The 205,540-nt window shown below is 42.5% G+C and overlaps 5 protein-coding genes and 4 long non-coding RNA genes across 11 annotated transcripts in view; all 9 read right to left on the bottom strand.

Annotated features, from left to right (window-relative positions):
- LOC115576526 (NACHT, LRR and PYD domains-containing protein 12-like) overlaps positions 1-20,123 on the bottom strand; it is a 22,506-nt gene extending 2,383 nt beyond the window's left edge. Inside the window, exons 1-11 of the mRNA XM_030409058.1 lie at positions 20,057-20,123; positions 18,323-18,439; positions 17,863-18,154; positions 14,341-14,409; positions 13,584-13,643; positions 12,034-12,938; positions 11,592-11,923; positions 8,608-8,781; positions 7,881-8,054; positions 7,158-7,331; positions 6,443-6,616 (exon numbers count right to left, since the gene is read on the bottom strand). Of these exons, the coding sequence (XP_030264918.1) occupies positions 6,443-6,616; positions 7,158-7,331; positions 7,881-8,054; positions 8,608-8,781; positions 11,592-11,923; positions 12,034-12,938; positions 13,584-13,643; positions 14,341-14,409; positions 17,863-18,154; positions 18,323-18,367 (2,399 nt within the window). The 5' untranslated portion in view covers positions 18,368-18,439; positions 20,057-20,123. The remainder of the gene's footprint in view (positions 1-6,442; positions 6,617-7,157; positions 7,332-7,880; positions 8,055-8,607; positions 8,782-11,591; positions 11,924-12,033; positions 12,939-13,583; positions 13,644-14,340; positions 14,410-17,862; positions 18,155-18,322; positions 18,440-20,056) is intronic.
- Positions 20,124-51,307: 31,184 nt separating this feature from the next.
- Positions 51,308-63,587, bottom strand: LOC115577062 (uncharacterized). Its single transcript, XR_003983008.1, has 4 exons — positions 63,453-63,587; positions 53,221-53,349; positions 51,752-51,819; positions 51,308-51,630 (listed from the first exon to the last, which is right to left on the bottom strand). It is a non-coding gene; the product is annotated as an uncharacterized LOC115577062 (long non-coding RNA).
- Positions 63,588-67,802: 4,215 nt separating this feature from the next.
- LOC115576525 (NLR family CARD domain-containing protein 3-like) lies at positions 67,803-91,160 on the bottom strand (the record flags this gene model as incomplete). Its single annotated transcript, XM_030409057.1, has 5 exons — positions 67,803-68,315; positions 72,231-72,295; positions 85,971-86,122; positions 88,731-88,904; positions 89,434-91,160. Coding segments are annotated over 5 exons (2,631 nt in total), but the record flags the coding sequence as incomplete, so codon positions are not given.
- Positions 91,161-91,174: 14 nt separating this feature from the next.
- Positions 91,175-94,567, bottom strand: LOC115577066 (uncharacterized). The gene is made up of 3 exons (XR_003983016.1): positions 94,452-94,567; positions 91,694-91,762; positions 91,175-91,195 (listed from the first exon to the last, which is right to left on the bottom strand). It is a non-coding gene; the product is annotated as an uncharacterized LOC115577066 (long non-coding RNA).
- Positions 94,568-94,580: 13 nt separating this feature from the next.
- LOC115577061 (uncharacterized) lies at positions 94,581-97,818 on the bottom strand. 3 transcript variants are annotated; one of them, XR_003983006.1, is made up of 4 exons: positions 97,772-97,818; positions 95,883-96,070; positions 94,885-95,001; positions 94,581-94,716 (listed from the first exon to the last, which is right to left on the bottom strand). It is a non-coding gene; the product is annotated as an uncharacterized LOC115577061 (long non-coding RNA). The 3 variants fall into 3 exon arrangements; XR_003983005.1 differs by lacking the exon at positions 97,772-97,818 and having other exon boundaries at positions 95,883-96,173; XR_003983007.1 differs by lacking the exon at positions 97,772-97,818 and having other exon boundaries at positions 94,591-94,713; positions 95,883-96,173.
- Positions 97,819-106,025: 8,207 nt separating this feature from the next.
- On the bottom strand, positions 106,026-118,180 carry LOC115576524 (NLR family CARD domain-containing protein 3-like). The gene is made up of 7 exons (XM_030409056.1): positions 118,106-118,180; positions 115,658-117,411; positions 115,386-115,559; positions 114,543-114,716; positions 113,103-113,276; positions 106,778-106,824; positions 106,026-106,653 (listed from the first exon to the last, which is right to left on the bottom strand). Exons 1-7 carry the CDS (start codon positions 118,178-118,180, stop codon positions 106,103-106,105), a joined length of 2,949 nt encoding a protein of 982 aa, XP_030264916.1. The 3' UTR covers positions 106,026-106,102.
- A 17,976-nt stretch (positions 118,181-136,156) lies between these two features.
- Positions 136,157-148,492, bottom strand: LOC115576523 (NACHT, LRR and PYD domains-containing protein 12-like; the record flags this gene model as incomplete). The annotated part of the gene is made up of 8 exons (XM_030409055.1): positions 148,457-148,492; positions 146,123-147,288; positions 145,850-146,023; positions 144,210-144,383; positions 143,483-143,656; positions 142,767-142,940; positions 142,044-142,212; positions 136,157-136,714 (listed from the first exon to the last, which is right to left on the bottom strand). Coding segments are annotated over exons 1-8 (2,625 nt in total), but the record flags the coding sequence as incomplete, so codon positions are not given.
- A 112-nt stretch (positions 148,493-148,604) lies between these two features.
- On the bottom strand, positions 148,605-153,121 carry LOC115577073 (uncharacterized). The gene is made up of 3 exons (XR_003983022.1): positions 153,010-153,121; positions 152,582-152,704; positions 148,605-148,663 (listed from the first exon to the last, which is right to left on the bottom strand). It is a non-coding gene; the product is annotated as an uncharacterized LOC115577073 (long non-coding RNA).
- A 19,596-nt stretch (positions 153,122-172,717) lies between these two features.
- On the bottom strand, positions 172,718-204,766 carry LOC115576522 (NACHT, LRR and PYD domains-containing protein 3-like; the record flags this gene model as incomplete). Its single annotated transcript, XM_030409054.1, has 8 exons — positions 172,718-172,741; positions 176,260-176,783; positions 176,908-176,954; positions 190,173-190,346; positions 202,082-202,255; positions 202,354-204,148; positions 204,312-204,537; positions 204,692-204,766. Coding segments are annotated over 8 exons (3,039 nt in total), but the record flags the coding sequence as incomplete, so codon positions are not given.
- Positions 204,767-205,540: the final 774 nt, after the last annotated feature.

The following is a 205,540-nucleotide window of genomic DNA, read 5'->3' as shown; positions in this document are numbered from 1 at the left end:
CAGCGTTAGCTAACGTTAGCTAGCTTGGCATTTCCTTGGAAAACATCATTTTCAACTTGATTTGAATCATATTCTAAGACTATTTACTGCTAGCATCAGCTAACGTTAGCTAGCAGTAAGTAGTCTTAGAATATGAATATATTGGCAAGGAAATGATTGCTATGTTAGCTTGTGTTAGCTAATGTTAGGACAACTTCCAGAATTAGGTCATGTTAGCTAATGCTAGCTAACGTTAGCTAGAGCTAGCTAGTGCTAGTCTTAGCATAAAGATCTATTTTGAACTGATGTTTGGCAAGGCATTGTTTGGATGTGACTGTATTTGTTGCTTAATGGTGTTGTAATGTGCTTATAGAGAGGAAAATGCCAGTCAGAGAGGGAGTAAAAGAAAGAGATCACCTGCAGGAGGGACTGAAGCAAGTGAAGATTTAACATATTAACCAAGAAAAAGACACTTTTTATTATATTAATTGAACGTTCCAACAGTATGTATCAGTAAATTGATAAAATCCTATGATAATCATTGTTCCTTTTTCTGTTTTTGAAGATAGAACCTTATAATACCAGGCGGGTGTTCTACAATTGACCTGTTTCAAAAATCCTAATTTACAATTCATGTAGAATTGTGATATCTCAGATGTAGAATATATTTATGGTGTATGTAACTCTGCTGCTATAAAGAAATGTGCTCCATGTTTCAGTTTTGTTATTTGCAATGCTAAAACTTTAAACCTCAATATCTGAAAACTGATGTGAACACAGATAGAACCTTATTATTCTGAGGTAGCGATTGGGCTGCTACATGTAGCCTACATTCATAATTATTATGTTGACAGCATGTGTTAACATGTATCATCAAATTACCCTTTGTAGTTTAGTTAGAGAACAACACTAGCTAGCTTGAAAATTTTTTCTGTCTTTGCAGGTGTCGAGCATGAGTGATAAGTCACAAGGTAAAGAAGGAGTATGTCAAGCTGAGGAGTCCATTAACTGGAAGCATTTTCTGCCAGTCTGATGATAAAGCAGGAGTCCTGGTCCAACAGCCTCCATTATGCAAACTGATATTATATAATATAGTGACATAGTAAAGGTTTCAAACCCAGAACCTGTCTACACTGATCCGTAGTGTCTGTCCCTTTAGTCACTTATTGTTCAGTGTTTTAATGAGCAGCAGGATTTGTTTGTTGGACAGGCTGACTGACAAAAGTTTGGACAGGATGAACTTTTGGACCTGATCCACTTCATCCATTAGTAACCCTGTTGTTCCTGCAAACACAAGATTAGGGCCCGGCTACATTACAGGTTTCAATTTAACAACAAACGTTTAAGACAGAAACAGCTTCCCTCTGTGCTCTCAGGTCTGTGATGGATCAGTGTCGCCCCCTGGTGGGTCATTAGCTGAAGTACAGTCAGAGACACTGGAGGACATCAGAGGAGGTTTTAGAATATTTCATGTCGTAGTCAGAGATCGTCTGAAGTGAAGTCTTTATTTCTTCACATAGAAACTTGAGCACATCTGTTCTGTTAAAATATATATTACATGTCCTTTTTATTCTCAGTGCATGGCCCAGGCTGCATTCACAATGTACATTTATCTTTTTATTTACTTTTCTAAATTCAAAATGTCTTTATTGGCACAATGTGACACAAACATGTGGCCAAAGCAAGAAAAGAAGAAGAACATTGTAGTAGAGACTAGTACAGTAGATGAAAACACAACATAGATATACACTACTCACAATAAGTTAGGGATATTGTTATTTACATGAGTGCTTTTCCTATTTGGTCTGAATTTTGATGAAATGAGTAAAAGTTCCCTTTGATATTACTAATAATGAATGAGAAGAAACACCATTTTCATTAGTTTAATATTTATTACCCCAAAAATTTAGACAATAACAAGGATAGCCCCAAATAACAAAAATTGACAATGTCAGTAGCGGGTGTTTCCACCATTTGCCGCAATGACAGCTTGACAGCGACGTCTCATGCTCCTCACAAGCCTCATGATGTTGTTCTGAGGCAATGCGTTCCACTCCTCCACAAGTGCTACACGCAGTTCTGCCAGGTCACGTGGGGGTGGTGTACGATCATCCAGTCTCTGCTTCAGCTGGTCCCAGACGTGCTCTATTGGGTTCAGGTCAGTGGACATTGCTGACCATACCATATGACGCACTCCGACTTCCTGAAGTCGAGCTGTGACAATTCTGGCACGATGTGGTGGAGAATTATCATCCATGAACAGAAAGTTGGGGGTGTGCTGGCGGAATTGGGGGATGATGATGGGTTCTATGATGTCTCTGAGGTAAGAACGTACAGTGACTGAGCCATCTACAATAACCAAATCTGTTTTGCGCTGACTGGTGATGCCTGCCCAGACTGTTGCACCTCCTCCACCAAAGGGAACCCTGGGGACCATGTTGACCTCCGCGTATCGCTCACCTCGCCTTCTCCAGCAACGCTGACGACCATCATTTCTGTGCAAGGTGACCCGACACTCATCATTGAACAGGACGGTAGACCACTGCTGCATTGTCCAGGTCACATGGTCTTGTGCCCACTGCAAACGTTCACGGCGGTGTCTTGGTGTCAGTGGAGTCACCTGCAACGGTCGTCTGGCATTCAAACCAAAGCGGTGGAGTCGGTTTCGAATGGTTTGTCTGGAAACCCTAGTACCCCTCACATCTTGTAACTGGGCCTGCAGCTGTGTGGCAGTTGCATAACGATGTCTGAGTGCATAGGTCCTTAGGTACTGGTCATCGTTGCGGTCTGTCACTCGTGGGGCTCCACTCCTGGGTCTGTCACGAACTCTGCCAGTAGTTCTGTGTCTTGATGCAAGTCTGCCGATGACACTTTGAGACACACCAAGTTCACGAGCAACATCTCACTGCCTGCCACCGACCCGAAGGCGCGCTATGGCCAGGTGGCACTGCTTGTCCGTTAAGTGACGTCGTGTGTTCATGGCTGTTTGAATGATGAACTTGGAATGACATACTGACAATACCAGCTTTTTATACCCACAGAATGTTGTTTGTCGGGCCGGCCCGACCCTTTGAGAGCTCTTCATGTAATAGAGCTAACGTTCCCTCCATCACCTCACAGTCCCTGTATTAACGTTACTACCTGCTTACCGGCTGTACTACACTGTCCCTGTCAGTCAGCATCATCTCTGGCTGCTCCTCTCCTGCCCGCTGCTGCTGTCTTCACCTTCAACCTGCTGTTACTGGATCATTGCTGTCTCAGAGGACATGGAGGCTACAGCAGCCCCTCCAGCGAACATGTCTGTGATTTTAGTACGTTTTGCAGCATCTACAGTGAGATTCTTCTCTTAGCACGCAACTTCTCCGCACCCAATTTCTTTCTCTTTGGTTGCTCCATGTTGTCAGTCCTCGCGCTCAACACTTTGAAACTAGCAGAAGTTACAGGAGACAGCGCAGGGAGGGGTGGGGCCGCCTTCGTACTATATCCTGATTGGCTCAGTTCACTGTCTATATTGAAGACGGAGCAATGAGCCGCCCCTCTAAATTGTGCACTTAGAAAAAAAAGGAGGGCTGAGTGAGATTGGATTAGCCCAATGTCCTTCAAATGATTTATAATAAAACTTTTGGATTAAATTATGAAAGCCCGGCCCATAAATGTGCGTCGGCCCACCGGGCATTGCCCGGTATGCCAGATGGCCAGTCCATGCCTGTTTCTGGATGCCCAGCACGTCGGGCACAGCCGTTTAAGTGTTGGTTGCCCTGTCACTTTGAACTGTGACTCAACAAGTTGCCATCTTTTAATACTACCACTGAGAGAAACATATTATTTTTGTTCAGTATCATAGTATTCTTTTAGTTTTGACACATTTTGGCATGCATCGTTCAGGACCAGGTTTAGATTGTGAGCAGCACAGTGAATATTAGGGGTGTTCCAACAAGGGTACCTCACGATTCGATTTGATTTCGATTATGGGAGCTTTGATTCTTCAATTCTTCGATTATAACGATTGTCGATTTGATTCGATTATTGGTGCCACGATTCTTCGATTATTGCGATTTTTAATGCAGACATCAAGTTTAAATATTTGACCAACAGTGTTTTACAAGAGGAAGATCGGAACAGCTGTTCTATTCACACTTAAAATGTTTTTTGTCTTTTCAATGTAATTTTCAATCTATGAAATACAAACATCATTGAGTTGTGTCCATTATTACAGAATAAAATTCTGCTTCATGGATTTCTTTCACTATTTCGTCTTGAATCATTTCGTTTTGAATTTTTGGGCTTAAGTATTTTGTTTTACTTTTACTAGTTATTAACCTCTGTGATACAGGGTCATACCAGCCAAGAAGTTCTTTAACGGACAAAAAGTTTCTGTTGTTTATTTCTCCCAATCTCTCATGATCTGCATGGAAAGCGGAGTTACTAGATGCAAGTGTCAAGGTAATGTCAACAATTCTTGTCAATACCTCTGACCAAAAGCTGACTTCATATTCAAATTTGCTCATCGATTGTAAGATTTTGCAGCCACATATCATGCGTTACACAAGCTGCCATGTGAGAACGGGAATGTTGGTGTTCTTTGATCTTTCTTGATAGTCCTTGCCAGTCATTAATTCCAGTTGTCCAGGACAAATTATGACTGAAACAGCCAACAGGGTCTCACAACAGACATGATCCATTTTTGGGGAGTAACTAGGGCTGGACGATTAATCGAATTTTGATCATGATTTCGATTTTGGCTTCTCACAATCATGAAAACACTGTAATCAAAGAAAAACGATTAATGTGCCGCCGCGCATGTATGCAAATTACTGAGCTGTAAAAGCACAGTGAACGCACCTGTGTCGCCTACAGCTGCAGCAGTGAGTGTGTGGATCAATTGTGGAAAGAGCGATTAACAACATGGCAGAAAAGCAGCCTGAGCCTTTAGTTGAAAAGAAAGGTAGGACAACTTCGGTCATTTGGAGACATTTTGGCTTCAAATCGTCGGACGTGGAGCAGAAGGAGATTGTTTGCAAAGTTTGTCACGCCGTCGTGTCTGCACCCCAGGGTAACACGACAAATTCATTTAACCATTTAAAGTTCAGCCATAACGTGGTCTATGACAAATTATTGAAGGAGCAAAAGACCCAAAAAAGTGCAAGAGTGTCAACTTCAGCCACCGCCACTGCAACAGAGACCTCCATTGAGGACATTCTTTACAATGCCGCTCCATATCCCACCGCCTCCCGGCGACAGTGAGAGATAACGGAGGCTGTGACATTCATGCTAGCTATCAGTACAGTTAGCAATCCAGGCTTCAAGACACTGGTCAAGACTTTGGACAAGCGGTACGTGTTGCCATCACACAAACACTTCAGCAGAGTTGCACTGCCTGCTTTGTACAGTCTGAGTGCATGAAGACTGGGTATTTATTTTTGTTTATTGTTTTTTTATTGCTATTATTTTTCTAATCATTTATATATATTAATTAATATATTATTATTATTTTACTTTTTTACTTGTTACTAATTTATTTCTGGTTGAGTTTTGGTGGCTCAATAACTACTTTTTTTGAAATCAATGAATAATCATGTTTATTAATCGTGATTTCAATATCAATAAAGATAATCGTGATTATTATTTTTTCCATAATCGTACAGCCCAAGGAGTAACACAACCATTTGTGTGGTATCTTTGTACCTTTCTTTGATATTCCGTTGTAATACTTATTGGAAAAACACCTCCCTTTTGTATCTCTAGGATGCGGACCATCAAATCTGCATGGTCCCTGCCTCAAAATTAACTTTTTCACATTTGCGTTTTTAATATCTTCAGGGAAATTAGCCCCGTCACTGGGGTCAGACATGTCTGTTTTAAGAGCTGATTCTGGGCAAATTTGAAATAAAGAGCTATCTAAGGCTATCTTATTGCTGCTCTCCAAAGATTTTTTGCAATCAGGCTGCCCCGTTTCATCTTGTCAACATCGCTGTTGCTTTCTACGTCTTCCTTCCAGTTTATGTCTCTGTTGATCTTCATTTGCAGAGCCAAGATATTTTTATTTTTTGAACACTCCTGGATGTAACTTTTCCCTGTAGCTGTTACATTTGCCATGTGCTGCCTATGCAAGTGGATCAGAAAATAACAAAATGTGGCAATCTTCTTGCTGTCTATTAATTTTCCCATTGAACGGGTCACCTTAGTCATCATCACAACAGTTGCCCCCCCTGAGAAATTTTTCAGGAGTCGCCACTGTTCAGTGATTAAATTCATTTATGTGTCACAGAAATCTTTTGAATTTGAGGTTCAGTATTTTCTGCTCAGACATCTGACACAGAGGGTCTATTGTTATCTATTATTAATATCATAAATCAGCAGTGACGTGGTGGATATTAAGCAGATCTTTTGACACTGAACCATCTACAATCCAGATACAGAGTCTCACACTGACTGTCTGTGGCTGCAGCAGGACTCTTCATACCTGAGAGTGTCCAGTCTCCAGCCTGAATACTCCAGTCGAGCAGAGAGGAGCTTCACTCCTGAGTCTCCTGGATGATTGTAGCTCAGGTCCAGCTCTCTCAGATGGGAGGGGTTGGAGTCCAGAGCTGAGGCCAGAGAAGTACAGCCTTCCTCTGTGATCAGACAGCCTGACAGCCTGCAGACACACAAAACAACACACATCACAGATCAGCTGAGGGTCCTGATGATTCAGTGCACATCTGTGTTTAAGGGTTTATTATATTCATCATCTTAGTTTGCACTAATTAATTAATCAGCACAAATACAGAGTATACCTGAAGTTGATGGAAATGCCATTAGTTTTGCAAATATTTGGTCATGAACCAACATATTGATTAAAATGATGAACTGATGATGGAGCTAGAAGAAAAGTCAGAGGATCACAAAAGTATTTACAGTTCATCCTGAGTGGAGCAAGAATGTCTGAACCAAACCTCATGACAATCCATCCAGTGGTTGTTGAGATTAGTAAATCGGGACCAAAGTGCAGAATAGACTGACAGACCCACATTTTATATAAAATGCATTCATGCTTCCATCAGGATGAGATGTCATTATTTTGGTGATCTTCTGGCATATGAGATATATTTTTTCATTTACTTTTTACCCTGTCTGGTTTAGACCTGCTCCAATTATACAGTTACAAGAAATAATGAAATAAAATAATGAATCCTGACCTGAGAGTTTCAAGGGCACAGTGTGGACTCTTCAGTTCAGCAGAAAGTCGCTTCACTCCTGAATCCTGCAGGTTGTTGTTACTCAGGTCCAGCTCTCTCACATGGGAGGGGTTGGAGTTCAGAGCTGAGGCCAAAGAAGTACAGCCTTCCTCTGTGATCAGACAGCCTGACAGCCTGCAGAAACACAAAACAACACACATCAGCTGAGGGTCCTGATAATTCAGCACACATCTGTGTTCAAGGGTTTAATGTTTATTATACTGATCATCTTAGTTTTCACTAATGTACTAATCAGCACTAAACACAGAGTATAACTGAAGCTGATGGAAATGCCATTAGTTTTGCAAATATTTTTTCATGAACTGACATATTGTACAGATTAAAATGATAAACTGATGACGGAGCTAGAAGAAAAGTCAGAGGATCACCCAAGAAGTTACAGTTCATCCTGAGGGGAGCATAAATGTCTGAACCAAACCTCATGACAATCCATCCAGTGGTTTTTGAGATTAGTAAATCGGGACCAAAGTGCAGAACAGACTGACAGACCCACATTTTATATAAAATGCATTCATGCTTCCATCAGGATGAGATGTCATTATTTTGGTGATCTTCCGACATATGAGATCTATTTTTCAAATTATTTTTTTTACCCTTTCTGGTTTAGACCTGCTCCAATTGTACAGTTACATGAAATAATGAAATAAAATAATGAATCCTGACCTGAGAGTTTCAAGGGCACACTGTGGACTCTTCAGTTCAGCAGAAAGTTGCTTCACTCCTGAATCCTGCAGGTTGTTGTTACTCAGGTCCAGCTCTCTCAGATGGGAGGGGTTGGAGTCCAGAGCTGAGCCCAGAGAAGTACAGCCTTCCTCTGTGATCAGACAGTCTGACAGCCTGCAGACACACAAAACAACACACATCACACATCAGCTGAGGGTCCTGATGATTCAGTGCACATCTGTGTTTAAGGGTTAAGGGTTTATTATATTTATCATCTTAGTTTTCACTAATGTATTAATCAGCACTAAACACAGAATATAACTAAAGCTGATGGAAATGCCATTTGTTTTGCAAATATTTGTTCATGAACCAACATATTGTATGGAATAAAATGATGACCTGATGATGGCATCAGATGAAAAGTCAGAGCATCACCAAAGTAATGACAATTCATCCGAGGGGGAGCATGAATGTCTGAACCAAACCTCATGACAATCCATCCAGTGGTTGTTGAGATTAGCAAATCGCGACCAAAGTGCAGAGTAGACTGACAGACCCACATTGTATATGAAATGCATTCATGCTTCCATCAGGATGAGATGTAATGATTTTGGTGATCTTCTGACATATGATGTATATTTTTTCATTTGTTTGTTTACCCTGTCTGGTTTAGACCTGCTCATTGTACAGTTACAAGAAATAATGAAATAAAATAATGAATCCTGACCTCAGAGTTTCAAGGACACAGTGTGGACGCTTCAGTTCAGCAGAAAGTCGCTTCACTCCTGAATCCTGCAGGTTGTTGTTACTCAGGTCCAGTTCTCTCAGATGGGAGGGGTTGGAGTTCAGAGCTGAGGCCAAAGAAGTACAGCCTTCCTCTGTGATCAGACAGCCTGACAGCCTGCAGACACACAAAACAACACATATCAGCTGAGGGTCCTGATAATTCAGTGCACATCTGTGTTCAAGGGTTTAACGTTTATTATATTCATCATATTAGTTTTCACTACTACTACTACTACTACTACTACTAATCAGCACTAAACACAGAATATAATGGAAATGCCATTATGTTTGCAAATATTTAGTCAAAAATCAACATATTGTACAGATTAAAATGATGACCTGATGATGGAGCTAGAAGAAAAGTCAGAGGATCACCAAAGTAATTACACTTCATCCTGAGGGGAGCAGGAATGTAGGGCCCTATAAAATCCGTTTTATTTTTTCCCAAATTCCGTTTTTTTCCCAAATTCCGTTTATTCCATTTTAATTTTTGGTAATTCCGTTTTTTACATATACATTTTGGGAATCCAGTTTTGTTTTGTTTTTCACCTTTTACTCTTATTTTACTACTAAAACAGTGTTTCTTTAATTTAAATGACAAGATGTACACAAATTAAATAGAAATTACCTTAAATTTATTGAGGTGACAAACACATTTCCTCAATACTGTACCGTAGAGTACACTAAAGTGCATCAAAAACATCTGATTTCATCACGTCTTCATAAAGTAGTACATTTTGTGTTTTTATGGGTTTCATTTGGGTTTCATTGAATAAAAACATGGTCAGCTCTCAGGCAGATCCAGTAAATGTTTGCATACCAAAATTGTTCTGAAAATTTAAGTTGTAAATATTTAAAAAATTAGCAAAGATGACCAACAAAATGAGAAATTATACTCGTGACGTTATGTCAATAACATACTAACCAGCGAGCAGTGAAAACCGAAAACACCAACCCTCTCCCTGTCCTCTGAGCTCCCAGCCCAGGTAGAGTCAGCTAAGAGGGCTATGGCTAACGGGGCTAGCTAGCTAACAGCAGCTACTGTTAGCAGCAGTTAACAGTCATTCTGGTGATATGCCGATAATATGAATTGGGCAGGTGGCTAACTCTCGCATTGCAACTTTAATTATGATTTCTCAGGTCTGCTTCTTTGCAAAACAACAGTTCACCTGACACATACAAGTCGTTCGGGAACTGCTCGGCTCTGTGCCGAGGGGTTAATGTCGAGTCTCTCAGTCTTTTCGCCGACGAAGACAGAGCCGAGGGCAACCGCTTAGCCATGCTTACATTGTTTTGACAGGGGATGGGGACTTGTTGTGCCACCCAGATTTGCTTCCCTCCGTGCAGTTTTCCTCAGACATACGTTCCTCTTCCACACGAAAACAGCGTTTCAGTGAAATTATGTCAAATTCCGCGATATTCCGCGTTTAACAATAGATTCCTTTTTAATCGGCCAATTCCACGATTCCGTCCGCGATTCCGTGATCGCGGAAATCATAGGGCCCTATGAATGGCAAAATCCACATGACAACCCATCCAATGGTTGTTGAGATATGCAAGTCAGGACTTAAGTGCAGAATAGACTGATAGACCAACATCTTCTATAAAATGAATACATGCTTCCATCAGGATGAGATTTTGGTGATCGTCTGACATATGAGATATATTTTTTCATTTATTTTTTTACCCTATCTGGTTTAGACCTGCTCCAATTGTACATGAGTACTTGTTAGATGAAATAATGAAATAAAATAATGAATCCTGACCTGAGAGATTTAAGGACACATCGTGGACTCCTCAGTTTAACAGAAAGTAGCTTCACTCCTGAATCCTGCAGGTTGTTGTTACTCAGGTCCAGCTCTCTCAGACTAGAGGACTGGGAGCTGAGAACTGGGGACAGAGCTTCACAGCTTCTCTTTGAGAGGTTACAGCCACTCAGTCTGAACAGGAGACAATAATTAAGAACATGGTAAAATGTTGAGTTTTACTGAGACAGTATCAGTGTTTCAGTGTCATTTCCACATTTCCTTATATTGTCTTGAATACACCAGCCATTTTAAAGAGGTACTTTCCTGAATAACTACTGTGTTTACCAAAAACATATACACATGTCAAATACATTATAAATGAGATCAAATAAATGCAGTTTTCACAGAGAGACAGAGTGGTCAGGTCACTCAGTGTCTCCTGAAGCTGTGAGTTTTTTGCATGTCACATAAACTACGCTGGAATGTGGTTCAATGCTTCTTAGTGTCCAAATACTTTTGGCACATGATCTCTGTAAGTCCTACAAGCAAGTGGGTGTTTCTGCAGTGAATCAGTGAAATGATTAAATTAATCAGGATGTGTGTCTAAGTGTAACGCTGTCCATCGCACTGAAATGGAGCAGAGATCGACTGATAGACAGATGGAACATGTCACTTCACAGGGTTTCATGGCCTGCTGCTTTTTGTGGTTGTAATAAAACACTGAAATTCTCCCACCATTGTAGCAGTCCCCAGGAAGGACCCGCCAGAGTAGGACCATCTCTGTGAACCAGACCTCCTGATGTACAGATCAAGCACTGGATACCAACAAGTTTCTCATGTGGCTCAAACGTGTACTGCATATAGAAATCTTAAATTAAAGACTATAAAAGAAAGTCAGCTAATTTATGTGGTGACCCAAACAAAATCCTCTGACCCAGTCTCTGGGAATGACTGGTATATATAATCTCTTGACTGACTGAATTGATAATAAACATCCAGGTATCAAAGTCATATGATATTAAACATAAATGAGGTTCTTCATCCTCATTGTTTATGTTGTACAGGAGCTGAATTAATGAAAATTACATTGAAATAAAACAAGTTTGATAGCAAAAAAATCTGCAATAAAAAAAAGAAAGAAATATATAAACGATTTCATAACAAACAGTGATCTGACCTCAAACTTTCCAGATTGCAGTGTGGACTCTCCAGTCCAGGTAACAGCAGCTTCACTCCTGAATCCTGCAGGCTGTTGTTACTCAGGTCCAGCTCTCTCAGACTAGAGGACTGGGAGCTGAGAACTGAGGACAGAGCTTTACAAATTCTCTCTGAGAGGTTACAGCCACTCAGTCTGGATAAAGAATAATGAGCAGAACAAGAAAATAATATTTCTATTTGGATCAATAACAGCAAATTTACTGCATTCTGAAAAAACTTCTCCACACTTACAGTGCTTTGTTGGAGGCTTTGACCACTGGCAGCAGTCTCAGAAGAGCTTCCTCTGAAGCAGAGTATTTCTTCAGGTCAAAGACATCCAGATCTTTTTCTGATGTCAGTAAGATGAAGACCAGAGCTGACCACTGAGCAGGAGACAGTTTAAATGTGGAGAGACTTCCTGATCTCAGGTACTGTTGGATCTCCTCCACTAGAGAATGATCGTTCAGTTCATTCAGACAGTGAAACACATTGATGCTTCTCTCTGGAGACAGATTCACACTGAACTTCCTCTTGAGGTACTGGACTGTTTCCTGATTGGTCCGTGAGTTACTTCTTGTCTGTGTCTGCAGACCTCGCAGGAGATTCTGATTGGTCTGCAGTGAAAGTCCCAGGAGGAAGCGGAGGAACAAATCCAGGTGTCCATTTGGACTCTGTAAGGCCTTGTCCACAGCACTCTGGTAGAAGTGTGTCTCTGAAGATTGACGGTCTGTCACTTGTTTGTTTGTTGCCAGCAGACTGACTCCAGAGTTGATGAACGTCAGATGGACATGAAGAGCAGCCAGAAACTCCTGAACACTCAGATGGACGAAGCAGAACACCTTGTCCTGGTACAGTCCACTCTCCTCTTTAAAGATCTGTGTGAACACTCCTGAGTACACTGAGGCTGCTCTGATATCGATGCCACACTCTGTCAGGTCTGATTCATAGAAGATCAGGTTTCCTTTCTGCAGCTGATCAAAAGCCAGTTTTCCCAGAGACTCAATCATCTTCCTGCTCTCTGGAGTCCAGTGTGGATCTGTCTCAGCGCCTCCATCATACTTGACCTTCTTCACTTTGGACTGAACCATCAGGAAGTGGATGTACATCTCAGTCAGGGTCTTGGGCAGCTCTCCTCCCTCTCTGGTCTGCAACACATTCTCCAGAACTGTAGCAGTGATCCAGCAGAGGACTGGGACGTGGCACATGATGTTGAGGCTTTGTGATGTCTTGATGTGGGAGATGATTCTCCTGGCCTGCTCCTCATCTCTGAATCGCTTCCTGAAGTAATCCTCCTTCTGTGGGTCAGTGAACCCTCTGATCTCTGTCACTATGTCAACACACTCAGGAGGGATCTGATTGGCTACTGCAGGTCGTGTGGTTATCCAGAGGCGAGCAGAGGGAAGCAGTTTCCCCCGGATGAGGTTTGTCAGCAGCACATCCACTGAGGTGGATTTTGTGGCATCAGTCAGGATCTCAGTGTTGTGGAAGTCCAGAGGAAGTCGACACTCATCCAGACCATCAAAGATGAACACAACCTGACACTCTTCAAAGCTGCAGATTTCTTTGGTTTCAGTGAAGAAGTGATGAACAAGTTCCACCAAGCTGAACTTTTTCTCTTTCAGCACATTCAGCTCTCTGAAAGTGAATGGAAATGTGAACTGTATGTCCTGGTTGGCTTTGTCTTCAGCCCAGTCCAGAGTGAACTTCTGTGTTAAGACAGTTTTCCCGATGCCAGCCACTCCCTGTGTCATCACTGTTCTGATTGTTTCGTCTCTTCCAGGTGAGGCTTTAAAGATGTCTTCTTGTCTAATTGTTGTTTCTGGTCTGTGTGGTTTCCTGGATGCTGTTTCAATCTGTCTGACCTCATGTTCATCATTGACCTCTGCAGTCCCTCCCTCTGTGATGTAGAGCTCTGTGTAGATCTGACTCAGAAGAGTTTGTTTTCCTGCTTTAGCGATCCCCTCAAACACACACCGGAACTTCTTCTGAAGGTTACATTTGAGTTTATGCTGACAAACTGCAGAATGACTTTCTAAATAAACACACAACAAAGATCATCAGGGTTGGCATTCCGTGTGTCTGGATGAGCCAGTTTTGTATTTACGTCTTCATTCACTACCTTAAAAAGAAACCAACGCAACAATTCCACATCTCAACTGTAAAGAATCTATGATGTCATCAGTCGTTATAATTTGACTAGTATGTTTGGGATCACAGTTTGAGGTAAACAAAGAGTTGAGCATCTCTACTCTCATCATATTATTTCTTCGTTCACTTAAAGGAACACTACAGTTTATTTCACTGAATGTTTTTGGCCTGTAGATCCTTTAAATAACTGTAACTCAGAGGTTTTTACAGTCTCAGTCTTTGGGCCTCCCTTCATACAAAGCCTGGACAACCCTGCTTAGTTTGGCTTTATTCCTGGATGTCTATGACATCATCATGTTATTCGATCCAAGAGACATTCAACAGTTGAGCAAAAATATCCTGTTATTATTTATTCTGTCTGTCTGACATGAATTCAAACATCACCAAATAGACAGCAAAGTGAGAAAACAGTAACTGATTCCCCCAAACGACTGTAACTTTAACCAAATCACATTTTTTTCATATTCTGTATGAAGTCTCTAGATAACTAAGACAATATCTAAGTCATATATTTAACCTACATTAAACTACACTTGGTCTTTCAGGGCTTCCATACAAACCAGAGATAACAGCAGCTTTACCTTCAGTCTGAGAGGAGGACGCTCCTCTGTTCTCTGGAGCTCCTCCAGCATCTTCAACATCCACTGACACTGACAGAGAAAGAGACATTATGTCATATTGTTTCAGTTTGACTTCTTATTTGTTATTCAAATGTGCCGTGTTACGTACTGTAGGTTACATAGTTTATTCTTGGACAGTTGATTAGTTAGTGTGTGAAATCCACCAATTTATCTTCATTCTTAGACACAATTATTCTGGACTGTGGTTGTTAAAAAAGTCTGTGAATAAAATCATTCAAACTATGAAACTATAAAGACTGAGATCAACTATAAAGACGAGTGAGTAGATCTGTAGCACAGTAACATTTCAACTCCTATTGATAAATCACTGAAATGTGACCAATCAGAAACATCTACTGCACTTTAAAATAGAGTTAAGCTTACTGACACACAGTTACTCCTCACAGTCGCTCATTAGTTTGTAAGCATCACTCTGCTAATTATCTAACACAGTTCTTTGGTCTCACTTGATGTCCCGCCTATAACAACGTCTGATTGGCTGTTACTTGTGTGCAGTTAGCCAATCACCACTGAAGGCTTGGTGCCACTGCACAGAGGAGCAGCTCTGCAGACTGGAGCAGGGGTAGAAGCTCTGGTGAGGCAGCATGTATTTACAAAGTTAGAAACATCACAATCCTCTACACCCAGTATTCCCACACTGGGGTACGTGTACCCACAGGGGGAGACGGAGTGACGTAGAGGGTACGTGAAAACAAAGTGGTTTGCAAAATCAAGGTCAAAGAGTACGATTATAATTCAAAATGTGTGGGCGTCTGTACAGACGGCCCAGGGGCCATGATGGGGAAACTGAGTGGTCACGTGCTTCCAGGCGGCTGCTCCTGACGCCACTGCAGCATCCACCAGGAAGTTGTTGCTGCCACCTTGAAGGACGTTTGGGACCTTTGCAGGAGAGCTTGGAGGCTACGGGGCCGAGCGTTCTGTGGCATCACATCGTCTCTTGATGTGGGAATTGTGATATTGTTTTAATCATTGTCATTGTGTGATGCACTTTGTGTTACTTTGAGACAGACTCTACTAATAATGTCTGTTCCCAACACATACATTAACTTTATGCAACCTGTGAACATGGTGTTTACTGAAGAGATTGTTACAGTAGTTTAACAAACTGTGTCTGAAACTGATTTTGTATTTCAGACTAAACATATAATCATAAGATCTTATAGTAAACTATTCAGAGCTTCTGAGACGGCCTTCTAACAACTGGAGGTGGTCTTAACTTTGGTTGTTGAACATAGATTTGTTTGAAAAATCTACATCATGTCATGTTACATAAAGAAAATGTAAGATATTTAAAGAAGGAAAGCCTCCTGATGTCCCTGCAGAGAGCAGTCCTGTTGTTACTGCAGTCAAACAGCATCTCCAGCTCACATGCTGGGAGTCCTAAAATTCAGTAATTGTTAATGTTCTAGATCAGGGGTCTCAAACTCAATTTACCTGGGGGCCGCTAGAGGCAGAGTCTGGGTGAGGCTGGGCCGTATCAGGTATTCCACAAAAAATATCCAATCTTATCAACAACATTAACAGTTTAACTCGAATGGATTATTTTGAACCTGAACGATTCTCCTGAACATGAATGAACATTGAAGAACATGAACGGTTCTTCTGAACATGAATGAACATTGAAGAACGTGAATGAACATTGAAGAACATGAACGGTTCTTCTGAACATGAACTGTCCTGAACATGTATGAACATTGAAGAACATGAATGGTTCCTCTGAACATGAACTGTCCTGAACATGAATGAACATTGAATGCATTGGCTTGAGGGAGGAAGCAGTTGAGACCCTCAATATGGCTTGAAGATGATCATCACCAAGTCTAGACCTGTACTTGGAATTATTGAAGTTCATGGTGGAGAAGAGCTTTTCACACAGATATGTGCTCCCAAAAAGGCACATGGTCCGCTTGAACATTCGGGGAAGCTCAGGGAAGCTGGGGGGCAATTCTCTCAAAAATTGCCCAAGCTTGTCTGCTTTCCCACTCACCTCCCTTAACTTGACTTCAAGGTCAGAGTTGCACTGTAGGTCAATGAGCTCCTTTTGAAGCTCAGGAGGGGCATCTTGCACATCAAAGGAGAAGGGGTCTGCAAAAATTTGGCATTACTATGAGCAACTCCTCCATCAATTCAAAATTGTCATCAACACCACAGACATACATTGCGAGCTGGGCAGTGTCAGTGATGTCTGTGCTCTCATCAAGAGCGACTGAGTATGCGTGGAAACATTTGGCTTTCTCACGCAGTTGATCGTAAATGTTATTTGACAGGTCAGAAATGCGCTCTGCCACAGTGTTGGCAGAAAGGCTGATGTTGCTAAACTGACCCTTCTTTTCCGGACAGACTATACTTGCAGCCTGTAACATGCACTTTTTTAACAAACTCGCCTTCTGTGAATGGCTTTCCTGCCTTAGCAATCATCTCACTAACCATGTAGCTAGCTTCGACTGCTGAGTTATTCTCTTTGGTTGCTTTCTTGAAGAAATCTTTTTGCCTCAGTAGACATGTTTTAAGACTGGCAACTTGGTTGGCTCTCTCATCTCCCTAATATTTTGCATACTCCTCAGCATGTCTAGTTGAATAATTACGTTTCAAGTTGTATTCCTTGTGAACCTCAACTTTCTCTGTGCAAATAAGACAGGTCGGGGTGCCTCTGTGCTCTCCCACTTCTCCTGAAAATTGTCTGGTCTCGTCACCAACCTTTCTCTTCACTGCAGGCTTTGAAAAAGACATGACTGGGTCTGTGTGACAAGATACATTTATTCAACTTGGTGTCACTCCGCAATAAAGTTTCAATCAAGTGATTAACGTTGCTAATTAGCCAAAGTATGAACGCAGATTCAGTCAGATCAACAGTTACCGCCCACTGTTTAAAGGGCTCCGGTTCCGGAAGTGAATTTCGCGGTTTGCATAAACATTTCCATGGTAACAGCGAGCACCACCAATCAGAGACGTTGCTGTTACACTACAGGATTGTGGGTAGTGTACTACTTTTCCATGACATCGCGAAAAAAACATGTTTTTCTGACAACAAGGTTGATATCATACGGACTTGTGGCTTCTACAGGATCATTTACCATCATTTCACAATCTCATAACTTGTGGTTAGTCTGCTTTGGATAGTTATGTCACGTGGGCCGCGAGTCTGAGACCCATGTTCTAGATGATCACATTGATTATTCTTGCTTGATTTTGTGTCCATGAAGCATCTAGATGCTTCATGGACACAAAATCAAGCAAAGAGAATAAATCAGGGAGCTCCATCATGTCTCTGTCCTCTTAGTAAACAACAATGATTGATCACTTCAACCTTTTCTCATAAAAACAAGTTGTGGCCTTTAATTTCATTCTCTGTTGAATTCAATGAGCTTCTCTACTGAGGCTCTGCTCCGTCACAAGTATTGTGTCACCAGTTTCCACCGGCTGTCTTTTCTCTGGAAATACAGAGATATAAAACTGACTGACCTTCTGATTCTGAGCTGCTGGCTGACAGGTTCTGCAGCAGGTCCATCCTGGGTATCTCCTTCAGAACCTCCTCGGTCACCTTCATAGCTCCATGAAGTTCATAGGTTTTCACCATCAGGTCCACTGTTTCCTTCCTGTCTGCATCCTCCAGTTTGGACACTTGGATGGATTTGTAGTTGTAGTTCTTCATGAAGTCACGATCCTTCAGATACCATTTGAACTTCTCAAATTTGTCTTTTTTTAAATCTTCCAGAATTTTCAAGAGGTCCACTTTCTTCAGTGTGGCTCCCTGCTAATAAAAGGCAGAATTATCAACTTGACAGAAAACTGTGACAGGAACATATCAGAGCATCAACAGGAGCTCTGATTGGCTGACACAGTTGTAGAGTCTGGCCAGTTAGAGCTCCTGCTGCTGCTGCGTGGGCCGGACTGAAAGTAACTGAAGTGATGCTCTGCTTACACGTCCTTCTGTCTCCAGATGTGAACAGCTGACAGTCTGTTCCATTTTCCATCAGCTTCTGTTCCACCACCTGTTACTTCTTGAAATGAAGCTGTCGTCTCAGGACACCAAACAACACTGAACAAGAAAGATGAAAACATGAAACCACAACTTTAACATCAACACAAGTAAAACGTTCTTAGATGTTCCGTACTGAAAACATCTAGGATCCAATAACGTTGCTGCATTCTGACTATTCAAGTTGTGTTGGGCCCAGAAATTATGCACCACGTCTTCCCCTTGTGTGAATGCAGGTGTGACTTCAAACTTTGATGAAGGTTTTACTTCGTCCTCTGATCTCATCAGGAACATCTGGTCACCAGAAGAGGAAAAGTCACCATGACAGTGAGCAGTAAACATTAGTTCATGTTCCAGCCTGCAGCTTCTCTCTCGTCAGTCTATCCTGCTGAGCCGGACACTGCAGCTCCTGATCCGTCTGTCCTGCACTGCAACTTTATTCTTCCACATATTGGAGGCAAATATTCTACTTTTTACTCAACTACATCTGTTTGATAACTTTAGTTACATTACAGATTACATGCTGCATCAGAGCAGAGACTGAAAACTGGTTTTCCTGAGTTTCACAGCTGATGACAAACCTTCAAGTGAACAAACAGGTCGACTTGGTTTGTTGGCACCAGTTCAGACAGGCAGAGTGAGCTGGAGTCTAACTGGACAAACAGATATGCATCAATCCTGCTCTGGTTCAATGATTGTGTCAGTGCAGTGATCATCTCTGATCTATTCACAGTATGGTGTTACTGTACAACAACATGACAACAGTCTTTATACTGTACGTACCATCACAGTTAAACCTATTCAGAGACACAACAAACCTACAGTGACTGTGACAATAAAACAGCAGCTCAGTTTTTATACTGGTGAATATGTGACATGATGACCTCATGAAGACACAAGTATTTTGATGTTGCTGTTTAAATCCTTCACACCAGAGTCTAAATGATGCTGTCACATATCTATATGACAGCTGTGTGGAAAGTTTGATGGAAAGAATCAGTTTTCATGAGAAAGAACTTTTGTTGAGTTCAAACAAAATGGCGATCTGTTCTCAGTTTGTGTTTGAGTGATAGTTTCAGGAAGTGTTTTAACAAAGAGAGAGGCTGGAATAGTTTCATGTTCTCTGCCCTCCACATCTGATGACAAGATAACAAACAGGTCGATTGATTATTGATCACATTTCAGTGGACAGAGACAGAAAGAGGCGACACTTCCTGTTGGAGGAGTGTTCACAGCTCTGACAGCTCATTTAGTGACACACTTACATTTTGATTCTTTCATTACAAAATAAAAGCTTTCATCTGCTCACCGTCCTCTGAATGCTGCTTCCTGCTGTCTCCACATCAACTACTGATGAACAGCTGCTAATTATCCATTTGCTTTGATAAACAGCAGCTACGATCAGACGAGGGCTTGACAACTGTTTCTATTTTTCTTTTTACTCCATCGACGGTGATGTTGTGGTTTCTCTCTTGTGACAAATGTACTTATTGTCACTTTGGACAAAAGCGTCTGCTGACTGTCATAATTGTAAATATAAATGTAAATGACTAACTCCACCTCTGCTCTTCCTCCACCAAATGAACAATGGAGCAGCAGATTGTTGCTGTTTCTAGTGTGGCTAAGCTAACGACAGCTTGTGTTAACGAGTCAAACATTTTAAATGTGTTACATTACCTTTAGCTGGAGGTTCACACGGACACGACTGTCTGCACCACAATGATCAGAGGAACTGACACTAAACTTTTAACAGGAAGATAAAGTCAGGAAGTGAAAGTCAGGAAGTGAAAGTCAGAGAGTGAGATGGCTGTTAAACATGAATCATGTGTGAAATCTGATGACTTATGTGTTTTTAACTGACTGTTAGTTTCTATGAGGTCATTGCACAACAACTCACACACAACTCACAAGTTGTCATGAAAAAACATTTTGGTAACAACTTGTGTTGTAAAGTCCTTCAGCTGTGCTGCAGATACTTTGTGAGTTTTTAACTGGAACCTCGTCAAACACACAGTAAAGTTACATGTTAGTGTTTGTGACTGTGATTCAGTTCAAGTCCAGTTTGAATGAAGTGCGTTTGATGACGAGTTAACAAGCAGATTAAACTGATCTCAGTTCAGTCAGAGACACAAACTTCAGTTCAGACGGTTGGATTTTTATGTTTAGAATGAAAATTAGAGTCAAAATATTTCCTTTCTTGACATTTAGTGAGTTTATGTTGTTGACTTATTAGCTGGTTAACTGAATATTAGCTCGTTAGGTGAATGTTAGCTGGTTGTGGGATATGACTGGTTGATCCATTTTTTTTAAGGGACCGTTCACCCCAAAATAGCAAAATAAAAACACACGTTTGTGTTCTTACCTGTTGTGGTGTGAGTTGTGGAGAAGCCACCTATAGAAACGCTTTATGAGGTCGTAGTTCAAAGGTAAGTGTTTATGAGATGCAGAGCAGGTGGGCTGAGCCACCAATCAGCTGCTCTGGACCGGCTAGAGTGTCTGGATTAGAGCCAGAACCTCTGGACGAATAAACACCTGGAGTCACATCTGATTCTGCTCTGATCCCGACCCGTTCTGAGCTCTTTAGCTGCTCTTTAAGATTAAAAGCACTCGACAGCAGCAGAGCATTAATGTACTGCAATGTTGACTGCTGACTGAAGACCTCACAGAGAGGAGAGGGTGAAGAAGAGAAAGAACGAAAGTCTTTAGTGAGAGTTGACCTGACTTTAACCTCAGAGTCATTGTTTAGTCACGTTATCTTACCACCAGCGTTAAGTACAGTAAACTGGCCGTAAACACAAAGATCCTGTGGTCAAACGTTCCTCACCTGTGGTGAACACACCATTAAACAAACACCATTGCTGATTTCAAACAACACTAGCAACAACACTAGCAACAGCAGCTTGGCTGAGGAGAATGCCGGTAACGTTTACATCCCTTGCTGTCATAACTACTCTTCTCTTGTCCGAGGTCCATGAGGGCCGTCCAGTTCCACTGTATTCAACAGAAGCAGACGTCTTTATGGTCGACATCTCCAGAACACAGGAAAGAAAAGAAAAAGAGGATAACTATGTGTTTTGGATTTTGTGGTGAACTGTCCCTTTAATTCAAGATATTACATGGACCAGCCCAGATTTGATCATACATGAACATTTCTTGAAGGCATCATTGCTCTGGAAACAGGAATAATGTCATTGGTTGAGTTTGACCTCATACCCCAAACTCTTCCTGTCTCCAAAAAGAAACTACTCTGGAAGTAAAGTTTTTTGTGCTTCTTTGTATTTGTGTGCAGGTGTGTGTCACCTGTTGCTGGGCAGCATGGTGGTGCGAGGGGCCGCGGGCTGCGAGGCCGCTGAGCCGGTGGCGTGGCTGGAGAAATGGCGCTGTGCCATCAGCCTCAGCAGGAAGGCCTCTAGTCGCTCACCACGCTGGGGATGCTCATAGAATCAACTGGGGGGAGACGGAGATGATGTTCAGTTTGAATTTCTACAAACGTGAAAGAAAATTACAAGTAGGATTTGAATGTTTTTGACTCTCTTCATCGTCCTCGTCGGTCCAGATGGCATGTCTCGAGAGGGTCGCTGCAACGGCTGTCCTGCTCCCAAACTGTGCCGGTGCCATGTTTGAGCGCCACATTGTGGCCAAACAGAGGTGATATGCCGACCTGGAGGTGCCCACCGTGCTGATGGACGTCTTGCCTGGTGAGCTGTTGGGTTCGGGCAGGCAACACAGAGACACAGAACAGACGAGTTAACATTCAGAAGATTAAAAAAAGACGGTCCCTCCAGGAGGTTTGGATGTCATTGCAACAAATAATGCATCCACTCTCATGAATTCTGCGTGAATTTCCACAAATTTGACCAATAATTGTAGCTTCCCGTCACACAAACATCTCACAGTTACCAATAAAAACATCTTTTTGAGGCTGCAACAATCCCTAAAAAAGCTCATAAAATCCTGGAGGGGGTGAAAAGACAGTTTTCAACATCAAGAATTCAAGAAATTCTCTCCAAAGACTCATCATCACTGTGTCACTTCCTGTTTTCACTCCCTCTTTAACTGTTTTCAGCCTTTGTGCTTCCTTTACCTTTCCACCTTTCCTCCTCTTCTTCAGCTCCTCCATCCCCACACTCATAGGCCCCCGTCATCACTCCTTTACATCCTCCACCATGTTGTGCTCCACCCTCCTGCTGCTGCTGCTGCTGCTGCTGACCACCTTGTTTCTCTTTTAGTTTGAATGCTTTATACTTTGTTCTTCACTGTTACACCTCACCAATAGATTCCCATCATTTAGCACCTTTGCATATTGGATTTCCTCCATCTTAGCAGCCAGAGCTGTTGGTAACAACAATGGATTTACTGTCTTCATGTTTTCTCATCCCTTTTCATTAAACCTTATTATAGCAGGATGCTTCTCCTGTCTCACACTTTGCACTTGTTCTCTTCCTCCCTCTCATCGCTCATCATCATCCCTTCTTCATCTCTTCTTCCTTTTTGCTGGGCTGCCTGGATTTATCTCCTTGTCTCCTCTCCTCTCCCCCTCATTGTCTTCCTCTCTCCCTATATCAGAATCAATTCCTCCCCAGCTGCCGATCTCTGACAACCTTTTAATTTCATTGTTACAGACAGAAAATGTTTCGTCTTAGGAACAATGTTGAGTATGTTACTTTACAGCGGCAAATAAAAAGTATTTACAATTAAGGTGACAGATGAGCAACACACGAGTGAATGTTTTGTTCTTTAACTACACGGCTGATATAAATTTAACACAAATACTGAATATTTTACAATATTTATCTTTCTGTTGCCAGACAGCAAAAACCAACGAAGAAGAAGACGAGGAAGAAGAGGCGGGACAAGAGAGAAGTCAGATTTATGTGTTGGTGTTTTATTTTAATACATTTGTTACATTTAAACTGCATCAATGTAAAGATATCTCAACTATTTTACATTTACTGACAGAGAAAAACAACATGATGAGGACACAAGTAGACTTTTATATTCAGCTACTTTATCAGAGGAGAAACATTTCAGTGATGCTGTGCGACATCTTTCAGTCTGATTATAAACTTGTCAGCTGTTCGTTTCACAAATAAAGTCAGATTTAGACAAAAAGGAACAATTTGTACAAGTTTTGGACTCTTTGCTCTGAACATCAACGTTCAGAAGCATCAAACATGAGCTCAAATCTCTTCAGCACCTGTTTAAAAACTTCATCAGGACAGTTTAGTTTGTGATCTCTGAAAGTGTTTCAGTATTTCATCTGGCTCTCAGACTTCCAAACATCTTCAGCCAACCGGCTCAGACAGAGAAAGACTTTTCTCGCAGCTGTTTAGTTTGACGGATCAGATTAAAATCCAACAAACGTCCTGAAAATACAGCCGGACTTCAACAGCCACAAAACACTGAGAGAAACACAATGATTGTCATTCAAATGTGTTTTCTTCTCATAGAATAATCAGACAGAAATGAAGAGATGTTGTGCAGTTTCTGACTCTGTCACTACGGACAGAATTACATGTGTTAACCAACACCATCAAACTTTTAGTTTCATCATTAGAAACACATGAAACAAGTCAGAGTGTTTCAGGTGGAGTGTCGAGTACATTTGATCAGATTTGACTGTCCATTTACAACTTTGTTCACAATGATTCTTTACAATTAAAGCTGCAGACGAGTCAATGTTTTCTGTTTCTTACATTACACTAACTAGTGCAGTGCCCGTAGGAAATATGTATTCCTATAGAAAAGTGGGAGGTTAAGTAGCTTTTTCATGGATGGCCAAATGAGGCTGTGTTTGAAGGTGGGATGTCAGGGATATTTAGGTTTGTTGTGAAATCCGATATTCCAGGGTATAATTGTCTGTTTTTGACTATTTTTGATTTTGCCATTATATTTCACCTTAAAAACTATTTACTTGGTGTCATTATTTTCAGCCCAACCTCAGATGTGTGACTGTACAGTTATTTTTATTTTTTATTTTGACATACTTTATTAACACTATGGACCTAAAGTCACAAAAAAAAAAACATGAAATCCGAGTAGTAAAAGTTCAATTTCTTTACTGTGAAAACTACAAATATGTTTAACAAACCATTTTTTATCACTTATAATGCCAATATAAATTGTTGTTTGCTGAATACGTGCATACATGGGGTGCCGTTTAGCTCAGTTGGTAGAGTGCGCGCCCCATATACCTGAGGCTCTGCAGCAGACCTGGGTTCAACTCCTGGCCCTGGTCCCTTTGCTGTGTGTCAATCCCCCCTCTCTCCCCCCATTTCCTGTCATATCTTCAGCTGTACTTTCAATAAGGCCAAAAAAGTAAAATAAATGTGCATACATTTTAAAAATGTACAAAGTTATATGTAACTATTTACATTTAAATGCAGGCAATGCTCAGGTCTACCTGAGCTCCTTCCAGCTTAAAGAAGAGCTTTACTGCCTGCTCCACATTCAGCAGTCTCCTCATTGTTTCGACTCATTAAACAAAAAACCGACTCCACTACACACTAAACACACTACACCAAACACTAAATAACACACTAAACACACTACACCAAACACTAAATAACACACTAACTATACACTCCAAACACGCTAAATGTCACAAATCTCTCAACTCTCAATATCGCTGTCTCTACATCGACCGTCGTTGCCTGTCATTCATCCGCCTCCATCCCTCCCACAACTTCCTGTTCCTCAACAGCCAAACTTGCTGCTTGGACACTTTCGTGACAAAAGCCAGTTTTTACCGTTTCTTCCTGCACAAGACACAAAGCAAACGTGACAGCAATGTTCGATAAAAAGTGTGGTGGACATTATTTACCCATCATTTTAAGTCAGTTTTTGGACGTGCCAGTGCGTCCGGTCACTTGTGGGTGGGCTAGCAGCTAGCTACACATGAACATCCACAGATTCCGATTCCACTTTGTTGTCCGCGCGTCTCCGGATCTCCTCAGACCCGAACAGACTCGGTCCAGACTCGTTTAGTCTCATTAATCCACAACAGTCAGTTTAGATGCACAGAACAGAACGGGACCGAACCGCCAGCAAAACCCTGGTCAATCTCACGCCCCTGCAGGTATAAATCCACTTGTTTCTTAAGGTGTGTCTTGTGCTTGAGCTCTGCAGTGATTGGCTCTGATGCGGAAGTGGCTATGGTGTGCAGTGATTGGCTCTGGTGCGCACGTGACTGTGGTGGCTCCGGTGGACAGTACTTGTGGATTTTGTAAAGCATTTATCAAATAATTTATTAACAGTTTCATTGCAGTCCAAACAAATGCAACGTTGCACACCCTTGAACCATGCAGAAGCCATGTTGAAAGTCTCAGGTCAGTCTGATCCTGATCCGCAGAGATATTTGAGGAACAGATACACACACACACACACACACACACAGATTCCTTGCTTTTATAGAGAGACAGTTGTGGATATTATTGGAACAAGAGCCAGAATTCAAAACAACACATGACAGAAAGTACAAGTCAACGCAATTTCCACACTTTATTGGAAGAAGTTTCAAATGTAAATGAAGAATCTTTTCAGTCACTTTGAATCATTTTCTACAAAGTTGACTGATACATTTATTACAAGAAGCTGAAAGATTGATGTGACTGTGATCCTGTACAGACTAGGGATGGGCAGTCGATTAAATTGTCTTAATCAATCGTCGGGAGAATTAACGATCGATTCTCGATTAATCATTACATTTTTAGATTAAATTCACTATTTATAGGCTATAAAAAAATTTGTCAAAAGCCACTAGCCGCTGATATTACCCGCTATAGATACAATGCAAATTTATGGCCGACTAGAGTGTGTGTGCAAAGCAGGCAATGGAAATCCAGTTTACTCTGGTGGGACTGTTGGCAGCAACGATATTGGCTGCGTTGTCATGAACGTATGCAATAACGCGGTCTTCAAGTCCCCATTGCTCTACAGCTTCATTTATTTTCTCAGCGAGGTGGTCAGCCGTATGCCGGCCTGGTAGGCTTTCTGTGAGCAGGACCACTGAGTTCATTTGCCAGTCATCGCTGATGTAGTGGCAGGTGATGGTGATGTAGCTCTCAGCTGTTAAAGAGGTCCAGCAGTCTGTGGTAAGAGCAACTTTTTCAGCTGTACTCAATTCTCTTAACAGCTCTTGCTTCCGTTCTTCGTAGTGAGTTTCCATCAGTCTGGTGATGGCACGTCGTGACGGAATGTGATATGCTGGTTCCAATAAGTTTATCAGTTTTTGAAAACATTCGACCTCGACAATACTTAAGGGCAGCATATCCATCTCAATGAACTTGCAGATCCCATGGGTAATTTTCTCTGCTTGTTGTGCATCACAGCTCCTTCGTGTCTATGCTAACACCGAGTTTATGCTAGGTTGAGACTGAGAGCAGGATGCACTGCCACTAACCAGGGTCGGATGCACGTTGTTTAAGTGGTACCTCATTTGCGACGTGGACGAGTTGTACTTATAGACAGCTTTGCGGTGTTGGCAGTGACCTAAGACTTTTTTAAAATCAAAATGGTCCCGCGCACACTTCGCCGTGACCTCTTCATGATTAATTAACTTTACTTTTGAAATACACGGAAACTCGCAGGTAACTGAGTAGGACTATGGGATTTTTTTCAAACATTGCCCTGTGTGGTAAAATGTTGGATTGCTGCCACATAGCGACATTCATTGCATTCCTCAAGACTCACACTACGCAAATAGAACCTGCATTAGTTTTATCGATAAATAACTAAGGTTATCGATGAAATTCTTAATGATCAATTAATCAATCGTTGATTAATCATGCCCATCCCTAGTACAGACTCAACTCTTAAGCACTGACAATGTTTCTGTGACAGGAGGAGACTCTGCACACTAAACACCACACAGACGCACTGAGGAACCAGAACTGGACAAGAACCCAAATCCAGGATAAAGAGGTTCAGTAAATGTGGTGTTGAAGGTGTGGAGGTGGATCAGTGAGTCAGAGGAGACTCTGTAGAAGGACAGAGTGCCAGCAGGACAGTCCACATACACTGCTACTCTACCAGAGGAGGAGGAGGAGGAGGAGGAGGAGGAGGAGGAGATGTCTGTTTGTTTGTTATTGTGCCAGACAGAGTAACGACCATCATCACAGCTCAGACTCCAGGACTGATCATTCTGTCCAAACTCACAGTCTCCACTGACTCCTTTCCTTCTGATTCTTCTGTAACTCACTGATAAAAAAACAGTTCCTCTCCACTCGACCTCCCAGTAACAGCGACCAGTCAGACCAGTTCTACACAGCAGCTGAGGACACCTGTAGGTCTCAAACCTCTCTGGATGATCAGGATATGACTGAACCTCCTTCACACATGTCATCTTCCTGTTGTTGTCAGACAGTTTGATCTTTCTGTCGACTGTGTTTGTGTCGACTGTGAGCTCACAGGAATCTGATGGAGAGAAAAAGACACAATACAGCTGCAGTTATTAATGTTATACCACCATTAATGTTCAACCACCATCAGCCACAAGGACCCAGTCGGCCCAGTTGCACTCACACCCATCATCACCAATTGCCTGGAGCGGCTGGTCCTAACCCACGTCAGAACCTGCCTCCCTCCCTCCTTTGACCCTCACCAGTTCGCCTACAGAGCGAACAGGTCGACAGAGGACGCAATAGCCATCACACTCCAACTCCGCTCTGAGCAACCTGGAACACATGGAGAGTCAGGATGCTCTTCATTGACTACCGCTCAGCATTTAACACCGTCATCCCTGACATCCTGGTTGGCAAACTGTCTGACCTGGGACTCCCCCCACTCACCTGCTCCTGGATTAAGGACTTCCTCACTAACTGACCCCAGACAGTCAAACTGGGGCACCACCTCTTCTCCACCCGGACACTGAGCACGGGCTCCCCACAAGGGTGTGTGCTGAGCCCACTGTTCTACAGCACATACTGCAGACCTTCCCACTCCAGTAACTCCAATGTCAAGTTGGCAGACGACATGACGGTGGTGGGACTGATCAAGCGGGGAGATGAGTCTGCCTACAGGGACGAGGTCCCGAAACTGTCTGAGTGGTGCTCAGCAAACAACCTGTCTCTGAACACCACAAAGACAAAATAAATCATCCTGGACTTCAGGAAACACAGGACAGACCCATCTCCCCTCTATATACACGGTGACTGCATGGAGAGGGCCCACACCTTCAGCTTCCAAGAGAGGCAATCACAAGAGACAGTACCCACACCGCACATCACCTCTTCGACCTGTTACCCTCTGGCAGGCGCTACAGGTCCATCAAAACCAGAACTAACAAACTCAGAAACGGCTTCTTTCCACAAGCCATCACTGCACTGAACACAAACAGACACTGACACACACACACACACACACGCACACACAAGGACAAATAAGAAATAACCGTAAATACAATCATTGCATTGTATACAAAAACACTGAACATATTCATCTTTTTTTTGTATACTACATTGCACTAATTGCCTTGTACTATTTTACTTGTACTTTTTACTATATTTATGTCGTGTGGACACTTGGTTGCTGCTAAGAATTTCGTTGTACATTGTGCAATGACAATAATAAGGATTCTGATTCTGATTCTATCAGTGTGATGATGACATCACAGTTGTGAATGAGTGATGTCACAGTGTTTTCGTGAATGAAAATAAAAAGACACTCACACTTCCTCAGACCTGGTGTCAACCATCGGACTCCAGCAGGCTCCACCCTGAAAGGAGGAGGGGGGTCAGAGCAGCACATCCTCTTTCAGCATGCAAACATGGACATGACATGACTCTCATACACAGAAACACAATCTGTCCATCAGGCTGCTTCTCCCTGTTCTCCCTGAACCTCTTCACCTCTGCCACTCTCCTCACACACTGAGAGTGAGCCACAGGATGTTGGTGTGTGTGAAAGAGGGCCACAACATCTGAGAACACACACAAACCTCTTGTTGGATTTATCACTTCATCTTTATTTTATTGGATGTTTTTGCTGTTTCCTGATTCCATTACGATTCAGCTGTCAATGATTCTCGTTGTATCTCAGTGTTCGTCATCCTCAATGATCTATATCACTGCACACGGCTACTGTTCATCATTTACATTCCCATTTTATTCTGAAAGCCCTTCCAATAATCCGACTACAGCAGTCTACAAAATAAAAGCTGCATCTTTTCAGTCATCAAATAAAACCTGTATCCATCTGCAGCGTCTTTCATGTTTGTCTACAATAGTCTAGTTTTCACATGGCAGCTTTAAAGGTCCCATATTATACTGTTTTTCATCAATTTCACACAGCTGTCAGAGGTCCAACAGCTTTGTATTCGATATGTATTGCCCCAAACACATCCGTGGTCCTGAATTCCAGCTGTCTAAAAGTCGCTCTGCTGCACTCTATTCAGAGCAGTCTGTTTCTGTGCCTGCACCTTTAAATGCTAATGAGTTCCGTCTGTCAAAGCCTACTTGGGAGCCCTTCCTGCTACGTCACTCTCAGGGAGAGGAAGCCCCTTATGCTAACGGTAGCACGCGCTATTGTTTACGGTGGATGTAACACTATGGCTCGCGGAGATTTTTTCGTTCAACCGAACCAGTTTAACCCAGAAGGAGAGGCTCCTGAAGTAGTACAGACTCTGCGGCTGCAGCAGGACGTTTCAGAATGATGAGTGTGTCTGAATAATGTTAGTTTGTTTGTATGTGTTGTTACAGTTACTACCATGTAGCTAATGGCTAACAGCTAGCGAAAGCTGTGTTTGTCTCCAACACAGTCTCCAAAATCTTGGACACTGTTCGCATCGTCTCTGTCTCCGGTCTGCACATGTTTCCAGACTTTTTACTGTGACAACCAAGCTCCCTCGTTATATTATCAACATTAAACTTGCTTCAAACGCAATTGCATAGCGGACCGAAGTGCAGCTAACTAGTTAGCCAATTTCCAGCTGACTTCACCATACTCGTAGGCAACTGTAAATACTATCAAACCGCGGCGACACTTATCGGTGGCTCAGGTGCAGTTGCTGGGTCCGGTATGGTTGGGACTGATCCTTTTACGAGGGTCAGTGTCGAGGCAAAGCCAGCTTTGTACTGACACTCATTACTGACGCAGTCCGATGTAAAGTGGTTGCCGTTGAAAATGAAACACAACCACGGTCTCTTCTGTTGTTCTGTAGCTGGGACAGAATATAGGCACTTATGTTGATTATTACAACCAACAAGAGGGGAGAGGACGACCGCTAGCAGCTCCCATTGCAGACGCCACAATTCCTTTCGGCCGGGGAAAGACGGCAAGAGAAAAAAGCGCAGGGGTGCAGCTTCTGGTCAGCCGGTGAGCGCTGAGACAACACAGCCCCACTCCGGTGTCAGAGGCATCCACCTCCACCATGAACTGGAGGCTAGTATCTGGGTGGAAGAGGACTGGGGTCGAGGAGAATAATGTCTTGAGCCAAGTCAAAGCCGCCTCGGCTTTGGGGGAACACCGGTATGGGAGTTGGGTGGAGGTGAGTTTGGTGAGGGGGGCCACCACCCAGCTGTAATCACGGATGAACCGTCTATAAAGGATTTGTGAAACCCAGGAAGCACTGCAGGTTTTTGTGGCTCCCCGGCACCAGCAAGTCGGTCACTGCCCGTACTTTCAAGGGGTCGGCCCTCACCTGCCCACGCACAATGATGAAGCTGAGGAAATCCACAGAGGAAGTGTGAAAACTGCATTTTTCTGCCTTGACATATAATCTGTTTTCGAGGAGACGTTGGAGCACCAGGCAGGCATCCTGAAGATGAGGATGTCATCCAGGTAGACAAACATGGACCAACCCAGCATGTCGCGGAGGATGTCGTTGACCAGATTCTGGAATACTGCAGGCGCATTGGTCAGACCGAAAGGCATAACCAGGTATTCAATTTGGCCTAGAGGTGTCTTGAATGCAGTCTACCACTCATCCTCCTCCCAGATGCACACCAAATGATATGCGATGAGCAGGCGGATGAGTCCAGAGGCGAGGGAGTCAGTTATGTAAGCCTTCATGGCCTCTCGTTCAGGATGAGTGATGTTATACAGCCGACTCGACGGCAGGGTGGCACCCGGTAGAAAGTCGATGGCGCAGTAATGCGCCCGGTGAGGTGGTAGTGACAGGGCCTGATCCTTGCTTAACACCTCACTGAGATTGTGATAGACCAGAGGACAGGAGCGAGGTCACTGGGTTGAGGAGTGATAGGTGTTGAGGGGCGACGGGGAGGGGCAGCAGAGTGTAGACAATGAGAACGGCAGTGGACGCTCCAATTAACAATTCTGGAACCAGACCAGTCAATGTGTGGGTTATGCTGTTTTAACCAGGGAATCCCCAGTACCAGGGGGGACTGAGGCGATGGAATAACATAGAGCTGAATTGTCTCTCGGTGATTGCCGGACAGGAGCAGGGTTAGGGGAATAGTTGGTTTCGTTACCTGCACCAAAAGTCAGCCATCTAAGGCGAAAGCATCTTTCGGGGGAGACAAGGCAAGCACAGGGATCTGGGCCTGGGATACAATGTCCAAATCAAGGAAGCTGTCATCCGCACCCAAATCCACAAGTATTTGCTGAGGGGCGGAGTGTTGAGGCCAAGAAAGCGTCCCCTGGAGCTGGAGACGAGGGGTGGAGGTGCTGGTCGTGACAGTCCGACTCATAAGCGCCCCTCCATGGTGCAATGAGCCTGCTCTTTTGGCCTCTGAGGACAGCGAGACACGGCATGACCAGTCTGGCCACAGTAGAGGCACAGGCCCTCCTGGCGCATCCGGCCAAGCTGCATGGGTTCCTAAGATGACACAGGAGGCGGTAGAGATGGGTCATAAGAGCTGGCAGGCACCAGCCACTGGGGCTGGGGGCAGCTGGGACTGTGCTAGTGGCCCTCTCCCTGCGTCTCTCTCAGCCTGTTATCTAGTTGGATCGCAAGGGAAATGAGCCCCTTCAGGGAGTCAGTCTTGTCCCGGGCCGCTAACTCGTCCTGAAGGTTCTCAGCTGAAAAATTCTCCTTAAAGCTGTCTCATCCCACCCATTCTCATCTGCTATGATTCTGAAATCTATTGAATAATCTGCCACTGAGTTGCGACCCTGTCTGAGTGAGAGCAGGGGACTAGAAACCTCCCGGCCCTGTACTGAAAAATCAAGAATCTTCAGGAGTTCGGACGAAAATAAGGCCTAAGAGTGGAGATAAGGAGCCTGAGACCTAGAGGCTTCCACCACCCACTGTGAGGACCTATCCCTAAGTAGGCTCTTAAAGGGATAGTTCGGGTTTTTTGATATGAATCTGTATGGCATCCCCGTTAGCAGTGTCGTGCATCAACACTGACATACCCCCGACAGTGGCAATGGCAGCCTCTAGAGCTGCATAAAATACTTTGAAGTGCTCCACTGCATTTGATAGCCTTGCATCCTTGGATAACTCATCAAAATGTTTTTTGGTGCGCCTTGTGCGTTTTTGTGGAAATGAAGGCTGAATACTCCGTGACTGAGCAAGATTTTGGGCAGTTTCTATAAGGCAGTCAAACCCTCCCCTGAGTGACACGAGGGTCTCAGATGCACTGGCTACATATTTGCTTGCCTGCAAAATATCAATGTTCTGTTTTTGGAGACTTTGTGAAACAGTGTTGATAGTTTCCAGAATTTTACCCTGTATCAATGTTTGAAGGACAAATTCAAAATGTTCCATGTTATGTTTGAGTCCCTTGGCCTCAGCACGTTCATCTGGCCTTTTAGATAACAGACATATTTTCATAAGTGCTTCATCACATCTGGGTAATGAAAGCGGAGTGAGCGCACAGCATCATTTCTGGATGCCCACAATTCTCATCGATAGTAGGATTTTGCTGCCACATTTCATACGTTACACAAGCTTCCATGTGAGAATGGGCATGTTCATGTTCTGTGTTCTGTGATCTTTCTGCCAAATTATGACACACTGATTTCCTCTTACCAAAAAAACAACAGGGCTCACTACAGACACGATCCATTTTTGGGGAGTAACACAACCATTTGTGTGGTATCTTTGTACCTGTCTTTGATATCCTGTTGTACTACTCATTGAAAAAACACCTCCCTTTTGTATCTCCAGGATACAGACCTTCAAATCTGCATGGTCCCTGCCTCAAAATAAACTTTTCCACATTTGCATCTGTAATATCTACAGGGAAACTAGCCCTGTCATTGGGGTAAGACATGTCAGTTTTAAGAGCTGATTCTGGGCTAATTTGCGATGCAGAGCTATCTGAGGCCATCTCATTGCTGCTGTCTGAAGGTTTTTCTGGCTGGTTGGTTGCAGATAGGGGCACTCTGGGCTCTCCCTCAACTAACAGTGAAGTAAGGGGATGCTCTCCCCGACTTGATGTTGGAGCTGCGAAGCTAGGCTTTCCATGTCCTGGCTCTTCAGCTGCGAGGCACACAGTGGACTCCTCATCTGATGGTAACACTGGGGTGTCTCCCTCATCTATAATGTACCCTGTCTGTTGATCACTCTCTCTGCAATCAGGCTGCCCTGTTTCATCCCCTTCAACCTCGCTGTTGCTTTCTACATCTTCCTGGCTGGCTGTGTGGCTATAACATTTCAGAAAAAAAGTCAGTTATTTTATTTTGAATATTTGTTTTTTATTTGCTCAAAATATAGACAATATCATGACCTGAACCCTACAAAAAAAAAAAAAAGACAATTGTTGGGCGGGGGCGGAGCCCATATAGGATGCAGGGCCCCCCTGCCTCGCGGGGCTGGGGGGGGTGTACTTAACGGCCCAGGGCCAGAGTTTATATTTGTATTTATAGCTCACTGTTGAATGTGTGCACTTTCATTTGCACCTCAAGATAATTAAGCTGCACAAAATCTATAAAATGTTGTTACTGATATGGCAATCTGTACATTTACTGTATTTACTGTTTGTTTTCGCAAATATGTATTGTTTATTGTTTGTGTAATTTTTAGCAATTTGAATGTACCTCTTTATTTGGATTTACATAAACTATTTGTAATTTAACCCTTTAGGCGCCAGAGTCGCAAATTTGCGACACCCCGCGGTACTGAACAAAACAGCTGTTTTCTCCCAATAGAGTGTTATATGTCGTTCATACTCCCCACCACTAGTTGGCAGACATCCTGTGCTTAGACCTTAGCTCATAAAAACAGCATGCTTTAATGCTTGGGGTGAGAGACTGGAGACAGTGCACAAGGAAGCTGTTTTGCAGAAGAGGTATTGCTGGATTCAGAAGTTATTGAGACGAAATAAACGACAATGGCATGCAAAAAGTTGACACGTAAGGAAGTGATTGAGCTCCTATTCGGTGATTCTGATTCTGAAGGGGTTAGGGTTAGGAAATGATACACGAACTCGTAGTGTCAATAGGAGAGCGAATGGATGTGGTAGAAGTAGCCGGGGTGGTGAGAACAGCGCTGGGACCAGCGTTAGTGTTCACTCTTTCTATTGCGACGGTCATGTAGCCCCCATCCGCGGCAGCGGTGCAGCTATGCGCCGCAGCAGTGTTCAAGAAAGCACAAAGCACACACGAGTCCAACTCTTCTCACAACACTGGAGGAGATAGCAGGGGGAGATGTGGGCAAAATGTTCGTAGAAGGGCTGATGGGTGTCGTAAGGGCAACAGGGGAAAGCAGAAGAGGGCTGGAAATGATGATGATGATGATGATGGTAATGGTGGCTGGGCTTACTTGTGTTATGACCCTAGGTCATTATTGTTGTGTGTGTGGGTGTGTGTCGAGATGTGATGCTGCCCTGTTCCTCCTCCTCAAAGTGTGTGAGCAGTCTGCTTTGAGTGTGTTTCAGATGATTGATAGCAGGTTGGACATGCTGATTGGCTGGAGCCCGCCTGATTGCTGCTGCCGGATTGGCCAGAGGCAGGAGAGGAGCCTTTTTTAAATCACTGGCTGGCTGCACTCTCCCTCTCTCCAACCATTCACCCACATCCAACTGGGACCAGTGTCTAGCCTGATAAGGATTTTGTTGTGTTTTGTGAAAGATGGTGTAAATTGTCACATTGTAAACTTTGTATGTTTAGTAAACTGTGTAGCCTAGTAGGAGGGAGATGCCTTTTCTTTAACCTTTTCTCCTGTTTTCATTGTTTAGGAGTTAAGTAAGCTTTTGTCTTTTTGTTAATATTTTGGATTTGTATAGGGAAGGTAGGGAGTTAGCAGATTTTGTTTGTTGTTTTGGCCTTCTCTCCCTCTGAAGACAAATAAAATGCTACCTTTAATTTAAAAGTTCCTGACACACTGGCCTTCTTGGGAGTGGGAAGAATGGGGAGCAGCATATCATGTTATGTCTCTGATTCCCCTAGATCAGGGGCGTAACATGATTTGGGGGCTCGTCCGTTCTTTTCTTTGCAAATCGTCGACGTGAATCTGGTGAGTTGATCCTTTTTCCTAATCTCTGTATGTTTGTTTGGTAGTTGTTTCTTTTGTTGTAGGTGGCAAAAATGGAGTTTAAGTTGGAAGAATTTACGTTAGGCCCGTCGATTGACACATTAAAAAAATGTAAAAAAGTTGATTTAGTTGTGATTGCAGAGTCTTTTGATGTGGATGTGCCAGTTAATATCAATAAACAGGGGTTAATGGAGCTTCTCATTGATAAACTGACTGAAAAGGGCTTGTTTAAGGAGCCAGCTCCTGCAGTGGAAGCTGAGCTGGGTGCTCTAGCTGGCACTCCTGCCCCACTCCAGGCCCCCCCCACGCAGACTGGTATGTCTGCAGAGGAATTAAAACTGACCCTACGCATAAGGGAGGTGGAGGTGCGAAACCGGGAGTTGGAGGTGGAGGCCATGCATCTCAGGCTGAAGGCTATTGAGATGGAGCGGGGAGCTGCTGTTGCAGCCAGTCCCTCAGCCACACAGTCACCCTCCCAGTCCCCCCATGATAGTTTTGATGTTAGCAGGCACATTGCATTAGTTCCACCATTTAGAGAGTCTGAAGTGGACTCGTATTTCAATGCATTTGAACGCATCGCCGCTACCTTGAAGTGGCCAAAAAATGTGTGGTCTCTGCTTTTACAATGTAAGCTAGTGGGTAAAGCCCAAGAGGTGTGCACGTCTCTGTCAATTGAGGACAGTTTAAAATATGATGTTATAAAAGCCACCGTACTTCGTGCATACCAGTTAGTGCCAGAAGCATACAGGCAAAAATTCAGAAAATGTGAAAAGACTGCCACCCAAACATATGGGGAATTTGCAAGAGAAAAAGGTGCGCTCTTTGATAAATGGTGTCAAGCATGTAAAGTGGAAACATTTGATGGACTACGTGAGCTCTTGCTAATGGAAGAGTTTAAAAATCAGCTTCCTGATAAGATTGTAATCTATTTAAATGAACAAAAAGTTGTGACCCTTGCTGATGCCGCTGTGCTGGCAGATGAATTCACACTAACGCATGTAAGTGTTTTTTCTTCCCCAGTCCGTCGGGAACCGGTCTCCACGGACCGCAGAGTAAGATCCCCTAATGGTGCCCGTCGAAATGTAACTGCCTCAGCTTCGGCCCGTGAAACTCGTGAATGTTTTTATTGTCACGAGCAGGGACATCTTATCGGTGCGTGTCCCACTCTGAAAAGAAAAGGGCAAATCAAACAAACCAAAACACCAGCTCCGATAAACCTAATCCAAATCCAACCACTCTCGGACAAAAGCACGAAGGTGGTGGAATCTAAAAAAGCGCAGATTGACTCTGTTTTCAGGCCATTCATTTCTGACGGTTCGTGCTCTATTGTCGGTAACGAAAAGACCGTTCCGATCACTATCCTGCGGGATACCGGCGCTATGCAGTCACTCATTCGTGGCAGCGTTCTTCCTTTTTCTGCGCAGTCTTATTGTGGGACAGATGTGTTGGTATGGGGGGTAAAAATGAGCGTTATTCGTGCACCCTTGCACCTTGTGCAAATACGTTCGCAATTTGTTTCAGGGGAATTTCAGATTGCCGTGCGTCCCGAGCTACCGATAGCGGGTGTAGATTTTATTCTCGGCAATGATTTGGCCGGTGGGAAAGTTTTCCCATCCCCCGAGGTAATTGAAAACCCGATGGTGAATACAAGTGTTTCTGACCCGGCTGGGCCAGACTCGTTGCCCCTATTTCCCGTGTGTGCCATAACCCGTGCTCAGGCACGTAAATTTGGAGACGTGGTGGATCTGAGTGACTCTTTCATGAGTCCCTCTGATCCACCAAGCTCACCTATCGAGTGTGAAATAAATGCACCTGTTGCAGAGCTTCAGCCTGACGACACAACCCTCATGTTGACTGTGGGCAAAGAACAGCTAATTAAGGCTCAAGAAAATGACTCTACTTTGTCTCCTTGTTTTTCTCTTGAACATAAAACTAAATGTGAAAAATCTGTGTCTTACCTAGTGGATGATGGTGTGTTAATGCGCCACTGGTCTCCTGGCTCCGGTTTTACGCACCAATCTGTGCGCCAAATTGTAGTCCCACAGCCATTCCGTCCGCAGGTCTTGAGTCTGGCTCATGATCACAATATGTCCGGCCACTTGGGTGTCAGAAAAACATATCAGCGTATCCTCCGCTACTTCTTTTGGCCTGGTCTTAAATCTGACGTTGTGAAATTCTGTCGTTCATGCCACACTTGCCAAATCTCCGGTAAACCCAACCAGGTGATTCCAGCAGCTCCATTAAAACCAATCCCTGTCATCGGAGAACCGTTTGAGCATGTCATTGTCGACTGCGTTGGGCCCCTGCCAAAAACAAAGTCCGGTAATCAGTACATCCTCACCATAATGTGTGCGGCCACCCGTTATCCTGAAGCAGTCCCACTGCGTTCGTTGAAAGTCCGAGGTATCGTGAAGGCACTAGTCAAGTTTTTTTCCACATTCGGCCTTCCCAAACGTATCCAAAGCGACCAGGGCTCAAACTTTATGTCCAAAATCTTTGCTCAGGTCATGGCTGAGTTAAATGTTAAGCACCGTACCTCCAGTGCTTACCACCCAGAGAGCCAAGGTGCGTTGGAGAGATTTCACCAGACACTCAAAAGTCTGCTTCGAAAATTCTGCACTGAGACAAACCGAGAGTGGGATGAGGGGTTACCACTACTACTCTTTGCAGTGAGGGAAACGATGCAAGAATCCCTTGGTTTTAGTCCGGCCGACCTAGTTTTTGGGCACACTGTGCGCGGTCCATTACGTCTGCTCCGGGAGAAGTGGCTCTCGGAGAAATCCGGCTCCAGAGAAAACGTTCTGGACTATGTTAGTTCGTTTCGAGAGCGATTGCACCATGCGTGTGATTTGTCCCGTGCCTCGCTCTCAGCCGCGCAAAGCAAAATGAAAGTGCGTTACGATAAAAAATCTGTTGCACGGGCCTTTCAGTCAGGTGACCGTGTATTGGTTTTGCTGCCCGTCGTTGGTTCTGCTCTGCAAGCCAAATTTTCAGGACCGTACTTGGTTGATCGGCAACTCAGCGAGACAGATTATGTCATTCGAACACCTGACCGTAGAAAGAAAACTCGCGTATGCCACATCAACATGCTAAAAAAGTATGTTGGTCGTGAGGATTGTGCCGACCTGCCGCCTGTTGTCGCGCCCGTTGTCGTGCCTATTGTCTCGATGTCTGTCATACAGCCCCCATATAACTCCATGGACGATGGGCTGAATGACAGACATAACTCTGTCCCCTGTGCGCGCCTCCGAAATTCTGAGATTATGAGTAATTTAGATGTTTACCTCGATCATCTGTCTGACTCCGCCCAGTCCGATATTTGTCGTCTCATCCAAGACTTCCCAAAACTTTTTGGTGACATTCCAACCCAAACTAATGTAATCAAACATGATATTGAGGTGGAAAATCACAAGCCCATCAAGCAGCGCGCTTATCGTGTCCATCCCAATAAACGTGCCATGATGCAGAAAGAAGTACAGTACCTTCTTGATCATGGATTCGCCATCCCAAGCAGTAGCCCTTGGAGCTCACCTTCAATACTGGTACCGAAATCTGACCAGACCCAACGGTTTTGTAATGACTACCGTAAGGTTAACGCCATAACGAAACCCGACTCCTTCCCGTTACCGCTGATGGATGACCTTATTGATCGTGTTGGATCTGCCAAATACGTGACAAAATTAGACCTCCTAAAAGGATACTGGCAAGTCCCTCTAACTCGCCGGGCGTCTGAAATTAGCGCCTTCGTCACGCCCGATCACTTTTTACAGTACACCGTCATGCCGTTTGGGCTGAGAAATGCACCTGCCACCTTCCAACGGCTGATGAGTACTGTCCTGTGTGGTGTAGGTGACTGTGAAGTTTATTTGGATGATGTTGTGGCATACTCATCTACATGGACTAAACACATATTAACACTTCGGACGATTTTCAAACGGTTATGTGCCGCCTCCTTAACCCTTAATCTGTCGAAATGTGAATTTGGAAAGGCCGTCGTCACATACCTGGGCAAACAGGTGGGGCAAGGTCAGGTTTGCCCAGTGAGAGTAAAAGTCCAAGCTATTGTTGATTTTCCTGCTCCAAAAATGCGTCGTGAGCTCCGTCGATTTCTGGGGATGGCGGGGTACTACAGGGCCTTCTGTAAAAATTTCTCTGAGGTAGTAGCTCCGCTCACGAGCTTGGCAAGCCCCAAAATTCCGTTTCAGTGGTCAGAGAAATGTCAAGCGGCATTCGAGGCAGCCAAAGCTCTCCTCTGCAGCGCTCCGGTGCTGGCCGCTCCAAACTTTGCGCGTCCCTTTAAGCTGGAGGTAGACGCAAGCGCTCTCGGTGCGGGCGCGGTGCTCCTGCAGGAGGATGAGTGTGGCGTTGAACACCCAGTTGGTTATTTCTCGAAGAAATTCAAAAAACATCAGCTACATTATAGCACAATTGATAAAGAGGCCTTAGCCCTTCTCTTGGCGCTTCAGCACTTTGAAGTGTACCTCGGGTCCAGCTCGATGCCGACTGTCGTGTTCTCTGACCACAACCCGTTAGTGTTTTTGACACAGATGCAGAACAGTAATCAGCGTTTGATGCGCTGGTCGTTATTAGTGCAGGATTTTAACATTGAGATCCGTTATAAAAAGGGGCTGGACAACATTTTGGCTGATGCTCTGTCACGTGTTTAGTGAATCAAACATTCATTAGGGGATGAATGTTTGATTTTCAGGTGGGGAGGTGTTATGACCCTAGGTCATTATTGTTGTGTGTGTGGGTGTGTGTCGAGATGTGATGCTGCCCTGTTCCTCCTCCTCAAAGTGTGTGAGCAGTCTGCTTTGAGTGTGTTTCAGATGATTGATAGCAGGTTGGACATGCTGATTGGCTGGAGCCCGCCTGATTGCTGCTGCCGGATTGGCCAGAGGCAGGAGAGGAGCCTTTTTTAAATCACTGGCTGGCTGCACTCTCCCTCTCTCCAACCATTCACCCACATCCAACTGGGACCAGTGTCTAGCCTGATAAGGATTTTGTTGTGTTTTGTGAAAGATGGTGTAAATTGTCACATTGTAAACTTTGTATGTTTAGTAAACTGTGTAGCCTAGTAGGAGGGAGATGCCTTTTCTTTAACCTTTTCTCCTGTTTTCATTGTTTAGGAGTTAAGTAAGCTTTTGTCTTTTTGTTAATATTTTGGATTTGTATAGGGAAGGTAGGGAGTTAGCAGATTTTGTTTGTTGTTTTGGCCTTCTCTCCCTCTGAAGACAAATAAAATGCTACCTTTAATTTAAAAGTTCCTGACACACTGGCCTTCTTGGGAGTGGGAAGAATGGGGAGCAGCATATCATGTTATGTCTCTGATTCCCCTAGATCAGGGGCGTAACACTTGAGAGATGAGGACGTAAATCAGGACTGGATAAAGCACTTTGATGAGCAAATTGGATATCATGGTGACAGAAAGCTAAGCAATGATTCAAGGTCTATAGTTTTTTTGTCCCTCTTTCTGACTGATGATTTCTGGTATCTTATAGCAATGGAGACAAATGCTCATCAGTATTTAGGCTCACATGAACTAATGCCAAGTTCACGGTTTCATGAATGGTATGATGTAACTGTCCCTGAAATGAAAGCCTTCCTGTCACTCTATTTGCGCATGGGCTTGGTACATAAATCAGAGATTGAGGATTACTGGGCAAAATTGTATATATATGTAAATATATATATATATATATAATATATATATATATATATATATAGATACCACACTATATATATATATATATATATATATATATATATCTATATCTATATAAATATATATAATTATATATATATATCTCTCACATATATATACTATAATATTACAATATATACTATATATATTAATAAAGTGTATATATATAAATATATACACATATATATATATATATATACACCATCTATCTAGACACACAATTATATTACATGAAATTATATATATAACACACATATAGCTATATATATTACACACGAGAATATAATATATATATACAAACCATATATATAGTATTATATATAGATACTTATATATATATATATATATTAGTATATTATATATATATATATATATACACACACACATATATAATATATATTACAAACACACAATATGTATATATTATAAACCTATATATATCTATTAATATATAATATATATATTAATATATAATATTATAGTAGTATGATATAGTATATATTAGACTATATATATATATTATTCTTATTGTCTCTGTGCTTTGCAATGAGAGGCTCCACACTCTACAAATACTACAAACTTTTATCTGGATAGATGGGCACAGATAAGCCCTCTGCAGCTAAGAGACGCCTTATGTTATTATCATCATATAGTAATAATAACAATAATAATAATAAAGAAGATAAGAGAAAACAAGAAAAAGGGAAGAGAAAAAGACAAGAAAAATAAAAAGTGTCCTCCAATGGGGGGGATGGTGGGTAAAAAAAAACGCATACTGTTTACATGAGTTTTGTGGTGTAGTAATAGGTCTAGTTTACGACTGTTGGCTTACAATTTACTTTTTCCTTGTTCACTTGATGTGTGGACAACATAACAAATTGATGGAGGGGATTAATCTGATGAAATAAGTTCAACTCTCTTTCAAAATATCAGGTATTTCATGGAAATTACATAATCCAATATGGCCGCCACCATATGATGTCATAATATGCAAATTAGATGGGAAAATTTACTCCCTTCATAAACATTAGGTCATTCTCAATATTTGTCTCATTTACACTTTGTCTGTATCTCAAACCACATTCAAGCCAGATCCTTCTGAAATTTAGATGTCAAAATCTAGTATTTTTTAAAATAAAACCTGGTGCCTAAAGGGTTAAAAAACTACTTTAAAGAACTAGAAATAAATACTTTTACTGTTTTTTTTCAGTATTTTCTGATCAGAGATCTGACACAGAGGGTGTCTGTGGTGTGGTGGAAAATAGATTTAATGTTAATGTTTTGATAATCCTCTGCAGTCAGTGTGGAGTGTGAAGTAGTTTTGATGAGCCGTTCATCAAGAAGCAAACCAGAGGCCAAGAAATCAGACAGGCACATTTTGAACAGGCAATGAGGTAGTCTGAAGAAAGAGGTGTAACTTTAGTGTTTGTGCCAAAACTCTGGGTCGCTGATCTTCATTTCTTCTTGTGATCTTCCTCTCTTCTAACTTTTGGCTTCAAGCTATGCTGCCTTTTCTCCTGAATTGAACTGAACAACTGGAGGTGGAGTAAACTAAGCGAACCTCCCGACCCTCTACAATCCAGATACAGAGTCTCACACTGACTGTCTGTGGCTGCAGCAGGACTCTTCATACCTGAGAGTGTCCAGTCTCCAGCCTGGATCCTTCAGTTGAGCTGACAGCTGCTTCACTCCTAAGTCTCCTGGATGATTGTAGCTCAGGTCCAGCTCTCTCAGATGGGTGGGGTTGGAGTCCATTGCTGAGGCCAGAGAAGTACAGCCTTCCTCTGTGATCAGACAGCCTGACAGCCTGCAGACCCACAAAAAAACACACATCACAGATCGGCTGAGAGTCCTGACGATTCAGTACACAATAGTGTAACTGATCAGATGGAAATGCCATTAGTTTTCTAAATATTTGGTCGTGATCAAACTTGTACAGATAAAATGATGACCTGATGATGGCATCAGATGAAAAGTCTGAGGATCACGAAAGTAATGACAGTTCATCCTGAGGGGAGCATGAATATCTGAACCAAACCTTATGACAATCCATCCAGTGGTTGTTGAGATTAGTAAATCAGGACAAACATGCAGAATAAACTAATGGACCACATTTTATATAAAATGCATTAATGTTTCCATCAGGATGAAATGTAATTATTTTAGTGATACTCTGCTGATCCATTGCTATGCGACTCAAGATATAAGAAGACATGACTGTTACAGAATCAATGATCATCCAATAATATGTTACACATTATGAATCAAAAATTAGGTTCTCAATCTCAGCAAGAACATATATTTTTAAAGTACAATATCTGAATCTGACAATAACATGTCGAAGAAAAATCAAGATTTTTCTGTATTGCGCAATTTGCACGACTGAGACTAGCTATTTAAATTCAATGAGCTCAAAATGTGCATTATTTAAATAATTTCAAAACACTGTTTGAAGATAACATAGCGAACAATTCACAATAGGCCATATAAACTTGAAAAGAACCGAGTTGTGCATAAATTAAAATTCCAAACCATTTTTATTTTCATTTCCACATCCCCTTATACTGTCTTCAATACACCAGCCATTTCAAATAGATGTTTTAATAAATAGCTACTGTGTTTAATACTTGTTCAGCCAAAAACATATACACATGTCAAATACATTATAATTGTGAAGAAATAAATGCAGTTTTCAAAGAGAGACAGAGCGGCCAGGTTACTCAGTGTCTCCTGAGGCTGTGAGGTTTCTGTATGTCACATAATTTATGTTGGAATGTGGTTCAATGTTGAGTGTCTAATTACTTGTGTGCGACGCTGTACATTGCACTGACATGGAACAGAGAACGACTGATAGAGAGATGGAACATCATAGGCTTTCTTAGCCTGCTGCTTTTTGTGGTTGTAAATAAAACACTTGGCCTAAACCTTAATTTCACCCCACCATTGTAGGAGTCCACAGGAAGGACCCACCGGAGTAGGACTGTCTCTGTGCTCGAGACCTCGTGATTTACAAATCAAGCACTAGATACCAATGTATCCCCATGTGGCTCAAAGTTTTACTGCAGATAGAAATCTTAAAGACTATGAAAGAAAGTCAGCTAATTTAAAAAAAATCCTCTGACCCAATCTCTGGGAATGACTGGTGTATATAATTTCTTGACTGGCTGAATTGATAATAATAAATATATATTATAAATATGAATATAATAAACATCCAGGTATCAAAGTCATATGATATCAAACATAAATGAGGTTCACCATCCTCACTGTTCATGTTGTACAGGAGTGGAACTAATGAAAAATACATAGAAATAAAACAAGTTTGATGGCAAAAAAATGTATAGAAATATATGATCTATTTCATAACAAACAGTGATCTGACCTCAAACTTTCCAGATTGCAGTGTGGACTCTGCAGTCCAGGTAACAGCAGCTTCACTCCTGAATCCTGCAGATTGTTGTTACTCAGGTCCAGCTCTCTCAGACGAGAGGACTGGGAGCTGAGAACTGAGGACAGAGCTTCACAGCTTCTCTCTGAGAGGTTACTGTAACTCAGTCTGGATAAAGGATTACGAGCAGAAAAAGAAAATAATATATTATAATATTGTATTTGAGTTAAAAACAGCACATTTACTGCATTCTGAAGAAACATCTCCACACGTACAGAGCTTTGTTGGAGGCTTTGACCACTGGCAGCAGCCTCAGAAGAGCCTCCTCTGAAGCAGAGTATTTCTTCAGGTCAAACACATCCACATCTTCTGACAACAGTAAGATGAAGACCAGAGCTAACCACTGAGCAGGAGACAGTCTATCTGTGGAGAGACTTCCTGAATTCAAGTACTGTTGGATCTCCTCCACTAGAGAGTGATCATTCAGTTCATTCAGACAGTGGAACAGATTGATGCTTCTCTCTGGAGACAGATTCTTTTTGAATTTCTTCTTCATGTACTTGACTGTTTCCTGGTTGTTTTTTGAGCTACTTCCTGTCTGTGTCTGCAGACCTCTGAGTAGATTCTGATTGGTCTGCAGTGAAAGACCCAGGAGGAAGCGGAGGAACAAGTCCAGGTGTCCACTTGCACTCTGTAAGGCCTTGTCCACAGCACTCTGGTAGAAACGAGTTGATTTTCCTCCGAACACTTTAGACAACCGGGATGTTGACTGCTCTTCGTCTGCCAGCAGATTGACTCCAGAGTTGATGAACATCAGATGGACATGTAGAGCAGCCAGAAACTCCTGAACACTCAGATGGATGAAGCAGAACACCTTGTCCTGGTACAGTCCACTCTCCTCTTTAAAGATCTGTGTAAACACTCCTGAGTACACTGAGGCTGCTCTGATATCGATGCCACACTCTGTCAGGTCTGATTCATAGAATATCAGGTTTCCTTTCTGCAGCTGATCAAAAGCCAGTTTTCCCAGAGACTCAATCATCTTCCTGCTCTCTGGAGTCCAGTGTGAATCTGTCTCAGCTCCTCCATCATACTTGACATTCCCCACTTTGGACTGAACCACCAGGAAGTGGATGTACATCTCAGTCAGGGTCTTGGGCAGCTCTCCTCCCTCTCTGGTCTTCAACACATTTTCCAGAACTGTAGCAGTGATCCAGCAGAAGACTGGGATGTGGCACATGATGTGGAGGCTTCGTGATGTCTTGATGTGGGAGATTATTCTCCTGGCCTGCTCCTCATCTCTGAAACTCTTCCTTAAGTACTCCTCCTTCTGTGGGTCAGTGAACCCTCTGACCTCTGTCACCATGTCAACACACCCAGGAGGGATCTGATTGGCTGCTGCAGGTCGTGTGGTTATCCAGAGGCGAGCAGAGGGAAGCAGTTTCCCCCTGATGAGATTTGTCAGCAGCACATCCACTGAGGTGGATTTTGTGGCATCAGTCAGGATCTCAGTGTTGTGGAAGTCCAGAGGAAGTCGACACTCATCCAGACCGTCAAAGATGAACACAACCTGCGACTCTTCAAAGCTGCAGATTTCTTTGGTCTCAGTGAAGAAGTGATGAACAAGTTCCACCAAGCTGAACTTTTCCTCTTTCAGCACATTCAGCTCTCTGAAAGTGAATGGAAATGTGAACTGTATGTCCTGGTTGGCTTTGTCTTCAGCCCAGTCCAGAGTGAACTTCTGTGTTAAGACTGTTTTCCCGATGCCAGCCACTCCCTTTGTCATCACTGTTCTGATTGGTTCATCTCTTCCAGGTGAGGTTTTAAAGATGTCTTCTTGTCTGACTGTTGTTTCTGGTCTGTGTGGTTTCCTGGATGCTGTTTCAATCTGTCTGACCTCATGTTCATCATTGACCTCTGCAGTCCCCCCCTCTGTGATGTAGAGCTCTGTGTAGATCTGATTCAGAAGGGTTGGGTTTCCTGCTTTAGCGATCCCCTGAAACACACACTGGAACTTCTTCTGAAGGTTAGATTTAAGTTTACGCCGACAAACTCCAGCAAGATGTTCTAAATGAAGACACAACAAAAAAGCTAATCGAGTTATTTATGAAGACCATATCGAAATGTCCTTCCTGTGAAGATTGTATATATAAATTCATCATCCTCAGACTTCAGTAAATTGTCTCATTGATCCATCATGTCAAATATTTAGAGAAGTCCTCTTACTGCTCTGCAGACAGTCAGCCAGATCCTCCTGCTTCATTTTCCTCAGAAAGTGAAGTGTGATCATCAGAAATGCCTCTCTGCTGCTCCTCCTCTGCTCTTCATCCTCACCATCCAACACCTCCTCATCCTCCCTCTGACTCTCTGAGCATTCTGGGTAATCTGAAATCAGATATTTCTGGATCTTCTTCAGCTCGTTCATCACAAAAGTGACAATGTTCCCCTTCAACAGCTGAAACAGAATATCATGTGAATGACAACATTTAACATCATGGAGCCGAACATCAGATCCATGTTGGACAGATTCACCAATGGTCTGTAAAATGCAGCATGGAGATTATTGTGAACAGACTGGATGTAAAAGTAGTTGTTGTTCATGTACAGACCATAAATATGGAGTCCAGGTGTGTCTGATGCTGCTGGACAGACGGACCTCTGGGTACCTCTGAGCTCTCCTGGTCGACTCTGTGGAGGAATCATGAAGAATAAGTCACACTGTGTCTGTCCACTTTTGTGTGATTAACAACACAACAGCCTAAATATAAAGATAATAATTAATTCATCATTTGTAAATATAAGCTATATTCATGTAGACAGTAAGTAAAAATACTCAACGTCTGAGTTTCAAAATTCTCCACGTAACTTTAAACGTATTTGTAACACTTTATCATTTGTTGCATATTTAATACATTTTGTAAAACAGTAAAATGTTCTGCCTTCAGTTCATATCTTTGTCTCAATTGTTTGAACTATATTTAAGAGATTAGAAAATAAGTTATTTGTTTTTATATATTTTATATCTAATTGCCCAATATATCAGTTATCAGAGTTTTTTACTCTTCATATGGGTTTCCCGTATCGGCCCCACGAGGTCTGGATGGGTCGGGCCCTTGTAACTTCAGATATAACACACAGCCCTTCCTCTCCTCAGCAGCAGGCTCAGATTTCAGCAGGAGGTGAGTCACTGCTGTTTGTCCACAGGAGGAACACTGTCCTGTCAGAGTTGTTTAGGGGCGGACATGAAGAAATGTCAACCTGTCCTTTAATACTAATCCTGCTCTGACCTCCATCATCACTCTGAGAACATGAAGACCATCAGGACAACTGGTCAGACTGGATTTAATGAGGACAAACATCAACAGAGAGCAACAGGAAGACAACTTACTGTCTATCTGAGGAATGCTCTTGTTTGAAATTAATAAAATCATCCTTTGACCAGTCACTCCTGAAGGACACACAGCGGGGCTCATATTCAGGTCCCGGTTCAGGTCCAGGTCCCGTAGAGGCTAGTCTCCTGTTGGACAGAGAAGAAGACCACCAGAGAAGTTAATTCACTTTCTAGTCTTCAGACACAGAAGCTTCTGTCCATAAAACAGTTGAAAAAGTCAGGAATAAACCTTCAGAGAATATTGGACCAAACTAATTCAATGAAGTTAAATGAAGAGTTGAAGACTGGTTCTATTGGGTAGCTTTCTAAGGCAAGAAGATACATTTAAGTGAACATCAAGTTTCAAAAAACATCTTTCTCCACAGTTAAAACATGAATCAGTCACATATTAATGTTATTAACAGCTCACCTCTTTACAGCAGGAGCTGGTTGTCCTTTAAAATCAATGTAACGACCCATTGAGTCGTCACTCTTGAAGGACACACAGCTGGGCTCAGGTTCAGGTCCAGGTCCAGGTCCAGGTTCAGTGGTTTTAGAGGGAGGGCCTCCCTCCTCTCTGTCCTCACACTGATTCATGCTGCTCAACTCACACTCACTTTCATCTGGGGAGGAAACACGTCATTCATCTCCACATCAACTGAAATCAGCCTTTCCATCATGTCTCCTGTCAGAACATCAGATGCTACTCCTCTGATTGGCTGCTTCATATCAGTGTCACATGAATGCTGCACTTCTACTGTCAGTCCACTAGATGGTGTCCTGGAGCATCAGACTGGAAGTGAGTCGTCTGCTCTGAACACCAGTTTAACCAGCAAGAAACGACTGAAATCACTGTTGTAGAAACACCAGTAACAGTGGAGGAAAGTACATTTACTCGAGTACTATACGGAATTACTATTCTGAGGTACTTCAGTCACGTATTTCCACTTCGTGCAACTTTATAAATTTACTTGTTACGTAGCTTTAGTTTATTTACACATTCAGACGATTGAGACGCAACATCATGAACACATTGTGATGTATTATTGTAGATGGTGTATAAAGTCATTAATGTTGGTGTTTTAATTCCATGTGAACCATCTGTGTTAATACAACAAGTCACAGCTTGTGATGTTGGATTGGTTGCTGACTAGATGATGTCATCTTGTTCTCTGCGTCTGGACTAAATATTCGTTTCAGCTCGTCGGCTCATCACAACATTATTTTACTTTTTCATTTTTTTTTTTGTCTGCACCACAACAATCACAGCGAATGAGACTTTGGACCGGCGCCTCACGAAAAGGCAGAAAGGCGCCTGAAAAGGCTGTTACACATTAACCACATTGTATGAATGATATCAGTGAAATCTGATGACTTCTGTGTTTAAAGAGAGTGTGAAGGTCAAATACATGTTCAGTTGTAGTTACATTGGTTCAACAAAGAAGCTTTAGTGACTTTTAAAGAACAACATGACTTTAACTGACTGTTTCTATGAGGTCACTACACAACAACTCACACACAACTCACAAGTTGTCATGAAGAAACATTCAGGTAACAACTTGTGTTATAAAATCCTTCAGCTGTGCTGCAGATACTTTGTGAGTTTTTAACTAGAACCTCGTCAAACACACAGTAAAGCTACATGTTAGTGTTTGTGAATGTGATTCAGTTCAGGTCCAGTTTGAATGAAGTGAGTTTGACGATGAGTTAACGAGCAGATTAAAATTTTTCTGTTTATGATGAAAATAGGAGTCAAAATATTTCCAGTCTTGACATTTAGCTTGTTAGCTGAATTTTAGCTTGTTAACTGACTGTGAGCTGGTTAGCTGAATGTTAGCTCATTAGCTGAATGTTAGCTCATTAGCTGAATATTAGCTGGTTAGCTGAATGTTATTGTAAAGTCAAATCATATCTTACCTTTAAAGGACTGAAAGCAGCAGGTGAGAGTAAACACAGTCCTTCCTCAGCTGCTGACGGTCTCTCAGGTGTGCTTCATCCAGGTGAGCTCTCACACTCTGTTTACACGCCCTGATGTCTGCTGGGTCCTAGTGCTCAACCCTGTGCTTAAAGCTTGCTGGTTGACGTTATGAAAGTCCAAGTGTTGTAAAAAGTCTTTCACTTTGTCCACATGTCAAACTTTGCTGTGTCGGGTCTTTAATGGAATCGGTTCTGGAAAGTTCTTCAGAAACCTGAATTTCAAAGGCAAAGATACAAAACTTTGAGTCTGATGTGTTTTTCAGGACTTTTAGGAAGAATAGAAACTCTTTAAACCATTTATTTTATACTTCCACAGCTCAAACTTACAGAAATATAAACTCTTTTCATTCCTACAATATATTTAATGTCTTAACTGTCATTAACTCCACTAAAGTCCAACATTGAGGTTCTTGTACTTGAACATTTCCATGTTCTGCTCCTTTAAACTTGCAGTCAGTGACATTATTGAACAAGGCAGATAAAGATAGAATGTTTTCCTTGTTATGCGTCAGGGTTGTTACGTGGGGTTCCACTGCGCCAAAGCTGCAGGAAACGCCCAGCTGAAGCTGCACGACGGGGGGGTGGACTTCACCTGCTGGTGCTCCTACAAGGTGAGCTGACAGGAAGAGTCCTCCACATGTCATTTATATGAGAGTTCAGGTATACAGTGTGTATATGACTGACCATTGTCTGCTCTCACTGTCTGAACTCAGCTGCTGCAGCTCCGCTCTCACTGGGTTTAATGGGGCCATCTTTGCTTCTGCTATCTAGTTCTTCCATATAAATCTGTGCTGCAGGTCCAAACTCTTCCTTCACTGATGTTCTGAAAATAACACGTTTCATACTTTTCACTGGCCGTCACATGAAGCAGTTTTATTTCACAGCTGGATATTTGTACTGTGTTGACTTCAAGTGCTCAGAAACGACTTCTCAAAGTTTAAAACTGTGATGTAATACTCAGATTATATATCCAGACACAGGAACAGGTGACATCACCTACATGCAACAAGTCATGAGGAGTTTTAACCTGCTGACGTCCTGAACTGAATGAAAAACAGACTATACAGGTTTCACAGCAAGTTAGAAAACCTTCAAGTCAACAAACAGAGGAATTAAAACCAGCATGTTTAATATTACAGCCAGTGAAGAGGCTCATTTAAATGTTCAATGATGGAAACATTCAGTTTTTTTCAGTTCAACACTTTCACCTGAAAAACATGCAGGACGTGCAATCAAACGGCTCTGAAGTTTTATTTAACAGGAACGATGATAGGAGTCTGAGTCCAGCCTGTTCTGACCAGGTGAGACACGGGAGGTGCATGGTGGGAGTCTGAGTCCAGGAGGAGCAGAACAGGAAGTCAGCAGCAGATTCTACAGCAGTGAAACAGTCAGAACCAGCTGTGACGTCACGTCTCTCCTGTCGTCTGCACAGTAACTGAAGTCGTTAATGAAGAGAGGAAGTATGAAGGAAGAAAAAAGAGGAACATTACATCATCATCACTGATCACTGTTTGTAACCTGGAGAGGAACTGAGTACTTTTACTCAACCACTGTACCTGTGCAGGTGAGTTTGTTCAGTCAGGATTCACATCGTGCAGCTGCTGAGTTTGACCAGCAGGGGGCACTGTGCAGGGTTGGGAGGGTTACTTTAAAAATGTAGTCTGATACAGTTACTAATTACCTGTTAAAAAATGTAGTCAGTAACGTAATCCAAGTACCACAATATTAAAGTAATGTAACTTGATTACTTTAAGTTACTTTTGGATTACCTCAATACAAATGCAAATAAAGACAAGAAAGAAGAAATATCCATAATCCATATCCATCACATATAATAATAATAATAATAATAATAATAATAATAATAATAATAATAATAATAATAATAATAATAATAATAATAATATGCTATTAAGTATTATTAGTGTTATTGTAACTACTATTTCTAGTAATAGCAGTTGTAAAACATCCCCACATATAGGATGTGTGTCACTTATATGTCCCCCAAAATTACCCATACAATTTCCTAATATAACGTTAATCGTGCTATTTTAATACCTTGTTGTGATCTAAAGTGTTAGTGACCAATTTCAGGCAAATTTGTAATGTACAAGCCTCACACGGTGGCAGTAACTACATTTCAAGTGCCTATGGGGCCCTCGCAAGTCAACGAGTTTTCCACGATGAAGTCCGTGCAAATGTTTCACAATAAAAGCCTACCAAGCTTTTTATGCTAGAGGACTTTTATTTTGAGACGGACACAGGAAATGTTGATTTATCGTTCGATTTATTTACATTATATCAGAAATAAAAACTTCTGTGATCATTTAGCTAAATGATGTCACGGTATTCACATTTGAACGTCATGCTCAAACTTCAAAACTACCAAAAAACCTAAACACGTACCATCCCGGTCACCAGCAGCACCACCCACAGACCCAGTAGTAGTACCTAGTAGCAGCAGCAGTAGTAGCAGTACGTGAGTAGTAACAATCACAGCCCGAATCTGGTTAGCAGGTGCACAGCTGGGAGGCATAGCTTGGACTGTACAGTGATGTTGTTCCCCCTTGCTTCTTTAGAAACAAAGTAATGGCGAAATTTCCACGCAGTGAAAGCACTTTTTTCTCTAGCGCTCGAGTCCATAATGAGCCGTCTGGCTTCACCTGAGAGCAGAGCGTCGTTGCGACTGACTTGTAGTGAACTGTAGTAATGTGTGCACGCGTGCATACGGCATTGTCGCATTGGCAAGTGTTAGATTAATTCATTCATTCACATTCATTCATCATTCATCATCATATATTTTAATTGTAATCCAACTAGTAATCCCAATTTTTTCCAGATGTATCTGTAATCAGATTACGTCTTTTTTTTCTGTAACTGTAACGGAATACAGATACTGTTTTTTTGTATCCTAATTACGTAACGCCGTTACATGTAGTCCGTTACTCCCCAAGCCTGCCACTGTGATACCACACACACACACACACACACACACACACACACACACACACACACTCCTCCTCACCTGTGGGTGCCTCATCGAGTCGAGTCGAGTGCTCTTGAGCCTGGTGGAGTAGCTCAGGGCGTCTGCCCTTTTCTACCCATTATTGTGGGTGGAGCTTGGTGAGCGGCAAGAGGTGGGAGGAGCTGGACTCTGGAGGAAGGAGGACATAAGTGAACCAAGGCAGGAGAGAGAGAAAGAGAGCGCAAAAATAAAATAAAATAAAGTGCTCATGTGTATTTAGTGCAGACTTGTGTGTATGTGTGTCATAAGTGATCTATTTGTGTCATAAGTGATCTATATGTGAGTGTTAGATGGTCTGTGTGTGTGTTTTGTGTTGAGTTACTCGGCCATAGAAGAGGGGGGATCAGGGGATGGAGAGGGGGGGCTTCAGCTGGAGGATGAATGACAGAGGGGTGTTGATAATTTGTTTGGCTTCTTGGATAGTTCTCTGGAGGGCAGGGTTGTTTTTTGCTGTGCTTAAATATCTTAGGGCTATTACTTGGTGTCTCTGTCTGATGGTCTGGATGCCGGTTATTCTGTGAATGTAGTGGTTGCTGATATAATTTGGGAGACGGTGAGCCAGTTTTAGTGCTTTATTTTGTATGACTTGGAGGCGTTGTATCTGGTTGTCAATGAGAGTGATCCAGGCGGGGCCAGAGTATTCAAACAGGGGTCGGATGTAGGCTAGATAGACTTTGATTATTGTTGAGGGTGATGCGCCATGCTTTCCGCAGAGGGCTTTGAGATGGTTCAGTCTGGTGTTTCCTTTTTGTTCCAGTTTTGTGATGAATTTGGTCCAGGTCATGTTGCTTTGAAAGGTTACTCCGAGGAAAGTTGCTTCGTTGCTGATGCTGATTTGTTGGTTGAAAAATGAGAGGTTGATGTTGTTGAGCTGTAGGTGTTGATTTTTGGTGAAGATGACACATTGGGTTTTGACAGGGTTGAGTTTGATGCACCACATGCTTTACCAGGTTTCTATTTCTGTTATGCAATGTTGGAGTTTATTGGCTGCTAGTTGTGGCGATTTTGAGCTGGACCAGTAGCAGAGATTGTCGGCAAACTGAGAAACTTTGGCTATGGTGGCTGGGGGGTAGTAGATGTCTGAGGTATAGATGAGAAATAGAAGTGGACTGAGAACTGCCCCTTGTGGTACTCCTGCTTGGGGGGTGAATGGTGTTGAGATAGCTGAGTTAACTTTGACCTTGATGTGGCGGTTGTTGAGGAAGCTGGAGATGATGGATTGGATGGGTTTGGGGAGTTTGAGGTTGGTTTCCAGTAATCTGTATGAGAGACCGTTATGCCATACTTTATCAAATGCTTTTTCGATGTCGAAGAATATTGCTAGGGTGATTTGTTTTTTATTGAAGTTTCTGTAGATATCTTTGGATAGACGGAGAATGTTGTCTGTTGTTGCTCTGCCTTTTCTGAAACCTGCTTGATGGATACCGATGAGACCTATTGATTCAATGTGATTACTGAGTCGGGAGGTGATGATTCGTTCAAAGAGTTTTCCGATGTGGCTGAGGAGGTTAATAGGACGGTAGCTGGTGACTTCGTGGGGGTCTTTTCCGGGTTTGTGGATCATGGTGACGAGTGCAGTCTTCCAGGGTGAAGGGAAGTGGCCGGTGGTGAGACAAGTGGTGTAGAGCTGTCCAAGGTGCTGAAGATAGGTGACTGGTGCTTGTTTGATAAGTATGGTGTGGATGGTGTCTTCTCCCGGTGCTTTATTTTTCATCTTTTTTAAGTGCAGTTGTATTTCTTTGGTGGTGACAGGCCTTGTGAGGAGGTGGTGCTCTGTGGGGGGGTCGATTCTATTTGTCTGTGATGATTTGTGTTTTGTGATTTCCTTGTCCACCAGGTCTTTCCATGTGTTGTCGAAGTGAGTGTCGTTGGGGCATGAGTGGGTGTTTTCAAGATGGTTAAGGAAGACTGTGGCCTTTTCTTTATTGTCTGTGATGATTGTGCCAAAGGATTTGAGTGGGGGGGTGGTGTTGGTTTGTGGATCTCCGTTTATGCTCTTGATTTTCTGCCAGAAGGTTCGGGGGTTTGTGTCGTGGTCCAGTTTCTTGTAAAAAGTTTTCCAGGTGTTTTGTTTGTGGAGGCTGAGTCGTAATTTGATAGTGGTTTGGAGTCTGTTTATTTCTCTTTTGGTTTGAGGTGATCGGGACCGGATGTAATTTCGTCGTAGTTTTCTCTTCTGTTTGATGAGTTGGAGAATGTGGTGGGGTAGTGACTGCGTTGGAGTTTTGCTGGGGTTTTTGGGTATCGTTTCCTCTCTGGCTTGGGTGAGTATTTGACTTAACAGGATGGTGGTCCAGATCGTCGGGGGTGGTGTTGGGAGTGATGGGGGTGTGTTTTAGGTTTCCTTCGATATGTGTTCTGTAAATTTCCCAGTCTGCTTTTCTGTAGTTGTATTTATTGTTTAGGGTGACTTGTAGGTGGAAGGAAAAGGTGGTGAGGACAGGTAGGTGGTCACTGCTGAGATGGTTTGTGGTGGAGAACTGGAGAAGTTTTGAGGCCAGGTCGGGGGTGCAGAGAATCAGGTCCAGGATGTCCGAGTTGCCTGTTGCGGGGGAGATGTAGGTGGGTTCGTTGGTGTTGATTACTAATAAGTTGGTGTTGTTTAAAATCTGTTTGAGTGCGTTTCCATTTGTGTTTGTTATATTGCAGTAGACTCCTGAGGCAGCTGACGGGTACCGGCAGGCCAAGCGTGCGGCAGCACGGGCAGTCTCGGAAGCAAAAACTCGGGTCTGGGAAGAGTTCGGGGAGGCCATGGAGAAGGACTACCGGTCGGCCTCGAAGAAATTCTGGCAAACCATCCGGCGCCTCAGGAGGGGGAAACAGTCCTCCACCAACACTGTTTACAGTGGAGGTGGGGAGCTGTTGACCTCAACTGGGGACATCGTCGGGCGGTGGAAGGAATACTTCGAGGATCTCCTCAATCCCACTGACACGCCTTCCATTGAGGAAGCAGAGGCTGGGGACTCAGAGGTTGACCCATCCATCACCCAAGCCGAAGTCACTGAGGTAGTCCGTAAGCTCCTCAGTGGCAAAGCACCGGGGGTGGATGAGGTCCGCCCTGAGTACCTCAAGTCTCTGGATGTTGTGGGGCTGTCTTGGCTGACACGTCTCTACAGCATCGCGTGGCAGTCGGGGACAGTGCCTCTGGACTGGCAGACCGGGGTGGTGGTCCCCCTATTTAAAAAGGGGGACCGGAGGGTGTGCTCCAACTATCGGGGGATCACACTCCTCAGCCTCCCCGGGAAAGTCTATTCCAGGGTACTGGAGAGGAGAATTCGGCCGATAGTCGAACCTCGGATCCAGGAGGAACAATGCGGTTTTCGTCCTGGCCGTGGAACACTGGACCAGCTCTATACCCTCCGCAGGGTGCTCGAGGGTTCATGGGAGTTTGCCCAACCAGTCCACATGTGTTTTGTGGACTTGGAGAAGGCATTCGACCGTGTCCCTCGTGGCATACTGTGGGGGGTGCTCCGGGAGTACGGGGTCGGGGGCCCTCTGTTAAGGGCTGTGCGGTCCCTGTACTGCCGGAGCAGGAGCCTGGTTCGCATTGCCGGCAGTAAGTCAGACCTGTTCCCAGTGCATGTTGGACTCCGGCAGGGCTGCCCTTTGTCACCGGTTCTGTTCATTACTTTTATGGACAGAATTTCTAGGCGCAGCCACGGGCCGGAGGGGATCTGGTTCGGGAGCCAATGGATCTCGTCTCTGCTTTTCGCGGATGACGTGGTCTTGTTGGCTCCTTCGGGCCGGGACCTCCAGCATGCCCTGGGGCGGTTTGCAGCCGAGTGTGAAGCGGCTGGGATGAGAATCAGCACCTCCAAATCCGAGGCCATGGTTCTCGACCGGAAAAAGGTGGCCTGCTCCCTCCAGGTGGGAGGAGAGTTCCTGCCTCAAGTGGAGGAGTTTAAGTATCTTGGGGTCTTGTTCACGAGTGAGGGAAGGACGGAGCGTGAGATTGACAGACGGATCGGTGCAGCGGCTGCAGTAATGCGGTCTTTGTATCGGTCTGTCGTGGTGAAGAGAGAGCTGAGCCGAAAGGCGAAGCTCTCGATTTACCAGTCAATCTACGTTCCGACCCTCACCTATGGCCATGAACTCTGGGTCATGACCGAAAGAATAAGATCCCGGATACAAGCGGCCGAAATGAGTTTCCTCCGCAGGGTGGCAGGGCGCTCCCTTAGAGATAGGGTGAAGAGCTCTGTCACCCGGGAGGAGCTCAGAGTAGAGCCGCTGCTCCTCCACATCGAGAGGAGCCAGCTGAGGTGGCTCGGGCATCTGTTTCGGATGCCCCCGGGACGCCTCCCTCGGGAGGTGTTCCTGGCATGTCCCTCCGGGAGGAGACCCCGAGGAAGACCCAGGACACGCTGGTGTGACTATGTCACTCAGCTGGCCTGGGAACGCCTTGGGGTCCTCCCGGAAGAGCTGGAGGCAGTATCCGGGGAGAGGGAAGTCTGGGTGTCCCTGCTCACGCAGCTGCCCCCGCGACCCGGCCCCGGATAAGCGGAAGAAAATGGATGGATGGATGGATGGATATTGCAGTAGAAGTCGATGTGTTTTGCATTGAAGTCTCCCATGATGAGGGTGTGGTCAGAGGTGGTGATGGCTTGAAACAGTTCTGCTCAAGGTCTTATTCCCGGGGGACAGTAGATACTGATGATTGTCATAAGATGGTGCAGGTGATTTTTCATTCTTATTGCAACATATTCATTTCCGTTGAGTTGTTGTGGTGAGAGACCGTAATCCATTTCACTGTATTCGATGTTTTTCCTGATTAAAATTGATACTCCTCCTCCTCGTCTAGACTGTCTTTCTTTCCTGATGATGTTGTATCCAGGGATGTTGATGCGTGATTTGTTTGTTAAGAATGTTTCATTTATTGATGCTGCAGAGATGTTCTTTTCGTTTAGCAGTTGGATTAATTCCTCTTTATTTCCTCTTATCCCTCTGATGTTTGTATGAAGAAAAGTACTGATAGTCATTATGAGAAAAATGTAACAGACAGAAGGCAGAAGGGCAGGTGTATTATGTGTGGTTTGGGTGAGGACTTTCATGAAATGTAGTTTGTGTGTTTTGTAGGTAGGAAATGTAGGTTTTGTGGTGGTGGTTTTCGCCCGCATCTCAGGCATACAACAGGATTTTTGCAGTCTGTGGATATGTGATTGAACTGTTGGCATTTGTAGCACTGGCGGATGGTAGGTGGGGGCTGGGCCTTCTCCACTCTGTACTGAAACAGATCCATGTAGAAGCCCTCGTGGAGAAGGCTGGAAGCTTGGTCAGGGTTTGTCAGGTGAATTTTGAGAAATGTGGTTGGTTGCTGGGTGGCTCTGCTGATGATTCTGTGTATTCAGTTGATGAGGATGCCTTGGCGTTCCAGTTGTTCTTTGACTCGTGTTTCACTGATGTTGATGTCGATGCCTTTAATGACCAGGAGTTTCACAGAGGAGTCAGATGGAAGGGTGGAACCTTGTTTCCGTGCCAGTCTGCAAGTGAAGTGTGCACTGTTGAACGCTCCCTCCGGCCATGGTGTGAGAAGGTTGTTCAGGGAAGGGATGTCCTTGGGGAAGATGAGGAGGTTACCGTTTCTCATATGAACCAGTTTATGGAGTTGGATTTGTGGTTTGTGTTTTTGAATTTCTTTGAAAATGGATTGATTGGTTGTGAAGGAGCTGTCCGGGGTTCTGAAGTTTTCCATGACCACTGGTGTGACGTTTTGATTTTCTCTTGACTCCCTTCTTGCTTTTTCTTGAAAGGATGTTAGTAGTTGGGTATTTGTGCATGTTTGTGCTGACGATGTCGGAGTAAGTGGCAGAAAATTGGGGGAGGGGGGTATGTGGGTCCTGTCCTTCAAGTAGAATCTGTTCCATGGTGGTTAGAGTGGATTTCATCAGCGTGATGGTGCTGCTGAGGGGGGTGGACTGAGTGTATTTGCTGAGTTCAGAATATATGAATGAATTACTTTTATTATTGTGTCATGCATACAGTGTATGCCCAGCCCGCATGGGCTTATAGGACACCAAAAAAAGAAAAGAAAGAACCAAACCAGATCCAGAGCACAACTGGATCAGCACAATATCATCAGCACATCAAAAATTAATTAAACAAATGTACCTGTCGTCTTTTCCAGGCTTGAGAGATAAAGCTAGTAGTTTTAAACACATTAAAATTAAACAACCACTCCAGCTTCTGCTCATCAGAGCACCAAAATATTTCAGGGTTTTGTCCATAGATTTCATGAAATAATACCTCTCTTAAGTCATCATACTTTGTACAGTATAAAAGGAAATGAGACTCACTCTCTACTTCATCTAGCTCACACATTTCACATATTCTATTCTCCTCTGGAATATTTTTAAATCGACTAACCTCAATGGCCAGAGGAAGAATACCAGATCTCAACTGTGCAACTAAAGATCTTTGACTTCTCTGCAAACGTGATGTAACATATAATTCAGGTCCAAAATTAGATTTAATCTGCATATATGTCCTTAATTTTGGTTTTAATAGGACATTTTCAAACCATTTCTCTTCAAATTTCAATAGAAGCTTATCCTTGATGAAGTTAACACTACAGCACAAGTTATTCCTATAAATATAGACCATATCCACCTCCTCAAAAATAGAATACATTTCTTTTGACCAGGGGGAGCTATGTAATTTACTCCATATAAATACTATTTTATTTATTCTATCCTCTGCCATTTTGTTTAGTCGATTCCACAATCGAATCATTTCACATTTTCGCTGTACACATCCTGGAATCCAGCCCATATCTCCTTCTATTGCTGGGACTGGCGCAAATTTATGGACACCCAAAAAATATCTTATAGCTCTATTCTGTATAGTATCTATAACTTTGGACTCTTTAAATCCCCATACACCTGCAGCATAATTCAGTATGGGAGAGACGCATGCATTATACAGTTGAGTATATGTAAAGTAACCCAAATCATTACAAACTTTCATTTTATTAATAACTGATCCCAATGCTCTCCCAGCTGAATCAGCAAGGCACCTAAAACCAGTTTCAAACGTCATAAAATCATCCAGAAGAAAACCTAAATATTTATATGAGCTAACATATTCCAAGGGAACTGAATCAAAATAGAATGTTTGTTTACTTCTTTCCATACCTTTATTTCTAAAATGCATTATCTGTGTTTTGCTCTTATTTATCACTAATCTCCATTTATGACACCAGGAGCTAACCAAATTTAGCATATTTTGTAAATCAGACTCAGATTCTGCCAGTAAAATAATATCATCCGCATATAATAGAATACCTAAATAAGTGTCATCCAAACATACACCCAGATTATTTTTCTTAATCTGTAGAGCTAAATCATTCACAAACAATGCAAAAAGTGTTGGAGAAAGAATATCACCTTGTTTCACGCCAAAAGGGGTTTCAAACCAATCAGTATACATATCATTGATCTTAACACAAGCAACTGGGCTACCATACAGACTCTGAATAGCTTTGTAGAATCTACCATCCACCCCTACTTCCATCAGTTTAAGGGCAAGTAAATCTCTATTAATCCAATCAAATGCCTTTTGGAAATCAACAAAACATGAGAAAGTGGGTTTACCTGTGGCGATTCAAGCTCTAATAATAGTTGACACTGAATGAATATGGTCAATACAAGCACGATATTTTCTAAACCCATTCTGCTCATCAACAAGACACTGTTTCATTTCCAAATATGGAGTAAGCCTATAATTTAGTATATTAGAATATACCTTATAAACAGTACTTAGGAGACTGATGCCTCTGTAATTAAGAGGTATTCTGGGATCATTCTTTACTGACTTTGGAGTAGGTTTTATGATAGATTTATACCATGGTGATGGAATTATACCATACTCAAAACATGTCTGAAACAAGCAAAAGAGGACTTCAAGAAGATATGGAGATTTTAGGGCTTCATTTGGGATGCCTTCTATGCCAGGTGTTTTCTTCAATTTTACTTTGTCCAAAGCTTTTTTAACTTTTTCTATAGTAATATCCCGATTCAAAAATGTATTTACACTATAGCCTGGCATATCCATAGCCAACTCCATCATACAATTTGAATCACAAACATTAGTTAAGAACAGGTCATCAAAACCAGGTGGAATAAGATGTCCAGAAAATGTATTTGCAAAATCTGTTTTCCATTTCTCAAGCACAAACTCTTTTTTATTTTCAGTGTCACCATTATCTAATAAGATCTCCATTGGGATTTTCTTTAGTTTCTTAGGACCTAATTCATTAATTTCTTTCCAAAATTGTTGTGGATTGTTACTTTGCAATTGTCTAGCTGTAATGCTTGTCCTCTTCTAAACTGTCTTTTATAAAATCTGACTCTCTTATCAAAGTTAGACTGAGTCTGTTTGTAGTGATCTTTAAGTTGCTTTCTAATAGCTGGATCTTTACATTTCAAAAATTTCCTCTCAGCCTGTCTCTTTTCATTCAGAAGTTTTTTGAGTTCTGCATTCCAATATGGTTTATTCCTATCCACTTTGAAAGGTATTCCTCCCTGGCCAGATAAAGATTTTCTTGATAAATTCAATATTAATTTCCCTATCCATTATATCACAAAATAATCCATACCAGTTATCAATATTACTTTGCGTTATCACCCGACCTTCTAGGTTACCCATAAGTTCCAGCAGAGCCATACGACACATATTAGATGAAAGAAAGTTGTCTGGAAATATTCTAGGTCGTCTTTTAAATAAATTAATCCCAGAATCATTTTCAGAAGAACAAAACTCAATAGCAGCATTAATTTTAAACTTAAACATTAACAGAGAATGGTCCGGTAACCTACTTTTTTCTCCGATAAGGTCAATACAAACAGGGTTGTTGCTCAAAATCTCAGATGGAGTTATCACTTTTAAATAAATACAAGTCTCCAAACAATCGTGAGGAGTTATTATATAGTCCACCACTGCTCTACCTCTTGATGATATAGATGTAAAATTGTCAGTATCAGGATTTATTCTGCCATTTAGGACACAGCATTTACAATCCCTGAGAAATTCAAGGAGTGATTCCCCGTGACTGTTCATGCTTAGGTCTATGGCCACTCGAGGTGGGACATTATCAATATCCCCAATACAGTCATCTTTATTTGAAATACGACTGTTAAAGTCTCCACATAAATAAATGGCATCAGCTTCCAAGGAGTAAACCTGGGCCAGCAGATGAGTAAAAAAAGTAACTGAGTCCCGTCCTCTTGTAGATCCCTCTGGTGGTAGATAGTAGGAAAAGATAACTAGACTATACTGCAGCTCCCGATGCTCCAAACGTACTCCAATTATATCGTCCATAGACTTGTCCACTACTTGTATTCTAAAATAATCCAGCAAATAGTTCTTAACTAAAATGCCAACTCCTCCTGATGCTTTTTTAGCTGTTTTATGCAGCATCCTGTTGTGACCAAACCAGGAGTAACCTTCAAAGTCAATCTTGTCATCCCGTCGTAAATGTGTTTCATTCAATGAAATAATATCAGGGTTTAGAGACTGCAGTAATGAAATCCTGAGTGCACAGTTCAAATTAGTCCAGCCCTTAATATTCCAGTGAACCAGGGACAAACAAGGGGTGTCACCTGTGTTTACAGACTGGGCAGCTCCTCTTCAGCCTCTCCCACCTGCTGCCGGGGAACCTGCTCGGACGGCAGCGGCCGCTGCAGCCTCGGCATAGGTCCGTTTCATCAGGCGGTCGTTCCCCGCGATGTAAAAACCTTTTCCAGCTGGTATCTCCTAGAGAAGCGTTTTAAAGTTGAACTCGAGAATCCGATCCGTGAGAGACTTAGCGGATCTCAGATAAACTCTTTTGAACTGGGTATTGCTCTTCAGCCTCTGTTTACACCTGAGCACCGCCACCTTCTCCAAACCACTCTCCAGTAGCTCTCTTACTTTTCCATTCAAATCCTCCCCTTCATCGTAGGCCAGACCCAGTATCACCATCGACACATCAGGGTCAAATTTATCAGAGGGCTTGGAGCTAGTTGTCTGTATTTTTTCTTCAAGTGAATCCAGTCGCGACTTTAGGATACCTATTTCCAGGTCGATATTTTCTCGTATCTCCTTAACGGACTTCTTCAGTTCAGCTTTCATCATTTTTTAAGGTGCCTTTCCCCCCCTCTCAGTGAATCACAATGGAAGTGCAAATTTCAAGTGCTTAGTGACACCAGTGAGATTTTAAGAGAGAAAGAAAGTGCCTTGGTAATCACCAGCGCCTCTACCTTGGATTAATATAGGTCCGTGGATGAGAACAGTCAGGCTCTGCAGGCGATAGCTCATGGAGGAATGCAGTGCTGTGTCTGTCGTCGGAGGTATCTGGCTCCGTGCGAGGCTCCGTTACCCCTGCGGCTCAGTCGATCGCTGGTAAATCCACTGTGTGGCAGCAGCTCAGCTTTATAGGCTACAGGTGGCTGATCAGGTGCACTGCAGTGGCCCCGCCCCCGGAATGTACCATGTCTGTGGGGGAGTCTTATTCTCTTTGAAACAAATCTAGTTCCAACGCCTCAATTCACTGATTCAATAAATCAAATCTTTATTGTCATTTAGTTTCTCCAGGATCAATAAGACAAACACAATAAACACACAGTCAGCTGTGAAGGTGTCCACCTGTCTGATCAGCAGCTCAGGTAGACACTCTACAGCTCACAGTTTGATCTCAGGACACTCAGTGACTTCTGAAGTCCAGCACTTCAACTTGAAAGCGCTCAGAGAAGAGATGTGTCCAATAAAAGTGTGTAAAGAGCCGGACTCTTTCTGAAGCTGCTGCTCAGAAGAAGGAGTGAAAACCTCTGAGAGACTCTTTGGTTGTTGCTTCCTGTTAGCTCAGCAGGTGAAACCAGGACTGGAGGGGGTCGAGTCCCCTCCCGAGGTTTCTCACAGATGGAAGCAGGGGGTTATGGGACAACCAACCATCAGCAACTAAACTGTAACTGAAGTGTGACGATGTGACAAAGTTTGAAATCAGCTGTTTCTAAAAGGTGAAACCAGGTGTTTAGTTCCTCCTTCTGGACACTTTGCTTTCCATGTCTAAACATTCAGATGTTTTACAGAAAGATTCTGATCTTGTATTCTTCTAGGACAGAGTGTTCAATTAAAAGTCACTGAGGTCCAGATACTAACATTTCTCAGTAAAAGGTCAGAACCTCACAAAGTCCAGCTTGTGTCTTACAGCCTTCCCCACATTCACTGTTCAACACTTGTACAGTCATCAACCAGATATTCTACCATCAATAAAAGTCGTCCCAGGAGAATGAATTTAAGACCTTTATTTCAAGTTACAGAAAACACAAAGCTCAGTATAAAATCAATAAAAAGTGCAAACAGCTCCCAATAACCTTTTTTACGCTTCAGTTGAAGAAGTTCCAGCCTGAAGAAGTTCAGGACGACATTTCAAGTGAAAACACGTCAACATATTCAGAAAACAGTCAATAAAAAGTGCAAACAGCCTTTTCTCTTTGAATATCTGCTTCTTTTCTTTGACTTGTCTTCCTGAGAGGAATGGGCATGTGATGGTCCTGCCACTGATTTCAATCTTGGCTGAATGGAGTCGCTGCCGTTCTCATGCAGATCTGTAGGTGTTCACCTGTGAGCCTGGAACCAGACTTGTTCTTCATATTGTTGACGGTGGAAAAAGCAGACTTACAGCCGTCAGTGGGTCCAAAGTGGTCCAGGTGTGCAGTGCTGCTTTGGTTAGAGCATGAAAACAGTGTGCAGCAGCCAGAAAGCAGCAGGTCAGTGGCCTCTAAATGCTCTTCATGCATCACTTCCTCACAGATCAATGAGCTCCAGCTGCAGAGATCCCACATGAGCCCACCTCAACGTCTGTGTCACCTCCTTTGAAAAGTTCTGTCATCCAATGAACCGCTGAATGTTTCCGGCCCTGCAGCTTTAACTGGAGCTCATGAAGGTGTGATGTGATGTCAGCCGACACAGCAACCGTCTCCATGTTGTGAATGAAAGAGGTGAAACCTTTTAGAACCAGGTGAGCATCATCCCAGATGGTCTAGTAGAACATCTGGGATGATGCTCACCTGCTTCTAAAAGGTTTCACCTCTTTCATTCTTCCATTCTGAGTATTTTCACAGTAAAAGTCATCAAACTGGTTTAACGTGTCACATCTGTTGTCAGAACGGTAGAAACACTGAAAACAATAAATAACATGAAGTTAACAGCAGAAAAACACCACGTCAGCACAATGAGACACTTTAATGAATATATACATCATAATACAGACTTGTTTGTTTTGTATTCTAATCAGCTGTTAATATTCTGTTTCTGTAATAAAACATCCTGATAAACAACCTGTTTTTACATCCATCTGTTTATTATGTCACCATGGAAACCATCAGATGAGTTTATGAACACGATCACAGGTTTTTTTTTCTTCTCATCATCATAAAAACACATAAAACAAGCAGAAACATCAACATGTGAGTGACACACATCTTGTTAAATAAAGCTTCAGAGACGTTTGATTTTACGTCCTGAATGTTTTTCAGGTGAAAGTGTTGAAATATAAAAACTGAAGTGGTATGGAAAGTATGACACGTGTGTTATTTTCAGAACATCAGTAAAGGACAGAGTAAAATAAGATATTTAGATGTTCTGTAGATACGGGTCGCTCCACACCGACTGACCCAGGACCTGCCAGCTCATGTCACACATTCTTTTTAAAGACATTTGCGTTGAAACTTTGCTTCAATTCATGACAACTTGTAAAATCCAAATACTTGTTTTGTCCTGAAATTGAGTTTAAAGAGTCAAAGTTGAAAAATCCACAAGTTAAAAAGTATTTGGAGTTCAGCTGCACGATCACATTCAGTTCATTTAAGTTTCTACATGAAGTGTTCTGGAGAAGCGGGAAAAGTTCTGGATTGTGGGTGAGTTGGCTGGTTGGAACGACCCATAATCACTACATGACTTATAGTTTCACACACATATTGAAGCATTGAACAGATTTGGTGATAACTTAAAAGTGTTGAACAAAAGAAATGAAGAGAAAATGAATGATTGAATGTGAGTGTTAAACAAATGAGTCACATACAGATTGATGAGAGTCGTCAGGACAGAAGATCTCTGAGTCCCACTGATTCTGTGCTGCCACCTGCTTTCATTCAAACTTTTACACTCATCTGTTTTGCTTTTATTATCTATTTGTTCCTTCTCTAAAAGAAAACATGTTTAAGCTTGAAGAATATTAAAAATCTGTTTTTAAAAAACGTCCTTTATCCTGAAACAAGTCAGAATAATAAAATAAAAAGAGGAGTTTAAGTTGTGCTCGCTGTGCTGCAATCAGACAGAATAATACTTGTTTCAGATATTTTCTAAAATCAAGTCAAAGTTTTTGTTCTTCACTCGATTTCTGATGCCAGGAAAGAAAGTTTAAAGGAGCAGTCTGTAGTTTAGTGGAAGAAACAACAAGGAGCAGACAAAGATCTTCATCAGCTGATCAACAAACTAAATAAACAAACTTTATACTGTTTCACTGGGTTTGTATGTGGCGGACCCTGCCACCTCTCTAGCTTCAAACACTGTTCTGTTGGAAAAAACTGTCTTATTACCTCATCAATATTGAAAATATTTGATGTTGTTATATTGAGCTACTTTATCAGAGGAGAAACATTTCAGTGATGCTGTGCGACATCTTTCAGTACTCGTCAGCTGATAGATTCACAAACAAAGTCAGATTGAAACAAAAAGGAACAATTTGTACAAGTTTTGGACTCTTTGCTCTGAACATCAACGTTCAGAAGCATCAAACATGAGCTCAAATCTCTTCAGCACTTCTTTAAAAACTTCATGAGGACAGTTTAGTTTGTGATCTCTGAAAGTGTTTCAGTATTTCATCCGGCTCTCAGACTTCCAAACATCTTCAGCCAACCGGCTCAGACAGAGAAAGACTTTTCTCACAGCTGTTTAGTTTGACGGACCAGATTCAAATCCAACAAACGTCCTGAAAATACAGCCGGACTTCAACAGCCACAAAACACTGAGAGAAACACAATGATTGTCATTCAAATGTGTTTTCTTCTCATAGAATAATCAGACAGAAATGAAGAGATGTTGTGCAGTTTCTGACTCTGTCACTACGGACAGAATTACATGTGTTAACCAACACCATCAAACTTTTAGTTTCATCTTTAGAAACACATGAAACAAGTCAGAGTGTTTCAGGTGGAGTGTCGAGTACATTTGATCAGATTTTACTGTCCATTTACAACTTTGTTCACAATGATTCTTTACAACTAAAGCTGCAGACGAATCAATGTTTTCTGTTTCTTACATTTCACTAATAGTTGTGGATTTTATTGGAACAAGAGCCAGAATTCAAAACAACACATGACAGAAAGTACAAGTCAACGCAATTTAATCCACAATTTAATGGAAGAAGTTTCAAATGTAAATGCAGAATCTTTTCAATCAGTTTGAATCATTTTGTACAAAGTTGACTGATGAATTTATTCCAAGAAGCTGAAAGATTGATGTGACTGTGATCCTGTACAGACTCAACTGTTCAGCACTGACAATGTTTCTGTGACAGGAGGAGACTCTGCCCACTAAACACCACACAGACGCACTGAGGAACCAGAACTGGACCAGAACCCAAATCCAGGATAAAGAGGTTCAGTGAATGTGGTGTTGAAGGTGTGGAGGTGGATCAGTGAGTCAGAGGAGACTCTGTAGAAGGACAGAGTGCCAGCAGGACAGTCCACATACACTGCTACTCTACCAGAGAAGGAGGAGTAGGAGAGGTCTGTTCGTCTGTTATTGTGCCTGACACAGTAACGACCATAACTGCACCTCAGACTCCAGGACTGATCATTACATCCAAACAAACAGTCTTCACTGACTCCTTTCCTGCTGATTCTTCTGTAACTCACTGATATAGAAACACTTCCGCTCCACTCGACCTCCCAGTAACAGTGACCAGTCAGACCAGTTCTACACAGCAGCTGAGGCAACCTGGACTCAAACCTCTCTGGATGATCAGGATATGACTGAACCTCCCGCACACTTGTCATCTTCCTGTTGTTGTCAGACAGTTTGATCTTTCTGCTGACTGTGTTTGTGTTGACTGTGAGCTCACAGGAATCTGATGGAGAGAAAAAGACACAACACAGCTGCAGTTATTAATGTGTCATCAGTGTGATGATGACATCACAGATGTGAATGAGTGATGTCACAGTGTTTTGATGAATGACAGTAAAAAGACACTCACACTTCCTCAGACCTGGTGTCAACCATTGGACTCCAGCAGGCTCCACCCTGAAAGGAGGAGGGGGGTCAGAGCAGCACATCCTCTTTCAGCATGCAAACATGGACATGACATGACTCTCATACACAGAAACACAATCTGTCCATCAGGCTGCTTCTCCCTGTTCTCCCTGAACCTCTTCACCTCTGCCACTCTCCTCACACACTGAGAGTGAGCCACAGGATGTTGGTGTGTGTGAAAGAGGACCACAACATCTGAGAACACACACAAACCTCCTGTTGGATTTATCACTTCATCTTTATTTTATTGGATGTTGTTGCTGTTTCCTGTGGGCCACCTTACGCTTGCTGTTTGATCCAATGTCAACTTGTGACCAGGTTTCTATATTATAGGACTTTTGGATTTGGATGTCAAAACTTTTGAGATCCGATTCCTGTTTGAAGCTTGGAGGGCTTTTCTGAATCTCAGCTGCACAGTCTGCTTTTTGTTCTTGCTGTGTTTCTGCTCCTTTGTTTTACTGTGCAAAGAAACAAATACAATTTATACGTAATAAATCAATCAGAAAACACTGGACGTTGGTTCCTGACCTCTGCCACAAAACCAAGTGACAGAGACTCCCAGACTGTTTCCCTCCAGAACCTCACAAGTGTCACTGAAGCTGTCATTACTGTGCAACAAATAGTAATGTTAGCTTGCGTTAGCTAATCCCTGCTGAAAAAACCAGCATAGACCAGCACTGAAACCAGCACCAAAACACAACATATGCTGGTCTTGGTGGTGACCAGTCACTAGCAAAACCAGCAGTGTTTCTACGCGTTTTTTTTCAGCAGGTATGTTAGCTCCTCTCGCTAGCTAGCGTTAGCTAACGTTAGCTAGCAGTAATTAGCCTTAGAACATGATTCAAATCAAGTGTTAGCTATCATTACCTATTTTTTGCACAGGAATGACATATAGCTAACACTAGCTAACGTTAGCTTGCGTTAGCTAGCAGTAACTACACTTAGAATAGGATACAAGTTACCGTTAGCGTTAGCTAACACTAGCAAACGTTAGCCAGGGTTAGTTAACATTAATTTGCGTTAGCTAGCAGTAACTAGACTTAGAATATGATACAAGTAAGCGTTAGTGTTAGCTTGCGTTAGCTAGCAGTAACTAGTATAGAATATGATTCAAATCAAGTTGGAACTGATGTTTGACAAGGAAATTATTTACTATGTTAGCTTGCATTAGCTAATGTTAGCTAGCATTAGTTATTTTTGGCACAGGAATGACATCTAGCTAACACTAGCAAACGCTAGCCAGGGTTAGCTAAAATTAACTTGCGTTAGCTAGCAGTAACTGGACTTAGAATAGGATACAAGTTACCGTTAGCTAACACTAGCAAACATTAGCCAGGGTTAGCTAAGATTAACCTGCATTAGCTAGCAGTAACTAGACTTAGAATAGGATACAAGTTACCGTTAGCGTTAGCTAACACTAGCAAACGTTAGCCAGGGTTAGCTTACATTAACTTGCGTTAGCTAGCAGTAACTAGACTTAGAATGTGATACAAGTAAGCGTTAGTGTTAGCTTGCGTTAGCTAGCAGTAACTAGTATAGAATATGATTCAAATCAAGTTGGAAATGATGTTTGGCAAGGAAATAATTTACTATTTTAGCTTGCATTAGCTAATGTTAGCTAGCATTAGTTATTTTTGGCACAGGAATGGCAGCTAGCTAACACTAGCAAACGCTAGCCAGGGTTAGCTAACATTAACTTGCGTTAGCTAGCAGTAACTGGACTTAGAATAGGATACAAGTTGCCGTTAGCTAACACTAGCAAACGCTAGTGTAGTGTAAAATAACCATAGTAAGTAGTATAGAATATGATTCAAATCAAGTTGGAAATGATGTTTGGCAAGGTAATGATTTACTATGTTAGCTTGCATTAGCTAATGTTAGCTAGCATTAGTTATTTTTGGCACAGGAATGACAGCTAGCTAACCCTAGCAAACGCTAGCCAGAGTTAGCTAACATTAACTTGCGTAACTTGCGTTACCGTTAGAGTCAGCTAACACTAGCAAACGCTAGCCAGGGTTAGCTAATATTAACTTGCTTTAGCTAGCAGTAACTAGACTTAGAATATGATACAAGTAAGCTTTAGTGTTAGCTTGCGTTAGCTAGCAGTAACTAGACATAGAATACGATACAAGTTAGCGTTAGCGTTAGCTAACATTAGTTGGTGTTAGCTTGCGTTAGCTAGCATTAGCTAATATTAGCTAGCTTGACATTTCCTTGCCAAATTCATTTCCAACTTGATTTGAATCATATTGTCAGACAAGTTACTGCTAGCGCTAGCTAACGCTAGCAGTAACTAGAGAATATGATTCAAATTGAGTTGGAAATGATGTTTGGCAAGGAAATAATTTACTATGTTAGCTTGCGTTAGCTAATGTTAGCTGGCATTATCCATTTTTTGCACAGGAATGACAGATAGCTAACGTTAGCCAACGTTGAATCAAGGAAATGATTGCTGAAGACAACTTTTAGAATTAGGTCATGTTAGCTAACGCTAGCTAACGTTAGCTAGCGTTAGTCTTAGCATAAAAATCTATTGTGAACGGATGTTTGGCAAGGCATTGTTTGGATGTGACTGTATTTGTTGCTCTGATGGTGTTGTAATGTGCTTGTAGAGAGGAAAACGCCAGGCGGAGAGGGAATAAAAGAAAGAGATCACCTGCAGGAGGGACTGAAGCAAGAGAAGATTTAACATATTAACCAATAAAAAGACACTTTTTATTATATAAATTAAACATTCAGTATGTATCAGTACATTTTTTTAATTCTTTGATAATCATTGGTCCTTTTTCTGTTTTTGAAGATAGAACCTTATAATTCCAAGGCAGCTTTTAGATATATAAGGTTCTATCTACAATTGACCTGTTTCAAAAACCCTAATTTACACTTCATCTATAATTGTGATATCTCAGATATAGAATACATTTATGGTGTATGTAACTCTGCTGCTATAAAGAAATGTGCTCCATGTTTCAGTTTTGTTATTTGCAATGCTAAAACTTTAAACCTAAATATCTGAAAACTGATGTGAACGCAGATAGAACCTTATTATTCTGAGGTAGCGATTAGGCTGCTACATGTAGCCTACATTCATAGTTATTATGTTGACAGCATGTGTTAGCATGTATCATCAAATTACCCTTTGTAGTTAGATAACGACACTAGCTAGCTTGATAATATTTTCTGTCTTTGCAGGTGTCATCATGAGTGATAAGTCACAAGGTAAAGAAGGAGTTGTTGGAAAAATTATGCTTATATTATCAGTTTCTTGCATTGCATTGATATAAACTGCTTGTCTTACTTTATATGAAAAGCTCCTGGAAAAGTGCTGTGAATAAACACACTCACCCTCCAGCGGGACCACAAGGCCTCGAATGGCATCTTGAGAGAATAACTGATGGTGGACATCATAAGAATGTTTGTGTGAAGGATAGATGCTGAAGGCCGTAGGTCCGAAAGTGTGTACGTGTACTTCTCCATCATGCATAACAACTGTATGAGTCATATGTATTGTCGGAAAGCCAATCATATACGCTTACGCCCTTTTGTAGGTAAATAAAAAACGCTTGGGGAGAGCAGCTCATTGGGAAAACTCAGGAGCTCAGACTCCGCGTGCTGACCTCTGCTCTTCCCCCTCGCAAAGAAAGGCAATCTCCGTGTCCGTGTCTCATTTCTTAACAGATTTAAACCCAACATTTCTTGGTGCCGTGACCCGGATCCCAACATACCCAACTCTGCCGGAAGGAGGACGATACACCGAAGCCCGTCGATGGGCAGTACCACAACAGGTGGCCTGAAGGAAAGACAGAGGGAGTGAATTCTCCATCGGCCGGTGGATAGAGTCTCCTCTGCCTCAACAGCGTTGGATTGACGGGATCCGGACTTTGAAACAAAGGAGACGGGACCGGAGAACGGAGGAAAAATCATATCACCTTCTCTTGTGAGTAAAAACACACTACATTTAGAAACAGGTTGCAAATTCCTAGGTAAAGTAAAATAGAAACAAAATTAAAATCAGTTTAAATAGTATTTCTCTTTGAAGCAGCAGCATAGACTGAAACCTATCGGTGTTAAGGAACGTCTATGGCCTGTTGAAGTAGAAGAGAACGCATAAAAAACACAACGCAGACCAGGGAAAAGCATTAAAAGAAACGATCAGTAAAAAAAAAAAAATAAAAAAAAATATTTATTTTTTTTCCTTTTCTCCCCCTTACAATGGGTGGGAAGAATTCTCGTAAAACTGTAGAACAAGACAGTACAGGTGATAAAAACTATATGAAACAATGGAATCCTCAAAGTATCAAGTATTTGAATAAATGGAAAAAGAAGTATGGATTTACAGGCCGCTTAAAAGTAAAGGAAATAGAGGATTTAATATCCCGCTTGGAGACCAGTCTCATCACCAAGCGAGGGAATAAGCATGACGAAAGAGCCGACGAGCTCCGCATAGCGCTAGGATGGTTAACACAGTCTGAAGTTAGACAGAATAACCTTAAGAAGCAAAAAGAAGAGAAAAAGGAAGCTAAGAAAAGCCAAAATCCTTTTTGTGCGCAAAGAAGACAATGAGACAAACTGCAGGCAAGCGCCTGAACCTCCCCCATACATGCCATCGGCTAGTGCGCCGGTCGAACAAAACATTCCAGAGCAACAAAACATTTCAGAGCCAGTTCCAGGGCCAAAATGGGCATCTGCAGCTAAACCATCCCATTTTTCCCACTGGCCGCCTCAATACCCAAAGGTGCCAACTCCTGAAACTGAAAGAATGAATGACAGGGGGGGCCATATTATGGGTTGCGACCAGCAGGCCTCCTCCAAGCACCCAACAGATACACCCCCTCAAACAGCCCGGCTGGAAGCCCCAGCCTAACAATCAGACTTAAAAAAAGAAAACCACCAGTGAAAAACTCTTCAAATATGATAGCTGAAGAAGTGTTTCCCCAGATCCAAGTTGCCAATCCTCAGGCGGGGGGTGAAGATCAGCCTCCAGTCCTGTACGTCTTCCGTCCTTGGACTCTCGCAGAGGCCGCGAATGCTGTAGCTGGCATTCCTCCACCAGAGGATGATCCAGATGAATGGATAAAATGTATGCGAGAATTGATAGACTCCTACCGCTTGAATGGACAGGAAGCAGGGGAAGCTATGCAATCATCGTTGAAAATTAAATGGGGGAGAATAAAGGGTAATTACACAGGGAGAAATGGTGTAGGGACAGTGTTTGCATATCCAGCAGATGGAATGCTGGCGGGAGAATATAAAGACGCTCTCAATGCGATAGCAGCTAGAGTAAAGGCCACTTTTGCGCACGCCGCCAACTACTCTCGCATAGCTGCCATAAAACAGAAAACAGACGAGGATCCTGAGGATTTTAGGGCTCGAATGGAAACCATGTTTCGTGCTAATAGTGGTATAGCATTTAATGAAAATAAAACTGATGCATACCAACAACAACTCAAACATGCTATTATGCATGGTTTACACCCAGATGTTGCAGGCTAGGTCCGCAAACATTACGTGGAATTTGACACCGCGGACGTTCCTACCACTATGCAGTGGGTCCGCCATGCAACCAAACACTTAGACTCCAAGAATAAGAAAGGGAAAGGAGGAAAAGGAGCGAACACATTTTTCTATGATGACGAAGACTGTGATGCTTTCCTCAATGACAGCCCAGATCGTGACACAGTGGAAACGAAGGGGGATGATAACCTCAACAGGGAAGCCTGTTCTCTGGATGTTTTGGCAACTCTGACACGTACTCAGCAGAGGAAATACACCCTCTTATCACTCTCGATGTCCTCCGTGATATGCATGCCTCTGCTCCTGATAATGAAAAACAGTATTGGGTCAAACAAGGCGCTGAAACAGACAAAACAGGACTGTATACACAGGCTAACAAACCTATTCTCCCTAAAAACTTGTACAAAGCTGCCGCTATTTTGAGTCATGGGCCTTGCCATGTCTTAACAGGAGGGATGACAGACTTAGTAAACAGAAGCTTTGTAACCTATGGATTTAATTCCTACTCAAAAAACTTTTGCAGATCATGTGTAATTTTCATAAAACACAACCCACAGGGCAATGTAAGACCAAAACGAGGGAAATTCCCAGAACCAACTGAACCTTTTCAAACTATGCACATGGATTTCATAGAACTTCACAGAAGTGGGCCATACAAATACTGTTTAGTACTAGTTGATGCATATTCAAAATGGGTTGAAATAATACCTTCAAAAGCTGCGGACTCACTGACAGTAGTAAAAGCATTGTGCAAAACAATTGTGCCACAGTATGGGATCCCCGAAATATTGTACAATGATAATGGTGCACATTTTGTAAACCAAGTTGTAAGTCAAGTTGCAAAACACTTACAAATAAATCTAAAACATCATTGTGCCTACCACCCTCAAAGTGCAGGTCTGGTAGAAAAAACAAATGGGACTGTCAAATCTCGGTTAAAGAAATGCATGGAAGAAACAAAGAGACCATGGCCTGACTGCTTAGATCTAGTGAAATTATACATGAGAATCACTCCGACCGATAAAGGGTTAACCCCATTTGAGATAGTTCATGGTAGGGCATTTAGACTCCCTGTTGTCTCAAAAGACCTTGAGGTATCTGAAGAAAAGACAACATTGGCGGAGCACATGAGAAAACTGTTGGACCAAAAAGATGTTTCCAAAACAAATTTACTGCCCTCTGATTCTCTTCCCCCTCCACAGGACAGCCAGAAAGTATGGCCAGGGGACTACATATTCGTCAAAATCATCAAAAGAAAATGTTGGTCCAGCCCATGGTGGGATGGTCCGTACCAGGTCCTGCTAACAACCCCAACAGCAGTAAAGATTGCAGAAAGGACAACTTGGATCCACCTCAGCCACTGCAAACTGCAGCCTACCTCTGTCTCAACTGGATAGTGGGGAAGTCTGGGCTACAAAGGGGGCTCTGCTATATAGCGGCAGGGCCATCTCAAACCCCAGTGAAGAAAACAACTGATCCCTGTCCTATTAGGATGACAGAGCAAGGTGATGCAACACTTACATGGTGATGCAGAATCGGATTGTTCTGGATTTGCTAACAGGATCACAAGGAGGAGTATGTGCAGTTATTGGACAAACATGTTGCACCTACATCCCCGACGGCATGACGGACGGAGGAGATATCTACCAAGCTCTGCAAAACCTGACTGATCTCCAGAGCTATGTGCTGGAGCAAACCCCCGGTGCTAACCCACTTCCGGACTGGATGACTGGATTCTTTAACGGCACCTGATGGCAGGTTCTCCTAAAAGCATTGGTACCCGTGTTCGTAGTCATGCTGTTGTTCCTCTGTTTTATCTCTTGTGTGATACCCTGTATACAATCAATGTTTGAGAAAATGGTTCAACAATGTTTTGTGCAAATGCAATTATTATCCCAAAGGTATGAGTTTGCTAATCCTCAACGTTATGCTGATTCCCAAGTGTAAAAAGTGTTTTACGCCTCGTCTTTTTCCAATGAAGGTATTATCGAAAATGGCGACAAGAGATAATAACCTGACGAACTAAAAGTACGAGCAATAAAACTGATAAACAGGAGGGAAATGTTGGAAAAATTATGCTTATATTATCAGTTTCTTGCATTGCATTGATATAACCTGCTTGTCTTTCTTTATATGAAAAGCTCCTGGAAAAGTGCTGTGAATAAACACACTCACCCTCCAGCGGGACCACAAGGCCTCGAATGGCATCTTGTGAGAATAACTGATGGTGGACATCATAAGAATGTTTGTGTGAAGGATAGATGCTGAAGGCCGTAGGTCCGAAAGTGTGTACGTGTACTTCTCCATCATGCATAACAACTGTATGAGTCATATGTATTGTCGGAAAGCCAATCATATACGCTTACGCCCTTTTGTAGGTAAATAAAAAACGCTTGGGGAGAGCAGCTCATTGGGAAAACTCAGGAGCTCAGACTCCGTGTGCTGACCTCTGCTCTTCCCCCTCGCAAAGAAAGGCAATCTCTGTGTCCGTGTCTCATTTCTTAACAGATTTAAACCCAACAGGAGTATGTCAAGCTGAGGAGTCCATTAACTGGAAGCATGTTCTGCCAGTCTGATAATAAAACAGGAATCTAGAATCTGTTGTGTTAAAATATATATTACAAGTCCTTTTATTCTCAGTGCATGGCTCAGGCTGCATTCACAATGTACATTTATCTTTTTATTTACTGTTCTAAATTCAAAATGTCTTTATTGGCACGATGTCACACAAACGTGGCCAAAGCAAGAAAAGAAGAAGAAGATTGTAGTGTAAAGACTAGTACAGTAGATGAAAACACAACATAGATATAAGTGTAACCAAAGCTGACAATAACAGCACAACACTAAATAATAAGTGTCATCACATATAAGATGAACAACTGTCAGCTGACTGTCACTCACTGTCCCTCAGTTTGTGGCAGCAGAACATAGACTGCTGCTGGATCACAGCTCTTTGGGTTCTCCCCTAGTAGGACTGTTCATGTTTCTGCATCTACTGGCTCAACAAAGCCTTTGTAATCTATTACATGTTTAACATGTAATCTATTCCATGTTTAACATGTGTTTCTCTGATATGTTTCTACTTTTCACATGTTGTGAGGAAGTGCTGCTCTGTTGTTGTTGTGTTTTATTGTACAGGCCTGATCTGTATTTGCTCTTTACCTCAGCAGATATGAACTAAAACAACAAGGTGTGTACTGAGTTCACTGAGCTTCATGTGAATTGTGCTACTATGCAAACTGATATTATATAATATTGTGTCTGTCACTTGACAAAGAAACAAGTCAACATGGTGACTACGTTGTGATGAAGGACGCCCCATGACACCACAGCCAGCAGCTGTTCTGACTGATGGTATCCTCAGTATGCTGCTAACACACATGAGGCCACTATCAATGGTGGAGGATGAAGGAGTGCTATGTGCACTTTAGAAAACAAACTAGATTTTACTTTTGCATTCTTCATGTAACAAACATTTTAGAGGTGTGAATCTTCAGCGGCCTCACGATTCCATTACGATTCAGCTGTCAACGATTCTCGATGCATCTCAGTGTCATCTCTCTGCTTCCAATAATCAGACTGCAGCAGCCTACAAAATAAAAGCTGCATCTTTTCAGTCATCAAACAAAACCTGTATCCATCTGCAGCATCTTTCACGTTTGTCTACAATAATGTAGTTTTCACATGTAATTGTTTTATTTTTCATAAATTTTACACATTGTGTACCTGTTTGGCTTGATATTTTATATTCATTCTTTGTTCTCAGGTGGGTAATTTTCAGAGGGTACAATCCTTTTTTTGTAATGTTGTTTGAAGAAAACAAAACCAAGGCCAAATGGCCTTTACTATTTAAGTTTGTATTCACAGTTTTACATGTTATACATGTTTTACAGTAAGTTGATTTAACTGTATTGTTGTTTAATTATTGGCACTGGCACTTAATAAATGGGCTTAGTTTTGGAGCCAAATGTTGGAGTTGGAATGAATACCTCTGTTTTTTTGAGAAATGCTTGATCATTTTACAGCCACATCATTTTCGTTACGCATTATTTGTTTTGGTTGTTTAAAAACGCAAAAAAAAATATTTATCCGATTACTCGATTAATCGATCGATAAAGTGCTAGATTAATCGATTACGAAAAGAATCGATAGCTGCAGCCCTACTCAGTATGACCAGAAGTCCCGACAGTCTCTCCTATGCCATGCTGCTTCTCAGATATGTCTTCATTAGTTTAAGTTTTTCGGCGCTTGCCACAGTTACAGGTAGAGTCAGAAATAGTTTAATAGCCGTGGCGACATCAGGCACACTTGGTAATATGGAGCGGTGCTTTATGAATAGAGTGTGAGCCAAATCCTGAACTGAGCAAAGCTCCATTTCTTTTATGGTGGACACGAATGTGCTTCTAAATGAAAGAACTTGTTCTGGAAAATCTGCAGACAAATCATCTTTGTACTGGTCTGCTAAAGCACTTGCTGATGTAAACATTTCACCATCAGATTTAACAAAAGTTCTTGTGGGTATAAAAACCCAAACCTCCGTGCAGCTCTTGCAGGCCCTGAAATCTGTGTGTTACCTGCACAATGGCAGCTTCTAGAGCTGCGTAACATACTGACACTTTGAAGTGCTCCTCTGCATTTGAGCCTTTCATCCTCACATAACTCATCAAAATGTCTTTTGGTGCTCCAGATGCACTGGCTCCATATTTGCTTACCCGACAGTTACAGGTAGAGTCGAAACGAGGGTCTCAGATGCTCTGGCTACCCAGCGGGCACCTTGAGGTCAATTTGACGTTGAAAATTAGTCAAGATTTTGACTACCATCATAAATAGCCTACAGGAGCTTTGACATCCTTATGGTTGTAAAGAGGTTCAACAAAGGGATCGATCCCACATCGGGTTACTGTGTTATATATTGTAAGTCAAAATTTTTGACATCAAACCAACGTTGCTGCTCAATACCTGACATCAAATTGGCATTGATTTGATATCTAGAAACATGGCATTGAATAGATGTCAAATTGATGTCCCAATAAAAATGCTGTGAATTTGGGTGTGGGTTTTTTTATGCTTTAGGGATGACAGACAAAAGACTCTCTGCAACTATTAAACTTTCAATCTAAATATTCAATGGACAAAATACATCTAAACTGACATCAGCTGAAGTCACACACATTTGCCCCATGGGACGGGAAAAAAAATGAATGGGTGTCAATTTTCTGGTTCGAGTCGTTGGAATCCAGATATGTTGTTTGTGGATTTATTTATTTTTTTCTTTGCACGAAAAAACTGCACTTTAAGGGTATTAATCTTATTAATAATATTAATTAATTCATAATAACATTTTGATTAATGTATTATATTATAATCCATTAATTAAATACATCATTATAAATATTAAATACAAATAATATATTGATATAAGAAAAAATAAACAAAACATTTATTGTTTTATGTTATCTATCTAATAATATATAATATAATAGTTCAATATTAATCAATTGATATTGTTAATTAAGTGTTCTAATTAACATCATTTTTTTTTTAAATGTATTATATTTTAATACATTCATAAAAAATATAAATCATGAAATGCAGGGATCGTCCGGAGTCGAATGTGCAAACAGCACATATGTGTCTGTGTCAAGTGCACAGTGCACAGATATCAGCCATCTCATTTGACAAATCACCTCGGATACAGATGACAGGCACACAGGAGGACTCTGATTGGACAGTTGTGATTGCATCTATTTTTGGCCTTGATATAAACCACTGGTCCGGTCCGGCCCGGAGCTGCTGCTCGATACCCTTTGACCTCATCGTAGGTAAGTACGTGTCATATCTGACATTAGCATACTGAACTAGTTAATAAAAGTTGATTTTATTGCAGCTAGGTATTACTATCTCTCTCCTGATCACAATTACTCGAAAAAATAAATGTAATGTTTATGGTCGGTCTGTTTAAGCAATATTAATCCGGAGGTACTTGGCTGCGGATTACCGAGTAGTGGAGCTGTTAGCTCAGCTCCGAGTAGCCATAACTGCTGTTAGCTCCCGGTGTGAGCTAACGGCGCTACTCGGCTCTGCTATATAACACATTAGGCCGCACTCTAAGCTAACAGCGGTGACTTTGCTTTTTGGCCTTTGTTGTGTCGCGGCGCGAACGGTAGCCATTTTCTCTCCCGGCGCGAGCTACCGGCGCTACTTGGCTCTGGTAACTGTTGTCTAAAATATTAGGCCCCGCTCCAAGCTAACAGCGGTGACTGTTTTTTTGGCCTTTTGTTCTGTTATTCAGTTTGTGGCTAGTATTTAATACTCCCTTCTGTCCGCCAACATGTTTCTCCTTGTGTTTGTTTGTCTGTGATAAAATCTGATTACCTGTGGGTTTTTTTTTTTTTTTTCATGTAGTTAAAAAAAATCATACTTTTATGATACACATTTACAACCTGCCGTGATTAAATAGAAAAGGAAGCATTTTCATACATGACTATTTTTGCTTTTGGTAATAAATGTGCATTCAGATGTTGATAAAATCCTGCACATTTGATGCAGTTAATGTCATTTTTACTTGTGTGGTATATTTATTGTCAGAGTATGCTATTATTTAGTTTATCAGAATATACATTTTTCATGTCATAAGATGCGAAAAACTGAAATTTCCTACACATACCTGCAAACTTGTCGCTTTTCTGCGACAATCGCCGTTTTCTTGGTCAATTGGGTCATTCATGCGAATCACTAGAACCAGAGTTTTTTTTGGGGGGGGGGGGGGGGGGGGTAAGGCTTTTTTTTGTTGTAGCTTTCCATTGTTTTTCGTCACGGGGCAAACCACTCTTGCGATTTCCCAGTGGGGAATTGTCTAGTTATTCATCCTCCCGCTCTTTTTTCGGCACTTTTCTTGTGCTGCGCCGTTGAGCAAAAAATATATTAAATATGCGGCTTGATCGGACTCGGTATGCTATTATTTTTCTCTCAAATAGTAATTCTTTGTCGTAAGACTATAAATAGATAGATCTTTATTGTCATTCAAAATGCACACCACACAGGTGCACATATGAATGAAATTTCATTGAAAATGTCTCAGAATAGCAACACTTTTTGCACACATGCATAAAATGGTAATGGGTCAAAGGTGGAAACAGTGTTTGCTGCACAAGACATTATGAGCTTGTAGATCTGCTATTTTCAAAACAATTTTGAAACTGTTCAGTTTTGATTTTTATATCTTCTGCAGCTCCTGGTCTGGCCACCAGCCCATCAGTTATCTATCATCTGTCATCTATCTATCATCATCGATCTATTATCTATCAGCTATCTATCATCTGTCATCTATCTATTTATCTATCATCAGCTATCTATCATCATATATCTATCCATCCTTGTGGATGTTAAAAATCCAAACTCCAGAGTTGTCCCTTTCAAAGTAGCGCATGTGTGTGCATATTTAAATATAATGTATGGAAAATTATTTCTTCAGACAACTCAAATGATGAAGATGGTGGAGCCGGTGTTCGTGAAAATGTTGTCAACGTCATGAAGAGGTTAGTCCTGTTCTTTATCTGTTAATCCTGGAAGACTGGTCAACAGCCAATAGTGTGCCATCCCCCAAGTCCCAAAAGAACAATCACAGCCCTTGATTTTAAATGATTTAGGCATTCCCAACGTTTACCTTGTTTCTGTTTGTCTGTGGAGTTTATATTTCATCATTGGATGTAGTTTAATGTGGTTAAATGTGTGAAAATGTCTTTCTGGTGTGGTGTTGGTTCATTTGTGAAAGTTACAAGTATCACAGTGAAGAGTTTTGCTTCCTTGTTTTTGACACTCTACTCACAGCAACAGAAACATATTGTATGAATAAGTAAAAAGTTGGTATACTTCCACGTAACCTGACCTGACGTTATGTTTTTTTGTTTTGTTTTTTCTTTTCTATGTTTTTGTAAAACTTTTATATAATCAGACCCCAGGAATAATGGCAGCAGTGGAACTGAGGTTAATGGGGATCACAATAAAGTAATAACCTCGATTTAATAGCATTTATGTGTATGTGTTTGACAGAGTCCTTACAAATAAGATCATGGCAGGACTGGACGGTGGTGGGGGCAAGGGTGCCTTTAGAAGAATGATCCTTTGGAAGGTCATGATTGGTAAGTAGAATTTCTTTTTTTGCGTGACCTAGGATTTTGACATACCGTATTGACCTGAATATAGGACGACCCTGATTATAAGACGACCCCTCTTTTCAAGACTTCAGAAAAAGACTCTGATAACCAAAATTTGTTTCTCAATAACAAACTCACATACCCTCCTGTCAATCTCTTGGAAGCGGCCGCTTAGAGGACCACGATAAGCTTTTCTCTTACTGTTAGCGTTTTCAGACAATCTTTTTGGACCCACCATCTTCGGACGTTACACTCTGTAACTCCATATTTCTTGGGTGGCTGACAGGTGTTTGGCGCCTCCGCTGCATTGATCACCATTATCTTAAAATTAGCATCATAGCTCCGCCTCAGATGTCTGTAAACTTGCCCCACTTTTGATCCACTTTGCTCCGTAAAATCACCGCGTCTCTCCATTTTTCATCTCCTGTCACTTCTTCTCCGCTGTGATTGACAGATAACCCAGCCACAGTGTCAGTGACGTCTCTACAATAAGCTGGCGCCCTCTGCTGTTGCGGTCGTGTAGCGATCCAGACAACTATCAGCATATGTCAATGGTTAGACCACGATTATAAGACGGCCCCACTTTTTTACATAATTTTCATCGAAAAAAACCTTGTCCTGTATTTGGGTCAATACGGTACTTGCCATATGTTGCTGAAATATGTTATTTTGATAAATGTTTGATCCTCAAACAAAAAACTGACTTTACTCAACACTTGTAAAATGTCCTTTTTTCAGATGCCATTCAGAAGTCGCAGCCTGGAGCCAGTGAGGCTGCGATTGAGTTACGGATGGGGACCTATCTGCGGTCAGCGCCTGATCGAAAAGGTGGTGGTGGCCGCAAGACCACTGAACCTGATGCATAGGCGCACTGATTTGTTGGTATTGTTTTGATATTGTTATTTGTTTGTTGATATTAAGTTGTTTGCAAAAGTGTACAATAAAATGTTTTGTTCATACCTGTATGCTTGATCATTGAGAGAGAATCCCATGTGGGAAACTATTGTAGTTCAGTTTTTAATCCTGATGAAGATCCTGTGAGACCAAGTCTAGATTAAGCCAATTCTGTTTGCAATACAAGATGGTGTGTGTGAGATCTTTCCATCTGTGCATTTTCATTTTCTTTTTTTTCCCGCAAAAGCTTGACATTGAAACAATGTCAAAATAACATCAATATCATTATTTGACATCAAATTGATGTCAAAGTTTGACATCATGTTGATTTACGTTTTTGACCAAATCAGGATGTAATTTTGATATCAATGTTTGATGTCATCTTGATATATTTACATCAGATGCCCGCTACCTGCCTGCAAAATATCAATGTTCTGTTTTTGGAGACTTTGTGAAACAGTGTTGATAGTTTCAAGAATTTTACCCTGTATCACTATCTGAAGGACAAATTCTAAATGATCCATGTTATGTTTGAGTCCCTCGGCCTCATCTGGCTTTTTAGATAACAGACACATTTTCGTAAGTGCTTTCATCACATCTGGGTAACCAAAGCGGAGTGAGCACACAGCATCATTTCTGGATGCCCAGTGTGTCGGGCACAGCTGTTTAAGTGTTGATTGCCCTGTCACTTTGAACTGTGACTCAACAAGTTGCCATCTTTTAATACTACCACTGAATAAAACATGTTATTTTTGTTCAGTATCATAGTATTCTTTTACTTTGACACATTGTGGCATGCATCGTTCAGGACCAGGTTTAGATTGTTCTTCTATAAAAGTCCAACAATCTCTTTCTCCAAACCAGATACGCTTTGATGGTGGACTGCATGGAAACCCATGAAACTTTCATGTATTTTCACCTCTAATGGATTATCATTTTCATCTTTCAGAATAGTGACATATCGGATCACCTGACTGAGTTGATCTACTTTAGAAATGTCTTGAGTTGTGTCAATTATTACAGAAGAAAATTCTGCTTCATGGATTTCTTTCACTATTTCGTCTTGAATCATTTCGTTTTGAATTTTTGGGCTTAAGTATTTCGTTTTACTTTTACTAGTTATTAACCTCTGTAATACAGGGTCATACCGGCCAAGAAGTTCTATAACGGACTAAAAGTTTCTGTTTTTTATTTCTCCCAATCTCTCACGATCTGCACGGAAAGCGGAGTTACTGAATGCAAGTGTCAAGGTAACGCCAACAATTCTTGTCAATACCTCTGACCAAAAGCTGACTTCATATTCAATTTTGCTCATCGATTGTAAGATTTTGCAGCCACATATCATACATTACACAAGCTGTCATGTGAGAACGGGAATGTTGGTGTTCTTTGATCTTTCTGGATAGTCCTTGCCAGTCATTAATTCCAGTTGTCCAGGACAAATTATGACTCAACCAGCCAACAGAGCTCACAACAGACACAATCCATTTTTGGGGAGTAACTAGGGCTGGACGATTAATCGATCAAAGAAAAACGATTGATGTGCCGCCGCGCATGAAGGAGCAAAAGACCCAAAAAAGTGAAAGAGTGTCAACTTCAGCCACCGCCACCGCAACACAGACCTCCATTAAGGACACTCTTTACAATGCCGCTCCATATCCCACCGGCTCCCGGCGACAGTGAGAGATAACGGAGGCTGTGACATTCATGCTAGCTATCAGTACAGTTAGCAACCCAGGCTTCAAGACATTGGTCAAGACTTTGGACAAGCGGTACATGTTGCCATCACGCAAACACTTCAGCAGAGTTGCACTGCCTGCTTTGTACAGTCTGAGTGCATGTAGACTGGGTATTTATTTTTGTTTATTGTTTTTTTTATTGCTATTATTTTTATAATCATTCATATATATTATTTAATATATTCTTTTACTTTTTTACTTGTCACTAATTTATTTCTGGTTGCTTTTCTGAAGGTTATATTTAAAGTTGAGTTTTGGTGGCTCAATAACTACTTTTTTTTAAATCAATGAATAATCATGTTTATTAATCGTGATTTCAATATCAATCAAAATAATAGTGATTATTATTTTTTCCATAAACGTACAGCCCTAGGAGTAACACAACCATTTGTGTGGTATCTTTGTTCCTTTCTTTGATATTCTCATGTAATACTCATTGGAAAAACACCTCCCTTTTGTATCTCTAGGATTCAGACCGTCAAATCTGCATGGTCCCTGCCTCAAAATGTACTTTTTCACATTGCGTTTTTAATATCTTCAGGGAAATTAGCCCTGTGACTGGGGTCAGACATGTCTGACTCTGGGCTAATTTGAAATGAAAAGCTATCTGAGGCTATCTTATTGCTGCTCTCCAAAGATTTTTTGCAATCAGGCTGCCCTGTTTCATCTCCGTCAACCTCGCTGTTGCTTTCTACGTCTTCCCTCCAGTTTATGTCTCTGTTGATCTTCATTTGCAGAGCCAAGATATTTTTATTTGTTGGACACTCCTGGATGTAACTTTTCCCTGTAGCCATTAACATTTGCCATGTATTGCTATGCAAGTTGACCAGAAAATAACAAAATGTGGCAATTAATTTTCCCGTTGAACGGGTCACCTTAGTCATCATCACAACAGTTGCCCCCCCTGAGAAATTTTTCAGGAGTCGCCACTGTTCATTTATGTGTCACAGAAATCTTTTGAATTTGAGGTTCAGTATTTTCTGATCAGCCTATGACACAGAGGGTCTATTGTTATTATTAATATCATAAATCAGCAGTGACGTGGTGGATATTAAGCAGATCTTTCGACACTGAACCATCTACAATCCAGATACAGAGTCTCACACTGACTGTTTGTGGCTGCAGCAGGACTCTTCATACCTGAGAGTGTCCAGTCTCCAGCCTGGATCCTCCAGTTGAGCAGACAGGAGCTTCACTCCTGAGTCTCCTGGATGATTGTAGCTCAGGTCCAGCTCTCTCAGATGGGAGGGGTTGGAGTCCAGAGCTGAGGCCAGAGAAGTACAGCCTTCCTCTGTGATCAGACAGCCTGACAGCCTGCAGACACACAAAACAAAACACATCAGCTGAGGGTCCTGATGATTCAGTGCACATCTGTGTTTAAGGGTTTATTATACTCATCATCTTAGTTTGCAATAATTAATTAATCAGCACAAATACAGAGTATAACTGAAGCTGATGGAAATGCCATTAGTTTTGCAAATATTTGGTCATGAACCAACATATTGATTAAAATGATGAACTGATGATGGAGCTAGAAGAAAAGTCAGAGCATCACCAAAGTAATGACAGTTCATCCTGAGGGGAGCATGAATGTCTGAACCAAACCTCATGACAATCCATCCAGTGGTTGTTGAGATTAGTAAATCGGGACCAAAGTGCAGAATAGATGGACGGACCCACATTTTATATAAAATGCATTCATGCTTCTATCAGGATGAGATGTAATTATTTTGGTGATCTTCTGGCATATGAGATATATTTTTTCATTTTTACCCTGTCTGGTTTAGGGGCCGTCCACACGGGCGAAAACAATCTTTTTTTTTCTCCGGCTTCCTCGTCATCGTTTTAAGAATATTTGCGTCCATACGGATCCACTGAAAACGACCGAAAACGCTGTAGTTCATATTCCAGGCCTCTAGGTGGCGCTTGACATTCACCAAAAACGGAGAAGAAGACACGGAGCATGCGCATTAAGCTTGCTCGCTGTGAACAAACAGATAGGAGACGGACAAACCAAACACAATAAGAAGAAGATGAAAATGACTAGTGCAAGGAAACCAGAATCGTTTGTGTGGACCGGTAATGAGGTTGAACTGCTGCTGCGACTCACACTCAACTACAAGGCGAGTAAGTTACAAGAAAGGCTCAATATCTTCTGCGGCACGATCACGAGCATGTAGTCCGCCATTGTTGTTGTTGTTGTTATGGGACGTCGCGGGGTGGGGTCGATCGCGTCATTGTTTTGGAAAGTATGCGGATTCGCCGTCCACATGAAAACGGGAGGGCTGCGTTTTTGGATTTCTCCACCCTGAGACCCATTTTCAAAAAAGTGCGTTTTCAGGCGCTGCGTTTTCAGGATCCGTATGGACGGTCGGCCAAAACGATGCAATACGTGTGCGTTTTCGAAAAAAACGTTGTCGTCTGGACGGGGCCTTAGACCTGCTCCAATTGTACAGTAGCATGAAATAATGAAATAAAATAATGAATCCTGACCTGAGAGTTTGAAGGACACAGTGTGGACTCTTCAGTTCAGCAGAAATTCGCTTCACTCCTGAATCCTGCAGGTTGTTGTTACTCAGGTCCAGCTCTCTCAGATGGGAGGGGTTTGAGTCCAGAGCTGAGGCCAGAGAAGTACAGCCTTTCTCTGTGATCAGACAGCCTGACAGCCTGCAGACACACAAAACAACACACATCAGCTGAGGCTCCTGATGATTCAGTGTACATCGGTGTTTAAGGGTTTATTATATTCATCATCTTAGTTTTCACTAATGTACTAATCAGCACTAAAGCAGAGTATAACTGAAGTTGATGTAAATGCCATTAGTTTTGCAAATGTTTGTTCATGAACCAACATATTGTATGGAATAAAATGATGACCTGCTGATGGCATCAGATGAAAAGTCAGAGGATCACCAAAGTAATGACAATTCATCTGAGGGGAGCATAAATGTCTGAACCAAACCTCATGACAATCCATCCAGTGGTTGTTGAGATTAGTGAATCGGGACCAAAGTGCAGAATAGACTGACGGACCCACATTGTATATGAAATGCATTCATGCTTCCATCAGGATGAGATGTAATTATTTTGGTGGTCTTCTGACATACAATATATATTTTTTCATTCATCTGTTTACCCTGTCTGGTTTAGACCTGCTCATTGTACAGTTACAAGAAATAATGAAATAAAATAATGAATCCTGACCTGAGAGTTTCAAGGACACAGTGTGGACTCTTCAGTTCAGCAGAAAGTTGCTTCACTCCTGAATCCTGCAGGTTGTTGTTACTCAGGTCCAGCTCTCTCAGATGGGAGGGGTTGGAGTCCAGAGCTGAGGCCAGAGAAGTACAGCCTTTCTCTGTGATCAGACAGCCTGACAGCCTGCAGACACACAAAACAACACACATCAGCTGAGGGTCCTGATGATTCAGTGCATATCTGTGTTTAAGGGTTTAACGTTTATCATATTCATCATATTAGTTTTCACTACTACTACTAATCAGCACTAAACACAGAATATAATGGAAATGCCATCATGTTTGCAAATATTTAGTCATGAGCCAACATATTGTACAGATTAAAATGATGACCTGATGATGGAGCTAGAAGAAAAGTCAGAGGATCACCAAAGTAATTACGGTTCATCCTGAGGGGAGCATGAATGACAAAATCCACATGACAACCCATCCAATGGTTGTTTAGATATGCAAGTCAGGACTTAAGTGCAGAATAGACTGATAGACCGACATTTTATATAAAACGAATACATGCTTCCATCAGGATGAGATGTAATTATTTTGGTGATCCTCTGACATATGAGATATATTTTATCATTTATTTGTTTAGCCTGTCTGGTTTAGACCTGCTCCAATTGTACATGAGTACTTGTTAGATGAAATAATGAAATAAAATAATGAATCCTGACCTGAGAGTTTCAAGGACACATCGTGGACTACTCAGTTTAAAGGAAAGTAGCTTCACTCCTGAATCCTGCAGGTTGTTGTAGCTCAGGTCCAGCTCTCTCAGACTAGAGGACTGGGACCTGAGAACTGAGGACAGAACTTCACAGCTTCTCTCTGAGAGGTTACAGCCACTAAGTCTGAACAGGAAATAATAGGTTAATAAAGAGTTTTACTGAGACAGTGTCAGTGTTTCAGTGTCATTTCCACATCTCCTTATATTGTCTTGAATACACCAGCCATTTTAAATAGGTACTTTACTGAATAACTACTGTGTTTACCAAAAACATATACACATGTCAAATACATTATAAATGAGATCAAATAAATGCAGTTTTCACAGAGAGACAGAGCAGTTAGGTCACTCAGTGTCTCCTGAAGCTGTGAGTTTTGTATATGTTACATAAACTATGCTGGAATGTGGTTTAATGCTTCTTAGTGTCTAAATACTTTTAGCATATGATCTTTGTAAGTCCTACAAGCAAGAGGGTGTTTCTGCTGGGAATCAGTAAAATGATTAAATTAATCAGGATGTGTGTAAGTGTGACGCTGAAATGGAGCAGAGATCGACTGATAAGAAGAATAATGAGCAGAACAAGAAAATAATATTTCCATTTGAATCAATAAAAGCACGTTTACTGCATTCTGAAGAAAGTTCTCCACACTTACAGAGCTTTGTAGGAGGCTTTGATCACTGGCAGCAGCCTCAGAAGAGCCTCCTCTGAAGCAGAGTATTTCTTCAGGTCAAATACATCCAGATCTTTTTCTGATGACAGTAAGATGAAGACCAGAGCTGACCACTGAGCAGGAGACAGTTTATCTGTGGAGAGACGTCCTGAACTTAGGTACTGTTGGATCTCCTCCACTAGAGAACGATCATTCATTTCATTCAGACAGTGGAACAGATTGATGCTTCTCTCTGGAGACAGATTCTCACTGATCTTCTTTTTCATGTACTTGACTGTTTCCTGATTTGTCTGTGAGATACTTCCTGTCTGTGTCTGCAGACCTCGGAGGAGAGTCTGATTGGTCTGCAGTGATAGTCCCAGGAGGAAGCGGAGGAACAAGTCCAGGTGTCCATTTGGACTACGTAAGGCCTTCCTCACAGCACTCTCGTAGAGACGTGTCTCTGCAGATTGACGGTCTGATGTTTGTTCCTCCCCAGAGTTGATGAATGTTAGATGGACATGAAGAGCAGCCAGAAACTCCTGAACACTCAGATGGACGAAGCAGAACACCTTGTCCTGGTACAGTCCTCTCTCCTCTTTAAAGATCTGTGTGAACACTCCTGAGTACACTGAGGCTGCTCTGATATCGATGTCACACTCTGTCAGGTCTGATTCATAGAAGATCAGGTTTCCTTTCTGCAGCTGATCAAAAGCCAGTTTTCCCAGAGACTCAATCATCTTCCTGCTCTCTGGAGTCCAGTGTGAATCTGTCTCAGCTCCTCCATCAAACTTGACATTTTTCGCTTTGGACTGAACAACCAGGAAGTGGATGTACATCTCAGTCAGGGTCTTGGGCAGCTCTCCTCCCTCTCTGGTCTTCAACACATCCTCCAGAACTGTAGCAGTGATCCAGCAGAAGACTGGGATGTGGCACATGATGTGGAGGCTTCGTGATGTTTTGATGTGGGAGATGATTCTGCTGGCCTGCTTCTGGTCTCTGAATCTCTTCCTGAAGTACTCCTCCTTCTGTGGGTCAGTGAACCCTCTGACCTCTGTCACCATGTCAACACACCCAGGAGGGATCTGATTGGCTGCTGCAGGTCGTGTGGTTATCCAGAGGCGAGCAGAGGGAAGCAGTTTCCCGCTGATGAGGTTTGTCAGCAGTACATCCACTGAGGTGGACTCGCTAACATCAGTCAGGATCTCAGTGTTGTGGAAGTCCAGAGGAGGTCGACACTCATCCAGACCATCAAAGATGAACACAACCTGGAACTCTTCAAAGCTGCAGATTTCTTTGGTTTCAGTGAAGAAGTAATGAACAAGTTCCACCAAGCTGAACTTTTTCTCTTTCAGCACATTCAGCTCTCTGAAAGTGAATGGAAATGTGAACTGTATGTCCTGGTTGGCTTTGTCTTCAGCCCAGTCCAGAGTGAACTTCTGTGTTAAGACTGTTTTCCCGATGCCAGCCACTCCCTTTGTCATCACTGCTCTGATTGGTTCATCTCTTCCAGGTGAGGCTTTAAAGATGTCTTCTTGTCTGATTGTTGTTTCTGGTCTGTGTGGTTTCCTAGATGCTGTTTCAATCTGTCTGACCTCATGTTCATCATTGACCCCTGCAGTCCCTCCCTCTGTGATGTAGAGCTCTGTGTAGATCTGATTCAGAAGGGTTGGGTTTCCTGCTTTAGCGATCCCCTCAAACACACACTGGAACTTCTTCTGAAGGTTAGATTTAAGTTTACGCTGACAAACTGCAGAATGACTTCCTGAATAAACAAACAACAAAGATCATTTAGAATATCAGATAATTTATTACAAGCTTGATTCTTAAAGGTTGGGATGCTGATAAAAGTGTAAATAAAAACAGTATTTAATCATTTGTAAACAAACAGTGTTTTGTTGATCCTGTCCCGACTAGAAACATGTTGCTGGCATCAAATACAGAATAAGCTGGGACTTACAAAAAGCATTGACTTGACATACATGGAGCTGTGCAATACAACCATAAATAGTATCAGCATTAAAATTTAAAGGATGTCACCATTTTAAAAATCCACACTTCAATTTTCCATTCAAACATTTTATCAGCACTCACAGCTGTGATATTGTCAGACAGACTTTTATGCCCTGACAGCTGTTATTTATGTTTTTATGAGGTGCACATGAATGCCATACAAAGCGCTGTAGATTTCAGAGTTTAAAACGTGCACCTGAATGCACCCTGAGTCTCTAGACTATCACCCCCTAAACAACAGCAGCTTTACCTTCAGTCTGAGAGGAGGACCCTCCTCTGTTCACTGGAGCTCCTCCAGCAACTTTAACATCCACTGACACTGAGAGAGAAAGAGATGTGTTATATTAATTAAATTAACATTATACCATGGTCTGGGAGAATACTCGATTCTGATTGGCTGCAGGGTGTCCATTAACCCCTGATATATGAACACCTACTAAGTAGTTCCAGTCAAATTGACTGTTCACTGCTGTTAATCAATGCGCAAGCTGGCGTATCAAATCTGAATATTATATTTCCAGCACTGAGTTCAGTCCGTCAGTCCTTCAGTGTCTTATCCTCTGAACACCACAGGGTGGCGACTGTAACACACAAGCTGCAGAAAGTTCACTTCCCCTCTAAATTTACTGATACACGAATAATCTCACATCCCGTTCGCTGTTCAACTCTCTGCTTCAGGCTGCGGCCACAGTAACGTTACACACGGCTGATCATTTGTTCTTGAAAATCTTGCTATTGATTTGGGGACAATGACATGACTGGTTAGTTAGCTAATCTTGTTAACTAGCATACTGTCAAATTATATTTACTGTTTGTCAATCGTACGCAATGTTATTGACTTTGAATCTTGCTAGCATAGCGTTAGCTTTCTGGCTCATGGCTGAGCGGACTAGAATATCAAGTCCTATCTATGGTCTGTCCTATTTACTGGAGGAGTGAACAACGTCTACGTTGCATAAGAATCTTACGGGAGAGTAATGATTGTTCCAGGTATTAGTCAAACCCTCAGGCGTTACCATGGAAACTAAGTTATGGCTTGTGAAAACCTCCATATTTTGATTGTAAAACGCATGAAAATATAAATGAATGGTCTATCATAGTAATCTGACCATAAAAGGGCCTACTTCAGGAGCAGTTAAATTGGTAATGTTTCATGATGTCCTCTAGCTGTCTTTGGGGTTCTACTCACCCAAATCCTTTTTTCTGTCTTGCCACTTTCAGTTTGAACATTTGGTTAATCCACATCTCAACTGTAAAGAATCTATGATGTCATCAGTCGTTATAACTTGACTGGTATGTTTGGGATTACAGTGCGGGGTAAACAAAGAGTTGAACATCTACTCTCTTATTATTTGTTCATTCACTTAAAGGAACACTACAGTTTTATTTCAACAAACGTTTTCAGCCTGTAGATCCTTTAAATAACTGACACAGTGACACTGAGTGAGAAAGAGACATTATGTGTCATTGTTTCAGTTTGACTTCTTATTTGTTATATAAATGTACCGTGTTACGTACTGTAGATTACATAGGTTATTCTTGGACAGTTGATTAGTTAGAGTGTGATCTCCAACAATTCATCTTCATTTTTAGATACAATTATTCTGGACTGTGGTTGTTAAAAAAGTCTGTGAATAAAATCATTCAAACTATGAAACTACAAAGACTGAGATCAACTATAAAGACGAGTGAGTAGATCTGTAGCACAGTAAGATTTCAACTTCTATTGATAAATCACGGAAATGTGACAAATCAGAAACATCTACTGCACTTTAACATAGAGTTAAGCTTACTGACACACAGTTACTCCTCACAGTTGCTCATTAGTTTGTAAGCATCACTCTGCTAATTATCTAACACAGTTCTTTGGTCTCACTTGATGTCCCGCATACAACAACGTCTGATTGGAGTGACGTAGAGGGTACGTGAAAACAAAGTGGTTTGCATAATGAAGGTCAAAGAGTACGATTACAATTCAAAATGTGTGGGCAGTGTTGGGGAAGCTACTTTGGGAGCGTAGCTTGTAAAACTACATGTAGTTCAGCCTGGCAGTAGTTGAACAAACTACATTTCTACCCCTGGAGAAATTTAGTTTGTAAAACTACTGCTAAAAAAAGTAGCTTTAGCAACTAATTATACTCATTTAACTCAGCGTTGAATAAATCAACATATGGTGTATTTGAAACAAGATATAATAGCCTACAAAGAATTCACATGCCAGCAGAAATATGCCTCTCTGCTCAAGTTTTATTTTTTAAAGCACAAAAGCTGACAGTTTTGGTCAACATCACAGGAACTTCAGAGGCACTAACACTGAGGCACTACAACTAGATGTCAGGGCAGAATCGCTTGTTGACACGACACATGAGCAGTCTCGCAAAGTTTTTATCAGACAGACGGTTCTGTTTGGCACTAAAAATATTGGAAAAATCTACATTACGTCATGTTACATAAACAACATGTAAAATATCTAAAGAAGGAAAGACTCCTGATGTCCCTGCAGAGAGCAGTCCTGTTGTTACTGCAGTCAAACAGCATCTCCAGCTCACATGCTGGGAGTCCTACAATTCAGTCATTATTAATGTTCTAGATGATCACAGTGATTATTCTTGTTGATTTTGTGTCCATGAAGCATCTCATACTGGTTTAACCGCTCCTGAACAAACAGGTAAACATCACAACATCTCATTGGTTATTTAAGGAATTGATAAAATACCACACTAATAACAAAACCATCCACATGAGTCAGTGACAGAAGAGTCTTAAACCAAAGAGTAACGTAAAGAGAATAAATCAGGGAGCTCCATCATGTCTCTGTCCTCTTAGTAAACAACAATGATTGATCACTTCAACCTTTTCTCATAAAAACAAGTTGTGGTCTTTAATTTCATTCTCTGTTGAATTCACTGAGCTTCTCTACTGAGACTCTGCTCCGTCACAAGTATTATGTCACCAGTTTCCACCGGCTGTCTTTTCTCTGGAAATACAGAGATATAAAACTGACTGACCTTCTGCTCCTGAGCTGCTGGCTGACAGGTTCTGCAGCAGGTCCATCCTGGGTATCTCCTTCAGAACCTCCTTGGTCACCTTCACAGCTCCATGAAGTGTAAAGCTTTTCACCATCAGGTCCACTGTTTCCACCCTTTCTGCATTCTCCAGGTCAGCAGTTGCGATGCCACGATCCTCCAGATAAAATTTGAACTCCTTAAATTCTTCGGTTTTTAATTTTTTCAGAATTTTCAAAAGGTCCACTTTCTTCAGTGTGGCTCCCTGCTAATAAAAGGCAGAATTATCAACCTGACAGAAAACTGTGTCAGGAGCATATCAGAGCATCAACAGGAGCTCTGATTGGCCGACACAGCAGTAGAGTCTGGCCAGTTAGAGCTCCTGCTGCTGCTGTGTGGGCCGGACTGAAAGTAACTGAAGTGATGCTCTGCTTACACGTCCTTCTGTCTCCAGATGTGAACAGCTGACAGTCTGTTCCATTTTCCATCAGCTTCTGTTCCACCAGCTGTTACTTCTTGAAATGAAGCTGTCGTCTCAGGACACCAAACAACACTGAACAAGAAAGATGAAAACATGAAACCACAACTTTAACATCAACACAAGTAAAAGTGAACAAAACTAAAGTTCTTAGATGTTAACCAATAAAGTGTCCAATGTTCCAAGGAGGAGGACACGAGTCAGTTCTGTGCTGAAACATTTTGGACGCTGCATTCTGACTATTCAAGTTGTGTTGGGCCCAGAAATGATACAACACATCTTCCCCTCGTGTGAATGCAGGTGTGACTGTTTCAAACTCTGATGGAGGTTTTACTTCGTCCTCTGATCTCATCAGGACCATCTGGTCACCAGAAGAGGAAGAAGCACCATGACAGTGAGCAGTAAACATTAGTTCATGTTCCAGCCTGCAGCTTCTCTCTCGTCAGTCTATCCTGCTGAGCCGGACACTGCAGCTCCTGATCCGTCTGTCCTGCACTGCAACTTTATTCTTCCACATTCTGGAGGCAAATATTCTACTTTTTACTCAACTACATCTGTTTGATAACTTTAGTTACATTACAGATTACATGCTGCATCAGAGTAGAGACTGAAATCTGGTTTTCCTGCGTTTCACAACTGAAGACAAGTTAACAGACCTTCATGTGAACAAACAGGTCGTGTTGGTTTGTTGGCACAAGTTCAGTTTTAACTTTGGTTGTTTTCACGGTGACGGTCGACTCAAAACACACGAGGAAAAACTGATTCAATCACAGTAAACATGAAGAGACTCAGTCTGACAGAAAAGTCACAGATCATAGAAGAGTTAGTGAATGAACTCATGAACATACAGATGTACAAACAGGAAGTAACAGTGTGGAAAGAATCACTGCTGTCATCGAGTATAAAATGGAGCTCCATGACAGCAGAGTTTCTTCATCAAAGGTGTGTCCTGTTACCTGTCAGGGTTCTGACCCGTTACAGTCCAGATGAGCTCAAACAGGATGTGTCTCTTCTTCTGCAGACACCGACAGACGCTGCTGGTGTCTGTTGATCCCACTGACAGTCGTCACATCCTCAGAACTTTAGGTCCAAATGGAGACGGGTCAGAACCAGGTGACAGCAGACAGGCAGAGTGAGCTGGAGTCTAACTGGACAAACAGATGTGCATCAATCCTGCTCTGGTTCAATGATTGTGTCAGTGCAGTGATCATCTCTGATCTATTCACAGTGTTGTGTTACTGTAACAACATGACAACAGTCTTTATACTGTACGTACCATCACAGTTAAACCTATTCAGAGACACAACAAACCTACAGTGACTGTGACAATAAAACAGCAGCTCAGGTTTTATACAGGTGAATATGTGACATGATGACCTCATGAAGACACAAGTATTTTGATGTTGCTGTTTAAATCCATCACACCAGAGTCTAAATGATGCTGTCACATATTTATATGACAGCTGTGTGGAAAGTTTGATGTTCAAACAAAATGGCGACCTGTTCTCAGTTTGTGTTTGAGTGACAGTTTCAGGAAGTGTTTAAACAAAAGAGAGAGGCTGGAATAGTTTCATGTTCTCTGCCCTCCACATGACAAGACAACAAACAGGTCGATTGATATCAATGAAATCTGAAAACTTGTGTGTTTAATGAGAGTGTGAAGGTCAAATACATGTTCAGTTGTTGTTACTTTGGTTCAACAAAGCAGCTTTAGTGACTTTTAAAGAGCAACATCACTTTAACTGACTGTTAGTTTCTATGAGATCACTACACAACAACTCACACACAACTCACAAGTTGTCATGAAGAAACATTCAGGTAACAACTTGTGTTATAAAATCCTTCAGCTGTGCTGCAGATACTTTGTGAGTTTTTAACTAGAACCTCGTCAAACACACAGTAAAGTTACATGTTAGTGTTTGTGACTGTGATTCAGTTCAGGTCCAGTTTGAATGAAGTGAGTTTGACGACTAGTTAACGAGCAGATTAAACTGATCTCAGTTCAGTCAGAGACACAAACTTGAGTTCAGACGGTTGGATTTTTCTGTTTAGAATGAAAATAAGAGTCAAAATAAAGTTAAAATAAATCTGATAAATCTGATGAATGTTAAAGAAACTCAGAAATATTGATGAGAATTGTTGCAGGATCCCTGCAGTCAGACACAGACTGAATCTGACAGGAAGCTTCAGTTTCTTTAATATTCAGTCAGTTCAACAAGTTTCAGTTCTGTTCTGAATGATCCTCCAAATCAACTCGTTCATCAGAGATGCAACAGTTAAATTAATCTCTGTGTCATAAAGACAATAAAGCTGAACGTTGAGTCTTGATAAGAAGCTAAATGCAGCGCGGCTGTTAAACTTTAACTTGAGACAAACTGACGAGGCAGCAACATGTTGAGAACGTCTCCTCTCTGTCTGTGATACGACTGTACGACTGATCTGGAGTCAGCGCAGGAAAAGTACAACAGAGCAGAAACACTTCAACTACAGTACTGGAGTAAATGTACTTAGTTACTTTCAAAATAAAAGTGTGTCCCTTGATGTAAAACAGAGTAAATGTGTTTGATCTGTTTATTGATCACATTTCAGTGGACAGAGACAGAAAGAGGCGACACTTCCTGTTGGAGGAGTGTTCACAGCTCTGACAGCTCATTTAGTGACACACTTACATTTTGATTCTTTCATTACAAAATAAAAGCTTTCATCTGCTCACCGTCCTCTGAATGCTGCACATCAACTACTGACGACCAACTAACTCCACCTCTGCTCTTCCTCCACCGTTCTCCTCTCAACATGGAGGATGATGTTTGTTAACGAGTCAGACATTTTAAATGTGTTACATTACCTTCAGCTGGAGGTTCACATGGACACGACTGTCTGCACCACAACCATCACAGTGAATGAGACTTTGGACCGGCACCACCTGAAGAGGCTGTTAGAGTTACACATTAATTACATCGTATGAATCATATCAGTGAAATCTGATGACTTGTGTGTGTAAAGGTCAAATACATGTTCAGTTGTTGTTACTTTGGTTCAACAAAGCAGCTTTAGTGATTTTTTTTTTTGAAGCGTCGCTCCAGCTGGTCGGCGATGTGGTGACGCGCAGTGATCTCCTCCTGGGAGTCAGCGGGCTGGGTCAACAACTAGACGGACATCAATGTGTGAGGATCAGTACAGAAGACAATCAATTGAAGTGAATGAATGAGTGGACAGATGTTACCTTGCACTGGATGAAGGGTCTCAGCAGGACAAAGATAGTGATTCGGGTTCGCACAATGAAGTCGATGAAGTCCCAGAAGGCCAAGCTGCCCACCTTCCTCAGAGCCATCTCCTTCACCTGCAGGCTGAGCCGGTACCACTGGTTCCCCAACGAGCGCTCAAAGCAAACCAGCACCACCTTCAGAGCAGCGAGAGAGAAGAGGATGCGATGCAGGAGGAAGAAGAGAGGCTACAAAATAGATCATCTTGTCATTTGTACCCAGACATCAACGGGAGATGTTAAAGTTCTGTGATCTCAGTCACATTCACAGTAAGGGTTAGTTCCCTGAAGCAGAGGCCTCGAAGATTGTACCTTTGCCTCCAGAGCCGACGGTCAGCACAAAGGGAACGAGCAGATTGAGCAGCATCCCCTCTCACCTCTCCTGATTGGTGAAAGGTGAGATCACATGGCTGAGAGGAAAGTCCTCCTTCGAGTCCTGGGATCAAGAAAAGGATGCAGGAAATTAAAACTGTGCATGATTGAGGAGATGAGGTGAGACGAGACCCGAACCGGATCTGTAGAGCGACGAGTCGGACCACCGCTGTGCTGAAGGCCAGCGAAGGAGACAGGTAGAGGCTGAGGTGGAGAAGAGTCTGTCCTCCACGCTGGAGGGACCGACCACACCCATCAGCTGACAACACACACACACTCAGAGAACTGTATCTACATGGAGGGATCTTCACCGTCTTGTATGTGAGTCCGTACCACGTTGACGCAGACGATCAGCAGCGAAGGTGCAGCAGGAAGGAGATGATTGGCTGTCGCTGCAGGGTCAGGCAGATCCCCTCCATCAGGCTGCTGGCCGCCTCCCACTCCACCTGCTTCCTGGAGAACACACACCCACAACAGCACCAACCAGACACCAAAATAAAAGCACAGAGTCATGAATTTAACAAAGACTGGAACACAGATGCCTCATTCAGAAACTCTCATTTCTGTCTTGTCGGCTTCTTTTCAAATGACTCGAATGCAGCATGAGATCAATACTGAATGTTTAAAATCTCTCATCTTCTCCCCACCTTGTATGCACCACCTTTCTGAGGGTAATAAAGTCCAACTGACAGCGAGTACAGTTTACAGCTCACAGACAGCCAGCTAAACACTGCAGCAACACATCCTGGTGTCAAACACACACCTGAGACCAGAGTTCACTCTGAGCCAGGCAGCAGTCTCATGTCTGATGTGTTCATCTGCCACATCATTCCCCACTCTTCCCATTCTCCCAGCACTCCTGCACAACTTGTTTTGTGGGGTGAGAATCACTGTGTCCCTACAAATGTGGCCAGTAATTCCCCATCAGCTGCTTCCTCCACAGCCCCAGTGGCATCTCTCCATCTCTACCTGCAGCAGGTACTGGAGGTGTTTTAAAGCCCCACTGCAAACTCTCAGTGCCTGAATCACATCCAGCTTCTTCACATGAGACCTGGCAGCTGATCCAGAGGCAATACTGCCATAATCACACACACATCTAATCACAGCCACAGAGATTCTTCTCAGTGCCGAGCAACCTGTCAGACATCTCAACACCTTGATGATTTTTTTCTTTCATTCTGCCAATATGAGCTGCCCGTGTTAGCCGTGAATCAAACACTGCTCCCAAACTCTTTCTGAGTGGTTCCCACACATCCTTAGTTTCATTCCTTCCTCTCTTCTTTTCCTGCTGAAATAAAGTGTCTGGGTTTTCTCCTCAGAGAAGTGGCAGCCCGATCACAACCCCACTCCACCAGCTCATCAACAGCTCCTGGCACTTTGACAATGACATGCGCCACATTCCTTCCTCTTTTCCACGAGGCCCCATCATCATCCACAGAGAGTGAGCTGCCTGTATTTGCTGCTACTTTAGAGAACACGGATGATCATGGATCATCATAGTGAAGAGTAACGGACTGATCACACCACCTCCAGGAGTCTCATTCTCAGCTGCACACTGATCTGATCAATCTGATCCAACTCGTACCTGTATTTTCCTTCCACACAGAAAATCCTTTATCCAATGAAAAGCCCTCCCTCTCACAGCCATGCTGCACAGCTTTATTAACAATCCTTCCTTCCACATCATGTCAAAGGCTTGTTCAGCATCAACAAACACTCAACTACTGGCTCTTTATTTGCCTTCTTCTCTCAGTTTGCAGCCTCATCACTGCATCCATTGTGTTTCTTCCTTTTCTAAAAGCACTTTGATAATCAGTGCCAGCAGCATTTCTCTCTTCTCAGGATCATATGATAACCTCTGTGTTATCATCCTTTACATGATTCCTCACACATGTGATGTTAGTGCTGTTGGTGTGTAGCTGGTGAAGGGCTGTGAAGGATCCTCTCCAGGTTTTCTTCCAGGAATCACTGCTGCCTCTTTCCATGCACTTGCTAATCTTCCCTCTTTCCATATGTTGGTATAAAGTTGCAGTAGCTTTGATAACGCTCCTTCCTCCAGGTGTTTTAGCCTCACATAGCAAATCCTATCTATCCCAGGAGAGGTTGGTTCTGATGTATTGATGGCCCTCGTCATGTCTGCCAATGTAAAGGCTTCATCACTTGCTTCACCTGTTTCTTCCCTCCTGTCTAACACACCTGGACACTGACTCATTGTGCTTCCTCTCTTTCTAGAGTCATGTCTAATGCTGACTCAGCACCTGCAGTAATGTTCACCCTGGTTCCTCTCCCATCATTCAAACCGACAAATTCATTTCATCCATCAATTCTCCAACTGTTTCCCATCAGTGTGTGTGTGTGTGTGTGTGTGAGCCCCCACACTGAACTGTGAGCATTAAAAGCTGCACACCTACTATCTCCTGTCTGTCTTGTCCTGGTATCAGCAGTCCATCCAGCTCCAACCTTCTGCATGTGTTCTGATAGTTCATTCTAACCACCTTCTCCCCGCTCTCCCACACTTCCACCACTCTGTATTCCTGATCATCCCCCTTTTCCAGCAGCTATATGGAATATCTAGCTTGATGAATGTAGCACACCCTCCTCCTCCCCCATGACTTCTGTCTCTCCTTATCACTGTATACCATGTACACAAAGTCTACAGCTGCTTTTAAGCAGGTGTGTTGAACACACACTATATCCGCTCTTGCAGCCATTTCCTTGATGACTTGGTTGAATTCCTGGTAAAAGAATTGCCATCAGTGATATCAACCCTCCCATGATGCTTCCTGGCTGACTGATTTGGAAGCTTCTCCCTCACTTCTTCCCACGTCAGTCCAACTGATCCTGAGTGACTCCCTGCTGCTTTGACACTGAGCTGAACTTGAACATGTTCTGATTGGACCTGTGCTGTACTATTGAGCTCTCCTGCATGAATGTCACTGAGTCCCTTTTGTCCACATGCATCCTGTCAGTGGTCCTTTGTTGTGACTCTTGAACAGCTTCCACAGCTGCTGGCTGCTTTCTATCTCTGTTCTGTGCTCTGGACACACTCACAGCTTCTGCAGACTGCAGTCATTCTTCTTTCCACTCTGACTCTTTGAATCTTGGTTTCCCTTCTCATGAGCTCACAGCCACCATGTGCCACACTATGGGCTCCTCCTCCACAGCTACAGCACACTTCCCATCCTCATGGTCACCCCCACATCCTGCACACCTCCTCTTCTCTTTACACTTCATGGCTGTGTGTGTGTCCAAACCTTTGACACTTCAAACACCTTCATGGTTTTGGCACAAACACTCTCAGTGGGAAACTCACAAACCCCAGCAGCTCTCTGTTGGACACATTCTCTCCAAAGACTCATCATCACTGTGTCACTTCCTGTTTTCACTCCCTCTTTAACTGTTTTCAGCCTTTGTGCTTCCTTTACCTCTCCACCTTTCCTCCTCTTCTTCAGCTCCTCCATCCCCACACTCATAGGCCCCCGTCATCACTCCTTTACATCCTCCACCATGTTGTGCTCCACCCTCCTGCTGCTGCTGCTGCTGACCACCTTGTTTCTCTTTTAGTTTGAATGCTTTATCACTTTGTTCTTCACTGTTACACCTCACCAATAGATTCCCATCATTTAGCACCTTTGCATATTGGATTTCCTCCATCTTAGCAGCCAGAGCTGTTGGTAACAACAATGGATTTACTGTCTTCATGTTTTCTCCTCCCTTTTCATTAAACCTTATTATAGCAGTAAACTTCTCCTGTCTCACACTTTGCACTTGTTCTCTTCCTCCCTCTCATCGCTCTCATCATCATCCCTTCTTCATCTCTTCTTCCTTTTTGCTAGGCTGCCTGGATTTATCTCCTTGTCTCCTCTCCTCTCCCCCTCATTGTCTTCCTCTCTCCCTTCATCAGAATCCATTCCTCCCCAGCTGCCAATCTCTGATCCATTCACAGAGCAGTCATGCTCGACCGCCTCACAGAAATCATCTGTTCCATTTGAGTTTGGCGCATGTTCTCGATGGTTTCCTGGTTGGCTGCCAGCTGACGTCTCCACCATCCTCTCCATCCTCTCCCTCTCTAACAGCTCAGGCTCTCTGAACCAAACACTGTCTGTGTGGCAGCAGCTCAGCTTTATAGGCTACAGGTGGCTGATCAGGTGCACTGCAGTGGCCCCGCCCCCGGAATGTACCATTTCTGTGGGGGAGTCTGATTCTCTCTGAACAGATCTAGTTCCCATGCCTCAATTCAGTGATTCAAGAATTGATTCATGAATTTCAGGCCTTTATTTCAAGTTACAGAAAACACAAGGCTCAGTATAAAATCAATAAAAAGTGCAAACAGCTCCCAATAACCTTTTTTTACGCTTCAGTTAAAGAAGTTCCAGCCTGAAGAAGTTCAGGATGACATTTCAAGTGAAAACACATCAACATATTCAGAAAACAGTCAATAAAAAGTGCAAACAGCCTTTTCTCTTTGAATATCTGCTTCTTGTCTTTGACTTGTCTTCCTGAGAGGAATGGGCATGTGATGGTCCTGCCACTGATTTCAATCTTGGCTGAATGGAGTCGCTGCCGTTCTCATGCAGATCTGTAGGTGTTCACCTGTGAGCCTGGAACCAGACTTGTTCTTCATATTGTTAACGGTGGAAAAAGCCGACTCACAGCCGTCAGTGGGTCCAAACGTGGTCCAGGTGTGCAGTGCTGCTTTGGTTAGAGCATGAAAACAGTGTGCAGCAGCCAGAAAGCAGCAGGTCAGTGGCCTCTAAATGCTCTTCATGCATCACTTCCTCACAGATCAATGAGCTCCAGCTGCAGAGATCCCACATGAGCCCACCTCAACGTCTGTGTCACCTCCTTTGAAAAGTTCTGTCATCCAATGAACCGCTGAATGTTTCCGGCCCTGCAGCTTTAACTGGAGCTCATGAAGGTGTGATGTGATGTCAGCCAACACAGCAACCGTCTCCATGTTGTGAATGAAAGAGGTGAAACCTGCTCACCTGCTTCTAAAAGGTTTCACCTCTTTCATTCTTCTATTCTGAGTATTTTCACAGTAAAAGTCATCAAACTGGTTTAACGTGTCACATCTGTTGTCAGAACGGTAGAAACACTGAAAACAACAAATAACATGAAGTTAACAGCAGAAAAACACCACGTCAGCACAATGAGACACTTTAATGAATATATACATCATAATACAGACTTGTTTGTTTAGTATTCTAATCAGCTGTTAATATTCTGTTTCTGTAATAAAACATCCTGATAAACAACCTGTTTTTACATCCATCTGTTTATTATGTCATCATGGAAACCATCAGATGAGTTTATGAACACGATCACAGGTTTTTTTTTCTTCTCATCATTATAAAAACACATAAAACAAGCAGAAACATCAACATGTGAGTGACACACATCTTGTTAAATAAAGCTTCAGAGAAGTTTGATTTTACGTCCTGAATGTTTTTCAGCTGAAAGTGTTGAAATATAAAAACTGAAGTGGTATGGAAAGTATGACACGTGTGTTATTTTCAGAACATCAGTAAAGGACAGAGTAAAATAAGATATTTAGATGTTCTGTAGATACGGGTCGCTCCACACCGACTGACCCAGGACCTGCCAGCTCATGTCACACATTCTTTTTAAAGACATTTGTGTTGAAACTGCTTCAATTCATGACAACTTGTAACATCCAAATAGTTGTTTTGTCCTGAAATTGAGTTCAAAGAGTCAAAGTTGAAAAATCCACAAGTTAAAAAGTATTTGGAGTTCAGCTGCACGATCACATTCAGTTCATTGAAGTTTCTACATGAAGTGTTCTGGAGAAGCGGGAAAAGTTCTGGATTGTGGGTGAGTTGGCTGGTTGGAACGACCCATAATCACTACATGACTTATTGATTCACACACATATTGAAGCATTGAACAGATTTGGTGAGAACTTAAAGCATTTAACAAAAGAAATGAAGAGAAAATGAAAGATTGAATGTGAGTGTTAAACAAATGAGTCACATACAGATTGATGAGAGTCGTCAGGACAGAAGATCTCTGAGTCCCACTGATTCTGTGCTGCCACCTGCTTTCATTTCACCATCAATTCATGTCTCATCAAACTTTTACACTCATTCTGTTTTGCTTTTATTTTTTATTTGTTCCTTCTCTGAAAGAAAACATGTTTAAGATTTAAGAATATTAAAAATCAGTTTTAAAAAACATCTTTTATCCTGAAACAAGTCAGAATAATAAAATAAAAACAGGAGTTTAAGTTGTGCTCGCTGTGCTGCAATCACACAGAATAATACTTGTTTCAGATATTTTCTAAAATCAAGTCAAAGTTTTTGTTCTTCACTGGATTTCTGCTGAGAAAAGAAAGTTTAAAGGAGCAGTCTGGAGTTTAGTGGAAGAAACAACAACGAGCAGACAAAGATCTTCATCAGCTGATCAACAAACTAAATAAACAAACTTTATACTGTTTCACTGTGTTTATATGTGGCGGACCCTGCCACCTCTCTGGCTTCAAACAGTGTTCTGTTGGAACAAAATTGTCTTATTACCTCATTAATATTGTAAATATTTGATGTTGTTACATTGAGCTACTTTAGCAGAGGAGAAACATTTCAGTGATGCTGTGCGACATCTTTCAGTCTGATTATAAACTCGTCAGCTGATCGTTTCACAAACAAAGTCAGATTGAAACAAAAAGGAACAATTTGTACAAGTTTTGGACTCTTTGCTCTGAACATCAATGTTCAGAAGCATCAAACATGAGCTCAAATCTCTTCAGCACTTGTTTAAAAACTTCATGAGGACAGTTTAGTTTGTGATCTCTGAAAGTGTTTCAGTATTTCATCCGGCTCTCAGACTTCCAAACATCTTCAGCCAACCGGCTCAGACAGAGAAAGACTTTTCTCACAGCTGTTTAGTTTGACGGACCAGATTCAAATCCAACAAACGTCCTGAAAATACAGCCGGACTTCAACAGCCAAAAAACACTGAGAAAAACACAATGATTGTCATTCAAATGTGTTTTCTTCTCATAGAATAATCAGACAGAAATGAAGAGATGTTGTGCAGTTTCTGACTCTGTCACTACGGACATAATAACATGTGTTAACCAACACCATCAAACTTTTAGTTTCATCATTAGAAACACATGAAACAAGTCAGAGTGTTTCAGGTGGAGTGTCGAGTACATTTGATCAGATTTTAATGTCCATTTACAACTTTGTTCACAATGATTCTTTACAATTAAAGCTGCAGACGAGTCAAGGTTTTCTGTTTCTTACATTTCACTAATAGTTGTGGATTTTATTGGAACAAGAGCCAGAATTCAAAACAACACATGACAGAAAGTACAAGTCAACGCAATTTAATCCACAATTTAATGGAAGAAGTTTCAAATGTAAATGAAGAATCTTTTCAATCAGTTTGAATCATTTTGTACAAAGTTGACTGATGAATTTATTCCAAGAAGCTGAAAGATTGATGTGACTGTGATCCTGTACAGACTCAACTGTTCAGCACTGACAATGTTTCTGTGACAGGAGGAGACTCTGCACACTAAACACTACACAGACTCACTGAGGAACCAGAACTGGGCGAGAACCTAAATCCAGGATAAAGCGGTTCAGTGAATGTGGTGTTGAAGGTGTGGAGGTGGATCAGTGAGTCAGAGGAGACTCTGTAGAAGGACAGAGTGCCAGCAGGACAGTCCACATACACTGCTACTCTACCAGAGGAGGAGGAGGAGGAGGAGGAGGAGATGATGATGTCTGTTTCTCTGTCACTGTGCCAGACACAGTAACGACGACCATCTGAGCACCACAGACTCCAGGACTGATCATTCCCTCCAAACAAACATTCTTCACTGTCTCCTTTCCTTCTGATTCTTCTGTAACTCACTGATATAGAAACTATTCCTCTCCACTCGACCTCCCAGTAACAGCGACCAGTCAGACCAGTTCTACACAGAAGCTGAGAAAACCAGTCAAACCTCTCTGGATGATCAGGATATGACTGATCCTCCTTCACATATGTCATCTTCCTGTTGTTGTCAGACAGTTTGATGTTTCTGCTGACTGTGTTTGTGTCGACTGTGAGCTCACAGGAATCTGATGGAGAAAAAGACACAACACAGCTGCAGTTATTAATGTGTCATCAGTGTGATGATGACATCACAGATGTGAATGAGTGATGTCACAGTGTTTTGATGAATGACAGTAAAAAGACACTCACACTTCCTCAGACCTGGTGTCAACCATCGGACTCCAGCAGGCTCCACCCTGAAAGGAGGAGGGGGGTCAGAGCAGCACATCCTCTTTCAGCATGCAAACATGGACATGACATGACTCTCATACACAGAAACACAATCTGTCCATCAGGCTGCTTCTCCCTGTTCTCCCTGAACCTCTTCACCTCTGCCACTCTCCTCACACACTGAGAGTGAGCCACAGGATGTTGGTGTGTGTGAAAGAGGACCACAACATCTGAGAACACACACAAACCTCTTGTTGGATTTATCACTTCATCTTTATATTATTGGATGTTGTTGCTGTTTCCTGTGGGCGACCTTACGCTTGCTGTTTGATCCAATGTCAACTTGTGACGTTGTTTCTATATTATAGGACTTTTGGATTTGGATGTCAGAACTTTTGAGGTCCGATTCCTGTTTGAAGCTTGGAGGGCTTTTCTGAATCTCAGCTGCACAGTCTGCTTTTTGTTCTTGCTGTGTTTCTGCTGCTTTGTTTTACTGTGCAAAGAAACAAATACAATTTATATGTAATAAATCAATCAGAAAACATTGGATGTTGGTTCCCGACCTCTGCCACAGAACCAGGTGACAGAGACTCCCAGACTGTTTCCCTCCAGAACCTCACTAGTGTCACTGAAGCTGTCATTACTGTGCAGAAAATAGCTAATGTTAGCTTGCGTTAGCTAATCAGCATAGACCAGCACTAAAACCAACACCAAAACACAACATATGCTAGTCTTGGTGGTGACCAGTCACCAGCAAGACCAGCAGTGTTTCTACGCTGTTTTTTTTTCAGCAGGGATGTTAGCTAGCATCAGCTATTGTTTGCACATAAATGACAGATCACTAACACTAGCTAACGTTAGATAACGAAGATATATTGGCAACCAAACTATTAGGAGCACCCAGACCAAATTTAAACATCAAAGAAGTTTCTACTAAGGGGGGAAATCATACAACCGGATTCTTGTGGATCTGGCATGAGAAGAAAACCTGGCTAACAGGCTGTAAGGCAGCTAAGGCTTTATTTTGCTACACCTGCACACTGTTTCACCCTGATGGCAGCACGGCAGACACCACCGCATGGACGACTGCAGGAGTCACCGACATGCATCATCTTTCTGAAAGGTGAAGAAACATGAGTCCTCTCAGACCCACATGGACAGCTGTCTGAAGCTTTCTGCGTTTGGGCAGGTGAACATTGCAGTGCAGCTGGATGAGAGCTACAGGCTAACGTTAGCAGTTCATCATCACAACGATGAGGTGAGCAACAACCGACACATCCTAGCCCGCCTAATCGACTGACTGTCTCCACACTGTGGAGTGTTTGAGTTAGCTTTGTGAGGCAACGATGACAGTGAGGGCTCCAACAACCCAGGCGTCTGCCATGCTTGGTTGACTTGGTGGCATCGCTGGATGAGGCGTTTGAGGAGCACCTGAAAACTGCCACAGTTTTCAAGGTCACATCAAAGACTGTGCAGAATGAGCTACTGGAAAGCATGCTAGCTGTCATCAGGGGACATATCACGGAGGAGGTAAAGTCTGCTAAATGTGTTGCCATCCAAGCGGACGAGACCACCAACGTGTCAGCACAGACGCAGCTGGTGCTGTGTTGAGATACATCGACTCAAACCATGCGGTGCAGCAGCGTTTCTTAGAGTTTCTGCCTGTTATGGATGCAACATCGAGTCGACTGCTAGCGTGCTTCTGGACAGACTGAACGGTCTTTTGTCTGAAGGTGACAGAGAGAAACTCATTGTGCCAGCATATGATGGAGCCAGTGTGATGAGGGGAGAGCGGCTGGTGTGCAGCAGAAGGTGCAGCGCATTAAGAAAGCCCATTATGTGCAGTGCTATGCACACCAGCTGAATGTGATCCTGCAGCAAGACACTTCTCACGTCCCAGCAGGGAGAGGTTTCTTTTCGGAACTGGGCGGTATCACCACTTTTTTTACCCGGTCACCAAAACGCACCAGCATAATGACCAGATTGTTGAAAGAAGACTGCCGAGAGTTTCATCCACAAGATGGAACTTCAGCAGCAGGATCATCAACACTGTGCACGAGAACATTGATGACCTCATCAGTGTTCTGATCCATCAGGACATCGGGTTCATTGGACAGCACCACAGTGAGGGAGGCATCTGGCTTCCTGAGGATGCTGCAGGATGAACTGTTTCATCAGATCAGGCCTCATGTTGACATACTGCACCAGCAGCTGCAGGTGAAGGACACTGATGCAGTCTGCATCCAGCGTGTCCTGCAGAGCTTCACAGGCAGTGTGCAGCAATAAGGTCAGATAAAGTAATATTGTTCAATCCTTCTCAATACTGAACCTTGTCATAAAGAAATACACTCACTGGACACTTTAATAGGTTCACATGTGTAACTTAATACAAACCAACACAACAGCTCTGCTATAAAATCTACATTAATGTCATTAATACATGTTCAGTTGTTGTTGATGTCAATAAGGTGATAATTCTACTGTGTTTATTACTGAGGTCATAGTGGCTGATTGTGGAGGATTAGAGTGCATTATACTGACTGGTGTTCCTAATATTCTGTCCACTCCATTAACATGCAAAATATTATAAACACTTCAAGATAATGCAGTTCAGTCCTCCACCACACACTGCAACATCAGTAATAAAGATAAAGTTTTCTGACAGAGCCAGAGCTGAACATGTTTGTAAAAGCAGAAGTTACAGCAGTTGTTGTGTTGGATTGAATTTGATTGCACAGGTTATCTAATGAAGTGGCTGGTGACTGTAAATGCATAAAGTAAAGCTAGATACTGTTATTACTAATAGCGAGATAAATATTAGTGTTTTGTTCATGTACTAACTCTGTTGGTCTGCTCGCACTCAGAGACTCAACAGCAGCGGGAAGTAGCTACAGGAACCACAAGACCAACGAGGAGAAGCAGGAGCTGTGGAGGAGAAGCAGAAGCTGTCGAGGAGAAGCAGGAGCTGTGGAGGAGAAGCAGAGGCTGTGGAGGGAGATCCACAACACAATCCGGGCTCACACCAAACAAAGGTTCTCCTTCAGCGACCACCTTGTGAGTGTCACACTGCTACAGCAGAGATGTTGGAGCAGCACTGTGGAGGCTCTGAATGCCACTGTGAGGGTAGATCCATGCTGAACAAGGCAAAGCTCAGGAGAGAACTGTCTCATCTATGAGAATCCTGCTGTGGTGCTCTGGCACTGTACCAGGTTCTGTACCAGGTTCTGCAGAGATACAACCTCCAGGAGACATTTTATGAGAGCTGAGCGGTGTTTCTCAATGCTGAGGAGAATAAAGACGTTCCTGCGCAATGCAATGGGCCAGGAACATCTGAATGTAACGGCCATGTTCTCCATGGAGAGGGAGCTCGCCAGGAACATGCCTGATTTCAATGAGACTGTTATTGATCACTTTGCTGCTCTGAAAGAGAGATGAGCAACATTTCAATACAAGTACTGTAATGTAGTGACACTCTCATTCTTAGTCTCTGTCTCTCTCTCTGTCACACACACACACACACACACACACACAAACACACACACACACACACACACACACATCTATTAACTGTTGATGTGGGTTTTTAATAGTTATTTTTTTCTTTCAGGAGAGGAGAGACAGTCGGGCACAGCCGTTTAAGTGTTTGTGCCCTGTCACTTCTAACTGTGACTCAACAAGTTGCAATCTTTTAATACTACCACTGAAACAAAAAACATCATTTTTGAAGAGTATCATAGTATTCCTTTACTTTTGACACATATTGGCATGCATCGTTCAGGACCAGGTTTGGATTGTGAGCAGCACAGTGAATATAGCTGGCATTTGGTTCCCTGTCCGCAATTCATCTTTGCAACCCAAAGTATGCACCACTCATTGAGGCTGCACCATCGTAACCCTGTCCTCTGCATTTATTTAGAGATGTTCCCTTCTTCCCTAAAAGTCCAACAATCTCTTTCTCCAAATCAGATGCGCTTTGATCGTGGACTGCATTGAAACCCATGAAACTTTCATGTATTTTCACCTCTAATGGATTATCATTTTCATCTTTCGGAATAGTGACATATCGGATCACCTGACTGAGTTGATCTACTCTATGTCTTGAGTTGTGTCCATTATTACAGAATAAAATTATGCTTCATGGATTTCTTTCACCATTTTGTCTTGAATCATTTCGTTTTGACTTTTTGGGCTAAGTATTTCATTTTACTTTTACTAGTTATCAACCTCTGTAATACAGGGTCATACCGGCCAAGAAGTTCTATAACAGACTAAAAGTTTCTGTTGTTTATTTCTCCCAATCTCTCCCAATCTGCACGGAAAGCAGAGTTATTGGATGCAAGTGTCAAGGTAACGTCAACAATTCTTGTCAATACCTCTGACCACAAGCTGACTTCATTTTTATATTCGGAGGAAATTTGCTCATTGACTATAAGATTTTGCTGCCACGTATCATACGTTAAACAAGCTGCCATGTGAGAACGGGCATGTTCGTGTTCTCTGATCTTTCTGGATAGTCCTTGCCGGTCATTGTTACGTGTGCCGGCCGTGTGTTCTGCTCTGCTGTTTTTCTCTCTCCATCTCCCTCTGTTTCAGGTAGCACCCTCCTCCCTCTTCATCTGAGTACACCTGAGAGTAATTGATGTTCTAGAGTGGGGGAGGTGATAAAATGGCAGAGAGTGCAGGAGCAAGGGGGAGAGCACACACAGCAGCAGCACACCTGTGAGGAGGGTTTCTCCCCTCACTCTTTTGCCCCGTTGTTCTGGAAAGGTTTGATGGAAACCTCCATGCTCCTCTGGTGCTGGGGTTTTGTTGGGTTAGTTTGTTTTCCTTTTTGGGCTGGAGATTGCCGGTAGTTCAGTTATCTTGTCTCTTTTGTTTTAGGCTTAGTTTTCCTTTAGGTAGTTCAGGGGAAGGTGTGGGAACGACGGCTCACTGCGCAGCTGGTCCCACATCTTCTCATCTTTTGTTCGTTTTGGCCGGCATCTTCAACCCTCTTTTGTTTGTTCTTGGGTTTTCTCTTGAGAACTGCACAATGAAGTTTGTTTAATTGTTTACATTGAGTGTGGCATCCTTAATATGTTGCTTCCTCCAACCCCTTTGAGCCTAGTGCTAGGATTATCATAATGGAGGCCGTAACATCTTAAATTCCAGTTGTCCAGGCCAAATTATGACACACTGATTTCCTCTCACCAAAAAGCCAACAGGGCTCACAATAGACACGAGTAACGCAACCATTTGCGTGGTATCTTTGTACCTTCCTTTGATATTCTGTTGTAATACTCATTGGAAAAACACCTCCCTTTTGTATCTCTAGGATACGGACCTTCAAATCTGCATGGTCCCTGCCTCAAAATAAACTTTTTCACATTTGCGTCTGTAATATCTACAGGGAAATTAGCCCTGTCACTGGGGTAAGACGTCAGTTTTAAGAGCTGATTCAGGGCTAATTTGAAATAAAGAGCTACCTGATGCTATCTCATTGCTGCTGTCCGAAGGTTTTTTTGCAATCAGGCTGCCCTGTTTCATCCCCGTCAACCTCACCGTTGCTTTATATGTCTTCCTTCCAGTTTATATCTCTGTTGATCTTTATTTGTAGAGCCAATATATTTTTATTTGTTGAACACTCCTGGATGTAACTTTCCCCTGTGGCCATTACATTTGCCATGTATTGCTATTTAAGTTGACAGGAAAATAACAAGATGTGGCAATTGTCTTGCTGTCTATTAATTTTCCCATTGAACAGGTCACCTTAGTCATCATAAGAACAGCTGCCTGCCCTGAGAAATTCAGTGATTAAATTCATTTATGTGTCACAGAAATCTTTTAATTTGAGGTTCAGTATTTTCTGATCAGACATCTGACACAGAGGGTCTGTTGTTATTATTAATATCATCACACAGTAGTGTTGTGGTGGAAATTAGATTTAATGTTGATGTTTTGATAACCCTCTGCTGTCAGTGTGGAGAGTTAAGTGGTATAGATGAGCGGTTCATCAAGCAGCAAAACCAGAGGCCAAGAAATCAGACAGGCACATTATGAACAGGCACTAAACTAGTCTGAAAAAAAAGGTGTGACTTTAGTGTTTGTGCCAAGAGTCTACTGGTCACTGAGCTTCATCTCTTCTTCTTATCTTCCTCTCTTAACTCGTAACTATTGGCTTCAAGCTATGCTGCCTTTTCTCCTGACCTGAACTGGACAACTGGAGGTGGAGTAAATGAAGCAGACCTCCCGACACTGAACCATCTACAATCCAGATACAGAGTCTCACACTGACTGTCTGTGGCTGCAGCAAGACTCATCATACCTGAGAGTGTCCAGTCTCCAGCCTGGATCCTCCAGTTGAGCAGACAGCTGCTTCACTCCTGAGTCTCCTGGATGATTGTAGCTCAGGTCTAGCTCTCTCAGATGGGAGGGGTTGGAGTTCAGAGCTGAGGCCAGAGAAGTACAGCCTTCCTCTGTGATGAGACAGCCTGACAGCCTGCAGACACATAAAACAGCACACATCACAGATCAGCTGAGGGTCCTGATGATTCAGTGCACACCTGTGTTCAAGGGTTTAATGTTTATTAAATTCATCATCTTAGCTTTCACTAATTATTTAATCAGCACAAATACAGAGTACAACTGATGCTGATGGAAATGCCATTTGTTTTGCAAATATTTGGTCATGAACCAACATATTGATTAAAATGATGACCTGATGATGAAGCTAGAAGAAAAGTCAGAGGATCACCAAATTATTTACAGTTCATCCTGAGGGGAGCATGAATGTCTGAACCAAACCTCATGACAATCTATCCAGTGGTTGCTGAGATAAATAAATCGGGACCAAAGAGCAGAATAGACTGACGGACCCACATTTTATATAAAATGCAGTCATGTTTCCATCAGGATGAGATGTAATTATTTTGGTGATCTTCTGACATATGGGATATAATTTTTCATTTATTTTCCTACAATGTCTGGTCTAGACCTGCTCCAAATGTACAGTTACATGAAATAATGAAATAAAATAATGAATCCTGACCTGAGAGTTTCAAGGACACAGTGTGGACTCTTCAGTTCAGCAGAAAGTCGCTTCACTCCTGAATCCTTCAGGTTGTTGTTACTCAGGTCCAGTTCTCTCAGATGGGAGGGGTTGGAGTCCAGAGCTAAGGCCAGAGAAGTACAGCCTTCCTCTGTGATCAGACAGCCTGACAGCCTGTAGAAACACAAAACAACACACATCAGCTGAGGGTCCTGATGATTCAGCACACATCTGTGTTTAAGAGTTTAACATTTATTAAATTCATCATCTTAGTTTTCACTAATTATTTAATCAGCACAAACACAGGGTATAACTGAAGCTGATGGAAATGCCATCAGCTTTGCAAATATTTGGTCATGAACCAACATATTGATCAAAATGATGACCTCATGATGGAGCTGGAAGAAAAGTCAGAGGATCACCAAATTATTTACAGTTCATCCTGAGGGGAGCATGAATGTCTGAAGCAAACCTCATGACAATCCATCCAGTGGTTGTTGAGATTAGTGAATCGGGACCAAAGTGCAGAAAAGACTGACGGACCCACATTTTATATAAAATGCATTCATGCTTCCATCAGGATGAGATGTAATTATTTTGGTGATCTTCTGACATATGAGATACATTTTTTTCACTTATTTTTTTACCCTGTCTGGTTTAGACCTGCTCCAATTGCACAGTTACATGAAATAATGAAATAATATGATGAATCCTGACCTGAGAGTTTCAAGGACACAGTGTGGACTCTTCAGTTCAGCAGAAAGTCGCTTCACTCCTGAATCCTGCAGATTGTTGTTACTCAGGTCCAGCTCTCTCAGATGGGAGGGGTTGGAGTCCAGAGCTGAGGCCAGAGAAGTACAGCCTTCCTCTGTGATAAGACAGCCTGACAGCCTGCAGACACATGAAACAACACACATCAGCTGAGGGTCCTGATGATTCAGTGCACATCTGTGTTTAAGGGTTTAACGTTTATTATATTCATCACCTAATTTTCACTAATTAATTAATCAGCACTAATGCAGAGTATAACTTAAGCTGATGGAAATGCCATTAGTTTTGCAAAAATGTGTTCATGAACCAACATATTGTACAGATTAAAATGATGAACTGATGATGGCATCAGATGAAAAGTCAGAGGATCACCAAAGTAATGACAGTTCATCCTGAGGGGAGCATGAATGTCAAAATCCACATGATAACCAATCCAATGGTTGCTGAGATATGTAAGTCAGGATCAAACAGAATAGACTGACTGACTCACATTTCAAATATATATATAGATTAGTGGTGTCATTGGTTTTGTATTGTTACTTTGATGAGTGAAGGATCTGTTAAGTTGTCAGACTGTGAACACTATCAGATCATCACACTCCTGTCCACACAGATGTCATCTCACCTCTGTTGGAGGATCAGAGGCGGAATGAAAGCGCCCTTCCATTCTCCTCCGTCCCCCGTGATCCTCTGACATAAAATGTATATTTTTTTACCATGTCGGGTCAAGACCAGCTCCAATTGTACATGTTCTTAGATGAAATAATGAAATAAAAAATGAATCCTGACCTGAGAGTTTCAAGGACACAGTGTGGACTCTTCAGTTCAGCAGAAAGTAGCTTCACTCCTGAATCCTGCAGGTTGTTGTTACTCAGGTCCAGCTCTCTCAGACTAGAGGACTGGGAGCTGAGAACTGAGGACAGAGCTTCACAGCTTCTCTCTGAGAGGCCACAGCCACTCAGTCTGGATGAAGAATAATGAGCAGAATAAGAAAATAATATTTCTATTTGGGTCAATAACAGCACATTTACTGCATCCTGAAGAAACTTCTCCACACTTACAGAGCTTTGTTGGAGGCTTTGACCACTGGCAGCAGCCTCAGAAGAGCCTCCTCTGAAGCACAGTATTTCTTCAGGTCAAACACATCCAGATCTTTTTCTGATGTCACTAAGATGAAGACCAGAGCTGACCACTGAGCAGGAGACAGTTCATCTGTGGAGAGACTTCCTGATCTCAGGAACTGTTGGATCTCCTCCTCTAGAGAACGATCGTTCAGTTCATTCAGACAGTGGAACAGATTGATGCTTCTCTCTGCAGACAGATTCTCTTTGAACTTCTTCTTGATGTACACAACTGTTTCCTGATTGGTCCGTGAGCTACTTCCTGTCTGTGTCTGCAGACCTCGCAGGAGATTCTGATTGGACTGTAGCGAAAGACCGAGGAGGAAGCGGAGGAACAAGTCCAGGTGTCCATTTGGACTCTTCAAGGCCTGGTCCACAGCAATCTGGTAGAGACGTGTCTCTGCAGACTGACAGTCTGTTGTTTGTTCCTCTACAAGCAAATTGACTCCAGAGTTGATGGACGTCAGATGGACATGAAGAGCAGCCAGAAACTCCTGAACACTCAGATGGACGAAGCAGAACACCTTGTCCTGGTACAGTCCACTCTCCTCTTTAAAGATCTGTGTGAACACTCCTGAGTACACTGAGGCTGCTCTGATATCGATGCCACACTCTGTCAGGTCTGATTCATAGAAGATCAGGTTTCCTTTCTGCAGCTGATCAAAAGCCAGTTTTCCCAGAGATTCAATCATTTTCCTGCTCTCTGGAGTCCAGTGTGAATCTGTCTCAGCTCCTCCATCATACTTGACCTTCTTCCGTTTGGACTGAACCACCAGGAAGTGGATGTACATCTCAGTCAGGGTCTTGGGCAGCTCTGCTCCCTCTCTGGTCTTCAACACTTTCTCCAGAACTGTAGCAGTAATCCAGCAGAAGACTGGGATGTGGCACATGATGTGGAGGCTTCGTGATATCTTGATGTGGGAGATGATTCTGCTGGCCTGCTTCTTGTCTCTGAATTTCTTCATGAAGTACTCCTCCTTCTGTGGGTCTGTGAACCCTCTGACCTCTGTCACCATGTCAACACACTCAGGAGGGATCTGATTGGCCGCTGCAGGTCGTGTGGTTATCCAGAGGCAAGCAGAGGGAAGCAGTTTCCCCCTAATGAGGTTTGTCAGCAGCACATCCACTGAGGTGGACACTCTAACATCAGTCAGGATCTCAGTGTTGTGGAAGTCCAGAGGAAGTCGACACTCATCCAGACCGTCAAAGATGAACACAACCTGGAACTCTTCAAAGCTGCAGATTTCTTTGGTTTCATTGAAGAAGTTATGAACAAGTTCCACCAAGCTGAACTTTTTCTCTTTCAGCACATTCAGCTCTCTGAAAGTGAATGGAAATGTGAACTGTATGTCCTGGTTGGCTTTGTCTTCAGCCCAGTCCAGAGTGAACTTCTGTGTTAAGACTGTTTTCCCGATGCCAGCCACTCCCTTTGTCATCACTGTTCTGATTGGTTCGTCTCTTCCAGGTGAGGGTTTAAAGATGTCTTCTTGTCTAATGGTTGTTTCTGGGGTGTCTGGTTTCCTGGATGCTGTTTCAATCTGTCTGACCTCATGTTCTTTATTGACCTCTGCAGTCCCTCCCTCTGTGATGTAGAGCTCTGTGTAGATCTGATTCAGAAGGGTTGGGTTTCCTGCTTTTGCGATCCCCTCAAACACACACTGGAACTTCTTCTGAAGGTTAGATTTAAGTTTACGCTGACAAACTGCAGAATGACTTCCTGAATGAACACACAACAAAGATCGCCAGGGTTGGCATTTCATGTGTCTGGATGAGCCAGTTTTGTATTTATAATTGTTTTATCTGAACAAATTTCTGACAGCAGAGAAGGCTGCTGCCTCTGATTCTTCACATACTCTGAGTATCTGCAGCATTCATTATGAAAAACAAATTAACACCTTTAGAATATCAGATAATTTATAACAAGCTTGATTTTTAAAGGTTGTGATGCTGATGAAAGTGTAAATAAAACAGTATTTCATCATTTGTAAACAAACAGTGTTTTGTTGAACCTGTCCCAACTAGAAACATCAAAAAAGCATTGACTTGACCTCCATGGAGCTGGGCAATATAGCCAAAAATATCATCAGAATTTAAATTTAAATGATGTCACCATTCACCAAAGCCACACTTCAATTTTCCATTTAAACGTTTTATCAGCACTCACGGCTGTGATATTAGCCCCTTTTAGATAGAAAAGGCAGCACATTTGCTCCAAGGTAAGTGTGGCGATGTGCCGGCCTCTCTTTCTAAAATGGAGGTGTAATATTTCTCCTTTTCCAAAAGGCGCCTCTGAGGTAGGCGTAAACATGTGACGTGACGTGTAGCTCGAAGTTGGGCAGTGAACAATGACAACGAATTTGTCTTCAAAATAAGAGCTTTACATTGCACCCTATCGGAGTTTAGAACCGGGTTCTTAGCCGGGTTCTGGATCTCCTGGATCTCAGCGGCTGTCCAATTGCTCATGTTAATGTCCGCGGATGTCCAGTGTAGGTAATTGACACCTCTGCCCATCTCACCCACGGGACAGCACATTTCCGCCTCGGTTTTAGATAGCAGTCAAGGCGGAAATAAGTGTACCCTCCGAGGTGGAAAATTGGCGGACCAAAACAGACCCCCAATTTGCTGCCCTCTGCCTAAACCGCGGACCGAGCCACCAAATGGACGGGCAAATTGGCAGCTTGGTGCTCTGTCTAAAGACGGCTATTGTCAGACTTAGACTTTTATGCCCTGACAGCTGTTATTTATATTCTTATGAGGTGCACTTGAACGCACCCTGATGTCCCTGTCCACAAACATTACCTTTGCCATACAAAGCACTATAGATTTCAGATTTTAAGATGTGCACCTGAATGCACCATGAGTCTCTAGACTATCACCCTCTAAACAACAGCAGCTTTACCTTCAGTCTGAGAGGAGGACGCTCCTCTGTCCTCTGGAGCTCCTCCAGCACCTTTAACATCCTCTGACACTGACAGAGAAAGAGATTATGTGTTATATTAGTTATATTAACATTATATTATTCATTAATTATTATATTATTCTAACCAAAAAGGGCCTAACTCAGGACAAGTGTCATTGGTAAGGTTTCATGATGTCCTCTAGCTGTCTTTGGGGTTCTACTTCCACAAAAAACTTTTTTTGTTGTTTTTGCCACTTTCAGTTTGAACATCTGGTTATTCTGTGGTGTGATCTGGATATACAGTTGTGTATGTTAGACACTAGAGAGGGCTCTAAGATGAGGATTACCTGGGCTGCAATGTATGTTGGGAGTTGGACTATGTTTTGACTGAGCGGCCAGTAAAGTACATTAACTTCAGCTCTCTACAGTCATGTCTTTATTCACTACCTTAAAGTGAAACTCTCGCCAAAAAGCAACCAAGGCTTAATTTGTGAATGTATATGAGTCAAAGTTGTTTAATGAATTTTTTCTCTCTTTGCTTTCACTCAGTTATAATTGAGTCAAACTACACTTGGTTCTTCACAAACCAGAGACAACAGCAGCTTTACCTTCAGTCTGAGAGGAGGACGCTCCTCTGTTCTCTGGAGCTCCTCCAGCACCTTTAACATCCACTGACACTGACAGAGAAAGAGACATTGTGAGTTATTGTTTCAGTTTTTCTTCATATTTATATTGTTTTCGTACTGTAGGTTACGTAGTTTATTCTTGGACAGTTGATTAGTTAGAATGTGATCTCCACCAATTCATCTTCATTTTTAGATAATATTATTCTGGACTGTGGTTGTTAAAAAAGTCTGTGAATAAAATCATTCAAATTATGAAACTATAAACACTGAGATCAACTATAAAGATGAGTGAGTAGATCTGCAGCACAGTAACATTTCAACTCCTATTGATAAATCACTGAAATGTGACCAATCAGAAACATCTACTGCACTTTAACATAGAGTTAAGTTTACTGACACACAGTTACTCCTCACAGTCGCTCATTAGTTTGTAAGCATCACTCTGCTAAGTATCTAACACAGTTCTGTGGTCTCACTTGATGTCCTGCCTATAACAACGTCTGATTGGCTGTTACTCTTGTGCAGTGTTACCAATCACCACTGAAGGCTTGGTGCCACTGCACAGAGGAGCAGCTCTGCAGACTGGAGCAGGGGTAGAAGCTCTGGTGAGGCAGCAGGTATTTACAAAATTAGAAACATTACAATCCTCTACACCCAGTGTTCCCACACTGGGGTACGCGTACCCACAGGGGGAGACGGAGTGACGTAGAGGGTACCTGAAAACAAAGTGGTTTGCAAAACCAAGGTCAAAGAGTACGATTACAATTCAAAATGTGTGGGCAGTGTTGGGGAAGCTACTTTGCGAGCGTAGCATGTAAAACTAGTATGGAGTTCAGCCTGGCAGTAGTTGAACAAACTACATTTCTACCCCTGAAGAAATTTAGTTTGTAAAACTACTGCTCAAAAAAGAGGATTTAGCAAATATTCATACTCATTATACTCATTTAAATCAACGTTAAATAAATAAATATATGGTGTATATGAAACAAAATATAATAGCCTACAAAGAATTCACATGCTAGCAGAAATATGCCTCTCTGCTCAAGTTTTATTTTCAAAAGAACCAAAGCTGACATGTTTGGTCAACATCACAGGAACTTCAGAGGCACTAACACTGAAGCACTAGAACTAGTTGTCAGGGCAGAATGGCTTGTTGACACGACACATGAGCATTCTCGCAAAGTTTTTATCAGACAGCCAGTTCTGTTTGGCACTAAAAATATTTGAAATATCTACATTATGTCATGTTAATAAAGAAAATGTAAGATATTTAAAGAAGGAAAGACTCCAGATGTCCCTGCAGAGAGCAGTCCTGTTGTTACTGCAGTCAAACAGCATCTCCAGCTCACATGCTGGGAGTCCTAAAATTCAGTAATTATTAATGTTCTAGATGATCACAGTGATTATTAGGGTCCGGGCAGCTAAGCTGCCAGGACACTATTGTATTCCTAGGAATTCTTTCTTTCTTCTTTCTTTCTTCCGAGGAAGTCATACTTCCCATGGGCAAAAACTCACCAAACTTTACAGAAATGTCCGGCCCCATGCCAGATTTATTTAATTCTAAGGACATGTCAATATTCCTCCTGGGGGGGGGGCACAATAAGCGTTTAAATTTCAAAAAATTTAAAATACCTACAAAATCAACAGTACATGCTACAGTTTTGAAACTTTCACCAAACTGTAGCACCAATACTGCTGAAACTTTAGTCCGCTTAAACTCATTACAAATTATGAAGTCCATCACTCAGTTTTTTACAAAACCTGTAAAACTTATAAAACCTATTGTTGTAGAGTGACTGAGTTATCACAGCTGTGTTAGAGGGGCTGCGCCCCGGAACCTTTATACGTAGGAACCATTGTGTCTGAGGGTTGGTTCCGCCCGACTGGTTAATGTGCGTACTGAGCTGCACAGGTGAAATAAAGAACACAAACAGTATTGAAAGTTGGCGTGTATATTAGTTCTTTTAAAGACAACACTCAGGTCATTACACCTATCTCCTCCCACAATTTTTGCTCAATTGTCACAGAACTTGCTAGAGAGCATCTTCAGACCGTCCTCCACAAAACTTGTTCCTCGGATTTTTGATTTATCAAAAATTAAGCCTACAGTGCATCAAAATGTTTGACTATAAACAGTACTGTAAACATATACTATCAAATTCTTGCTAAATACATTTTCAATCTTCCTGAAAAAAATTTAGAATATTTTGGAGTCATGGTTGATGAAGTTTGGCAAATATCAGAATTTTATCTCAAAAACGGAATTTTTGAGAACATTTTGAATTCTGCTCTCATGGGAACAACTGGAGTCAATGTAAGAGTGGCATTTTTAAACATCAGATGTTTCCCTTATGAAGCAAAACATTTAGAGTTAAAAACAAATCACCAACATTTCCATGCTGTCAAGATGCAATTTATGTATTATCAGATTTTTGTTTAGATAACAGAATTTCTGACATTTTGACCATTTTTGAAATCTGCCTTGACAACAGCTGCCTGGACAGTGACTCCCTGAGTTGACAAATGAAGCTACACAGCAGGTCTCAATTCCAGCCAATTAGCTCAGCGAGTTAGGAACTGGTTCTTGGTGTCAGGGGTTGTGTGTTCAAGACCCAGCAAGGGTGGTGATGATGACAGATCAAAATGCCAGATATCCTCAATATGAAACACAAGACAATTGTCCTGATGGTGGGATCACAACAAGCCTCTAAATTAAATAAAAACAAATAGCTTGGACTGGACCATGAGAGAAAGCTCACTGAATTTTACATAATGGTCCAGTCTCATGCCAGATTACCTCAGCTGTAAACCCAAGCTGAATGGAAGCCTGATGGTGGCGCTACAACAAGCATCTAAAGTTCAAAACATTGAAAATTCATAACAAATCAACCCGCTAGAACTTCACACTTTCATCAAACTGTAGCCCCAATACTAAAGAAACTTTTGTACATTTAAACCTATTAAAAATTATTAAGTCCATCACTCTGTTTTTTTTTCTCCTCCCACAATTTTTGCCTACAGTGCATGAAAATGTTTTAATGTGAACACTACTATAAACATATACCTGCAAATTGATAAATAAATCTTCAATGTTCATGAAAAAATTGAAAATTTTTTAGAGTCATGGTAAATGATGTTTGACAAATATCAGAATTTACCTAAAAAACTGAATTTTTGAGAACATTTTGAATTCTGCTCTCATGTGAATAATTGTGGTCAATGCAAGCAGCATTTTTAAACATCAGTTATTCACTTATGGAGCAAATCAATCATTTTTAAAAAATAAATTACCAACATCTCCATGCTGCAATATGTGTATTTTCAGATTTTTGTCTTGATAACTGAATTTTTTACAATGGTTTCAAATCTGCCTGCACAACAGTGAATGGCTTACTCAGTTTGTGAAGCCCCTGTTGTATTGCAACTTGTCAATTAGCTCAAAGCGATAGATGACAGTCTTTGGTTCCAGAAGTTGTGAGTTCAAGCCTCAAGTAGTCCAAAATGAACATTGTTTTCAACTGTCTTGTCTTCCTATTCTCCTGTTTGTTGCTCAGAATTGCCTAAATTTGCCAAAAATAGCCCAGACCTGACCCATCGCTGCGCAGCAGCTATAATTCTTGTTGATTTTGTGTCCATGAAGCATCTCATACTGGTTTAACTGCTCCTGAGCAAACAGGTTAACATCACAACATCTCACTGGTTATTTAAGGAATTGATCAAATACCACACTAATAATAAAACCATCCACATGAGTCAGTGACAGAAGAGTCTGAAACCAAAGAGTAACATAAAGAGAATAAATCAGGGAGCTCCATCATGTCTCTGTCCTCTTAGTAAACAACAATGATTGATCACTTCAACCTTTTCTCATAAAAACAAGTTGTGGCCTTTAGTTTCATTCTCTGCTGAATTCAATGAGCTTCTCTACTGAGACTCTGCTCCATCACAAGTATTGTGTCACCAGTTTCCACCGGCTGTCTTTTCTCTGGAAATACAGAGATATAAAACTGACTGACCTTCTGCTCCTGAGCTGCTGGCTGACAGGTTCTGCAGCAGGTCCATCCTGGGTATCTCCTTCAGAACCTCCTTGGTCACCTTCATAGCTCCATGAAGTTCATAGGTTTTCACCATCAGGTCCACTGTTTCCAATCTTTCTGCATTCTCCAGGTCGGCAGTTGCGATGCCACGATCCTCCAGATAAAATTTGAACTCCTTAAATTCTTCAATTTTTAATTTTTTCAGAATTTTCAAGAGGTCCACTTTCTTCAGTTTGGCTCCCTGCTAATAAAAGTCAGTATTATCAACCTGACAGAAAACTGTGACAGGAACATATCAGAGCATCAACAGGAACTCTAATTGGCCGACACAGCAGTAGATTCTGGCCAGTTAGAGCTCCTGCTGCTGCCGCGTGGGCCGGACTGAAAGTAACTGAAGTGATGCTCTGCTTACACGTCCTTCTGTCTCCAGATGTGAACAGCTGACAGTCTGTTCCATTTTCCATCAGCTTCTGTTCCACCAGCTGTTACTTCTTGAAATTAAGCTGTCGTCTCAGGACACCAAACAACACATGAACAAGAAAGACGAAAAACATGAAACCACAACTTTAACATCAATACAAGTAAAAGTGAAGAAAACTAAAGTTCTTAGATGATAACCAGTAAAGCGTCCAATGTTCCACGGAGGAGGACACGAGTCAGTTCTGTTCAGAAAACATCTTGGATCCAATAACGTCGCTGCATTCTGACTATTCAAGTTGTGTTGGGCCCAGAAATGATGCAACACGTCTTCCCCTCGTGTGAATGCAGGTGTGACTGTTTCAAACTCTGATGGAGGTTTTGCTTCGTCCTCTGATCTCATCAGGAACATCTGGTCACCAGAAGAGGAAGAAGCACCATGACAGTTAGCAGTACACATTAGTTCATATTCCAGCCTGCAGCTTCTCTCTCGTCAGTCTATCCTGCTGAGCCGGACACTGCAGCTCCTGATCCGTCTGTCCTGCACTGCAACTTTATTCTTCCACATTTTGGAGGCAAATGTTCTTTTGACTCAACTACATTTGTTTGACAATTTAAGTTACATTACAGATTACATGCTGCATCAGAGCAGAGACTGAAAACTGGTTTTCCTGCGTTTCACAACTGACGTCAAGATAACAAACCTTCATGTGAACAAGCAGGTTGACTTGGTTTGTTGGCACCAGTTCAGTTTTAACTTTGTTGTTTTCACAGTGACGGTCGACTCAAAGCACACGAGGAAAAACGAAGACAATACAATACAAGTATAAACAGGAAGTAACAGTGTGGAAAGATTGAATCACTGCTGTCATCGAGTAGAAAATGGAGCTCCATGACAGCAGAGTTTCTTCATCAAAGGTGTGTCCTGTTACCTGTCAGGGTTCTGACCCGTTACAGTCCAGATGAGCTCAAACAGGATGTGTCCCTTCTTCTGCAGACACCGACAGACGCTGCTGGTGTCTGTTGATCCGACTGACACCCGTCACATCCTCAGAACTTTAGGTCCAAATGGAGCCGGGTCAGAACCAGGTAACAGCAGACAGGCAGAGTGAGCTGGAGTCTAACTGGACAAACAGATGTGCATCAATCCTGCTCTGGTTCAATGATTGTTTCAGTGCAGTGATCATCTCTGATCTATTCACAGTGTTGTGTTACTGTACAACAACATGACAACAGTCTTTATACTGTACGTACCATCACAGTTAAACCTATTCAGAGACACAACAACCCTACAGTGACTGTGACAATAAAACAGCAGCTCAGTTTTTATACAGGTGAATATGTGAAATGATGACCTCATGGAGACACAAGTATTTTGATGTTGCTGTTTAAATCCATCACACCAGAGTCTAAATGATGCTGTCACATATTTATATGACAGCTGTGCGGAAAGTTTGATGGAAAGAATCAGTTTTCATGACAAAGAACTTTTGTGGAGTTCAGACAAAATGGCGACCTGTTCTCAGTTTGTGTTTGAGTGATAGTTTCAGGAAGTGTTTCAACAAAGAGAGAGGCTGGAATAGTTTCATGTTCTCTGCCCTCCACATCTGATGACAAGTTAACAAACAGGTCGATTGATTATTGATCACATTTCAGTGGACAGAGACAGAAAGAGGCGACACTTCCTGTTGGAGGAGTGTTCACAGCTCTGACAGCTCATTTTGTGACACACTCACATTTTGATTCTTTCATTATAAAATAAAAGCTTACATCTGCTCACCGTCCTCTGAATGCTGCTTCCTACTGTCTCCACATCAACTACTGATGAACAGCTGCTAATTATCCATTTGTTTTGATAAACAAAGCTTTTTTCTTTGTATTCTATAGACGGTGATGTTGTGGTTTCTCTCTTGTGACAAATGTACTTATTGTCGCTTTGGACAAATGCGTCTGCTAAATGTCATAATTGTAAATATAAATGTAAACGACTAACTCCACCTCTGCTCTTCCTCCACCGTTCTCCTCTCAACATGGAGGATGATGTTTGTAACGGCAGCTGTTTGAACTCACAGCTGTGAGTTTGTAGAAATGAACAATGGAGCGGCAGATTGTTGCTGTTTCTAGTGTTGCTAAGCTAACAACAGCTTGAGTTACCGAGTGAAACATTTTAAATGTGTTACATTACCTTCAGCTGGAGGTTCACACGGACACGACTGTCTGCACCACAATGATCACAGCAACTGACACTAAACTTTAAAGAGGAAGATAAAGTCAGGAAGTGAAAGTCCGGAAGTGAAAGTCAGAGAGTGAGATGACTGTTAAACATGAATCATGTGTGAAATCTGATGACTTATGTGTTTTTAACTGACTGTTAGTTTCTATGAGGTCACTACACAACAACTCACACACAACTCACAAGTTGTCATCAGTGGTGGACAGTAACAGAGTAAATTTACTTGAGTACTGTACTTAAGTACATATCCAGAGGATTTGTACTTTACTTGAGTATTAGATTTCTTTGGTACTTATTACTTTTACTTGAATACATTTCCAAGACAAATATTTTTACTTTTACTCAAGTTAATTTCTAGGAAGGCTGAAAAGTACTCGTTACTTTCAGGTCTGCTCTTTTTTTTTCTTTTTTTTTTTTCTAAAATACTATTGGACACAAGCTGTGTTTGTCACTGAAGGAAACCTATCACAGAGCACGCTCTCCACTGGGATCTACGTAAAAGCGGAAATACGTCATCCCTCCCCATAAGGATAGGCCTACCACCAAAGTAGCCACGCTCTCGACTGCGTTTGTCAACACAAAACCGCGAGAATGGCTGCATCAGATGTAGTTTTTTGTAAAGCAGTGATTCTCAACCAGTGGTCTGGGGACAACATTGGTCTTTGAGGGGGTTCCATTTCCCAACTTAGCTAAATGATAGAGAGTTAGTTGGACGGTGCAGGTTCATTTGGTTACAGTTTTAATGATTGTTAATAAACATCTGCATCTGCAGCATCTGCTGTCCTCCTGTGATCCCATTCATTTGATTTGTTTTTATAGGTGTTTCTGCAGGCTTTATATAACATTGTAGTTCTAAAAGCAAGCACATCAGTGCAGGTGGTTTCAAAGAGTTCATTCTCAGAAACAAGAGTTAAAAGGTCCTTAAGTTCATTTAGAAAAAATTATAGTAATTCATTGATGTGAAAAATAAGAAATTTACTCTTACTCTTACTTTTACTTAAAGTAAATTTAAAAGCATGTACTTTTGGATACTTTAGTAACTTTAAAAGCAAGTACTTTTTTACTCTTACTCAAGTAACATGTCGACTGAGCTACTTTTACTTGTAACGGAGTAAATTTTGACCAGTAGTATTTGTACTCTTACTCAAGTACTGGGGTCGAGTACTCTGTCCATCTCTGGTTGTCATGAAGAAACATTCAGGTAACAACTTGTGTTATAAAATCCTTCAGCTGTGCTGCAGATACTTTGTGAGTTTTTAACTAGAACCTCAAACACACAGTAAAGTTACATGTTAGTGTTTGTGACTGTGATTCAGTTCAGGCCTCCCTCCTCTCTGTCCTCACACTGATTCATGCTGCTCAATTCACACACACTTTCCTCTGGGGAGGAAACACAAATCATTCATCTGCACATCAACTGAAATCAGCCTTTCCATCATGTCTCCTGTCAGAACATCAGCTGCTCCTCCTCTGATTGGCTGCTTCATATCTATACTCCCTTGAGAAATCGCTCCATTTAGTGAGTTGTTGAGTTAAGAGAACTTTTAGAAACTGTGTGAAACGCTGTTAATGTCAAGTTCTTAATGATTCGGGCCTTCTTGTAAATTCGGCCTATGTTACAGCCTCGTTTTAGGGGGTGCTGCAGCCCCCTCAGCACCTCCAGCTCCCGCATCCAGGCGAACAGCTGCTCTGCAGCCGCGTTTAGTGCGTCAGACAGCGGGAGAGCGGCGGCTCGTCTCGGCCTCCTCCACAGGCTGATTCAGGCAGGAGAAGCTGCCTTCAGTCATCAGTAAGTGGAGCTACACAGTGACAAACACTCTGTGTTCACACACTGACCAACTCACTCCACTTCTACTCTCATTTCACCGAGTCATTAAAGTGTAAAACATTTCAAATGTCGTTAAATTACCTTTAAACGGAGAGAAGTAGCTGCTGTGTCAGAGGATCAGTGAAAGTGAAAGTGAACTTTAAACTTGTCCAATCAGAAGGAAGGAAAACAGACTTCTTTGTGTTTTTGTGTTGAGAAACAAATGATGAAATAAGCCGTCAGTGTTTCACTTCCTGGTTCTGGATCGTCACCAGCAGCTGTTTCTAAACCTCTATATTCCTTTTGTTCAACAGCAGCTTTGTAAACTATTTAAAGCATTTATTTTATCCCTCCATCGCTCAAACTTACAGAAATATAAACTCTTTTCATTCCTACAATATATTTCATGTCTTAACTGTCTAACTCCACTAAAGTCCAACAACGTTGAGGTTCTTGTACTGGAACATTTCCACGTTGTGCTCCTTTAAACTTGCAGTCAGTGACATTATTGAAGAAGGCAGATAAAGATAGAATGTTTTCCTTGTTGTGCAGGGTCAGGGTTGTTACGTGGGGTTCCACTGCGCCCACGCTGCAGGAAACGCCCAGCTGAAGCTGCACGACTGGGGGGTGGACTTCACCTGCTGGTGCTCCTACAAGGTGAGCTGACAGGAAGAGTCCTCCACATGTCATTCATATGAGAGTTCAGGTATACAGTGTGTATATGACTGACCATTGTCTGCTCTCACTGTCTGAACTCAGCTGCTGCAGCTCCACTCTCACTGGGTTTAATGGGGCCATCTTTGCTTCTGCTATCTACTTCTTCCATAGAAATCTGTGCTGCAGGTCCAAACTCTTCCTTCACTGATGTTCTGAAAATAACACCTTTCATACTTTTCACTGGCCGTCACATGAAGTAGTTTGATTTCACAGCTGGATGTTTGTACTGTGTTGACTTCAAGCTTCTCTTTCTTTGTTTGAGCCGCTCACAAACGACTTGTTAAAGTTTGAAACTGTGACGTAATACTCAGATTATATATCCAGACACAGGAACAGGTGACATCACCTACATGCAACAAGTCATGAGGAGTTTTAACCTGCTGACGTCCTGAACTGAATGAAAAACAGACTCAACAGGTTTCACAGCAAGTTAGAAAACCTTCAAGTCAACAAACGGAGGAAGTAAAACCAGCATGTTCAATATTACAGCCAGTGAAGAGGCTCATTTAAATGTTCAATGATGGAAACATTCAGTTTTTATATTTCAACACTTTCACCTGAAAAACATTCAGGACGTGCAATCAAACGGCTCTGAAGGTTATCTAACAGGAATGATGATGCATGATGGGAGTCTGAGTCCAGCCTGTTCTGACCAGGTGAGACACGAGAGATGCATGATGGGAGTCTGAGTCCAGGAGGAGCAGAACAGGAAGTCAGCAGCAGGTTCTACAGCAGTGAAACAGTCAGAACCAGCTGTGACGTCACGTCTCTCCTGTCGTCTGCACAGTAACTGAAGTCGTTAATGAAGAGAGGAAGTATGAAGGAAGAGAAAAGAGGAACATTACATCATCATCACTGATCACTGTTTGTAACCTGGAGAGGAACTGAGTACTTTTACTCAACTACTGTACCTGTGCAGGTGAGTTTGTTCAGTCAGGATTCACATCGTGCAGCTGCTGAGTTTGACCAGCACACACACACACACACACACACACACACACACACACACACACTCCTCCTCACCTGTGGGTGCCTCATACCTGCCCTACAGCTCAGAAGTACCTGATCCAGACTCCTCCTCTTCCTGACTCCTCCCACACAGTCCTGTCTGATGCTTCCTGCCAGTTTCAGTGATTCTTCAGTGTACAGTGGTCCAGCCTTCAGCTCATCATCACCACTTCCTGTCTCCTGTTCCCGTACCTGCCCAGGTGATCCTGATGCTGCCTCCCTTTGCCCTCTCTGTCTCACCTCTCTTGCCACATTTGCTTGGTTTTCCCCCAGACGACACTCTTCACCTGCAGCCTCACTGATGCTCACTTCCATTTCTATCCTTCCTTTCCTTAGCGCCCTCTTTGCTAACTCACCTGCCCTCTCATTATTCCCCCTCAGCCCTCCATGCTGGTTCCACATCAATCTAACCGGACCTCCTCTGTTCACTCTTCTTGTAACTGACTGAAGAACTTCCTATCAAACGTCCTGACGGCTGTTAGAATGAAATGATTTCAAGCTGCCAGAACTGATGAAGACTGTGAGCCCATCAGTACCTTGTTGTGTCTGGACTCTTCCACCATCACAGCAACACTGCAGCATCTCCAGCGTGTCGACCCCCAACATGTTTCATGTTCTTCTGTTTCTCCCAGTTCCCTTTGCTGGTTCAGCCGCCCCAAATCCTGCTACTGCTGTCTCAGGTTCTGTAGCTCCATCTGTATATATCAGCATAGAATCACTGTTACATGATATTCAACAGCACTTACCAAGTTTGTCTGTTGGAGCTTTTCCTTTTCTGTTCAGCAGTCTGTTTGTGGCCACCCAGTCAACCATGGTGGTGATGGTCTGTGGACACACCACTGTGGGGCTTCTCCTCACTGCTAAGACTCCCAGTTCATCTGCCACATCATTCCCCACTCTTCCCATTCTCCCAGCACTCCTGCACAACTTGTTTTGTCGGGTGAGAATCACTGTGTTCCTGCAAATGTGGCCAGTAATTCCCCATCAGCTGCTTCCTCCTCAGCCCCAGTGGCATCTCTCCATCTCTACCTGTACAGCAGCAGGTACTGGAGGTGTTTTAAAGCCCCACTGCAAACTCTCAGTGCCTGAATCACAGCCAGCTTCTTCACATGAGACCTGGCAGCTGATCCAGAGGCAATACTGCCATAATCACACACACATCTAATCACAGCCACAGAGATTCTTTTCAGTGCCGAGCAACCTGTCAGACATCTCAACACCTTGATGACTTTTTTCTTTCATTCTGCCAATATGAGCTGCCCGTGTTAGCCGTGAATCAAACACTGCTCCCAAACTCTTTCTGAGTCATTCCCACACATCCTTAGTTTCATTCCTTCCTCTCTTCTTTTCCTGCTGAAATAAAGTGTCTGGGTTTTCTCCTCAGAGAAGCGGCAGCCCGATCACAACCCCACTCCACCAGCTCATCAACAGCCCCTGGCACTTTGACAATGACATGCGCCACATTCACCCTGGTTCCTCTGCCATCATTCAAACACACCAAATTCATTTCATCCATCAATTCTCCAACTGTTTCCCATCTGTGTGTGTGTCTGAGCCCCCACACTGAACTGTGAGCATTAAAAGCTGCACACCTACTATCTCCTGTCTGTCTTGTCCTGGTATCATCAGTCCATCCAGCTCCAACCTTCTGCATGTGTTCTGATAGTTCATTCTAACCACCTTCTCCCCGCTCTCCCACCCTTCCACCACTCTGTATTCCTGATCATCCCCCTTTTCCAGCAGCTATATGGAATATCTAGCTTGATGAATGTAGCACACCCTCCTCCTCCCCATGACTTCTGTCTCTCCTTATTAGTGTTGTAGTACTCGAGTCCGGTCTTGGACTCGAGACCATTTTTGGCTTACTCGGTCTCGTCTCGGTCTCGAAAGCAAAAATACTCGGTCTTGACTCGGTCTCGTCCTTCATTGGAAGGAGGGGGACTCGTAGTTTTAAAACCGAGACCACGATATCCCATGATGCTACACTGCGCAGCAACGATTTTGAAAGACACTAATACAATGTTTGCCAAACCGTCACACATGCACACACTGCACACACGTTATTCTTCTGGACAGTGAACCTGCAAAGATGAGTAAGCAATTGACGATAAAAAAATTTGGATATCTGAACCACAACACTGTAATAACGGAAAGTTTAAGGAAAAAAGTTCTTTTTTTGGGGGGTAGGGGGATGCTAAAAGGCTCTATACTGTTGTTAATTGTATACTGTTAAAATACAGTATGTTATGAGTAAGATTTTGAAACATTGTAAATTGTGTTATGATGTAACTAATGATATATATAGTCATTAATATGAAATCCACGTTTTTTGCTGTTATTAGTGTCCACATCCAACACCTTCAACTTGAATAAAAATGTTGACATCATGCCATAGGCCTACTAAATTTGACTCCAGCTGAGCTCCTAGTCTTAAAGTATTAAAGTGCTAGACTGCTCCTATAGCTAACAATCCCCACTCTACCATTTGTGAATTTAACGGTCGAATATGATACTTGGGAGATCTTAAACATAGGTAAATCATGAAAACTTGCTCTTTTTGATCGGTCTCGATGCAGTCTCGACTCCTTAAAAAGACTCGGTCTCGACTTGGTCTCAGCTGCATTTAAAAACCTATGGTCTCGGTCTCGACTCGGTCTTGACCCTTTAAAGACTCGGTCTTGACTCGAACTCGACATATGCGGTCTCGTTCCCATCACTACTCCTTATCACTGTATACCATGTACACAAAGTCTACAGCTGCTTTTAAGCAGGTGTGTTGAACACACACTATATCCGCTCTTGCAGCCATTTCCTTGATGACTTGGTTGAATTCCTGGTAAAAAGAATTGCCATCAGTGATATCAACCCTCCCATGATGCTTCCTGGCTGACTGATTTGGAAGCTTCTCCCTCACTTCTTCCCACGTCAGTCCAACTGATCCTGAGTGACTCCCTGCTGCTTTGACACTGAGCTGAACTTGAACATGTTCTGATTGGACCTGTGCTGTACTATTGAGCTCTCCTGCATGAATGTCACTGAGTCCCTTTTGTCCACATGCATCCTGTCAGTGGTCCTTTGTTGTGACTCTTGAACAGCTTCCACAGCTGCTGGCTGCTTTCTATCTCTGTTCTGTGCTCTGGACACACTCACAGCTTCTGCAGACTGCAGTGATTCTTCTTTCCACTCTGACTCTTTGAATCTTGGTTTCCCTTCTCATGAGCTCACAGCCACCATGTGCCACACTATGGGCTCCTCCTCCACAGCTACAGCACACTTCCCATCCTCATGGTCACCCCCACATCCTGCACACCTCCTCTTCTCTTTACACTTCATGGCTGTGTGTGTGTGTGTCCAAACCTTTGACACTTCAAACACCTTCATGGTTTTGGCACAAACACTCTCAGTGGGAAACTCACAAACCCCAGCAGCTCTCTGTTGGACACATTCTCTCCAAAGACTCATCATCACTGTGTCACTTCCTGTTTTCACTCCCTCTTGAACTGTTTTCAGCCTTTGTGCTTCCTTTACCTTTCCACCTTTCCTCCTCTTCTTCAGCTCCTCCATCCCCACACTCATAGGCCCCCGTCATCACTCCTTTACATCCTCCACCATGTTGTGCTCCACCCTCCTGCTGCTGCTGCTGACCACCTTGTTTCTCTTTTAGTTTGAATGCTTTATCACTTTGTTCTTCACTGTTACACCTCACCAATAGATTCCCATCATTTAGCACCTTTGCATATTGGATTTCCTCCATCTTAGCAGCCAGAGCTGTTGGTAACAACAATGGATTTACTGTCTTCATGTTTTCTCCTCCCTTTTCATGAAACCTTATTATAGCAGTAAACTTCTCCTGTCTCACACTTTGCACTTGTTCCCTTCCTCCCTCTCATCGCTCTCATCATCATCCCTTCTTCATCTCTTCTTCCTTTTTGCTGGGCTGCCTGGATTTATCTCCTTGTCTCCTCTCCTCTCCTCCTCATTGTCTTCCTCTCTCCCTTCATCAGAATCCATTCCTCCCCAGCTGCCGATCTCTGATCCATTCACAGAGCAGTCGTGCTCGACCGCCTCACAGAAATCATCTGTTCCATTTGAGTTTGGCGCATGTTCTCGATGGTTTCCTGGTTGGCTGCCAGCTGACGTCTCCACCATCCTCTCCGTCCTCTCCCTCTCTAACAGCTCAGGCTCTCTGAACCAAACACTGGGCGCGTTCAAGTTGACCTCCTGCTGCCTGATCACATCAGCGAGATCTGCTGGCGACAGCAGGGGCGGGGATACAAACGCTGCTATGAAGTCGGACACTCTCTCTTCCCGTAGACGTGACGTGACCTGGCCGAGCTTGCGATGTTTGCCTTCTTCGTCGGCGAAGAAGTGGAGGAAATTGAAATTCCATTAATGTTTGATTACAATCAACAACGACTGCGATCAGTTTTCTTAAGTGATGCTATGGGAACTTTTCTGGCCTTTTTCTCATATTAATCTCCTTCAGAAATTATTCAATCTGAGATGTTCAAAATATTAGTCAACCAAAACATTTGGGCTGAGGGAATAGAGCAGTAGAACTGCTGCTGTGTTGCATGTAGACGACCGGGGTTCAAGACCCGTGTCAAGCCTGTATTTTTGCAGAGGATGTGTTCATCTGATTACTTTTTATGTATATATATATATATATATATATATATATATATATGTATATATATATATATATATATATATATATACATATATATATATATATATATATATATGTACGGACAGTTCATATTTAGAGACAACAGAATGTGACAGCTTTGTCACAATAACAACTTCAAATTTGGATAGTTTGTAATTGCTTCACTTCAGACGGTCACACAGTGGCTCATCAAGAGTAGATGAAGAGCCTAAATGTTGTCTTACTGTAAATGATCATGTTCTGTTTTATTTGTAATGTCACCATTAAATACATTTGAACTTTGTCTATCTGGTACATTATAGTAAGTCTTGCACAATAACAATACAATTACAACAGTTATTCATTATTATGATGACAACTGTGCTTAGGTGCATCATGATTAAATCACAGCTGAGGGGAATTTGCTGACTACATTTAACAAATAAGCATAACTGTAGACACATAAGATGATGCATTTTCTCATAGCAACATTTTTCACAATGAATGAAATACATTTCACTGAATGAATGAAATACAATAATCAGAACAAATGACTCAACGTCTGTGTCACCTCCTTTGAAAAGTTCTGTCATCCAATGAACCGCTGAATGTTTCCGGCCCTGCAGCTTTAACTGGAGCTCATGAAGGTGTGATGTGATGTCAGCCGACACAGCAACCGTCTCCATGTTGTGAATGAAAGAGGTGAAACCTTTTAGAACCTGGTGAGCATCATCCCAGATGGTCTAGTAGACCATCTGGGATGATGCTCACCTGGTTCCAAAAGGTTTCACCTCTTTCATTCTTCCATCCTGAGTATTTTCAAAGTAAAACTCATCAAACTGCTTTAACGTGTCACATCTGTTGTCAGTGGAAACACTTTGTAATAAAACATCCTGTTTTTACATCCATCTGTTTATTATGTCACCATGGAAACCATCAGACGAGTTTATGAACACCATCACAGGTTTTTTTCTTTTTCTCATCATTATAAAAACACATAAAACAAGCAGAAACATCAACATGTGAGTGACACACATCTTGTTAAATAAAGCTTCAGAGACGTTTGATTTTATGTCCTGAATGTTTTTCAGCTCAAAGTGTTGAAATATAAAAACTGAAGTGGTATGGAAAGTATGACACGTGTGTTATTTTCAGAACATCAGTAAAGGACAGAGTAAAATAAGATATTTAGATGTTCTGTAGATACGGGTCGCTCCACACCGACTGACCCAGGACCTGCCAGCTCATGTCACACATTCTTTTTAAAGACATTTGTGTTGAAACTTTGCTTCAATTCATGACAACTTGTAAAATCCAAATACTTGTTTTGTCCTGAAATTGAGTTTAAAGAGTCAAAGTTCAAAAATCCACAAGTTAAAAAGTATTTGGAGTTCAGCTGCACGATCACATTCAGTTCATTTAAGTTTCTACATGAAGTGTTTTGGAGAAGCGGTAAAGTTCTGGATTGTGGGTGAGTTGGCTGGTTGGAACGACCCATAATCACTACATGACTTATTGATTCACACACATATTGAAGCATTGAACATATTTGGTGAGAACTTAAAGTGTTTAACAAAAGAAATGAAGAGAAAATGAATGATTAAATCTGAGTGTTAACATAAAACATGAAACAAGTCAGAGTGTTTCAGGTGGAGTGTCGAGTACATTTGATCAGATTTTACTGTCCATTTACAACTTTGTTCACAATGATTCTTTACAATTAAAGCTGCAGACGAGTCAATGTTTTCTCTTTCTTACATTTCACTAATAGTTGTGGATTTTATTGGAACAAGAGCCAGAATTCAAAACAACACATGACAGAAAGTACAAGTCAACGCAATTTAATCCACAATTTAATGGAAGAAGTTTCAAATGTAAATGAAGAATCTTTTCAATCAGTTTGAATCATTTTGTACAAAGTTGACTGATGAATTTATTCCAAGAAGCTGAAAGATTGATGTGACTGTGATCCTGTACAGACTCAACTGTTCAGCACTGACAATGTTTCTGTGACAGGAGGAGACTCTGCACACTAAACACCACACAGACGCACTGAGGAACCAGAACTGGACCAGTAGAGTCCAAATCCAGGATAAAGAGGTTCAGTGAATGTGGTGTTGAAGGTGTGGAGGTGGATCAGTGAGTCAGAGGAGACTCTGTAGAAGGACAGAGTGCCAGCAGGACAGTCCACATACACTGCTACTCTACCAGAGGAGGAGGAGGAGGAGGAGGAGGAGGAGGAGGAGGAGGAGGAGGAGAAGGAGGAGGAGGAGGAGATGTCTGTTAGTCTCTTATTGTGCCTGACAGAGTAACGACCACTATCAGAGCATCTCAGACGCCAGGACTGATCATTCCATCCGAACACACAGTCATCTTTGCCTCCTCTCCTTCTGATTCTTCTGTAACTCACTGATATAGAAACTCTTCCTCTCCACTCGACCTCCCAGTAACAGCGACCAGTCAGACCAGTTCTACACAGCAGCTGAGGATACCTGTCAAATCTCTCTGGATGATCAGGATATGACTGAACCTCCTCCCACACATATGTCATCTTCCTGTTGTTGTCAGACAGTTTGATGTATCTGTGGACTGTGTTTGTGTCGACTGTGAGCTCACAGGAATCTGATGGAGAGAAAAAGACACAACACAGCTGCAGTTATTAATGTGTCATCAGTGTGATGATGACATCACAGATGTGAATGAGTGATGTCACAGTGTTTTGATGAATGACAGTAAAAAGACACTCACACTTCTTCAGACCTGGTGTCAACCATCGGACTCCAGCAGGCTCCACCCTGAAAGGAGGAGGGGGGTCAGAGCAGCACATCCTCTTTCAGCATGCAAACATGGACATGACATGACTCTCATACACAGAAACACAATCTGTCCATCAGGCTGCTTCTCCCTGTTCTCCCTGAACCTCTTCACCTCTGCCACTCTCCTCACACACTGAGAGTGAGCCACAGGATGTTGGTGTGTGTGAAAGAGGACCACAACATCTGAGAACACACACAAACCTCCTGTTGGATTCATCACTTCATCTTTATTTTATTGGATGTTGTTGCCGTTTCCTGTGGGCGACCGTACACTTGCTGTTTGATCCAATGTCAACTTGTGCTCATGTTTCTATATTATAGGACTTTTGGATTTGGACGTCAGAACTTTTGAGGTCCGATTCCTGTTTGAAGCTTGGAGGGCTTTTCTGAATCTCAGCTGCACAGTCTGCTTTTTGTTCTTGCTGTGTTTCTGCTGCTTTGTTTCACTGTGCAAAGAAACAAATACAATTTATACGTAATAAATCAATCAGAAAACATTGGACGTTGGTTCCCGACCTCTGCCACAGAACCAAGTGACAGAGACTCCCAGATTGTTTCCCTCCAGAACCTCACAAGTGTCACTGAAGCTGTTTGTGATAAAAACAGTTTCATGGTTTCATGTGTTGTCATGTTCATGTGACTATAGTTTGGTGCTGGATTGATATCTGATGTATATTACAGCAGTGATGGTTACTGTGAGGAGAACTTCATGTCATGTTTGCTGCCATGAACAGCAGAAACAATGACAGAAAATGTTGACATATTGGATCACCTGACTGAGTTGATCTACTTTAGAAATGTCTTGAGTTGTGTCCATTATTAAAGAATACAGTTCTGCTTCATAGATTTCTTTCACTATTTCGTCTTGAATCAATTTGTTTAGAATTTCTGGGCTTCAGTATTTCATTTTACTTTTACTAGTTATTAACCTCTGTAATACAGGGTCATACCGACCAAGAAGTTCTATAACGGACTAAAAGTTTCTGTTGTTTTTTCTCCAAATCTCTCACGATTTGCACAGAAAGCGGAGTTACATGATGCAAGTGTCAAGGTAAGGGCAACAATTCTTGTCAATACCTCTGACCAAAAGCTGACTTCATTTTTTATAATCGGAGGAAATTTGCTCATCGATTGTAAGATTTTACTGCCACATATCATACGTTACACAAGCTGCCATGTGAGAACGGGCATGCTCTTGTTCTTTGAGCTTTCTGGATAGTCCTTGCCAGTCATTAATTCAGTTGTCCAGGCCAAATTACGACACACTGATTTCCTCTCACCAAAAAGCCAACAGGGCTCACAATAGACACGATCAATTTATGGGGAGTAACACAACCATTTGTGTGGTATCTTTGTACCTTTCTCTGATATTCTGTTGTAATACTGTTGAAAAACACCTCCCTTTTGTATCTCTAGGATGCGGACCTTCAAATCTGCATGTTCCCTGCCTCAAAATTAACGTATTCACATTTGCATCTGTAATATCTACAGGGAAATAAGCCTTGTCACTGGGGTAAGACATGTCAGTTTTAAGAGCTGATTCTGGGCTAATTTGAAAAGCAGAGCTATCTCAGGCCATCTCATTGCTGCTCTCCAAAGATTGTTTTGCAATCAGACTGCCTTGTTTCATCCCCGTCAACCTTCTACGTTTTCCTACGTAAGACACATATGAACTTTGATTGCTTTTCCATGAAGTCATAATCATAAATTCTCATCCTTGAGCCACAGAACTCTACTGCACTCGGTTATCGTCGCGTCAGGAAGGAAGTAAGCTGTTGGATGACAACAGAGAGCTGTGCTCCTTTCATAATAAAAATCCATCTAAACTAGTGGAGTTTTGATGCCCTGACGTATGTGCTGAGACCCTATTTGTACTGTTGCTGAAGTTTGGTGCTGTTCTGAGCATTATTTGTGGCTTTTTGACTGCAGTTTCTTGTTGGAGGTGTATACTGCAGTATATTGTTATCGTGCAGTCTTTTTCTGAGGTTGCTAAAACTACGTAAATTAGCGGTCTGCTAAATTGATCACTCGAGGGGGAGTCTCAGTCGGTGCCACGGTGTGTTAGACCGTGGATTAAATTTACACCAGAATATCCCTTTAATATCATAACACACACTGCATGAAAAGTGGGATTTTCATCAGTATGCGGCACTGTAGACTGACGTGGGATTTCAGGTTTGCGGCTGCACACGGCAATTTGCAGGCAACACTGAAAACTGATGTAAATTGTTGGAAATTGACGTGGGCCTTGCTTGGCAGTTGTCCCCCAATGACCCCCCTCCCCCTGATTCTAACGGAGGCTTTAACATGTAAATGAAAATGCTGTGAGCTATACAAATGCCAATCAGGGTAGCGGGGGTAGTTTTGCCCCAGATGACCTTTTTCTAAAAGGTGTTAACTTCATTTTAAGAAAATCTCTGGTATAAATAGATGAGGCTCAATATAGCCTAATTATAAACCCTTATATTTGAGCTTGAATGGATTTATTTAATGAAAGTATGCTAGATTAATTACTGTGCCAGTGTTATGTAAAAAAGATTATTTATTCTTTTCTCTCTCTCTCTCTCTCTCTCTCTCTCTCTCTCTCTCTCCTGGGAACAAGTTAAAGATAAAACTCCAGTTGTTAAGAAGTTAAAATTTGCATGAAATATTTTGAGATAACCAAGATATTAAAATGTAAAATAAAAAAAAAGTATTTCTATAATTTCATGGGTTCTGAATGTTTTAATAGCTGTTGAAAAGTAATTCTTATTGCGTGTGAGAATTCATGACCTGTAAGAGTTTTTACACTTCTGGGTAGACCGGAGCGTGAGTGACGAGGACGAAGGAGCGGAGAGTTAATGGCGTCGAGCAGCTGACAGTGGACTGTGTGTGTCGTCAGTGTCGTGTTTTATCACTAACAGACTGTGAACTGTTATCGGATGACGTGCTGTGAGTGTGCGAGTTGGACTCTCCATTGCAGTCGAAGTGTTTGTGTTTTAACGGACACGAAGCAATTTCGGCTAAGCTAGCTAGCAGGAGCTAGGCTAGTGGCCCGACCATTGTTGAGAGGACGTCTGCGCGGACGGGAGAAGCTTTGCTGGGTCCCCACGAAGAATGTCGCCGACGGACGGAGCTTCGCTGCCGCAGAGGGACACGGAGGTTTATCGCTGTGAGCATTTTGTTTTCACAGACTAACCTCGCCTCATAACAAGGCCGCGACCTCCTGTTAGCTCGGAGCCACGTCTGCAAGTCCAGATTTACACGATGCCGATAATGACACCATTGTGTGTAAGTAACTGTTACTGTTTTCTCCCACACTTAATTTTACTGTGACTTACGTTTCTTTATTCATACCAGTCTTTTTAATTGTTTTCCAGCTGCCTGTAAGACATTACGAGGCAGTACGCAGGACAACAAACAAACAGATCTTGCATCGCAGGCAGAGGCTGTGAGGAGTTCAGCTCGGAGTCGATCAAGGACAAAGAGGGTAAGATTTAATAGATTAGATCCGTTTTTGGTCAATGTGACTATTATTCTATTAAATAATAGATATGTTGTATCCATACGCAGTGCATCGCGCAGTACTGATCGTCTTTATTGATTGTTTTTACAGCTGCTGGAAGCAAGCCCGAGTGCTACCTGAGGATGAGGTGGACCTTTGGAAGGTCCTGGCAAATGTTCCTTTCCTCAGTAAATTCATTCATGTCATTGATGATACCATAAATATAAATGAATGAATAAATCATATAAATATAAATATATAAACATAATATTCCGTATTGACCCGAATATAGGACGACCCTGATTATAAGACGACCCCTCTTTTCTCGACTTATCTTCAGAAAAAGACTCTGATAACCAAAATTCGTCTCTCAGTAACAAACTCACATACCCTCCTGTCAGTCTCTTGGAAGCGGCCGCTTAGAGGACCACGATAAGCTTTTCTCTTACTGTTAGCGTTTTCAGACGATCTTTTTGGACCCGCCATCTTCGGACGTTACACTCCATAACTCCATATTTCTTGGCTGGCTGACAGTTGTTTGGCGCCTCCGCTGCATTGATCACCATTATCTTAAAATCAGCATCATAGCTCCGCCTCAGATGTTTGTTAACTTGCCCCACTTTTGATCCACTTTGCTCTGTAAAATCACCGCGTCTCTCCATTTTTCATCTACTGTCACTTCTTCTCCACTGTGATTGACAGATAACCGCAGCCACAGTGTCAGTGACGTCTCTACAATAAGCTGGCGCCCTCTGCCGTTGAGGTCATGTAGCGAGCCGGACAACTATCAGCATGTGTCAACCGTTAGACCCCGATTATAAGACGACCCCACTTTTTCCACATAATTTACATCGAAAAAAACCTCGTCCTATATTCGGGTCAATACGGTATGTATATTCCCACCGGGGTTTACATTTATAATGACCCAGGGTGACCAATCACGAGTGATTTTGCTTGTTTATGAGTAGTGGTTTCATCCAATACTGAGTGAGGATACTGAAGCCAGCCCACACATTCTCTGGCCAGGCGTGGTTTCGCTGCTATTCATATGCAAATTGGAGCCATTTGCACCTCCGGGAGCTCCACTGACGTCATGGTTCGTTTCCATCAATTTTCGGCACAGACAAACGCCACGTTCACAGCCTGTAAATTGTCGTTAACTGCCGAAAATTAGGAGATTTCCGGGCGTTTACGGGGCCGAAAATCCCACTTTTCATGCAGTGACAGCAGTGACGTGGTGGAAACAAGATTTCATGTTAATGTTCTGACTACCCTCTTTAATCACTGTGGACTGTGAAGTTTTTTAGATGAGCGGTTCATCAAGCAGCAAAACCAGAGGCCAAGAAATCAGACAGGCACATTTTGAACAGGCACTAAACTAGTCTGAAGAAAGAGGTGTAACTTCAGTGTTTGTGCCAAAATTCTCCTGGTCGCTGATCTTCATCTCTTCTTCTTATCTTCCTCTCTTCACTTGTATCTATTGGCTTAGTGCCATGCTGCCTTTCTCCTGAACTGTACTGAACATCTGGAGGTGGAGTAAACGAAGCAGACCTCCCGACACTGAACCATCTAAATCCAGATACAGAGTCTCACACTGATTGTCTGTGGCTGCAGCAGGACTCATCATACCTGAGAGTGTCCAGTCTCCAGCCTGGATCCTCCAGTCGAGCAGACAGCTGCTTCACTCCTGAGTCTCCTGGATGATTGTAGCTCAGATCCAGCTCTCTCAGATGGGAGGGGTTGGAGTCCAGAGTTGAGGCTAGAGAAATGCAGCCTTTCTCTGTGATCAGACAGCCTGACAACCTGCAGACACACAAAACAACACACATCACAGATCAGCTGAGGGCCCTGATAATTCAGTACACATCTGTGTTTAAGGGTTTAACGTTTATTATATTCATCATTTTAGTTTTCACTAATGTACTAATCAGCACTAAACACAGAGTATAACTGAAGCTGATGGAAATGCCATTTGTTTTGCAAATATTTGGTCATGAACCAAGATATTGTGCGGAATAAAATGATGAGCTGATGATGGAGCTAGAAGAAAAGTCAGAGGATCACCAAAGTAATGACAATTCCTCTGAGGGGAGCATAAATGTCTGAACCAAACCTCATGACGATCCATCCAGTGGTTGTTGAGATTAGTAAATCAGGACCAAAGTGCAGAATAGACTGACAGACCTGCATTGTATATGAAATGCATTCATGCTTCCATCAAGATGAGATGTAATTATTTTGGTGATCTTCTGACATATGATATATATTTTTTCATTTATTTTTTTACCCTATCTGGTTTAGACCTGCTCCAATTGTACAGTTACATGAAATAATGAAAAATAATGATGAATCCTGACCTGAGAGTTTCAAGGACACAGTGAGGACTCTTCAGTTCAGCAGAAAGTCGCTCCACTCCTGAGTCCTGCAGGTTGTTGTTACTCAGGTCCAGCTCTCCCAGATGGGAGGTGTTGGAGTCCAGAGCTGAGGCCAGAGAAGTACAGCCTTCCTCTGTGATCAGACAACCTGACAGCCTGCAGACACACAAAACAACACACATCAGCTGAGGGTCTTGATGACTCAGTGCACATCTGTGTTCAAGGGTTTAACGTTTATGATATTCATCTTCTTATTTTTCACTAATTAATTAATTAGCAGTAATGCAGAGTATAACTTAAGTTGATAGAAATGCCATTAGTTTTGCAGATATTTGTTCATGAACTGACATATTTTACAGATTAAAATAATGAACTGATGATGGAGCTAGAAGAAAAGTCAGAGGATCACCTAAGTAATGACAGTTCATCCTGAGGGGAGCATGAATGTCTGAACCAAACCTCATGACAATCCATCCAGTGGTTGTTGAGATTAGTAAATCGGGACCAAAGTGCAGAATAGACTGATGGACCCACATTGTATATGAAATGCATTCATGCTTCCATCAGGATGAGATGTAATTATTTTGGTGATCTTCTGACATATGAAATATATTTTTTCATTTATTGTTTTACCCTGTCTGGTTTAGACCTGCTCCAATTGTACAGTTACATGAAATAATGAAATAATGAATCCTGACCTGAGAGTTTCAAGGACACAGTGCTGACTCTTCAATTCAGCAGACAGTCGCTTCACTCCTGAATCCTGCAGATAGTTGTTACTCAAGTCCAGCTCTCTCAGATGGGAGGGGTTGGAGTCCAATGCTGAGGCCAGAGAAGTACAGCCTTCCTCTGTGATCAGACAGCCTGACAGCCTGCAGACACACAAAACAACACACATCACAGATCAGCTGAGGGTCCTCATGACTCAGTGCACATCTATCTAAGGGTTTAACGTTTATTAAATACATCATCTTAGTTTTCACTAATTACTTAATCAGCACAAATACAGAGTGTAAATGAAGATGATGGAAATGCCATTAGTTTTGCTAATGTTTGGTCATGAACCAACATGTTGTACAGATTAAAATGATGAGCTGATGATGGAGTTAGAAGAAAAGTCAGAGGATCCCCAAAGTATTTACAGTTCATCCTGAGGGGAGCATGAATGTCTGAACCAAACCTCATGACAATCCATCCAGTGGTTGTTGAGATTAGTAAATCGGAACCAAAGAGCAGAATAGAATGACGGAGCCACATTTTATATAAAATGCATTCACGCTTCCATTAGGATGAGATGTAATTATTTTGGTGATCTTCTGACATATGATATATATTTTTTCATTTATTTTTTTTACCCTATCTCGTTTAGACCTGCTCCAATTGTACAGTTACAAGAAACAATGAAATAAAATAATGAATCCTGACCTGAGAGTTTCAATGGCACAGTGTGGACTCTTCAGTTCAGCACAAAGTCGCTTCACTCCTGAATCCTGCAGGTTGTTGTTACTCAGGTCCAGCTCTCTCAGAAGGGAGGGGTTGGAGTCCAGAGCTGAGGCCAGAGAAGTACAGCCTTCCTCTGTGATCAGACAGCCTGACAGCCTGCAGACACACAAAACAACACAGATCAGCTGAAGGTCCTCATGACTCAGTGCACATCTGTGTTTAAGGGTTTAATGTTTATTATATTGATCATCTTAGTTTTCACTTATGTACTAATCAGCACTAAATACAGAGTATTACTGAAGCTGATGAAAATGCCATTAGTTTTGCAAATATTTGTTCATGAACTGACATACTGTACAGATTAAAAAGATGAACTAATGATGAAGCTAGAAGTCAGAGGATCACAAAAGTATTTACAGTTCATCCTGAGAGGAGCATGAATGTCTGAACCAAACCTCATGACAATCCATCCAGTAGTTGTTGAGATCAGTAAATTGGGACCATGAGCAGAATAGACTGACGGACCCACATTTTATATAAAATGCAGTCATGCTTCCATCAGGATGAGATGTAATTATTTTGGTGATCTTCTGACATACAGTATGAGATATATGTTTTTTTTACCCTGTCTGGTTTAGACCTGCTCCAATTGTACAGTTACAAGAAACAATGAAATAAAATGATGAATCCTGACCTGAGAGTTTCAAGTGCACAGTGTGGACTCTTCAGTTCAGCTGAAAGTCGCTCCACTCCTGAATCCTGCAGGATGTTGTTACTCAGGTCCAGCTCTCTCAGATGGGAGGGGTTGGAGTCCAGAGCTGAGGCCAGAGAAGTACAGCCTTCCTCTGTGATGAGACAGCCTGACAGCCTGCAGACACACAAAACAACACACATCAGCTGAGGGTCCTGATAATTCAGTGCACATCTGTGCGCAAGGGTTTAATGTTTATTACATTGATCATCTTAGTTTTCACAAATTATTTAATCAGCACAAATACAGAGTATAACTGAAGCTGATGGGAATGCCATTAGTTTTTCAAATGTTTGGTCATGAACCAAGATATCGTACAGATTAAAATAATTAACTGATGATGGAGTTAGAAGAAAAGTCAGAGGATCCCCAAAGTATTTACAGTTCATCCTGAGGGGAGCATGAATGGCAAAATCCACATGACAACCTATCCAATGGTTGGTGAAATATGTAAGTCAGGATTAAAGTGCAGAATAGACTGACTGACCCAAATTCTAAATATATATATATATATACATATATATATATATATATATATATATATATATATATATATATAGATAGATAGATAGATAGATAGATAGATAGATAGATAGATTAGTGGTGTCCTTAGTTTTGTATTGTTATTTTGATTAGTGAAGGATCTGTTAAGTTGTCAGACTGTGAACATCACACTCCTGTCCACACAGATGTCATCTCACCTCTGTTGGAGGATCAGAGGCGGAATGAAAGCGTCCTTCCATTCTCCTCCGTCGCCCGTGATCCTCTGACATAAAATGTATATATTTTTTACCATGTTGGGTCAAGACCAGCTCCAATTGTACATGAGTACTTCTTAGATGAAATAATGAAATAAAAAATGAATCCTGACCTGAGAGTTTCAAGGACACAGTGTGGACTCTTCAGTTCAGCAGAAAGTAGCTTCACTCCTGAATCCTGCAGGTTGTTGTTACTCAAGTCCAGCTCTCTCAGACTAGAGGACTGGGAGCTGAGAAGTGAGGACAGAGCTTCACAGCTTCTCTCTGAGAGGTTACAGCCACTCAATCTGGAGAAAGAATAATGAGCAGAAAGAGAAAATAATATTTCTATTTGTGTCAAAAACAGCACATTTTACTGCATTCTGAAGAAACTTCTCCACACTTACAGAGCTTTGCTGGAGGCTTTGACCACTGGCAGCAGCCTCCGAAGAGCCTCCTCTGAAGCAGAGTATTTCTTCAGGTCAAACACATCCAGATCTTTTTCTGATGACAGTAAGATGAAGACCAGAGCTGACCACTGAGCAGGAGACAGTTTATCTGCGGAGGGACGTCCTGAACTCAAGTACTGTTGGATCTCCTCCAGTAGAGAATGATCGTTCAGTTCATTCAGACAGTGCAACAGATTGATGCTTCTCTCTGCAGACAAAGTGTCTTCAAACTTCTTCTTGATGTACTGGACTGTTTCCTGATTTGTCTGTGAGATACTTGCTGTCTGTGTCTGCAGACCTTGCAGGAGAGTCTGATTGGTCTGCAGTGAAAGACCGAGGAGGAAGCGGAGGAACAAGTCCAGGTGTCCATTTGGACTCTGTATGGCCTCGTCCACAGCAGTCTGGAGGTACTGTGTCAATGCAACTTTGTTATTTCTTGCTTCAGACTTCTGGGAGTTCATGAGATGTGTTGGTCTAGGTTTGTCTCTTAATAGTTTAGACCAACAGGATGTTGACTGCTCTTCTTCTAGGTAGAGACGTGTCTCTGCAGATTGATGGTCTGCTGTTTGTTCTTCTGCCAGCAGATTGACTCCAGAGTTGATGAACGTCAGATGGACATGAAGAGCAGCCAGAAACTCCTGAACACTCAGATGGATGAAGCAGAACATCTGCTCCTGGTACAGTCCACTCTCCTCTTTAAAGATCTGTGTGAACACTCCTGAGTACACTGAGGCTGCTCTGATATCGATGCCACACTCTGTCAGGTCTGATTCATAGAAGATCAAGTTTCCTTTCTGCAGCTGCTCAAAAGCCAGTTTTCCCAGAGACTCAATGATCTTCCTGCTCTCTGGAGTCCAGTGTGGATCTCTCTCAGCTCCTCCATCATACTTGATCTTCTTCACTTTGGACTGAACCAGCAGGAAGTGGATGTACATCTCAGTCAGGGTCTTGGGCAGCTCTCCTCCCTCTCTGGTCTTCAACTTATCCTCCAGAACTGTAGCAGTGATCCAGCAGAAGACTGGGATGTGGCACATGATCTGGAGGCTTTTTGACGTCTTGATGTGGGAGATGATTCTGCTGGCCTGCTCCTCATTACTGAATCTCTTTCTGAAGTACTCCTCCTTCTGTGGGTCAGTGAACCCTCTGACCTCTGTCACCATGTCAACACACTCAGGAGGGATCTGATTGGCTGCTGCAGGTCGTGTGGTTATCCAGAGGCGAGCAGATGGAAGCAGTTTCCCCCTGATGAGGTTTGTCAACAGCACATCCACTGAGGTGGACTCTGTAACATCAGTCAGGATCTCAGTGTTGTGGAAGTCCAGAGGAAGTCGACACTCATCCAGACCGTCAAAGATGAACACAACCTGGAACTCTTCAAAGCTGCAGATTTCTTTGGTTTCAGTGAAGAAGTGATGAACAAGTTCCACCAAGCTGAACTTTTTCTCTTTCAGCACATTCAGCTCTCTGAAAGTGAATGGAAATGTGAACTGTATGTCCTGGTTGGCTTTGTCTTCAGCCCAGTCCAAAGTGAACTTCTGTGTTAAGACTGTTTTCCCGATGCCAGCCACTCCCTTTGTCATCACTCTTCTGATTGGTTCATCTCTTCCAGGTGAGGCTTTAAAGATGTCTTCTTGTCTGATTGTTGTTTCTGGTCTGTGTGGTTTCCTGGATGCTGTTTCAATCTGTCTGACCTCATGTTCATCATTGACCTCTGCAGTCCCTCCCTCTGTGATGTAGAGCTCTGTGTAGATCTGATTCAGAAGGGTTGGGTTTCCTGCTTTAGCGATCCCCTCAAACACACACTGGAACTTCTTCTGAAGGTTAGATTTAAGTATACGCTGAGAAACTGCAGCAAGATGTTCTAAATAAACACACAACAATGAAGGTCATTAAGTTACTTATGAAGAAAATATGGCAATTTCCTTCCCCTAAAGTAACACATATATACATTTTTTCCAAGTTTTTCCTCCATCTGTTGAGACATTACAAATTGTTTCATTGCTCCATCATGTTAAATCTTTAGAGAAATCCTCTTACTGCTCTGCAGACAGTCAGCCAGCTCCTCCTGCTTCATTCTCCTCAGGAAGTGAAGTGTGATCTTCAGAAATGCCTCTCTGCTGCTCCTCCTCTGCTCTTCATCATCACCATCCAACACCTCCTCATCCTCCCTCTGACTCTCTGAGCATTCTGGATAATCTGAACTCAGAACCTTCTGGACCTTCTTCAGCTCGTTCTTCACAAAAGTCACAATGTTCTCCTCCAGCAGCTGAAACAGAATATTATGTGAATGACAGCATTTAACATCATGGAGCCAAACATCAGATCCATGTTGGACAGATTCACCACTGGTCTGTAAAGTGCAGCATGGAGATTATTGTGAACAGACTGGATGTAAAAGTAGTTGTTGTTCATGTACAGACCATAAATATGGAGTCCAGGTGTGTCTGATGCTGCTGGACAGATGGACCTCTGGGAACCTCTGAGCTCTCCTGGTCGACTCTGTGGAGGAATCATGAAGAATCAGTAACATTGTGTCTGTCCACTCAGAGACAAACACAAGCTGAAGGTCCTTTGAGTTAAAGTGTTGATGACATCATTGAATCAGATGGTTTCCTCTGACATCAAAGTGTTGGTCGTACTGCTGATCCCACTGTGAATCAACAGTCAGTCAGTTTACTGGGTTGGTTCAGCAGCTTGTCTGGTTTAGTCCCTCCAGCTCTTATTGACCCGTGTAATACTGTGGACAGCAACACACAGCTAACACAAGCTAGCTGGATGCTAGAAGAGTATCAATAAACTTGTATTCAACTGAGATTCCAAGAGTGGAGAATAAAAAACTGATTCATTATGTCTTTTTGTTCATATTATTTCTGCAATAAATTTGAACCACATTACTGATTCGTACAAACTTGACTTTGATATTTAATTTGTCTGATTTGTGACCTGAAAGGTATTTATTGACTTTTTTGTGTTTTGCTTTTGTGTGAATAACGACACAACGGACTAAATGTAAAGATAATAATTAATTCATCATTTGTAAATATAAGCTATATCCATGAAGACATGACTTGGAGATGAAAAAATACTTAACATCTGAGTTTCAAAATGCTCCACATAGCTTTAGACATATTTGAAACACTTTAGTATTTGTTGCATATTTAATAAATATTGTAAAACAGTAAAATGTTCTGCCTTCAGTTCATATATTTGTTTCAAGTGTTTGAACTATATTTAAGAGATAAGAAAAGAAGTTATTAGTGGGCTGTGCTCGCCAGCCCACTATGGACACCTCTATAGCAGAGCTATAGGTGTCCATAGTGGGCTCGCGCCTCTTTTTATTATTTTTCATCCTCCTCAAAATTTGTGGCGCTAACTCGTCCAACACCGTTGAGCGCACACAAACCAAAAATATATCAAAACGTGCGGCTCGGGCGGACTCGGTATGCTATTATTTTTCTCAGGAAAATATGAATTTTTCGCGACGTGAGTCGCGAAAAACTGCGATAAATTTCCCATAAGGAATGAATGGGGCGAGGTCAAAAAAGTCGCAAATCTGCGACATTTTTCAAACATCTCCTGCTCGGGCATACGTTCACGTGGAAACACCATTCCAGCTTTAAAATGTAGGCACAAGTCCTGAGTATTCAAGTTGTATTTGAACTTTTTTCCTATATTGTGTAGTTTTTGAACTGTGATCCTTGAATGAAGGTGAGTGATTTTGGAAAAATTCAGGGTTTTCAATGATTGTGTATGGCAGAATGTTCGTGCAGCAGCGTGGAGAGGGCCAACTGACAGAGTGAGAGAGACTCAAAAATTTGCTCCGAAATTTTCTCTTTCCGTGACGATCCTGACCACAAATTGGGCTCAAAAACAGTGATATTTCCCAGAGTTGTAGCCACACGTGTCTTCTTTCTCCCAATGTGTCTACTTTATCGGTAGGATTTACGGTTTTTAAATTATCGACCGCTAACCGACAAGAGTAGCTCTGAAATGCTCCATTTACTCCAATGTAAATCGGGAGAAGGATTTCCAAAACTGCACGCTTTTTTAACTCGCTGCCATTTCCACATTTCTGAAGCTAGGACCACAAAACTTAATGAGTGTGTTCTTTAAGGCCTTTCTGGCTCGATCGTGAAAAAAAATTGTTGATATCATGTATGATTTTGACCAAATAGCACTAGTTTGACGTCCTAGATGTGAGGCAGAAATTGCTCTCAAATCAGCTCCCTCACAGGCCGTTGCTACGGCCCTTGCCAACGGTCACCTAGCAACCAAAAACAGCTGGGCCAAGAGAGAGAGTGACAGACAGACAGACGCGAGACACACATCAGACAGACAGACAGACACACACACAGGAGACACACATCAGACAGACAGACAGGAGACACACATCAGACGGACAGACAGACAGAGCGACATGTAGACACACACACAGAGCTGCTTAAGCGTGCACTCACATGCACACAGACGCACACACACAGTATATTTCCCAACATTTGAACTACATTAAACGATCATTTTTTCACTAATTCAATGTGCGGCTTGATCGGACTCTGTATGCTATAATTCAGTTTTCTAGAATATTAATCTTGTGAGCTGTGAGACACTTCCCATAAGGAATGAATGGGATGAGGTCAAAAAACTCGCAAATCTGCGATGTTTTTCAAACATCTCCTGCTCTGGCATACATTCAGCTAGAAACACCATTCCAGCTTTAAAATGTAGGCACAGGTCTTGAGTATTTTTGTTGTATTTGAACTTTTTTCCTATGATGTGTAGTTTTTGAACTGTGATCCTTGAACGATGGTGAGTGATTTTGGAGAAATTCTGGGTTTTCAATGATTGTGTATGGGGGAATGTTCGTGCAGCAGAGTGGAGAGGGCCAACTGACTCCGTCACAGGCCGTTGCTACGGCCCCTGCCAACTGTCACCTAGCAACCGAAATCAGCTGGGCAAAGAGAGAGAGTGACAGACAGACAGACAGACAGACAGACAGGAGACATACATCAGACAGACAGACAGACAGACAGGAGACACACATCGGACAGACAGACAGACAGGAGACACACATGAGACAGACAGACAGACAGAGAGACATGTACACACACACACACACACACACACACACAGCAATGCTTAAGCGTGCACTCACATGCCCACAAACGCACACACAGTATATTTCCCAACATTTAAACTACATTTAATGATTTTTTTTTTGCTCATTCAATGTGCGGCTCGATCGGACTCGGGTTGCTATTATTCAGCTTTACGAAATGTTAATTTTTCACGACATAAGTCGCGAAAAACTGCGATAAAGTTTCCCATAAGGAATGAATGGGGGGAGGCCAAAAAAGTCGCAAATCTGCAACGTTTTTCAAACATCTCCTGCTCTGGCATACGTTCACGTAGAAACACCATTTCAGCTTTAAAATGTAGGCACAAGTACTGAGTATTTAAATTGTATTTGAACTTTTTTCCTATGATGTGTAGTTTTTGAACTGTGATCCTTGAATGACGGTGAGTGATTTTGGAAAAATTCTGGGTTTTCAATGATTGTGTATGGCGGAATGTTCGTGCAGCAGAGTGGAGAGGGCCAACTGACAGAGTGAGAGAACTTCAAAAATTTGCTCAGACATTTTCTCTTTCCGTGATGATCCTGGCCACAAATTAGGCTCAAAAACAGTGATATTTCCCAGAGTTGTAGCCACACGTGTCTTCTTTCTCCCAATGTGTCTACTTTATCGGTAGGATTCATGGTTTTGGATTGATCTGCCTCTAACCGACAAGAGTAGCTCTCAACTGCTCCATTCACTCCAATGTAAATCGGGAAGAGGATTTGCAAAACTGCGGCCTTTTTTAACTCGCTCCTATTACCACATTTCTGAAACTAGGACCACAAAACTTAATGTGTGTGTTCCTTAAGGCCTTTCCCGCTAGATGGTGAGGAAACTTTGCTGATGCCATGTTTGCTTTTTCTTCACGGGGCAAAGCGCACAGCCCACTCTCGCGATTTCCCGGCGGGGAATTGTCTAGTTGTTATTGTTGTCTATATCTAATCGGCTGATATATCAGTTATCAGAGTTCTTTACTCCTTCATATGAGTTTCGGTACCGGCCCCATGAAGTCCAGATGGGTCGGGCCCTTGTAACGTCAGATATAACACACAGCCCTTCCTCTCCTCAGCAGCAGGGTCAGATTTCAGCAGGAGGTGAGTCACTGCTGTTTGTCCACAGGAGGAACACTGTCCTGTCAGAGTTGTTTAGGGACGGACATGAAGAAATGTGAACCTGTCCTTTAATACTAATCCTGCTCTGACCTCCATCATCACTCTGAGAACATGAAGACCATCAGGACAACTGGTCAGACTGGATTTAATGAGGACAAAAATCAACAGAGAGCAACAGGACAACAACTTACTGTCTGTCTGAGGAGTGTGCATGTTTAAATTCAGTAATAATGTCCTTTGACCAGTCACTCCTGAAGGACACACAGCTGGGCTCAGGTCCAGTTCCAGGTCCAGGTCCAGTAGAGGCTGGTCTCCTGTGGGACAGAGAAGAAGACCACTAGAGATATTAATTCACTTTCTAGTCTTCAGACACAGAAGCTTCTGTCCATAAAATAGTGGAAAACATCAGGAATAAACCTTCAGAGAATATTGGACCAAACTAATTCAATAAAGTGAAATGAAGAGTTGAAGACTGGTTCTATTGGGCAGCTTTCTAAAGTGAGAAGACAAATTTAAGTGAACAAGAACGAAGCTGAAAATAAACATCAGGTTTCAAAAAACATCTTTCTCCACAGTTAAAACATGAATCAGTCACATATTAATGTTATTAACAGCTCACCTCTTTACAGCAGGAGCTGGTTGTCCTTTAAAATCAATGTAACGATCATTGGACCAGTCACTATTTAAGGACACACAGCTGGGCTCAGGTCCAGGTCCAGGTCCAGGTCCAGGTCCAGGAACAGGTCCAGGTCCAGGTCCAGTGGTTTTAGAGGGAGGGCCTCCCTCCTCTCTGTCCTCACACTGATTCATGCTGCTCATCTCACACACACTTTCATCTGGAGAGGAAACACAAATCATTCATCTGAACATCAACTGAAATCAGCCTTTCCATCATGTCTCCTGTCAGAACATCAGCTGCTCCTCCTCTGATTGGCTGCTTCATATCAGTGTCACATGAATGCTGCACTTCTACTGTCAGTCCACTAGATGGTGTCATGGAGACATGTACCAACATGTATCTGATGATTATGAACAAGAACCTGAATACCAACATATTATAAGTCACATCAGCTATAGTCAACAGCAGCAGGGAGAGGAGGAGGGACAGGAAGTCCCCAGACTCCCTTCAGAATTCGATGTTATCCATGATGTGATCCATATCGAACAGACAGCGCTGTTATGCAGGTATGTGAACTCTGATGGGCCGCAAGAAGAAATGATCGAATGAATACCACTGAAAGGCCAAACACAGGGGGAGGACATCTATGAGGCTGTGCTGAAGTGTTTAAATGATAATTTCATCAATGCAACGAAACATAATACATTAATATTGTAATGGAAGTTAAACTTAAAGCACCAAATATCGTACAGCAGAGTAGTCACGTGGTGTGTCATTCTCTCCAGGATGCGCTGCAGGGAAAATAAACAATTAATCATGAATGCTCATTATGTATTTGTAGCCTGCTTAGTCGTCTTGATAGTAGGCTAATATACACTTACAGCCTGTGTTGCCTTCATATAAGGCTTATATAAGGTTTTCAATTTTTTGCGGCTCCAGACAGATTTGCTTTTTGTTTTTTGGTCCAATATGGCTCTGTGAACATTTTGGGTTGCCGACCCCTGCCCTAAACGTTAAGGGAAAAGAGCGCAAACCTGAATGACTGAGGGAGAGACAGACAGCTGTTCTGTGTGTGAGTGAGCAGAGCGGGACACAGAAACACATCTGTATGTGTGTAAGGGAGGGGCGCTGTGAAGACACAGTCAGCTACCTAATGAGGATTTTCATTCAATCCGAGAACAGATATTGACTCGTATTACTCGTATAATACTCGTACTCGGCAAAAGTGCTTTATCCGTACCGGATACTCGTTTTAGCCGAGTATCCAGCTCAACTCTACTTAGAACCTTCTTTTCAATGAAGTAAATCTTACTGCTCTCATTTGTTACACATGCAGCTCCTCCAGGGAATGTCCAGATACGTTCAGAATAGCAGTGCATGTGTGAAAGGGGCTACACTACTGTACACTGTAGCTACGCTGTTATTTATGCACTTACTATATAGCTAAAGCAAATAAACTCGTAACACAAGCAGAAAAATCAATGTATCAAATTAAAATGATCATCAAGGTCAGTCATTGTTCTTTTGGTAAAATAATGGTATCTGGTCACATGGTTGGCAGCACAGAGACACAGGGAGAGGGAGAGGCAGGTGAAAGCAATGGCCAGGCAGGGACATATTCTTGAGATACAGATGATCAGGTGAGAAATTTGAATGAGAACTTAAACAGCTTGATAACATTAGTTTTGACCTAGGCCTACATGTCAGCAGTAAATAAAACTAGTAACATTGGGCCTGATACTGACATATAGGTGAGATATAGAGCAAAACTTGATTCTGTAGGAATCCATGCAGTTTCACAGAATATTCCTTTACATGTGAATTCAAATGGTCAATGTTGACCTCAAAACTTCTGGGGAAGGGCTCTCATTTGGACCCCCCCCCCCCCCCCCAATATATCTATACTATGGTTACACCCTTGACAACAAGTAAAAAATTTAAATGATGTTGTCACATCCCTGTGTGTAAAGTTTGATGGAAAGAATCAGTTTTCATGAGAAAGAACTTTTGTGGAGTTTAAACAAAATGGCGACCTGTTCTCAGTTTGTGTTTGAGTGACAGTTTCAGGAAGTGTTTAAACAAAGAGAGAGGCTGGAATAGTTTCATGTTCTCTGCCCTCCACATCTGATGACAAGACAACAAACAGGTCGATTGATTATTGATCACATTTCAGTGGACAGAGACAGAAAGAGGTGACACTTCCTGTTGGAGGAGTGTTCACAGCTCTGACAGCTCATTTAGTGACACACTTACATTTTGATTCTTTCATTACAAAATAAAAGCTTTCATCTGCTCACCGTCCTCTGAATGCTGCTTCCTGCTGTCTCCACATCAACTACTGACGACCAACTAACTCCACCTCTGCTCTTCCTCCACCGTTCTCCTCTCAACATGGAGGATGATGTTTGTAACGGCAGCTGTTTGAACTCACAGCTGTGAGTTTGTAGAAATGAACAATGGAGCGGCAGATTGTTGCTGTTTCTAGTGTCGCTAAACTAACGACAGCTTGTGTTAACGAGTCAAACATTTTAAATGTGTTACATTACCTTCAGCTGGAGGTTCACATGGACACGACTGTCTGCACCACAACAATCAGAGCAACTGACACTAAACTTTAAACAGGAAGTGAAAGTCAGAGAGTCAGATGACTGTTAAACATGAATCATGTGTGAAATCTGATGACTTGTGTGTTTAATCAGAGTGTAAAGGTCAAATACATGTTCAGTTGTTGTTACTTTGGTTCAACAAAGCAGCTTTAGTGACTTTTAAAGAGCAACATCACTTTAACTGACTGTTAGGTTCTATGAGGTCACTACACAACAACTCACACACAACTCACAAGTTGTCATGAAGAAACATTCAGGTAACAACTTGTGTTATAAAATCCTTCAGCTGTGCTGCAGATACTTTGTGAGTTTTTAACTAGAACCTCGTCAAACACACAGTTAAGTTACATGTTAGTGTTTGTGACTGTGATTCAGTTCAGGTCCAGTTTGAATGAAGTGAGTTTGACGATGAGTTAATGAGCAGATAAGAAAAGAAAAAGAGGATAACTATATGTTTTGGATTTTGTGGTGAACTGTCCCTTTAATTCAAGATATTACATGGACCAGCCCAGATTTGATCATATATGAACATTTCTTGAAGGCATCGTTGCTCTGGAAACAGGAATAACGTCATTGGTTGAGTTAGACCTCAGACCCAAAACTCTTCCTGTCTCTAAAAAGAAACTACGCTGGAAGTAAAGTTTCTTGTGCTTCTTTGTGTTTGTGTGCAGGTGTGTGTCACCTGTTGCTGGGCAGCATGGTGGTGCGAGGGGCCTCGGGCTGCGAGGCCGCTGAGCCGGTGGCGTGGCTGGAGAAACGGTGCTGTGCTATCAGCATCGGCAGAAAGGCCTCGTGCTCGCTCACCACACTGGGGATGCTCATAGAGTCAACTGGGGGGAGACGGAGATGATGTTCAGTTTGAATTTCTACAGACGTGAAAGAAAATTACAAGTAAGATTTGAATGTTTCTGACTCTCTTCATTGTCCTCGTCGGTCCGGCTGAGCGTGTCTCAAGAGGGTCGCTGTGACCGTTGTCCTGCTCCCAAACTGTGCCGGTGTTCAAGAATTTCTGTTTGTCTGACCGGAGCTGCTGTGCACGGCCTCCTCCAGGATCTTGAGTTCACTGTTGAACTCTGCAAACAGGGAGTTCTTGCACAGAGGTCGGGGGATGAAGCGTCGCTCCAGCTGGCCGACGATGTGGTGACGCGCTGTGATCTCCTCCTGGGAGTCAGCGGGCTGGGTCAACAACTAGACGGACATCAATGTGTGAGGATCAGCATGGAAGACAAACAATTGAAGTGAATGAATGAGTGGACAGATGTTACCTTGCACTGGATAAAGGGTCTCAGCAGGACGAAGATAGGAAATTGGGTTCGCACGATGAAGTCCCAGAAGGCCAAGCCGCCCACCTTCCTCAGAGCCATCTCCTTCACCTGCAGGCTGAGCCGGTACCACTTGTTCTCCAACGAGCGCTCGAAGCAAACCAGCACCACCTTCAGAGCTGCGAGAGAGAAGATGATGAGACGCAGGACGAGGAAGAGAGGCTACAAAATAGATCATCTTGTCGTTTGTACCCAGATACGCAGCCTGGCTGGTGGACTCGGCTAATCCCTCCCTGCACAGATCCTTCTTGGTGTCGCCCAGCGTGGAGCAGTGAGCCGGGGAGGTGTCCAGCATGAAGTTCTTGGTGCGGGAGGTGGAGATGATCTGGGGAGGCAGGGCAATGTTGATGACTGTCTGGAGGAGGAGGAAGATCTCGGGCTGCTCCAGGTGAGGGCTGTCTGCAGAGAGACATCAATGGGAGATGTTAAAGTTTTGTGATCTCAGTCACATTCACAGGAAGGGTTAGTTCCCTGAAGCAGAGTCGGACCACTGCCGTGCTGAAGGCCAGCGGAGGAGACAGGTAGAGGCTGAGGTGGAGGAGAGCAAGTCCGTCCTCCATGCTTGTGTGTGAGTCCGTACCAGGTTGACGCAGACGTTGATCAGCAGCGAAGGTGCAGCAGGAAGGAGATGATTGGCTGTCGCTGCAGGGTCGGGCAGATCCCCTCCATCAGGCTGCTGGCCGCCTCCCACTCCACCTGCCTCCTGGAGCACACACCCAAAACAGCACCAACCAGACACCAAAATAAAAGCACAGAGTCATGAATTAACAAAGACAGGAACACAGATGCCTCATTCAGAAACTCTCATTTCTGTCTCGTCAGCTTATTTTCAAATGACTCGAATGCAGCATGAGATCAATACTGAATGTTTAAAATCTCTCATCTTCTCCCCACCTTGTATGCACCACCTTTCTGAGGTTAATAAAGTCCAGACTGACAGCGAGTACAGTTTACAGCTCACAGACAGCCAGCTAAACCCTGCAGCAACACATCCTGGTGTCAAACACACACCTGAGACCAGAGTTCACTATGAGCCAGGCAGCAGTCTCATGTCTGATGTGTTCATCTGCCACATCATTCCCCACTCTTCCCATTCTCCCAGCACTCCTGCACAATTTGTTTTGTGGGGTGAGAATCACTGTGTCCCTGCAAATGTGGCCAGTAATTCCCCATCAGCTGCTTCCTCCTCAGCCCCAGTGGCATCTCTCCATCTCTACCTGTACAGCAGCAGGTACTGGAGGTGTTTTAAAGCCCCACTGCAAACTCTCAGTGCCTGAATCACATCCAGCTTCTTCACATGAGACCTGGCAGCTGATCCAGAGGCAATACTGCCATAATCACACACACATCTAATCACAGCCACAGATATTCTTTTCAGTGCCGAGCAACCTGTCAGACATCTCAACACCTTGATGACTTTTTTCTTTCATTCTGCCAATATGAGCTGCCCGTGTTAGCCGTGAATCAAACACTGCTCCCAAACTCTTTGTGAGTCATTCCCACACATCCTTAGTTTCATTCCTTCCTCTCTTCTTTTCCTGCTGAAATAAAGTGTCTGGGTTTTCTCCTCAGAGAAGCGGCAGCCCGATCACAACCCCACTCCACCAGCTCATCAACAGCCCCTGGCACTTTGACAATGACATGTGTGACACACACTAAATGTATGGTCACATTTAATGTAATTTGGTTATGTTTTGATGTTTGGAGTACTTCTTCTATGAGAGAAATGTGGTAATATAAGCCATAATGGGTGAATTATTGTTTCCTGGTAAGAGCACAGGGTTTCTTTATAATACAGCATCTCAGTGCTGCCAGCAGGAGGCAGTGTGGCACTTTGCTTCTCCCCCATGGACTCTCTTGGCGCGCAGACTCTCGTTACTTCCTCATTCTGCGGAGCGAAGCGGTATTACACAGAAGCATCGTCGCCTGTCTCATTCTTTCTCCTGTTTTACAGGTTTGTGATGTTGTTAAACTTGTATAATGATACCCACTTGTTGTTTAACATGTTAACTTACTGATGATTAAATTTTGTAGGAGGAAATTAGTACGTTTGTATGGTTTGTGAACGAAAAGAGAAAATACTGTTTTCCTTTGTGTCGCGGCTGACCTAAAATGGCGCCCGCTGTAAACTGTTCGTTGAAAACAAAGTAAGATCTGAGCATGTCTCAGTTTGTGGCTCCAGCATGTTTCCTTTTTGGTTTAAAATACTATTTGTGTTAATATAACAGCTTGTTCTAGATGAATGTATTATTGCTTTTACAGTTGTATATATTCTTGAAAGTTATAAGCACTTTGAAAAGTTGAATCTTGAAAGCCGTCAGCTCACGCATTTTACAGAACTGTCGTTAGTAGCAATGTGCTATGGTGTTTTCTTTATTTTGCACAAAGAGTGAGGTTAAATAAGGGAACATATGAAAACCAAGAAATGCTACATTTCAGAGTAATGTTTTCTGTTAGGTGATTGTGAACTGACTGGAAACACTAGTTCAGTTAAAGGGCTGAATGAGAATTCATTAATGCAGTATCATTTTAATGGCCTAAGTATTTGATTTCCTTTTGAGATTGTGGATTTTGTCTTGATAAAGTAATAGTTTAATATGAAATACAAGAGACTGAAAAGAGAAAAGATGAAATATTCTGCTGATTGGCAAATAAAGATTCTGCGGAGCGAAGCGGTATTACACAGAAGCATCGTCGCCTGTCTCATTCTTTCTCCTGTTTTACAGGAATCTTATCTGCTCATGGGTTCTCAGTCTGAGACCTGTAACAGATTTGTGGGGGCTCGTCCGGGATCGGCGACACCCATGGTGGGAGGACATCGTTGATCCAGTGATCTCTGAACCTGTGGACCAGAGTGTGACACATCATCAGAGCAAGGGGCTGCAAGAATCCAGGGCGTCTGACTGCTGCCAGAGCGAGGGACTTCGAGGGCCGAGGGCATCTGATGAGTGTGCACAATGGCAGACAACGAGAGGAAGAAGCTGATTTGGACAGTAAAGAAGGGACTGTTCCGCCTTTCTGCCGAGGAGTTGTTACAGATTACATCCGCCGTCCCACGGACTTCGGACCAAGACCCAGCTAAGTTAAATAAACATGACGAAGAGGGCTGTATTGACTACGTGTGCTCATACATGGAAAGTGCAGTCTTGCTGGAGTTGGAGGATGAGGGCATATCGCAGTTACTTTTCCTAAAAGATATGATTGGTGAGATTATTCACAGCCGTAAGCAGGCTGAATTTCCTGCAGAGGGTGAGGAAGATGGTACAGTGTCTGATGCTAATGTTTCGCCCTCCTTACCATCTGATGTTGTTCACATTAGCACACATGTTACAGGAACACACACTGAAACTACAACAACAGATTCAGCTTCTCAACATGTTGCCCTTGAATCACAGCTAAATAAACTACTCTCTAGTTATGATGAGCTGTGTCAAAAGCTGAAACTTGATAATGCCTCACGTACGCCACACATAGCCAACACTCAACCCACTGACAATGACTGTAACCAGTCCTACAGTTCACATGTCATGCAGTTACCTTGTTCAAACGCTGACCAGCACTCTACCAACACCACTGAAAGCATGATTGCTCTCAAAGACCTTCCCCTCCTCCAGAGGAAAGAATACAAAATCCATGGTGGACAAATTGGGGATAACACATCTGAGATAAGCTACAGCAATATTAGCAAACAGATCGATCAAGGACTGAAAGAAAAGCACACGGAGGACGAAATCACAAGAGCAGTGTTTCGTATCATAAAGCCCGGCAACTTCAAAGATATGCTCGCCAGCAAGGATGAAATGACAATAGTAGAGCTAAAGAGCTTCCTACAATCACACTTGGGAGAGAAAAGTAGCACTGAACTGTTTCAGGAACTGATGAATGCCAAACAGCATGAGCACGAAACGCCACAACAGTTTCTTTACAGAGTGATGGGGCTCAAACAAAAAGTGATATTCACATCCAGGCAGACGGATTCGGACATTAAGTATGAGGCACGAACGGCACAGAATGTCTTTCTTCGAACAGTCTATCAGGGCTTGAGTGAGAAGCATGATGATATCAGGAGAGAGTTGAGGACCCTCCTCTCAGACCCTGCAGTTACCGATGAAGCACTTCTGAGACAAGTTACCAAAACGACAAGCGAGGAGAGTGAGAGGAGACGACGCTTGGGGCGCAGCACTCGCCCAAAATTAGCTCATGCTCAGAGTAGTGAAGTTAATACGAGTGAGGTGAACAAAGGAAAGTGTAACGCTGACACTAATGCTAAAGATGAGCTAATCCATCAGCTGAGCGCTCAAGTACAGGCCCTGACTCAGGCAGTAAGCTCCCTACAATCAAATGTTACAGCAGCAGCGAAGCCACCAACATCTGAGCCTCAACCCCAGTGTACCTGCCAATGTTCCAATAAACAGAGCAGGCAGTTAAGAAAAGAGAGACAATATGGCTGCCCTAACTGCATTACCAGTGGCCGTACTAACTGTAATCACTGTTTTGCTTGTGGAGAAGAGGGGCATCGTGCTGTGGGATGCTTAAAAAGACCTAAGCCGCAGGGAAACGCCTACCGGTCATGGCAGAGGGACAACCCGTGACCGACTGTAGCATTCAGTCCCAACCAAACACAAGCAAGTCAGTACCAGCACAGGTTAACCACAACCTGGCCGTCCCTCCTCATTCACCATCTGATGTCAAGTCACGGTCACAGCGAGTAGCTAAGCTAATTGGGGAGAAATGTTTATTGAAATGTAATCTGGGTGGGTATGCTGTGACTGCTCTTCTAGATTCTGGTGCCCAGGTTAGCATCATAGACCGCCCATGGAAACAAAAATACTTAACTCAACAGGAATTGCGCCCTCTCAGTGAGCTTCTGGGGGACAGAGAACTGGATCTCACGGCAGCTAATGGAGAGCCGATACCATATGATGGATGGGTAGAGCTCACCTTTAACTTACCTGGTAACGATGATCCAAACCTCGCCATCAGAGTACCCTTCCTAGTCAGTTGTGTGAGCCTTGTGAGACCGATATTAGGCTTCAACGTGATCCAAGAGCTCATCTTAGGACAGGAGGGTGGGATTGAAGTTGTCGCTATTATTGCTAAACTGCTGAGAGAGGCCATGCAGATTGAAAATGACAAAGCTGAAGCAATTGTGAACTTTCTACAGACCCAGGAGCCGATTCAGGGCCATGCACGAGTGAGAGTTGGTCGACATGACGTCGTTGTACACCCTGGTCAGGTTGTCCGCATTAAATGTAAGGTGCCAGCTGATTTCACCCCAACTGTGGCGCTGTTCGAGGTCAACCATCCAGACCTAAGACTGGAGCCACTAGATCTGGGTGATGGTCTGGTTGAGGTCCACCACACCAAGCGGCCTTATGTTGAAATCCCAGTGTGCAACCACACCCAACACAACATTACACTGGACAACTTTACAGTGTTAGGCAGTATCCAAACAATCGACAAGATAGTGGAAACAGACCAGACGGACAGCATTGAGGTCAACAATGTCAACTCACCTGTGCCTGCTGGAGAGGATGACAAAGATCAAACAGGGCAACTTTCCCAGCTGTGGCATCCCCCCATTGACATAAGCCATTTGAACGACGAACAACAAGTAATAGTAAAGAAAATGCTCTATGAGGAGTCAAATGCATTCGCTTGGGATGATAACGACATAGGGTGTGTTCCAAGCCTCCACATGAGCATAACTCTGAAGGATGACATTCCAGTGCAGCGATCCTACGCAGCAGTCCCCAAGCCCCTCTACAAAGAGGTCAAGGAGTATATCCAGGACTTATTGGCAAGGAAGTGGATAGTAAGATAAAAGTCCCCATACTCTGCTCCGGTTGTTTGTGTTCGCAAGAAGGACGGGAGCTTGAGGCTGTGCATTGATTATAGGCTTCTGAACCAAAAGACAGTCCCAGACAGACACCCCCTGCCACGTATTCAAGATATGATTGATACACTCGGGGGATACAGCTGGTTCTCAATTTTGGATCAGGGAAAAGCGTATCATCAAGGCTTCATTGCGGAAGGATCACGACACATGACAGCATTCATCACTCCATGGGGCTTGTATGAGTGGGTGCGCATCCCCTTTGGACTTTCGAATGCCCCAGCTGCATTTCAGAGGAGCATGGAAGGGATGCTCAACTCCTTGCGGGACGAATGCTGCATCCCATACTTGGATGATGTCCTCTGCTATGCTAAGAGATTTGAAGATCATGTTGAGATATTGAGACGTGTCCTGAGGGCACTCCAGCAACACGGTGTAAAGCTCAGGCCAACCAAGTGCGAGCTCTTCAAGAAAGAGGTCCGTTACGTTGGAAGGCTCGTCTCTGCTGATGGAGTTCAAATTGATCCCAAGGACCTGGAAGCCATCCAGGCTTTGAGAGGTAAAACCCCTAGAACTGTTGGAGAAGTCCGGAAGCTAGTTGGGTTCCTCAGCTATTATCGAGTGTACGTACAAGACTTCTCAAAAATTTCAAAGCCAATGTATGAACTCTTGCAAACAAAAAACACTGCCACCGTGGTGTCTCAGCCCAGGCAAAAGCAGGGAAAAGGTGTACAGCTGCCATCCAAGACCCCGATACAGTGGACTGAAGAGCACCAAAGAGCCCTAGACCATCTCATACACATACTGTCCAATCCGCCAGTGCTTGGTTATCCTGACTTCGACCTCCCTTTTGTGCTACACACGGATGCATCACAGCAAGGGCTTGGCGCTGTGCTATACCAACGCCAGGGAGGGAAGCTAAGGGTAATTGCCTATGGGTCCAGAACACTGACGCCTGCAGAGCGAAATTACAACCTTCACTCAGGGAAACTCGAATTTTTGGCATTAAAGTGGGCCATAAGTGAGAAATTTCGAGACTACCTGTTCTATGCGCCCCACTTCATTGTGTATACGGATAACAACCCGTTAACCTATGTGATGAGCACCGCCAAGCTTAATGCGGTCGGCCACCGATGGGTTGGTGAGCTTGCTGACTTTCGGTTTGAGGTGAAGTATCGACCAGGAAAAGTAAATGTGGACGCTGACACACTGTCCAGGTCGCCATTAGACATTGACAGCTACGTTGACTCATGCACGGAGGTGCTGCCCAGAGACACCATTCTGGCAACATGGGAAGGCAGCAGAGCTGCTAAGCAACGAGATGTTGCTTATGTCGCTGTCCTGAACATGTCACAAGATAGTTCGACCTTACAGTCACCAGAGCTGCTCCCAACTATAAGCTGTGACGAGCTCATGAAATCTCAGCGAGATGATCCTGCCATCAGTCAAATCATCAGACTGAAAGAGACTAGTAACACCCTGACTAGTGAAATGAGAAGAGGAGTTAATGGTCCGACGAGGAAACTTCTGCATGAGTGGGGGAAACTTCACTTTAAGGATGGGCTGTTATACAGGAAAACCAGTCAGAGGAGTCAACTAGTTTTGCCTGACCAGTACCGACCTATGGTCCTGAAATACCTCCATGATGATATGGGTCACATGGGGACGGAAAGAGTCCTGGGCCTAGCTAGAGACAGATTTTATTGGCCATACATGAAACATGATGTTGAGGCGTATGTGACAAGAAGATGCCCCTGCATCAAGCAGAAAAAACCTGTCTCACACATCAGAGCGCCCATGGGGAGCATTACCACCAGCTCACCCCTCGAACTTGTGTCTATTGACTACCTTCACTTAGAATCTAGCAAGGGTGGCTTTGAGTACATTCTGGTAGTTGTAGACCATTTCACCAGGTTTGCACAAGCCTATGCTACCAGAAACAAGTCTGGAAAGACAGCCGCAGAGAAACTTTTTGATGATTTCATCCCACGATACGGCTACCCATGGAAGCTACATCATGACCAAGGGAGAGAATTTGAGAACGAACTTTTCAAAACCCTGCAGCGACTGAGTGGAGTGGGTCACTCAAGGACCAGCCCCTACCACCCTCAGGGAAATCCAGCAGAGAGGTTTAATCGAACCTTGCTTCAAATGCTCAGAACCCTGGAGGAAAAAGAAAAGGAAAGATGGCGAGAACACCTACCACAGGTCATCCACGCCTATAACTGTACCAGGCATGAGGCGACTGGGTTTTCGCCCTTCTATCTCATGTACGGCCGATACCCACGTCTGCCTGTGGATATGCTATTCGGCTTGTCTACTGATGAAGAAGCCACTTCTCCAAGAGGCTATGCAGAGAAGTGGGCCTCCAGGATGAAGGAAGCTTACAGACTCGCCTCTGAGAATAGTCAACAGTCAAGTTCTCGGGGGAAGAGATATTATGACCGCCACATGAAGAGTGTTGTCCTTGACCCAGGTGATCGTGTCTTGGTGCGTAACCTCAGTGAGAGAGGAGGCCCCGGTAAGCTAAGATCATACTGGGAAGACATGGTTCACGTTGTGAAGGAGAGGATCGCTGATGGGCCTGTTTACAAAGTGGCCCCGGAGACAGGAGGAAATAGGGTCCGAACACTACACCGCAACCTGCTTCACTTGGTCAATGACTTACCTGTAGATTTACCCCTGCAGTCACAGAAATCACTCACTGGAAAAAAGAGAGACTCAACAAGACACCTACCCGCTCCATCAATTGAACCACAACGTCAACAGAGAGCAAGGAACAGTCAGTCGACTACAAAGGAACAGAGTGAATGGAACCCAGGCAGTGACTCTTCTGATGAGGAAGAAGCACACTACTGGCTGAGGATACCAGTGAGAAGAGGACTTGAGAGCACACAAGTACAGCCTGTGCATGAGCCTCAAAGAAACTCTAATCATGTAACAACCACTGAGAGACCTGAACAAACCCGACCACTCATACCTGAAAGAGAAACCAGAAGGAGTGTACATGTCAGTGAAAAGAGAGGGAACATGCCCGTTGCAGAGAGCAGAGGAACTAGACACAGAACACAGGATGAGGATGAATGGACTGAAGAGGAGCAATTACCTGTTGATCCAATACCTGCAGAATGTGAACAGGAAGACATGATGATGCAAGAGGATAGGCCAGTTGCTTCCCAGACAATCAGTGAGCAGCCCTATGATGATCAGGCTAGTCAACCACAAATTCGGAGGTCCACTCGTGAAAGAAAGCCCACCCAGATGTTCACGTATGAATCATTAGGTCAACCCTCTTTCCAACCCCAAGCAGTTTGCAACACAGTGGGGGCCTATGGACCACCCTTAATGCCGATCTGGGAAATGCAGGCACGCACTATGACTTACCACACACCTTTCAAGACGCTACCACACCCCACACTATACCAAATCTTACCTTACACTTCAACCATGCCATACACTGCACCACAATTTGTGTACTGATAGGCACGCACGCTCACACACACACACACACACACACACACACACACACACACGCTTACCAGGAACTTGGAGGTGTTCATGTAAAAGGTTTAATGTTTAGGGTTTTGAAATGTCTGGAGCCATTTTTGTTTTGTCAGGGAGAGTGTGACACACACTAAATGTATGGTCACATTTAATGTAATTTGGTTATGTTTTGATGTTTGGAGTACTTCTTCTATGAGAGAAATGTGGTAATATAAGCCATAATGGGTGAATTATTGTTTCCTGGTAAGAGCACAGGGTTTCTTTATAATACAGCATCTCAGTGCTGCCAGCAGGAGGCAGTGTGGCACTTTGCTTCTCCCCCATGGACTCTCTTGGCGCGCAGACTCTCGTTACTTCCTCATTCTGCGGAGCGAAGCGGTATTACACAGAAGCATCGTCGCCTGTCTCATTCTTTCTCCTGTTATACAGGTTTGTGATGTTGTTAAACTTGTATAATGATACCCACTTGTTGTTTAACATGTTAATTTACTGATGATCAAATTTTGTAGGAGGAAATTAGTACGTTTGTATGGTTTGTGAACGAAAAGAGAAAATACTGTTTTCCTTTGTGTCGCGGCTGACCTAAAATGGCGCCCGCTGTAAACTGTTCGTTGAAAACAAAGTAAGATCTGAGCATGTCTCAGTTTGTGGCTCCAGCATGTTTCCTTTTTGGTTTAAAATACTATTTGTGTTAATATAACAGCTTGTTCTAGATGAATGTATTATTGCTTTTACAGTTGTATATATTCTTGAAAGTTATAAGCACTTTGAAAAGTTGAATCTTGAAAGCCGTCAGCTCACGCATTTTACAGAACTGTCGTTAGTAGCAATGTGCTATGGTGTTTTCTTTATTTTGCACAAAGAGTGAGGTTAAATAAGGGAACATATGAAAACCAAGAAATGCTACATTTCAGAGTAATGTTTTCTGTTAGGTGATTGTGAACTGACTGGAAACACTAGTTCAGTTAAAGGGCTGAATGAGAATTCATTAATGCAGTATCATTTTAATGGCCTAAGTATTTGATTTCCTTTTGAGATTGTGGATTTTGTCTTGATAAAGTAATAGTTTAATATGAAATACAAGAGACTGAAAAGAGAAAAGATGAAATATTCTGCTGATTGGCAAATAAAGATTCTGCGGAGCGAAGCGGTATTACACAGAAGCATCGTCGCCTGTCTCATTCTTTCTCCTGTTTTACAGGAATCTTATCTGCTCATGGGTTCTCAGTCTGAGACCTGTAACACATGCGCCACATTCCTTCCTCTTTTCCACGAGGCCCCATCATCATCCACAGAGAGTGAGCTGCCTGTATCTGCTGCTACTTTAGAGAACACGGATGATCATGGATCATCATAGTGAAGAGTAACGGACTGATCACACCACCTCCAGGAGTCTCATTCTCAGCTGCACACTGATCTGATCAATCTGATCCAACTGGTACCTGTATTTTCCTTCCACACAGAAAATCCTTTATCCAATGAAAAGCCCTCCCTCTCACAGCCATGTTGCACAGCTTTATTAACAATCCTTCCTTCCACATCATGTCAAAGGCTTGTTCAGCATCAACAAACACTCAACTACTGGCTCTTTATTTGCCTTCTTCTCTCAGTTTGCAGCCTCATCACTGCATCCATTGTGTTTCTTCCTTTTCTAAAAGCACTTTGATAATCAGTGCCAGCAGCATTTCTCTCTTGTCAGGATCATATGATAACCTCTGTGTTATCATCCTTTACATGATTCCTCACACATGTGATGTTAGTGCTGTTGGTGTGTAGCTGGTGAAGGGCTGTGAAGGATCCTCTCCAGGTTTTCTTCCAGGAATCACTGCTGCCTCTTTCCATGCACTTGCTAATCTTCCCTCTTTCCATATGTCGGTATAAAGTTGCAGCAGCTTTGATAACGCTCCTTCCTCCAGGTGTTTTAGCCTCACATAGCAAATCCTATCTATCCCAGGAGAGGTTGGTTCTGATGTATTGATGGCCCTCGTCATGTCTGCCAATGTAAAGGCTTCATCATCACTTGCTTCACCTGTTTCTTCCCTCCTGTCTAACACACCTGGACACTGACTCATTGTGCTTCCTCTCTTTCTAGAGTCATGTCTAATGCTGACTCAGCACCTGCAGTAATGTTCACCCTGGTTCCTCTGCCATCATTCAAACACACCAAATTCATTTCATCCATCAATTCTCCAACTGTTTCCCATCAGTGTGTGTGTGTGTGTGTGTGTGAGCCCCCACACTGAACTGTGAGCATTAAAAGCTGCACACCTACTATCTCCTGTCTGTCTTGTCCTGGTATCAGCAGTCCATCCAGCTCCAACCTTCTGCATGTGTTCTGATAGTTCATTCTAACCACCTTCTCCCCGCTCTCCCACACTTCCACCACTCTGTATTCCTGATCATCCCCCTTTTCCAGCAGCTATATGGAATATCTAGCTTGATGAATGTAGCACACCCTCCTCCTCCCCCATGACTTCTGTCTCTCCTTATCACTGTATACCATGTACACAAAGTCTACAGCTGCTTTTAAGCAGGTGTGTTGAACACACACTATATCCGCTCTTGCAGCCATTTCCTTGATGACTTGGTTGAATTCCTGGTAAAAGAATTGCCATCAGTGATATCAACCCTCCCATGATGCTTCCTGGCTGACTGATTTGGAAGCTTCTCCCTCACTTCTTCCCACGTCAGTCCAACTGATCCTGAGTGACTCCCTGCTGCTTTGACACTGAGCTGAACTTGAACATGTTCTGATTGGACCTGTGCTGTACTATTGAGCTCTCCTGCATGAATGTCACTGAGTCCCTTTTGTCCACATGCATCCTGTCAGTGGTCCTTTGTTGTGACTCTTGAACAGCTTCCACAGCTGCTGGCTGCTTTCTATCTCTGTTCTGTGCTCTGGACACACTCACAGCTTCTGCAGACTGCAGTGATTCTTCTTTCCACTCTGACTCTTTGAATCTTGGTTTCCCTTCGCATGAGCTCACAGCCACCATGTGCCACACTATGGGCTCCTCCTCCACAGCTACAGCACACTTCCCATCCTCATGGTCACCCCCACATCCTGCACACCTCCTCTTCTCTTTACACTTCATGGCTGTGTGTGTGTGTGTCCAAACCTTTGACACTTCAAACACCTTCATGGTTTTGGCACAAACACTCTCAGTGGGAAACTCACAAACCCCAGCAGCTCTCTGTTGGACACATTCTCTCCAAAGACTCATCATCACTGTGTCACTTCCTGTTTTCACTCCCTCTTGAACTGTTTTCAGCCTTTGTGCTTCCTTTACCTTTCCACCTTTCCTCCTCTTCTTCAGCTCCTCCATCCCCACACTCATAGGCCCCCGTCATCACTCCTTTACATCCTCCACCATGTTGTGCTCCACCCTCCTGCTGCTGCTGCTGCTGACCACCTTGTTTCTCTTTAAGTTTGAATGCTTTATCACTTTGTTCTTCACTGTTACACCTCACCAATAGATTCCCATCATTTAGCACCTTTGCATATTGGATTTCCTCCATCTTAGCAGCCAGAGCTGTTGGTAACAACAATGGATTTACTGTCTTCATGTTTTCTCCTCCCTTTTCATTAAACCTTATTATAGCAGTAAACTTCTCCTGTCTCACACTTTGCACTTGTTCTCTTCCTCCCTCTCATCGCTCTCATTGTCATCCCTTCTTCATCTCTTCTTCCTTTTTGCTGGGCTGCCTGGATTTATCTCCTTGTCTCCTCTCCTCTCCCCCTCATTGTCTTCCTCTCTCCCTTCATCAGAATCCATTCCTCCCCAGCTGCCGATCTCTGATCCATTCACAGAGCAGTCGTGCTCGACCGCCTCACAGAAATCATCTGTTCCATTTGAGTTTGGCGCATGTTCTCGATGGTTTCCTGGTTGGCTGCCAGCTGACGTCTCCACCATCCTCTCCGTCCTCTCCCTCTCTAACAGCTCAGGCTCTCTGAACCAAACAGAGTCTGATTGTCTTTGAACAAATCTAGTTCCAATGCCTCAATTCATTGATTCAAGAATTGATTCATGAATTTAAGGCCTTTATTTTAAGTTACAGAAAACACAAAGCTCAGTATAAAATCAATAAAAAGTGCAAACAGCTCCCAATAACCTTTTTTTACACTTCAGTTAAAGAAGTTCCAGCCTGAAGAAGTTCAGGACGACATTTCAAGTGAAAACACGTCAACATATTCAGAAAACAGTCAATAAAAAGTGCAAACAGCCTTTTCTCTTTGAATATGTGCTTCTTTTCTTGGACTTGTCTTCCTGAGAGGAATGGGCATGTGATGGTCCTGCCACTGATTTCAATCTTGGCTGAATGGAGTCGCTGCCGTTCTCATGCAGATCTGTAGGTGTTCACCTGTGAGCCTGGAACCAGACTTGTTCTTCATATTGTTGACGGTGGAAAAAGCCGACTCACAGCCGTCAGTGGGTCCAAAGTGGTCCAGGTGTGCGGTGCTGCTTTGGTTAGAGCATGAAAACAGTGTGCAGCAGCCAGAAAGCAGCAGGTCAGTGGCCTCTAAATGCTCTTCATGCATCACTTCCTCACAGATCAATGAGCTCCAGCTGCAGAGATCCCACATGAGCCCACCTCAACGTCTGTGTCACCTCCTTTGAAAAGTTCTGTCATCCAATGAACCGCTGAATGTTTCCAGCCCTGCAGCTTTAACTGGAGCTCATGAAGGTGTGATGTGATGTCAGCCGACACAGCAACCGTCTCCATGTTGTGAATGAAAGAGGTGAAAGCTTTTAGAACCAGGTGAGCATCATCCCAGATGGTCTACTAGACCATCTGGGATGATGCTCACCTGCTTCTAAAAGGTTTCACCTCTTTCATTCTTCCATTCTGAGTATTTACACAGTAAAAGTCATCAAACTGGTTTAACGTGTCACATCTGTTGTCAGAACAGTAGAAACACTGAAAACAATAAATAACATGAAGTTAACAGCAGAAAAACACCACGTCAGCACAATGAGACAGTTTAATGAATATATACATCATAATACAGACTTGTTTGTTTTGTATTCTAATCAGCTGTTAATATTCTGTTTCTGTAATAAAACATCCTGATAAACAACCTGTTTTTACATCCATCTGTTTATTATGTCACCATGGAAACCATCAGATGAGTTTATGAACACGATCACAGGTTTTTTCTTCTTCTCATCATTATATAAAAACACATAAAACAAGCAGAAGCATCAACATGTGAGTGACACACATCTTGTTAAATAAAGCTTCAGAGACGTTTGATTTTACGTCCTGAATGTTTTTCAGCTCAAAGTGTTGAAATATAAAAAGTGAAGTGGTATGGAAAGTATGACACGTGTGTTATTTTCAGAACATCAGTAAAGGACAGAGTAAAATAAGATATTTAGATGTTCTGTAGATACGGGTCGCTCCACACCGACTGACCCAGGACCTGCCAGCTCATGTCACACATTCTTTTTAAAGACATTTGTGTTGAAACTTTGCTTCAATTCATGACAACTTGTAAAATCCAAATACTTGTTTTGTCCTGAAATTGAGTTTAAAGAGTCAAAGTTGAAAACTCAACCACAAGTTAAAAAGTATTTGGAGTTCAGCTGCACGATCACATTCAGTTCATTGAAGTTTCTACATGAAGTGTTTTGGAGAAGCGGGAAAAGTTCTGGATTGTGGGTGAGTTGGCTGGTTGGAACGACCCATAATCACTACATGACTTATTGATTCACACACATATTGAAGCATTGAACAGATTTGGTGAGAACTTAAAGCGTTGAACAAAAGAAATGAAGAGAAAATGAATGATTGAATGTGAGTGTTAAACAAATGAGTCACATACAGATTGATGAGAGTCGTCAGGACAGAAGATCTCTGAGTCCCACTGATTCTGTGCTGCCACCTGCTTTCATTTCACCATCAATTCATGTCTCAGCAAACTTTTACACTCATTCTGTTTTGCTTTTATTATTAACTAGTGCATTGCCCGTAGGAAGCATGTATTTCTATAGAAAAGTGGGAGGTTAAGTAGCTTTTTCATGGATGGCCAAATGAGGCTGTGTTTGAAGGTGGGACGTCAGGGATATAATTGGCTGTTTTTGACTACTTTTGATTATACCATTATATTTCACCTTAAAAACTATTTACCTTGCCTTACTTGGTGTAATTATTTTTAGCACAACCTCACATGTGTGACTGTACAGTTATTTTTTCATTTTAAGGTACTATATTAACACTATGGACCTAAAATCACAACATAACATAAAATCAGAGTAGAAAAAGTTTGTTTTTTTACTGTGAAAACCACAAATATGTTTAATGAACCAATTGCATTAGTTGTAATGCAAATATAAATTGTTGTTTACTAAATTGGTGCATAAGTTTTTGAAATTTACAAAGCTATGTGTAACTATTTACATTTAAATGCAGGCAATGCCTCAGGCTCAGGGCTCAGCTCATTCCTGCCTGTGTAAACGCCCCTGTAAGGGGCGAAATAGAATGGAATGAAGCGGACACGATGTTGCTGGCTTCAAGTCCAAAGTGTAATGAACAAATATACCTCTATAAACATTACATGCTCACTAAATTACACAACTGAATGTATACATTGCACTTTTAAAACAATGCACAAGAATGTATACGTCCTGCTCCTTTACAGCAAACATTATACAGAATGCATGTATTTTCTCTAGCTCAAACAAGTGTGTTTTATCTCCTTAAGAAACTACACAATTACAAAATACACATACAGCACTTTTAACAATATTATGTATTGTTCTCTGAAGAAACTACACAATTAGAAAATACCTGGAAGACACCTTTAGCAAAGAGCATAATAGCATAATACGTCGTCAAACACGATTCATGCTACCGTGGTAACTGTTAACCCTGCATAAACTTCACTCTTATTTTAGCTTCACACACAGAGTTGTTGTGCACTCACACATTTAGCAAACACAATATTAGTTAAAATGCAGCACATTAGCATTACCTCTTCAACCATACAACATGAATTGAACACACTCAAAACCCGCCCTCGTACTGAACAGCGCTAGCCATGTCGCTACTGCGCTCTCTGGCTGTATGTTTCAAGCTAGCAAGCGTGCTCCCGCCGGGTTAACACTTTGATATTTAAGCCAACTGAATTCACTCGTTAACGTTACTTTTAACACATATATTTCACTATCAGCATGTTTCTTATCACTTAAACAATATCTATATTCATTTTAACACATTGCAACCATTGTTCTTACCTGTAAGGGGCGAAATAGAATGGAATGAAGCGGACACGATGTTCCTGGCTTCAAGTCCAAAGTGTAATGGACGAGCCGCGAGCAACACCATCCCCCTACAGGAACGTGAAAGACCAGAGCAATGGATTTCAGATATCAACTGAGACGTCCAGAGCAATAGATTACTCGAAAGGCCAGAACAATGGATTACAGATAACTGTGAATTAAACTGAGGGAAATACAGAAACATGAACTGTAATTTTAAATGTATTCACTTAAAATTATAACTATAAAGTGAAATGACGTTGAATGCATTTTCAACACAATTTCTCTTTTACATGCAATGCCCATTGTCATATCCATTACACCTGTTCCACATTCAGCCGTCTCCTCCTTGGTTTGCCTCACAACACGACTCCACTACACACTAAACACACCACACCAAATACTACATAACACACTAACTATACACTCCAAACACGCTATATGTCACAAATCTCTCAACTCTCAAAACTCGCTATCTCTGTCGCCGTCTCCAACACATCACTGCTGCTGTCAATCATCCGCCGATGTCCCTCCCACATCTTCCTGTTCCTCAACAACCAAACTTGCTGCTTGAACACTTTCGTAACAAAAGGACATTTTTACTGTTTCTTCTTGCACCAGACACAAAGCAAACGTAACGGCAATGTTCGCGAAAAAGCGTGTTGGACATTATTTACCCTAAATCCAGTTTTGGACGTGCCAGTGCATCCGCTCCGTCAACTCTGTAGGTGGGCCGTGTGGGTCGGTTAGCGGCTAGCAGCTAGCTAAACACGAACATCCACAGATTCCGATCCCACTTTGTTGACCGCGCGTCTCCGGATCTCCTCAGACCCAAACAGACTCGGTCCGGACTCTTTTAGTCTCATTAATCCACAACAGTCAGTTTAGATGCACAGAACAGAACGGGACTGAACTGCCGGCAAAACCCTGGTCGAGCTCGCACCGCTGCAGGTATAAATCCGCTTGTTTCTTCAGGTACGTCGTGGGCTTGAGCTCTGCAGTGATTGGCTCTGGTGCGCGCGTGGCCACTGTGTGCAGTGATTGGCTCTGGTGCGCACGTGACTGTAGTGGCTCCGGTGGACAATGCTCATGGAATTTGTAATGCATTTATGAAATAATGTATTAACGGTATCATTGCAGTCCAAGCAAATGATAAATTGCACGCCACTGAACCACACAGCAGCCATGTTGAAAGTCTCAGGTCAGTCTGATCCTGATCCGCAGAGATATTTGACACACACACACATACACACACACACACAGACAGACAGAGGTTTCTCGTATTATAGATAGATTTGTTCCTTCTCTAAAAGAAAACATGTTTAAGCTTTAAGAATATTAAAAATCTGTTTAAAAAAACGTCTTTTATCCTGAAACAAGTCAGAATAATGAAATAAAAAGAGGAGTTTAAGTTGTGCTCGCTGTGCTGCAATCACACAGAATAATACTTGTTTCAAATATTTTCTAAAATCAAGTCAAAGTTTTTGTTCTTCACTCGATTTCTGATGCCAGGAAAGAAAGTTTAAAGGAGCAGTCTGTAGTTTAGTTGAAGAAACAACAACGAGCAGACAAAGATCTTCATCAGCTGATCAACAAACTAAATAAACACACTTTATACTGTTTCACTGTGTTTATATGTGGCGGACCCTGCCACCTCTCTAGCTTCAAACAGTGTTCTGTTGGAAAAAAAATTTCTTCTTACCTCATTAATATTGTAAATATTTGATGTTGTTATATTGAGCTACTTTATCAGAGGAGAAACATTTCAGTGATGCTGTGCGACATCTTTCACTCTCGTCAGCTGATCGTTTCACAAACAAAGTCAGATTGAAACAAAAAGGAACAATTTGTACAAGTTTTGGACTCTTTGCTCTGAACATCAACGTTCAGAAGCATCAAACATGAGCTCAAATCTCTTCAGCACTTGTTTAAAACTTCATGAGGACAGTTTAGTTTGTGATGTGTGAAAGTGTTTCAGTATTTCATCCGGCTCTCAGACTTCCAAACATCTTCAGCCAACCGGCTCAGACAGAGAAAGACTTTTCTCACAGCTGTTTAGTTTGACGGACCAGATTCAAATCCAACAAACGTCCTGAAAATACAGCCGGACTTCAACAGCCACAAAACACTGAGAGAAACACAATGATTGTCATTCAAATGTGTTTTCTTCTCATAGAATAATCAGACAGAAATGAAGAGATGTTGTGCAGTTTCTGACTCTGTCACTACGGACAGAATTACATGTGTTAACCAACACCATCAAACTTTTAGTTTCATCATTAGAAACACATGAAACAAGTCAGAGTGTTTCAGGTGGAGTGTCGAGTACATTTGATCAGATTTTACTGTCCATTTACAACTTTGTTCACAATGATTCTTTACAATTAAAGCTGCAGACGACTCAATGTTTTCTCTTTCTTACATTTCACTAATAGTTGTGGATTTTATTGGAACAAGAGCCAGAATTCAAAACAACACATGACAGAAAGTACAAGTCAACGCAATTTAATCCACAATTTAATGGAAGAAGAAGTTTCAAATGTAAATGAAGAATCTTTTCAATCAGTTTGAATCATTTTGTACAAAGTTGAGTGATGAATTTATGACAAGAAGCTGAAAGATTGATGTGACTGTGATCCTGTACAGACTCAACTGTTCAGCACTGACAATGTTTCTGTGACAGGAGGAGACTCTGCACACTAAACACCACACAGACGCACTGAGGAACCAGAACTGGGCCAGTCGAACCCAAATCCAGGATAAAGAGGTTCAGTGAATGTGGTGTTGAAGGTGTGGAGGTGGATCAGTGAGTCAGAGGAGACTCTGTAGAAGGACAGAGTGCCAGCAGGACAGTCCACATACACTGCTACTCTACCAGAGGAGGAGGAGGAGGAGAAGGAGATGTCCGTTTGTCTGTTATTGTGCCAGACAGAGTAACAACCATCATCACACCACAGACTCCAGGACTGATCATTGAATCCAAACAAACAGTCTTCACTGTCTCCTCTCCTTCTGATTCTTCTGTAACTCACTGATATAGAAACACTTCCTCTCCACTCGACCTCCCAGTAACAGCGACCAGTCAGACCAGTTCTACACAGCAGCTGATGACACCTGGACTCAAACCTCTCTGGATGATCAGGATATGACTGATCCTCCTCCACATGTGTCATCTTCCTGTTGTTGTCAGACAGTTTGATGTATCTGTGGACTGTGTTTGTGTCGACTGTGAGCTCACAGGAATCTGATGGAGAAAAAAACACAACACAGCTGCAGTTATTAATGTGTCATCAGTGTGATGATGACATCACAGATGTGAATGAGTGATGTCACAGTGTTTTGATGAATGACAGTAAAAAGACACTCACACTTCCTCAGACCTGGTGTCAACCATCGGACTCCAGCAGGCTCCACCCTGAAAGGAGGAGGGGGGTCAGAGCAGCACATCCTCTTTCAGCATGCAAACATGGACATGACATGACATAAAAGAAAAAGTGTTCCAGCACATGACAGTCAGCAGCAGCAGGGGTCCCAAGATCAGCCACCAGATCCACCACCTGAGAAACGTATGGCACTGGGGCTGACACCAGTGGCTGATAAAGGTTCGAGGCTCCGTAAATATCAGCCCGACTTTTTGAAATATGGCTTTTCCTGCACAACAAAAAACAGCAATGACTACCCACAGTGTGTCATTTGCTCTGAGGAGCTGGCACAAGACAGCTTGAAGCCAGTAAAACTTAAAAGACATTTAGAGGCAAAACACAGCCGCTTAATTAATAAGCCAATTGATTTTTTTCAGCGCAGGGAGCAAGAACTAAAAAGGCAACAAACAGTGGTGAGTGAATATTCTACAGTCCCTGCTAAGGCCCTGGCAGCTTCATATGAGGTCGCGTATCTGGTGGCTCAATCAAAAAAGGCTCACACGATCGCGGAGAGTCTCATCCGTCCTGCAGCTGTATATAAAATATCTAACGCTCTTTTAACCATTCCCCTGTCAAATGACACGTGGGGCGCCGTATTCAGCACATAGTAAATGACATTAAAGATCAACTCATTGACAGAGTGAGGAAGAGTGGAAGATTTTCCCTGCAAATTGATGAGTGCACAGATGTGTCAGGAGATGTGCAGCTGCTGGCCTTTGTGAGGTACAGCTATGAAGGGAAAATGCATGAGGATATGTTGTTTTGCTCATCAATGGAGGGAACATGCACTGGACGGGACATTTTCAACAAGCTCAACAGTAACATACAAAAAGAGGGACTGCGATGGGAGAGCTGTGTATCTGTGTGCACAGATGGAGCTATGCAGGGGGCAAGAAAAGGTTTGAGGGCCTGCGTGTTGGTGGTAGCCCCCCATGTGAAGTCTCTGCACTGTATGATCCACGGGGAAGCACTTGCTGGCAGGTGTCTCGAGCCAGAGCTTTGTGATGTTCTCCAAACATCAGTTAAAATTGTTAATTTCATTAAATCACGGCCACTGCAAAGTAGACTCTTTGCCACATTCTGTCATGAAATGGGATCAGACCACGAAGCACTTCTCTTTCACACAGAGGTCAGGTGGCTTTCTCATGGCAAAGTTTTAACGAGGCTCTTTGAACTGCGTGAGGAGGTCCGCATATTTTCATCAGACTGTAGTTCTCCCCTTGCTGACTATCTTCCTCGCATATTTAGCCAGAATTTCTGACAAACTAAACAGCTTGAACTTGTCCCTCCAGGGCCCAAACACAAATGTCCTGATCCTCTCTGATAAGGTCACGGCATTTAAGAGAAAGCTGGAGCGGTGGGCTGTGCGAGTGGAAGAGGAAAGTGTTGAAATGTTCCCTGAGCTTGATGACTTTATGGAAAGTTATGACATAACCATTCAATCTATGAAAGGAATTATTGCCTCTCACCTCAGGAGCCTACTTGAAAGTTTCAATAAGTTTAGAAAATGTCTAAGTAGTAAAAGTTACTTGCAGTCAGCAAGTGTGGAGAATGACACGGATCCCCTCAAGTGGATCATGCACTTGTCTTTCCAGCTCTGAGCCACCCTCCGAAAGGGTTTTTTTTAGCTGCAGTGGCAATATCGTGACCTGCCACAGAGCATCTCTGAAGCCGGGTGCCGTTGACAGGCCAGTGTTTCTCGCACAAAATCTTTAAACAACGGAGGCGACGCTTGGCCGTCTTTTAATGTCTACCTCAAGACAGCACTACTGTTCATCAAAGTTAAAAAAAAGAGTTGGGGAATGTTTATTGAATTGATAGTCTGTTTCTTGTGCAACTGGTTGAGACTTCAAATAAGAAATTGAGTTAACAAAAAGGAAAAGGTGATCTTAAACTGATGTTTAAAAACATTTTCTAACTGAGCACTTTATTTTTATATATACACACACACGTCAGGCAGGGGGTTAAAGGGAAGACTATGGAAAGGGGAAGGTGGACCCAAATGCAGTTACACGAGAGGCAAGGATATGGGGAAACAAAAGGCGAGCTTTATTTTAAAGCTGAACACAAAAAACAGGAGCAGACAAAATGGGGGCAAGAGGCAAAGTTGAAATCAAACATGGAAAACTCAAAACCTACCATAACGGGACTTGAAGAACATGGACAAGAGCATAGATGTAGACAGGGGCTGACAAGAACAATGACCAGACAAGGAGTGAAGGGAACACAGAGACTAAATACACAGACACTGATGACAAGACGAGGAACAGGTGAAGTGGACCAACAGGTGAGATAACGGAGGGAGGAGCACATGAGAACATGAAGGGAACAAAATAGACAGAGGGAGCCAGAGGGAACATAGGAAAATACACAGGAGAACTTAAAGGACACATGAGGGCATGGAAAAAATCAAAACATAAGACACAAGACATGATACAAAGACACGGAAATCAAATACAAGAAACCACAAGACAAAACCAGACAAGAACACGACAAACAGATCTACAGTCATGACAATGCACTAGGGTTTGTCATATTTCTTTTGTCATGTCTATTCTTTTCTCATATAAATATATTTATTTCAGAAAAAGATTGGCCAATTCTATTTCATAGGCTGTTTTTGATGTAAAGAAAAGGTACTCCTGTTGTCATACAGTATTTATGTTGACTTAAATGGTTTCAATAAAACTACTTGTGACATGTCATATTTGGCTTTGACTTTGACTGAACATTTACTCTCACTTTGCGATAAAAATATCTGGATATATATCGTATATCGATATTCAGCCTAAATATATCGGGATATGACTATTGGTCCATATTGCCCAGCCCTAGTCTCCACTGATCCATAGTGTCTGTCCCTTTAGTCACTTATTGTTCAGTGTTTTAATGAGCAGCAGGATTTGTTTGTTGGACAGGCTGACTGACTAAAGTTTGGACAGGATGAACTTTTGGACCTGATCCACTTCATCCATTAGTAAACCTGTTGTTCCTGCAAACACAAGATTAGGGCCCGGCTACATTACAGGTTTCAATGTAACAACCAACGTTTAAGACAGAAACAGCTTCCGTCTGTGCTCTCAGGTCTGTGATGGATCAGTGTCGCCCCCTGGTGGGTAATTAGCTGAAGTACGCTCAGAGACACTGGAGGACATCAGAGGAGGTTTTAGAATATCTCATGTCGTAGTAAGAGATCGTCTGAAGTCAAGTCTTTATTTCTTCACAGAGAAACTTGAGCACATCTGTGGCCAAAGCAAGAAAAGAGGAAGAAGATTGTAGTGTAAAGACTAGTTCAGTAGATGAAAACACAACATAGATATAAGTGTAACCAAAGCTGACAATAACAGCACAACAGTAAATAATAAGTGTCATCACATATAAGATGAACAACTGTCAGCTGACTGTCACTCACTGTCCCTCAGTTTGTAGCAGCAGAACATAGACTGCTGCTGGATCACAGCTCTTTGGGTTCTCCCCTAGTAGGACTGTTCATGTTTCTTCATCTACTGGCTCAACAAAGCCTTTGTAACCTATTACATGTTTAACATGTAATAGATGACATGTCATCTATTACATGTTTAACATGTAATCTATTACACGATACATCAGCAGATATGAACTAAAACAACAAGGTGTGTACTGAGTTCACTGAGCTTCATGTCAATTGTGCTACTATGCAAACTGATATGATATTATATTGTGTGTGTCACTTGACAAAGAAACAAGTCAACATGGTGACTACGTTGTGAAGAAGGACGCCCCATGACACCACAGCCAGCAGCTGTTCTGACTGATGGTATCCTCAGTATGCTGCTAACACACATGAGGCCGCTATCAATGGTGGAGGATGAAGGAGTGCTCTGTGCACTTTAGAAAACAAACTAGATTTTACTTTTACATTCTTCATGTAACAAACATTTTAGAGGTGTGAATCTTCAGCGGCCTCACGATTCCATTACGATTCAGCTGTCAACGATTCTCGGAGCATCTCAGTGTTCGTCATCCTCAATGATCTATATCACTGCACACGGCTACTGTTCATCATTTACATTCCCCTTTTATTCTGAAAGTCCTTCCAATAATCAGACTGCAGCAGGCTACAAAATAAAAGCTGCATCTTTTCAGTCATCAAACAAAACCTGTATCCATCTGCAGCATCTTTCACGTTTGTCTACAATAATGTAGTTTTCACATGGCAGCTTTAAGATGCAACATTTACTGACTCTGCTGCACACACCTCTCTCAGAGTTGGACAGCAGAGTTGACAGCAGCTCCTCAGATCTCGGCTGATTAGCTGCTCTAACAGTTATTATTGATGGCTGCAGACGTTAGCTTCAGGAGAAAATCACCAACATGATCAGTGATTGTTGTGAGGCAGAAGTGTCGTCCAGTTTGTGTTTCACAGCAAGTTCATAACATCTGAAAGTGTCATGAGATGTCCGATTAAATAAATACTCTGTTTAAATCCCTCTCAGATGATCTCTGCCTCCCTCCAACATCCTCCTACATCAGTAACATCAGTCAGTAGTCCTCCCACAGTTCAAAGCATGGGAGCAACATCGTGATGAAACTTTATCATCCAGCTGAGGACAAACAATCAACGATCAACATGCAGACACAGACTCTTGATTATGTCTATACAATTGGCCAGAGCAGCACCATAACGTAAACGTACGGGTAGGGCTGGGCGATTAATTTAATTTTGATCGCAATTTCGATTTTGGCTTCTCACGATCATGAAAACACTGTAATCGAAGAAAAACGATTAATGTGCCGCCGCGCGTCGTGTATGCAAATTACTGAGCTGTAAAAGCACAGTGAACGCACCTGTGTCGCCTGCAGCTGCAGCAGTGAGTGTGTGGATCAATTGTGGAACGAGCGATTGACAACATGGCAAAAAAGCAGCCTGAGCCTTTAGTTGAAAAGAAAGGTAGGACAACTTCGGTCATTTGGAGACATTTTGGCTTCAAATCGTCGGACGTGGAGCAGAAGGAGATTGTTTGCAAAGTCTGTCACACCGTCGTGTCTGCACCCCAGGGTAACACGACACATTTATTTAACCATAAAGTGGTCTATGACAAAGTGTGGAAGGAGGAAAAGACCCAAAAAAGTGCAAGAGCGTCAACTTCAGCCGAAGCCACTGCCACCGCAACACAGTCCTTCATTGACAACACTCTTTACCGTGCCGCTCCATATCCCACCAGCTCCCGGCGACAGCGAGAGATAACGGAGGCTGTGATATTCATGCTAGCTAAGGACATGTGCCCTATCAATACAGTTAGCAACCCAGGCGTCAAGAGACTGGTCAACACTTTGGACAAGCGGTACGTGTAGCCATCACGCAAACATACAAATATTATTATCATTTACTTTTTTACTTGTTACTAATCTATCTGGTTGTTTTTCTAAAAGTTATATTTAAAGTGGAGTTTTGGTGGCTTAATAAATACTTTTTTTGAAATTAGTGAATAATCGTGTTTATTAATCGTGATTTCAATATCAATCAAAATAATCGTGATTTCAATATCAATCAAAATAATCGTGATTATTACTTTTAGCGTAATCGCCCAGCCCTACGTACGGGGCCCTGCGACTATCCTTGAGTGGGCCCTTATTAAAAACATGTTTTATCTTTAAGGGTTGTCGGGGCGGTCTGCGGTCTGCAACATGTGTCTCAGAGGCTCTTTACACCTGCTATCATCACCTTATTTATCACCTTTGTGATCAGATGACAAGTGGAAGCTCTCAGCTCGTCTGTTCACAGGCAGTAAAATGCGTCTGACAAAACACTTGGATCTCACTTCCCCGCTGATGAGCAAATATAACACGACATCATGTCAAGACTGGTGGGACAGAATTGTAACTGGTACATTTACAGACCAACATTTGCTAGATAACACATATTTAATCACATTTTTTTTATATGGGAAACTGCGACGGCTGCTGCACATAAACACACACATCATTGGTGATGCAGCATCTGTCTGTGACTCTGACTCCTCCTCATCACTCTTTGACTCAGAGTGCAGGATTTCGCAAGTAGGCTACAGGATGGGAGGGAAAAAAAAACTTTAAAATATATATATATATATATATATATATATATACACATATATATATATATATATATATACATATCACGAAAATTCCCCCCATGTCGAAATGCAAGTGGTTGCACTATTAAAACACACAAGAAATCATCCTTCTGGCGACTTTTTTCTCCAAGAGTACCCATCTGCAGTCAAGATGACCGACAAGTTCGCCGCCATATATCCAATCTATACCGGAAGTCCCAACCGAAAAGTGGTTAATCACCAAAATAAAAGCCGTGATTTATGCAATCCATACCGGACGTCTCTAGCGGAAGTTAGTTGATCACCAAAATAAAAGCTTAACATACACGTACATTTACACCATAGACTGTATGGTTTACACATAACATAATCCAATGCATTTTGTGCATTTACATGTTTATGGTAACGGTATAATTGATTAGTTAATTGTCTCGCCACAACTTTACTCATAAGTTAGTTAGAAGCCTATAATAATCACCAAGTTATAATGTTAACATTTCATGGATTTAGCTTCAATATCAACGTTATGAATAAAAATGTGAATGTTATGTTTGTGTGGTGGTGGTAGGGGGCACACACACACACACACACACACACACACACACACACACACACAAACAAACTATAGGACTGAAGAATAAATAAGATTAAATAAACTGAATTCTCAAATTAAACAGAGAATTGATAAAACGGTCACAACAAATGTCATACTTGCTATCAAATTTGTACATGGTAAATGTTAATTTATGTTACTGTATCATTGATTTACAATTAATATTGATTGTAAATATTAATATTACGGTTATTAAACACAAATACAATGTTTGTGTGTGTGTGAGTATATAGGTGTATGTGGGGGGCGGCTCACACATATCATTCATGCTAGAACTGAAAAATAAGGCCATATTTGCTTGCCTGCAAAATATCTATGTTCTGTTTTTTGAGACTTAGTGATACACTTACACTTAGTTAAAATTCTGGAAACTATCAACACTGTTTCACATTTTGAAGGACAAATTCTAAATGTTCCATGTTATGTTTGAGTCCCTCAGTCTCGTCTGGCTGTTTAGATAACAGACATATTTTCGTAAGTGCTTTCATCACATCTGGGTCACGAAAGCAGAGTGAGAGCACAGCATCATTTCTGGATGCCCAGTGCGTCGGACACAGCCGTTTAAGTGTTTGTTGGCCTGTCACTTTGAACTGTAACTCAACAAGTTGCCATCTTTTAATGTTACCACTGGAATAAACATATTATTTTTGTACAGTATCATAGTATTCTTTTACTTTTGACACATGTTGGCATGCATCGTTCAGGACCAGGTTTAGATTGTGAGAAGCACAGTGAATACATATGGCATTTGGTTCCCTGTCAACAACCCAGAGTATGCACCACTCATTGTGGCTGCACCATCAGAACCCTGTCCTCTGCATTTATTTAGAGATGTTCCCTTCTTCTCTAAAAGTCCAACAATCTCTTTCTCTAAACAAGATGCGCTTTGATGGTGGACTGCATGGAAACCCATGAAACTTTCATGTATTTTCACCTCTAATGGATTATCATTTTCATCTTTTGGAATAGTGACATATCGGATCACCTGACTGAGTTGATCTACTTTAGAAATGTCTTGAGTTGTGTCCATTATTACAGAATAAAATTCTGCTTCATGGATTTCTTTCACTATTTCGTCATTTCGAACATTTTGTGCCATAATAGAGATAATTTCATTTTGAATTTTTGGGCGTAAGTATTTTGTTTTACTTTTACTAGTTATTAACCTCTGTAATACAGGGTCATACCAGCCAAGAGGTTCTATAATGGCTAAAAGTTTCTATTGTTTATTTCTAATCTCTCACGATCTGCACGGAAAGCGGAGTTACTGGATACAAGTGTCAAGGTAACGTCAACAATTCCTGTCAATACCTCTGACCAAAAGTTGACTTCATTTTTATCTTCAGAGGAAATTTGCTTATCGATTGTACGATTTTGCTGCCACATATCATACGTTACACAAGCTGCCATGTGAGAACGGGCATGTTCGTGATCTCTGATCTTTCTGGATAGTCCTTACCAGTCATTAATTCCAGTTGTCTGGCGCAAATTATGACACACTGATTTCCTCTCACCAAAAAGCCAACAGGGCTCACAATAAACTCGATCATTTTTGGGGAGCAACACAACCATTTGCGTGGTATCTTTGTACCTTTCTCTGATATTCTGTTGTAATACTCATTGGAAAAACACCTCGCTTTTGTATCTCCATCTCATTTGCGTCTGTAATATCTACAGGGAACTTATCCCTGTCACTGGGGTAAGACATGTCATTTTTAAGAGCCGATTCTGAGCTAATTTGAAAAGCAGAGCTATCTCAGGCCATTTCATTGCCGCTCTCTTAAAGTCCGTGTAAACCAAAATCTGCCATTTTCTTCTGAACACATTAAACGGGTCATAAATGTGTTTACTTAAAACATGTAAAAGCCATTCGGCCATGTAGAATTTAATTTTGGAGCTAGGCTCACAAACAGTTTTTCAACATTTCTGTGTTCAGGATTTAATGGGCGGGTCAGAAATCATGCAAATCATGGCCGCGTTACATAACGCGGCCATATGATTTGCATAAACCCCTCCCTGCTGCGGAAGTGGTATAAATACGTTCAACGCATCGGCTTCAGCGGTTCTCCCACTCACTCTCCAGTTTCGGTTTGCATTGCTTACAATAGTTTGCAGCTAGCTAACCAGCCAACCAGTCAGCTAACCAGCCATGTCTCTTCCACATCGCTCTGCATCTTTCCTGGATGCCACAGTGTGCAGGGTGACAGCGCTGTTAGCTTATTTAAGTTTCCTTCGGATGAAACGTAAGGAAACGGGGGAGTCCATTGACGCTGGTCAACTCCGTCCCCGGCTTGCATCCTCTCCTCCGCCAACGAGGAGATGTGACCGCTGCTGACCGCCGCTGACACTCTCCGTCCTGCTGACGGCGGGTCCCACCGGCATGATGTGGCCGCGGCGTCCCGCTAACGGCGGGTCCCACCGGCATGATGTGGCCACCGCGCCGCAGCATGCCCTCCGTCCCGCTGACGGCGGGTCCCACCGGCATGATGTGGCCGCGCCGCAGCCGACCCTCTCCGTCCTGCTGACGGCGGGTCCCACCAGCTTGATGTGGCCGTGCCGCAGCCGACCCTCCGTCCCGCTGTCGGCGGGTCCCACCGGCTTGATGTGGCCGCGCCGCAGCCGGCCCTCCATCCCGCTGACGGCGGGTCCCACCGGCATGATGTGGCCGCGCCGCAGCCGGCCCTCCGTCCCGCTAACGGCGGGTCCCACCGGCATGATTTGACCGCGCCGTCGCTGACCCTCTCCGTCCCGCTGACGGCGGGTCCCACCGGCAGTATGTGGCGGTAGTATCAGGGCCGCATTATTGGTGAGCCGTCCCAGTGTGAACGGATAATCCGGAGGCGTGGAGCGAGGGCGTGTCGGTCTGACAGTCTAACTGCACAGGTCCTTCACTCAACTAAATACAGAGAAATGTCCCACAAAGCAACGTTACATGACCGAACAAAAGTAACGTAGTAACTATAACTGTCTTTAGCAACTTATATGAGGAAAACACATCCCACAGCTGTATGTGGAGAAGCGTCTGTCCTCCTGTCCGTCCCCTTCCTGTCCTCCCGACTCTTCCTCACATTTCTGCTCACAAAACAGCGTCTGTCACGCTTGTCACAAGAGTGTTTAACTCACCGAGTGTTTGACGAAAATAAATCACCGCGACCGCCAGCCCTCCTGACCGAGACTTAAGGAAACTGTCCCCCAGAAAACAGCCTCCGTCCCCGCGAGTGACAGAGTCAGACAGCGTCCTGTTTACTGATGGTGATTATGTATAATTATGTAATTTAGCGAGAAAAACTTCACTCCGTCACTTTCCAGGATGTTTAGTGGGTCAGGATCTCAATCAATACACGTTATAACAGCATCTATATGATTATAAACTGTCCGCGGGTTTAGATAGACAAGGGGAACACCTGGGGAACACCTGGGGAGACACCGACGTCATTAACATGACGTGTAGCCCCCGCTGCATGGGCGTGGTTCCAGCGCCTCTAACTGACACGCCCCCAGCGTTTCACAGCAGAGAGAAGTGCTTGTTTTTCCATGATTTTGAGACCTAATTTTATATACTTAACAATTTTTTTAATCTTTCAAATTTGGCTCAGTGGTCAATGATACATGTTTCTTTGGTGTGACAAACTCATAACACAATTTTTTTGCCGCTTTACACGGACTTTAAGATTTTTTTTTGCAATCAGGCTGCCTTGTTTCATACCCGTCAACCTCGCTGTTGCTTTCTACGTCTTCCTACGTAAGACACATATGAACTTTGATTGCTTTTCCATGGAGTCATAATCATACATTTTCATCCTTGGTGCTGTTTTGAGCATTATTTGTGGCTTTTTGATAGCGGTTTCTTGTTGGAGGCATATACTGCAGTATACTGTTATCGTGCAGTCTTTTTCTGAGGTTGCTAAAACTACATAAATTAGCGGTCTGCTAACTTGATCTCTTGAGGGGGAGTCTCAGTCGGTGTTACAGTGTGTTAGACCGTGGATTAAACTTACACTGGAATATCCCTTTAATATCATAACACAGCAGTGACGTGGTGGAATAAAGATTTAATGTTAATGTTCTCATTACCCTCTTTAATCACTGTGGAGTGTGAAGTAGCTTAGATGAGCGGTTCATCAAGCAGCAAAACCAGAAGCCAAGAAATCAGACAGGCACATTTTGAACAGGCACTAAACTAGTCTGAAGAAAGAACTTTAGTGTTTGTGTCAAAATCCTCCTGGTCGCTGAGCTTCAATTCTTCCTCTTATCTTCCTCTCTTCACTTGTATCTATTGGCTTAGTGCCATGCTGCCTTTCTCCTGAGCTGTACTGAACATCTGAGAGGTGGAGTAAACAAAGCAAACCTCCCGACACTGAACAATCTACAATCCAGATACAGAGTCTCACACTGACTGTCTGTGGCTGCAGCAGGACTCTTCATACCTGAGAGTGTCCAGTCTCCAGCCTGGATCCTTCAGTCGAACAGACAGCTGCTTCACTCCTGAGTCTCCTGGATCATTGTAGCTCAGGTCCAGTTCGCTCAGATGGGAGGGGTTGGAGTCCAGAGCTGAGGCCAGGGACATACAGCCTTCCTCTGTGATCAGACAGCCTGACAGCCTGCAGACACATAAAACAACACACATTAGCTGAGGGTCCTGATAATTCAGCACACATCTGTGTTTAAGGGTTTAACGTTTATTATATTTATTATCTTAGTTTTCACTAATGTAGTAATCAGCACTTAACACAGAGTATAACTGAAGCTGATGGAAATGCCATTTGTTTTGGTAATATTTGTTCATGAACTGACATATTGTACGGATTAAAATGATGAACTGATGATGGAGCTAGAAGCCAGAGCATCACCAAAGTAATGACAATTCATCCGAGGGGAGCATAAATGTCTGAACCAAACCTCATGACAATCAATCCAGTGGTTGTTGAGTTTAGTAAATCGGAACCAAAGTGCAGAATAAACTGACGGACCCACATTGTATATGAAATGCATTCATGCTTCCATCAGGATGAGATGTAATTATTTTGGTGATCTTCTGACATATGATATATATATTTCATTTATTTTTTTGCCCTGTCTGGTTTATATATATATTCCATTCTACATCCCTGACACTGTCTTCAGGTGACACAGATGTCTTTGTGTGTCTGTTGTACCACATTGCAGACAACTGGAGACATCTTGGTCTCCAAGATTTCTGGCTGGTTCGCAACTCAGGAGTGAAGAGGTCAATATTACCTCTCTATAACATCTGCAAAGCTGTAGGAGCTGAGCTCTCAAAGTGTCTCCCAGCACTCCACGCCCTGACTAGGTGTGACACAACCAGCAAGATATCTACCAAACTTGCAGCCATGAATGCTGTCCGCAGACAGGAAAATTCCATTCTGATCAGTCATTTCGCCAGTCCACAGCTAACTGAGAGCACGATTCAGATGGCAGAAACATTCTTGGTGAAGTGTCTCAAACCATCCACCAACCTGGAGACCTTTGATGACCAGCGACTAAGTGAATTTGAGAATAATTCCTTGAAAATGGATTTGGAGAAAGCCCCATGTACCTCAGCTAATGCAAAAAAACACATTCAGAGGAGTTACTATCAAGTACAGCTATGGGTTCAAGCCCCATTTAGAGATGCCACCTTGATCATGAACCCTGAGATGTATGATTTTAAAAGAAGTGGTGGTATCTTGGTGCCTGAGATGGTGATCTCCAAACCTGAGGGCCTGGCAGATCCTTGCAAATGTGGCAAGTGTGCACACAAGAATAGCTGTCCCTGCCGGGTAGCAGGGATACACTGCTGCAAGTACTGCAAGTGCAAGGGAGGGAATTCTTGTAAAAATCCCATCACACCGAATGAACAGTGACTTATTGCAGACCAGGAGTGACAAGAAGAAAGGGGTGAAAAACAGACAAGAAGGGGAGCATCCATCTAGCTACATCTATCAAACTTTGTGTAATTGAAATAATAAAATGTATATATTATTCAAATGTTTGTTTTCTTTCTTCGAGTAGTATTAATATCCAAAATTACCTATTTAAAATATGTGATTAATATCGACAAAATGCAGATAGAATGTTGAACCTGGCTTTATCCAATTTTGACATATCTGTTCTGAAAGTTATGCAAATTAGCACACGTTTAATCAGATAATGGCCTATTTGCATATTAAAACATAAAATCCATGAAGACTTCCAATACAAAAGATGTTTGTATTGATGTCAGTGATCAACATGTGAAGTTTCGTGGTGATATCTATAAGTTAAAATTTTTGCCCCATTCATGCCCCATTCATGCCCCATTCACCTGTTGGACAAAAAAGGCGTGGCCATTTTAGGGGGTTTCGTCCCGGATAGCGAATTTCGCACAGTTCCCATGTTATTCCTTAGGGTCATATTAGTCTAGAACAGTTGAGAAATTCTCTCCCAAATGAAGTGCCCACAAATCTGACCCAGGTCCTAGACTATTAGACCTGCTCCAATTGTACAGTTACATGAAATAATGAAATAAAATAATGAATCCTGACCTGAGAGTTTGAAGGACACAGTGTGGACTCTTCAGTTCAGCAGAAAGTTGCTTCACTCCTGAATCCTGCAGGTTGTTGTTACTCAGGTCCAGCTCTCTCAGATGGGAGGGGTTGAAGTCCAGAGCTGAGGCCAGAGAAGTACAGCCTTCCTCTGTGATCAGACAGCCTGACAGCCTGCAGACACACAAAACAACACAACACACATCAGCTGAGGGTCTTGATGACTCAGTGCACATCTGTGTTCAAGAGTTTAACGTTTATTAAATTCATCTTTTTCTTTTTCACTAATTAATTCATTAGCAGTAATGCAGAGTATACCTGAAGCTGATGGAAATGCCATTAGTTTTGCAAATATTTGGTCATGAACTGACATATTGTACAGATTAAAATAATGACCTGACGATGAAGCTTGAACAAAAGTCAGAGGATCACCAAAGTAATGACAGTTCATCCTGAGGGGAGCATGAATGTCTGAACCAAACCTCATGACTTTCCATCCAGTGGTTGTTGAGATTAGTAAACCGGGACCAAAGTGCAGAATAGACTGACGGACCCACATTGTATATGAAATGCATTCATGCTTCCATCAGGATGAGATGTAATTATTTTGGTGATCTTCTGACATATGAAATATATTTTTTCAATTAATTTTTTTAACCTTGTCTGGTTTAGAGATGCTCCAACTGTACTGTTACATGAAATAATGAAATAAGGACTTCCGGTGCGAAGCTACAGCGAGATGGACGTGTAGCAGTGAGCTCCCACTAGTCGGTCAGAGAAAAGTACCTCCTATCAATATAAGTAGCTTTGAAAACGTTTCAAATTAAGTATGAGAGGAGGGAAAATGCAAAGGAGACAGATTGACAAGAAGATGAATAAAGCACAAGAAATCACAGAGGTAACCAAGTCTGCCGAACACTGGGAATACGGCGACCATGGAGAAACTTCGACAGGTGAAGCTAACACAGCAGCTAACACCCACCAAAATGCTCTGCTTGAAGGCCTGACATCACTCACTAAAGAGTTAAAGGACTTCAAACAAGATATGAGACGGGACTTGGGCGAATTTAAAAACGAAATTAAGAAAGCTGTGAAAGACGACCTTGCAGAGTTAAAAGAGGAAGTTTTTCAAGAGCTACAGGTCCAAAACGCCAACATTGCGAAGGCACAAACCCGGATAGCCGACCTGGAGTCAGCCAGCCTAGAGATGAAAGACATGCTGTTGATGGTGGTTAAGCAGAACATGGAGATGCGAGACAAAATTGTCGATTTGGAGAGCCGTTCAAGAAGAAATAATATCAGGATCTACTGAGTGCCAGAGGAAAAAGAGGCGAGTTCGGTCATTGAGTTCGTAAAAGAACTGTTTAAAAGTCACCTTACCCTACCAGACGGAGTGGAGCTCCAGATCCAGAGGGCGCACAGGGCACTGATCCCAAAGCCAGCTGCTCCCTCATCCCCGAGATCAATAATGGTAAACTTTTTACAGTTTCATGTCAAAGAACTGATTCTCAGGAAAGCTTGGCAACAGAAGATTGAGATGAACGGCAAACGACTTTACTTTTACGACTACGCGACTGACACCATGGAGATCCACCGGATAGAAGTAAATGTGGAAGTGAATGGACTATCTGGGAACGAAACTACTCTCCCATGGAATCAAAACAGCAGACATGAGCCTGCTAACACACGGCTAATTAGCCCCGACAATGACTCGACAAAACAGGAGTTCAGGGGACTGGATAAAAAGCCCAGGAACAATCATCCCTGCTGGAATACTCTTGGAGCAAAGCCTAAAGTTAAATCATTTTTGGGAGAACGAGTAACAGGCAGAGCCCAGCGTCCTGAGATCTGTGATGCAACTGGTTGGCCTGCACTTTCCTCTGAAAAGAGTGCCTCCTCAACGCCCGTACCAAAGCGGAAACAACCGTGGACAACGGTGAAAACAAAAAGTAAGAGCAAACCTACCCAAATAACAAAAATACAACTGGAGAACAGATTTGCTCCACTTTATCAAGACCGTGCAAGCTCTCCGTCAATGAACAAGGAGAGTTATGAGACCAAATTCAAAAGTAAAAGACCACAGAAAGAGCTAATGACTGGACCACAAACACTGATTGTGGGTGATGTTGCTGTGAAGGAGGTAAACAGCTTTTGCAGCAAGAAGAACACCAAAGTACTCTGTTTTACCAACGATATGGTCTCTGACGTCTCAGAAAAAATTCTGGACATTGTCGCTGAACATCCAACAGTGAAATCTCTCATCTTACACACAGGGGCCTGTGATGTTGTGAAACAACAATCTGAGGTATTGAAACAAGACTTCACTGATCTGTAGAACAAAGTCAGATCTCTCGATACTGTGGTGTTTGTCAGTGGCCCTCTACCAACTGTCCGTAGAGGTGATGAGAGATTCAGCAGGTTGTTGATGTTGAACAGATGGCTCAAAGCTACATGTGCCGCTCAATCGGTGAACTTTATTGACAATTTTAACATTTTCTGGGAACGCAGACACCTCTTTAAGGCAGATGGATTCTGCCTTAACAAGTCAGGAGTAAGGTTGTTAACCTCCAACATATTCTACTCTGTGCACCACACACCAGTTCCTCCCTTCAAGGACACCAGGCAAAACAAACTAAAACAACTGATAAGACAGCCCTTGGAAGGAGAAATACTTGTGCCTGAGATAAGCTTCGAACAGACAAGTCAGCTGTGCCAGGAGGAGGAGTCCTTGCTGCCATCTTCGCTCCGCAAGGAGGAGTCCCCCCCAGTCGCAACAAGAGGGAACATCCACTCTCCACCAACCCCAACCAACTCTCCGCCCTCTCCAGCCAGCCTCAGCCTCAGCCTCTCCCCCTCTTCCCCCCTCCTCGATTTCACGGATGAGATGAAAAAGCTGGTCAATGTTGGACTCAGACTCACACCCCGCCCAAATCTGCCACGCTTGAAACCACCATCGCCAAAACGTCATCGTGCCCCTCCGCCCCCTCTGAATAATCTTTGGCCTCTACAGTCTGAAAACAGCGAAGTACATCCTGTCCATGCTGACAGTACAATTAACGCTTACTGATATGTGCCGGGTCCGGGCTATGAAGTTGATATCACTACTGTTTTCCCCCGAGAAAAGCCAGGGCCCCCTGGAGTTCAGGCTGCCTCCTCAATTCCTGTGATTACAGGTAATAGAAAAATTGTGAATTTGTTGAGAAACAGGAAATGCAGGACTAAATCTGCCAATCCATTCAATTTAGCTCCCATTCCTCGTCAGCCACTAACTGTCGCAAAAAACTGCACAGTTGGTTTTGATACTGTAACTGTAGCTCTATTAAACATCAGATCTCTAGCAGGAAAATCTTTTTTAATACATGACTTTATCATCAAACACAATCTTACTTTTATGTTTTTAACTGAAACTTGGTTAGACCAGGATAACAGTGCAGCTGTTCACATTGAATCCAGTCCTCCAAATTTCTCTTTCATAAGTGAAACTAGAATGCATAAAAAAGGAGGAGGTGTTAGTATTTTGTTTAATGAGTTACTCAAATGCAAGCAGATGTTTTATGGAAGTTTTACTTCTTTTGAATATGTTGCTCTTCAGGTAAACTCATCTTCTCGAGCTATTTTTCTAAACATCTACAGGCCACCTAAATACTGCACATATTTCTTTGATGACCTTGTTGAGTTACTATCTCTTATCTGCACTGACTTTGATTGTGTGTTAATTGTTGGTGACTTTAACATCCATGTCGACAAGCCTGAGGACAGATGGACTAAAGAACTGTGCTGTGTCCTTGATAACTTTGGACTCACTCAGCATGTGACACAACCCACACACAACAGGGGCCACATCCTGGACTTAGTTATCTCAAAGGGTCTGAACATTTCTAAGGTTCTGGTATCTGATGTCGCTCTCTCCGACCATTACTGTGTTTTCTTTGAGAGTGATATATCAGTGCACACAAATGTTCAAACTCAGGTTGTCTCAAAGCGATACATCACTGAAAACACTGGTGACATATTCATTGATGATTTCTCTTCCACACCACCCCTCTCTAGGTTCTCTGTCAATGACCTTGTACTTCATTTCAATTCCAAAATTACAAATGTCATGAATGCCATTGCACCCACTAAAGTGAAGGTGGTCTCTGGTAAGAAAAAATCTCCTTGGAGAAACGCCACGCTTGTCAAGATGGAAAAAAGGGAATGTCGAAAAGCTGAGCGCAGGTGGCGAAAAACAAATCTCCAGGTTCATTTTGACATTTATAAAGAGAGACTTTACATTTTTAATTTAGAATTAAAAAAGTCAAGGCAGTCCTTCTTCTCAGACATTATCACCAAGAACAAAAATAATGCTCGTGCCTTGTTTGCTACTGTCGACAGGTTAACAAACCCTCCTGTGCCAGTAGCAGCTGAACATCTGTCTACCAGGGCCTGTAATGAATTTGCATCATTCTTCACTGCCAAAATTCAGAACATTAGACAAGCGGTCAGTGCCACTCTACCAGGTACTGGAGGTGTGTTGTCGTTTTGTCCACCTAAACCCAACTCTAATACCCTGACACAATTTGATCCAATTAATGACAAAAACCTTCAAGACATTATACAGCATTTGAAGTCTTCCTCCTGCAGCCTGGATATTTTACCAGCAGGGTTCTTCAAAAAAGTTTCAGACTGCATGATTCCAGACCTGCTACAGATTGTTAACACATCTCTTCTCTCAGGTGTCTTCCCCCAAGCCATTAAGACAGCAGTCATTAAACCACTCCTGAAGAAGAGAACTCTAGACACATTAGTAATGAATAACTATAGGCCCATTTCAAACCTCCCAATTTTAAGTAAAATAATTGAAAAAGCTGTCTTTCAACAGCTGAACAATTACTTAATAACAAATGGCTGTTTTGATGCTTTCCAATCAGGATTTCGACCACATCACAGCACTGAGACGGCCCTCGTTAAGGTCTTCAACGACATTCATTCAAACACAGACAGCGGAAAAATCTCAGTCTTAGTATTACTGGATCTCAGTGCTGCGTTTGACACAGTCGACCATAATATACTACTGGACCGACTGGAAAACTGGGTTGGACTCTCTGGTACAACACTAAAGTGGTTTAAATCTTATCTAAATGAGAGAGATTACTTTGTGTCTATTGGTGACTACACATCTGAACGGATGAAAATGACAAGCGGAGTACCCCAGGGCTCCATTCTGGGGCCTCTACTATTCAACATTTACATGCTCCCTCTAGCTCAAATAATGGAAAACAATGAAATTTGCTACCATAGTTATGCAGATGACACACAAATTTACATAACCATATCACCAGGGGACTATAATCCCATACATACCCTGAGTAGATGCATTGAACAAATCAATGATTGGATGTGTCAGAGTTTTCTTCAGTTAAACAAAGATAAGACTGAAATAATTGTTTTTGGATCCAAGGAAGAACGACTTAAAGTCTCTGCTCAGCTTCAGTCTGTAATGTTGAAAACTACAGACCAAGTCAGAAACCTTGGTGTGACTGTGGACTCAGACATGAATTTCAGCAGCCATATTAAGACAGTTACAAAGTCAGCCTACTATCACCTTAAGAATATATCCAGGATAAGAGGGCTTATGTCTCGGCAGGATTTGGAGAAACTTGTTCACGCATTTATCTTCAGCAGACTCGACTACTGTAATGGTGTCCTTACAGGACTCCCTAAAAACTCCATCAGACAGCTGCAGCTGATTCAGAACGCTGCTGCTCGAGTCCTAACAAGAACCAAAAAAGTAGATCACATCACTCCAGTTCTTAGATCTTTACACTGGCTTCCTGTCTATCAAAGAATAGATTTCAAAGTCCTGTTGTTGGTTTATAAAGCATTGAATGGTTTCGGGCCAAAATACATTTCTGATCTGCTGCAGCGTTATGAACCATCCAGACCTCTGAGATCGTCAGGTACCGGTCTGCTTTCAGTCCCCAGAATCAGAAGTAAACATGGAGAAGCAGCTTTCAGTTACTATGCGCCACATATTTGGAACAAACTCCCTGAAAATTGCAGGTCTGCTCCAACACTCACCTCTTTTAAATCAAGACTTAAAACATTTCTTTTTGCCACTGCTTTTAACTGAAGCAATGCAAGTCTTTGAACTGCATTATTACTCTGAGTTTTTTTTTTTTTTTTTTTTTTTATAATGCAATTTTTATGTCTTTTAAATGAAATGTTTGTCTTTTAATGTAATTTGTGTGTGCCTGTAAAGCACTTTGAGTTGCCTTGTGTCTGAATTGTGCTATACAAATAAACTTGCCTTGCCTTGCCTTGCCATGGAAACGCACCATCGCTTCAGGGAGCGCAGCTCAGCGTGCAAGAGAGAAGCTGACAGAGTTAAGACGAGGTACCGAGTGAGAGAACTGAAATGAATAAGGTGAATAAGGTGTTATTATTTACTTACTCGAATGAATATTAATTTTTGAGTGATCTAACCCTGGGCCACATAAGATAAAAGACTCATGACTTATGTTATAAAGTTTATGAAACCGATTGGAGGTATGTAGTTTACACAAGTACCAAATGTTGGACAATTCTAGTAACAGTGGGTATTTTCTCACAACTAGGGAGGGCCCCCTCAGAAATTAGGCACTTTACCCTCCTCCCACCAACAGGGACCTTGAGGGATGTCTAAACACATCCCTTCTTTTGGAAGTCACACTGTTATTGTTGTTCCATAGTTATAGTTGTATTGTGTTTTTTATGTTTAGAGTTGGACTGCCACACAAGTTCACAAACAATAATGTTAGAATATAATACCAAGATACTGTCGTTGAATGTCAACGGTCTGAACAATCCTGTGAAATGCCAGAGGGTAATGACTAAACTACGGAGGGATGAATCACAGATTATATACCTACAGGAAACCCACATGTCTAAACAGGAAAAGCGAGAATTTCAAGAAGTTTGGTTACACAATATCATTTTATAGTTCATTTCGCCATGGGTGTAGAAGAGGTGTGATCTGATTCTTATTCCCAACTCTGTGAAATTTGAGTGTATCAAAGAAATCAGTGATAAGGAGGAGAGATATATCCTTGTGAGAGGAAAACTGGAATACGAAATGGTGACATTGGTTAACGTTAGGGCTGGGCGATTTATCGAATTTTGATCGCGATTTCGATTTTGGCTTCTCACGATCATGAAAACACTGTAATCGAAGAAAAACGATGAACGTGCCGCCACGAGTCGTGTATGCAAATTACTGCGCTGTAAAAGCACAGTGAACGCACCTGTGTCGCCTGCAGCTGCAGCAGTGAGTGTGTGGATCAATTGTGGAACGAGCGATTGACAACATGGCAGAAAAGCAGCCTGAGCCTTTAGTTGAAAAGAAAGGTAGGACAACTTCGGTCATTTGGAGACATTTTGGCTTCAAATCGTCGGACGTGGAGCAGAAGGAGATTGTTTGCAAAGTTTGTCACACCGTCGTGTCTGCACCCCAGGGCAACACGACAAATGAATTTAACCATAAAGTGGTCTATGACAAAGTATTGAAGGAGCAAAAGACCCAAAAAAGTGCAAGAGCGCCAACTTCAGCCACAGCCACCGCAACTCGGTCCTCCATTGACTCAGTGAATAATCGTGTGTATTAATCGTGATTTCAATATCAATCAAAATAATCATGATTATTATTTTTAGCATAATCGCCAAGCCCTAGTTAACGTATATGCTCCACCCAACAGTGGAAAGCTATTCTTTAAAACCTTGCTAGACAAATAATTTTAGAAATGGATGGAATGTTGATATGTGGCGGAGACTTTAATAAAGTGATGAATAGTAAGTTTGACACAACAAACAAGAATAAAAGTACCAATCATGTCACTAAAGTAATTAAGAAAACATTTAAAGAATTTGGTTCAGTTGATACCTGGAGGGAATTATGTCACAGGGTGGCTGCGTCTGGTGGTGGGACCAGTGAAGGGGGGGCGCTGTTTGAATTTGCTTCCACAGGGTTTGTTGCCATGGAGTGCTGCCCCAGAAGGGAACAGGAGGTTGCAGGTGTGCGACTGGTCGAGCAGCAGAGAAGGCGGGGCGGACACAGGTGAAAGGGAGCAGCATTCAGGAGGGACGACGGTCAGCCTACGGCGGAGACGAGAGAGCAGCGGAGCAAAGCATGGCGGCACGACACACGGCGTGCAACGGCAGAGACGAGAGCAGCGGAGCAAAGCATGGCAGCGCGACACACGGTGTGCAACGGTAGCAGAGGCGGAGACTAGAGCGAGTGGAGCTGCGGAGCAGTCCACAGACGGCGTTGGTCGACCATAGGTACAGGGGAGACGCACCGTGGGAAATGTGGAGGGGTAGAAGTGAGCTTCACCCCTCCTTCGAGCTAAGTACCGTTTTTATCCCACACCCCTCATCTTAACTGTCTTGACTGAATAGCGGTATGAATAGCACGCTGTATGGTTTTGATTTATTTCATGTTTTATATATTTTCATTTGTTGCATGCACATTGTGATTTTTTAATTATTGCTTCAGGGGTTTTCGCCAGACGCAAAAACAGAATATTAACAGCATTCTTTGTATGTGTATTCGGAGGTGACCGGGCGACTGGACACTATACCAAGACGTCGTACTGTGGGACCCGCTCTTCTACCTCCAGCTCACCAAGCACCACAGTGGACTCCTTTGTTGATCATGTTTTTAATAACCGCTGCTTAAAGTGAAACTCTCGTCAAAATTCAACCGAGGCTTTATTTGGGATTGAATATGAGTCAAACCTTCGGGTAAAAGCATAATTGCGACGAAAGAAGCAGTTTTAAGATTCATCGTAGTTTCGGTTTTGGGCACGTTAATTACGAACGGGAGAGCTAGGGGCATGACAGGCTAGCGTCAAAATCGCTATTTTTAGAACACTAAGAAGGCTCGACATAACATGAAACTTTGCGCATAGCATCACCAGGGTCTCTACTCATGAACACGAGCATTGAGAACGTTGTTTGTGTACGCAAAGTGTATGAAAAAGAAGGTTTTTGAACTACTCACGTTAGTTGCTGCATCTCCGGCGCGCGGCCCTTATGGCAGGCAAAAAGTGTAGATCCCGAGTGCGACCATCAGGAAGCAGAGTAATGGTGGGATGCTCCTCAAGCTTTGTTCCATATGAATGCACGGATAATTCATTGTTTTGTCGTAAGCGAAAAGCAACATTGACTTCCATGTTGAAAAGGGAGCCTCATATTACAAGCAATACTACAATCAGCAGCCGGAAAAGTCACGTGACATGTCGCGTGGATAGTTGTTGCTGGAAGCCAGTATGCTACCGGTGACCTGAGAGACACAAACACAGCACAACAGCGAAGAAGACCGAGCGGAGACACCGAAGTTGTCACAGCGTAAATCAAGATGGTTTGTTTTTGTGCTTTTCCTGGATGTGGAAAGAAGATGAAAAGTAATATTCCTGAAACTTTTCACAGACTGCCGTTCAGGAGCAGTAGGGATATCCTGAATCAGTGGTTAATTGTTTTGCAAGTCGACATCAACACGCTGATCGAGACGCTAAGAGAGAAGGACTACTGAGGTTGTAGTGACCATTTTGACCATGACGACTTCAAGATGACTCCAACACTCAGGAAATCAAAGAAAGCGTTTTTGAGGATAAATGCTATTCCAAGAGCTGTACAAGTGGCTGCAGAAAGAGTGGAGGTAATGCACTTTTGGTTATATTCTACCGAAATGTTAGTGACGACAGCTTCTAGATGGGATGGGGGATGGGTGCATAATTAAACTTTGTGTGTTTGCTAGTCTTTGAATCACGAAGTCGTAAAGTTATTGCAAGGATATGTACATGGAATGAAATTGGACATTTGAAAAGTCTGCCTTTACTACTATGTCAGTTAGTAAGTTGATAGGAGCGGGGTCTTGTGAGTTGCTCAGGTAGCCTAACCTGTACGTGTTACAATAGGAATCATGTTGAAATGAGCGGGGGGTGGGGTAAGGCTATGCTTACTCTTGCTCATGCTGAGCCCAACAAAGTGGGACGACTGTCCAAGATTCCCTTGATGCCAAAAAGGACAGTATTGATGTAATTTTGATCACACAAAGCTCAGCATGTTGTGAAATTGGTTGAGCACTAGTGCTACTACTAATGCCTCTACTAGCACTACTTAGACATAAAGTTTTTGGTGCAAAGTAGTTTCAAAAATGTTTTCTGTATGTCAATATGGTCAAAGTAAGAGAATCACTTGATGAAAATCAGTGTTTTGATTATATTTTTTCCCACAATCTAGACAAGTGGTTCTGAGACAGCAATCAACTTGGAAGACGCTTAATTGGCTGGAGTGCCACAGTCCAGCCCAAAGAAGATTGATTATACACAAAGGTCACAAAGCTCTGGTCTGCAATCTGCCCTTGCCCTCTCCCTGACACGTCCAGCACAGACAACAGTGAGGCCACACACAAAGCCATCATTGTCTGGAACATACCTAGCAGGGCCACCAACATGGTTACTTGTCACACAGTGCATGTTTTTTTTCTAATTTGCAGGGCAGTAGTACAACATCGGTGTTGCATTCGACTGTCCCTAGTGCAGCCAGTGGACTTCTCACTCAGATTAGTTGTTTGTTTTTGCCTGATACACTGTTGCCTTTAGTGGCGATGTTGATATTATATTCTTGAGTGAATACTTTATTCTTTTCATAATTTCAACACATATATCCTTTGATGCATTCTACAGGACGACCTACAGCAATCAGCAGCAAACTCATCTGTCCACGAAATGAGCCTTAGCTTTGAAGAGATGTAACTGGTGTAGCCATAGAGGAGAAGAGGGTCGTAACACAAGCTGGCCAAATTAGAATCCACTGGACATGCCTGAATGCACATTGAGGACACTGGCAATCGTGTCGTGACCAGAGGGAGATGGGACGAACCATCCTCCTGATGTGTGCAGCCTTGTTATTTACTGGAGCTACATACACTGATATAAAAGACTGGGCCGGACTAGTTAATATTGCAATTCCAAGTGAAGCACTACAGAATCCAGACAGTGTACCTTGTTTCTGTCACACAGTGAACTTACAGAAGCAAACAGGACAACATCATGGAGCGTCTCACACATCTATGTGCCTCAGGGAAGACAGAAGAATTGTGTGGTGATGCTAGGTGTGACAGTCCTGGTAAGCATGATTATTAATTTAATTTTGCCAGATTTTTATGCATTCTAACTACATTTACATGTGAATATACAGTAAGTGCGGCCTTGATAAGCCTTGACGCAGAAAAGGCATCTTCTGACATATGATATATATTTTTCATTTATTTTTTTGCCCTGTCTGGTTTAGACCTGCTCCAATTGTACAGTTACATGAAATATTGAAATAAAGTAATGAATCCTGACCTGAGAGTTTTAAGGACACAGTGTGGACTCTTCAGTTCAGTAGAAAGTCGCTTCACTCCTGAATCCTGCAGGTTGTTGTTACTCAGGTCCAGCTCTCTCACATGGGAGGGGTTGGAGTCCAGAGCTGAGGCCAGAGAAGTACAGCCTTCCTCTGTGATCAGACAGTCTGACAGCCTGCAGACACACAAAACAACACATATCAGCTGAGGGTCTTAATAATCTAGTACACATCTGTGTTCAATGGTTTGATGTTTATAACAGTGATCATCTTTTCACTCATTCATTAATCAACCCAAAAACAGAGTATAACTGAAGCTGATGTAAATGCCATTAGTTTTGCAAATATTTGGTCATGAACCAACATATTGTACAGATTAAAATGATGAACTGATGACGGAGCTAGAAGAAAAGTCAGAGGATCACCAAAGTATTTACAGTTCATCCTGAGGGGAGCATGAATGTCTGAACCAAACCTCATGACAACCCATCCAGTGGTTGCTGAGATGTGAATCAGGATTAATTAATTAAATAATGAATCCTGACCTGAGAGTTTCAAGGACACAGTGTGGACTCTTCAGTTCAGCAGAAAGTAGCTTCACTCCTGAATCCTGCAGGTTGTTGTTACTCAGGTCCAGCTCTCTCAGACTAGAGGACTGGGAGCTGAGAACTGAGGACAGAGCTTCACAGCTTCTCTCTGAGAGGTTACAGCCACTCAGTCTGGATAAAGAATAATTAGCAGAACAAGAAAATCATATTTCTATTTGGGTCAATAACAGCACATTTACTGCATTCTTAAGAAACTTCTCCACACTTACAGAGCTTTGTTGGAGACTTTGACCACTGGCAACAGCCTCAGAAGAGCCTCCTCTGAAGCACAGTATTTCTTCAGGTCAAACACATCCAGATCTTTTTCTGATGACAGTAAGATGAAGACCAGAGCTGACCACTGAGCAGGAGACAGTTCATCTGTGGAGAGACTTCCTGAACTCAGGTACTGTTGGATCTCCTCCACTAGAGAACGATCGTTCAGTTCATTCAGACAGTAGAACAGATTGATGCTTCTCTCTGGAGACAGATTCTCACTGATCTTCTTCTTCATGTACTCGACTGTTTCCTGATTGTTTTTTGAGCTACTTCCTGTCTGTGTCTGCAGACCTCGGAGGAGAGACTGATTGGTCTGCAGTGAAAGACCCAGGAGGAAGCGGAGGAACAAGTCCAGGTGTCCGTTTGGACTCTGTAAGGCCTTGACCACAGCACTCTGGTAGAAACTTGTTGTTCTTCCTCCAAAGGCGTCAGACCACCAGGATGTTGACCGCTCTTCATCTGACAGCAGATTAACTCCAGAGTTGATGAACGTCAGATGGACATGAAGAGCAGCCAGAAACTCCTGAACACTCAGATGGACGAAGCAGAACACCTTGTCCTGGTACAGTCCACTCTCCTCTTTAAAGATCTGTGTGAACACTCCTGAGTACACTGAGGCTGCTCTGATATTGATGCCACACTCTGTCAGGTCTGATTCATAGAAGATCAGGTTTCCTTTCTGCAGCTGATCAAAAGCCAGTTTTCCCAGATACTCAATCATCTTCCTGCTCTCTGGAGTCCAGTGTGGATCTGTCTCAGCTCCTCCATCATACTTGACCTTCTTCACTTTGGACTGAACCACCAGGAAGTGGATGTACATCTCAGTCAGGGTCTTGGGCAGCTCTCCTCCCTCTCTGGTCTTCAACACATCCTCCAGAACTGTAGCAGTGATCCAGCAGAAGACTGGGATGTGGCACATGATGTGGAGGCTTCGTGATGTCTTGACATGGGAGATGATTCTGCTGGCCTTCTCCTCATCTCTGAATCTCTTCCTGAAGTACTCCTCCTTCTGTGGGTCAGTGAACCCTCTGACCTCTGTCACCATGTCAACACACCCAGGAGGGATCTGATTGGCTGCTGCAGGTCGTGTGGTTATCCAGAGGCGAGCAGATGGAAGCAGTTTCCCCCTGATGAGGTTTGTCAGCAGTACATCCACTGAGGTGGACTCTCTAACATCAGTCAGGATCTCAGTGTTGTGGAAGTCCAGAGGAAGTCGACACTCATCCAGACCGTCAAAGATGAACACAACCTGGAACTCCTCAAAGCTGCAAATTTCTTTGGTTTCGGTGAAGAAGTGATGAACAAGTTCCACCAAGCTGAACTTTTTCTCTTTCAGCACATTCAGCTCTCTGAAAGTGAATGGAAATGTGAACTGTATGTCCTGGTTGTCTTTGTCTTCAGCCCAGTCCAGAGTGAACTTCTGTGTTAAGACTGTTTTCCCGATGCCAGCCACTCCCTTTGTCATCACTGTTCTGATTGGTTCGTCTCTTTCAGGTGAGGGTTTAAAGATGTCTTCTTGTCTGACTGTTGTTTCTGGTCTGTGTGGTTTCCTGGATGCTGTTTCAATCTGTCTGACCTCATGTTCATCATTGACCTCTGCAGTCCCTCCCTCTGTGATGTAGAGCTCTGTGTAGATCTGATTCAGAAGGGTTGGGTTTCCTGCTTTAGCGATCCCCTCAAACACACACTGGAACTTCTTCTTCAGGTTAGATTTAAGATTTCGCCGACAAACTGCAGTAAGTTGTTCTAAATTGACATATAACAAAAACGATTAAGCAATTCATAAAGAAATTATGACAATTTCCTTACCCTAAAGATTGCACATATAAGCACGTTTCCTCTGTCTTTTGAGACATTACAAATTGTCTCATTGATCCATCATGTTAAATCTTTAGAGAAATCCTCTTACTCTGCAGACAGGCAACCAGCTCCTTCTGCTTCATTCTCCTCAGGAAGTGAAGTGTGATCTTCAGAAATGCCTCTCTGCTGCTCCTCCTCTGCTCTTCATCCTCACCGTCCAACACCTCCTCATCCTCCCTCTCACTCTCTGAGCATTCTGGGTAATCTGAACTCAGAACATTCTGGACCTTCTTCAGCTCGTTCTTCACAAAAGTCACAATGTTCTCCTCCAGCAGCTGAAACAGAATATTATGTTAATGACAACATTTAACATCATGGAGCCAAACACCAGATCCATGTTGGACAGATTCACCACTGGTCTGTAAAGTGCAGCATGGAGATTATTGTGAACAGACTGGATGTAAAACTAGTTGTTGTTCATGTACAGACCATAAATATGGAGTCCAGGTGTGTCTGATGCTGCTGGACAGACGGACCTCTGGGAACCTCTGAGCTCTCCTGGTCCACTCTGTGGAGGAATCACGAAGAATTGAAAATGCATTTCCTTCTGTAAAAAGAACGATGTCCTGCCCGATCACTGATTGTCTGATTCTGCTCTGCGCCTGTGAATGCAGCATGACTGCACTGCCTGTGTACCAAGTGAGAATGCAGATGACGACTGGACTTCACCTGTAAACACCAAGGTGATATCTGATGAACAATTACTATCTTATGTTACACGCTGTTTAGTGTTTGCATGAAGCCAGGGGTGCATTTTGTCCAGTTATTGTTTCTGTTGATTATGTTTGATAAATGTGATTCAAAGCAAGACGATAACTGTTAATAGTTTGCATGAGTTTTGTTGCTGCTATCATTTCTATGCAATCCCAATGATATTCACCTGCTATATTTCTGTTGTTATGCCCATGTAGAGTGAATATTTGTTGGTTAAGTGACCATCATTATCAGTATGTTGTGCCTTCCATTCATTCTCTGTGGCACAAGCTTAACATCTAAAAAGTATGGGTGCATTTTGTACAGTTAGCTCTTTCTGTTGATTCTGTTTGAAGAATGTGATCAAAGCAAGATGCTAGCTTATTATCATTTATTATTATCATTAGTGGTTGTAGTGTTAATATGACCACTGTTGGTCCAACCACATCATGGTTGCCACCTCAGATGGGTCTGTTGGCGACCTGAAGAGCCAACAAAAGTGGGAAAGGGGATAATATAAAATCCACAGACCCCGAAAGGGCCACAGACCCCGAAAGGGCCAGAAATGCCCCATATAGATATACT

This window comes from Sparus aurata, chromosome 24 (assembly GCF_900880675.1).
Source record: "Sparus aurata chromosome 24, fSpaAur1.1, whole genome shotgun sequence".
Taxonomy (NCBI): domain Eukaryota; kingdom Metazoa; phylum Chordata; class Actinopteri; order Spariformes; family Sparidae; genus Sparus; species Sparus aurata.
The sequence above is the reverse complement of the archived record's forward strand: the minus strand, read 5'-3'. Positions and strand labels throughout refer to the sequence as shown.

Coding starts and splice junctions, on each gene's coding strand:
- LOC115576524 (XM_030409056.1), bottom strand. CDS start 118,180: ATGAGCAATTGGACAGCCGCTGAGATCCAGGAGATCCAGAACCCGGCT. Junction 114,717..115,385: donor TGTGTCCTTGAAACTCTCAG/GTCAGGATTCAT, acceptor ATGTGTCTGCAG/GCTGTCAGGCTGTCTTATCA. Junction 106,654..106,777: donor GACACCAGGTCTGAGGAAGT/GTGAGTGTCTTT, acceptor TTTCTCCATCAG/ATTCCTGTGAGCTCACAGTC.